The 260,703-nt window shown below is 41.6% G+C and overlaps 2 protein-coding genes and 1 pseudogene across 8 annotated transcripts; 2 read left to right on the top strand and 1 right to left on the bottom strand.

Annotated features, from left to right (window-relative positions):
- The first annotated feature begins 2,788 nt into the window (after nucleotides 1–2,788).
- Nucleotides 2,789–3,543, top strand: LOC147443122 (uncharacterized; annotated as a pseudogene).
- Nucleotides 3,544–83,408: 79,865 nt separating this feature from the next.
- LOC147443120 (uncharacterized) lies at nucleotides 83,409–214,885 on the bottom strand. 7 transcript variants are annotated; one of them, XM_086529049.1, is made up of 6 exons: nucleotides 214,529–214,884; nucleotides 214,306–214,377; nucleotides 214,128–214,219; nucleotides 213,142–213,272; nucleotides 206,750–206,861; nucleotides 83,409–83,470 (listed from the first exon to the last, which is right to left on the bottom strand). In XM_086529049.1, exons 1-6 carry the CDS (start codon nucleotides 214,774–214,776, stop codon nucleotides 83,424–83,426), a joined length of 702 nt encoding a protein of 233 aa, XP_086385175.1. In that variant the 5' UTR covers nucleotides 214,777–214,884; the 3' UTR covers nucleotides 83,409–83,423. The 7 variants fall into 7 exon arrangements, with proteins under 7 accessions (XP_086385175.1, XP_086385174.1, XP_086385177.1 ...); XM_086529048.1 differs by lacking the exon at nucleotides 83,409–83,470 and adding an exon at nucleotides 107,630–107,681; XM_086529051.1 differs by lacking the exon at nucleotides 83,409–83,470 and adding an exon at nucleotides 199,041–199,356 and having other exon boundaries at nucleotides 214,529–214,883.
- LOC147443121 (peptide deformylase 1A, chloroplastic-like) lies at nucleotides 141,343–192,840 on the top strand. The gene is made up of 4 exons (XM_086529052.1): nucleotides 141,343–141,891; nucleotides 191,820–191,909; nucleotides 192,026–192,093; nucleotides 192,262–192,840. The coding sequence occupies exons 1-4, from the start codon at nucleotides 141,520–141,522 to the stop codon at nucleotides 192,506–192,508; spliced, it is 777 nt and encodes a 258-aa protein (XP_086385178.1). The 5' UTR covers nucleotides 141,343–141,519; the 3' UTR covers nucleotides 192,509–192,840.
- Nucleotides 214,886–260,703: the final 45,818 nt, after the last annotated feature.

Below are 260,703 nucleotides of genomic sequence, written 5' to 3'. Positions count from 1 at the left end.
GGTAATTGTCCCCTTCCAACCTGTCCTCAGCAGCAAATATCTTGAACACATCTGTGTTGTTGTTGTCAGCCATGGTAAATGCTGCACCTGATGTGAAAGCTTCCCGAAAATAGGAGAAACGGAGCGAGAACAACACGTGCTATATAGCACAAACCGCAGAAGACTATAAGGCACTTGTTATGCAGAAAAAGGCACTGACAGAAATTCTGCACAAAATGACAAAATTGCCTGTGCAGACCTGCCTGTAGTGGAAACGGAGGCCGAAATGAGCCCAAATCGAAAATCTGAGCAGACCAAGCTCTACGAGCTTGCCCAAAGTATTTGTCGACCTGCGAACGCTCGCCAAAGCTCACTGAAATCGGAGAAAGTGAGCAGGCATGTACTGGAGCAGCTAGCGACTAAGCCCGGGAGGACGCAACCTGCTCTGATACCAATTGTTGGAATTAGGTTTGCAGAGAAACACACACATCTTGGAGAAGATGAAGGAAGCTCAAGGCACACAATAGAGAGTGTATAACTTAGTGTGCAATGGAAAGATAGATAGCCCTAGAGTGATGGGCGTATATACAATGCACGGGGAAAAAAACCTCCTAAAGAGGGAAAAAATGCCCCGGCAGTCCTAGTGTGTTCACACACATCACTACCACATGTATATGGTAACACTCTAGCCAAAGATCTCGAATTGTCTTTGCTGGTGGTACAGGGCGAGCCTCAAAGATGCTGAAGCAGCGGGGCCGCCATATGAACCAAAGTGTCACGCCGCAGACGAGCTCCCAACACTCCTCTCTCTCACTGCACCACTCCTGTGGAGTAAGCTTTGTAGCACGTTGGAGTGTAGGTCGAACCCCTGCATCACTATCATCGTGTTGGTGGAGGATAGCTCAAACTGTAGTGCAATGCCCGTAAGAGTGGACCAAGCAGCTGCCCACCAAGTGTACTGCCGTACTGTAGAAAGAGTTGGAATCAGCCGAAGGACACGAAGCCAAACCTGTTGTGCCATAGGACAGTCCCAAAGATAATGAGGCTAACTCTCCACAAGATGGTCACAAGCTGCGCATGCTACCGAGAGACCACTATGTACAAGACAACTCCCCACTGTTGTAGCTCTATGTGCAACAGCCACTGTAACAAAGTGACTCGCTGCGGCTGTGTCTAGCGTCCCACAACCTCACCCAAAAAGCTGACAAGAACTCAACTGTGAGACCTTCCTCCTGCCAATGAGGTGTTGCAGCAGGACAAGCCTCTCTCTGTGCTGCCAGTATGTGACGTCCCAGACGAACAGTGTACCGAAAGAAAGGGACACTTAGATGGTCGGCTAAGGCGAAAGGATCCCTCCAAAACCACTCTCCAAGATCCCATTGCACTCATGCCGGTGGACACTTCTGGGCCAAGCCCACAGGGAAGAGGAAGAAGAAACATTTTATAGAAGAAAGAAATAGTTCCTCACTTAACATCACTCTTCTTGCTAGCATACATAATATCATAGTAATGAAGATGGAGAAGATGGCAAGCTTAAGCATTGAAGCATGGCTCTTGGTTGGATTTTCTCAAGGAAACTGGAAAATTGTTTGGCTCAAGATTGTGAAGCCAAAAGCAAATGGACGTGTTCGCTAGACGACAAAGGCAAAGACAAGCTTGACAAGGATGACAATACCAATACTCAATTAGCTGCCTCGGTACCCACGAGGTCCGACAATAGTTGTTATAAACGTGACATGACACTTTGTTTGGCTTGAGAGTTTGAAGCCAAAGACAAAAGCAGGAATTCACAGGAACACAAAGGCAAAGTCAAAGGCAAGCTGAATAGAGATAATGGTAATAAATATTTGACAATGAAGATCGGCATGACACACGTGGTGGTGGAGACTTGTGAGTGGCAGAGAGGGGCAAGAAGTGCTTTGTATAATTAATTTGGACCCTTGTGTTGGAGCTCAAGTTATCGGTGTTTGAACCCATTGGTCGGAGTTCAAGGCACATGCATCTGGCATGGACCAATCAGATCGTATATAAAACACTATGGATGAGTGCACCAATCCATTGTTGTTGGTTGGATTATGGACAAGATGTGTTTCAAAGTTCATTATTTGGAAAGTATTTTTGAATGTGATGTGTTCACAATTCACGAATGGGGATTCTTGGACGTAGTGTGATCTACAGTTCAATTTTCTAAAAGGCAACTGATGCTCAAGATGGCATTCTTCTAAGGAACAAGTTGAGGGTAGCAAATCTGAGATGTATCTAGTAGACAGATCCTCCGCTCGAGTGTCCATGGTAGCTTCTTCATCGACTTGGTCTCACTATTTATGTCCACTATGAGCTGCAAAGAGGGTGTTAGAGTTTTGGCATCTCAAGTGAACTGCCCAATGTGATCCCATTATTTAGTTTGGCTTTTAGGTATTTATTTTACTTATTTGTCAAAGTTTGGGTAGGGCAATTTACTGAGGTTTCCATATAAGCAACCCTCAGCCCCCATTATATTGTACATCAATTATTCATTGCCAAGGTTGATTGGTTCATGGGACTCTCTCTCTCTCTCTCTCTCTCTCTCTCTCTCTCTCTCTCTCTCTCTCTCTCTCTCTCTCTCTCTCTCTCTCTCTCTCCCCCTTGGTCTCTACGCTTCCGCATCGTCGACTTTGACATGGGTGATCTTACTCACTTGAGCATCCGCCCTCTTCTCGCGTGAGCAGCCCTTGGTGGTTTAGGTCACACTAGTAGGGTGGCTATCCTAAGGGGGACCCTCTTAGGAGGCCACTTCATGACAGCATCCCCTCCGTCCAGATAGCAGAAAATGGAGAAGAATAAGACATTTTCCACATGCTTATCACATTCTATACCATCAGCCAAGCCGTCGGCATGGGAGTCATATCTCTTGCAAGAGTTGAAGAAACTCCAAGGGGCAGACATCAAGAAGAAAATTATCAAGAAGGATGAACAAATCAATGAGTTGCAACCACAAATGTTGACCATGAAGACACAACAACAGGAAGGAGGAGAGAGCCCCATGACAAAGACATTATGAAAAGAAATGATAAATCGTGTGTTTAAAAGTAAATTCATCAAACTCAGCACATTTTGTTAGAGAGGTGATATTAGTAATCAAAGAAAACGAAAGGGTCAAGGGCATACAAAATCAAGTCAGATAGGTGGCTTCCCTTAGGTTAGGATAGAGAAAACATTGCCCCAGAGGTTGAAGATGATTAAGTATTAGAAGCAAATGTTCTTACAGCACAACTAAGAAAAGTCGTACCTTTTGTAGATTTAGGGGAACCCACTTTCATCATAGTCAAAGGCACACTGGCAAAAGTCTCATATAGGGGTAAATATGAAAAAATAGCAATTATGAGGCAGATAAGGTTCTAAGGGACAAAGGCATGGATAGTTGATGAACTAACACCACTGTAGCTTAAGAATAGGCCAGTAGAGTTGGCCAAAGTTAGAGAAGCAAGAAAGAATGGTAAATGGGCAGTATACAGAGGTGGGAAAGCAATCATCGGAGGGTTCCACAACCCACTCTTGAAAGGGGTGAATCCACATCCTACTTAGATTTATAACTAGGGCAACACAGATCGATAGAGACTTGAGTACATGCAAATGGAGAGTGAGGGTGTATATAGGTATCGAGCAAATGAGAGCATATGGGGCCAATAGACAACCTTTTTCACAGGACAGCCCACACTTGTTGTGTTGAAGTCGAGAGGCCTGAGACAAGTGGGTCATTTCTTACTAGAAATATAGAGACATAGGGAGACTCTCCTCTAGTCACCCACACACATGAGTGGAGAGAGATTTTTAGAGCCGGTTGATGCCTCAAAGCACTGGATTACCATGCCTAGAGAGTACATCACATAGCCATTTGGGAGATTGGACTGCCACATGAGACCAAACAGAGTGAGAGAGTTTCTCAGACCCAAATGTTGTGCCATAGGGACTCTTCACTCCCTACCCACCTATGCATGCCATACTACACCCCTTGTTTCATATTGGATGGAGCTAGCTAGTGTTTTGCATATCAGTACTCCCTTGCGTATATATTGCATCCATTAGACTTAAAACTTTATCCACCTCATCTCTCCTACACGTATACACACCCCCACGTCAGTGTATTTATCATGTAGCATGCCTATTTTCAACACTTTTGTCCTTTTTTCTAGATACCCAAGGACACACACGTGTACACCAAGGCATACACGTGTACAAAGTTTTGTCTCACGTTCTTTCTTCTAGAGTATCTCAATGAGTGTGAACTGTGTGTAGAGCTCATACCCATCAATATAAAGGGTGTTAGCAATGCAAGGAAAACAACCCTTTGCCAATATATATTGTTGCGAAGTTTTGTAGGTTTGCATCAACGTACATTGTTCAGCTTGCAACCTTATACTACAAAAACCAAGACTAGCAAGGACTATCCCACATGGATTTCCAAGACTTGAACTGATGAAATAGTTATTCTTGAGAAAATATGTCCGGATCTGAGAGAGAAAATAGGGACCAACACTGTCCATATAGTTGGGTGATATTGTAGGTTCGTCAACCGCTTGCAGGATATTTAAATATGTGCACTTGAACCGTAAGGTTAGGAACTGTAGATCTACTGGAATTATTAAAAGCCATCAAGAATGGAAAGCTTTGATGCGTCATATGATGGGTGACATTAAGCATCGTGAAGGGGTTTTACCGTTAGTTCGGTAGGAGAGACCGGGAAACGAATATTCTTTATGCGTCACGTGATGGGGTGACGGGAGCACGGAAAGGGAATATCTCGTTGGTCTGGCACAAAACCCGAATTGGAAAGAGGAATACTCGTAAAGACACAAGCACAAGAATAAAGAAGAGCTTGATTAAACTCATCAAGCTTTTCTGGGTTGGGCCGCCACGTCACCAACTTGTGACAACATGGCTTCTGTGTAGTCCACCAACAACTTTGGGGAATTTGTGAGTAAATTTTCGCCAACCCACTCTGCTGCGTGGGAGCCAGGATTGTAATGCTTGCTTCTTTGAGCCGTGCCGAAAGTGATGCAGGAACTCAGACTCAATTTCTTCAAGAACTAACGTTAACCAATAAACACGGAAAATAGTGTGCACTGACCATGAATTGAACCATGAGTTAGGCAACCACAAATTCATGGATACATCTTTTACCTTTTTCACGGCTGGAAATAGACTATGCCTTCTAAAAAATTGTGGATAGAATGCAGAGGAAAAATGTGATGGAGTGTCAAACTTTCCAGAGTGCTTGCCAAAAATGTGATCTAAACTTGACTTTTCTATTGAAAACTATCGACTTTGGTAAACCACAAAGGGAATACCAATGCTTGATGGACAATCATGTTAATGCTTGTGTTGTGACTTTTTTCTGCCAAGGAATGAGCATGCAAAACTTATTGAATGGTGAAAAATTTGTTAGAGTTCATGTATCTCTTTGAATTCGTCCAGATAGTCCCAGTTTCTCCCAGGGACATGTTTTAAGGAATGATTGAGGGTTGTTTTGGGCTGGGCTGTGCCGGGCTAGAGGTTTCTCATGCCAGGTTGTGTTTAGCCATGTTAGCCTTGGGTTTCGGCTCAGTTCCATAGCCATGTAGACTCCTTGTGCCACAAGGTACCTCTCAACTCCAGTGCCATCCCAAAGCCCTAGTAGCTAGCACGCCCCTTTTTGCTATTTTTCCTCATTTATAGGATTTATGCAGGGTCGTGGGGGCTAAGGGTTGAGTCGGGCAGCTAGGGGCAGGGCCTATATATGGTGCAAGGGGGAGTCACCTCCAGATGCATGCAGATCAAGGAATACATGCACATCATGGGATACATGCCCTTCCTTGGGTGGCCCAATGGGCACCCCTCCCCCTTTGAGGCCGACGGCCAGTGCTCTCTCTCTCTCTCTCTCTCTCTCTCTCTCTCTCTCTCTCTCTCCAGTTCTTCCTTGATGCCAAGAGGTGGATCTGTGTTGGGGTTTTTAGCCCATGTTGAGACCGTGTCAATGGTCTTATGTGCAGGAGCAGTTGGCAGTGTCAGTAGCAGTCACAGTTGTGTGTACCTTAGGTCTATCCAAAGATAGCCGGTTTTTGGCTATCCAAATTACCATAGTGAGCTACCTAAACCTACCAAAATCACCCAAACACTGTGGCTATCCCTACCATTTCACTGTACATAGGCGTGTGTGAGTTAGGGGACATTCCCCTTATTTTCTTAAAACTCCTCAATTAGCTAGTCATCATTGGGCTAGTTGAGTTTAAAAAAAAAAAAGAATATTATGGCCTCTTTGTGTGTAAATATTTCATTGTATATATGGCCTAAATATAGGGATTTTTTATAATTATTTTGGTATTTTATTTAAATATTTATACCTAAGTGTGTGTTTTATTAAACCTATGTACGCTTTCTTTCATCCTCTTGCACCATAAGTATATTTTTTTGCCAATGTGTATATACTCTACCATCATATTTTTCTTTTATATAAATCATCCCCACATTTTTATCCTCACCTTTGTGAAAATAAAAAATCGATTTCTACTCCCTTAGTCACATTTATTATATTATTTTTATTTACTTGCATACCTTTTCCTCTTTCACCCAAAATAATACAAAGAGAGACCATATCACATGATTCAAATATTATTTTCTATATCCATAATTATTTCATATTTTTATTATTATTTTTACTCATTATTCTAACACCATGTGCTCATTGAGCTAAAATGTTTGGTGATTTTGGTAAGTGAGGTAGCTCACTATGGCAATTTGGATAGCAAAAAATGCCTATCATTAGCCCTCTCCCAATATGATGGTATATTCATGTACCATCATAGAGCATCTTTTCCAAAGAGAGTGGCTTGAAAGTCCTTGACGAGATCTTCATTGTTTGGCCCCTTGGAATTTTGGCTGAGTTACACTCATGCTTCATGAACAATACAATATTACATGAATAGCTGATTTTTGACAGATCTTTGGTAGATCCTTTGTAGAAGGCGACTCAAATAAGGCTTCAAGCGATACCCGTTTACCTTCCTGGAGTGCTCTTTCCCATTCAAGTCCATAAGTTGATAGTAACTAATTGAAAGCCTTCTTAACTATGTATGGCCCCTGCCATCTAGTTTCAAATTTGGCAATCAAAACGATTATCGAGTCGATTGTCATACCTTAGCACAAGATCTCCTTCATTGATGCCTTTGTCTTTAGTTTCTTGTCAAGCTTCTCCTTCGCTGTGGAGCTTTCCTCTTGTAGCACGCGTATGCTGCTTCTCTTTTCCACTCAAGCTCACTAAGGTAAGAAGTCGATCCATCCATGCTTCTTGATCATCTTGTGCTGTTTTGCCATGAAGTCGCATTGTTGGAATGTTGAGCTCAATTGGTTGTAAAGCCTCTTGACCATAGACCAAGTGAAAATGGTGTGAACTTTGTGGCTTCCCTATATGTGGTTCGATACGCCCACAAGGCACCATCCAAGAAGTCATCCCACAACTTTGTCTTGTTTTTCACCATCTTTCTAATGATGCCTGCAATGACACCATAGCTTTTTCTACCAAACCATTTGACTGTGGATAGTAGGGTGTATTTGACGATGTAAAATGTGAAGTTCTTCACAGACTTCTGTGAGCAAGCCCTTTCTAAACCCTGGACATTATCATAAACAATCTCCAAAGGTGTGCCAAATCTACAACAAATGTGAGTGAACGATTTTGCTCAATGTCTCTCATTTACCTTTGCCACACTTTGAGCTTCCACCCACCTAGTCATATAGTCTACAGCCACTAGAATGTAGAGTTTACCATTTTTTGTCCTAAGCAGAGGACCCATAGCATCAATGCCCACTTTTCAAAGGTCCATTTGCAAGCACATTTGCTTGGACCATAAACCAATCTTCTATTCTCCATTTACCTGACAATTGTGACAACTTTTACACCAATGTTGGACATCCACATGCAGACTTGGCCAAACATACCCCGCAAGCAAAATCTTCTTCACATTTAACTCTTGGGCAAAATGACCACCACATGGCCTTCATGCAAACCTTTTAATGGCTGAATTTCCTCGATAGTTGGTACTCTTCTGCACACTTGATCCATCCCTCTTTGATAGAGGGATCCTTCTAGGAAGAGATACGCTCTTGCCTTCTTTATGAGTCTCCTCTTCTGAGGCTTGAAGTCTTGTGGAAACTCACCCTCCAAAATGTAGCCAATAATGGGAGTTTATGACTCAATCCTTGGTACCTCGGTTGCTTGACAGTTGCTGCCACTATGATGACCTGTAATTCTTTCTTAACACATGTGACGCTTGTTGTGCAAGTAAATCTGCATCTTCATTTTGTTTCCTAGGGAATATGATAGTTGCACCTCTTCAAACTGATTAAATAACCTACGAATGCATGAATTTTGTCCTTAGCTTTCATTCTTGCATGCCCAAATGCCTAAAATCTGCTTCACAATGAGAAGTGCATCTCCTTTTACCATGAGATGTTGTATACCCTTGGCCAATGCATATCTTTAAACCATGAAGTAGTGTGTCGTATTCTGCTTCATTTTTGCTAGTCAACCTGGTAGATTGACTTCTCTTTCATGACCACCTCTCCACTTGGGTTGAGCAACACTAGCCCTCCCCCTGCTTTTCCGTGGCTCGTCAAAAAGCTCCATCAAAGATAAGGTAAAGCATTAGAAATACTTTAGGTGTGGGCAATGGTAGGGTCTTTACTTCAGGCACCTTAATTTCCTTCTCATGTACCCTATAAGTGAGAATCCCTGCCATTGTGCACGCACACTATCTTCTACCTCGAAAGAGTATTGAAACTCTTGCAACTCCATAATCCACTTTCGAGATCCTAGTACTAAGATTCATTTGAGATGACACCCAAGGAATAAATTTTCTGTAGTGAGAATTACAAAAGGTTTTGGTAGCAGGTAGGATCTAAACTTTCTCACCACAAACATGATAAAGCATCATGAGTTCTCTTCTGTGTAGCCTCTCTCCAATCATTCATGACCCTACTAGCAAAGTAGATGGGTCGCATCCTGGTACTATGGGGATCTTGTTGTAGCAACACACACCAATTGTTTCCCTTCCACACTAGAGCTAACAAAGAATGTGTACTCCCAACAAGGAGGCATGAGTGTTGGTAGCTCTGACAAAATGACTTTAATGTTACAAAAGTACTCTTCAAGCTCATCAGACCATGCAAATTCTACTTGTTGTGTCAACTTTTGCAAAGGATGAAGCAACTCCGAAGCTAAGTGAATAAAGCGTGACATATACTTCACCTTTTGAATGAATGAGATGACCTCTTTGAGATTCTTGGTGATGGGAGCTCAATAAGACCTTTGCCTTTGAAGGATCCACCTCAATGACCTTATAGAAACCTTGTGACAAGCAAGATCACTTCATCCTCACCTATGTGACACTTGTCGGGGTTGAGTTGACCTCCCATGTCATAGAGCTTCTTTAAACCTTCTTCTACCCTTTGTAGATGCAATGATTTTGAGCTATAAATGCAAAAATCACCAATAAAACCCTAATGGACTTCCAAAGAATGCTTGAAACACCATGTTCATGAAGCATTGGAATGTTGCAGGAGCATTTGTCAGGCCAAATGGCATGACTCTAAAAGCATAACAACCCCAAGGAGTGATGAAGGTTGTTTTCAATTGATCTTCCAATGTGATACCTATTTGAAAGTAACCGAGTAGCCATCACACATAGTGTACTTCTCATGACCAGCTACCTCATTTAGTATCTCATCCTGAAATGGGAGGGAAAAGTGATCTCTTTTTGTTGCCTCATTGAGTGGACGGTAATCCACACACACCCTCCACTTGCCGTTTTTCTTAGGAGTGACAACAACGGAGAGACCCACTCTGAATTCTCCACTGGATAAATGAAACCTGCTGCTAGAAGCTTTCTTACCTCCTTGAGTAAAGCCTGCTCCTTGATGACTCCTAGCCTTCGTAGCTTCTGAGCCTTAGTGTGGCCTGGCTTCAACTCAATTTTGTGTTGAACAACATCTACTCCACGCACATCGGTGTAGTCTTTAGCAAAAAGCCTAGGAAATTTCCTTAACACACCTTTGAACTCCTCTCTTTCATCCTTTGTAAGTGTTGTAGACAACATACCTTCTAACATTCCTTCATCTTGCACATTTTGGTTCTCTTGAGGAACCTACCTCTTCCAAACCTCGACAAGAGGTCTCTTGTTGTTTTTCTTAAACCTTACCCCCATGACTTCGATGGAAGACTCCTCTTCAGTAATGCTGCCGCTACTTTCTTCTTCTGAAGTGCTATCGGTCCAATCTTCTTCCGTCTCACTTTGAGATGATTCTTCATGGAGCTCCTCTTGGCGTTGCTCCTTCATGTCAAAGACAACCTTCTTATGATTGTCATTCCTGCAAATTAGCTTTCCACTCTCCCAATCCTGCAAAGCTCGCATTTTCATTAGCCATGTCTTCCTAGGATAAATGGGTAACCATTTCCTTTGGTAGACATGACATAAAATCCACTGCCTTCTTAATGCCAAAGGCCTCTACAAAAACATTTTTACAAATGCCTACACACCTAGCTTTGCTATTGTTTGCCATCTTCACTTTGATTTCAGGTGTCTCATGGATGTGCATGCCTAGTCTTGCATGACCCTCTCATCATGATGCAAATTTGTGCACCCCCATCCACTAGACCTTTCCTAACCAATCTTCCTTTGATGTAACAATCTAGCATAGGTGTAATATCCTCATTCATTTCAGCATGTGCAATTTTTACAACAGGCACACTCTCTTTTACCTTTCTCCTAGTGCTAACTCCTTTGTTAAATCCCTTAACTTGTGACATAATGCAAGAAATGAGGCCATGAGATATCAGGACCCTTACCTCGCATGTCTTCCAACAGGTTGTATGGAGCCATACCATGTCCAAGAGGGAAGTCTTGGAGATTGATACGACGTCGAGTCCTCTTAGCTTCCTTGGTCTCCTTTGCCTTCTTGCCTCGTCCATGGTCACTCTGTGATGTGACATCTTCTTTCTCTTTACCTTTTCCTCGGCCACGCTTAATGCCATTTGCTTCCATGTCACCCTCTTTAATTTGTCACCTCTACCACATGACATTTGGGTCTGGCAAAGTGAAACTCCTTCCACCCCTTGTGGAGGTGGTCTTGGTCCATTGGCCTTTGTAGAAGCCTCAGTTGTTGACCAGCTCCTTCACCTGCATTCATCACTGGGTAATTCAAGTTAGGTCTCCCTGGCTCCCCACGGGCCAAGGACAATTATACATCCCATGTCCAGACTCTCCGCAATTCCAACATTGCAAGATTACTTGTCATTTTAGGGGCCCCAGGGACCCTCAACATGAGGGGGCACAAGGGCGGCAAAAATCAGCCATCCAAAAATTTTGATGCATAGCCATGAGATAGAGTTGGGCAAATTGATGTATTCATAGCAAAACTCCCCCCCCCCCCACAATGACAAATAGCTAAACATTGTATCATGCCATGCATTAAAAAAAGCTTGTACTTGTCATTTTAGGGGCCCAAGGACCCTCAACAAGAGGAGCCACAAGGGTGCGCAAACTGGCCATCCAAAATTTTTGGATGGCCAGTTTGCACGCCCTTGTGGCCCCTCTTGTTGAGGGTCCCTAGGCCCCTAAAATGACAAGTACAAGCTTTTTTTAATGCATGTCCATGAGATAGAACTGGGCAGTTTAATGTGTTCATAGCAACCCCTCCCCCCCCCCAAATGACAGATACCTAAACCTTGTATCATGCTTATCAACCATTTTTTACTTCCTTGTGTCCATCCCCTATTCTTGGAAATATCTTGGTCCCTATTTGTGCCTGGATGGGCATTCTACGCGCCGTTGTGGTCCCTCTTGTTGAGGGTCTCTGGGGCTTCAAAATGACAAATAGGAGCTTTGTTTTAATGTATGGCCATGAGATAGAGTTGTAGTGTTTGATGTCTGGAGTATTCACTATGTCAAATTTTCCTATATCATGTCCGTTCACCACAATGGATTGAAAGTAGCCCTTATAGGCCTTACCTACACATGTTTCTGTAACTTTACAAGAATATAAATTCCCTTCTGTTGAACACATGTGCTATGTTACATATACTTTAGTGAACTCGCAAGGTCAAAGGCCTCACAAATGTTGTGCACTCAGAACATTTAGCGCTAGAAATCAACCAAACAAGGAGCCAATTTTTACTTCCTTGTGTTCACCTCGTGTTCTTGGAAATGTTTTGGTTAAGCCATTTCTTTGGTATTTAAAACCACATGTGACCCCTATTTTTATAGTATCCGACCAAAGGTTTCTTGATTAGCAGTTATATAGGTTCGAGTGATACATATCTTCTATGTTAACAATGCATGTATCTATAATTTATGTTTACACTTTCTCTATCCAAATGAGCTACATAGTAAAAATCAAATCCGCAATTCAACAATTAAGTTCACAAGGTGATAGATATTAGTATGATCTTTAACAATACCAAATAAATAGCTACCAATAGCGAATGAATAGGGATATTTAAGAAGGTTTGATACCAAAAACTTGTCAACACTACTCAAAAAGGTGGAAACTCAAAGGCTTTATAATATATATGATGAAACAAGAATCAATAATAATTCACCCCTATATATCTACACCTCCATCTCAAGTTGTCATTTCTCTAAGTCAAGCTTGGCATAGGAATAGTATGGAAACAATAACATTTTGGATAACAAGAATTTAGCTTTCTCAACTTTTGAAATGTTGCTATTGATATATATTCAACATCCCCAAATGAGGACATCTTGACAAAGGTTATGATCCACTTAATAAGAATAACCATTAGTGATTAAACTGAAATCAAAATATTGCATGAATTTCTTCATGGTGGAATGATTAAGACTTGAAACTTCAAACATCTTACAGACAAATCAGAATATCCAAAAAAATCAACAATATTTCTCAAATCTGTATGAAACTCCAGTAATCTAAATAAAATACTCTCACTCAGTGCGACACCATTTAACAAAAAGAAATATTTATATTGCATTTATAGAGGAATCCAGCCTCATAAAAATAATTACAAATGGAGACAATGTTGTTGCTGTTAGGCTTCTCTTACAAGTATTTGTCTTTCTCATCTAGAGATTCATATACACGAGTATTTGTGTGTCTATGACACTAGGGAAGATAGTAGTACTATAGGGATGGCTTTTCTAAGAGCTCCTAGAGAGTACCTATTGGTTCAAGATTCTACAAAAATCCTACTATTCTTATCAAAATCTTTTAACACGGTAGTGAAAGGTTCCTCACGGAACAAAAATAGGGTGATTTCCATCTCTGCACATGGTTGCTTGCTCATGTCCTCTCAAAACAAGTTGACTCTGTAAGTAAACAACAGATTATGTGAGCACAAAGTTATAAAGTACAAAATGATATCATTCTAATAATCTAATGACAACTATACAAATAATAAATTATAAGAAAAATCTTTGATGACTCTCCATAGATAACACAACTTACTTACATTGTGAGACTCAATCACATGCTACAAAACTATAGATGGCGCACCAAAGCCATCAACAAAATAGCACCACCCAATGTTATGAGGTGTGAAGCCTAAACATTGAAAGCCATAAAGAGGTTAATTCCCTCCAGCATGATAAACTTAAAGATGGAGATGATCTTAAGCTTTGAATGTAAGCTACAAGGATAGTTTTCTCACCATTCTATCTTTATGTTGGAGATGAATCCTTGCAATGCCCATGCACTATTCACACCTCCTGTTCTTGTGGTATGCAAGTCATGTGAGTTGATGCTTTTTCCACCTTCGGGAGTAGAGGTTTCCATGTAGTGCGAGTGAATGAAAGTAGAAGGAGGAGAATCTTGTTTCATGCTGTAATGGAGGTGAGAGAAGGGAGAGGAGCTTGCTTGGTGCTACAATGGAGATGGGAGAAAGCTAGTAGAGAGATAATGTTGGACTATAGGGGGTGCATGTGGTTGTTGCATCCATGGAGAGCTTGGAAAAGGGTTTGTAGAGAGAGAAAATCACTTTTAGCTATAGAATAGGTTTGGAAAGACTTTGGAGGGTGGAAAATGATGTTTTGAAATTTTTTGAAAAATTTTAATTTTTTAGAATTTTTTAGTGCACGTTTTTTACTTTTGGAGGTCAAAAATACTTTTTTGACCATGGAGTAGGTTAGGGGACCTTTTAAGGAGGGAAAACTTGAAATTTGAAATTTTTTGAAATTTTGAAATTTTTAGTGTATTTTTAAATCCGGGCCAAAAAGTGGGGGAAAAAAGGTCAAAGTGGTCCCCCCCCCCCCTCCCTTTCCCCTAGCCACCTCCCTTACCTTCTCACTAAGCAAGATGCCATTAAAAGGTGTAAGGCTACCTTGTCCCCCTACTTTTTTGAGGGTATAGAGTGTGTCCACCACCCTCTTCCTATTGGCTGGCCTCTAATTAACCTTAATCCCAAAGGACCCCTAGAGGGTTCATATTTTTCCTAATGTGTGGCGCCTCTTCTTGGTTGTCACAAAATATCTCTTGCGTCCTAGTTCGCATACCATAACTAGGTGGTGCCCCCTATCTTGTTTGGGTTTGGTTGTGGGTTTGTTGTTGTGTTTGTGCTTGTGGCTTCCCCAGCCCCAATTGAGTAGCACGGGAGCCTTGAGGGGTGTTTAGAGGTCGCTTCTCTTGCTGCCCACCCCAGGCCGCCTCAATTTTGGTGTCCCCACTGAGGACGGCTTGTGTATCTTTTTGTGTAGGTTCAACCTTTAGCATAGTCAAGTAGGTTGCATGAATCACAATAATTTGTATGATCCTTTCATTTCCAGTGCAAGGCAAAAGGTACACATAATTGTTAGTACTAAGTTACAATTTCAACGTGTAATTCATAGAATTTTAGGTCCCCTTAGGTTGGCAGAGATAAACGCATCAGTAAATCCCTTTATTTTGCCTCTCATTAGGTACGACCTTAGTTTGGACGTCTATATTTTTGTTTTGTTTTAAGAATTAGGTCATGCATAGACCATGGATAATGGCCCAGGAATAGAGGTTTTCCCCTTCCATTTCACTCCACACATAGAATAAACGTTGCAATCAGTAGGAAGATCCACTGTCAACAACGTATGGTGTTCATGTTTGGTGCTCAAAGAGTAGGAGAAATTCTAGCGTCACCAAACCCTGTCATCCTGCCTCTTATTGATTATCATAGGTCATTTGATGAATATTTTTATTTTGTTGTAGAATAGATTGCAATTTAGAAAATATTATTGTGTAAATCTTTTTAAAAAAGAAAAACAAAAACGTATTGTCACTTTGAAACTGATTCAATGGAGGCCCAACGCCAAATGTCTGGATATCCTCTTTTCTTTGGAGAGCCTAGAGAGGATGTAGAATTATTTTTAGCAAATGTCAAGATGTCTTGTCGTATCAAGAGGATAGTAACTGATCAAGAACATGTAGAGATGTTTGAGGTGGTCCTTAGGAAAGATGCTAGCACTTGGTTTGACTCTTTGCTTGAGGAAGTTAAAGGGAATTACACGGAAGTTGTGAATCATTTCAAGGGATACTTCTTTGATCCCCAAAACACTCAAAAGCTATGGCAAGACATTATTTCTCACAAACAAAAAGACTTAGATGACTACTACATGTATAAACAAGAGTTTCTACATCTTTGGGCTGTATGGGTGAGAAATGTTGCTAACCCTGGTGATGGTGCAGAGTTCCTAAAGAAGGAGAGGTTCATAGCCGGACTCTTTCCTGACCTTAAGGTAAAAGTTGAGGCGGGTGAACCTACTACCTTTGATGCAGCTGAAACTAGGGCTGTTGAGAAATATAGGAAACTCAAGTGCTTAAGGGGAGAGGTTCCAATAGAAGGTCTTAAACCCAAAGGTAAGTTACAAGAATCAACATCTAGGGAGCTTCCTGAGGTAACGACGGAAGTGATTGAGAAGTTAAATGAATCTTTAAGCAACTTGTCAATTCACCTTGCACAAGTTGTATGTCCAAAGGGACAAGCAAAGAAGTCTGAAGAGCGAGATCCACGACCTAGGAGAGTCTTGCAATGTTGGAATTGCGGAGAGTCTGGACATGGGATGTATAATTTCCTTGGCCCCGTGGGGAGCCAGGGAGACCTAACTTGAATTACCCAGTGATGAATGTAGGTGAAGGAGCTGGTCAACAACTGAGGCTTCTACAAAGGCCAAGTGGACCAAGACCATCTCCACAAGGGGTGGAAGGAGTTTCACCTTTTCCTGACCCAAATGTCAATGTTGTAGAAGTCACACAATGTAAAGAGGGTGATATTGAAGCAAATGGAATTAAGCGTGGCCGAGGAAAAGGTAAAGAGAAAGAAGATGTCACATCACAGAGTGACCATGGACGAGGCAAGAAGGCAAAGGAGACCAAGGAAGCTAAGAGGACTCGATGTCGTATGAATCTCCAAGACTTCCCTCTTGGACATGGTATGGCTCCATACAACCTGTTGGAAGACATGCGAGGTACGGGTCCTGATATCTCATGGCCTCCATTCCTTGCATTATGTCCACAAGTTAGAAGGGATTTAACAAAGGCAGTTAGCACTAGGAGAAAGGTAAAAGAGAGTGTGCCTATTGTAAAAATTGCACATGCTGAAATGAACGAGGATATTACACCTATGCTAGATTGCTACATCAAAGGAAGATTGGTTAGGAAAGGTCTAGTGGATGGGGGTGCACAAATTTGCATCATGATAGAGAGGCTCATGCAAAGACTAGGCATGCACATCCATGAGACACTTGAAATCAAAGTGAAGATGGCAAACAATAGCAAAGCTAGGTGTGTAGGCATTTGTAAAAATGTTTTTGTAGAGGCCTTTGGAATTAAGAAGGCAGTGGATTTCTATGTCATGTCTACCAAAGGAAATGGTTACCCATTTATCCTAGGAAGACCATGGCTAATGAAAATGCGAGCTTTGCAGGATTGGGAGAGTGGAAAGCTAATTTGCAGGAATGACAATCATAAGAAGGTTGTCTTTGACATGAAGGAGCAACGCTAAGAGGAGCTCCATGAAGAATCATCTCAAAGTGAGACGGAAGAAGATTGGACCGATAACACTTCAGAAGAAGAAAGTAGCGGCAGCATTATTGAAGAGGAGTCTTCCATCAAAGTCATGGGGGTAAGGTTTAAGAAAAACAACCAGGAGACCTCTTGTCGAGGTTTGGAAGAGGTAGGTACTTAAGAGAACCAAAATGTGCAAGATGAAGGAATGTTAGAAGGTATGTTGTCTACAACACTTACAAAGGATGAAAGAGAGGAGTTCAAAGGTGTGTTAAGGAAATTTTCTAGGATTTTTGCTAAAGACTACACCGATGTGCGTGGAGTAGATGTTGTTCAACACAAAATTGAGTTGAAGCCAGAGGCCACACCTAAGGCTCAGAAGCTACGAAGGCTAGGAGTCATCAAGGAGCAGGCTTTACTCAACGAGGTAAGAAAGCTTCTAGCAATAGGTTTCATTTATCCAGTGGAGAATTCAGAGTGGGTCTCTCCCGTTGTTGTCACTCCTAAGAAAAACGGCAAGTGGAGGGTGTGTGTGGATTATTGTCCACTCAATGAGGCAACAAAAAGAGGTCACTTTCCCCTCCCATTTCAGGATGAGATACTAAATGAGGTAGCTGGTCATGAGAAGTACACTATGTGTGATGGCTACTCGGGTTACTTTCAAATAGGTATCACATTGGAAGATCAATTGAAAACAACCTTCATCACTCCTTGGGGTTGTTATGCTTTTAGAGTCATGCCATTTGGCCTGAAAAATGCTCCTGCAACTTTCCAATGCTTCATGAACATGGTGTTTCAAGCATTCTTTGGAAAGTCCATTAGGGTTTTTATTGGTGATTTTTGCATTTATAGCTCAAAATCATTGCATCTACAAAGGGTAGAAGAAGGTTTAAAGAAGCTCTATGACCTGGGAGGTCAACTCAACCCCGACAAGTGTCACATAGGTGAGGATGAAGTGATCTTGCTTGGTCACAAGGTTTCCTATAAAGTCATTGAGGTGGATCCTTCAAAGGCAAAGGCTCTTATTGAGCTCCCATCACCCAAGAATCTCAAAGAGGTCATCTCATTCATTCAAAAGGTGAAGTATATGTCACGCTTTATTCACTTAGCTTCGGAGTTGCTTCATCCTTTGCAAAAGTTGACACAACAAGTAGAATTTGCATGGTCTAATGAGCTTGAAGAGTACTTTTGTAACATTAAAGTCATTTTGTCAGAGCTACCAACACTCATGCCTCCTTGTTGGGAGTACACATTCTTTGTTAGCTCTAGTGTTGGAAGGGAAACAATTTGTGTTGTGTTGCTACAACAAGATGCCCATAGTACCAGGATGCGACCCATCTACTTTGCTAGTAGGGTCATGAATGACTTGGAGAGAGGCTACACAGAAGCAGAACTCGTGATGCTTTCTCTCATGTTTGTGGTGAGAAAGTTTAGATCCTACCTGCTACCAAAACCTTTTGTAATTCTCACTACAGAAAATTTATTCCCTTGGGTGTCATCTCAAATGAATCTTAGTACTAGGATCTCGAAGTGGATTATGGAGTTGCAAGAGTTTCAATACTCTTTCGAGGTAGAAGATAGTGTGCGTGCACAATTGGCAGGGATTCTCACTTATAGGGTACATGAGAAGGAAATTAAGGTGCCTGAAGTAAAGACCCTACCATTGCCACCACCTAAAAGTATTCCTAATGCTTTTACCTTATTCTTTGATGAAGCTTTTTGACGAGCCACGGAAAAAGCAGGGGGAGGGCTAGTGTTGCTCAACCCAAGTGGAGAGGTGGTCATGAAAGAGAAGGTCAATCTACCAGGTTCGACTAGCAAAAATGAAGCAGAATACGACACACTACTTCATGGTTTAAAGATATGCATTGGCCAGGGTATACAACATCTCATGGTAAAAGGAGATGCACTTCTCATTGTGAAGCAGATTTTAGGCATTTGGGCATGCAAGAATGAAAGCCTAAGGACAAAATTTCATGCCATTCGTAGGTTATTTAATCAGTTTGAAGAGGTGCAACTATATCATATCCCTAGGAAACAAAATGAAGATGCAGATTTACTTGCACAACAAGCAGTCACATGTGTTAAGAAAGAATTACAGGTCATCATAGTGGCAGCAACTGTCAAGAAACCGAGGTACCAAGGATTGGAGTCATAAACTCCCATTATTGGCTACATTTTGGAGGGTGAGTTTCCACAAGACTTCAAGCCTCAGAAGAGGAGACTCATAAAGAAGGCAAGAGCGTATCTCTTCCTAGAAGGATCCCTCTATCAAAGAGGGATGGATCAAGTGTACAGAAGAGTACCAACTATCGAGGAAATTCCAGCCATTTTAAAAGGTTTGCATGAAGAGACATGTGGTGGTCATTTTGCCCAAGAGTTAAATGTGAAGAAGATTTTGCTTGCGGGGTATGTTTGGCCAAGTCTGCATGTGGATGTCCAACATTGGTGTAAAAGTTGTCACAATTGTCAGGTAAATGGGAATAGAAGATTGGTTTATGGTCCAAGGCAAATCGTGCTTGCAAATGGACCCTTTGAAAAGTGGGGCATTGATGCTATGGGTCCTCTGCTTAGGACAAAAAATGGTAAACTCTACATTCTAGTGGCTGTAGACTATATGACTAGGTGGGTGGAAGCACAAAGTGTGGCAAAGGTAAATGAGAGAACATTGAGCAAATTCGTCTACACTCACATTTGTTGTAGATTTGGCACACCTTTGGAGATTGTTTATGATAATGGTCCAGGGTTTAGAAAGGGCTTGCTCACAGAAGTCTGTGAAGAACTTCACATTTTACATCGTCACAATACACCCTACTATCCACAGTCAAATGGTTTGGTAGAAAAAGCTAATGGTGTCATTGCAGGCATCATTAGAAAGATGGTGAAAAACAAGACAAAGTTGTGGGATGACTTCTTGGATGGTGCCTTGTGGGCGTATCGAACCACATATAGGGAAGCCACAAAGTTCACACCATTTCACTTGGTCTATGGTCAAGAGGCTTTACAACCAATTGAGCTCAACATTCCAACAATGCGACTTCATGGCAAAACAGCACAAGATGATCAAGAAGCATGGATGGATCGACTTCTTACCTTAGCTGAGCTTGAGTGGAAAAGAGAAGCAGCATACGCGTGCTACAAGAGGAAAGCTACACAGGCGAAGGAGAAGCTTGACAAGAAACTAAACAACAAAGGCATCAATGAAGGAGATCTTGTGCTAAGGTATGATAATCGACTCGATAATCGTTTTGATTGCAAATTTGAAAGTATATGGCAGGGGCCATACATAGTTAAGAAGGCTTTCAATTCAAGTTACTATCAACTTATGGACTTGAATGGGAAAGAGCACTCCAGGAAGGTAAACGGGTATCGCTTGAAGCCTTATTTGAGTCGCCTTCTACCAAAGGATCTACCAAAGATCTGTCAAAAATCAGCTATCTCATGTAAATATTGTTCCATGAAGCATGAGTGTAACTCAAGCCAAAATTCCAAGGGGCCGAACAATGAAGATCTCGTCAAGGACTTTCAAGCACTCTCTTTGGAAAAGATGCTCTATGATGGTACATGAATATACCATCATATTGGGAGAGGGCTAATGATAGCCATTTTTTGGCTATCCAAATTGCCATAGTGAGCTACCTCACTCTACCAAAATCACCCAAACATTGTGGCTATCCCTACCATTTCACTGTACATAGGCGTGTGTGAGTTAGAGGACTTTCCCCTTATTTTTTTAAAACTCCTCAATTAGCTAGTTACTGGGCTAGTTGACTCAAAAAAAAGTATATTATGGCCTCTTTGTGTGTAAATATTTCATTGTATATATGGCCTAAATATAAGGATTTTTTATAATTATTTTGGTATTTTATTTATATATTTATACCTAGGTGTGTGTTTTATTAAACCTATGTACACCTTCTTTCATCCTCTTGCACCATAAGTATATTCTTTTGCCAATGTGTATATACTCTAACCTCATATTTTTCTTTTATATAAATCATCCCCACATTTTTATCCTCACCTTTGTGAAAATAAAAAATCGATTTCTACTCCCGTAGTCACGTTTATTATATTATTTTTATTTACTTGCATACCTTTTCCTCTTTCACCCAAAATAATACAAAGAGAGACCATATCATATGATTCCAATATTATTTTCTATATCCATAATTCTTTCATATTTTTATAATTTTTTTAACTCATTATTCTAACACCATATGCTCATTAAGCTAAAATCCATGAATAGTTCATATACTAGTCCCACCATGTATATATGCTTTATTCACCAATAATCCTCCTCCATGCATGTGTAAAGTGCAACTTGGATGCTTTGTATCATGATATGACAAAGGAGGGGCTCACTCTTGGATGCATTGAGAAAATTCAACAAAGGAGTGGGCCACTAAAAGACTTTTGCAGGCATAGAAAACAGGCTTTTTGGTGAGAATTTTGGCACCTATCTACTCTCAGAATTTGAAGAAGTAGTCAACAGAGAAAATGTAGCCCACAAACTGAATAATTACCTCAAATTTTTTCGGGATTTTTAGAGCTACCAGCAGTGAGATAGGATTTTTTGAGTGGACCCCAGTCTGCCCACTTCTCTCACAAAGTAACCCATAGTCTTCTCTCACCTCCTTTCCCACTTCCACACAGACACTCATTCCTCTCCATCCCTCAATAAAACCTGCACCTTTCATGGTTTCTCTCACCTTCTTCACCATTAAACTCCCCTCTTATCCCCATAGCTCTTATATGAGCTCTCCATGCACATAAACCATCTCTATGCCTCTCTCTATTACTTCCAAAGTACAATTCCATCTTGGCCCTTCTCTATATATAGGAAATTCAGCATGTAAACCATGCTTAACCTCTGCAAATCAAGAGATCTCATCAACCAAATTACCATTTTCATCACGATAATCAATCTTGGCGGTGGTGGCGTAAAGAAGAGAAGACAAAGAAGAAGATCGATAGTCATTTTGAGAACCTACACAAGTAAGTCAAAAACTTCTTCAAGCTTCACCATCACAAGGATTTCCTCACTTCATTCAACCATCCACCCCATTCTACCCATTGTAAATATATCATTAACTTTCTAGTGATTACTACACTAACCACTAACATACTAACACAAAATAGCCATTGACCTAACCATAAAAGACACCTCACCTCAAGACATGTGTATAGTAACTCTCTCTCTCTCTCTCTCTCTCTCTCTCTCTCTCCTTAAAACTCTACTTTCACCTTATCTACCATCAATAATGATCTCTTTTGAGCTCACATCCATGACTGAAGCAGACAAAGAAGGCCCGCAATGTTTTGATATTAAAAAAAATCATAATCCTGATTTGTTAGCTTGAAAATCAGGATTTTCAATAATATTAATGAGGGGTCTCCAACCTATAATAGGCCCCTCTCCTTCTTGTAAAATAACTTGCAATATCTCATAGAACACCCCAACACTCTATGCGTGAGGAGAGACTTAGGCATAGCAACCAGTTTATGAGCTTCACTCTTGGTGTGAGAGAAGCTTTCAAGCTACACATTGCAAGTGAGAGAGAGTGAGTTCAAGAATTTCAAAGCCACTGTTGTATATGCTCCTCCATCATCAATAAATTGAGGTTTGGTGAATCAAAGGCGTGATTCAATGTTCAAATCTTCGTCCTTCCATTTATGCAATACGGTTTGGTGAATTCAAGGTGACTTGTGTATTTTGAGTTTCTATCAGTTGATCTTGTTTTAGAAAGTGTTTTAGTGTGTTTTCATTGCCAATTTTGTGTCCATTGTAAGAGGGTATTGTGGTGAGAGTTCTCCCACACCCTAAGACTGTGTGTGTGTGTGTGTTGGCAATGTTTAACATTCACTAAGCATTGAGTGAGTTTTGTACAAGCTCTTCGATAGCATCATAACAAACCATCTCCATTTTCAAGTCACAAATAAGGTATTAGCAAGATCCATTCCTCTCTCTCTTCCCTTTGCTATAGCTCTCTCTACTGCATTTTGTGTGTGTTTTGGTGTGAGGTTGCTTGTGTGTGTTTTGTGGCGCCTCTTCTTGGTTGTCACAAAATCTCTCTTGTGTCCTAGTTCGCATACCATAACTAGGTGGTGCCCCTATCTTGTTTGGGTTTGGCTGTGGGTTTGTTGTTGTGCTTGTGCTTGTGGTTGCCTCAGCCCCAATCGAGTAGCACAGGAGCCTCGAGGGGTGTTTAGAGGTGCCTCTCTTGTTGCCCGCCCCAGACCACCTCACCAATTGGCATGTTAGTTCTATGCCAGACCACCCTTGGTCACTTGTATGAGAATCTTGTTATCAGCATGGAGAGCCTTTCCTAGATCTCTCTCCCTATTTAATAAAAAGAGGAAAATGGTGTAACCTTCCTATCACCCAAGTGTGGTAGATGGTTATGCCATTTCCCTCCTGAATAATAGGTCTTGAGTTCAACTCTCCTCGTCGGATAGATCTTTAAGGTCTCTTGGGATAGTTTTCGACGATGTTAAAATACTCTTGTTCTTCTTCTCTCTCTCTCTCTCATTCTCAGTTGACCTGTCTCTTTCTACCTCAGTGATCTCTCTTCTCCACAGGTGTGCCTTGTTCACGTGTTTGGCATTGCAAGTGTTTTAGATCAGAGTAGAGGTGTCCACAGGATCATGAGCGAGTTCTTGTCTTCATTGCATCTTCCGCTGCCACCTTTGACAACATTGTGCCTTGAATGCAATCTTTCTACCATTTCTAAAGTGATCTTCAAGATTCTATGCTCACTCATGAGTGAATCATGTACATTGTGTGATATGGCTCTCCTATGAGAAGGTAACACACAAAGACAGTGATGAAAATACAAGAGACCATCACGAATGAGAGACTCCAAAAATGCATACTGACTTTTCATGCTATCAAGAGATACTTCTTGAATGGGTACTGTGGACCTCGACTAGAGATCCAAGACGTGTCTTTCGTGAGGACTGAACATATTTGCAATTGGGTTAGCTTTACTAGGAACATAATCAATCATGCCACCAAATTTCTCAACATACTAGGATTGCCTAGCTTGATGGTCACTCCAAAATGCACTAGGCATGGGTTGCAGCTACTTGAAGGCTTGATGATCCTTTTGAACAATTAAATCTCTATGCCAAAAACGCTTCTCATGCTGTAGAGAGAGAGGTTCCTTATCATGCAATGAATGATTCTTTTTTGTACAACCGGACTCTATACTAAGAGATGCTACTTTAAAACAAGAAATACTCTGCTCACAATGAATGACCACGAAAGAGAGAGAAATGAAATGATATGTTAACTTCTTCAAGAGGCCAAAGTGACCTATGAGACCAAGCTGTTACAACATAGTGAATCTGATACCATGCCCGAAATTAAAAAAAAACTGAGACAAAAATACAACTCTTACAAGCCGGGATTGTATGGATGTGCCAGCTAATACAAAAGGTTCCTAGTACAATGTGTAGTACAATGAGAGAAGGGGGAGAAGGGAAGATATGGTAGAGATTCATCCTCATTTGCACTCTAGACGTCGAGAAAGTAAGGCTCGAACCCTTTGTTGTAGTCTTCGTCGATATTGTGTAGCTCCTCTCCTTAATCGCGGTCACAAATTGCTGACATGTCAAAGCCCTGAAGAATGGAGCCAACTTGCAGATGCCAGCCGAGGGGCCTAAACCCTAAGAAGAACAAGTAACAGAAGAAGAAGTCCTACCAACTTATGGGGACCCCGTTCGATCGGGCCCCAAGTGACATAAAGGATTAAAATAAAGCAGGACCCGCACACATGCGTAGTAGTTGATGACGTGGTAGTTTTTGGATTTTCCAATGACACTACTGACGTGGCAGACTTTTGCAAAACGAGCCGACAGTGCTGACGTGCCAGTTGTACGAAATTCCGTGATTTACGTGGCGATCGATCTCACCATCCGGCTTGCGTTTCAACTTGTAAAGCCACTTCGTACCAATGGCCTTTTTGCCAGGAGGCAAATCACATAAATTCCATGTGTCATTTTCTATAAGTGCATCATATTCTAATTGCATGGCAGCCATCCAATTTTCTAGATTTTGTGCTTCATCAAAAGATAGAGGCTCCTCAACATCATGTAAGCTAGACATAGCCAAAGCATAACAATCTGATGCATAAGATGCATGGTGAGAGCCTAAACGAGTACGACTAGACAAAGGTGCATCCAATTTACTATCACGCAATGTATGCGCCAGCCATTTTGGCATACCTCTAGCTTGCTCATTTTGAGCCCTTTCCTCATCAAGTACATCATGTACATCTGCATCAGTAGTAGGCTGATCTGTAACATTTTCAGAAACCACCATAGGCTATACATTTGCCTCATTGGAATTTAAATTCGAACTTCCAACACTGAAAAGAGGCAACAAAGTGTCATAAATGTCCTGTGAGCTTACATTACTGTCTCTAGTAAATGACATTAAGGGCTGAACAGAATCTTTCACAAACACTACATCTTGTGAAACCAAAATACGCTTTGTTTGCAGATGATACAACCTGTAACCTTTGCTTTCAGCACTATAACCAACAAAAATACATTTGACAGCCTTATCATCCAATTTTCTGCACTGTGTTTGTGGCACCAAAGCATATGCCAAACAGCCAAAAACACGCATGTGCTCAAGAGAAGGCTTTCTATCATGCCATGCTTCATATGAGTAATAGACTGCAAAGCTTTCGTAGGATACCTGTTTACTACATAAGTGGCACACATGATGGCCTCAAGCCAAAAAGAATGGGGCAAAGCTTGACTTTTGACCATACATCGTGCCATTTCCGTAAGTGACCTGTTTTTTCTCTCAGCAACACCATTTTGCTGAGGTGTATAAGGCACTGTACATTGGTGTTTTATCCCATGACTAGCCTGAAATGCATTGAATACATGAGACATATACTCCCCCCCTCGATCGGAACGGAGGGTGCCCATAGTACATTTCGAGACATTTTTCAACCATAGCCAAAAATTGTTTGAAGCACATAAAAACTTCCGACTTCACTTTAAGTGGAAATACCCATGCATGCCTGGAGTAATCATCAATGAAAGTCACGAAGTAAAGGTAATTACCCAAGGACGGAGTTTGCATGAGCCCACAAACATCACTATGCAGAAGCTGCAACATGCATGTGGCTCGAACTCAACCATCCTTTGGAAACTTAGAACGTTGCATCTTACCCAAAATACAGTCTTCACAAACATGTTTGACAGGTGCTTCAAGAGGTGGCAAAGAAGCAACCATATCATATTTCTGCAAATGCGGCAAACTGGAAAAATTCAGATGACCAAAACGTGCATGCCAAAGTTTTGCATTTGAAATAGCCCTTGAATCTGCAACTGCATTTGCAAAATTTTGTCCACACTTGTCATACAAAGTGAGCTTATACATCCCACGGCACAAAAGCCCAGATGCAACAATTTTATCACCAAAACTGAGATCATGAACTGTACATTTGTCATCCACAAATTTGACTACAAGTCCAAGTCTAGCAAGTGCAGACACAGAAAAAAGATTCTTCTTGATCCCAAGTACATAAAGTGCATCAACAAGTGTGAAAGAACTGCCATTAGCAGCAATAAGCACAATCTTTCCAACTCCGTGAACTGGATAAGAGGCATTGTTGGCACAAGTAACAGAATTCCCATGAGGGACAAACGAGAGAGAGGTGAAAAATTCACGATGTGAGGTAATGTGCTTTGTAGCACCACTGTCGAAATACCACACACGTGAATCTGTAGCAACTGACATGCATGCATCATGGACAACAGGATTGTAAGTGCACTCTGCACTAAAAGCCCATTCTGCATCAACATCAGTATTACAGTCTCGTTTTACAGAAGACTCAACAATGGCTGCATTTGTAGTGGAACGAGCATTTGCAGTGGAACCACCCTCTTCTTTTTAGCCTCTTTTGCCTTCAACTTAGGACACTGCTTGATCAAGTGATCATTAGCTTTACAATAATGGCAACGCATCTTCTTTTTACCCTTATCACCAGAATTTCCAGACGAAGTGCAACAAGCAGAATCATTGGGAATAGAAGTTTTGCCACTTGTAGCAGACCATAAGAAGTGGCTGCATTGCTGTTACCACCCTTTCTTTGAGAAGCAATAAAAGCCTGTTCAACTGCACGCTGTGTAGTCCTGTTTTTTCTGGAAAGTGACTCTTGCAATAGCAATGTGCATAATGCATCAAACTTGACAACTTCAGGATTTCCTTGGGTCATAAATCTCCAAGTACTAGCAAAAGTGTGGTAAGAATCTGGTAAGGCATCGAGAATAGGCTGCACAAGGGAACTGTCTGAATAAGTTTCTCATTGATATCCTTGACACCAGCAAGAAAAGTATCATCTTCCTCATGCATAATCTTCGACTCTAGCTCTTTACGCAGCAAAGTAAGTTCATTGCGGCTTTCATAAAGACCTGCTAGAATATCCCAAGCCTGTTTTGCAGATTTTGCTGAATGTGAGGAACAATGGTGCGCTTCACAGATAACGTGATCAATGTCTGAGTCTGCGCATCCTTTACATCCCAACGAGATTGTTCTGCCGTAGGCAAAACAACTGTAATAGCAGCAATCCTTGCAGAAAGACCTGGAACATGCTCAACATTGCCTACATCCTCAGAACCATGATGTACATCGATGCCCTGCACAATATTCCATACGCCCTTTGACACAAGAACGTGTTGCATCATATAAGACCACATAGGGTAATTGTCCCCATCCAACCTATCCTCAGCAGCAAACATCTTGAAGACATATGTGTTGTTGTCAGCCATGGTAAATGCTGCACCTGATGTGAAAACTACCCGAAAATAGGAGAAATGGAGCGGGAAAAACACATGCTATATAGCACAAACCATAGAAGACTGTAAGGCACCTGTTATACAGAAAATACTACTGACAAAAATTCTGCACAAAATGACGTAATTGCCTGTGCAGACCTTCCTGAGTGGAAACAGAGGCCGAAATGTGTCTGAATCAGAAATCTGACCAGACTAAGCTCTATGAGCTTACCTGAAATATTTGTCGACCTGCGAACGCTCGGCAAACCTCACTAAAATCGGAGAAAGTGAGCAGGCGTGTGCTGGAGTAGCTGGCGACTAAGCCCTGGGAGAACGCAACGCGCTCTGATACCAAGTGTTGGAATTAGGGTTGCAGAGAAACACACATAGCTTGGAGAAGATGAAGGAAGCTCAAGGCACACGATAGAGAGTGGGTTACTTGGTGTGCAATGGAAAGATAGATAGCCCTAGAGTGATGGGCTTATATACAATGCACGGGGGGAAAAACCTCCTAAAGAGAAAAAAAATGCCCCAGCGGTCCTAGTGTGTTCACACACATCACTACCACATGTATATGGTAACATCATTTATTTACGTGAAAACGGATTGTTTTCCTCATTTTATTTGATCTCTCTTCCGCCTTGTCTCATCTTTAGGTGAGTTTTAAAACATTAAAAAAATATCAAAAAATTTATTTATAAATTTAGTAATCAATTATCTTTTCAAGTAAAAAGTTAGAGCTTAGGGTACAAAGTTATATTAGTTAAATGTAGTTTTTTAAAGGTTATGGAGTTTTGAGTTTAAAATTTACCTGCTTTGTGTGAAGTATATCTCACACTTCGAGGTAAATTAAGTAAAGTGGTTAGTGATTGCTTGCCTTGTGTAGAGGAAACTCACACTTGGAAGTGATTTAGGATAGTTAAAGTTAGTAGTTACTTGCTTTTTGTTGAACTATGTTCACACCTAGAAGTAACTTAAGTTAAATAGTTAAAGTTAGTAGTTACTTGCTTTGTGCTGAACTATAGTCACACCTGGAACTAACTTAGGTTAGATTTATCTAATGATTGTCTATTATGTGTAGAGTAGTACTCACACTAGAGGCAATTTAGATAGATTAAATAATAATCTCTTGCTTTGTGTAGAGGTATTCTCACACCTAGAAGAGATTTAGATAAGTAGTGAATTATGATTGCTTGCCATGTGTAGAGTTACACTTAGACTTTTAGGTAATTTAGGTACGATTTTTAAAGATATCTTGTTGTGTGTAGAGTTTACTCACACTTGAAAGTTATTGAGATAGATTAAGTGATTTTTCTATCATGATTTAGGTATAGAGTGAAAGCTCACACTTAAAAAATAATTTATTTTCGGTATTTAGAATTTAAAGATGTTGAAAATGATGGGGTCTTGACTAGGGTGGCTATGGAGAATGATGGCGTGCAGCCATGGCGAGGTGCAGGTGCAGAAATGAGAGAGAGAGAGAGAGAGAGAGAGAGAGAGAGAGAGAGAGAGAGAGAGAGAGAGAGAGAGAGAGAGAGAGAGAGAGTCGATACTGCAAGAGAAAAAAGACACACTATGCTTTTTTTCATTTCTTTGTTACTTATAATATAAAAGGTGGCCATGCCATGCAAACTCCATTGAACTAGTGGCTTTAACTGCATGCATTATAAGGGTATTCCCATAGACTAGACACCAGACAAAGGGCTTGAATCCCAACAATCTCCCCCTCAAGCCCAAACTAGAAAAACCACTCTCATGATACCTCGAGTTTTTGTTGTACTCGTCAACCGTGAGTTTTAGGTTCTCTCACAACCAAGGATTTCTGGTGTATCCATAACCTAGTGCTATGATAGTAAAACCCCCCCCTTGAGCAGATGGGTGGAGGTCAAAAAATTAGCTATAAAAAATGGAGTTTTTGGTTCACTGCCATCCTTGGGTTTAAGGTGTACCCAGTAACCTCATGAGAAGTAGAACAAAATAGGACTTGAGAACAAAAACTGATAGTTTGGGAGGTCTTACCACTCATGTGTGGCAGTGTCTATAGTCCGTACAATTTATTTTGACTAAGAAACATGAAAAGAGTTGATCTAAGAAGCTTCATTGTCAACATAATATATTGAAGATTCGGTGTCTCCCTCAATCACATGAGTTTGATTTTTACCCTTTTGAAAGCATCTATTTGAAGGATGATTTGTTTTACCACATTGAACACAAGGATTCTTCTTCAAACAGTCTTTTGTCTGATGATTGTTGTGTCCACAAATGGCACAAGATCTGGTACCAATGGATGGTTGAGGTGAAGTTAAGGTAGAAGCACAATTAGTGACTGCATAGGCACTGAAGTATCAGAAGAACTGACGGGGGATACTGCATTGGAGATTGTATATGCACTAGGAATAATAAGAGAATTTGTATGAGGTACCCAGGGCACAATTGGTTTCATGACAAGAAGGGTCTTCGAGAGATGTCAGAATAATACGTAATGCTTGCCCGTCCTTGCGTTGTTGCTCGACAGATAACGATCGTGTAACTGCAATGAATGTGCCTGCTTCGTCTGCTGATAGCGACTTAACGATGCTCCACAAATTCTTGCGCATCAGATATCCCTTCACTTTGATTTTCCAGGTGTGGAAGTTGGATCCATTAAACTTATCCACTTTTGATGCCAAATTAAAGCGCCTTTTGTTGGGTACAATTATCGTTGCCAAGGTGATGGAAGAATCTCAAGATGTTCTTGAATTGGTAGCAGTTTGCCACACCTTCGCTTTTCAAAAATTGTGAGTCGTTTTAAGATATCCTTTTATTGTGATGCCGTTTGGATTGTAGCTTGTAAATTCTGAGAAATAGCTTGCCAATATCCTGCAGTATGGATATTAAAAATTTGTTGATCTTGGATTTGCTAATCGACTATCAACATCGACGAGCACTGAATTGCGGGGTGTGAAATCCCTCTTGCTTAAAGGCCTAAGACCAAATGGGGTGACCCTTTTAAATATAGTATGAACACAAGCTTTAATGAATTCTACTGCAGACAGTCAACGACGATGGCGTGGATGACAAATTGCACTTGCAATAGGCTAAAAAGGTGAAAAATTTGCAGGAGCTATAGTGTCCAAGCCAACACGAGCAGTTTGATGTCGGCTATGAACGGGTTGATGTAGGTCAACACACAGGTTTCCCCCTCTGCAAGCGACTGCTCCTGCACCGTCTCAACTCAAGCCTAGGCCACCAAGAGGCTCTGATACTAGTTGATGAGGTGTCGACTAGGGTGGTTGTGGAGGATGATGGCGTGCAACCATGGAGAGGTGCAGGTGCTAGAGAGAGAGAGAGAGAGAGAGAGAGAGAGAGAGAGAGAGAGAGAGAGAGAGAGAGAGAGAGAGAGAGAGAGAGAGAGAGTCGATACTACAAGAGCAAAAAGACACGCTATGCTTTTTTTCATTTCTTTGTTATTTACAATATAAAAGGTGGCCATGCCATGCAAACTCCATTGAACTAGTGGTTTTAACTGCATGCATTATGAGGGTATTCCCACAAGCTAGACAGCAGACAAAGGGCTTGGCTTGAATCCCAACAGAAAATATATATTTTTTTAAACGATAGCGAATATAGTAATGTAAATGGTATGAGAGTTTTATTTTAGATATGTATTTAGTAAATAATGTTGTTTGAGTTTGTAGATCTTAAGAAGATGGTGAAAGGATATGCGTGGATGAATTGGTTAGTGGAAAGACTACATCAAAGTTGAGGTGTAAGACCTGCAGTCATAATTTTAGCGGAAATGCACATAGGATAAAAGAACGTGTGTTCAAAATTCCTGGAAACGTGACAGCTTGCAAAAACCCCCTAGAGGTATTAAAGAAAAATCTCATGAGTGGGAACTCAGGGTAAAGAGAGTACATCTTGAGGGGGAAAAAAGGGTGGTCCCAAAATGATGGCTCCATCTATGGCTAGGGACACGGAGATGACACTCGAAAATGATCAAACCCTCCCTCAACCCCTTCTTATAATCAAGGAGGGATCATTCATTCTTTGTTGGGGCTTGTAGCTCTAATACCACTACAAGCTCTGTTAACATGAGCCGAAGTGAAGCATGGATTGGAGGAGAACTTGCACTAAGTGGTTCTACTTTGCATCAGGCATTTGATACACTAAGTGGTTCTACTTTGCATCAGGCATTTGATAAACAATGGCTGCTTGAACTCCATATTAAGTGGACGCAAGCATTTGTTGCATATGGAATTCCTTTTAACGTCATTCAAAATCCTATCTTCAAAGATTCTTTAATGAGCACAGCCTGATTATAATAAGATGCATACAGAATATTTAGATAAAGTGAAAGCTACATCAGAGAATATTTTAAAGCACACAACTCTTGATTATGTGTCACATTATGGATGCACGGTCGCTCTAGATGGTTGGAAAATTTGTCAAAAGAAACCATTGATTAATGTGATGTTGATTTGTCCAAGAGAATCCGTCTTTCTTGAAGCGATCGACACATCCTTGAACGAGCAAACTCTTCTAGATGCAAACCACTTAATGAAGTTTATAAGAGAGCATTCATTTTCTTACGCTCTCTTTAGAACAAAGTCTCCAACCAAAAATTTATAGATTTTGTGTGACGCTTTCTGCGACACCGTATTACGTTCTCTCGGCAATACAACAAGTTAAAGCAACCCTTGTTGAAACAGTGGCAGATAGAAGATGGGACATTTGGCTTAATAAATATCCCAGGTAAGAACCTACTGCTTCCAAATTCTACCACCTAGTAAACTCTCCTATTTATTGGAGAAATGTAGACAAAAATTTTGCTGTCACGGAGCCCTTCACTCATCTGATATGATTAGCGGACAAAGAAGCCTCTATATTTGGACGGGTGTAAGCTTCTTGCAAGTTAAAAGACTATACATATTATGTAGGAAAAGTGAAAGCCATGATGATGTCGTTTGTCAAAAGATGATGGGAGCAGCTACGTATTCCTTTACATGGAGCAGGGTTCGTCTTAGATACCAAGTTCCAGATGCACGATCAATCTTCAAAGAATGTAGTGATCAATGATTTCAAGAAAATGTGTGCCTAAATATTAGGCAATGTGGATGGACATGTGACATATTTACAGACGACAACCCTGTACTAGCAGAGAAGGAATGTTTGGGGATCCTTGGCATATAGATGTTATCAAGACGATGAGTGCACCAGGTTTGTGGAAGGAATATGGTGGAGAAAAGTGGAACTTCAAAGTGTGGCTGTGAGAGTATTGTCTGTTGCCGCCTCAAGTGGTGCCTGTGAAAGAAATTGGTCTTCATTTTCTTTCGTGCATATTAAAAAACAAATGACTAAGTTGTAAACGAGTTGCGGACTTGGTTTATGTATTTTGTAACATGCGACTTATGCATAAGCCAGTAAAGTTAGCCACACGTTGAGTAGCGTTAAATGGTAACCTTGCATTTGCACTACATTTCTACTCAAATGTATATATTTTTTATCAAAGTTTTAACCTAGTGTTCATTCTCTCTTTCCGTAATAGCCTTTTTCCATACAAACACCTTACCCTTCTCAGATCTTTATGCATTTACATCATATTTCTCTCTTCATGCTAAATGTAAATAGTAAACTTAATTCTACTCTCCTAGTTTTTTACTGCACATTCTTTTAACTAATTACCTTTACTAATTTAAATAGCTATCTACATCCCATAATTTGTAAATAAATAATTTATGGGCACTTATCTTACCCATCTTCTCTCAAGGGTAGGGTTAACCTTGTAGGCCTTCCCTTCCCCACCACTATGTGACCCAAGTCTTGGATCATTTACTTGTGTTGGTCAACAAATCTTAAATATAATGTATATCCCCAATAAATCAAACTTTATTGGAGCCTACCTCATTTGTTTAAGGTGGATTCTCTTTTGAAAAAGCATGCTACACCTTGGATGCATGCTAAAGGGCCCCCTACAAGGAGACTTGGTTCAAAAGGTGTTTTGGATGCATCTTGAACGCCTTAGCTCGTGGGTATACTTGAGGAACACTCCAAAATCAGTTTAAACACTTTGAGAAGGTCAATTTTTCCTTTTACAGCACCCAATTCTGAGTTACAGGCTGAAAGTTATGGTGAAAACAAGGTGCTGCGGACACTATTACTGCAGGTCAAAGTTACAATCAAGTAAACCACAAAGGTGAAAAGTTTTCTTGACTTCTCCAACATTATAAAATACAATTGGGGAGTTAAAAACCACTTGCATGTGGAGGGGTCGGCTCAAGATGCTTCCAGAGACACAACAAACAGGATGGGGACACTCTGCAGGAGCCACTGGAGGGACATCATGGTGGGGCCCACATACATTATCAACCCTTATGGAGCCTCCACAAACCTAAAAGACTATTTTTAATGAAAAAATAAGTCCCTTATTTGCATAATTGAAGGAATGGTCAAAAGGGAACCTAACTATGGTTAATTACCTACCCTAGTCAAGTTTAACCTAACCCAAGGTCTTGTACAGCTATAAAAAGGCCCTTTGGCAAGCACAAAAATACACACACCTACTCCATTGCTGCAAATAAGCTCCTCTAAGGTTAGGGAGACCTAATCTCTCTCTCCTCTTGTCTCCCTATCCATTTCCTAAGCTCGCTATCATAAGCGACACCATAGAGAGAGCATCAATATGCTATTGCTACCATTCTCTTGCAAACATTTCTCTTATCATAATCATCCCTAAATAAGGATTGTAGATTCTATATGAGAGCAAGGATATCAAGTTCAATGATCTATCTCATGGTTTGATCAACAAATTGTTGCAATTGGAGTGTCGTCGTCACACTTTTGCTCTAAACGCATGTAAAATTGGTAAGCCTATCTTGGCAGCTTCTCATATTTTGTGCTCATTGGGTTGCTTGTTTGTTGAGAAAGTTTTTTGTGCACCATGGTGTCTATTTGCTTGGATTCTCTCATTATGTTGTGTGTAAGTAAGTCTTAGGGCTGCATAGATGGAGAAGAGCTCTCTATGCATGCCGCCTTATGTGTGTAAGTAGTCTCTTCTTTTGGGAAAGGAAAGGAGCTGTCAAGTATTTGTGCATTATGGTGTTTTGAGTTTTGAGGTTTTGTGCTTGCTTTTCTTAGAAGCATATGAGCACTAATATGGTGGAGGTCAATCTTTGCATGTGAGTTTGTGCAGTGTTCAAAGGGATTGCTTAAGGAGTGTGTGTTGAATGGTTGAAGGGCATTTTGTGTTGAAGCACATAAGGAAGGTGTGTGTGTGTGTGTGTGTGTGTGTGTGTTGTATATGGTTTGTTTTTGTTTCCTTCTTTCTCCATAAAAGAGGGTGGTGCCCCTAAGAAATATGCGTGTGTAGAGTCTCATGGAGTGGTTGTTTGGTGGGAGCCTTGAGTTGAGCCCCATCTCAAAAAATCCGCTCTCATAAAAGTGGTGCCCCCACTGAGGAACTTTCCTAATTGCCTTCTATTCTCCTCATGAACATTAGAGTTGCACCATATGCTTTTTATTTTTCACAGCGCATCAGAATTAACATTTGTGTAGATCGCAAATTTTTTTACCAACAACGCATTGTTTTTATGTTTGGAGCAGAAAGACTTGGTGAAATCTTGGCATTTCCAAATCCCATCATTCTTCCATTCATTAATTATGATGATTCATTTGATGTCCATGTTTTTATTTTGTTTTGAGGGAGGGACAAGAGGCGCTTAGATAGCGATCCACTCAAAGGAAACTTTCTTCAAGAGAAAGAAAAAGGAGAACACATTGTCACATGAACCAACCTGGAGCTCCTTCTCCTTTTACACCCATAGCTCGTCAATCTGTGCACATCATAATTGCTACAAAATTTAGATTTCAAGCAACCATTAGGAGAATTTTTGGACCCACTCGCCTTAATGAAATTAATGCCTCAATCAACCCTTTTATTTTGCCTATGATAAATTATGAACTAACACTTGATGTATATATTTTCATTTTGATGTGATCACTCATCGTAGTTAAAACTTTGTGGTACACAAGCCTCCTTGTATTGTAAAATGTCAAGCACTTTTCCTACCTTTCATTCTAAAAATGGTGAGGATGCACAAGAATTTCTGGATAATTTGGAGATGGCACACCTCATCTCTGGGAGAGATCAAGAAGAGGTAAAGCTGCGTGCTTTTCCACTCGTTCTCAAAGGGGAGGCTAAGGCATGGTACGAGGCCTTGCAACCTCAAAACAAAACCAATTGGGAGAGGCTACGTGCAATTTTTCTTGCCAAATTTGGGCAAGGAGATACTCCAGAGGGTCTTTGGAAGTGTCTACTTCAACATAAACAAGTATTCCTTGAAGACTACCCATCTTATGAGGCCGTTTTCCTTAACCTATGGGATAGATGGGAGGCTACCTTACAAAACCAAGGTGGTGCACCAAACTTTCTAAAGAAAGATAGGTTCATGGATGGCTTGTATCCAATTTTGAAGACCAAGGTAGAGTTAAAATTCCCATCAACATTTGAGGAAGCACGTGAGGTGGCCATGGTCAAATTCAAGAAGTTGAATTTTCAAGCACATAGAACAAGGGACCTAAATGAAGTCATTGAGAGGGATTCTTCACCAAGCATGGGAGCACAAGTTAGGGGCTCTCTTGCCCAAACTTCACAAATAGGGGAAGGATCACAACAAGAGATCTTGCAAAGATTAACTCAACAACTAGAGAGTCTCACCTTGAATCTAGTGCAGGGCCTACCCCAACAACGACAACCAAGAGAAGGGAATCGCAATCAACGACGTCAAGCACAAGAGTTGAGATGCTGGAATTGCAATGAAGTTGGTCATGGCATGTATAATTTCCCTCACCCTCGAAGGATTCCAGGGGACATATACCCTCCTAGACCCCCTCCGCTCATGGTGCAGCAAGAGCATGCTCAAGCCCCGCAAATTCTTCGTCGACCACCACCACCTCCAGTGGCAAACATCCCTCCTGTCCCACCAGTGGAGGAAGAGAGAGGAGTAAACGTCATAAAGTTGGAAGAGGAGATAGAGGTGAGCCCTATACATTTTGATGTTATGCCAGTAGAAAAGCGCACAAGAGCACACAACAAGGATGAAGACACAAGGAATGAAGAGTCAGAACCTGCAAGGAAGGAGAGGAAGAAAAAGTCAAAGAAGGAGGAAGGAGGCAAGAAGCAGAGGTCAAGGCGAACGGAGATCGGCATCAACGATTTTCCACTAGGAAAGAATATGGAACCCTACAACATCTTAGAAGATCTGCAAACTCAAAAGCCCAATATTTCTTGGCCTCAACTCCTACATCTATCACCCAAGGTGAGAAAGCACTGGTCCAAACTTGTAAGCACAAGACTCCCAAGAAAGAAAGAAAAGGTGACAGTAAAGGCATTGACTTCAAAGCCACAACAAGATGTGGAACCTATTGTAAATGCTTATGTAAGGGGTAGGAAGGTATCCAATGTGTATGTTGATGGTGGAGCACAAATGTGTGTGATCACGGAAAGAGCCATGAATAGACTAGGGCTTGAAATCACTAAATCCTCTAATTGTCAAGCTAGGCTGGCCAACAATGCAAGTGTGAAGTGCCTAGGGATCATCGAGAATGTAAAAGTTTATGTATGTAATATAGATGCACGTGTGGACATGTATGTTATGCCAGCCAAGGGGGAGGGCTATCCCATCATCCTAGGGAGGCCTTGGCTCATTGCTGTGAATGCAGATCAAAAATGGGGACGAGGACAATTGATTCTCAAAAAGGGGCAACATGTAGTATATGATTGGCATGAAGGAAAGCAGCTCGACATCAACTATGAGACCACGGCTGATGAAGAAAGTGAAGAGAGTTTTGGCTCAAGTGACGAGGAAGGTTCAACCACTACATCCAATAGCGAAGAAGAATCATCTTTGGAGGTAATGGGAATCATCTTCAACACATCAAAAACTCCATCAATAGAGGTTGACCCAACAAAGGAGCAAACAAAGGATGACAAAGGTGACCACAAGCACTTTGAAGACTTTGAGAGGATGCTTGCAAAAGATCTTACCCCTGAGGAGAAGCGGTCCTACATCGATATGCTCAAGAGGTATCCCAATTTGTTTATCACTGATTACTCACAAATTAGAGGTGTGGATGTTATAGAGCATGGCATAGAATTAAAACCAGGTACTAAACCTGTGGCTCAAAAGCTAAGGCGCCTAGGAAAAATACAACAAGAGGCACTTTTGACAGAGGTTAACCGACTCCTCAAAGCTGGTTTCATTTACCCTGTGTCTAACTCTGAGTGGGTGTCCCCAATTGTAGTAACCCCTAAAAAGAACGGAAAATGGAGGGTCTGTGTTGACTACAAACCGCTCAATGCTGCAACAAAGAGGGATCATTTTCCTCTTCCTTTCCAAGATGAAATCTTAAACGAAGTAGCCGGCTATGAATGTTACATAGTGTGTGATGGGTATTCAGGGTATTTTCAAATCAGAATAGCAGAAGAAGATCAGTTAAAAACCACTTTCATCACACCTTGGGGTTGCTTTGCCTATAGAGTGATGCCATTTGGGCTCACAAATGCTCCTAGTACCTTTATAAGGTTTACAACTCTTGTCTTTCAGCCCTTCTTTGGAAAGTCAATTAGGGTTTTTATGGATGACTTCTGTATCTATAGTAGCCAAAGACTTCATTGCCAAAAAGTTGAGGAGGGGCTTAGGAGGCTTCATCAATTTGGGGGACAGCTTAATCCTGAGAAGTGTCACATTGCAGAGTCACAAGTGGTATTGCTAGGTCATGTGGTTTCTTTGCAAGGAATTCAAGTGGATCCATCAAAAGTAAATGCTCTCTTGTCACTACAACCACCAACGACAACCAAGGAGCTCATGACTTTCAACCACAAAGTAAGGTACATGTCTCGTTTCATTCACCTTCTGGCGGAAGCTATTGCACCTTTGCACAAGCTAGCAAACAAACCCACATTTAAATGGAGAGAGGAACACGAATTATGTTTTACTGAAGTAAAGGGTATTCTCAACTCTCTTCCAACAATAATGCCACCAAATCCAAAGGATACATATTACATCACGCCAAGTGTAGGAATGGAGGCCATCGGTGTAGTTCTCATGCAAAAAGACCCAAAAACATGCTACATGAGGCCAGTATACTTTGCAAGCAAAGTCATGACCGTTGCAGAGAAGGGCTACACTGATACGGAGAAGGTGGTATTCACAATTATGTTTGCGGTAAGAAAGTTCCGATCATATCTCTTACCTGCACCATTTGTCATTCTCACCATGGAAAACAATTTACCATATGTTGTGCAACACATGAGCCTCTCATCTAGGATAGCCAAATGGGTTCTAGAACTTCAAGAGTTCGAATACACTTTTCTTGTGGAAGATAGCACAAGGGCAGGTCTTGCAGACATTCTCACATACAAAGTGAGAGAAAGGAAAGAGTCACCAAAGGCAGGAGACAAAGCTACACCACAAAATAATGAGGAGGGGATGGACAATGCACACATTTTGTGCTTTGATGGAGCTTACCGACGACAACACGATCAGGCAGCAGGGGGGGTTCTTATTCTAAGTCCACAAAGGGAAGTTCTTGTTAAGAAAGGTATCACCTTGCAAAATGTTCATTCTAATAATGAGGCTGAGTATGTCACCTTAAAGTTGGGGCTTGAAGAATGCAGAAAACTTGGCATCGAAAGACTTATAATAAGAGGTGATTCCTTACTAGTTATTAGGCAAATCCAAGGGATATGGAAGTGCAAGAACCCTACTCTAGTGGAGTGTCTTAGACAGGTGAAGGCTTTGATAAAGAACTTTGAAGCTACACAGGTACAGCATGTTGTGAGAACCCTCAACAAGGAAGCAGATTATCTCGCCAATGAGAAACTTCAGATCATGGTGGGAGGTGTGAAGCTCTACGAACCAAAGTACCAAGGCCAAGAGGAATTGAAGGACATCATATTTTTCCTCCAAACTGGTGAGTGCCCTAAACACTTGGATAAAGTGCAAAGGCATAGGTTAGTAAAAAAGGCAACCCTCCCATCTCCGATTTATGGGATTGAGGTAATGAAAAACAGGTCTAATGGAGTAAAAGAGTGTATATCACTCCTCTTTTTTTTAGAAAAAAAAGAAAAAAAGAAAGAAAAGAAAAAAAAAAGAAGAAGAAGAAAGAAAAAACTCTTTTGTTTCATCTAGGAGCATGAATGATCCTAGATGAAGGGGGAGGGCTAATATGAGTAGCGTTAAATGGTAACCTTGCATTTGCACTACATTTCTACTCAAATGTATATATTTTTTATCAAAGTTTTAACCTAGTGTTCATTCTCTCTTTCCGTAATAGCCTTTTTCCATACAAACACCTTACCCTTCTCAGATCTTTATGCATTTACATCATATTTCTCTCTTCATGCTAAATGTAAATAGTAAACTTAATTCTACTCTCCTAGTTTTTTACTGCACATTCTTTTAACTAATTACCTTTACTAATTTAAATAGCTATCTACATCCCATAATTTGTAAATAAATAATTTATGGGCACTTATCTTACCCATCTTCTCTCAAGGGTAGGGTTAACCTTGTAGGCCTTCCCTTCCCCACCACTATGTGACCCAAGTCTTGGATCATTTACTTGTGTTGGTCAACAAATCTTAAATATAATGTATATCCCCAATAAATCAAACTTTATTGGAGCCTACCTCATTTGTTTAAGGTGGATTCTCTTTTGAAAAAGCATGCTACACCTTGGATGCATGCTAAAGGGCCCCCTACAAGGAGACTTGGTTCAAAAGGTGTTTTGGATGCATCTTGAACGCCTTAGCTCGTGGGTATACTTGAGGAACACTCCAAAATCATCTTAAACACTTTGAGAAGGTCAACTTTGCCTTTTACAGCACCCAATTCTGAGTTACAGGCTGAAAGTTATGGTGAAAACAAGGTGCTGCAGACACTGTTACTGCAGGTCAAAGTTACAATCAAGTAAACCACAAAGGTGAAAAGTTTTCTTGACTTCTCCAACATTCTAAAATACCAATGGGGAGTTAAAAACCACTTGCATGTGGAGAGGTCGGCTCAAGATGCTTCCAGAGACACAACAAACAGGATGGGGACACTCTGCAGGAGCCACTGGAGGGACATCATGGTGGGGCCCACATACATTATCAACCCTTATGGAGCCTCCATGACCTAAAAGGCTATTTTTAATGAAAAAATAAGTCTCTTATTTGCATAATTGAAGGAATGGTCAAAAGGGAACCTAACTATGGTTAATTACCTACCCTAGTCAAGTTTAACCTAACCCAAGGTCTTGTACAGCTATAAAAAGGCCCTTTGGCAAACACAAAAATACACACACCTACTCCATTACTGCAAATAAGCTCCTCTAAGGTTAGGGAGACCTAATCTCTCTCTCCTCTTGTCTCCCTATCCATTTCCTAAGCTCGCTATCATAAGCGGCACCATAGAGAGAGCATCAATATGCTATTGCTACCATTCTCTTGCAAACATTTCTCTTATCATAATCATCCCTAAATAAGGATTGTAGATTCTATATGAGATCAAGGATATCAAGTTCAATGATCTATCTCATGGTTTGATCAACAAATTGTTGCAATTGGGGTGTCGTCGTCACACTTTTGCTCTAAACGCATGTAAAATTGGTAAGCCTATCTTGGCAGCTTCTCATATTTTGTGCTCATTGGGTTGCTTGTTTGTTGAGAAAGTTTTTTGTGCACCATGGTGTCTATTTGCTTGGATTCTCTCATTATGTTGTGTGTAAGTAAGTCTTGGGGCTGCATAGATGGAGAAGAGCTCTCTATGCATGCCGCCTTATGTGTGTAAGTAGTCTCTTCTTTTGGGAAAGGAAAGGAGTTGTCAAGTATTTGTGCATTATGGTGTTTTGAGTTTTGAGGTTTTGTGCTTGCTTTTCTTAGAAGCATATGAGCACTAATATGGTGGAGGTCAATCTTTGCATGTGAGTTTGTGCAGTGTTCAAAGGGATTGCTTAAGGAGTGTGTGTTGAATGGTTGAAGGGCATTTTGTGTTGAAGCACATAAGGAAGGTGTGAGTGTGTGTGTGTGTGTGTGTGTGTGTGTGTGTGTGTGTGTGTGTGTGTGTGTGTGTTGTATATGGTTTGTTTTTGTTTCCTTCTTTCTCCATAAAAGAGGGTGGTGCCCCTAAGAAATATGCGTGTGTAGGGTCTCATGGAGTGGTTGTCTGGTGGGAGCCTTGAGTTGAGCCCCATCTCAAAAAAATCCGCTCTCAACGTGACATTGAAGAAAGCTTCTGATGCTTTCAAACACATGAAGAAATTACAAATGAGCTCAACTCCGATGATGAAATGGAATGGAATCCGGAAGATATTGATCTAAAATGTTCAGATGTTGAAGAAATTGATGACATGGTGCCTGTGATTGAGGGGATGGATGAGCTATAAAGTTTGTATTATATTCACAATTAATTTTATAATGCAAAAACTTTGTGGAGTTTAGCTTCTCTCTCTCTCTCTCTCTCTCTCTCTCTCTCTCTCTCTCATTGTCTCTCTTTCTCTCCATCTTCTTTCTATCATTGTTGGAGAGAGGGAGGGAGAGAGAATAAGACTTACACAATTGCAACAACATCCAACATGTTCATTTGTTCCAACAAATAGAGATCTACATATCAAAAAGAGGTTTTAGTTACAAATGTTGACATCTAAGATACAAAAAGAGCTCATTATTGTTTGGGAGATTTAATTTAGACCATGGGCTGGCTCCATTAGAATATAAGATACACAAAATTTTGAATTGCTGAATGAATCGCTCGGACCAACATTGCCTATCTCTTCTTCGATTACAGGTCCATATCTTGTCTGGTACCATGCCAACTTCCTTTCCAGCTCTGCTATATGAGCGTGCAGCATGGCTAGGGTCTCTTCTTGACTTGCTAGATCCACGCCGTGGGTTACCAAGCCTGAATCCACTGCTCAAAGTGACCTCCATTCCAAAGCTTGAAGATCAATATGTGCCTTTTGCTATAACGAACAAGAGTACGAGGCAATATCATGCCTCGATGCTAGATAGTAGTAGTTTTTTCTTTCCTCTAGGTAAAGTTGCCTTGCTTGCTATCTAGTCCTTGTAGATCTTTGCTACATAGATAGGATCTTTGAAGGGGGATTGGCCACTGAAACTTGTTTCAAATTTGCAAAATGTCCTTCACCTAATTGAGGTGCTTGCACGTGAAAGATAGAATGGTCCTCAAGTAAGTGTAGGACAAGAGGACATGTAGTATCATCCAGGTGTAAAACTGAGGGCTCGACACTTGAAGGAGGAGGCACATCCTCTTCTATCTTAGGACGTTCAGAAGAGCCTTCGGCCCTATCCTTGCTCTTCAATTCTGACTGTAGCTGTGACACAAGCTGCATTCTCTCTCTAATTCCAGGCTTGGATTTGATTTATGGATGAACCATAGTCTCAAAGCTTCTAGTGACTTGGCCCAATAATTACTTTACTGTGTTGTGCATAACTCCATTAGTGCACAGAGCTGGGTCAAATGAAACAGGGAACACACTGCACATTTCAGCCAGAAATGCTCCACAAGTTCATTCAAAAAATCGTCAAACTTTGCCTGAAGTGGATCAAATGCCCGACGCAAATGATCGTCTGAAGCTCCATAGAGAGATAAAATAAGAGCATCACAAATTATTTTGTGATGCTGACACAATAACTTTGTCTCTACCATGATTGAAGCCTAAAAATACACAAAGCAAATAAAATTAAGGTAGATATAAAATAGATATAAATTTGACTTATATCATTGCAAATATAAAAATATAAAAGCATTTCATGAGCAACAACAACAACCAGCAATGAAAGATCTAAAAATACATAACCCCTCCCTACAGTGCGATGCGGTGGTCGGAAACAATAAGAGATGAAGAATATATTAAAACCAACTGCTTGCAGTGCGATGCGATAGTCAACAGCAGTCAGGAACGAAGGAGTTAAAATACCTAACCCCTCCCTGCAATGTGACGTGGTGGTCAGCAACAACAGCCAGAGATGAGGAATCTATTAAACCCAATCAACCTATAGTGTGATGCACTGGTCAGCAACCCAACCAGGAACGAAGGATTTAAAATACCTAATCCCTCCCTAAAGTGCGACATGGTGGTCAACAATAGTGAGGAATTTATTTAAATCCATTCAACCTGCAGTGCGATGCAGTGGTCAGCAACAGCCAGGAACGAAGAATTTAAAATACATACCCCCTCCTTGTAGTGTGACATGGTGGTTAACAACAATCGGAGACGGGGAATTTATTAAATCGAATCAACCTGCAGTGTGACGCAGTGGTCAGCAATAGCCAGGAACAAAGGATTTAAGCTCAGACTTGGTGGTCGGCCCTACTTTTGTGAAAGGAAGCACCCACCTCATAGATAAAGTTTAAACGAGATTTCACCTCCTCATGGCTCACCGAAGAATACGAAGAGGATGTTATCACAACATGGAACAATCCTAGGAGGTTTTGGGATACTTTTCTATCACCTTCGTCCTTCAAGAAAATTAACTTCAAGCAGCAAGTGGAGCGGTTTTGTTGCAGAAGGAGATTCGGCGATACTGTTTGCAAAAGAAGGTGGACTCCAAATGAAAGCGTTTTAAATCTCTATACAATTTAAGTAATAAGAAAGGCAGCAATTTTGATGTCATCGATTATGAATTTGGTTGCTAGGTTGACCTCATTTTCTTGTAATAGAATTAACAAATGGAGGTGTTGTAGCAACAAATGCAAAGTATTTACATCTAGTAGACGATAGACATTGATTTTTTGTGGAAGCTGAGGTTCACAACAACGATTGTAGTACAACAAATTTGGCATGCGCCAGCAATCATGTAGATGATGATAAATAAGGTGATGACAAAGATGAAGGGAGTACAATTGTTTTGGGAATTGAATATGCTATCATTTTTTGGTAACTTTTGAGTCCATTGTGTTAGGTAAAGGCAGTATACCTCACTGTGCTTTGCATGTGTCCGTTGGTCAGTGTCCGACCGCCCGCACTTATCTCCTTATTCTTTATACATACAAACAATAAGGAGCTCTCCTCTCTCCCCTTTGCACTCTCTACGTGCGCACCGCATCCACACACTCACAACTGGTATCAGAGTGGTTTCATTCCTGAAATCGTTTCCGCGCTCACGTGCACTTTCAAGAGTGCAAACAGGGTTTTGACTTCGGCATCAGCAAATTCAGCTTTTCGAGAGTGTTTTCACCAGGTGTCCTCGCTTTTTACCCCCCTTTCAAAGCCATTCAAGCCATCATAAACTTGATTCGAGCTACGGTTCAAGAGCTGCATTTTTCAGCCCTCTTTTGGTAGCTTTATGCTGCGTTTTTGGGCCGAAAACGGAGGTTTTTGGCATATCTCCCACACCTGGACTCGGATACATGTGATCCAGGAGTCTACCTTGGGGTTTTGGCACGTTCCGGATGCATTGGTTGTATCAAAATTTTGAAATTCCAAGTGCTGAATTTTTTGCAGCAACAATTGTCTATTGTGTGTCGAGGATTCCACACATGGTTTGCTCTCAGATGTGAGAGTGGTATTGGCTGTAAGTTTCCTCACAGGTGGGAGGATACAATGTATGCCTCATGTGGTTCGATGCTCAGGGAGACTCATGTGATTTCATTTGAGCTCAGCAATGTATGTCTCAAGCATGTTTTTTGGCAGTCACAGGTATTTATGTACTAGATTTGCAAGTGTTTGCAATGATTATGCAAAGTGTGGAGATTGGTGCATGCATTTGGAGTGCGGTTTGATGCGCTTTGATTGCTCATGGTTTTGAGTATGTAGTCACTTTGGTTACTGGTTTTGTAGCCATTATGCTGATGAAACCCTAACAAAATTTTTCCCATCAGTTTTATGCGCATCATTGGGTGTGATCGAGATCGTGATTGCTTGTAGCACTCAGGACTTGCGTGCAGTGTTTTCCTTTTTGGGTGATGCAACGCGAGCGTGTTTTGCTTTGCGTTTTTGGTCTTGAGCTGTGAGTGCTCGGCTGTTTGGAGCTTCTAGTTTTGACTCTCACCTTCAGGTTGAGTCTGGTACTCCCACAGGTGTTGCCATTTGCAGTTGAGGACATCTTTTGCAATGTTTTGTCTTGCATACCGGTTTTGACACAGCAGGTATCTTGAGCTTTTGCTTTGTGTATGCTTTTGTGGGATAGTGACTAGAGTTTACTCGCCATAGTTTGTGATCGAGCTTGGCTCTCACATTGACATGTTTTGTCAGTTTGGACACAGTTTGGTGTTCTTGTACCCACTCTTGTAGGAGTGAGTATTTACACATTCTTGTGTGTCTACAATACAGGCTACTCACAGGTTTCACAGGTTGTGGGACGCGTTTTGAGCTAGTTTGCTCTCTACTTGCGTATATGGTTATGTGCTTTACGCTCGGCTGAGTAGTTTGTCCCAGTTTATGCTTGCAAAGTTTGCAGATTGTGGAGTTGTTTTATGTGAGCATCGATTTTGATGCGATAGATCATGCTTTTGAGCATTGTGTAGTGGTCAAGTTACCTTCACTTTGTTGCCAGTTTGGCATGGTTTATGGTTGAGATTGTACTTGAGGTTTTGCTCAGTTTATAGGGGAGATTCTGTGAAATTTTCCCAGATTTCTCGTCATACTTTGGTTCTTAGCCATTCACTTATGGTTGCAAATATATGTGACAGTGAGAGAAGACGATCTCGTTCTTGCCGATACTTGCATTGTTGGCATTGTGGTCACACAGGGCACATTAGGCATCGTTGTTTCAGACGTATGCGACAACAATGGAGACGTATGCATGATGCAGATACGACTTTGATACAGGTTAGAGAGGCAGTCCCAGTGACAGTCTATGCCAGTGACGGTGATGTCACGCTTGCCTCCAGTGTACATCTTGCATATTTGTCTATGATTAGCACACTTTCTCTGCAGTGGTTACTAGATAGCAATGCTTCTTTCCACTTCGTCACACCATTTCGTGAGTGGTTTAGCATATTTTCTAGTGGGAGACTTGGTTGTGTGCACTTGGCCGATGGTTCGGAGTTTGATAGAGAGGTTGCAGGAGATGTTTGTTTGTCTTTTCCTACTGGTGCATCTTACACGCTACGACATGTGCGCTATGTTCCTCAGCTGAAACAGAGCTTGATCTCAATGAGACAGTTGACAGCTTTTGGTTGTTATGTAGTGCTTAGAGAGCAGTCTTTCCAGATGCATTACGGTTCATTAGTGATTGCCAGGGGACCCCGCATCGGCCTGGTATATCCTATGCATGTGTCTAAGGTTCGAGACGGCATAGTCTCGATTTTGTTGCAGCCATGTTTGGAGCGAGAGACGAGGCGTGTCTATTTTGTGGATGTGTTTCATGGAGAGGAGGTTGTGCATCTGTCTTGTGGTGATGTTCACACAGATAATGGTATCTCTGGGGATGCACAGCTTGATCAGTCATCAGTTGAGATGACATCAGTTGAGCCAGAGACCAACACATTGTTCTATGATGCGTCTGATACATTTGAGGACAACAGTATCCTTTACACAACTGTGTGTGATTGCAATGGTGTTGATTTTTTGGTTTTATAGTCATTCTCAGTAGATATGCCTTTGCTAGATGATGCTGACATGGTGATGCATAGTCAGGTGGTTCCTGATGCGGATGCATATGGCACTGAGGTTGCTGACAGGGATAGATTGGCACACATAGTGCATGTTTTGTCGGCTTTCGGGTCTCTCATGTCTGACCTTTTGGTCTCAATACCTGATCTTGCTTATGCGGTTGGTGCATTTGTAGTGGGAGTTGTCAGTCGTGTGATGACTGACACTGGCATTGTGCATTGTGGAGCCATGCAGGTCATCACTCCATATCTGTATGAGGAGTGTCATTGTGGCTCTAGCCCTAGTGGTATGCATGTTGCATCTACACTAGAGCCGTTACAGAGTGAGCCAGTGGGCATAGGTTGAGAGTTGTCTTCTATCACCTCTTGTATATACTAGTTGGAGGATAGTCTTCTCGCCACTTATCGGCACACGACCTTTAGTGGGAGAATGTTAGATAAAGGCTGTGTGCCTCACCGTGCTTTGCTCGTGTCCGTCGGTCAGTGTCCGTGTCGTCCACACTTATCTCCTTATTCTTTATACATACAAAAAATAAGGAGCTCTCACTCAGACTCTCACATGGTGCTCATATAGTGAGATTTGGGAGCTCCACCCACATCCTGTGTCGTGCTCTCTCTCTCTCTCTCTCTCTCTCCCTCTCTCCCCTTCGCACTCTCCAAGCGCGCACCGCATTCGTGCACTCACACATTGTTCAAATACTCTTTTCTCATGCACACGCTCTTGTGTACAAGGAAATATTTCATTTCTCTCCCTTGAGGGAGAGAATTGAAAGACAAGGTCCAGATTTAACCGACAGTAATCTCACAGCAACACATGAACAAAACTGAAAACTATAACACTTGGACTTGAAAAACATCGAGTAGTAGCTTACAAAGTGGCAGAGTTCCACTCCCATATGCATTGGCCACAGAGTCTAGTGATGCTTTCAATACTTATCATATTGATAGTTCACAGAGTACAACTCTTGGGGAGTCACTCTGCGTCTACTTCCAAGATGATATGCAAAAGTGGATCCCTAGGCCCGCTTTTAAAGGCACTTGGCTGAAAAGTAGCAAATACGACTAAAAATTGTCTTGCACCTAAAATTGGTTTCACATTGCATAAAAACAAGCCTCGTCATCTTTTGTACGAATGGCCGCAATTGGGAACGTGTTTTATTAGCATGACACATCATCATATATGGTAATCAACAAGTGATCATTGTCTCTCTACTCTTCAACCATAGGTGTGCCATGCCATCACCCGCAAAAGAAGTGTAATCTGCTTTGTTTATGCCTACAAAAGAGCTAGTAGACAAGAAAAATAGCTGAGCAGACATTGACTCTATGCTTACATGCATTTGAAAACTCAAACCATGCATTTCCACAAAGACAATCATAATCACATTCATATAACTATCCCCATCAAGATCTTAGACACGAACCATGATCATTATGAATTATTAAGCCATCACATCTAGACCACATTGATCTCTACCTTCACACATACTCAGACAAGACAAAATTGTAAAAGTAAATGAATCCATCAATTATTAAGGAATTCCAAACCACAATCCCACAAATTATGGTCAACCTTTGATGTACATATCAAAAAGTCACTCGAAAACGTATCGTCAACCTGTCAGCATCCCCAAAACATTAGAGAGAAATATCTTGACTCTATTTTCTTTTGGGAAATCTTTGACAAAGGAGTGAAATGGCTCCCCTCTTGTGCAACACACACCGCACCAAATTCATTTGATGCGGAGTAAACCAAAAACCTCAAGGTAAAGCTCTAGTATTTGAGGAGCATCTGCCAAGTTGTCCTCCTCCATCCACTTTGCATCAAGACCCGAATAATTCTTGCACGTGACTAATTATCTGCGGACCAGCTTTTTCTTCACTTTCCTTTCTTTATGTGCTAGGACATGCTCAGTTATTAGAATCTCCTCAATTTCTTCTACCTCCGCGTGCTCCTCCAGCTTCATTATTGTAGCACTTCTCCTTTGAATGGTCTCGATAGACTCACATGAAATGCGTTGTAAATCATCCAAGTATCTGGTAGCTTCAATCACAAGGACACATCATTGATCGTTTCAAAAATCTGGAAGGGCCCATAGTATCTCATACTTAGCTTTGGAAAAAGTCACTTCTTACCCTTCTTCTTTCTAAGGCGTTCCTTCCAAACCTAAAAAGCACCTAATCACCTTCCTTCAATTGCACGTCGGTGCTAGTCTAGTGCTTTCTTATGCGTTCTTGGGACTTTTGCAAAGCCTCTTAAATCTTAGCATAAGGAGTCTCAAAATCATGTACAAAATGATCTTCAATCTTGTCCTTGGTGCACACAATAGGCGGAGTCTTTTTGCCACCCTCGATAATCTAAAACAGTGCATTCCCCGTCAAAATATGAATAGTGTACTTCTCCCATTGAGACTTACTCTCAGAGATATAGCACTTTATCAAGTCTAAAACCACAAAGTTAGCTATCGCCAATTGTCCATCTCTTTGTGGATGAAATGAAGAAGAGAACTTGAGGATAGTGTGTCACATTCTCACACATTGCTCCCCAAAACAAGCTGGTAAATTGGGGATCACTTTGTGCCCTGTCATACTTCACTTTCTAACATACCAAACAAGTATGCACAAACTCATCCACATCCACCAGTACGGACAACAACAACATTTTGGGGAGCCTATGAGCGCCAGCTTTTGGCAAGGACAACTTTTGGGGACCCTAGCTTTTTGAGGTGCTTGCTTTTAGGGCCGCTTTGTACATTTAAATTGGAAAGTCAAGGCGTCTTCCCTATAGCAGATTAGCTTGAGAGCATCATGAGAGAGAGGACCCTGGCAATTGTATCTTGGTGAAGCAATAAAGAAAGAAATACCAAAAGGGGTGCCAGTCTTTGAGACAGTGCATCTAGAAGCGGAACTTTGCCGCTGCATATCAAATCTACTCTCTCTCTCTCTCTCTCTCTCTCTCTCTCTCTCTCTCTCTCTCTCTCTTCAAATTCAACTTGTTACAGATTCCCTTTGTGTGTTGCTATTGATTTCTCGCTTGGGTGTCCAGCAAAGTCATCAAAGTTTAATGATGCAAGTAAGTGATATTAGATATCTGTGGGCTTGCTAGATAGCACATCTACCATTACATTTTTCTTTCCCTTCAAATATACGATCTGGAAATAAAATTGCAGCAAAATGTCTCCACTGAGTCAAAACATGTATAGCTGCTTAGAGCTCCTTTTTCATAAATCTACGCAACCCTCTTTGGCTTGGACAGCATTAGGCTCTCATAAGCTATAACATGGCCATCTTGCATTAATACCACTCCCAAATTGCTTCCACAAGCATCACAATAAGCCAAGGCCTATATCTCGCATGGTGAAGAGTGTGTGCTACTCCCCAATCTCTTACACTGGTATCAGAACTCGGGGGCAAGGGGCAACGGGAAGGTGGCATGCAGGTTTTTGAAGAAAGCGTACATGCATGGATTTGTTCTCTCTCTCACTCATATGAGAATTCCAAGGGGGGCCGATAGAGGACAGGGCCACAGGAGCAGCCCCTGGAATGGAAGGATTCAACAAGCTGAAGGGAACCACAGAAACCGCCTCTTGGTTGAAGGGGGAGGGAGAAGTTGTGCTGCATAAAACCGGTTGGAGACCGGGCTCTATGGGTGCGCAAGGGCATGGGGAGATTACTTGACCCTGCAACATCCTTTGTCGAGCTCTCATCGACCACCTTCTCCCTATTTGACCTTGGCATAAGCTACAAAATTCAGCCATGGAATTTACATGCCTATTTTCACATTACTGATTATTTTGGGTGACTAAGGGTGTTTAAGGGGCAATCCAAGTGCCCATCCCATAGGGAAATGGCCTCGCAAAGAGAAGACAAGACATGCACGGTTTAGAGGTGCGAAGGTTACAGGACAAGACATGCAAGGTGCAACGTAACGAAGGTCGAGAACAAGGCATTCTAGGTGCTTAACCTTGGAGAGCAAAACTAAGGAAGCCGATAGCAAAGCCATGCATCAAGGGCAAACTTTGTCGACTGCAAAGTTGTGGTAAGCAATAAACATATTTCATACATAGTAGGACCACAATTTAGGCCACAACTAAGTTTTTCCAAGGATCTCAGGACGGGAAGCTTGGTAGGCATGGTCATGTATAGCATGCACAATGTTGCTAGCAAGGGAATCAAGAATACGATGACATACAAGGCATTTTGCTGAGTAAACCAATAATGACATGGTGATTAGGTTTTCCATTTTGTGATTTACATGAGCTTTCTTAATTTGTATAAGAATTTATTTTGCAGAATTCTACAGGTAGATTTTCAAAAGTTAATTTTTGATGCAAAGGCAAGGCATGTTGCTATCTTTGATCATGGGTGCAAAGATATTCGGCATGGTCGGCTCTTTACTGGTGAGACAGAGCTCTCTCTATCATGTTTATGCTTGACAAAGGAGGCAACGATGCTCATATAGCCGACCATTTCTTACAATTCAAGACTCGCAAATGAACATGATTAGTATCCACGATAATCAAGACTTTGAGCTCATTAAGTCGATTACGATGCAACTATAGATTGTGAAGCAAGGCTTATATACATGTGATGCATTTTGCTTGGGAAACCCACATCATGGAGTGCTACAACTTTCAATGCCAAGGGTGGTAATTTAAGCAAGTTAAATTTAAAGTTTACAATTTTGAACTTATTAAATCTTTCAAAATTTTCTATAAATCCAGCTTGGTAAGCAAAAATTGCTTGGGTCATGAAAGCATTTGCACTCAAATAAAGTTTGATAGCTAAATTTCTTGAGCTATCTCATTTCAACATTGGGCAATCTAAGGTACTTTTATGATTCTCAATAAATTGTATGATTCGACAAGGTTGATTCTCTATGAAAGCTCGACAAGGTCGACTTTATTTTTCTATGACATCCGTATGTCAGCAGGAGCATCCATCAACTATGAGCACATAAACTTCATCATGTTTTATTCTTACAATGTCCTTATGTGAAGCACGGCTTCAATTTTAGGCATATTGCATGGAAGCTTCCAAAGTTTGCAATATGTTATCAACATATGAACTTGTGGAGACTTTGTAACATGTCTAAATGGTATTTCACTGGGTGTCAATATAAACCAATCCAAGAGAGCATGCATGGTACATGCGAACACTCTTAATTTCTCAATATACATGGCTATGAGTCGCATTCAAACCAAGACAATTGATCATAGAGGGGCAACCAGGCCAGACAATTTCAAATTATTCTTTGTTTTTATATGTTCTAATGCTTACTTTTGAAAAGATCTTCTGCTTTGTAAAGCAAGGTACTTTGAAGGTAATCATGAGAAGCAAGGCCTCTACCCCATGCCAAGGTACTACTCATTGACTTGGGATCAAGAGCAATAGCATACCCATTTGGGGCATTGACAATAATATAATCTCACATTTTATGTTTGGCAATACAACTTGTGATGTATCTATGGCAGTCTAGATCGTGCAAGGCACGTACAGTATCGGCTTACACTATGAAAGTCGTCATCATAGCCAAGGGCTTGTTCCTTTATTTTCTTGATTTGCATGCATGGCATGCCAGGTAGGTGGAATTAATTCCTTCCCTCATCCTTTATGCTTACGCTATAACACCAGCTACTCTGTCAACTTGCCGCGGTCTCCACATGTTAGGCCCTTGACCTATTAAATATAGGCCCCTTGCATCGCATGTGTGTCCTGTCCCTTGGCCTACCCAATCCTACCTTAGGCTTGACATTACTCCCCCCTTGGAGAAGCATTTTTGTCCTCTAAAAAAAAGTGATGATATCTTCGTAAGAACACTAATGTTTTCCATAGTGGGATCCCTCACGGATCCAGTTTTCCTTTTGACGAATACATGGTTCAGTACGAGATTCAATGAAACGAAGAAAAATATCTTGTTTTTTCACATTATTATTCATTTGCAACCGTTTGTGTTTTTGTCTTATATGCAAAATAGTATGTAGACTCTATTTATAACTCATTTGAGTATTTTAAATGAGTTGTGAAATACCATTAAAAAATGTTACAAAGTCTCCACAAGTTCGTATGTTGATAGCATATTCAAAAATTTGGAAGCTTCTATGCAACATGCCTAAAATTGAAGCCGTGCTTCACATAAGGACATTATAGAATAAAACATGATGGAGTTTATGTGCTCATAGCTGATGGATGCTCCTGCCAATATACGGATGTCATGGAAAAATAAAATCAACCTTGTCAAGCTTTCACAAAGAATTGACCTCGTCAAAATGCTTTCTTGACCCAAGAAATTTTTGCTTTCAGAGTTGGCTTTGTATAAAATTGTAAAAGATTTAATAAGTTCAAAATCATAAGCTTTAAATTTAACTTGCTTGAATTACCACCCTTGGCATCCAAAGTCATAGCACCCCATGATGTGGGTTTCCCAAGTAGAATGCATCACATGTATATAAGCCTTGCTTCACCATATGTAGTTGCATCGTAATCAACTTAATGAGCTCAAAGTCTTGCTCATGGTGGATACTAATCATGTTTGTTTGCGAGTCTTGAACTGTAACAAATGGTTGGCTATATTGAGCATCGTTGCCTCCTTCATCAAGCATAAACATGATAGAGAGAGCTCTATTTCACCAGCAAAGAGCCAACCATGCCGAACATCTTTGCACCCATGATCTAGGTATAAACAATGAAACATTTTTATTAACAATACATAGCTTTGCTATATGCATAAACAACCATTCCTTAAAGTTGTTTATCAATATTTGTAATTGTAACAAGACTTACTAAGTATCCCATAATTTTTGGCAACTGAAACTATTCCTGATACTACGTGCTCAAAATAGTTTAATAAACGGATTTGACCAGTACCTAGGGAGTCTCTCATGACACACAATGGTGCCAGTGTCAGTCCCGGAGATTCATATTCTCCACTTGTGGAATATGTCTTATATAGTGATGTCCAGAAATAGGACATCCATCAAGTACGAGATGTACTTGTGTGTGGAGAAAACTTAATACACTCTGTGACATGAGTAAGAGGACCCTTGTAAACCATGCTCCACACTGGCTAAACCAAACTTCATGAGGTCTTACATTTGACCAACAACATGTACCAAACAAAACCTTATCATCATGTAGACTTGTACCTCTACAGTACAGAAATGTACCTAGTACTCTAATTTCCCAAAATTCTTTGCTCTTAGATAACCTTGTCATGTGTCTGAAGAGAAAAATGGATGAAATCATTCCAGCATATGCATACAACTTAGGAAACTCAAGCAAAGCATATTAAAATATGAAACAAAACCAAATCATATACTTCTTACGCGGTCGAAAATATCCTACACTTACCCAAAGGTCAAGTATACTTTTTAAACTTGAAAGGTACATTACCCAAAGTTCAGCTTCAAGATAAATATTTCCTTGACCTGTTAAACACTAAATGAGAGAGTAAGTGAAAATAAACCAATATTTAACTGGTAACCCTAGGTGTTGCCTTGAAAATCCAAACCCCCTGCTTAGATTCTGCAAATTTAAATCCCTTGGTTAGATTCTACTTAGAAACTGCTTAAACTATTAGTTAAGTATGACCAATATAGTCTACCGTGTCACCAATAGTGATTGTAAGCAACTTTTTAAAGTGAACTTATCTACTACTCATTGACAGATTGAGGACTTCTTTCCTTGAAAGTACAACTATGAAGAGGCCAATCTGTGACCCTCATCACCTATGGAGTGATTTTTCATTAGCTTGATCATACTCCTAAAAATACCACTCCTATAGACACAATCAGTGCTATAAACTAAGCAGCAGATCCTCTTAAGTTGGAATCTTATACACAACATATCCTCTCAAGGTGGAATCTTATTCACAACTAGATCTTGAAACAATTATATCTCCCCATGAAAAGAAATGAAAGATTCCCTACACCAAAAAGAAGGTAGTCATACTAGATTTTCTTTGGTTTTTAAAACAAGAGATTACTTGCCTTGAGGCTCTCTTAATAGATTCAGGATATACGATGAGTTAGTCGCTTGATAAAGAGGCCATGCCTGCTTGCTACAGACAAAAACCATATACCTTGTGCATAAAACCAATGATATATAGTGCCCGTTGTTGGCATCATATGCAATGAACACAAGCAAATATATCAGTCATAACTCGCCTTAAAGAAGTGTGAGATTCTAGTATATATGGCATGGTTGGGCAGTGAAGAATATGTGCTAGCCCCCAATATCTTACAGTTATTCTTATTCTTTTGTTAGTGTTTAGGCACCTCGGTAGATATCTATAGGTTAGCTAGGGTTAGGATCAGGGAGTCCTAACCCATTGTCTTTAGTGGTTGACACGCCAGCACTTTGTGACATACCCCCCTCTTGAAAGAAGAGTAATTTTCCACGATTAGACCTACAAAACTCAATCAAGTAGCTCAAAAATCGGCGGGTCATTTAGTATTCTCTTTCCATATCAGAGCTCTTGATATTTTGGCATAGCAAGGGTAGCCATCAATTTGGACATTTTTAGTGGTTGACACATCACAATGCAGCACAGATGATTACATATGCAAGTACAAGACATAAAAACATAAAGTTGTCGATGAAAAATTCCTCCATGAGAAATTCAACGACTCTCCCCTGAATGCTCCCCTCATAACCAAAGTCTAGGCCATGATACTCAAGGGCCTGCTACTACAATCAAACGATCCCCAGATCGTAGCCCACATTGCTTGGAGGTTCCAAGTACAACCAAACACTCTCTAGGTTTGCAGTTTGCATTGGTCAGAGATGAAGGTCCAAGCCATGAGTCAATTGCATATTTTCAATCACAATTTTATCTTGAATAGTCCTCCCAGATGAAGGTCGGAACCGTAACTGATCTAAAGGTTTTCCCAAAATAATTGAAACCAGCACTAAAACTAGAATCAAGAAATCTCAACCGGCACCAAGAAAAGTTTAAAACAAATAAAGTCTATTTTAAATAAATTTGAAACAGTATTTTCAAACAAAGTTTTAAATCTTCGTCAATATTCAAACAAGTGGTTCTTTTGAAGAATTTTCCATCTCCCATGCTTAAAACTCCATGCTCCTCCGTCTTGCTACTTGTTGTCTCCAAAAATCACAACAAAGTTCCATCTAGAACTCTAGATGAGCAAGAATATAGTGAACAAGAATAGACCGAAGTAACATCCATAATTTACATACATATGAAGAGGTATGGAGAGAGCTTTTTGAGGGAGCTTTTTTCTTGATTTTTACTTGCAATAACAAAAATTTAAAATCTCCCTTCTCTCTCTCTCTCTCTCTCTCTGTGTGTGTGTGTGTGTGTGTGTGTGTGTGTGTGTGTGTGTGCGCGCGCACGCACGCGTCTGTCACATGTGTCAATGCAATGAACTTTCCAATACACTGTGTGCAAGCCATAGATGGCTCCAAGCACGCAACTAGCCTAAACTAGTAAGCTCAAAGAAGACGATGGTGTGTCACTCACCGCTCTACGACGCTTGCTGTCGTGGAGGATTCCTCGCCGCGAAGAAGAGGGAGACGCTGCTACGCCACGCTCAACCTACTCACCGCCGTCGTGCTACCACAATGCTCGATCGCTCTCTCTCTCTCTCTCTCTCTCTCTCTCACGCATACACACACACACACAAGGAGATGAAGAAGAAGAAGATGGAGATGGAGCAAGAGCACTCTTTAATTGCACAAATGATAGAATGAGTGAATTTTAGGTTTAGTTGACTTTTATATGAGCTCGCCCCATTCACACTTGGGCGCCCATGCTTAGCCAACTAATCCCTTGAATGTTCCAGTTAGAGTGCGCCTCTCATCAGCGATCACTCTTACCCTTTTCCTACTGGACCGACAAGCCCGGTACCTGACTCTACCAAATAAATAATACGGCGTCCATCTTAGGTGATAGGAATATGCGTGAGGGTTAACATGCCCCCCTTCCTGATGTAGATTCCGTCCTCAGAAGCTATTGAGTTGAAGCTCGTTCATCGAGGTGGAAGAGCATTTGAGATGAATGTGCTTAGCCTCCTTCAGTCACTGCAAAATCAAACAACATTGGCACAGTAATTGCATTCTCATAAGCAATTAAAAAGCATATGCAGTGGTAGGCAGACAATTTGATTGGTAACAGAATTTTAAACCATTTGTCAGCAATAAACATTAAATTGCAATATAATCAAACGCATAAATAGTTGTAAAGGTAAAAAACTAAACAAGTATGGGGTCGCTAATTTAACGATCGAAAGGCACTAAAGATCGACTATTAATACCATGGACAAGCTTCTCAATTTTCTTTGGTCAATTAAGTTGTTTAATCGTGAGAGCCAAGTATTTCATGTCCGAGGGCTGACTAGAGGCTATACCTAGAAGACCTTGTAGTTAAGCTATGATAAAAGGAATTCCTCATGAAATCATCGCCTGACTGATTACCTTTTCTTTGACCCCCCAAAGTCTTTTCACAGTGATTCAATTTTAATATGTGTGCTTATTTTGTATGCCTTGGGTTTTTTGCTTTTCAAGGAAAAGCGCCCACACTGGGAACCTCTAGGGGTCTAGTACCATAGGCGATACATGTGAGTGAAGTACCCAATCAAGGTGATATTTCTCTTCCGGCTTAAGATTTTACATTGTGGCACTTTGAAAAAAAAAATTGTTCTTTTTTTTCTTTTTTTATTTTTAATTAATTATTTTTTTAATATATAAAATAAAAAATCATCACATCCTTTTGTAAAAAGTGATGCATCCTTAAAATAAGGTTGGCCACCAATAGCCTAATTGCAACACCTTTCTAGCTGTTAGTTCCCCTGAGAAATGTCCTCCGGCTATACCCATGTGGGCTTCTTGCAGTATGTATAAATACTCATCCTCATGGGCACAACGTCTAAGAATACCATCCTTCCCTAGCCTGTAGAGAGTTCCTGCAATGAGAGAGTAAGGTTCACATTCTTTTAACAGTTTTCGAGCTATGTCTTTACGAAGCTCTTTGGGTGGAAAACCATTAACTAGAAAGTTCACAATCTTCTCACTCCATTCAGGTATGGTTTCGACTAGGAATAGAGAAGTATCGGGCAACTCATCATCGACTCCAGTAGGGGCTTCACCATTGGGTATGCGAGACAAATGATCCACCATGACATGTATTTTACCAGGTCTCACCACAATGGTAAAATCAAACTCAAGGAGAATTAACAACCATCGTGTAATTCTTCCCGTGGAACAAGGTTTATTTACTAGATACAACAAGGCTTGATGATCAACATAGAACACAAACTTGTTGGCCAGAAGGTAGTAGAAAAATTTCTTCACTGCATAAATCATACCTAAACCTTCTTGCTCTATAGTGGTGTAGTTTCTCTCGGCATCATTCAATTGACGACTTGCAAAGCTAATGGGGTAGTCCAGTTTATGTTCTCCTGGTTGAGTAGAACACATCCAATAGCAAAGTTCGATGCATCAATATGCACATGGAAAATTACATTCCAATCGGGCACTCATAGAATAGCATTAGAAAAATTTTGAACTCATTTTTGGGCCTTTTAAGAGTGCCACATCATCAAAGTTGTACAAAAGAAAGCAACCTGGTAGACCCCTCTAAATATTGCTTAGAACCCCATGATATGACCTATCATTGGAAAGTTCTTGAAAAATGGATTCTAAAGAGCCAAGGTCCGAAAAGTTTGGATGACTTCTATGAAAGTTATGCCATTTTTCTCAATCAGCCAGGTTTTGTTACCGTTACGGTAATCTAAAATCACCTTTTTCTAGATCTACATGAAGGCAATGTCCGATGCATACATGCTATATATCAATAGATAGCATTTGAAGAGTAGATTCTAAATATCCAACCTCCGACAAGTTTGGATCTTATTTGCAAAAAATTTACCGATCCCCACTTTTTGAAAGCTATGCCACATCAACAATTCTTACAAGGCCCATTTTTGAGTCCAAACTTTTCCTAATGGAGCGCTAGTCAAGGTCTTTTTCAATGACTCATAAGCACGGTCACACTCCGCAGTCCATTCAAACTCAATAAGAAGCTTGTACAAAGGACGAGCTATCTCGGCGAAGTTTAAAATAAACCGTCGGTAATAACCAACATGGCCCATGAACCTTTGAACTCCTTTATAGTTTGTAGGTGGTGGCAATTCAGCAATGGCTTTAATTTTGCTCTCATCTATGGAAATCCCATTTTTAGACACTATATGCCCTAAAATGACTCCACGTTTAACCCAAAATTGGCATTTGAAAGGGTTTAAGGAGATACGATACAATCTACACTTCTCAAACACTTTTCGTAAGCATGATAGATGTTCTTTCCAAGAGGAATAAACACAAAGGTCATCTAAGAAAGCTTCACAAAACTCCCTCAAATATTCTCTAAAAGCAGTGTTTATTAATCTTTGAAAGGTATCCGGGGCATTGGTTAAGCCAAAAGCCATAACATGAAATGCGAACACTCCAAATTCGGTTATAAAGGTTGTTTTAGCTTGGTCCTCCAGCACAATTGTGATTTGATTGTAGCCAGAGTACCCATCTAAAAAGCTATAAGCTTCCTTCCCTCCAACTCTTTCAAGCACATGTTCTGAATATGGCAAGGGGGTAATTGTCCCTCTTAGTGGCGGCATTGACCTTCTTGAGATCCACGCACACTCTAAGTTTCCCATTATTTTTTGGCACAATCACTATTGGAGACACCCATTCTGAGTGCTCGATAGGGTATATGAATCCGCATTCCACAAGCTTTTCAATCTCTTCTTGAACAATTTTTGCATATTTAGGATTCATTGGGTAGGGTCGTTGTTGAACTGGTTTAGCCATGCTATTCATGGGGATTGTGTGTTGCACCACGGAAGGTGGAACACCTTTCATATCATGATATGTCCATGCAAATATATCCCTGAATTCCTTGAGAAGTTCTTTAAGTACACACTCCTCAGTCTCTGTCAGATCTTGGGCAATGAAAACAGGTTTAGACTCTTCTCCTGGGTCTGCTAACTCTATTTCCTTAACTATCACTAGACCGTCATAGCCTCCATTTCTCCCATCGATAGGTTTTCTTTGAGCCTTTGTATACACAACCTTACGTTCCTCTGTGGTATAGAATTTGAAATGTTCAGGTGAAGGGTATAAGTTTGTGGGGTCTTGTTGTTCTGTGGACTGTGATTTCACTTCCGATTCCTTTCGTTGTTGAGCTAACTCTCGATTTTGTCCTCTCCTTACGGTATGGCCCAGCTTTGGCTTCTCTATAGCTTCTAGTTGTGCGATGTCAATGGGTTGTGGCTACACCACATAACGCTTTAAAGGTATTCACCCCAGTTATCTACCAACTTTCGATGAGCATCACATGCCCCTATATAATTAAGCCATTCTGCGGTAGATTTCTTTTCATTTATTCTAGCATGCACATTTGCTCGACATCTTTGCCTCTTATATCTCTTACTCTTCTTGTCTAATTTTCGATTATATAAGATCTCTAGTGAAGAGTCACTAGATGAATCGCTTCTTGTGTCTTTTTCTCCCTTGGATAGATTGTCATCTGGGGTACCACTGGGCCCTGAATGGTTTGTCCCCACATTTGCACTAAAATTTAACTCAGATTCTTCGTCCTTAGAGTCAATTTCAATTGATGATTCTGACCCCAAATCGTGTGGGCTATAGTCTTGTGAGGTGCTTGAAGGGGATCGGGGAGCACCACAGACGGAGAGTGAGAGAGAGAGAAGGAGACACACGACACAGATATGGGTGGGGAGACTCAAAGAGTGAGCAGCCCCCTATACACTTATGCTATGTATAAGGTATACAAGTCAGTGGGCGCCCAAACTCTGCGCGGTCGGGCAAGGCAGAGGTGCCTATATCCCAACAACCTCCCACTTAAAGGCGACTGTGCCTTTAAGCAAGGGAACCTAGTCTAAAGACTACAAAAGGTGAGAGAAAACCGCTCTCAACCGATGACCACCAGACGTACCACACACGTACTGCAAGTATGTACGCAATACCTGCATATCTCCCTCGTGCACTATGCCATCATCAGTCAACAAATGTCTGACAACCCCAATTGCAAATGCTCCCACTACAGCTGCGATATCCGGTCTCAAGATCAGCATCTCATACATGAGACCACCAAATGCCGATGCAATGCTAGCGGGCCCTGCTAGCTCTACAGAGCATGCATCAACATATATATCCCTGGCAATAGGCATCTCTGACTGACAAGGCGTGTCAGCCACATGCATCTCCTGACTGTCCACAAAAGACGCATCAACATGTCGTGCAACCTCAGAGAAAACCAGCTGCTCTAGGTGTTGGCTGGAAGACATATCCTGCACAACTATATCCCCATGCTCACTGTCGAGCATAGAAAGGAATGACTGCATAATCGCTGACATCTCAGTCTCCTCTGCAATCATCCACTGGAAACATGACCACTCAATCTGCTGTGACTCACTAGAGCTCTCATGCTCTAACTCCATATGCATAGACTCTTGCACAACGTCCTCCTGTCGTGACTCACTAGAGCAAGACCGCTCTACCTGTCTATCCTGCATAGAAGTATCTCGCACAATTGACTCTCTGCTTTGCTCAGTCACTAGCAAAGCATGCATGTCTGACTCTCTCACCTCTCTGTGTGACTGCTCAAGTCGTGCCCCAACTGTGTGCACAACGAGCTCACTACTCTACACTCCATGCAAAGCATCTTGCAACCCACAAGCAAAAGAGACTCGCCTGCTCTCTCGCTGTCTACCTGGCTGCATGATCACAGAGACAACACCGTCTCTCGTGTGATCCACATGCAATGGGTAACCTGTACCACTCCTGGCACCTCTCGCAATCACTAGCGAACCCAAATGCATCACAAAATCTCGCTCTCGTAGCGAAATCTGACATCCACAATCTCTAAGCTGACCAATCGAGATCAAACTCATTGTCAAATTTGGTACATAGCGCACATGTCGTAACAAGTAAGATGCACCACTCGCTAATGACAGTCTCACATCTCCTGCACCTGCTATCGCATGCACCGATCCATCGGTCAAACGTACACTGCCAAGCATCCCGCTAGAATAGCTACAAAAACATGCACGATGCGGCGTGACATGAAACATAGCATCTGCGTCTAGCAACCACTGCGAAGGGAGTGCACCATCCACATGTATAGCATCTCGTGCATAGCTCGAGGTAAAAGTGACATCCCCGTCACTAGTATACTCCGACACTACATGTGCCTCAACTGTCAAAGCAACTGAGTCCATGGCATCACTACATACATCTCTGAGACTACCATGTCTCCTACGATGTCGCATACGACGAAAACAGCGTCGTCTAACGTGTCCAAAATGACCACAATACCAACATGTCACCTGTCGGCGTGCTCGTGAATGTACATGTCTCACACGAGTCCTTGATGACTCAGATCTATCATACATATCATGTAATCTGCGCCAAAGTGCTCTCGAAGTAGTCTCATACATAACAAGAGCATATACAGATTCCACAAGGTGCAAAGAGAGTGTAGATAGTGCCATCTCCTCTAGCTCCTGCCACTGATCGTCAGACATGTTTGAAGGTCTACCTGCATCACCACTCAATGGTCGATGCAACCCTCGCTGTGTCAATGCATCAAGCATACACTCTCTCCATGCCGCAAAGTCTGACCCATCAAACACGCGCATCTGTGAGAGGTCACAATCTGATCGATCACCTATCTCTGCCATGAGCACAATGTAGCAAACTAGAAAGCAAAACCACCTCACCAACAACACCTGGAAACTGTCTACAAATATGGCCAGAAACACAATGTAAAACCTGTGAGACACACTCCAAAATAGAGCTCCCGCAATGTCAATACAAGCCTCGCATGCTCTAGTATCACACTGCAATGTGTGAGCTAATCACCAAGCCCACACTGTGCGGTATCGATGCATACACACGCACAAATCTCCCACCTGCAGAGAACACCGCACGCAAATGTTGAGTGCAACCCACAATCTCTACCTAGATCGCATAAATGATACGCATAAAACTCCTGGGAAAATTTCGCCAGAGTTTCGTAAGTAAAACGGCCACAAAACAAGTAACCAAACTGACTGCACACTCAAAATCATGATCAACCAAAGCACATCAAACCGTACTCCAAATGCATGCACCAAATCTCCACACTTTGCATACATCATTGCAAACACCTGCAAATCTAGTACACAAATATCTGCTCTACCTGTGACTGCCAAAAAACATGCTCGAGGCATACATTGCCGAGCTCAAAATGCAATCACATTAGTCTCCATGAGCATCAAACCACATAAGGCATACATCGTATCCTCCCACCTGTGAGGAAACTTGCAGCAAATGTCAGTCTCACATCTGAAAGCAAACCATGTGTGGAATCCTCGACACACAATAAACAACTGCTGTTGCTGCAGAAAATTCAGCGTTCAAAATTTTAAAATTTTGATATGACGAGCGCGTCCGGAGCGTGCCAAAACCCCAAGGTAAACTCTTGGATCACATGTATCCGAGTCCGGGTGTGAAAGCTATGCCAAAAAACCTCCGTTTCGACCCAAAAAACGCAGCATAAACTGCCAAAAGAGGGCTGAAAAATGCAGCTCCTCAACCGTAGCTTGAATGAGGTTTCTGATGGCTCGAATGGCTTCAAAAGGGGGGTAAAATGCCAGGACACCTCATGGAAACGCTCTCGGAAAGCTGAATTTGCCAATGCCGATGTCGAAACCCTGTTTGCACTCTTGAAAGTGCGCGCGCACACGGACGCGATTTCGGGAATGAAACTGGCTCTCCGTTGTCGTCGTGATTGTGCACACACACGCTCCCTCCGCACCTACGCTCTGATACCAATTGAAGGGGATCAGGGAGCACCACAGACGGAGAGTGAGAGAGAGAAGGAGACACACGACATAGATATGGGTGGGGAGACTCAAAGAGTGAGCAGCCCCCTATACACTTATGCTATGTATAAGGTATACAAGTCAGTGGGCGCCCAGACTCTGGGCGGTCGGGTAAGGCACAGGCGCCTATACCCCAACAGTGCTACTGGTTCCAATGCCAGTCAAACTTTCATCTTGTAGATCATCAGAAGCTATATGCATTGCTTCTAGCATATTTAAGGGTATGAGTGGTGGCATTTCATCCCCCTCAGGTGTTACCTAGGTCGTCCCCCTATTTCCCCAAGTGTCTATGGTTGCTGCTAGGTGGACCCAATCCACATTGTCCAACTCAGTCATCCCACGTAGTACATCCATATAAGGAGAATCTTCCCCAACATCAATGTCCGCTTTACACGTGTAACAATACTACAATGGGGCCAAGTGAACTGTGGTGTCAGATCTATGATCAATTATAAACCTGTTTCCTAGAGGATGTGCTTGACCAGTCACAAGATCCACTCGAATGACAGAATCTTGGAACTCCAAGTAGGCATGGTTTTTAGACCAGTCATGCACCATTATTGCTTCCCTCATGAAAGGACGCCCTAAGATCATCTCCGATGCCACAGTGTGTTTGGAGAAATCCATAACAATGAAGGTAATCCTTATTTTATGTCCAAAGACCTTGATCTTGAGATCTTCTAGCATCCCAATAGGTTTAACTATAGACCCACTGGCCACTTCACTACTATGGTTGTGGTCGCAAGATGAGGTCTTCCCATAGTTTCCCATCAATTTTTAGTCAAAATGCTAACCCCAGTGCCACCATCAAGTATTCCCTTCACAGTTAATCCCTTAGTAGTACATGGTCACGTTGGATTCATCACCCTCAAAGTATTTTCCCAACTTGTTAACAGGTATTTCTATAACAAGGTTCTCATCTAGGTTGGGTTGTGGATCTAAGTGTTCCTCCTCTATTGGCATCTCCCCAGCTCCATCCATCTGTGCAAATTGTGGTAGCCCAAACTTTAGTTTTCCATTGAGGAAGGCTCGAAGAGGTGAGACTAGCTCAGGGTCTTTATATAGTTTGGACATGATGGTGGTTCTAAATTCTAAAGACATGAAATCCATCAATTTGGCAATCTTTAATGGCACCTTTTGGACTTCAGTCCCTTGACGTGCGGAAGATGGGATCTCTATTTCTTCGATAGGATCAGGTAGTCCCTCTGTAAACATTCTTTCCATCAAGAAGTGAGTACTCCCACTTTCCCATGACTTTAAGTCACTTTCTTCTTGGATGACTACGGTATGGCTAAGGGTCTATGGACTTGGTGAGGTTGTTGTTGCGTAGGGAACACGGTGTCTATAATTTGGATCTGCCTAGGTGCTAGTTCTAGATCCCTTTGGGTATCTTCTACCAAACTCTTTAATTCCTTGACTCGCTCAATCTCCTCCATAGGGTTTGGATAAGTTCCTATCTTCTTCTTGGATACTTGGCCATTGTGGCTCATGAAGATCTTCCTTGTTGGTTTCTATCTTAGTGGTCATTTTGGTCTCCATGGTTTCACCTGAATCAGAATCCTCTTCAGCATCGTTCATATATACGGGGTCGTCACTAGTCCCTATGTTGGTCTTTGAATTGGGGTCTGACTTCGCTGCTTTTTGCGATCTCTTCCTTCGTGTTTTCTTCTTTTTCAGAGATTAGGCAATTGATGCCGTGTCTCTTTCCTCAAGAATATAATTTTGTTTTTGGAGCATCGATCGTGTGAGTATGTTTACTGGTACCACAGGTGTACTTTGTGATGGCTCCTCAGTAACTTCAATCAAGTTTAATGGCGTGATCTTCGGTGCATTTGGATTATTTGGACATTGGGCAATCAAATGATCTATGCCACATCGATTACACATGAGTATCGGCATTGTAGACGTGCTCGCTTGATTGGTTTGCATTAGTGTGGCCTTTTGTAGCCTAATAGGACACTCGGCTACACGATGTGGACCTCCACACTCATAGCATTGAAGAGGTGGTCTCTTAGCAGTGTAATTGATATTTTGGCCTCTTGCCGCAAGAGCAGCTACTTGATAGACAGGTTTGACTTGTCCCCAGTAGTACTCCATGTAGTATTGTGGACTTTCTTCAAGCACATCCATCCCATAGGCAATATTAGGGTCCATATCTTCCTCACAGCCTTCCAAACAAGCAATAGATGACTCACAACCCACTTGATTCACTGAAGCGATTCTCGGATATGGTGGTTGCGGTCCTAGCACTGGAGGTGGTAAGGGTGTTGTTTGAACAACATTTTGGGCCCTAGGGACCATGTGTTGTGTTGTTTGTTCAAGAGGTGGGACCGGCAATGCAGTCACTCGAGGTGTGTCTGTCCATGCTAAGGTTGGTCTATTGGCCATCGTGCACTAAATACTATGCAATCCTTAGCTTGATGATCATACCTCCCACAGGCATTGCATTTCCCATTGAATTTTACTCTAAACGTAGGGCATTCACTGGTATTATATGGTCCATAGCATACTGAGCACCATTGTTGCTCCCTTCTTGGCGGAGCACAATTATCTTTAAGACTCTCTTGAATAGCCTTGGTGAGATCTGCTAAAGTCATCTCATATATCTTTGGCTCCTTAGCAATAGGCTTTAGGGTCATTGGATGATGCCCTGATGCTTGTGAGCTAATAGATTTAGGCTCAACAGACACTCTTTCTCCTTGAATCATTAGATTATCCTCCAATTGGATTGCATTGGTGGTGACTGCTTCCCAAGTGGTGATACCTCTAATGACTAGGCCATTGTAGATATCCTCATGTCGTAATCCCCTAATGAATCTATCAAGCAATTGATTATTATTGAAGCGCTCATTTGGATTACAAGGAGAATTCAAATGCTTCAAGCGACTATTAAACTCTCTCACCAACTCTCCTTCCTCTTGTTGAGCTCAAAGGCTACACCCCAAAGCACTCCCTCTCGTATGTAATCTTTCAAGAACAGACTCCTAAGAGTAGGGTAAATCTTTTTTTCTTCCACCCTTAGGGTTCTATACCAATCCCCTGCCTTCTCACTTAAGGTTAGGCTTAAAGAATTACTCTTATGCAGGTCATTGTGTTCTCCTAGAGAATCGCATATTTGTTCAAACACTTTGATATGATTTCTCACATCCCCATCTCCACTAATTTTTGTGTGAGCTTGACTATTTGTACTCCCTTACTTCTAGGCTCTCTATCAGGCGTGTTACGCATATTCTCAGCAATAGATCGACGCAAATGTTGCCAAGTCACCTAAGTGAGCAGGCACCATGGGTAAAGGCACTCCAGAGACTACATGTGGAGTGGGTATTGGCATTGGGCTTGGTGCATAGGAAGCCCTTGGGTTCCATGTTGGGTACAATGTTGTGCCATGTGGTGGCCCAAAGTTCATATGTGTGGCCCTAGACATAGCAGACGTCGGATGTGACATGCTAATTCTAGCCGGTATCCTCCCATGGAAATAAGAACTAGGGTGTTGTGGTTGTGGAGCATAGGTTGTTGAAACAATGGGAGGGGTAGGGACTACATGAGTGCGATGACCCATAGGTCATAAGATTGGTACTTACTTGTAGGTACTGTAGGCATTGAGCTACCATGTAGTGGTGCTTTACTAACAAATAAGGTCCATGGCGTGTTTCTCGGCATGCCCATCATTGGGGTAGGCATGGTAGCCGTGGTGTCATCAAGGGAAAGATGAGCTAGACTTGGAAAGGTAAAGCTATCACTTGTGGGCTCAGATTGCACCGAGACCCCTGGCGAAACAACATATGGGGGATCCATCGGACTTATCTCCATTTGCGATAAGGTTGGTTGTTTAGCCTTTCCTGTATCCAAGAATCTCATGAGACCCGTTGAAGGCATGTTGATCCCCTTGTTCTGTCTCTCTAACTCAATGACCCTATGGATGACCTCACAAACTCTTTGTTGTTGATCCTCCACACTAGTAGCACCCATTTTGGATTGTAGGACATCTAACCAACCCACGTGATAGGTGTGACCTGTGTATGGGTCGGTTAGAGTTTCCATTTGTAGTTCGTACTCCCAGTTCTCATTTAAGAACGCTCCATCTAGGATTGAGGTGCTAGGGGTGTCCTTTGAGCTAGATGCAATGTTGCTTTTTAGGGGTTGACCCTTAGTGGTCGCTAATTCAAGAGCACTCGATTGCTCTCTTAGCAAGGATATTGACATAGGGGCTTTTGCTTTTAACTCTCTTCGTTGCTCCGCCTTGCATAAGCTCTCGACTTCCTTTTCCCTAGCCGCAATAATATATTGCTCAACCTCTTGCACTTCGACAAGGCTCAACCTCTTGCACTTCGACAAGGCTTCTACCATTGGGTAATATGACCTCGGAGGGGAATAGCTCTAAAGAGTCAAGAAAGGTAGGGAAGGAAGGTGTGTGTGTGTGTGCGTGTGTGCGCGTGTTTTGGAGTATTAATCTATTTACTTTATTCACAATTTGAACCAACAAATTCAAAAAGAGAAAAGACAAAGATGAATAGAAGTGAGTACATACATTTAAAAAAAAAGGTTTTAAACGTATGTTTGAAATAGAATTTTGGTGTTTTATTACATCTAAGAAGTAACCAATGAATTAATAGAAGAGTAAGTTTTTTCTGCAAAGAATCATTGAACAGCTCTTGAATTCGGAAATAAAAGAAGTTGGAATCCTTAGCTGCAGCCATCATGCAAACAAAAAAATAATAGTATTTTTGTTGAGCCATGGAATGCAGGTACAGGACAGACCCGATAGTTCTCATCCATGTCCCTTTTATTCCTACATTCAATTTTGCTCAACAATAAGAAGAATTGCTAAGTATGTTTTATGGCAGCAAAGTATAATAGCCTTGACAGGATTTTAACACATAATATTGAGCTAGGAAAGCTAATGCATATTTTTTCTTTGATCATAACAGAGTTTAGAGAAGAGCGAGTAGCCTTCCATTAGATACGCAATAAAAATAGCAATCTATGAAGGTTTATTAGCATAGAAATTTCCATAAGCCCTCTAACTTTTAGAGGAATTAAATTGGGGTAACTATCATTTAAAAGGCGAATTTAAATGCTAACAGTTATGTACCCGAGTTAAGTGCTTAAAAAACCAAAATGTAAAGCCCGTGAACATGATGAAAATTCAATGGTTCTTTCAATATATATTTATAGATTAAAGTAAACAAGCATTTACTTTTCATATCCTGAACATAGTTTACCCAAGTTGTAGGACATCCCAACAGTATACTTTGGTAAAGAATTCAATAGTTCCCTAGGAAGAGTACTCATAATTATGTAAAAAAGAGTGATTGGTCCACCTAAGATGAGGAGTATGAGCCCTCCTTTCCAAATCCATAAGCTTATCTTCCATGAGATTGGTTGTATTGAAAACCTTGTTTGAATGATGAAGCTAAGATCGTGTATTCCTCTGACTTGCACTGCTTATATGCCTTAGTAGTGAACTCGGCTTAATAATTGGTATATGGTCCTAAATAATAGAATGACCTTAAGCAATTAAGGTTAATGTGAGCCCAAGAAGGGGAAAAAAGATGTAGAAGACAACTCGTCGGATTACTTCCTGTAGAAAAATAACGAACTGGGACCGTGTGCAAGGCAATGTGTGTAAAAGATGCAAACTAATGAACCTTTAAATAGGCTACATTGAGTGAGAAAAGGGAGAACGATATATATATATTTTATATATTTATATCTATATATATATATATATATATATATAGAGAGAGAGAGAGAGAGAGAGAGAAAAGCCAATTCTGATCCATATTGCAGGCAAAACGCCGTTGTAGTTAGTATGTGTGTGTGAGTGTGTGTGAGTGTTTAAATAACAATATAACATAAACACCAAAGAATTCTTTCAAATTATAAAAGACACTAGAGACTATGTCAGTGACAAGGTGGTATAATTCCCATTCATGGTACATAATGGACTTTATACATAAGTACAATAGAGTAAGAGCTTGAAGATGTATTAATCCACCATCTTCAATCCAAGGAACTTTTCATAGTTGAGAAGGTAACCCTCACCTACACCCATGGAAACAACACAACTTTCAGTTCGTATTGGCACCGTATGCAGGTGATGCATGGGTATCCCGCATGTTATAGATGTCACCCAACTTTAAAAAAATTCAAAGATAATTAATAAGAAATGTGAAGCTACTCATATAATCAGTGATGGTTTCCTTTACAAGGAACGCTATGGTCCATAACTGTGATCCAGAACACCGATGTCCAGGTCCTCGCAAGAGACTCCATGTTCCATAACTTTGATCCAATAAACAACCATTTATAGCTTTATGAGGAGCCAACCGTATTTACCATAAGCCATAACCTTTCATAACCATTATCTTACCATACTCGTCCACAATCAATCATAACCCTATTCACAACATTAATAACCATATTCGGCCAAGTTGAGCACTTTTACAAAAAATTAATATACTACCACTACGACGGCATAGATCATGTATGAGCAAGAATGGTAAGCTCGCTACCAACCCCACAAGCACACATCAGTCTAATAAACATTGTGCCCACAATCAACCATAACCCTATACACATCACCCAGTCATGGCTAAGAGATCGTATGTTAAAGTTCTAAATCCATAACATTAGATCATTATAGAATGAAACCGAGTGGTAATGGTAGGCTTGATAACCAACTCAAAGGCACAGCATCAGTATCATACCAGCCACACCAACCATAACAGAGTATACCAGGTCGTATGTTAACTCCTCAGTCAATCCTGTCATATAGGGCCATTCGCAAGAGCTTTTGTCATTATATTTTAGCAAAAAACATTAACTTCGGGAAACATTTATCTTGTGTTTGTAAGAGGATACCACCATTTAAAGTATTCTAAATCTATGCAAATGAAAGAGCCCGTAGCTATTTATTGCCCATACTCATTAACCTCAACGAAATTTCACTGCTCAAATAGAAGGATGCACATATATATGCCAATGCAAGTTAATCAAAAAATGAAAGCCTTTCCTCAACCCGTAAGGTGCAAAAAAACCTCCCCATAGTAAGTGATACAGTGGAAGTTGCCATTCATGTATAATCTGGCATATGCATGCCGACTATAACAACAATGGAACCATATCACAACCAAATAGTTCTGACAAAAGTTCATATCAATGCCATAGGTCACCTGAGATTGAGTCGGAGTAGCCAGCTCCACAATAGCCTGCTTATCTTTGCCTTTTGCCATAGAGACGACAACTTTAACACAGCACCACTTGTAGGTAACACCCTCCCAATCCCAATGTACAGATAACAACTCTCAAGCACACACATACACACCACAGAAGCATACAGTACCAATACGAAGTGAGCATGGGAGCTCACCTTTATAGTATTTGGAGCAAGTTTCCACATTCCTCCAGTGCAGTATGGTGGGCCCATCATCAAGGACTACCACGAATACAACATCGCCTTCTAGTACAGAGACTGGGGAAGAGAGAGAGAGAGAGAGAGAGAGAGAGAGAGAGAGAGAGAGAGGAGAAAAAAAAAGGAGAAAGAAGAGAGAATGAGATAAACCTTAGGGGGTGCTATAGTGCGCACTTGTTAGGATGGAGCCACCATGAAGATAAGCAGAAAAATGACAGGGATTATAGAGCCAGGGAATCCAACAAATGAACGTGTGTGTGTGTGTGTGTGTGTGTGTGTGTGTGTGTGTGTGTGTGTGTGTGTGTGTGTGTGTGTGTGTGTGTGTGTGTGTGTGTGTGGTGGTATTTAATGCGTCAATTAAGTGTCCTTTAAGACACCTCCAAATTCTCAGCTACCGTATTACCTACTATATTTCACCCAGGATTACCTAGGTCAATTAGCCCTAGTAAATAATGTTCAAGGAATTTAACAAAATAACCTTAAATTTTTGTAGTAGGGCAAAAAGACCACCAAAATTTAAACCAGTTCCAGTATACCAGTACATAAATAGCACCAGTCCAAATATTAAAGAGCACAAACCATACTAGTACCAATACTAGTGTAATACCAATATGCAAGTAGTATCAGTACAAGTATTACAAGTAGCACTTGTATCAGTCTAGTATAATACTATACACAATCAGTACCGATTCCAGTACCAGTATATCACATAAGTAGAAACACTCCTAGTCGTGTATAATACCATACCAATACCAATACAATATAGTACCAGTTCATAATGTCCATACACTCCTTACCCTATCTTAGCCGGGTAAGGGGTCAACCTATTTTTTCACCAGTTCGAGTATCACCAATACCGGACTAGTGTAGTAACAGTCCACAAGTAGGACCAGTACCAATACACAAGTAGCACTAGTCCAATATATTATAGTATACATACATTACTAGAACCAGTATAAGAAGCACCAGTACCAGTCCAGTATAGAACCTCACCAGTTACAGTACTAATACATCACACTAGTAGAAGTTGTACTAGTTCAGTACAATCCAATTCCAGTGTCAGTACAGTATATACACACATAGCATCAGCACCGATACATATGTAACACTAGTATCAGTCTAGTATTATATATTACCAGTATCAGGACCAATCCACAAGTAGCATCAGTACCATACCTGGCTCCAGTATTAGTAGCACCAATGTCAATATAGATAAATTAACACACTATCCTTAGCAAAGTGTGTGTGTGTGTGTGTGTGTGCATGCGTGCGTGCGTGTTAAAGTTTAGTGCAATACAATACCAGTACAAGTTTTACTAGTAGCACCAGTACCTGTCCAGTATAATACTATACCCAAACAGCACTAGTTACTATAAGACACCAAGGACTACCTAGGGCAAGGACATCTACACACTATCCTCATACTATCCTAGTCAGGCAACAGGTCCACCCATTTTTTTACACCAGCACCAATATCCCCAGTACCCAAGTAGCATCAGTATCAGTTCAGTATAAACCAGTACCAATACCAGTATCAGTTCAGTACTAATACAGAAGTGGCACTAGTACGAGTACACAAAATAGCACCGGTCTAGTCTTTTATAGTAGACAAACAGTCTAAGTACCATAACCTGTTCATTACTAGCACATAATTAGCACCAGTACCAGTCTCATAAGTAGCCGTAGTATCAGTTCAGTATACTATTGTACACAAACAGTCCAGTCCTAGGACCAATATATCACACAAGCCTGGCAGCAGTATCAGTTCATTACAATAAAGTATTAGTACATGTACCAGTACTAATTGTGTATATTACAGTACCACTACCATTACCAGTTCAACACTAGTACAGCAGTGTCTATAGTACCTGTACCCAAGTAGCTTTAGTCTAGTATATTATAGTACACAAACGTATTGTACCAGTACTAATTCAGTGCCAATACACAATTAGCAAAACATCATTAATGACTGATCCCAAAAACCAATTAGTCGAAGTAGAAAGTGTACAAACAAGGGATGCGCCACAATTACCATGTCCACAATGTCATTCGCAACCACATACTCCTATATGAGCAGCTTTTACCAAAATTATTATAATTCACAATCCATTCTGACTTTATAATTCACAACCCATTCTGACCATAACAATATTTTGCCACCGTCATCATAACCATCCAGACATTCAATGCATTTAATGAGTTTCCTAGAACCAAAGACGCAATAGTTGAGTAATAATACTGTACCAGTACACTGTTAGCACCAGTACCATGCTCACAAGAAGCCCCATACTAGTAAAATTCGTAAAAAGTATCAGTCCCCTGACCAGTATACCACACAACACTATCAGTTCAACGCAGTAAAGTATAATAAAGTACCAATATTAATACAGAATAGCACCAGGACACAAGTAAACCCAGTATCAGTACATAAGTAGCATCGGTTCATAAGTAGTATCATTTTAGTGCAATAAAGTACAACTACCAGTGTAGATCCATTTTGCTTCAGTAAAGTACCAGTACCTGTTTGGTGCAGTACTAGTACGTAAGTAACACCATTATCAGTACATAAGTAGTATCAGTGTCAATCTAATATAATCACTACTCGTACCAGTACTAGTACATAGGTATCATCAATACCAGTACCAGCTCTAGTACCAGTACACAAGTAGTACCAGTATCAGTATAGTGATTTTGACACTTTATCCTAGCAGTGTGTGTGTGTGTGTGTGTCTGTGTGAGTGTGCGCGTGCGCGTGCGTGCGTGCACCCACCCTTACCTAGGCACCATAACTAATGAGTCTAGTATGACCATTAGATATGGGGTAAAAGACTAAGTAACGCAACATCAAACTTGACCCCAGGCCATTCTTTTTTAGTCAAAGCCTCCATTATGGTGGAAATCAAAAGTCGTTTTTGGAAGCCTTTAGCTTGAAATTTTCTAATAAGTACCCCGATTTCTTCAAGGGTTGCAAATAGATTAGAGGAAGGGTAGATAATTAAGTGAAGAATACCTAGACAAGTATGTAAAGCCATTTTGAATGGTCTAGTGCTCTTTTTTAATACAAACTTAGCAGCAAAAAGCCTAAGGTGATCCCATTTCCAAAAAAATATAGTCGAAAAGTTACCAACAAAGAAATTTTCAATAATCAATTCAATGGACAGACAATTAGTACGCTTAGTGAAAGTAATACCATTGATTGTATCTTGTTCTAAAAAGGTGGGTTGAATTGCTAAGCAAGCAGGATAGATATCCAACACCTGATGGGAAAAGTTGGGATTATTAGTACTCAATATGTCATCCATAAATCTACAGGTGTGATTACATTTTATAAGCATAGAGTGTCCTTCTGCTTGGGAAGTTTGCCTAATAATCCATTTATATTCAAAATATAGTAAATAAAGGTTAAACATAGCGAGGGAACAAGAGGATTCCATAGGAATGCCACTTGTTTGACGAAAGCAGTTATTTCCCAGTACAACATAGGAGTGGTTCAGAACCCAATGAATGATTTTTTTAAGTTGACTACTATTCATGTGAAGAGGTGGGGCATTGCTCACTTTCTTCACCCATCTCGTTGTCTTAACAAAGGAGATGCCAGAGAATCCATCTCTTGCTTTATTAGAGAAGGCCGTGTCTATGAGACAAATTAACACATTTATAAGACCATATTCACCAACTACAGGAATATTTTCATAGCATTGGGTAATATATGTTGTATATACACTATAAATGGCAGATGGTAGGATTAAGATGACATCATATGAGTTGCCAACAATCCAGAAGGTTGAATGTCTACTTGTGAGAAGCGCCTTCTTTTAATAGTGTTGGAATTAGGGTTGCAGAGAAACACACACAGCTTGGAGAAGACGATGGAAGCTCATGGCACACAATAGAGAGTGTTTAACTTAGTGTGCAATGGAAAGATGGATAGCCCTAGAGTGATGGGCGTATATACAATGCACGGGGGAAAAAACCTCCTAAAGAGGGAAAAAATGCCCCGGCGGTCCTAGTGTGTTCACACACATCACTACCACATGTATATGGTAACAAATCCCCCCTGGAGTGATGCGGTGAACAAGAGCTGGCACATGAGTAAAGGGAAGTGCCATGCCCTGAGGACAGGATCAGTCCACAAAGGGGAGTAAGCCCAAAGCTTTGCGGAAACCTTCAAGCTTCTCACGAGACAATGCCTTTGTGAAAAGATCTGCAAGGTTGACTTGTGTTGGCACATAAGCCAAGCTGATCTCTCCTGCTGAGAGCCTCTCCCTAACATAGTGGTAATTCACCTCAATGTGCTTTGTGCGAGCATCAAAAACTGGGTTCCTCGCAACTGCCAATGCACTCTGACTGTAAGTGTAGATAGTGTTGGCAGTGTCCTGTCCAACACCCAAATCAGCCATAAGGCGTCTGAGCCATACACACTCAACCATAGCTGTGAAGACTGCCCTGTACTCAGCCTCACAACTCGAAGTGGTTACGGTAGGTTGCTTCTTGCTCAACCATGATATACATGAACTGCCAAGCATGAAACAAAAATCACTTGTGGACACTCTCGTGTCAAACAACCGGCCCAATCTGAGTCTGAAAAAGCATGTAAGTCTGGCGGCAATGATCCCCCCTTGGGATAAAACAAGCCAAGATGTAAAGTGCCACTAAGGTAGCGGAAAATCCTCTTGACAGCCTGCCAATGCTTCGACCCTGGGCTATGCATAAATTTGCTGACCTGTGAGACTGCAAATTGATTATCCGGCCTCGTGTTGCATACATAAATGAGGCAGCCAACAGCAGTTTGGTAATGAGTGACATCAGTAGGATCACCAGCATCATGTAGACTCAAGTTCAAACCTGTTTCCATGGGAGTGGCAATAGGTTTGCAATCCTCAAGTCCAAACCTACATAGCAATGTCTCTATGTAACTTTTCTGACACAAGGCAATACCACCATCACACTGCTTAAATTGTATACCCAAATAATGATGCAACAGCCCCAAATCTTTCATCTTGAAAGTAGCATTCAAATCAGCCTTAAATTCAACAATATGTCCCTCATTTGGTCCAGTGATCAGCAAATCATCAACATAAAGAACCACGATGAGAAATACATCACCCTCACACTTTACATACAATGTGCTTTCTGTTGGACTGTTACGAAAGCCTTGTTTGACCAAATGAGTGTCAGCTTTCTCATACCAAGCACGAGGAGATTGCTTCAACCCATACAAAGCCTTGTTACATTTGCACACTTTGTCCTCTTGTCCTTTTATGACAAAACCGCGAGGCTGCGTTACATAAACTTCCTCAAATATGTCACCATTCAAGAAAGCAGTAATAATGTCTGATTGATGTACATCCCAACCAAAATGAGCTGCCAATGCACATAGAAAACGCACAGTAGTCATACGACAAGTGGGAGCAAAAGTCTCTTCATAATCTATGCCTTTTTGCTCTGCATAACCCTTTGCAACAAGTCGAGACTTATGGCGATTGATCTCACCATCCGGCTTGCGTTTCAACTTGTAAACCCACTTCGTACCAATGGCCTTTTTTCCAGGAGGCAAATCACATAAAGTCCATGTGTCATTTTCTATAAGTGCATCATATTCTGATTGCATGGCAGCCATCCAATTTTCTGAATTCTGTGCTTCATCAAAAGACAGAGGCTCCTCAACATCATGTAAACTGGACACAGCCAAAGAATAACAATCTGATGCATAAGATGCATGAGAGCCTGAACGAGTACGACTAGACAAAGGTGCATCCAATTTACTATCATGCAAAGTGTGCACCAGCCATTTTGGCATACCTCTAGCCTACTCATTTTCAGCGCTTTCCTCATCAAGTACATCATGTACATCTGCATCAGTAATAGGCTGATCTAAAACATTTTCAGAAACCCCCATAGGCTGTACATTTGCCTCATTGGAACTTACATTCTTATTTCCACCACTGAAACGAGGCAACAAAGTGTCATAAATGTCCTGTGATCTTACATTACTGTCTCTAGTACATGACAGCAAGGGCTGAACAGAATCTTCCACAAACACTACATCCCGAGAAACCAGAATACGTTTTGTTTGCAGATGATACAACCTGTAACCTTTTCTTTCGGCACTATAACCAACAAAAATACATTTGACAGCCTTATCATCCAATTTTTTGCGTTGCACTTGTGGCACAAAAGCATATGCCAAACAACCAAAAACACGCATGTGCTCAATAGAAGGCTTTCTATCATGCCATGCTTCATATGGAGTAATAGACTGCAAAGCTTTCGTAGGACACCTGTTAAGTACATAAGTGGCACACATGATGGCCACAAGCCAAAAAGAATGCGGCAAAGCTTGACTTTTGACCATACATTGTGCCATTTCCGTCAGTGACCTGTTTTTCCTCTCTGCAACACCATTTTTCTGAGGTGTATAAGGCACTGTACATTGGTGTTTTATCCCACGACTAGCCAGAAATGCATTAAATCCATGAGACATATACTCCCCCCCTCGATCGGAACGGAGGGTGCCCATAGAACATTTCGAGACATTTTCAGCCATAGCCAGAAATAGTTTGAAGCACATAAAAACTTCGGACTTTGCTTTAAGCGGCAATACCCATGCATGCCTGGAGTAATCTTCAATGAAAGTCACAAAGTACAGGTAATTGCCCAAGGACGGAGTTTGCATGGGCCCACAAACATCACTATGCACAAGCTGCAACCTACATGTGGCCCGAACTGAACCATCCTTTGGAAATTTAGAACGCTGCATCTTACCCAAAATACAGTCTTCACAAACATGTTTGACAGGTGCTTCAAGAGGCGGAAAAGAAGAAACCATATCAGATTTCTGCAAACGCAGCAAACTGGCAAAATTCAGATGACCAAAACGTGCATGCCAGATTTTTGCATCTAAAATAGCCCTTGAATCTGCAACAACATTTGCAAAATTTTGTCCACACTTGTCATACAAAGTGAGCTTATACAACCCACGGCACAAAAGACCAGATGCAACAATTTCATCACCAAAATTGAGATCATGAACAGTACATCTCTCATCCACAAATTTGACTACAAGTCCAAGTCTAGCAAGTGCGGATACAGACAAGAGATTGTTCTTGATCCCAGGTACATAAAGTGCATCAACAAGTGTGAAGGAACTGCCATTAGCAGCAGTGAGCACAATCTTTCCAACTCCCTGTACTGGATAAGAGGCATTGTTGGCACAAGTGACTGAATTCCCATGAGGGACTGACTCAAGAGAGGTAAACAATTCACGATGTGAGGTAATGTGCTTTGTAGCACCACTGTCGAAATACCACACATGTGAATCTGTAGCAACTGACAAGCATGCATCATGGACAGCAGGATTGTAAGTGCACTCTGCGCTAAAAGCCCATTCTGCATCAACATCAGCAACACAGTCTCCTTTCATAGAAGGCTCAACAATGGCTGCATTTGTAGTGGAACCAGCATTTGCAGTGGAACCACCCTCTTTCTTCTTAGACTCTTTGGCCTTCAACTTAGGACACGACTTGATCAAGTGATCATTGGCTTTACAATAATGGCAACACATCTTATTTTTGCCCTTATCACCAGAATTTCCAGACGAATTTCTGCCACCAGAAGCATTAGGAACATAATTTTGCCACTCGCAGCAGAACCATTAGAAGTGGCTGCATTGCTGTTACCACCCTTTCTTTGAGAAGCAATAAAAGCCTGTTCAACTACACGCTGTCTAGTCCTGTTTTTTCTGGAGAGTGACTCTTGCAACAACAATGTGCATAATGCATCAAACTTGACAACTTCTGGATTTCCTTGGGTCATAAGTCTCCAAGTACTAGCAAAAGTCTGGTAAGAATCTGGTAAGCATCAAGAATTGTCTGCACAAGGGAACTGTCTGAAATAACTCCACCTGCATAAATAAGTTTCTCATTGATATCCTTGACACTAGCAAGGAAAGTGTCCATATCATCTTCCTCATGCATAATCTTCGACTCCAGCTCTTTACGCAGCAAAGCAATTTTAGCCTCATTGTGGCTTGCATAAAGACCTACTAGAATATCCCAAGCCTGTTTTGCAGATTTTGCTGAACTAATGTGAGGAACAATGGTGCGCTTCACAGACAACGCAATCAATGCATGAGCCTGCGCATCCTTAACATCCCAACGAGCTTGTTCTGTCGTAGGCAAAACAACTCTAACAGCTGCAATCCTTGCAGCAAGACCTGCAACATCCACAACATCGCCTACATCCTACTAACCAGGACGTACATCAATGCCCTGCACAATGTTCCATACACCCTTTGACACAAGAACATGTTGCATCATATAAGCCCACATAGGTTAGTTGTCCCCATCCAACCTGTCCTCAGCAGCAAACATCTTGAACATATCTGTGTTGTTGTTGTCAGCCATGGTAAATGTTGCACTTGATGTGAAAACTGCCCGAAAATAGGAGAAACGGAGCGGGAACAACCTGTGCTATATAGCACAAACCGTAGAAGACTATAAGGCACCTGTTATGCAGAAAACAGCTCTGATAGAAATTCTTCACAAAATGACGAAATAGCCTGTGCAGTACTGCCTGTAGTGGAAACGGAGGCCGAAATGAGCCCAAATCAAAATTCTGAGCAAACCAAGCTGTGCAAGCTTGCCCCAAATTTTTGTCGACCTGCGAACGCTCGCCAAAGCTCACTGAAATAGAAGAAAGTGAGCAAGCGTGTGCTGGAGCAGCAGGCGACTAAGAGGACGTGACCTGCTCTGATACCAATTGTTGGAATTAGGGTTGCAGAGAAACACACACAGCTTGGAGAAGATGAAGGAAGCTCAAGGCACACAATAGAGAGTGTTTAACTTAGTGTGCAATGGAAAGATGGATAGCCCTAGAGTGATGGGTGTATATACAATGCACGGGGGAAAAAACCTCCTACAGAGGGAAAAAATGCCCCGACAGTCCTAGTGTGTTCACACACATCACTACCACATGTATATGGTAACAAATAGCGCATATATTTTTGAGTTTTTCACTAATCAAATTAAGTCCTACCATGACACTTTTCGTAATCTTGGAAAAAAGGCAATTGGAGGCATCTAACATCCATTGAAATTTGCCTTTATGACTTTTAAATGTTGGAAACAAAATGGGAAGCTTGGTAGTTTCTTCCTGAAATCCTATCTCAGGCATACTTTTACATGTTTTTTTGGATAATAATATCTAGGTCTTTTGTAATGTACCATAACTCATTTCCTCTGAGTCGGTTTCCAGCTGTTTAAAAGGCAAGATTTTTGCAGATGACATTTGTTGTGTTCGATGCTTTATCTAGACCCACAATGAACCATTTTGACTTAATCTTGCGAAAGGCTGAGGAAAGTTCAGCAGTGAGCCACGTCGACTCAGTGAGTATCCACTCATGTGGGAGTTGTGAGACTAGACTGGAAAAGACTTCCACCAGCGTTTTTTTCCATTCTTGTCGAATTTCTAACTCCAATTGGAGTTTACTGACCAAGTCAGCCAAACATTCAGAAAGTGCTTTTAGAGAAATATGAGGATTAAGTGGGTGAGGAGGTATGTGATTGAGGACTTTAAACAGGAGGCTTCTCACATAGCTATTCTCAATAATAGAAAGATTCGTAGTACAAACATGCCTTCCAACATTGCCAATTTCCACTATAAACTCATTCCACAAGTAACAGTCACATGACAAGGGTTTTCCTTTCCTAAGAAACTCATTAGAGTATACCACTTGTCGTATGGAACCTATAAATCTCCACCCAATTCTCACTTGGCTGAGTAGATCCAAATTACTAAATGTAGTGAGAAAGAATTGGTTAACTATAAAATGAGGTGAAAAGAATTTTAAAATTTTGTTTGCAAAGACACAATGAACAAACCTCCATGCCCACTTTCCTCTTGAGAGATGAGAAGCATTCTGCCAACCTCATTACATAGTACCTGCATTCACAAATCTAATAAGTGTTTGACAGGATATCCTCTTCCTCTCCCTCTAATCAAGCTTCTCGCTTTCCCTATCCCTCCATATGACTCAGCAGAAGAAGATGCTAGAGTGAAAAAGGATGTGTACGAGGAAGTGGGTGATAAAAGAGAGTTGTGTCTTTTAAGAGTAGATGAATCCTCAGCATTTGTGTTAGGTTTTAGCAATCCTAGGAGAGTTTTAATACCAATATAGTTTCCATAAGTAGTCAAAAGAAGCCCAGGTTTTTCTGCAACTAGTTCATTGAGAAGAGAGAGCATAAGGGAATGGAATTGAATAAACGCCATTTGATCTAGCCCAAGTTCTTTGGCCTATCCTCCAAGCCAACTCCAGAACAGGGAGAGGAAGTGAGCTGAAGGAGTGTCAGGGAACATGAGATCCAAGTTGTTGAGGGCATACCATATAGCATGATCAAACCAAATAATGCTTGATTCACATGAAGCCTTAGAGTCAAGAAACGGACAAGCACATTTGACATAAGGCTTGACTCAGTGTAGTACTAAGTGTTACTTTTGGAGAACTCCATCAATCCCATTGTATGTACATATAAACCAGTATTTGAGCCACATTTCTTTGAATCAAGAAACCGCATAGTATAGGGATCTTTAATAAGGTCACCTTTATCAAGAGATTGGACACCTTTTTAACACTTTGAGTCATGCTTCTTCTATTGAAGTAGCCGGAAGGTTGGCTAGAAAAACCCAGGTCTCGATAGATATGGGAGCTAAAAACCCTTTGTTGGGCAGGGCCCAAAGGCGATGGTCCACACCAAGAGACTCGATTTCAACTTGTTTAGAAGGCAAGAATGGAAAAACTCGGGAGACTTTAGATACCATTTCCATTAGAGAGGTTTCATTAGGAGAGCACATCTCTTTTTGACAAGCTTTGACAGCATCTAGGGCCAAGGGGTCCCTGCAAAATAAACTGTTCGATACAATTTGAACCGGAATAGATGGAGCCGAAACAAACCCAGGTGAAAGACCACATAATTTGCGTAAGTAATTGGTCAATCAACACCTTCAGAAGAGAATTTAGCTAACTCTTCTTTATGAGCAAGTGTCATGCAAGGGATGTTCCCTATGAATTTGGAGAGATCTGCAGCCCCTTCCTTAGAGTTATTGACAGGCTGTGTGAGGGTATGGACACACTTATCAAACGACATGGTTTGAACCAAGGAATTGGCTAGATCAATAGAAGCTCCTGCTATTAGTTCTGATGCCAAAGGATCATGAATGCATTTGAGTACTTAAAGTGATTCTTTAGAAAGAGGTTCAATAGGAATGTCTAACCCTTGAGATAGTGCTCAACTCTGCATTGTCAAAAAAACTTGTGTTAATAATTGACATAAAATACTAATATTAAGAGCTGGTAGCTTCTTCAAACTTCAACCGACCAGGAGACCCTATAAGGGTCACGTGAAGAAAACCCCATCCCATAGGCATCAGTCATAGGAACAACTTACCAAGGACGAACACTCAGGGATATAATATAGTAACTAGGTCTTTGAATAGTGTCTCTACTACCCTTGGTGCTAGGGGGGGGGGGGGGGGGGGGTGTGTGTGTGTGTGTGTGTGTTCAAATAACAATATAACATAAACACCAAAGGATTCTTTCAAATTCAAAAGACACTAGAAACTACATCAGTGAAAAGGTGGTATAATTCCCATTCATGGTACAGAACGGACTTTATACATAAGTATAATAGAGTAAGAGCTTGAACATGTATTAATCCACCATCTTCACTCCAAGGAGCTTTGAAAACCATAGTTGAGAAGGTAACCCTCACCTGCACCCATGGAAACAACAGAGCTTTTAGTTAGTATTGGCACCGTATGCAGGTGATGCATGCGTATCCCACATGTTATAGATGTCACCCAACTAAAAATGTTTTCAAAGATAATTAATAAGAAATGTGAAGTTACTCATATAATCAGTGATGCTTTCCTTTACAAGGAACACCACGGTCCATAACTATGATCCAAAACACCGATGTCCAGGTCGTCGGGAGAGACTCCATGGTCCATAACTTTGATCCAATAAACAACCATTTACAGCTTTATGAGGAGCCCATTTACAAGCATATTTACCATAATCCACAACCTTTCATAACCATTATCTTACCATACTCGGCCACAATCAGTCATAGCCCTATTCACAACATCAATAACCATATTCGTCCAAGTTGAGCACTTTTACAAAGGATCAATATACTACCGCTACGTCTGCATAGATCATATCTGAGCAAGAATGGTAAACTTTAACATTGGTTATTAGACTGATGTGTGCTTGCGGGGTTGGTAACGAGTTTATAAACTTTAACATTGGTTATTAGACTGATCATATATGGCTAAGAGATCAGATGTTAAAGTTCTAAATCCATAACATTAGATCACTATAGAATGATATAGAGTGGTAATGGTAAGCTCGATAACCAACTCAAAGGCACAGCATCAGTATCATACTAGCCATGCTAGTCATAACAAAGTATACCAGGTCCTATGTTAAACCCTCAGTCAATCCTATCATATAGGGCCATTTGCAAGAGCTTTTGTCATTATATTTTAGCAAAAAACATTAACTTCGGGAAACATTTATCTTGTGTTTGTAAGAGGATACCACCATTTAAAGTAATCTTAAACTATGCAAATGAAAAAGCCCATAGCTATTTATTGTCCATACTCATTAACCTCAAACGGAATCTCACAGCGCAAACAGAAGGATGCTCATATATATGCCAATGATAAGTTATTAAAAAACTAAAAGCCTTTCCTCAACCCGTAAGGTGCAAAAAAACCTCCCCGTAGTAAGTGATATAGTGGAAGTTGCCATTCATGTATAATATGGCATATGCATGCCGACTATAACAACAAGTGAACCATATCACAACCAAATAGTTCGGACAAAAGTACATATCAATGCCATAGGTCACCTGAGATTGAGACAGAGTAGCCAGCTCCACAATACCCTGCTTATCTTTGCCTTTTTCCATAGATCCAACAGATTTAACACAACACCACTTGCAGGTAACACCCTCCCAATCCCAATGCACAGATAACAACTCTCAAAGGCACACATACACACCACATAAGCATACAGTACCAATACTAAGTGAGCATGGCGGCTCACCTTTATAGTGTTTGGAGCAAGTGGCCACATTCCTCCAGCACAGTATGGTGGGCCCATCATCAAGGAATACGACGAATATAGCAGTGCCGTCTAGTACTGAGACAGGGGAAGAGAGAGAGAGAGAGAGAGAGAGAGAGAGGAGAAAAAAAAGAAGAAAGAAAGAGAAAGGGTGTCATAATAATCAATATCTAATTCTCCTAAATGATTTTCTCATGTTAAACTGATCATTTAGTATGGGGAAGTACCAGGGGAGAAAAAGCTAGAATATTGGTTAAGCTAGCAGACCGGCCATGTTGAGATGTCGAGCTCTACACCTTGAGCTGGCATCCACTACGGGTCTTGGCCGCTTACGGCATTTACTCACTGGCGCGTTAGGTGACCGACACGGAGGATCTCTGCCGGTGATTCTACAGCTGGACTACACTTATAGTGCCAGCCTAGTACGCTTCTAGCGAGTTCACACTTAGTGACCGCATGTACATATGTGCTACTTTTCAGCTTTAGCACTTAGTCATTTTGTACTCTCTTTTCTGTGAAGAAGAAGAAGAAGCTTTCCATCTCTGTGTGCTTTGTGCTTGTCTTGTGTAGCTCTCTTGCATCCTCATTCTTTACATGGTATCAGAGCCTGGTGCAGGCAAGAGAGGCTAAGAGAGCAAGAGCATCACAATCCCTTCGTTCGCAATCCACGACCAGATGCCGAAGTTTTAGGGGTTTTTCGCACAAGTTTCTGAACAGGTCTCCAAAGTGCAGTATATAGAGATTTACTGTACAAGTACAGTGGTTGTATATACGTTTGATTGTGGACACTCGTTGAGTGTAGAAAGCGTTACAAGTACCACGATAGCAGGTTCAGCAGATTTGCAGTTTTTTGCAGATTGCAGCTATTTTGTCTTAGTGCTTCAAGATGTCTGACAGTTTCAGTCAGATTGTTACTGAGAAGCTTGAGAAAAATAACTACCCTGCATGGAAGTTCAGAATAACAAATTTCCTAAAAGGAAAAGGTTATTGGGAGTATGTAGAAGGAGACAATGAAAAGGAACCAGAGATTCCCAAGGCAAATGCTACAGCAGAACAAAGGAAAGCTTTGAGGGAGTGGCAACAAGGCCAGAGCAAAGTGATGTATTGGCTGTCTATGAGCATCACAGATGGCATGATGGGCTATCTACAGGATGCTGAAACCCCCGCCATTGCATGGAGAAACTTAGGCAGAGTGTTCGAGGTGAACACCAAGGCTAGGAAGCTTCAACTAAAGTCGGAGCTAAATCAGGTTAAGAGGAACAACCTCTCAATCAATGATTATGCCTTGAAGATCAAGAGTATCATTGAGGCTCTTGGATCTATTAAAGTCTCAGTGGAAGACGATGACATTGTCCGTGCATGCTTGGATGGTCTAGGAGATGAGTATGTACATTTTAGGTCTTCCATGAATACAAGAGACGACATCCCCGTGTTCCAGGATTTGATTTCTATGCTTATTCTTGAGGAGAAGAACCTTGACACATCTTCTTCTCATGGCAGAAATAATTCTGAACAGGCCTTCTATTCTAACTCCAACAGAGGTAGAGGTAGAGGTCGTGGTCGAGGCCCAAGGGGTTGCAGGGGCCAATTTCTGGAAGGTCAATCAAATCAAAACAATACAGGTGGCAGGGGAAACCAGTCTCAAGGCAGGGGGAGTCAAAGAGGTCGTGGTGTAGGATCAAGCAGGCAGCAACATACTCCAGATAGCAGAGAATGTTGGACTTGTGGTGAAAGAGGTCACATGTCACGTGACTGTCCAAAGGGAAAAGCAAGTGGAAAGAGAGAACATGGCAACTATGCATCTACTAGCAGAGATGCGGATGACAGCAAAAATGAGCGCATGTTTGTTATGCAGCATGTAATGAATACAATGACTGCAGAGAATTCCACCCAAGATGATGTTTGGTATGTGGATTCAGGTGCCTCTAATCACATTACGTCTCGTGGAGAGTGGTTTAGAGATATGCGCAAACCAGATGTGTCAAGCTATGTGCAGACAGGAGATGACACAGCTCACCCCATTGCTCATGTAGGGGACATACCTCTAAATACAAAGAGTGGCAAATCAAAGTACTTAGCAGATGTACTTCATGTCCCAAACATTACAAAGAATCTTGTTTCTGTTGGACGAATGGTTGAGCAGGGTTTGCAGGTTCGCTTCAATCCAAATGGCTGTTATGTAGAAGATTTCCAGAATGGTTGTAAGCTGATCACAGAGGGCAAATGTGAGGGCAGAATGTTTACGCTGAATGTAGACATGCCTGAGGTAAAAGCTGCATTATTTGCACAGGGCACAGGTGTTGTGGCTGATATTGACATTTGGCACAAACGCATTGGCCACGTCAATGAGCAGAGCTTGCGCAGCATGCAATCAAAACAGATTGTAAAAGGTTTGCCCAAATTCAAGGTGGATGGTATGCATAAAGTGTGTGCAGCATGCCAGTTTGGAAAACAGTCAAAGGGCTCATTTCCACATGAGCGCAATGTATGTAAAAAGCCACTTGAGGTGGTTCACACAGATGTTTGGGGTCCAACCAATACTGCAAGTATACATGGTTGCAGGTATTATGTCTCTTTCATTGATGACCATACAAGGAAAGTATGGGTCTACTTCATGCGTAACAAAAGTGAAGTGTTTGGTCACTTTCGAGACTTCAAAGTCATGATTGAGAAGGAGACAGATATGCAAATCAAGACATTGAGGTCAGATGGAGGGCGAGAGTACTTCTCCAATGATTTTTCAGATTTTCTGCGAATGCATGGTATACGCAAGCAGTTTACATGCAGATATACTCCACAACAGAATGGGGTCGCAGAAAGGAAAAACAGGCACATTGCAGAGGTTGCACGTGCATTGATGAATGAGAAGAATATGCCTCATCATTTCTGGGCTGAAGCCATAAATACAGCTGTGTACATTATGAACAGAACACCTACAGCTGCGGTGCATGATGTAACACCTGAGGAAAAGTTTACAGGTACAAAGCCTGATTTGGCACACTTGAAAGTGTTTGGCTGCATAGCTTACGTGCATGTACCAGATGAGTTGCGTAGGAAATTGGATCCTAAAGCAGAGAAATGTATTCTTGTGGGATATTCCCTTGAACAAAAGGGGTACAGGTGCTACAATCCTACTACACGAGAATTACGAGTGAGCAGAGATGTAGTCTTTGATGAGATGAGCAGCTGGTACAGTAATGCACATGGCACTATTGGGGCTGATGTAAAAGATGATGTGGTTGTACAAAATGTGAGGCCACAGTCACAGGTTTTGAGTGGACCACAAGAGTCCTCTTCTCGTGGCTCTGTTGAGAAACCATGGAATGGTAGACTACGTACGCAGGTTACTCCACCAACAGGTACAGGGAATGTATCACGAAAAGGAAAGGAAAAGGTTGATGAACCTCCCTTTATGGTTGATGCATCATCAGGTTTTTCACATGTAGACATGGATTCAGATGGTTCTGAACAAAGTCTTGATGAGGAATTTGGAATTCCGGCTGTCAGGACACCTGGTGTAAGGAAAGTACAAGAAGATGCTAGAGGGCAAAGGAGTGACCCAGGACCGCGCAGATCTAGTAGAGTCAGAAATCCAGTTCAGAAATTGACTTATGATGGGTATCTAGCGCATCACCAAGCCTACATGGCTAAGGTGATACAGGATGTGGAGCCCACATGTTTTGAGGATGCAGTTGGAAATGTGCATTGGGATCATGCAATGAATGAAGAGATGGCTGCATTGGAAGCAAACAACACATGGGAGTTGGTGCCATTGCCAAGTGGCAAGAAAGCTATTGGCTGTAAATGGGTGTATAAAACTAAGCATAAGGCTGATGGTAACATTGAGCGTCACAAGGCAAGGCTGGTCGCAAAGGGTTATGCACAGACGTATGGCATAGACTATGAGGAGACCTTTGCTCCAGTGGCAAAGATGACGACTGTGAGAGCTGTCATAGCAGTGGCTGCATCTAGAGGATGGATTATGCATCAAATGGATGTAAAGAATGCCTTCTTGAATGGTGAGTTGCAAGAGGAAGTGTATATGGATCATCCACCTGGTTATGTCGATCCAGGTTACCCAGATTATGTATGCAGACTTCTCAAATCTTTGTATGGTTTGAAGCAGGGCTCTAGAGCATGGTATGACAGGATTGCCAAGTATCTTGTCAGTATTGGTTTTAGGAGAGCTCATGCTGATCATTCACTCTATGTACGTGAGAGTGATGTGGGGATTGTGGTCATTACCATATATGTAGATGACCTTATTATTGTGGGTGACAATGCTATGGAGATTGACCATGTGAAGGGTCTTCTCAAACAGGAGTTTGAAATGAAAGATTTGGGCGAGTTGCGCTACTTTCTTGGCATTGAGGTGATCAGGACTCCAGAGGGTGTATGGCTGTCACATAGACAATATGCTTTGGACATGTTGTCAAAGTATGGTATGGCTGATTGTAAGCCGATTTCTATTCCCTTGGATGTGAATGCAAAGCTGAGTGCAGAGAAGGGTGATGTTGTTGAGGATGTCAATATGTACAGGAAGATGGTGGGTAGTCTAATCTACTTGACTATCACAAGGCCAGACTTGAGCTACACAGTAGGCTTGGAGAGTCAGTTCATGCAGCTTCCGAGGAAGCCACATTTGGATGGAGTACGACGCACACTTAGGTATGTGCAAGGGACTCTTGACTACGCATTGTTCTATGCAGCAGATGCACCATTAGCATTGTATGGGTATACAGATGCAGATTGGGCAGGTAGCATTGTTGATAGGAGATCTACGAGTGGCTTCATGTTCTCTTTTGGGAGTGCTGCTGTTACTTGGAGCAGCAAAAAGCAGCCTACGGTTGCTTTATCGAGCACAGAGGCCGAGTACAGAGGTGCAGCAGTTGCGGCGTGCGAGGTAGCTTGGCTACGCACATTACTTGAGGACTTGGGAGTGCAGGTGGACCAGCAGATTGTCATTCATTGTGACAACCTCAGCAGCATGCAGTTGGCTAGGAACCCAGTGTTCCATGCTAGGACCAAACACATAGAGGTCCATTACCACTACGTTCGAGAATGAGTGTTGGCGGGCGACATCGACTTGGTCTACGTCAGCACAGAGGAGCAGATAGCGGATATCTTTACCAAGGCCCTCGGAGCTGAGAAGCTTCGACGTTTCCGGACTATGCTTGGACTCTGCGACATGCAGAGCTCGAGGGGGAGTGTTGAGATGTCGAGCTCTACACCTTGAGCTGGCATCCACTACGGGTCTTGGCCGCTTACGGCATTTACTCACTGGCGCGTTAGGTGACCGACACGGAGGATCTCTGCCAGTGATTCTACAGCTGGACTACACTTATAGTGCCAGCCTAGTACGCTTCTAGCGAGTTCACACTTAGTGACCGCATGTACATATGTGCTACTTTTCAGCTTTAGCACTTAGTCATTTTGTACTCTCTTTTCTGTGAAGAAGAAGAAGAAGCTTTCCATCTCTGTGTGCTTTGTGCTTGTCTTGTGTAGCTCTCTTGCATCCTCATTCTTTACAGGCCACAGTAGGGATCCAAAGGAGGGAAAATAGGGATCCAAAGGGGGGGCCATCTGGAAAAGAGCCATGTGCAACAATGGGCTAAAAAGACCCTAAGGTTCAGCCCATTAAGACTTCCAAAATGCTAAGGTTCCAAAATTCAAAGGTTGTGTCCAAAGGTCAACCTTAAGGGAATTGGATGCTTTGTGTGTGTACAAAAAAGTCTTTGCAATCCCTACTTGGGAGGGGGCGAGCCTTGCATGTAGGGGATGAGAGAAAAAGCCACACACACACACACACACACACACACACACACAAGCTCCCTTTACACAAAGGGAATGAGGGACACATGTCAGCTCCCTAGGCCAGATGCCCACAAGGTGTACCCAATTCCTATTGGATGGCCTTGGAGGTGGACCAATGAGAATTAGGCTAGAGTAAATCTAGTTTAATTAATTTAAAAACACTTAATTAAAAAACCAATGAGAATTAAGTCCTCTAGAAGACTATTGGACAGTCTCTCAAGGGGTCCAATGAGCATTCAGCAACCCAATGGCTTGCCTGATTCCTATTGGCCAGGAGGCAAAGGGGTCCAATGAGAGTTTAGTTGAATTATTAAATTACCTAAAGCTCTCACAAAAGGGGAAAGGGGGACACACATGTCAGAAGGCTATCACTTATGCTGCTTAATAGTCATTGGCTTGACCTGGGGAGGTCCAATGAGGGTAGAGCAAGAGCAAATAGCAAGAGGGCTCGCCCAAGAGAGAGAGGGGGCTGATTTTTGCAAGGCATTATCACACACACACCCACACAATCTCATGTGTGAAGAAAAGAAGACTGTCTCTTCCCAAGCTTTAATGGAGAGCTCATCACCTACTCCAAGCTTGTGAGATAGAAGCCTACATCGACACACTCTTGGCATGTGGATGCAAATCCAACCAAGAGTCAAGCTTCAATGCATGCTCATCTCCTCTACCATGCTAATTACTAAGCTAAGCTATGCTAATATGAGTGATTATGTGAGGAGATGTACATCTTTCTCGTAAGATACTCCTTCTTCCTCTCAATCTACTCTCATACCCTGCTAGCTCTCACCATCTTCGAGGGTGTGTGAGGTCTTGGGTCTGAGACCGGGGATAATTAATGTTGTGTTTGCTAAGTGTTTTGCTTAGTGCATGAAGCTTTCATATTCATTGTCTCTCTTCGATTCAGGAAGAAGAAGAGAATCCATACGAAGGGCTCAAAAATTTACTTCTTGATGATGCATCTCCTTCCCAAAGGAGAACTCAAGTGCCTCCACCGAAGGAACGAGAAAGAAGTGAGTCTCCCGCCACCTTAGCGGAGATGGCTCCACGAAGACGGTGGGCTAAACGCTCTCCATCACCACCAAAGCGGAGAAGACCATCGCACTCTTCTCCACACCATAATTCAAAGAGGGATGATAAAAAGCAAGAGAAGAAAAAGGCAAGAAAGAGGACACCCTCTTCTCCATCTTCTTCATCCTCTTCCTCTTATGAAAGTGATGGTGAAGACGATGAAGATCAAGAAAAGAAAAAGGCAAGAAAGAGGTCACCCTCTTCTCCACCTTCTTCAAATTCTTCACCTTCTGAAGAAAGTGATGGTGCAACCTTTGAACCATCAAAAAGAAGAGGCCATAGGAAATCCTATGCCGCATGGAAGAGGTCGTCCAAGCTGAAGAAATTCAAAGAGAGAGGGAAGAGCATCTCTTTCCTTACCTAGGATGGTACCTTTGGTGCTACGGACAAAGTTTAGCCTCTATCCAACAGTTCGATGCAGCGTTTGGAGATGAGGGCTTCACGGAGTCCTCTAAGCTACGCCATGTAGCTATGCTTTTTCAAAAGTCCACCAGGCAATGGTGGTCTAGTCTACGAGCCAACGGTGAAGCTCCACGAACATGGAAAGCTTTAAGAGCTTCCATTATGAAGCAGTTTTTGGCCACCGATGCCAAAGACAAAGTACTCACCGAATGGCAAAGCTTAAAGCTCTCTCCCTATGAATCCATCCACAAATATGTAGACAAATTTTGGGACCTACAACTGAAAGCCACTGTCTTCAAAAAGTTGGATTTTGGAGAGCAAAAGCAACAATTTTTTGCGGGCTTAACCGAAGAAATGGCGGAGTATGTCAACTCCCAAAGGCCACGTACCATATCAGCGGTAATACACCATACTATGGTGGCCTCTCGAATCAATTTCCAAACGAGGGCTAAAAGAAATAATAAGCCCCCGGAAAACAAGGGTTCCAATGAGCCTAAGGGGAAGGACAATGTCCAAAAGTCTCCTAAGGGCAACTCCAACAAAACTAAAGAGAAGGGAGTTTACAAAGTTAAGAAGAAACTCTCTCCTGAAGAGCTTGAGCGTTATCGCAAGGATAACCGGTGTTTCAAGTGCGGCGAACAAGGACATGCGTACCGCACTTGTCCCCAAAAGAACAACCGCCAAGATCCTCCTAGAGCTTCCTTGGTTGAAATCCAAGAGGAGGAGACTCACCAAACTCACCACAAAGGATCTCCTCTATGCCATGCTTGGGGAAAGGTAAGAGAACATGATGCTTTTATTCTCTTTGACCCTGGTTCTACTCACAATTTTATATCTATAGAGTTGGCCACCAAGCTAGGCATACAAGTCTAAGAGAAGGGAGATGTCCTACCCGCAGACAGTGCTTTCAAGGAGCAAGAAGCTTCAGTCACTCCCTTAATCGGGAAATTGAGGCTTCATGTTCAAAGCTATGTGGACAAAGAGGACTTCTTTATCTCTCCTCTCAAGCATGAGGATGTAATCCTAGGGGCACCATGGTTTGATCACCTGACTGCCAATGTTAAATTCCCTGAAAGGAGAATCTCCTTTAAGTTTAGGGAAAAAGACATGTATATAGATGCTAAGGAAATGGGTAACACTATCCCCATTGTACATACACCAGATTTCAACAAGTCAATAAAGAGCTCTATTTCCGTGTACATGATTTTTGTTAAAGATTGTCAAAATGAACCTAATGCTTTAGCAAAAGATAATAAAAGCAACCAAAAGGAATTAGAGTTATCCAATTTTCTCAAGGGGTTTCAAGATGTTTTTATTGACGACATCCCTTGTGAGCTACCTCCTAAACGAGGTAATGATGACCATGCAATTGAACTTCTTTCGGGAAGTTCACCGCCTAACAAAACTCCTTATAGAGTTTCTCAAGCTCAACAAGAGGAGATTATGCGGCAAGTGCATGAGTTAGTTGAGAAGGGCATGGTTTGGCCTAGCTCATCTCCATTTTGCTCACCTGTGCTATTAGTGCAAAAGAAAGACGGCACATATCGAATGTGTGTCGACTATAGAGCACTAAACAGTATCACTATCAAGAATAGGTTTCCTATTCCACGGGTAGAAGACCTATTTGATAAGCTACAAGGATCGACCTACTTCAGTAGGATTGACCTAAAAAGTGGCTATCATCAAATAAGGATAGTTGATCAAGACATTGTAAAGACCACATTTCGCACCACATTTGGTCTTTACGAATACATTGTCATGCCTTTTGGCTTGACCAATGCACCAGCTACATTCAACCGCTTGATGGAGAAGCTGTTCAGGCCTCATCGAACCTTCAATGGAGTGTTCTTTGATGATATTATCATCTACTCTAATTCATTAGACGAATACAAGCAACACCTCCAGGTAATATTCCAAGTTTTAAGAGAGAATAAACTTTATGTTAATCAAAAGAAAAGTGAATTTTTCTTGCAAGAGATTCAGTATTTAGGTCACATTATCTCTCAAGATGGCATCCAAATGGATCCATCAAAGTTAGAGGTAATAAAAGGATGGCCTAAACCAAGGAATCTTTATGAACTAAGAAGCTTTATAGGTATGTGTGCATACTATAGACGCTTCATAGAAAAGTTCTCACAAATTGCGGGACCATTACATGACCTAACAAAGAAAAGCGTTAGGTATACATGGTCTGCTAAGGAGAACAATGCTTTCGAAAAGCTTAAAGAAAAGCTTATCTCTCAACCTGTGCTTACACTACCGGATCTCTCAAAACCATTTGAGGTCCAATGTGATGCTTGTGGTGATTGCCTTGGACCTGTTTTGCTCCAAGAAGGGCACGCCATAGGCTATGAGAGTCGAAGGCTCGACCCTGTTGAGCAAGACTTAGGCATATATGAAAAGGAACTCCTTGCAGTTCTACATGCCTTAGACTCATGGAAGCACTATTTATTGGGAACTCCTTTCATTCTGCGAACGGATCACCAAAGTCTTAAGTACTTCATGACGCAGACCAAGCTCTCCGACAAACAAATGAGGTGGGCAAATTTTCTTTCGCAATTTAATTTTCATATTGCTCACATTGCTGGCAAGCATAATCAAGTAGTTGATGCACTCTCAAGATGGATGAGAGTGAATGCGGTTTCCATAGCAACTCACAATGATCTATCTTCAATGATAGATGAGTATGCTATTGATCCCGATTTTAGAGATGTGATTTCAGCCCTTGCATTAGGGAAGAAAGAAGAACCATTTACTTTACAAGATGGTTATCTTCTCTACGGCAATAGACTATGTGTTACTAACTCACTACGTGAGAAAGTAATGTATGAATCTCATGCTCCACCTTATGCGGGGCATAGAGGGATTCAGTCTACCTTAAAGGGAATTGAAACATATTTCTATTGGCCTACCATGAAAGTGAACATACAAGAGTATGTTTCTAAATGTGTGGTATGCCCAAAGAGAAAATTTGATAGAGGGAAGCAACTTGGATTGCTTCAACCCTTGCCAATCCCTAATTCACCATGGGAGAGCATATCCATGGATTTTATCTTTGGATTGCCTAAGTCTATCCATGGGAATACGGGAATATGGACGATAGTAGATAGGTTCAGTAAACAAGCTCATTTTATACCTATCAAAAAGATTATCAAAGCCCATCAAATGGCAACCCTCTTCATTTCACAAATTTTCAAGTACCATGGCTTGCCAATGTCCATAGTGTCGGATAGAGATCCTAGAATGACCAGTAATTTCTGGAAGGTTCTCTTTGAGATTTTAGGGACAAGACTAAACTTCTCTTCGGCCTATCATCCACAAACAGATGGCCAAAGTGAAATAGCTAACCTAACCATTCTCAATCTACTAAAAGCCTATGTAATGAAAGTAGATCAAAGATCCCAATGGGAGAAGTACTTACCCTTAGTGGAGTATGCTTACAATAACACTGTACATACTTCCACGAAAAAAGCACCTTTCAAGGTAATTGAGGGGAGATCAAAAAGTCCCTTGCTACTTAAGGTACATGGGAAGATCTTCGTTGCAGATGAGTATAGCCGAGACCTACAAGAATCTTTTCAAAAGATTAAGGATGCTATCTCTATCTCACAACAAAGGCAAAAGGCTGCTGTTGACAATCACAGAAGAGCCCAAGCCTTTAAAGAAAATGATTGGGTCTTATTAAAGTTTCCCAAGGCTCAATTAAGGCACACGACGGGCAAGAATCCTACGGGACACCAAAAGTATTGTGCTAAACTAGCAAAAAGGTACTATGGTTCCTTCCAGATTCTTGGGCCAATCAATGAGATGGCCTACCAAGTTTCCCAATCATTGGCTCATACAGAATGCTTTCCATGTGAGCCTATTAAAGCCTTACAAAGGAGAGCCACCTCAAGAACCAACTATTGAAGGCCCACCGGAGATCAAGGACCAAGAGGAGGTGCTGCAGCCCGAGTCCACTTTTGAAGATGCTAGATGATTGCAAGGCATACAATTAAAGGATAACCTAAACCTTGTCAATGCTTACAATGCTTCCCAAGAGTAAGCAAATGTACAAAATGTTAAAAATGACAAAGTTTTTGTCTTAAAAGACTCTCTTTTTCTTTATTGTGCACAAAAATGAAGTAGTATGCATGCTTACATCAAGTTTGTGGAGACGACGTCTCCCAAACACCAAGTAGAGCTTGTCACTCTACTATGGAAGACTGATAGGACTAATGTGTAGACATGCTTGCGGAAGCCTCAGGCTCTCAAGCGCCAAATGGACTAGTCATCCATTGTGGAATGATGTCGTAGGTGAAGGAGTACGAGCGGAAGTGCGACGCGAGAGAGAGTACGAGAAGAAGAGCACGACGATATGGTGAACTCGCTCTGTTGTAATGTACAGAGCATAGTGAGTTCTTATTAGGTTTTTACAAAAGAATATGTGTACATACCTGGCGGCCCGCCCACTTACCTGGGCGACCACATTGGGCTTTATACCCCAACAACCTCCCACTTAAAGTCCAATGTGGTACTTTAAGTGTGAGAGAAGCTACTATACAAGCTAATATACAAGAGATGTAGAGAAGTGATGTACTACCCTACACCTAATTGCTTGCAAAAATGTGCAAAGCTCTCTGAGGGAAGTCCTTTTGTAAGTAGATCAGCAGGATTTTCTGTGGTGTGAACTTTGACCAGATGAATTTTCTTATCCTCGAGCATTTCCCTGATGAAATGATACTTCACATCCACATGCTTTGTCTTTGAGTGATAAACTGGATTGCGAGCCAATTGTATAGCACTTTGACTATCACAATATAACACAGGCATCTCTTCTTTGATTCCCAAATCTGTTACTAGTCGATTAAACCAAATTGATTCTTTGCATGCCTCTGATGCTGCAACATATTCAGCCTCTATAGTAGGCTGAGTAACACAATCTTGTAATCTAGAACGCCATGATACTACTCCACCAGCCAATGTAAAGACATACCCTGACGTAGACCTTCGGTTGTCTAAGTCACCTGCATAATCTGAGTCACTAAAACCCTTTACACGTAGCTCCAGACTCCCATAGCATATACGCATACTCTTTGTAGCTTTCAGGTATCTCAATATTCCTTTCACTGCCTCCCAATGTTTCTTTCCTGGGTTTGACATGTATCGACTTACTACTCCCACTGCAAATGCAATGTCTGGGCGAGTAGCAATCATTGCATACATTAAACTACCCACTGCAGACGCATTTGGAATCTTATCCATTTCAGCCTATTCTTCCTCGGACACAGGACAATCTTGTTTGCTAAGTTTCACATATGGTGGCAATGGAACACTCAGTGCCTTTCCCTTCTCCATATTGAAACGTTCCAAAACCTTGTCAATATACTCTGTTTGAGATAACCAAATCAACTTCTTTGATCTGTCTCGCTCAATGCACATACCAAGTATATGACTTGCCTCACCCATGTCTTTCATGTCAAACGATTTTGCCATCTTTGACTTCAAAGCTGAAATTTCTTCCAAGTGCTTGCCAGCAATCAACATGTCATCCACATACAAAATAAGGATCAGCCAACTGCCATCCTTAGCCTTCTTTGTATATAGACAGTGATCGAACTCACTACGTTTGTAGCCTTGAGAAAGCATAAACTAGTGGAACTTATGGTACCATGCCCTCGGTGATTGTTTTAAGCCATAAAGACTCTTTAACAACTGGCATACCAAATCTTCCTTGCCTTTCTCAACAAACCCTTCTGGCTGCTGCATGTAAATTTCCACATCTAAATCACCATGCAAGAACGCTGTCTTGACATTCATTTGGTGCAACACCAAATCTAATATGGCAACCAATGCAAGAAAGCATCTCAATGTAGTCATCTTGACCACCGGAGAGAAGACTTCATCAAAGTCAATGCCTTGTTCTTGCTTAAAGCCCTTGGCAACAAGCCTTGCTTTGTACTTTGGCTGACTATCATGAGCGGTGATCTTATACCTGTAAACCCATTTACAAGGTAGAGCCTTTTTGCCCTGTGGTAATTTAACTAGCTTCCATGTCTGGTTTTTATGCAGAGCTGTCATCTCTGGCTGCATGGCCAATTGCCAATTCCCGGAGTCCTTCATTTGCACTGCTTCCTTGTAACATGAATATTCATTTCAATCAGTCAACATGACATAGTTCATAGATGGAACAAACCTATTACGAGGTCGCGTGATACGTCCAGATCTACGCACAATAGGTGGCTCAGGCTCAGCCACAACCTGTGGTTCCAATCTATCCTGTCCTTGCTCCTCTTGAGCCCTGACATTTTCTCTTGCATGTGCAGGTCCATCTTCTTGGAAGACAACTCTTCTAATCTCCTCAACCCTTTCTGGTTTAGAATGATATTTGGCTTCATTAAAGTGAACATCATTGCTGCGGATAATCTTTCTGGATTCGGGATCCCAAAGTCTGTACCCCATCTCACCAGAATTACCATAGCCTAGAAAGATGCACTTTCTACTCTTTGGCTCAAGTTTGTTCCTAAATTCCTTTGGAACATGAGTATATGCCTCACAGCCAAAGACTCTGAGATGCTTGTATGAGGGCATTTTGCCTGACCATACCATCTCTGGCACTGAATCCTTTTGCAAAACCTTGCTAGGAGATCTATTTATAAGATGAACAGCTGTTGATACAGCTTCAACCCAAAACCCATTTGGCAATTGTGCATTAGACAACATACTTCTGACCTTCTCTTGTATAGTCCTATTCATCCTCTCAGCAACACCATTTTGAGGAGGATTGTAAGGAGCAATAAGTTCACGTTTTATACCTTTTGACTCACAAAAGTCCTGAAAGGCCTTTGAAACATTCTCTCCACCATTGTCAGTGCGTAAGCATTTAAGCTTCTTGTCACTCTGATTCTCCACAAGTGTCACAAACGTTTTGAAAACACTAAACGCTTCATCCTTGTGCTTGAGAAAGTAAACCCAATACTTTCCTCGAGTAATCATCTATAAATGTCATAAAGTAAGAAGCCCCCCCTAGAGATAGGTTAGGCATAGGTCCACACAAATCACTATGAACAAGTGCCAACTGTGTATCTCTTCTACTACTTCTATGCTTATGTGGCTTCATAGTAGTTTACTTTCCTGGGAAAAATTCGGAAGAGTTTCCCCTGTAAACTGACCTCTGAACCAATATCAACCTGTCAAATGAACCAAGAAAGCTTCAGATTCTGCATAAATTTCGGCAGAGTCTCCTTTGTAAAATGGCTCTGGTGTACTCAAAAACAGCTCAAAAAACCACAGTCTCTCTAACACTGTAAGTTGTGGGTAAACCTGTCCTGCACCTGTACTGTCCTGTCACTGTCCTGTAAGCATAGACTGCGACAATGCCTCAACTGCAGTAAAGCAAAGATGCAATTCCAACTGTCTAACTCACAGTCAATACATCCTAGCTGCCTATCTAAGGGTGCTCGAGGGATCGCTCCAAGACCTGTATCACCGAAAGGATCTCAATATTCGAGAATTCCCCAGCTCAATAAAACCTCACTCGACCCTCAACAAAGGCTGCAATAAATCTGACAGTACATAGACTTCCCACAAAGTCATACATCCACAAATTTCCCACTATATGTTGTAACCACTGCGGCGGTTGTTTGCTCCGTGACTCACAGCCAGCAAACCCTCAACAGACATACATCATCTCTGACAATACATCCCATGTGGAAGTACCTGCAATGTCAGGATGAAATCTGGAATATCAAGCAGCAAACACAAGCTACCTGATGAACTAGTGGATGTCGCCTACAGTCTGTGTGTAGATGCGCCCGTGTAGTATGTGACACGCCTCCAAGAACTGTGAGCCGTCCTTCGATGTGTAGACAGCCACAAATCAGCACTCTGGGAGTGCCGATATCCTCAGCACCTGCAGTCGTAGGCCGAAACCCCAAATTTGCAGAGTTGGATATGCACCCGCCGAGACCACGTAGTCGAAAATGGCATGCGCAGAACTTTGTCGAAGCCGAACGGTGGCCGAGATGACCTCAGAATGAAATTCTGAGAACACCTAGCCCTTTGGGCTGACCCACAAGAGTTGGGGCTGTGTCTTCGCCTGTCAAATTTCACTCCAATCTGAGCTGGTGACTCTAGCCTCCTGTAGTGCTGCCCCGAGCCTCGATCTGAGCTCTGATACCAGTTGAAGGAGTACGAGCGGAAGTGCGACGCGAGAGAGAGTGCGAGAAGATGAGCACAACGATATGGTGAACTCGCTCTGTTGTAATGTACAGAGCATAGTGAGTTCTTATTAGGTTTTTACACAAGAATATGTGTACATACCTGGCGGCCCGCCCACTTACCTAGGCGACCACATTGGGCTTTATACCCCAACAGTAGGGTAACATAGGGATCCTCTACCCGCTAAGAAAAGGACTCATGAATATGCTTTATCTTCTCTACAGCGTAGTCGAGGGCGACTATGATTTCAAGAGAGAGGTAATGTCATAATAATCAATATCTAATTCTCCTAAATGATTTTCTCATGTTAAACTGATCATTTAATATGGGGAAGTACCAGGGGAGAAAAAGCTAGAATATTGGTTAAGCTAGCAGACCGGCCACAGTAGGGATCCAAAGGAGGGAAAATAGGGATCCAAAGGGGGGGCCATCTTCAAAAGAGCCATGTGCAACAATGGGCTAAAAAGACCCTAAGGTTCAGCCCATTAAGACTTCCAAAATTCAAAGGTTGTGTCCAAAGGTCAACCTTAAGGGAATTGGATGCGTTGTGTGTGTACAAAAAAGTCTTTGCAATCCCTACTTGGGAGGGGGCGAGCCTTGCATGTAGGGGATGAGAGAAAAAGCCACACACACACACACACACACACACACACACACACACACAAGCTCCCTTTACACAAAGGGAATGAGGGACACATGTCAGCTCCCTAGGCCAGATGCCCACAAGGTGTACCCAATTCCTATTGGATGGCCTTGGAGGTGGACCAATGAGAATTAGGCTAGAGTAAATCTAGTTTAATTAATTTAAAAACACTTAATAAAAAAACCAATGAGAATTAAGTCCTCTAGAAGACTATTGGACAGTCTCTCAAGGGGTCCAATGAGCATTCAGCAGCCCAATGGCTTTCCTGATTCCTATTGGCCAGGAGGAAAGGGGTCCAATGACAGTTTTGTTGAATTATTAAATTACCTAAAGCTCTCACAAAAGGGGAAAGGGGGACACATGTCAGAAGGCTATCACTTATGCTGCTTAATAGTCATTGGCTTGACCTGGGGAGGTCCAATGAGGGTAGAGCAAGAGCAAATAGCAAGAGGGCTCGCCCAAGAGAAAGAGGGGGCTGATTTTTGCAAGGCATTATCACACACACACTCACACAATCTCATGTGTGAAGAAAAGAAGACTATCTCTTCCCAAGATTCAATGGAGAGCTCATCACCTACTCCAAGCTTGTGAGATAGAAGCCTACATCGACACACTCTTGGCATGTGGATGCAAATCCAACCAAGATCCAAGCTTCAATGCATGTTCATCTCCTCTACCATGCTAATTACTAAGCTAAGCTATGCTAATATGAGTGATTATGTGAGGAGATGTACATCTTTCTCGTAAGATACTCCTTCTTCCTCTCAATCTACTCTCATACCCTGCTAGCTCTCACCATCTTCGAGGGTGTGTGAGGTCTTGGGTCTGAGACCGGGAATAATTAATGTTGTGTTTGCTAAGTGTTTTGCTTCGTGCATGAAGCTTTCATCTTCATTGCACTAGCTAGTCTTGAAGGAACACAAAGAATTGTATTGTACAATGTCTCTCTTGATGGGAGGAACCATAATACAAAGCCTTTTGGAGGGGGGACCGGCTCCATGCAAATCCGGTCCTCAACTGTTGTCAATAGCTTAATTTCTCTCTCTTTTGAAAGTATTGTTCATGCTATCTAACTAGGTGTTATGCTTTTTGTTTCTCTCTCCACCCAAGCACTCTTGTAATTCTCATTAGGAATCTATTATAATGAAATGCCCACTAAGTTCATACTAATTTCCGCTACACACAAGTTTTTAGGCCATTAAATGTACAAAGGGGGAGAGAGCTAAGAAGAGAGAATGAGATAGCCCTTAGGGGGTTTGGTAGTGCGCACTTGTTTGGATGGAGCCACCAAGACGATAAGCAGAGAAATGACAGGGATTACAGAGCCAGGGAATCCGGCGAATGAACGTGTGTGTGTGTGTGGTAGCATTTAATGCGTCAATTATGTGTCCTTTAAGACACCTCCAAATTCTCAGTTACCGAATTACCTACTATATTTCACCCAGGATTACCTAGGTCAATTAGCCCCAGTAAATAATGTTCAAGAAATTTAACAAAATAACCTTAAATTTTGTAGCAGGGCAAAAAGACCACCCAAATTTACACCAATTCCAAAATTACCAGTTCCAATATACCAGTATATAAGTAGCACCAGTCCAAATATTAAAGAGCACAAACCATACAAGTACCAAATACTAGTGTAATACCAATATGCAAGTAGTATCAGTACAAGTATTACAAGCAGCACTTGTATCAGTCTAGTATAATATTGTACACAATCAGTACTGGTTCCAGTACCAGTATATCACATAAGTAGCAACACTCCTAGTAGTGTATAATACCATACCAGTACCAGTACAATATAGTACCAGTTTATAATGTCTATACACTCCTTACCCTATCTTAGCCAGGTAAGGGGTCAACCTATTTTTTCACCAGTTCTAGTATCACTAGTACCGGACTAGTGTAGTAACAGTCCACAAGTAGCACCAGTACGAGTACACAAGTAGCACCAGTACAGTATACATACATTACTAGAACCAGTACAAGAAGCACCAGTACCAGTATCAGTACAAGTATTACAAGTAGCACTTGTATGAATCTAGTATAATACTCTCACCAGTTCCAGTATCACTAGTACCGGACTAGTGTAGTAACAGTCCACAAGTAGCACCAATACGAGTACACAAGTAGCACTAGTCCAATATATTATAGTATACATACATTACTAGAACCAGCACAAGAAGCACCAGTACAAGAAGCACCAGTACCAATCCAGTATAAAACCTAACCAATTACAATACCAGTATATCACACTAGTAGCAGTTGTACCAATTCAGTACAATCCAATTCCAATGTCAATACAATATATAAACACATAGCATCAGCACCAATACATATGTAACACTAGTATCAGTCTAGTATGTTATATTACCAGTATCAGGACTAATCCACAAGTAGCATCAGTACCAGACCTAGCACTAGTGTCAATATAGATAAATAAACACATTATCCCTGCAAAGTGTGTGTGTGTGTGTGTGTGTGTGTGTGTGTGTGTGTGTGTGTGTGTGTGTGTGTGTGTGTTAAAGTTCAATGCAATACAATACCAGTACCAATTTCACTAGTAGCACAAGTACCAGTCCATTATAATACTATACCCAAACAGCACCAGTTACAGTACTAGTTACTATAAGACACCAAGGACTCCCTACGGCAACTCGCCCTAGTAAATAATGCCCAAGGACATTTACACACTATCCTTATACTATCCTAGTCGGGCAACAGGTCCACCCATTTTTTTACACCAGTACCAATATCCCCAGTACCCAAGTAGCATTAGTACCAGTTCAGTATAAACCAGTACCAATACCAGTATCATTTTAGCACTAGTACAAAAGTGGCACCAGTACCAGTACACAAAATAGCACCAGTCTAGTCTTTAATAGTAGACAAACAGTCTAAGTACCCTAACCTGTTCACTACTAGCACACAATTAGCACCAGTACCAATCTCATAAGTAGCCCCAGTATCAGTTCAGTATACTACTGTACACAAACAGTCCAGTCCTAGGACTAGTGTATCACACAAGTGGCAGCAGTATCAGTTCAATACAATAAAGTATTAGTACATGTACCAGTACTAATTGTGTATATTGCAGTACCACTGCCAGTACCAGTTTAGTGCTAGTACACCAGTGTCTACAGTACCCATACCCAAGTAGCTTTGGTCTAGTATATTATAGTACACAAACAGTATTGTACCAGTTTTAATTCAATACCAGTACACAATTAGTAAAACATCATTAGTGACTGAGCCCAAAAACCAATTAGTCGGAGTAGAAAGTGTATAAACAAGGGATGCGCCACAATTGCCATATTCACAATGTACTTCGCAACCACATACTGCTATATGAGCAGCTTTAACCAAAATTATTATAATTCACAACCCATTCTGGCCATAACAATATTCTGCCATCGTCATCATAACCAACCAATCCTTCAATGCATTTAATCAGTTTCCTAGAACCAAAGACGCAATAGTTGAGTAATAATATTGTACCAGTACACTGTTAGCACCAGTACCAGTCTCACAAGCAGCCCCCGTACTAGTAAAATTCATAAAAAGTATCAGTCCCCTGACCAGTATATCACACGGCACTATCAGTTCAGCGCAGTAAAGTATAATAAACTACCAATATCAATATAGAATAGCATCAGGACACAAGTGAACCCAATATCCGTACATAAGTAGCATCAGTTCATAAGTAGTATCATTTTAGTGCAATAAAGTACCAATACCCGTGTAGATCCATTTTGCTTCAGTAAAGTACCAGTACATGTTTAGTGCAGTACTAGTACGTAAGTAACACCATTATTAGTACACAAGCAGTATCAGTGTCAATCTAATATAATCAGTACCCGTACCAGTACTAGTACATAGGTATCATCAGTACCAGTACCAACTCTATAATCAGTACACAAGTAGTACCAGTATCAGTATAGTGATTTTGACACTTTATTCTAGCATTGTGTGCGCGCGCATGTGTGTGCGTGCGTGCGTGCACCCACCCTTACCTAGCCACCATAACTAATGCGTCTAGTAGGCCCATTAGATATGGGGTAAAAGACTAAGTAATGCAACATCAAACCTGACCCCAGGCCATTCTTTTTTACTCAAAGCCGTTGTTATGGTGGAAATCAGAAGTCGTTTTTGGAAGCCTTTAGCTTGAAAGTTTTGGAAGCCTTTCGCTTTTTGCAGATGACAATTGTCGTGTTCGATCCTTTATCTAGATCCACAATGAACCATTCTGACTTAAGCTTGCAAAAGGCTAAGGAAAGTTCATCGGTGAGACACATCCACTCAGTGAGTGTGCACTCATGTGGGAGTTGTGAGACTAGACTGGAAAAGACTTCCACCATCTTTTTTTTCAATTCTTGTCGAATTGCTACCTCCAATTGGATTTTACTGATCAAGTTGGCCAGACATTTAGAAAGTGATTTTAAAACAATACAAGGATTAAGTGGTTGAGGAGGTATGTGATTGAGGCCTTTAGACAAGAGACATCTCACAGAGCTATTCTCAATAATAGAAAGATTCGTGGTACAAACATGGCTTCCAACATTGTCAATTTCCACTGTAAACTCATTCCACTAGTAACAATCACATGACAAGGGTTTTCCTTTCCTAAGTACCTCATTAGAGTGTACCACATGTCGTATGGAATCTGTAAATGTCCACCCAATCCTCACTTGGCTGAGTAGATCCAAATTACCAAATGTAGTGAGAAAGGATTTGTTAAATAGAAAACAAGGTGAAAAGAATTCTAAAATTTTGTTTGCAAAGACACAATGAACAAACACTCCATGCCCACTGTCCTCTTGAGAGATCAGATGCATTATGCCAACCTCATTACATAGTACCTGCATTCACAAATCCAATAAGCGTTTGACAGGATATCCTCTTCCTCTCCCTCTAATCATGCTTCTCGCTTTCCCTCTCCCTCCATATGACTCAACAGAAGAAGAGACTGGAGTGAAAAAGGATGTGTACGAGGAAGTGGGTGATATAAGAGAGTTGGGTCTTTTAAGAGTAGGTGAATCCTCAGCATCCGTGTTAGGTTTTAGCAATCCTAGGAGAGTTTTAATACCAAGATAGTTTCCATAAGTACTCAAAAGAAGCCCATATTTTTTTGCAGCTAGTTCTTTGAGAAGAGAGAGCATAATGGAACGGAATTGAATAAGTGCCATTTGAGCTAGCACAAGTTCTTTGGTCTGTCCTCCAAGCCAAGAGTAGAACAGGGAGAGGTAGTGAGCTGAAGGAGTGTCAGGGAACATGAGATCTGCGTTGTTGAGGGCATACCATATAGCATGATTAAACCAAATAGTGCTTGATTCATACGAAGCCTTAGGGTCAAGAAACCGACAAGCACATTTGACATAAGGCTTGTAAATGTTCTAAATAGACTCAGTGTAGTACTCAGAGTTACTTTTGGAGAACTCCATCAATCCCATTGTATGTACATATAAACGAGTATTTGAGCCATATTTCTTTGAATCAAGGAACGGCATAGTAAAGGGAGCTTTAATAAGGTCACCTTTATCAAGAGATTGGACACTTTTAACACTTTGAGTCGCTCTTCTTCTATTGAAGCAACCGAAAGGTTGGCTAGAAAAACCCAGGTCTCGATAGATATGGGAGCTAAAAACCCTTTGTTGGGCAGGGCTCAAAGGTGATGGTCCACACCAAGAGACTCGATTTCAACTTGTTTGGAAGGCAAGAAGGGAAAAACTCGGGAAACTTTAGGTACCATTTCCATTAGCGAGGTTTCACTAAGAGAGCACATCTCTTCTTGAAAGGGCTTTGACAGCATCTAGGGCCAAGGGGTCCCTGCAAAATAAACCGTTCGATATAGTTTGCACCGAAATAGACGGAGCTGAAACAAACCCAGGTGAAAGACCACATAAGTTGCATAAATAATTGGTCAATTCAGCACCTTCAGAAGAGAATTTAGCTAACTCTTCTTTATGAGCAAGTGTCAGGCAAGGGATGTTCCCTATGAATTTGGAGAGATCTGCAACCCCTGCCTTAGAGTTATTGACAAGCTGGGTGAGGGTATGGACACACTTATCAAAAGACATGGTTTGAACCAAGGAATTGGCTACATTAGTAGAAGCTCCTGCTATTAGTTCTGATGCCAAAAGATCATGAATGCATATGAGTACTTGAAGCGATGCTTTAGAAAGAGGTTCAGTAGGAAGCTCTAGCCCTTGAGATAGTGCTAAGCTCTTCATTGTCAAAAAAATTTGTGTTAATAATTGACATAAAAGACTAATAGTAAGAGCTAGTAGCTTCTTCAACCTTCAACCGACCAGGAGAACCTATAAGGATCGTGTGAAGAAAACCCCATCCCACAGGCATCAGTCCTAGGAACAACTTACCAAGGACGAACACCCCGAGATATAATATAGTAACTACGTCTTTGAATAGTATCTCTACTACCCTTGGTGTTAAGTGTGTGTGTGTGTGTGTGTGTGTGTGTGTGTGTGTGTGTGTGTGTGTGTGTGTGTGTGTGTGTTCAAATAACAATATACATAAACACCAAAGGATTCTTTCAAAATTACAAAGGACACTAGAAACTACATCAGTGAAAAGGTGGTATAATTCCATTCATGGTATAGAATGTACTTTATACATATGCACATAGAGTAAGAGCTTGAAGATGTATTAATATACCATCTTCACTCCAAGGAACTTTGAAAAGCATAGTTGAGAAGGTAACCCACATCTGCACCCATGGAAACAACGCAAATTTCAGTTAGTACTCGCATCGTATGCAGGTGATGCATGGGTATCCCACATGTTATAGATGTCACCCAACTAAAAAAAATTTCAAAGATAATTAATAATAAATGTGAAGCTACTCATATAATCAACGATGCTTTCCTTTACAAGGGATGCCATGGTCTATAAATGTGATCCAAAACACCAATGTCCAGGTGCTCGGGAGAGACTCTATGGTTCATAACTTTGATCCAATAAACAAACATTTATAGCTTTATGAGGAGCCCATTTACAACCGTATTTACCACAATCCACAACCTTTCATAACCATTATCTTACCATACTCGGCCACAATCAATCATAGCCATGTTCACAACATTAATAACCATATTCGGCCAAGTTGAGCACTTTTACAAAGGATCAATATATCACCACTACATCGGCATAGATCATATATGAGCAAGAATGGTAAGCTCGCTACCAACCCCACAAGCACACATTAGTCTAATAACCATTGTGCCCACAATCAATCATAACCCTGTACACATCACCCATTCATTGCTAAAAGATTAGATGTTAAAGTTCTAAATCCATAACATTAGGTCATTATAGAATGAAACCGAGTGGTAATGGTAAGCTTGATAACCAACCCAAAGGCACACCATCAGTATCATACCAGCCACTCCAGTCATAACAAAGTATACCAAGTCGTATGTTAACCCCTCAATCAATCCTATCATATAGGGCCATTTGCAAGAGCTTTTTTCATTATATTTTAGCAAAAAACAGTAACTTCAGGCAACATTTATCTTGTGTTTGCAAGAGGATACTACCTTTAAAAGTATTCTAAAACTATGCAAATTAAAAAGCTCGTAGCTATTTATTGCCCATACTCACTAACCTCAAACGGAATTTCATAGCGCAAACAGATGGATGTACATATATTTGCCAAGGATAAGTTAATCACAAACTATAAGGTGCCAAAAAACCTCCCCGTAGTAAGTGATACAGTGGAAGTTGCCATTCATGTATAATCTAGCATATGCATGCCGACTATAACAACAAGTGAATCATATCACAACCAAACAGTTTGGACAAAAGTTCATATCAATGCCATAGGTCACCTGAGATTGAGTCGGAGTAGCCAGCTCCACAATAGCCTGCTTATCTTTGCCTTTTCCATAGAGCCAAGAAGTTTACCACAACACCACTTGCAGGTAACACCCTCCCAATCCCAATGTATAGATAACAACTCTCAAGTACACACATACACACCACAGAAGCATACAATACCAATACTAAGTGAGCATGGGAGCTCACCTTTATAGTGTTTAGAGCAAGTGGCCACATTCCTCCAGTGCAGTATGGTGGGCCCATCATCAAAAAGTACGATGAATACAGCAGCGCCATCTAGTACAGAGACAGGGGAAGAGAGAGACAAAGAGAGAGAGAGAGGGGAAAAAAGGAGAAAGAAAGATAAAGGGGGAGAGAGCTAAGGAGAGATAATGAGATAGCGCTTAGAGAGTGTTGTAGTGCAGACTTGCCACGGTGGAGCTACAGTGAAGTTAAGAAAAAAAAAATGATAGGGATTACAAAGCCAGGGAATCCGCCAAATGAACATGTGTGTATGTCTGTGTGTGGCGGCATTCAATGCATCAATTAAGTGTCATTTAAGACACCTCCAAATTCTCAGCTACCAAATTGCCTACTATATTTCACCCAAGAGTCCCTAGGTCAATTAGCCCCAGTAAATAATGTTCAAGGAATTTAACAAATATCCTTAAATTTTCGTAGCAGGGCAAAAAGACCACCCAAATTTACACCAGTTCCAGAATTACTAGTTAGAGTATACCAGTACATAAGTAGCACCAGTCCGAATATTAAAGAGCACAAACCATACTAGTACCAATACTAGTGTAATACCAATACGCAAGTAGTATCAGTACCAGTATTACAAGTAGCACTTGTATCAGCCTAGTATAATACTGTACCAGTACATCACATAAGTAGCAATAGTCCTACTATAGTATAATACCATACCAGTACCAATACAATATAGTACCAGTTCATAATGTCTATACACTCCATACCCTATCTTAGTCGGGTAAGGGGTCAACCTATTTTTTCACCAGTTCCAGTATAGCTAGTACCGGACCAATGTTGTAACAGTCCACAAGTAGCACCAATACCAGTACACAAGTAGCACTAGTCCAATATATTATAGTATACATACATTACTAGAACCAGTAAAAATTCAGTGCCTGTACACAAGAAGTACCAGTACAAGTACCACCAGTACTAGTCCAGTATAAAACCTCACCAGTTATAGTACCAGTATATCACACTAGTAGCAGTTGTACCAGTTTAGTACAATCCAATTCGAGTGTTAGTACAGTATATACACACATAGCATCAGCATCAGTACATATGTAACACGAGTATAGTCTAGTATTATATATTACCAGTATCAAGACCAATCCACAAGTAGCATTAGTACCAGACCTGGCTCCAGTACCAGTAGCATCAGTGGCAATATAGATAAATTAACACACTATCCCTATCAAAGTGTGTGTGTGTGTGTGTGTGTGTGTGTGCGTGCATGTGTGTTAAAGTTCAATGCAATACAATACGAGTACAAGTTTTACTAGTGGCACCAGTATCAATCTAGTATAATATTGTACCCAAACAGCACCAATTACAGTACTAGTTACTATAAGACACCAAGGACTCCCTAGGGCAACTCACCCCAGTAAATAATGCCCAAGGACATTTACACACTATCCTTATACTATCCTAGCCGGGCAGCAGGTCCACCCATTTTTTTTACACCAGTATCAGTATCCCAGTACCCAAGTAGCATCAGTACCAGTTCAGTATAAAGCAGTACCAATACCAGTATCAGTTCAGCACTAGTACACAAGTGGCACCAGTATCAATACACAAAATAGCGCCAGTCTAGTCTTTTATAGTAAACAAACAGTCTAAGTACCATAACCTGCTCATTACCAACACACAATTAGCACCAGTACCAGTCTCATAAGTAGTCCCAGTATCAGTTCAGTATACTCCTATACACAAATAGTCCAGTCCTAGGACCAGTATATCACACAAGTGGTAGTAGTATCAATTTAGTACAATAAAGTATTAATACCTGTATCAGTACTAGTTGTGTATATTATTGTACCACTACCACTAGCAGTTCAGCACTAGTACATCAATGTCTACAGTAGCCGTACCCGAGTAGCTTTGATCGAGTATATTTTAGTGCACAAGCAGTATTAGTACCAATACTAATTCAGTACCAATATACAATTGGCAAAACATCAAGCCCAAAAACCATTTAGTTGGAGTAGAAAGTGTATAAACAAGGGATGCGCATATCCACAATGTAATTCGCAACCACATACTGCTATATAAGCAGCTTTTACCAAAATTATTATAATTCACAACCCATTCTAACCATAACAATATTCTACCACCGTCATCACAACCAACCAGTTATACAGAATAGCACCAGGACACAAGTGAACCCAGTATCATTACATAGGAGCATCGTTCTTAAGTAGTATCATTTTAGTGCAATAAAGTACCAATACCCATATAGATCCATTTTGCTTCAATAAACTACTTGTACATGTTTAGTGCAGTACCAATATGCAAGTAACACAAGTATCAGTACATAGGTAGTATCAGTGCCAGTCTAGTATAATAACTACCCATACTAGTACCAGTACATAGGTATCATCAGTACCACTACCAACTCTAGTACCAGTACACAAGTAGTACCTATATCAGTATAGTGATTTTGACACTTTATCCTAGCAGTGTGTGTGTGTGTGTGTGTGTGTGTGTGTGTGTGTGTGTGTATGTGTGTGTGTGTGAGAGAGAGAGAGAGAGTTTTATAAGTTAATGGATACCAACAAATGGCGTTTTCTTTTGCACTGGTTTTTTGCGGAAAAAAAACACGTCTGGCAGAGCGTTAGGTTGGCATTTTGTGAGCTGGCCTGGAGTGGCCTCGTAAAGAAAACCTTTTTTTTTCTTTTTCACTATGAGTGTGGTTCATATAGTAAGCCTGTACAATTTTCATGTCGTGACCAAAACTTTCTTCAAGGATTTTGATTAACGCTGATAAGGTTGCTTAACTCCAAAACAGAATGGGATATCGCAACTTGTAAAGGTGTAAAAATGGCTTTATTGCACTTACTCATTAGCAGGTAAAGAATTGTAGGGTGTTCGACTACCAAGGAAAATAAACATTTCAAAGTATATAGCCAAATAAAAGTATTACTAGGAAAAGTTCAATCCATCATAGACAGAGGTTCAAACTGATACGGAAATATAGGAACCATGTATGTTTACTAGATACTTTTTAACAGAGAGAGGGATCGTAAACCAACCCAAAAAAGGATTTTACTCGTGGTTTTTGTAATTCCAAGCATGGATATATGAAAATGTAGTTTTAAAATAAAAAATTAAAAATTTACAAGTCCTTGGAGAGATATTCCAAACAATCCTGTTATTTTTTCACTTCGGTTTAAAAAACCAACTTATGGTAGTGGGTTAAAAAAATAAAATCATAAGACTATTGTGTGTGTGTTCCGGCCCAAAACCAGGCAGACTCACTCTATGAGACAGTAGACCCATAGATTGGGGCCTACTGCCTCATCAAAGATATGATGGTATTTATGTTGATTCTAGGCCACTCATTTGTATTAAGTGATTGAATAATGGTATTCATTATTTTGGGTTTTAGAAAAACCATTGTGTACAAACTTGTTAATTAATTTAAAGATTTCTTCATAAGCTGTGAAACAATCACTAGAGGAGTATAAAATTAGGTAGAGAATTCCTTAGCAAGTATTAATTGCATTTTTGTAAGGGTGATTACTTTTTTCTTTGACAAATTCAATGGTAGTGAATTGAAATCTTTCTCTTTTCCAACTGTATCTTGTAGAAAAATTTCATGTATAAGGTTCTAGTATAGTGAAATTTTATTGTCATGAAAGTTGTACTAGTTGTGAAAGATTCTCCATTTAGTGAAATACTTGTATCAGCTGGTTCTTCAATTTTAAGTACATAAGGGATATATGTTCAAAATTTGTTCTTGAAAGAACTATCATCCATGTATCTAACTATATGAAGAAATTGTGTTAGTATTTTTTGTGTTTCAACGTTTTGTAATTGTCTGATGTACCATTTATATTCAAAATATGCATCAGGTGAATAGGAAAAACCCATAGGAATCCCTTTGTGTTGATTAAAACAATTAGCTTCGAGCTGGATAAAGCTATTGTTGAGAAGCTAATGAGGTGAGTTATTAATCCCATTTGGTTAAAATGAAGAGGAGCTATGTGCGTAACTTTTTTGACCCATGTTGGTTCCTTTTTGAGGGAAATAGCAAGTCAATGTTTCTTTTCCCTATTTTTAAAGGCAAGATCAATCAATTCTTTTAAGACAAAGAGCAAACCATTATGTCCAAAAATAAGAATGTTTTCGTAGCATTGTGTAATGTCTGTTGAAGAGACTTGTGTAATATATTATGGAAGATTTAAGAATAGCTTGGAACTATTCTTTAATATTCAAAATGGATTGTAATTAAGCCCGAGAAACCTGTGAGTGGTTTTTTGTGTAGTTGCACAATGAAGTTCTAGTTCTGTTAGGATTAAATTAAGACAGTTGGTCATGGAATCTATAATTTCAGTATAGATTCCATTAGAGGCATCCGTGATCCATCTAAATTTATGTTTATGTGCTTTGTAAGTGGGGAAAAAAAACATGTAGCATTTTCTTATCAGGTTGGTAACCAAATTCTTGCAATTGTGAAGGGGATTTTGGTATCAATTGGGTAAGAGTAGAAATGGAGAATTCATCTCCATTCAATCTATCAAGTGCATCAAAATACACCAATTGTTTGCAAATAATTGTAGCTATGTTTCCAGCCTTATCTAGTCCTACAATGAAGAATTTAGATGTAAGATCTCTAATTTTTGTGAGAATCTCTAGTGTATACCAAGTCGTGTCTGTACTGAGCCACTATGGGTTTAGTTTTACTACTTTTTTTGAAAAGTTGTGAAAAAGTAGTTGAGAACGTGTGTGGATCATGCCTGATTCCAATTGGAGTTTATTAACCAAGTCGGTTAAGCAGTTAAGGAGGGCTGCAAAAACCAACTGAGGGTTAAGTGGAGGGAGGGGAATATGATTTAATCCTTTGTTTAGCAAAGCCAAAATCTCATGATCCTTGCAAATGTCTAAGTTTGAAGTACATTGGTGTGAACCAAATTTATCAAATTGTGAAGCAAACTCTCTATCATCACGACAATCACAAGAAGGAGTGATGTGTAATCTTAAAAAGTTAGTATTGTAAAACCAATTTTTTAGTGGATATGTATATTTCCAGCCAAACATAACTGAATTAAGTAATGAGGTATTACCAAAGTATTGATGAAATATTTCCATGAAAATAGACTTAGAAGGGTACAATTTCAAAATATTTGTTAACAAAAAGACAATGCACAAGTATTTGGTTCTAAGCCTCCTTCTTTCTACTCAAGATCTTCTTGCCTGCCAAATTGGTAATAACCTAAAAATATTACAATCACATATCAAGAAGATATTTTACAGGAATATTTTGGCTCTACCTCTACCAGTATAGCTTTTAGTTTTACCTCTACCAAAGTTAGAGCTACAAGTAATAGAGGGAGTCAAAAACGAAGTAAGCAAATTAGGAGTGTTAGTTTAAAAAATAGGTCTTTTTAAAGATGGGGTAGATTCTTCTTTTGTGTTGGGTTTAAGCAAACTAAGAAGGGTCTTCACTCCTTTGTAATTTCCATAGGATGTCAAAAAGGTTGTAGGTTCATCTTCTTTTAGCTCTTTAAGAACTTCAAGCATCATGTTGCGGAAGTAAATAACTGCAATTTGTGTTAAACCCAAGTTTCAAGATTTGCAGCTTTGTTGTCTAGGAACTTACAAGCACATTTGATACAAGGCCTATAAATATTCCAAATAGAATTTGAGTAATAGTTTGCATTTGGTTTAGAAAAATCCATAATGCCCTTTGTACGTCCATAAATCCCAGTATTGGAGGAGCATTTGACATGATCCAAAAAATTCATAGCAAAGGGAGCATTGATTAACTCACCTTTATCTAAGAATTGAGTACCTTTAAGAATATGAACCCTAGGCAACAGTCAAGTTGGCTTTAAAAATCCAAGATTCCAGTGAGATAGGTGCAAGAAAACCTTTGTTGGGGAGGGTCCAGAGTTGATTGTCTACACTTGCTCCTTTTACCTCAACTTGTTTTGGAGGAAGAAACGGGAAACATTTAGACACTTTAGGAACCATATCCAAAAGTGTAGACTCACTAAGTGAGCATAAGTCCTGTTGAAAATTCTTGACTGCTTCAAGCATTGCTGGATTGCAACTAAATATGTTGCTTAATACATTGATCGAGGGAGCAGCTTGTGTAGTAATGAAGACCGGGTTAAGTCCACATAACTTTTTCAAAAAATAGGTCAATTCTGCACGAGAGGAGGAAAAGGTAGCCAATGATTGTGTGTGAATTTTCTGAAGAAGAGGAAGTTGTTTTAACTCCTCGTCGAAAAATTTAAGTCCTTCTTTCTTGTTTTTACCAAAGCAGCTAAGAGCTTGATCCAATCGTTAAAAGAGAGAAGTTGCAGTAAAGAGCCATGAGGATACATGAGGATAGTTCTCTAAATTTGTAGACTCCACAATAAGCTTAGATGCAGTAGTATCTTCAATGCAATGTAAAACATAGTTACTAGCTTAAGAAAAGGTGAGCTTGACCGGGAATTCCATCCTGAGGGCCAAAGAGTCATTTTGAAAATCGAGAAATCATCATAAATTAGAGAAAAGGTTATAGATACAACGATTTAAGTTTTTTTGGTAGTTCTAGCAAGGAAAGGTCTGTATTTATTTGCAGGGTATATTAAATATTGTTTAAGGGTATGTTTGTACATTTTGGCACGAGCAATTCTAAGGTTTTTTATAGAAAGCTTCTATCTTTTCCGAGGTATTTAGGATCCATATTCGGGCGGTGTATTTGTAGAGTTGAAAAACCTGACAAAAAATGAACGCATAGTAAAATGGTAATACATACAACCTTAAAACCAGTCAATCATAAGATATTAGGACTATGTGTATGTATCCCTATCAGAAAATTAGGTCCAAAAACCCAACAATCTAACTAATATGCATCTTTGTCAATCTCTTGGTCATAAATTATCAGATTGATTTATGACCTTGTGCCATGTGTGTGTGCTGGATTATTAATCTATTTACTTTATTCACAATTTGAGCCAACAGATTCAAAAAGAGAAAAGACAAAGATGAATGAAAGTGAGTACATACATTTTTAAAAAAAAGGTTTTAAACGTATGCTTGAAATAGAATTTTGATGTTTTATTAAATCTAACAAGTAACCAATGAATTAATAGCATAGTAAGTTTTCCTGCAAAGAATCATCGAATAGCTCTTGAATTCGGAAATAAAAGAAGTCGGAATCCTTACCTATAGAGCCACATCATGCTAACAAAAAAATCATCAGTATTTTTGTTTAGTCATGGAATGCAGATATAGGACGGACCTGACATTTGTCATCCATGTCCCTTTTATTCCTACATTCAATTTTGTTCAACAATAAGAAGAATTGCTTTCTATCGCTAAGTATGTTTTATGGCAGCAAAGTATAATAGTCTTGATAGAATTTGAACACATAGTATTGAGCTAGGAAAGCTCATGCATACTTTTTCTTTGATCATAACAGCGGTTAGAGAAGAGCGAGTAGCCTTCCATTACATAGGCAATAAAAATAGCAATCTATGCAAGGTTTGTTAGCATAGAAATTTGCATAAGCCCTTATACTTTTAGAGGAATTAAATTGGGGTAACTGTCATTTAAAAGGTGAATTTAAATGCTAACAGTTATGTACCTGGGTTAAGTGCTTTAAAAACCAAAATGTAAAGTTCGTGAACATGATGAAAATTCAATGGTTCTTTCAATATATGTTTATAGATAAGCAAAGTAAAAAACCATGTACTTTTCATACCCTGAACATAATTTACCCAAGTTATAGGACATCCCAATTAGCAATATACTTTGAGAAAGAATTCAATAGTTCCCTAGGAAGGAGTACCTCATAATTATGTAAAAAAGAGTGATTGGTCCACCTAAGATGAGGAGGATGAGCCCTTATTTCCAAAATCGGTTAGCTTATCTGCCATGAGACTGGTTGTATTGAAAACCTTGTTTGAACGATGAAGCTAAGATCGTGTATTCCTGCGACTTGCACTGCTAATATGCCTTAGTAGTGAACTCGACTTAATAAGTGCTATATGGTCCTAAATAATAGAATGACCTTAAGCAAGTAAGGTTAATGTGAAGACAACTCGTCTGATTACTTCTTGCAGCAAAATGAAATGGGATTGTGTGCAAGGCAATGTGTGTAAAAGATGCAAACTAATGAGCCTTTAAATAGGCTACACTAAGTGAGAAAAAGGAGAAGGGGAGAGAGAGAGCCAATTTTGTTTTGTGTTGTAGGCAAAACGCCATTGTAGTTTGTGTGTGTGTGTGTGTGTGTGTGTGTGTGCCTATGAGTGAGTTTTATAAGTTAATGGATACCAACAAATGTCGTTTTCTTTTGTGCTGGTTTTTTGCAAAAAAAACCACTTGGCAGAGCATCAGGTTGGCATTTTGTGCTAGTTTTTTGCAAAAAAAAACCGTTTGGCAGAGCATCAGGTTGGCATTTTGTAAGCTGGCATGGAGTGGCCTCGTTTTTTTCTTTAAAAAAATCTTTTTTCACTATAAGTGTGGTTCATATAGTAAGCCTTTACAATTTTCATGTCCTAACCAAAACTTTCTTCAAGGATTTTGATTAATGTGTTTTGATTGCATTTGTTCCTTCAAAAACAAGATTTGGGTTTTGCTTGTGGTATATGCCAAAGTTCCTTTAAACAGGTACTACTGGTCCACAATTACTCTCGGATCCAACTCGGGAAGAACCTATGGCATCAACACCGGCTCCTTCTTGGCCCATCTCACTGCTTCATTCAGAACGGTTATCTGATCTGCGAATGGTTGGTTTCAAAACTGCCTTTCAACTTGGGTGAACTTCCTTCCTTGAACGGGTGATTGTACTTTTAAATCACAGTTTGTTTCCTTCTTCGTTTGTTTTCTTCTTTCTTTGTAGTCATTATCTCAATGGACACCATGTTTGTGCCGAGTCTTTTTGCTTTTTCAACTTTCTTTTGATCGTAGTCCATAGCTTCTTTACACTTACTACGCCAATGATCATCATTCAAACAAATAGAGCAATGCTTTTGTCTGGGGATGGGTAGAAATTAGGTCAACCTGCACCTCAACCATATCCACCTTGGCCTTTAGGTTGGCCACCTTGATTCAAAGAGCTCTCAAAATTTTGTTATCTCCTTCTGTTGTGATTGGTATGGAGCTTGGATTGCATTGGTTGCTTGACTCGGCTGATGATTTGGTTGAGTTTGCCAATTTGCCATATTTTAAAAATTATATTGACATTGACTTGTGTTATGATTTTTCATCTAACTTATATCATACCAAAGTTTATTTAGTGCACAGTCATTAGTCGCATGACTAATGACTACACAGTCATTAGTCGTACGACCCTCATCCCTACATTCAGTACAATGTAATTTTGAGGTGTTTGCTTCCGTGATCTTCCCCTTTTTTGTTGTTGTCGCTAGGACCTTCTTTTGGATTCCTTGGTCTTTGTTGATCGTACAGGAGGATCGTCATCCTCATCCAAGATATCATCTGCTTTTAATTCATAGTCTGTGTCTTCTTTGGAGTCACGATTTGTGCTAACTTTTCTTAGATTTTTTTAACTGAGGTACACCCAATATGACCTTCTCCAATGTTATTGTTTCTAGGTCAATAGTTGCCAATGAGATACGAAGACTCTTCTACAATCCTCAAGCATAATAGGTATTCAACATTTCATCTACCAGTCGTACTATTCCCACTCTCTAAAGTAGCATGCAAAACTTAGTCGTGTAAGTCTCCACATCAAGTATTCTCAGCTTTCATAGCCACAAATGCTCGAACATTTGTGGGTTGTATTCTCTATACAAAATTGTTTCAGGATACAACAATCTCCAAAAATGTTTAGAAATAGTCGATTGGGTATTTTGTGAGTCACTTTAAAGCTTTCCTACTTAGGATGGTTTCAAAAACCACTTCCTTATAATGCACTACATCACTACTGTCATCCAATAGTGCATACCACTTTTCAAAGGATTGTACATGAGAATTCATTGGATTTGACCACAAATTTGTTGTGCTTCAGTCCATGGTGCTTGCTAATGGATCCTACCATGCCAAAAAAAATTAGAATTGATGGTCCAATCAGAACTGGTGCGGTTGTGACAATAGGGATTTTGAATGAGAATCGCGTAGGCCCATTGGGTCCTCTCGTTGGTCTGAGTGGTTCCACAATCAAGGGTCGAAGAGAGATAGGATTCCGACTTGCAGTTACAGCTCACGGGTTCTTGTAATTGTGGCAGTTTTCCCTCCAAGGCTTAATTTAACCAGCACAAAGAAAAGCATATTCACCAACAAATGAAGAAATTTTGTTGGGTCCACTTGTGCCGATGTGTCTGTGGTTCCTCTTTAGATGCCCACTCCCCCCATGGGTCTTCCTGTTATGCCAGAGTGGCATCTCGGGTTATGCACGATTGCTGCAATCTTCATCTCTGTCTGGGTGGAGTGAAAATGGGAGAAGACAGACCATGAGACCTTGTCTGTAGAAACATGGTAACTACCGTGCCTCATTAGTCAATACCATAGACCCCGAATTTGTAGTTTTCATCGATTTGTGGTTGATCGCGGTCACCAGTGTTACCCTTGTGTCATGCCAGAGTATTAAACACAAGACTTATAGCATCACACATAGGTACAATACAGGAGACCAAAAGAGCATTACACAGACACATAATCAATTGAAATAATACTGACATATTTCAACATTCATTAGAGCATATAGAAAATGATGATACATTAGTGATCACATGCAAGCCATGCCTGTCTTTATAGATCACATCCCATGTATTGGTGCAAACAGTTACGTCGTTTCCAATCAGGCATAGATATCCCTTTGGAATGTGATTAAGGTTCCTTCGGGCTAACATTGATATAAGATATAAAAAATTTAAAGGTAGCCAAACTTTTCCAAACAAACCCAAAGCAGATGGTACTTGGAATGAATATTGTTGAACTAAGACAATTTACAAAGACATTTTTTAGTGAAGCAATTGGCTCAATCAAGTACAAAACTTGTGATTGTGCTAGATGATTACAAAGTTATTATGAGTCAACAACCAAGGCTAAGGTACAATATAATCTTGTCATTTGTTCAAAAGACTTGAAATGGAAAACTCGTCTATGAGGATGCGTATGGACTAAAGATAGCCAAGGTAAATGAAATCTCTCTTAGCGTAGATAAAGTTTCAATTGCTTGCCAAGGAGATCAATAATGCATAGGCTAGGATAGATCCATCAGCTACAAGGTGCTTTCAAGTGATGGACAAGATACATCTTGAGCAAACGTAGGTGCTCCTTTACTTCGTGTATCTTCAATTGGAGTCGAGCATTCTCACGTTTTGGTTCAATGAGCCCTCAAGTAACATAAGGCTAGTGCAAACATCAAGGTACACCTGAGGATGATTCTATAATTTGTTCACATGGAGAACTCCCTAGGAAGGGGGGATACAAGGGACCAACAATCATATATTGCATGGAGAACCCTCTAAGAAGGGGGGAGCTCTACCCAAGCCCATCGATCAACAACTCATTCACAGATTGTCTTTTCCACCCCAAGAAGAGCAGACTGAAATGGGAGTTTGAACGAAGATGAGGACATCAAGAGTGTGGAGGGACACATCTTCTTAATGATTGTATATTATTGCAACAAAGAAATATGAAGTCAAGCACTAAATTAGAGCCTTAACCTTTACAACAAACTCAACGTCAAAACCCACAATCTCAAGTGGGAACAAAGTACAAGGAGATTCCAAATTGTGCACAATGTGCTATTAGACCTTTTTTTTTGGAATGCCCACTAAAAAGGTCAAATGATGAAGGGAGATGTGAACAATATGGAGTCATACATGTGTTCTTAGAATGTCCTAAGTTCAAGGTTGTTGTAGCTCATGTTTGAAAAACAAACTTCAAGGTCCAAGTTAACAATTTCCTCAAGTTGCTAAGGGTCCTTCAATGTTAGGGTGCATAGATGAAATTCAATGTGAACACATGGGTTTCAATTTTTTTGGTAAGACTTGGAAGATGGATATAATATGCCAGCTCAATCTTAGAAGATCATGGCTAGGTAGATCCACCACCCTTCATTTCTTGGAGATGTCCATCCATGAAGTGATAATTTTATGTTAATACTTAACAAAATCCGAAAGCATAACATATATAAAAACTCAAATGTAGAAGGAAATAACAATTGTGTTGTCCATTAAAGAATGTCGAATTCAAGAGAGGTGATGAGAAGAAGGACATCAAAGAAAATGCATGAATGCAAAGATTGAAAGATGTTGTATGTCTTCCAATATGAGGGGATGCCCAAATGAAACATTTTTATCCTCCAAGAATATGTCTACACTTGTGTATCTAAATTGTCCTCTTTCAATGGAATCATCAAACTCTTCTAGGATTTGGACATGGTCTTGTACTAAAGAGTTAGTATGCTTAAACAAAAACAATAAATTACATACTAATTTGGACATTTGATTTGGGCATTAGACGAAGATTTCATCATAAAATCCTAGATAGTATTTGGTATCTTGTCCACTTTCCAAGTGATTATGCAAAAGCTAAAGAAAATCAAAAGTAGATTTGAACTTAGAGCTTCGTATTACGGGCAATTTGCAAATCTCAAATGGCTATTGATTTTCCCATATTGCCTTGCCAGTTGATTGTTGGTAATCGATTTTTTCTTGTAGGTACCTTCTACTCCTTGCCATCTATAGTGCTTTGTAATTTTAGTCAACAAAAATTGTGTGATCCATTGGCGACACACCTAGTGCAAATGACAGGCTACATGCTAATTGTGGAAGATTAGCGTACACTCGCACCCAGCTAGTATGCACTGCCATATGACCCTCTCCATCAATGCCATGGTCTATAAATAGCAAGGGTGTCACTCCCATTGTTGCTACTCTGTTAAACGAGAGTGAAATTTACAACCAAGCTTGCTTTTGCCTGCTTCACACTATTGGTACTCGCACATGATCTCCCTGCTGGTGGCTGGCCCAATCCTTACATTATACCTATATTATTTAAATCACTAGGCTCGTGGAAGAACATGCATCTTTTCTTTGCACTCACCTCTTGTTGGTTCAACAACTCCAAAAATAACAACAGCAGTCATTTAAAAAATCAAATGCTTAGGACAATGTAGGTATTATAATGTTGTGTGGGAAAGCAATAGTTAGCCTTGGAAGAGAAATATTGTATCTTGGAGTTTGTTTTTTTATCTAAAGGGGGCACTAGTTATGTAGATTATGTATGTAGATAATGAAATATTTAGTTCCCCTTTTTCTATAGTCCCCATACGCCCCATTTTTCATCTTTGATTTTACATCTTTAATAGCATCAATAACAACAGGACTATTGATATTGTAAACGAAAGAGGTTGGTCATAACTCTAATACCATTGCAACAAACTTTAACGTGGCAGCCCTAGAAATACACACGAAATAGCATAGCATATGTATAGTCGGGCACACATATCTTGAGTATCGTTCTTATACATTGTTCATCAAAATACATGAGCAAAGAGGGTGAGAGAACAAGAGAGAGTATGGCATCCACACCTTTGAAATTGGAGTGCGGCACATGCACGCGAGGGAGAGAATGAGAGAAGAGGAGAACAAGGCCAACACAAGGGCAGAGGCTTATGCCCCCACACCCCCCCCCCCCCCCCCCCGTGCATGGGTCTCTCAATGAGGCTATTTGTGCTTATTTATAGAACCCCAAGAATGTGCAAGAAAAGAGCAAGATTTTATAAATAGCAAGTATATCCATGAGCATTTGATGTCCGCCCTTAGATTTTGAGAGGTAATTCAATGGTTTAAGCTACTTTCCATTTGTCATCCATACACAATATCTTTTAATGCACCATAAATAAATACCATTATAGTGTGTGTGTGTGTGTGTGTGTGTGTGTGTGTGTGTGTGTGTGTGTGTGTGTGTGTGTGTTTATGTGTGGATTTCCATACTTTTTTATGGTATCTTAATGCCCTAGCCCATAACAAATTGATATATCATTGCTTTGGTCTTCTGTGTGTAGCTCACTTCTATACGTATAGCCACTCACAAGTAGCGGTGAGCTCATTGCTATAAGTATAGCCAATCGCAGGTAGTGATGAGCTTCAGTAACCTGCACATCTCTTTTTCACTTCCCATGTGTGCGCTCTAGCCATGGTCATATATGTAGTCATGTAGTGGACAAGGTGTGTACCTCTTCATAGAGCCATATTCAATTATCTATTTCCACTTGTATAGTTCGTGGCAAGGGAAATCAAAGCTACCTTCTCTAACCTATAAAAAACTCCTATTTCTACATTGTTATGAGAGCCATTGTAGTGTCATTTTGAGATTTTCAATGATATCAATTTTGTTAATATCTTGTCTACATTGTGGTCAACTTTACTATTGGCTTAATCAAGTAATCATTATCTATTGATGACTAATGGTTAAATCAATATGAATGCCACTCTAGTTATTCCCTATAAAGCCAACAACTAGCATTAAAGACAAATAGGTGATTAATTTGCCCCAGTCCCATTAGATCCTAGGTAAATCTAGTCTATATTATCAGAGGCTTTTTATATGACCCTAATGGTTGTGAATATAGTCATTAGTTACCTGATAAAATTGATTTGCAAAAAGTCAAGACTCCCCTACCTTCCCTGCTACATAATAAGAACCATGAACACTGTTCCAGTGGGTAAAATCCCGGCTCAAACAATGACAAGTTGGCCCTCAATATACAAAGAAGAAGTGTGAACTACCTCTAGAAAAGAACCTTTGCAATGCCAATTTAAATATTACAATAATAATAACTCAAATTTTTCTATCAAAGCTAGATTCAATTTGTTGCATTCTTATGAACAAGGGTAATTAGCCTAGAAATTCCTACCACCACCTCTACCCCTAAGAGCCTTACTCTTTGTTAAAATCTTTTAGTATTTGGCTCAACCCACCACTTTACTTTGACCTTGCATTTTTGGGTCTTCAATTGTCTCAACACACATGATATGATTAAAGTCATTAATGTTGGAGTATTTCATTATTATGATTAATTTATGCCTATCGAGCCTTATTTGACAGAGCTTTCTTGCAATTTATGCAATGACGTGATGAAATCAAAGGGCTAGAACTATCTCATATAAGGTAAGACCTCCCTTCACTTCACATTGGGCATTACATAATGCCAGTGGTCCAACGGAGGCGTTCAAAATTTCAAGGGCCATGGATCCCACACTTAGCAAGTGAATACTAGAGGCAAAGTCACAAACAAGAATCTTTGGAGTGTGGTCAAGTACATGGCAACATGGGAGATGAACTAGACAAGGGCTGCCCAAGCGAAAGTCCAACAATGGACTAACAAGCACTGCGTATCATCTGAGTCACAACAATGGATGGCAATTTTGTCCAAAATTTGAATTTTGCTACATCAAGGTATGATGCTTGGGAAAGGACCCTAAGGAAAGGACCGAAGGACTAACAATATCTTTTTTCCTTGATGTTGTAGGATGGAGAGGAGATAGTTGACCTTGTCAATGGGCGAGGATCAATTTACACACATTGCTCTACTTGGAAGATTATGTTGATTACGATGACAATGTTTTAGATTTCTCAAAGTCTTAGAGGTATCAAGAACTATGATTAGCTAGCCACAATCTTGAAAGAGAAGGAGCTTATACCAAATCTTGAGCTTGTTAACAATAGCTTGCAACAAGAAGAAAAGAACCTCAAAAACAAGAAGAAGGTAATCAAGGTAGCCACTAAACTAAGTCCTTCCAAGATGATGAGGAAGTTTCAACAAATGGGGCTTATGTTGCATCTTCTAATAACGGGATGAGATGCCATGAATGTGGAAAGCTAGGCCATTTTTCAAAGGATTGTTTTACCAAGAACCCTTGCCCTCATTGTGGAAAGAGAAACAATCCATCATCTACATGCCAATACAAAGACAAGGGGAGATACACAAAAGGCAAAGGCAAACTTCTTATGGTTGAAGAAGATCAATGTTTCCATACCCATTTTACTCATGTGTATGATAGTGACGTTTTCTATATATTCTTGTGGTGTTTGGTTGCTTGATGCTATCATAGCTAGTACCTCATTTTTGTCCAAGTAGAATTATTGTAGTGTTGGTTGTTATATATGTTTGATAGCCTTTTTGTTTGTGGGGAGGCATGTTGTCCTCAGGGCCATTGTCAAAATTTCATATTGCCTTTCCTATCATATTTTCACTCATCAGACTTCTAGAGGGATCAGAAATAGTTGCTCCGGTGTCCACCCCTTTACCATTCAGAGAAGACATATTCACTTAGTATTTCCATTTGTATATCTCATGGAAGAAGCTATAAAACCCAAGCTAATCTTCCCTAATCCACTCTACTTTAGGTGAAAGAACCTCTCAGTCCCCTAACTACCATCTCTTTACTATAAATATCTCTTGTCTCTACACCCATTGTGAGAGCTATTGTAGTGTTTGGTTAGGTAGATCAATCCATGAATATTTTAATTCACAATTAATGACCTCATACAACTTGGCAATATGATGGATCACTTAATATGTGGCAAACAAGGCTTCCCAGGCAAGAGCTCATGTAGTGTGCACAAGAATATCAACAAAATGACCATTTGACATGCTAAAGGAAAGGTTTTGCATCTTGTTCAATAGATGTGAGATGGATCTAGATTAAGTGCAAGGGTATGCCTTGTGTTAATACAAGCGTGACACTATTGGCATGGACTTATGTGAGCCGACCTCATCAACTCGGCAATATGATGGATCACTTAATATGTGGCAAACAAGGCTTGTCATGCAGGAGCTCATGTAGTGTGCACAAGAATATCAACAAAATGACCATTTGACATGCTAAAGGAAAGGTTTTGGATCTTGTTTAATAGATGTGAGATGGATCTAGATAAAGTGCAAGGGTATGCCTTGTGTTAATACAAGGGTGACACTATCGGCATGGAATTATGTGAGCCTAGGACAATTGGATACTTAGGAATTTAATTAAACAAGATAAAACAAAACCAATAAGTAGTGGTAGACTTACAAACTTTTTGTGTCATGAAAGACATGGCAAGGGAAATGTGACTAAACCAAAAGAAAGTACAAGTCTTTGGGCTTTTTTTGTCATAATAACTAATATCTAATTCTCCTAAATGATTTTCTCATGTTAAACTGATCATTTAATATGGGGAAGTACCAGGGGAGAAAAAGCTAGAATGTTGGTTAAGCTGGCAGACCGGTCACAGTAGGGATCCAAAGGAGGGAAAATAGGGATTCAAAGGGGGGGCCATCTGCAAAAGAGCAATGTGCAACAATGGGCTTCAAAGACCCTAAGGTTCATTCAGCCCATTAAGACTTCCAAAATGCTAAGGTTCCAAAATTCAGAGGTTATGTTCAATGGTCAAACTCTAGGTGAATTGGATGCTTGTGAGAAGACTCAAAAGTCTTCCCACATCCCTATCCTTGAGGGGGAGAGCCCTTTTAGTAGGGGATGAGAGAGAAACACACACACACACTCTTGCAAGCTCCCTTTACACAAAGGACATAGTGGACACATGTCAACTCCCTAGACTAGTTGCCCCCAAGGTGCATTCAAATCCTATTGGATGGCCATAGAGGTGGAACAATGAGAACTAGGCTAAAGTACATTTAGTTTAATTCATTTAAAAACACTTGATAAAAGAACCAATATAAATTAAGATCTCTAGAAGACTGTTGGACAGTCTCCCAAGGGGTCCAATGAGCATTCAGCAGCCCAATGGCTTGCCTGATTCCTATTGGCCAGAAGACTAAGGGGTCCAATGAGAGATTAATTAATTGAATTATTTAAATACCTAAAGCTCTCACAAAAGGGGAAAGGGGGACACATGTCACAAGGCTATCACTTATGCTTCTTAATTGTCATTGGCTAAGCTTTGTAAGGTCCAATAGGATGCCAGCAGGTGCAATTAGCAAGAGGGGCCGAGGGGGCTTATTTTTGCAAGGAATTATCACTTACACACTCACACAAGCTCATGTGTGAAGTAAAGAAGACTATCTCTCCTTCTCAAGCTTTAATGGAAAGCTCATTGTCTACTCCAAGCTTGTGAGAAGGGAGGCCTACACCAACAACTCTTAGCTTTGTGATGCAAATCCAACCAAGATCCAAGCTCCAATGCATGCTCATCTCCTCTACCATGCTAATTACTAAGCTATGCTAAGCTATTATGAGTGACATACTTCTTTCTTGTAAGAATACTCCTTCTTCCTCTCGATCTACTCTCATACCCTGCTAGCTCTCACCATCTTCGAATGCGTGTGAGGTCTTGGGTCAGAGAGCGTGAGGGAATTGATGTGTTGTTTCACAAGTGTGAGCTTGGTGCTTGAAGCTTCCATCTTCATTGCACCAGCAAGTTATTGAAGGAACACAAAGTATTGTATTGTAAAATGTCTCCCTTGATGGGGGAAACCTATAATACAGAGCCTTTTGGAGGGGGGACCGGCTCCATGTAAATCCGGTCCTCAATTGTTGTCAATAGCTTAATTTCTCTCTCTTTTTGAAGTATTGTTCATGCCTATCTAACTAGGTGTTATGATTTTATTGCTCTCTCCATCCAAGCACTCTTGCTATGCTCATTAGGAATCTATTCTAATGAAATGCTCACATGTCTATGTTATTTTCCGCTACACACAAGTTACTAGACAATTAAATGTTACATTCATATCAGAGCACAAGGTTTCTCTTTTCTTGCTCAAGAAGAGAGGTCCTCAATATGGTTGGTATTATTAATTGCAATTGAGTAAGTAGAATAGGGATTTTTTAGCCTTGCAATGTGCCTGCTTCGTGCAGATAACGGGGCATCACCATCGAGAGCTATGGTCTTAATAGTGGAGTCCTACGGGGCTTGACTACGGCTTACTACGGCTTAACCACTATTGAGCTATTAGAAGCTTGACAAGAGCCGGTACTGTTTTGGTGGTGAAAGACCCTCTCTTCTGTTCCTTACAATTAATGATATTCGAGCCACGTGTATAGGAGCTTGAGTGCTTTTCTAAAACGGTTAAGAGGAGTAGCAACTAGGGCTTGAAGTGCAAAAGTACACCTAATTTTTTTCCCCTTAAACGTTGTTATAATGGCTGACAATAGTAAAGAGAGTGAAATTAATGTTGATAGCTTTGATTTTGCTAATGAGAAGGCTACTAATGATGCCCCTATGCTTGTTAACTACCTTGTTTCTAGGCTTCAACAAGCCATGGGCAATCCATCCCTCCAAAGTGAAGTGTAATGGCAACTATATGCTCATGGGATTCTCCAAACTCCCCACCAAGAAGAGAGAGTACCTAGAAAGCCTCCTAGTGAGACTTCCAAAATAGGCCTCTCTCCGATAAGGGAAGAAGAAGAGGATCCGTACGAAGAGCTCAAAAATCTACTACTTGATGACACATCTCCTTCCCAAGGAGAACTCAAGTTTCAATGGTAGAGCCCCCACCAAAAGAATGAGAAAGACGTGAGTCTCTTGCCACCTCGACGGAGATGGATCCACGAAGATGGCGGGCAAAACGGTCTCCAACACCCCCTAAATGAAGAAGACCATCGCACACTTCTCCACACCATAATTCAAAGAGAGATGACAGAAAACAAGAGAAGAAAAAGGCCAGAGAGGTCACCCTCTTCTCCATCTTCTTCATCCTCTTTATCTTATGAAGAAAGTGATGGTGCGGACAAGGAGGAACAACGGAAGAAAAAGGTGAGAAGAAGGTCACCCTCTTCTCCATCCTCCTCGAATTTTTCCTCTTCTGAAAAAAGTGATGGTGCAGCTTTTGAACCACCAAAAAGAAGAGGCCATAGGAAATCCTATGCCGCGTGGAAGAGGTCGTCCAAGCTCAAAAAGTTCAAAGAGGGAGGAAAGAACATCTCTTTCCTTACCTACGATGGCACCTTTGGTGCTACTGACAAAGTTTTGGCCGTCATTCAACAATTCGATGCGGCGTTTGGAGATGAGGGCTTCAGAGAGTCCCCTAAGCTACTCCATGTAGCTATGCATTTTCAAAAGTCCGCCAGGCAATGGTGCTCTAGCCTACGGGGAAACGGTGAAGCTCCACAAACATGGAAAGCTTTAAGAGCTTCCATCATGAAGAAGTTTTTGGTTATCGATGCCAAAGACAAAGTACTCACCGAATGGCGAAGCTTGAAGCTCTCTCCCTACGAATCTATGTTAACTCCCAAAGGCCACGCACCATATCTACGGTCATACACCATACCATGGTGGCTTCACGAATCAATTTCCAACAAGGGGCTAAAAGAAATCTTAAGCCCATGGAGAACAAGGACCGTAATAACGAGCCCAAGGGGAAGGACAATGTCCAAAAGTCTCCTAAAGGCAACGCCAACAACAACAAAGATAAGGAGAAGGGAGTTTATAAAGGCAAAAATAAACTCTCTCCTGAAGAGCTTGAGCATTATCGTAAAGATAATCGTTGTTTCAAGTGCGGGGAGCAAGGCATGCTTATTGTGCTTGCCCCCACAAGAATACACAAAATGAGCCTCCTAGAGCTACCTTGGTCGAAATCCAAGAAGAGGATGCTCCCCACAAAGGATCTCCTCTATGCCATGCTTGGGCAAAAGGTAAGAGAACAAGATGCTTTTATTCTCTTTGACCCTATTTCTACTCATAATTTCATATCCACAGAGTTGGCCACCTAGCTAGGCATCCAAGCCTATGGGATGGGAGATGTATTACCCGCCGATGGTGCTTTCAAGGGGCAAGAAGCTTCAGTCACTCCCTTAATTGGGAAATTGAGGCTCCATGTCCAAAGCTATGTGGACAAGGAGGACTTATTTATCTCTCCTCTCAAGCACGAGGATGTAATCCTAGGGGCAGCATGGTTTGATCGCATGGCTGCCAATGCCAAATTCCCTGAAAGGCAAATCTACTTTAGGTTCAAGGAAAAAGATATGTACATAGATGACAAATAGTTGGGTAACACCATACCCATTGTACATACGCAAGCTTTCACTAAGTCAATAAAGAGCTCTATTTTCGTGTACATGATTTTTGTTAAAGATTCTCAAAATGAACCTAATGCTTTAGCAAAAGAAAATATAAAAAATCACAAGAAATTAGAGTTATCCAATTTTCTCAAGGGATTTCAAGATGTTTTTATTGATGTCATCCCTTGTCAACTCCCTCCTAAACGAGGCAATGATGACCATGCAATTGAACTTCTTCTAGGAAGTTCACCGCCTAATAAACCTCCTTATAGAGTTTCTCAAGCTCAACAAGAGGAGATTATGCGACAAGTGCATGAGTTAGTTGAGAAGGGCATGGTTAGGCCTAGCTCATCTCCATTTTGGTTACTCGTGTTATTAGTGCAAAAGAAAGATGGCACATATCATTTGTGTGTCGACTAAAGAGCACTAAATAGGATCACTATCAAGAATAGGCTTCCCGTTCCACGGGTAGAAGACCTATTTGATAAGCTACAAGGGTCGACCTACTTCAGTAGGATTGACCTAAAAAGTGGCTACCATCAACTAAGGATGGTTGATCAAGACATTGTAAAGAGCGCATTTTTGTTCTTTATGAATACATTGTCATGCCTTTTGGCTTGACCAATGCACCAGCCACATTTAACCGCTTGATGGAGAAGCTATTCAAGTCTCACCGAACCTTTAGTAAAGTGTTGTTTGATGATATAATTGTTATGGAATTGATATCTTACTTATTTATTGCAGTTGCGACAGGTGGAAAAGGCTTGAGCGAGCTAAGCTATTGCAAAAGGATATCATATTTTATGTACATTTTATTATTCAAGTGCTCTTTATGAGCTTTGGCCATTTATGACCGGCGGGCCAGTTTGTACTCATTTTTGGGCATTCAAGAAATCTATAAATAAATACGTGCAAGAGGGAAATGCTCACTCTTGCACGGGGGGAGATTGCACCCAGTGTCTGCATTGCTCTTCTCATCTCTCCCCTCTTCTCTCTCGCCGTGCCGGCGTAGCACTCCGCTCTAGGAGGTGCGCCTGCACGTGCTCTCTCAATCTCTCTCGCTCTCTGTCTCTCTCTGTTCGTGTATCTTGCGATCATGCAACCATGTGATTGTGCCAGGCATGTCGATTAGTCGGTTTTATGCTGTTTATTGTGTTATTTCTGATATTTCGCAGGGCAGCCGCGACTTCCGTCTGTAGCAGTGGTATCAGAGCGCAAGACTACGCTCTTGGTAATAAGCAATTAGAGAGGCTACGAATTCGCATTCGAGCGAAGATCTAGGCAATTATACACCAAAGATAAGTGCATTTATCCAATTTTTCTATTTTTTAATTTTTTGGCTTCTTAAATATTATGTGTTCCTCGTAAATTTTTGAACGACTTACTGCTAATCCTTCCTCACTTGGTAATTAATGAAAGAGATCTAATTAGGATCATAAAAGTCATAGTCTTATACCAGTAGGACCAAAGTTTGTATACTGTTAATATATAAATACATATACATACAATAACAAGCACAATCAACACATGCAAAGCTTGTAATGATAGGATGCATGTGTGTGACGTATGATAAAGACGAATAATTAATTAAATCAGAGAGTCTATATAGTAAAAGAAGATGATGATGTAGAAGACGTAAAATGAGAATAAATTTTTGGGTCACAAGGGACCTTTGCGACGCTTGCCTTGTAAGAAGCAACCCCTCCTTGATAATGACCCACAATGGCTAGGGTAACTCAAAGTACCATAAGTACTGGTGGGACGCAGACCCAAGAGATTCCAAAGGTTTATAAAAAGAAAATAAATTAAAAAAAACTTCTCTCTCTGTTGCACGGTTGGAGCCCCGCAACCCTGCTCGTGAGGCCTTTGCTACTTTCAACATCAATGGCTCGACGCTCAAGCAATAGCTGAGCTACCGGATTTCCAGCGATGTCATCATCAAATGACGTCTTCACATGCGGCAAGACACTCCAACAATGACTGACCTGCCGAAAACATGACTTCTCTCTTGCGCAACCTGTGCTGCATGCCTTGCAGACTCTTCTCTCTCTAGAAACCGAGTGTTTCACTCTCACTACAGGAACCATCCACTAACCCTCTCTCTCTCTCTCTCTCTCTCAACTGATGGCGCAGCTATGTGCCTTACCATGCACACCACCAGCCCCGGCTAGACTGCATGGCGACACTTTCCCACAACCCCTACATGGTGATCTTTTTCCACCCAATCACTCGCACTCTAACCCTCGCGACCGGCGGCCACATGCTCTCACAAGACCCACACACACACACACACACTCAGTGCCGGTGGGCACTTAGTCTACTCGACCTTTCCCTGCCACCCACCTTCGCTCAGACGCTTCCACGCAACCTCACCACCTTACGTCGACTGCCATGATATCGACGCCACACACATACCCAGACTTTTTACCAAACCCCCCTACACCACACACCATGCAAACTGACAACCACTCCTACCCTGAAGCTGAGTGGGTTGCAATTGATCTCATCCACGAACAGCCCGTCGTGCACCAACCTCTTTGCCCACCACTAGCCGCAGCCTTTTTCGACTCCCAGTATATTCATGCAATCAACGTCGAGCGGCCAACCTTCAGACCTTCTCTCTCTCCCTGAAGCCGCCGACCTCAACCAGAGTTAAACGCTCTCATTATCTCTCCTCAACCTGTATCTTTATCTCCCATAGCACATGAGCATGGCAACCAGCTGCATGATGTAGTTTGACACATGGCGCAGGAGAGGAAGGCGAAAAGGAAAAGAGTCATGGAGGCGGGGTTTGTTTTGGCGAAGCCAGGATCAATGTGCATCCCTGCAGTGAGAGCCTGAAGAGGTTGGAGCACTAATGGCATGACGAGTCCTGCCGCGTGTGGCGGGCTGCTAACCGATGAGAGAGTGGTTGGTCCCGCTGCCAAACCTTCCCCTCAAGCACATGAACCATCCCTCCCTCCTTGTCACGACTAGCTCTCTCGCTCTGAGTTGCCAACCCCTGATGAGCAAGCTTCACAGCAGCCTTCGGATACTCTCTCGCTCTCTCTCTCTCTCTCTCTCTCTCTCTCTCTCTCTCTCTCTCTCTCTCTCTCTCTCTCTCTCTCTCTCTCTCTCTCTCTCTCTCTCTCTCTCTCTCTCTCTCTCTCTCTCTCTCTCTCTCTCTCTCTTTGTGCCATCATCTCGGGGGGGCACTTGAGAAAGCCAGGCTGAAAAGCAATCTTTGCACGTAGGATTCATTTAGGTGAACATGCACATCAACGAGCCTCAGCATGATCACAGCAGTTCCAAAATTCACGACAGGAACTAGAAGTGTGCTTATTACCATATCACCCATTGAGATAGATGTTATTTTCCCTTTGCTCATTTCCATTGAGCCAGCAATAATGCATTTGTCAGTGACAATGCTTTTGCTGCGAATCACAAAATTGTTCTCGGGAAACATGCTGCAATTGATCCCCTTACCCTGATGAAAGAAGTGGCAGGGAAGCTAGGGAGGAGCTCGGTGAGTCAGGCACTTTTCTAGAAACATTAATGGGGCAGGACCCTTGGCCCTTGGGAACACTCTCTCTCCCCCTCGGATCACCACAAGGCGGACACTATCGAAGCTCCTCAACGACTGATAAATACAGCGTTAGCAACTGCTTGTACTGCTTCATCTTGCCCTACCACTCGTTGATGCAAACGATCAGCAAAACCTATCAATCGCTCCTTCTCGTTTTGGCCCAGACGACTCACAGGAATGCCTGTCCATCTGCCCACCACCTCAGCTATTTGATCAGGACCCACTGTTTCTATAAGTATAGTATTATCAATAGTATTTTATTTTATTGATTGTTACGTTGTACTCACATTTACACATGCTTGATCAACACGGTCAATCGCTTTTTGAGGAAGGTGTCAATAACATATGGACTTGAAAACTGAGTAGCTACAGCCAAGGCTACATTGGGTTCAGTAACATGCACCTGCTGAAAGAGCCTTTCTAAAGCTACTTCTCATTAAACGTATTTCATGTAATGTTTTGCGATTGTTGCCCCAATACATCTAAGATTACCTTCAGCAAGAAATGACTTGCACAAGTCTGTTGTAATCATAAATCCATGTGTGCAACTTGCTCCTAGCACAAGATGTATTTTATTGATAAACAGAAGAAGTTTTCCGCCAGTTTGCTTTGAATCCTTTGAAAGAGCCCCGAAGCGTGTTTCCATATCTCCATGCCGGGTTGCATCGGTAATTAAAGCACCCACGTCCAAAGCTTTTACTTTCATGTCGAAGAGAATACTTGGCGCCTCTCTCCTGGCTATTTTCAGAGCAAGGCCTCTGACTACTGTAGCCTTTCCAACTCCTGGATTCCCAACAAGCATCACATTCATGCAGGATCTCTCAATAAGGATGCAAATGATGCTACCAATCTCATAATCTCTGCCATAGGAATTAATTTTGCGTTGGTATTTATTTGTTGGCCCAATCTACTGTCTGTCCTGTGGCCTTTACATGATATACAAGATGTACCCTCGTGATATTATGACTAAAACTAGTCAATGCCCTTTACACAATTTAGTTTTTTACAAAAAGGTAAACTAAATAAATCAAGAGGATTGAATTTTAGAGACAATAGTTTGCAACATCAAGAGGACTGCTACATCTATTCAAAACAAAACAATCGGTAATATATGGATTTCATCTCACTTTTTGCTCAATCCAAGGCTAATCATAGTAGATGCCTATAAGTAATCAGTGAAATTCTGGCTCTTACATTGATCTAGACACTCAAATAAAATCTGGTTCCTACATTTTTTTGTTTGTTTATCATTCTACTTTATCTATGCTATTAAGTTAGAACTGCAAAATTTTTCTTTCAGCTCAATTGTCTCACATTTTTCTCAGTTGTATATGAATCCCCTCTAGAGTTGTCATTGCAAGTTTATGACTGATTATTAACCCCACACTAACACATTTTGAATTTGTTAGCTATACGTTGGCGTAAGTTTGCTAGTTGCAGCACTTGTACCTCTCCCCATATGCCAACAATGGTATATATAAATTCAAATACAGTATACTCTCCTAGTATATACATCAAATATGTCATTCCTCTTTTCATATTTCATTTCTCTGCATTGTGTTCTAACATGAATACTCAAACATATTTCATTTCTCTGCATTGTGTTCTAACATGAATACTCAAACACTGCTAAGGTTATCACTTCTCATTGAAAGGAATTTTTATTGAGATGATTTGTCTATAAGCTATGCAGCTACTCATGTAAGCTAAGGTGCTCTGGGATACTGAACAACAATTTGTAAGTACTTGGTTATATTGCACAATGGTGTCCAGCATATAGTACATATTCTTTTCTCCTTTATGACTTGTCTAGTCCATTGGTCACATGCACACAGATTCACCGATTTAGGCAGTGTGTAGATACTCATCTTGGTGCAGATCCGCCGATTTAGGCAACACATTGATAAATTGCAAATTCATGATTTTTTTAAAACTTATACCAAATGCAGATTCGTCGATTTAGGCAGCATTAGTGCAGATTCGCCGATTTAGGCAGCACGTCTTATTGGTGTAGATTCGCCGATTTAGGCAACACCGATCACAAACTCATGCTGCAGTGGCTGGCCACCACTGTAACTGGTATGATTTTGTTACCTGGGTACATAATGAAAGTGATTTGGATTTGGACTTATATTGTGGAATTGGAATTGGATTGGGATTTGGTATCTGGTGATTATTATGGCAGTGTTTATGTGATGAGACTTGACATTATGAGATTAATGATGAGTGTGACCAATGATATCCTGATTCATCAGGGTATGAATTATAATGCTTATTCTAGTGGTATGGGACACTAGAATAGATAGTATGTGGATGACGGCAGGCATAAGCTAATGTTGTTTCGTTTCATAAATTTTTCTTTTATGTGATGTTTTTGACACAACATAATAATCATTGTTTTTGACAAGTATTGTTTGCAGATTTTTATCTTCGCAACTGAGGACAGTTGCTTTCCAACGGAGAGGTATGTTATGGAATTGATATCTTATTATTTATTGCAGTTGTGATAGGTGGAAAAGGCTTGACCGAGCTAAGCTATTGCAAAAGGATATCATATTTTATGTACATTTTATTATTCAAGTGCTCTTTATGAGCTTTGGCCATTTATGACCGGCGGGCCAGTTTGTACTCATTTTTGGGCATTCAAGAAATCTATAAATAAATACGTGCAAGAGGGAAATGCTCACTCTTGCACGGGGGGAGATTGCACCCAGTGTCTGCGTTGCTCTTCTCATCTCTCCCCTCTTCTCTCTCACCGTGCCGGTGTAGCACTCTGCTCTAGGAGGTGCGCTTGCACATGCTCTCTCAATCTCTCTCGCTCTCTGTCTCTCTCTGTTCGTGTATCTTGAGATCATGCAACCACGTGATTGTGCCATGTATGCCGATTAGTCGATTTTATACTGTTTATGGTGTTATTTCCGGTATTTCGCAGGGCAGCCGCGACTTCCGTCTGTAGCAATAATCATCTACTCTAATTCATTAGACGAACCTTTAGTAAAGTGTTTGATGATATAATCATCTACTCTAATTCATTAGACGAACACAAGCAACATCTCCAGGTAATATTTCAAGCCTTACGAGAGAATAAACTTTATATTAATGGAAAGAAAAGCGAGTTTTTCTTACAAGAGATTCAATATTTAGGTCACATTATCTCTCAAGATGGCATCCAAATGGATCCATCAAAGCTAGAGGTATAAAAGGATGGCCTAATCGAAGGAATTTACATGAACTAAGAAGCTTTGTAGGTATGTGTGGATACTAGAGACGCTTCATAGAAAAGTTCTCACAAATCATAGGACCATTACATGACCTAACAAAGAAAAACATTAGGTATACATGGTCTGCCAAGGAGAACAATGCTTTCGAAAAGCTTAAAGAAAATCTTATCTCTCAACCTGTGCTTACACTGTCGGATCTATCAAAGCCATTTGAGGTCCAATGTGACGCTTGTGGTGATTGCCTTGGAGATGTTTTTCTCCAAGAAGGGCATGCCATAGCCTATGAAAGTTGAAGGCTCGACCCTGTTGAGCAAGCTCTAGGCATATATGAAAAGGAACTCCTCACAGTTCTACATGCCTTAGACTCATGGAAGCACTATTTATTGAGGACTCCTTTCATTCTACGGCGGACGGAGCACCAAAGCCTTAAGTACTTCATGATGCATACCAAGCTCTCTGACAAACAAATGAGGCGGGAAAATTTCCTTTCGCAATTTCATTTTCATATTGCTCACATTGCTGGCAAGCATAATCAAGTAGCCGATGCACTCTCAAGACGGCTGAGAGTGAATGCGGTTTCTATAGCAACTCACAATGATCTATCTTCTATGATAGATGAGCACAATATTGATCCCAATTTTAGAGATGTGATTTCAGTCCTTGCACTAGGGAAGAAAGAGGAACCATTTACTTTACAAGATGGTTATCTTCTCTATGGCAATAGACTATGCGCTACTAACTTACTACGTGAGAAATTAATGTATGCATCTCATGCTCCTCCTTATGCGGGGCATAGAGGAATTCAGTCTACCCTAAAAGGGATTGAAACATATTTCTATTGGCCTGCCATGGAAGCAAACATACAAGAGTATGTTTCTAAATGTGTGGTATGCCAAAAGCCTATGTTTGATAGAGGGAAGCAACCTGGAATGCTTCAACCTTTGCCAATCCCTAATTCACCATGGGAGGTACATACATCCATGGGAAAAGCACCTTTCGAGGTAATTGAGGGAAGACCCAAAAGTCCCCTGCTACTTAAGGTACACGGGAAGATCTTCGCTACAGATGAGTATAGCCGAGATCTACAAGGATCTTTCCAAAAGATTAAGGATGTTATCTCTATCTCATAGAGCAAAGGCAAAAGGCTTCTGCTGCTGATAAGCACAGAAGAGCCCAAGCCTTTAAAGAAAATGATTGGGTCTTGCTTAAATTTCCCAAGGCTCGATTAAGGCACACGATGGGCAAGAATCCTACGGGACACCAAAAGTACTATGCAAAGTTAGCAAAAGGTTCTATGGTCCCTTCCAGATTCTTAGACCAATCAATGAGGCCATTCTTAGACCAATCAATGAGATGGCCTATCAACTCAAGTTGCCCAATCATTGGCTCATACACAATGCTTTTCATGTGAGCCTAATAAAGTCTTACAAAGGAGAGCCACCTCAAGAACCAACTATTGAAGACCCATCGGAGATCGAGGACCAAGAAGAGGTACTGCAGCCCGAGTCCATTCTTCGACATGAAGACAAGGCATTGAGAGACGGTAAGATTATCCGACGGTATCTTATTAAGTTTAAGAACTATCCTTTTGAAGATACTAGATGGATGCAAGGTGTACAATTAAAGGATAACCTAAACCTTGTCAATGCTTACAATGCTTCCCTAGAGTAAGCAAATGTAAAAAATGAACAAAGTTTTTGTCTTATAAGACTCTCTTTTCTTTATTGTGCACAAATGTTAAGAAGTATGCATGCTTAGGGTCAAGTTTGCGGAGACGACGTCTTCTAAACACCAAGAAGAGCTTGTCACTCTACTATGGAAGATTGATAGGACTAATGCGCAGACATGCCTGCGGCAGCTTAGGCTCTCAAGCACCAAATGGATTAGTCATCCATTTTGGAACGATGTCGTAGGGTAAAATAGGGATCCTCTACACGCTAGGAAAAGGACTAATGACTAGGCTTTATCTTCTCTACCCCATAGTCGAGGATGACTATGATTTCAAGAGAGAGGTAATGTCATAATAACTAATATCTAATTCTCCTAAATGATTTTCTCATGTTAAACTGATCATTTAATATGGGGAAGTACCAGGGGAGAAAAAGCTAGAATATTGGTTAAGCTGGCAGACTGGTCAAGTAGGGATCCAAAGGGGGGGCCATCTGCAAAAGAGAAATGTGCAACAATGGGCTTCAAAGACCCTAAGGTTCAGCCCATTAAGACCTCCAAAATTCAAAAGTTATGTTCAATGGTCAAACTCTAGGTAAATTGGATGCTTGTGGGAAGACTCAAAAGTCTTCCCACATTCCTATTCCTTGAGGGGGTGAGCCCTTTTAATAGGGGATATGAGAGAAACACACACACACACACACACACACACACACACTCTTGCAAACTCCCTTTACACAAAGGGCATAGTGGACACATGGCAACTCCCTAGCTAGTTGCCCCCAAGGTGCATTCAAATCCTATTGGATGGCAAAAGAGGTGGAACAATGAGAATTAGGCTAGAGTACATTTAGTTTAATTCATTTAAAAACACTTGATAAAAGAACCAATAGAATTAAGCTCTCTAGAAGACTATTGGACAGTCTCCCAAGGGGTCCAATGAGCATTCAACAGCCCAATGGCTTGCCTGCTTACTATTGGGTAGAAGACTAAGGGGTCCAATGAGAGATTAATTGAACTAAAGCTCTCACAAAAGGGGAAAGGGGGACACATGTCACAAGGCTATCACTTATGCTTCTTAATTGTCGTTGGCTAAGCTTTGCAGGGTCCAATAGGATGCCAGCAGGTGCAATTAGCAAGAGGGGTTGACCAAGAGAGAGAGGGGGCTGATTTTTGCAAGGCATTATCACTTACACACTCACACAAGCTCATGTGTGAAGTAAAGAAGACTATCTCTCCTTCTCAAGCTTTAATGAAAAGCTCATCATCTACTCCAAGCTTGTGAGAAGGGAGGCCTACACCAACAACTCTTGGCTTTGTGATGCAAATCCAACCAAGAGCCAAGCTCCAATGCATGCTCATCTCCTCTAGCATGCTAATTACTAAGCTATGCTAAGATATTATGAGTGATTATGTGAGGAGACATACTTCTTTCTCGTAAGAATACTCCTTCTTCCTCTCGATCTACTCTCATACCCCGCTAGCTCTCACCATCTTCGAAGGTGTGGGAGGTCTTGGGTATGAGACCGTGAGGGAATTGATGTTGTGTGAGCTTGGTGCTTGAAGCTTCCATGTTCATTGCATCAGGAAGTTATTGAAGGAACACAAACTATTGTATTGTAAAATGCCCCCCTTGATGGGGGACACCTATAATACAAAGCCTTTTGGAGGGCTTCATGTAAATCCAGTCCTCTACTGTTGTCAACAGCTTAATTTCTCTCTCTTTTTGAAGTATTGTTCATGCCTATCTAACTAGGTGTTATGCTTTTGTTGCTCTCTCCATCCAAGCACTCTTTCTATGCTCATTAGGAATCTATTCTAATGAAATGCTCACTATGTCTATGTTATTTTCCGCTACACACAAGTTACTAGACCATTAAATGTTACATTTTTGTGTGGATGTGTTGTCATCATCAACTTCCACCTAAGATTTTGTACTATGGTATTCTCTTTTTGGCTATGGTTTTGATGCTTCCAATCCTCGTCAAAGCTTATTTGTTGATGTCAGGACTCAATATATATTATATAGTTTATAGTAAGTAGACATGACAAGCGTGCATGCCATTGTTTTAGCTAGTCTAATTATCATGACGATCATGCATGCTTCATCCTTATACTTCCTAGTGATTACATTTCAAATCGTTCGTCTTCGATTCTGTTTGGTTTTCAATATATAGCTCGACATTGTCTATGGAATTGTTGACGACTACCGATTGCAAATAATGAATTTGAACTAAATAATATGTGCCAACATGTGAGTAGGCCAGATGAATGATAGAGTTAGATATATTAGATCCAAGGTTGCGTCACGCTCTCAAGACCAAGAGCCCACAATGCAAGACGTACAAGGCGAAGGCAAGTGAGAAAGAGAAGGGGAATATGTGCAAGCTCACCCGTGCACGCATGAGAAGAGAGCGAGATCCTAAGCAGTTTCACGAAGCTGTTAGAGAGAGAGAGAGAGAGAGAGAGAGAGAGAGAGAGAGAGAGAGAGAGAGAGAGCAACTTGGGGCGAGACAATAGGCGCACAAAGGTCTGACACAAAGGCAAGAACCACATCATAAGAAGAAGGTAGCTACACACAAGAGGGAATGAGAGAGATCTAAAGAGACCTCCGATCAAACCTACTACTTGCAAAAGTTACTATTTTAAAAATAGTAACTTTACTTTGCTTTCAATTTCAGCTTCGACTTGAATATTCTATTTTTCTAATGCAGACAAGTAATTGAGGATGTGGGTGCTCTATCAAAATATGGTCACACGAGGCTTAGTTGTTCGTTACAAGAGCCGACCAAGATTGACAGAGTGCAACTTTCCACTGGCATAGTGTTGTTACGATGCCTAAAAGGCATAGTTTTCAAACTATGTGGGTTTCTTGCCGATCAGACCTCTTTCTCTCTCTCCTCTCTGCACCTCGCCCTCCCTCGAACTGCCCGCTGCTCTCGGTGAGGTTCTGAAATGCCGTACCTGCTATAGTCAGAATTGTCGAGGCTTACAAATAACTAAGCCTCACGTGACCATACCCTTATCTCTAACCTTGTCCCTAAGCCTACACAATACGTGAGCAACAAGGGTGGCGATGGTTCCAGTTAGAGAACAAATTTGTTATTGATGAGCTTTGCCTCTGCGAAACCAATGGCGGCTCCAGCCTTCACAGGTCGTTTGTTCGGCGTTGGCGACGTGCAAGCTTCTCTCTGCCCATCTCCGCAGCAGCAGTTCAAAAGGGCAGCCTGGAGGCTTGCTCCTCATTCCCTTCGAGGGAAGGGCGTCGCTTATTCCTTTTTCAAGTTTGGCTCCCCTGCACCCAAGCCTCCTGAGATTGTCAAAGCTGGTGACCCCATTCTTATCGAGCCGGCCCCTCCTGTTCCCGTTGCAGAGATCACCAGCCCACGCATCCAGCAGATAATAAAGAACATGATTACCCTCATGCGTGCAGTCCCCGCTGTTGGGGTTGCTGCCCCTCAAATTGGCATTCCTCTCCAGGTACTTCAATTTTCTAGGTTCTCCATGCCGCAGATCTTGCATGCACTTGCTACTGGTAGAAGCTAGTCTCCTTGTCCGTTAAGTTGCACTCACATGTGACTTAATTCCCCTTTTTGTGGATGACTTGAAAGGCTTATGAGCTATATGTGCGTTTATATATGAACTCCTACTAAGAAATACATTTGAACATTTCAAGCAATGAGACTTTTGAAAATGGTTGATCAAAGTAACAGATTCTACATACATAATTATTTGGTGTCTCAATCTACAATCTTGACATCTGAAACATGAATACAGCGAGAAAGTCAGGAGTGGCATGCCATTGGAGAAATAGAGTTCCTAGGTGGAGCAATGCAAGTGCCATTGATGCAATGCTAATGCACCAAGTCATCGGGATGCAGCAATATAGGAAGCTGAAGACAGAGAGAAGAGAGAGATGAGGTTGCATGACATGGGGTAGCACATAAAAACCGGTGCGTTTTAGGCGGAAAAACCGGTGTGTTTTACGATTGATGACATGGCAAGATTTACTCAGTGTGAACCCATATGGGCGTTGGCTTTATAGTGGTGCCTTGGGGGTCCACTTTAGCAAATCAGCTTGGTAGCAGATTGCAAAGTGTTGATTAATTAATGTAAAAATAACCTTGAAAGTGCCAAGCCGGTTACAGCGGTATATGAGCTTCAATCGATTTTTTTCTTCTTTGGAGGATCCGTCTTACTATTTGTAGCACATGCCATGGATTATGACAGAGAATTCAATCCAGAAGGGGAGCGTGTCTCGCCTACACTTTTGTGGGAAGGTGAATCTAATGGCAATGGAGATTCAGATAACAACAAAGTGACTGATGAGGAGTTGGACGACCCACTTGAGGAAACTCTCTTTGAGGATCCACAACTTGCAAATCTTTGACGGCCTTTGCAAACCAGCACTTGTGCAAAGCATTTGATGAAGTATATTAAGGATCCAAATTATGCTGAGTTTGTGGACCATAAATCGATTCTAGAGTTCTATGAGAGGTCGCAGAAGGTTGCCGATCCTTTTCTCAAGTTGTCATTGGAAGTTAAAGCAAATCTGAAATTCAACAAAAAGATCTATCTTTTGACAAAAGAGGACATTGAACGAGCCATGGAGCGGAAGATCAACGAAATACTAAAACACATAGAATGCTCACGCAAGGGATGGAAGTCCAAGTCTTTCCCTCGCTATCATGGTCGGCAATCTACTTTTGAAAGCAAGGAAGACCGATGGGAGTCGAAGAAAGGGAAGCATCGGAAGAGTAGATCACGAAAGAGTTACAAGAAATTGCGTCATTAAGACAACTTTGATTTTTATACCTTTGAGACTACCTTTAGCAAAAAGAGGAACTACCTTTAACAAAAAGAAGAATTATTTTGTCACGTGCACATCTAACCCTATGTGCATGTGGGCACCACCTTTTACACTTATCTATTCATAAGTGACTTTTCACATGCCAAATCGTTGGGAATTGCAGCATGCTACTCTACCCATCCACTTGCACCTATGGCGCTAGCAAGAGGTAGAAGATAGAGAGTAAGAAGAGCAAGGAGCGCAGAGCAAGCAGTGCACCGTAGGACCCAACATCTATGGTGTTTTTCTCAGCCGCGTTGTCGTGCGTCTTTGCGTGCACAAGCTGAAAAATAGAGTTTTGTCTGTATCTATGAACTTTGAGAAATCTATAATCTATATTAGAAGTGCTTATGGCATTAGATTAGCAGGAATGTATGCATTATGTGGGTTTTTGTAGACCAAAAGTGCCTCAAAGTGAACCAATTGAGCTTACAGGTGAAGATTGAATGAAGGGTTGGTTTTTTGCTTAAAAAGGTAGAGCTTGAAGTGCAGAGTAAACTGGTCCAAACGGCTCATCAAACGGAGCCCTAGTGAGAAAGTTATTGCAGTTTAAAGTTGGAAGTGGTTGCAGATCTGAGACGGGTAGGGCATATGGGAACAGGTGGTCAAAGGTGATTTGAAGTGCTAGATGCATAAAGCTTAAATTATGGAGCTTGTCGGTCTTTTCAAATCGTCAATCTGAGTCCTGGATGCCAAGTTATGGAGCCTTCAAAGTTTGTCGGGGGCTAGGGTTAGCTAGTTTGATTGCTTGGGAAGTCATGTCATCTGGTGTTTTTTGGGCTTTGCCTGGGAGTCAGCACAAACTGACGGCTCATTCATCGGATCTTCGGTGAGCAAGATGTGGATCGTCGAAGTTTGCTGCAGTTGCCTAAGGGATGATTGCAGATGGGTTTCTCGTGTTTTGGCGGCCGTGATTAGCGAGCACGACGGATTCGAAATGCGGCTAGTGTCACGATTGTGACTATGTTGCAATATTACATCTACTTCTAGTTGCAGATACACAAAGTGCCATGCCAAGGAGAACCCCTACGCTTGGATGGTCACGACCCTTCGCTTAAGAGACATGCCTCTTCGCCAAAAGCCACACTCCTTTGACGATTGGTCACACCCCTTCGCTCTACGGTTGCGACTCTTCGCCCAATGGTCGCAACTCTTTGCCGAAAGGATGTGTCTTTACGTCTAAAGTCATGTCTCTTCACCATGAGACGTGTCTTTTCATTTGTCTCTTTGTCTCCTATATAAGAAGCGTATTGTACTCAGTTTTCAAGCATTCATTCAATCAATCAAACACACATTCAGGCTCTTGAGTCTTAGTTTGATCTTAAGTATAAAGTTTTAAGTCTTAATTATAGGATTAGCACCACTAATTCTTATAGTGGTATCAGAGCAAATTTTTATCCCGGGACCCGAAGGTTGTGAGCTTCTCACCCTTGCCGCTACACTTTACCCTCTCCCGGAGTTGCATAGAAGCAGCAGAAAGATGGAATACACATAGACAAGTATGAGGTAATCCGAAACCCTCTCTTCTAAATACATAAATAACTAAAGAGAAGGAGATGTGTGTATGCGGCATACCTGCTGAAATTCTCGACGTATGCCTCTTCATCGAGTGGTGTCTCTTCGTGTACAAGGATAGCCCCTCTTCATCGGCTGGCACCCTTTCGAATCTCTGGACACTTCACTGGAGAACAACACCTCTTCATGAATAGGTGCCAATCCTGGCATGCACCTCTCCGAAGGGTTGCACCTCTTGCAGATGAAGGGTTGCACCCCCTTGAGATTCTCGGCCCTGGCGTATGCCTCTTCCCCTAGCGTGCCCTTCAGCCTTGCGCCTCTTCATCAATAGATGCAGCCCAATGCTGGCAGCTCTTCGTAAAAGTCTACGCATGACATTGAAGCTATAGCGTATAGTTTATTTTTAACCCACTCATCAGCCAGTGATCTTGTTATTAAGTGGCCAACATGTAAGTTGGTTTGGCTGGCCACTCAACTTATTAACTCAGTGGGCACCCTTTGGTGAAAGTTAAAAAATAAAATAAATAACCCAACAACTTCAACGCAATGGTCCCTTTTAACGATCTGGAGCGTGGGTGCCCTCCGCCAGCCACTTCGAATGATCTTCTGCATTTTTCCAGCGCTGAAGTTTCCGGCAGCCTCCTTGTGTGCGCACGATGGGTGACGACGGACTGCCTGCACCTACTCTCTACCTCTCGTACATGAACGAGATTCCCGAGGAGGTTCTGTAGGAACGTGAAGAGATCATTATCCCGGATACTTTAGAGCCGGAACTCGTTCCGAATATAGTTTTCCGCTCATTTAAGATTTTATGTACTTGAATTCGAGTTCTGTAGGGGGAGGAATTTATCCCAAGGAGTTTTGTGAAATCAACTGTACCACAAATAGTGATTGTTGTGCCTTTTTAAACCTTAAGATTTTTCAGACTCCCTTGGGATTAGAAGTGATATCTATGATAAGCGCCTTCAACCAGAATATGCCAATCTAAATATTATCCGTATGCCTCACATTTCTTCGAACATTTCTCTTTTAGCTAAGTACGGTGTCATTTGCTCTCAACTATTTAGATTTTCTCGTCTTTGTTCTAGTAAATCTGCTTTTGTTGTTCAATCTTGCCATCTTATTTCTTTACTAGTTGAAAAAGGATACTCTTTCAAAAGAATCATGAAAAACGTTCGTTCATTTTTGCATTGTAGTAAGTTTATCTTTAATGTTTCTTCCTTTGGAATGTTCAAGATAATCAGTAGTAAATTCAATAGAAGTGGGGAGCTAAAAAGCCCACTTATTGTTTGACTTAATAACACCTTATGTTGTTGTTTTGATCTTTAGCGCTTCTAGTATTTTTACTATAGCTTGGCAAATGCTAGCCTTAATCATGGCTGAGTATGCCCATCACCTCCAGAGGGTGATAGAAACTCAGCTCATTGGTTTTGTAGAGTACGTTCAAAGCATGAATGACCTCTATATAAACCTGCACCTACTCTTGGGCACTGACGACATGAGCAGGGATGTCATAGCTATTGTCCAAGCTATGCATGATAAAGGTGATAATCTTATTCTTCCTGTTTGGACAAGCAGCGAAGTTGAGATTACATATTGTCAAGTTTGGTTCTTTGCTCTTTGTAGGTTTGTAGTAGTATTCATTTTTCGATTTCGTATTTAGCTTACCTGAGGACTTAAAAATGTGTTCCGTTAGAAGTTGTTTTGTGAAGTTTGATTTCTAGGATTAAGTTTTTAAGATGTCTTATTATTTTTTGCTTAAAGTTGAGTACTGGTTTTAAGCCAAGTAAGTTGCGTCAACTTATTTTACACATGCCTTTTCTAAAAACATGTTTAAGTTAATAATGTTTTGTTTTATTTAGTTTTGTTTCGTAGCAAACAAAGTGATTTAGTTAGTTAGTTTGTTTGTTTTTGTTTTTCTTTTCTTTTCTTATGTCCCTTGCTTTTATAGTTCTATGAGTGCTTTATTCCCTCTTATAATTCGTGAGTTCAGACTTTTCTGGACTTATGAAGGTATATATAGTTTTCCGCTTTCGAAGTACCCGTCCCAGCACCTGCTCGTGCACCTGTTCGTTATTCCTTTTGAGGAATCACCATGCCGACATCACAAGACGGCGTCGAATAGTCGGAAGACGCCCTCGCTCTCATCAAAGAGCAGATGGCCACACTTTCCACAAGTCTTGCATCACTACAGATGTTTGGATCAGATACAGTCGCAAAACAATTCTCGGAATCGTCCTACAACTTCTCGGACTACACATGCCGAGTCAATGCCTTCTTCCGAAGCTTCAGTGGACGAACCAAATGAACCAAATTTAACTGAAGAGGTAGACAATCGTGAACTTCAATTACTTTATAAAATTTTTAATGCTGCAGAGAAGAAGAAGCTTGATGTTAAACTGCCCGAGCCTTATAATGGTCGCCGCGACAAGCGCATGCTGGACCAATGGCTATGCAAAATGGAGGTCTACTTGTCCAACATGGACTTGGTCGAAAGTAAAAAAGTTGCACTTGCTAGTTCTCTGCTCAAAGACAGAGCATTTCTTTGGTGGCAACGACGGGTTGCTGATGGTAAACACACACCTTCTTGGGATAAAATCCGACGTGCTATTCGCAAGGCGTTCGAGCCTGCCAATGCGGATTTCCATGCTCGGTTCTCTGTTCGCCGCTTGAGCTAGACAGGTTCCTTGGCGCGTACATCATAGAGTTCCAAAGGCTAACTCTGGAGATAGAGACCCTTAGTCCCTCTGATAAACTTCACAGTTTTATTGACGGACACGAACCCAATCTGAAGGACGATGTGCACAAATACAACCCTACCACCTTGGATGCTGCAATTGCCTATGTGGAGCGTATTGGCGATAATCGGCGCCCTACACGGAATTTTCTCCCCGGTGACGGATCTTCAAATAGCTCTTGCTTTTCATAGCGCGATCACAGAGACAGTTATAGCCAAAGTCAGCGACATCAATCTCAGTTCAGACAGCAAGCCACCAACACCTTATTCAACTTCAAGGTTCTATTTTCAAGATCGACAATCTCAAAGAAGATCTTCTTCAAATGTTCCTCCACTTGATCGTGGTAAAAGACGTGATTTTTCTCAAGATCGGCATTCCAATACTTAGTAAGGCTCTTCGTCAAATGCATCTTCGACTTCAAAGAAGGAAGGATTATGTACAATTTGCAGTGGTGACTATAGATGGTATCAATGTCCAAAGAGACCAAATCCGTCTAATTTGAAAAGAAATTTCAATGCGGAAACATCATCGAATTTTGAACAACCAGATTCTGCTAAGGATAAAGGAAAATCAGTGGTCAATACAATTCGCGTCTCAGAGGATACGACTATTCTTATGAAGCATGCTCGGTGCAATTCTTCAGTTTTGGAGCCTCTCTCAAAGCAGGTTTTGAGTCTTCTTGGAACTCTCAACGGTCTTTCCATCAATGTTTTGGTGGACAGCGGATGTTCGAATAATTTCGTCAGCACTCAAATACTTCAACAGCTTGGCTTGCCAACTCAGAAGACATCTCACTTATATGATGTGGAATTAGCAGATGGATCAATTTTAACTTGTGATGAGACAATTCGACAGTTGCAGTTCGGTATTCAAGATTATGCAGATCAATTGGATTTCGAAGTCATGCCTTTGTCTTGTAACGACATGATTCTTCGTCAGCATTGGTTATTTCAATATGATCTAGCCATTAGCTTTTGAGGACATACTATCAATTTGAGAACTGATTTTACACGGGCTTTATCATGCGGAACGGGAGCGATTCAAGCCTCACGACAAGTCAAACAACATGATACAATGGATTATGAAGCAAATATGATCTCCGATGCAGATGCATAAATTATTATTGATAAATAAGTTTTTCCAAATGATACTTCGTTACCAGACAGAGATAAGGACATGGTTGCAGATTTTGAGTCTGAAGCCGACTATGCTTTCTTTGATTCTTTGCTGGACGATGACTTGCCAATTGCAAGTCATGAAGTGGAAGTTTCTGAAGATGACCATGAAGAATTTTGGGATTCATTATTGGAAGATGATTACAATCTCAAGCCAAAATCCTCTTCAATGCTTAGTAAAGTTGAAGTTACCCCCTTCAAAGAATGCCTTGAAAAAATTTCCTCTTCACCAAATATTTCACAGATATTGGAAGATTTTAAATCTGATTCCTTACATCACATGAAGAATTTTGAAGATCAATCTCTTGTTGCAATTAACCTGATTATGCCAAAGTCGTCTAAAAAGTCTTTGAATATTGTAATGACATGGGATTTAGCAATCAAAGCAAAAAGGTTTCGGAAGAAGGCTAGAAGCAAAGCTTCAAGACAAAGGTTTCAATTAACTCAAAGATTGAAGATTTTTGGAGATTCAATGCTTTTTAAGAGTTCTATCAACATCAGAAGTCATTTCTTTGACACGAGCTCTCATTTTAAATGGGAGGGAATGTCACGATTGTGACTATGTTGCAATATTACATTTACTCCTAGTTGCAGATACGCAAAGTGCCATGCCAAGGAGAACCCCTACGCTTGGATTGTGATGATTCTAGGTACTAATCCTTTGTTAAGTACTTAAACTCATGATTAAGACTTAAAGAAACTGAACTAAACTCAAAGAAAGACTCAGAAGACTTTGTGTTTGATTGATTGAAAGTGTGATACAAGGGCTCCTTATATAGGAGACGAAGAGACACAAATGAAAAGACACATCTCTTGGTGAAGAGACATGACTTTAGATGTAAAGACACATCCTTTCAGCGAAGAGCTACAACCATTGGGCGAAGAGTCGCACCCGTAGAGCGAAGGGGTGTGACCAGTCGTCGAAGGAGTGTGGCTTTTGGCGAAGAGGCGCGTCTCTTGGGCGAAGAGGTGTGACCATCCAAGCGTAGGGGTTCTGCTTGGCATGGCACTTCGCATATCTGCATCAATGAGTAAGTATTGTAATGTAGTTAAGTCACAAACGTGACATTCCCTCCCTCTTAAAATAAAACCCATGTGTCAAATGAAAGTCTGCCGTTTGTCGAAGAATTTTTGGAGGAGGTGAGGATATTGTTGCATTTCTTCATGAGTTTGCCAAGTAGAATTTGACTCATCTAAGTCCATCCACTTAACAAGAAATTCAGTTATGATCTTTTGTCTAGTTTCCTTTTGACGAACATTGAGAATCTTTTCTGGGACAAGAATTATGTGTTTATCCTCAATTTCTGACACATAAGAAGATAAGTCTGCAACAGGCGAATCTCCTTGAATATACTTGTGAGCCAGGAAATGTGAAAAGTTGGATGAATTTTTTCCCATGAAGGCGGAAGTTCCAACTTGTAGCTGAGAACTGAATTCTTCTTGATGATCTTGAAAGGTCCATAGAAGCGAGGTCGCAATTTTGGAAAGACTGACTTCACTGTTTTGTAGCGATGGGGTGCTACATACAATAAAACCAAGTCACCTTCTTTAAATTCTGCATATCGACGATGCTTATTTGCCTGCTTCTGATAACTTTGTCGAACATGTAGCAATTTATCTCGAATCTGTGGAAGGACATCTTGCATTTCTTGAACCAATTGATCTGCTAACGTTACTTTGTGTTGAAGAACAAAGTTCGTAGGCACAAGAGGAGTATGTCCATATGCTGCTTGAAATGGTGTCATTCGAGTTACCGAATGAGGAGAGTTATTATAAGCAAACTCCACAAGTGGCAAATAATCCTCCCAAGATGCATCGAGTCTGAATGTAATATCGAAGCATCTCTTCTAAAATTTGGTTCACTCTTTCTGTTTGACCATGTGTTGAGGTTGGTAGGCTGAACTGAACAATAGATTGGTGCCAAGAGGCTTGAATAGTGATGTCCAGAAATGTCCTGTAAACTTTGGATCTCTATCGGATGTGATGGATTTTGGTAATCCATGCAATCTGAAAATATTTTGGACGAACAGTGTTGCAACATCCGGGGCAGAAATTGTTTTCTTGCAAGGGATAAAATGCGCCATTTTGGAAAATCGATCAACTACCACAAGAATTTGAGCATTGCCTTTAGGTGATCGAGGCAAAGTGGTAATAAAATCCATGTTGATATTGTCCTATCTTTTGTTAGGCACGGGTAAAGGTTGAAGTAAACCTTGAGGTAACTGTCAAGAAGCTTCATGATCTGACATGAGTGACAAGCTTTCACAAAATTAATAACATCTGCTTGCATCTGCAGCCAAAAATATGTTGCTGACAAAAGTCGATATGTTTTGTTAACTCCAGGATGTGCAGCAAAAGGTACTTCATGATGTTCCTGTATCAAAATCTTCCTCAAAGATCCTTTGTGTGGAACACAAATACGATCCTTATAGTAGAGTAACTCATCCACAATTGTATATGCTGCAAACATATTCATCTCTGAAGGAGTGGGACTTAGAGATTTGAGGGCTCGAAAACCATCTCCAAAGTCTTTATCTGTCAAATATTCATTCTTGAAACACGCATGAATTTCCATATGTACATTTGTTATGGCAAAATTGGTTGCTTGAGGCATGTGGGCTCAAAGCATCTGCTACCACATTTTTGTAGACCAGGCATATACTGAATCACTATGTGAAAATTTGCCAAAAATTCAACCCATCTTCCTTGACGAGGATTCATCACTGGTTGAGTAAAAATATACGTCAAAGACTGATGATCTGTTTTAACCACTGAATCTGCGCCAAGAAGGTAATGTTTCCAAGTGCGGTAAGCATGTACGATAGCGAAAAATTCCTTATCATATACTGGGTATCGCATTTATATTGCTGAAAATTTTTGACTGTCAAAAGCAATGACACGATCATTTTGCATGAGAACACCACCTGATGCTTGATCAAAGGCATCGGTCATCACGTCAAATGGTCGAGTAGGATCTGCAATTGCTAAGACATGTGTTGTCGTCAAAGCATGCTGGAGTTCATTGAAAGACTTTTCTGCTTCAGGAGTCCAATGTAGCTTATCCTTCTTTGTCAATTCTGTTAGAGGAGAAGCAATATCTGAGAATTTATAGACTTTCGTGTGATAAAAATTAGCAAGACCCAAGAAAGATCGCACATCTGTAATAGTGAGAGGTAAAGGCCAGTCAACAATGGCCTTAATCTTCTTTGGATCCACAACAATCCCTGTAGCAGAAATCACATGTCCAAGGTATTCCATGTGATCCTTGAAAAACTCGCTTTTCTTCTTGTTGATGTATAATACATTTGTATGTAATGTCTCAAAGACAATCTGCAAGTGTTCTTTGTGATCTGCCATGGTTTTATTGAAGACAAGGATGTCGTCGAGGTACACGATCACAAATTTATCCAAATAAGGGCCAAAAATTTCATTCATCAAGGTCATGAAGGTTGCTGGGGCATTAGTTGACCCAAAAGGAATGACCAGAAATTCATAATGACCATACTTTGTCCGAAAAGCTGTTTTGTATTCATCGCCAATTCTAATGCGAATTTGGTGATAACCTGACTTCAGATTGATCTTGGAATAGACCCGTGAACCCAATAGTTGATCAAAGAGTTCATTGATGCGAGGTAAAGGAAATTTGTTTTTTATCGTCAGCTTATTGAGAGCACGATAATCAATGCAAAGACGCATGGAGCCATCCTTCTTTTTTACCAATAAGACTGGAGCGCCAAAAGGACTTTTGCTGGGATAGATATGACCTTTATCCAATAAATCTTCCAATTGTCGCTGAATTTCTTGAGATTCTGAATATGAAACGCGATAAGGAGCTCGAACTGGAGGAGGTTGTTCGGGAATCAAATCGATTGTATGATCCACAGGACGACGAGGAGGTAATGTAGTTAGGAGCTCATCAGGAAATAAGTCCATGGATGGTTTAAAGAAGGGCTGTTGCAAGTAAGCAGTGGGTGATGTTGAGGATTTTGATGTTTCTTCCGTTTTTGCTTCTTTTTCTTGCAACATAACCAAGGCTGTTGCACAATCACGCTTGCGAACCAAACACTTAACTTGTAAAGTTGAGACCAAGGTGATAGGCTTTGCATTAAAAAGACCACGAAGTTCCGCTTCTCGATGATCATGATAAAGCCGAATGGAATGATCTCTGAAACTGATGACAGGATCGTACTGATACAACCAAGATTGACCAAGAATCATGTCGTAGTGCGATAAGGGCATTACTGCAAAGCTTAACTGATCCTGGTAATCCTGAATTTGAAATTGTAACTGTTGAAGTTTCCTGTTGCAGTTCAAAAATGAACCATTTGCAAGTTCCACTTGAAAAGCTTCCAAACTCTGTTGGGTTGGTAGGTGAAGCTTGCTGACTAAAGAAGTGCTGACAAAATTTGTGGAACATCGCACATTGATTGGATGTTGATCATTGAAACCAAGAAGACTGAGCACTTGGTTAGAAAGATCAATAGGAACTGAGGTGCAATTGTGGGCATTTAGCATTAAGGCGCTAACCACTTTGGATACTCGAATCGCACGAACTGCTTGTTTGCCTTTGTCCTTTATGGGAGGTGGACAATGTTATGAATCTGTACATGACTCCATATTTGAATTTTGCCGTATATTTGAAGGGTTTGGACGCTTCAGGCATTCATACCACATGTGTGATCCACCACAAATTGTGCACAATCCTGTGCTGTTGGACTGAGAGGTGAAGGAAGCCGACGAAGAGGCTTGTTGCTCTATTGAACCATTACGAAGGCCGTTAATTCGGCGGTCGGACCGAAACTGTCCTTGATTCTGATTGTTGTTGCTAGAAGAGGAGCCATTATATGAAGCTGCTGCTTGTCCAGAGAACTGAGGCCGAAAAGACTGCTGTCTGGAAAATTGTTGTCCAGAAGACTGAGGCTGCTGTAGTGAGCGCCGATTAGGATTAAAGTTGCTTGGGCGACCACGTTGAGAAAAGCGGCCACTGGTTGAAGACTGATTGCCCATAAATGAGGTTTGTGTTGGACGGCGATTGTCTCCAAGTCATTCGACATAAGCAATGGCAGTATCCAGTGTAGTTGGGTTAAACTTTTGCACATCATCCTTCAGGTTGGGTTCTAGTCCGTCGATGAAATTGTGTAGTTTATCCGAGGAACTGAGGGTCTCTATCTCCAGAGTTGGCCTTCGGAACTCTGTGATATACGCGGCCAAGGAACCTGTTTGGAATTTGTCCCATGAAGGGGTGCGTTTACCGTCAACAACTCTACGTTGCCACCACAGGAATGCTGTATCTTTTAATAATGAACTGGCTAATGCAACTTTCTTACTTTCCACCAAGTCCGTATTGGACAGGTAGACCTTCATCTTAAATATCCATTGGTCTAGCACGCGCTTGTCGTGGCGACCATTGTATGGTTCTGGCAGCTTAACATCGAGCTTCTTTTTCTGTGCGGAATTAAAATTTTTATGAAGAAGGTGTAATTCATTATTGTCTACCTCTGTTGTAGGATGTGGTTCGTCTTCGTGTGCGTCTACTGAAGCTTCTGAAGAAGAGGGTGTAGCAGTAGAAGGGTTTGCTCGAGAAGAAGTGTGTGTCTGCTGCATCTGCTCCAAACGAGTGTTGAGGGAAGCTGTAATAGACTTGGACACTCCAAGTCAAGAATCAATCGCGACAGCACCAAATAACCACTTCAAAACAGTTCACAGTTCAGAATAGATTTGCACCGGCCCGCCCGGCGGAGTTCCGTGCCAGAGATATTGGCCCCAAAGATTGGCGCCCCTTTCGGTATTTCTTTTTGTATTAATCAGTGTTCAAAGTACAAGAGTGGTTCGAGTCTCACTCTCAGACTCTGCGTCCAGATGCTTTGCAGAGTGGGAGCCCAATCCACATATTTAATGTTTACAAGGGATGCCAAAAGCAGAGCCCCAAAAGCTTAAAATAAAGCAAGGGTTCTTTTCTCTCACAAGCTCTCTCTAGAGCTTTCAAATTTTTAAAGCAAAATAATTCTCTCTCTCTCTCTCTCTCTCTCTCTCTCTCTCTCTCTCTCTCTCAAATTGCGTGGAGAAAAGCAGTTGCCGTAGATTGCGTCGCAAAAAGCGGATTCTGTCGTACGGTGCCACGTCATCAGATCTCCGCAAATTTCGGGCTCAGCCTTGCTGCCCTAGGGTTAGGGTTAGGGTTTTTGTTGTTTTAGGGTTCTGGCTGATTTTAGGATTTGCAGGTGAAACCGACCCGTGGGGCGGTAGGCGTTGACTCTTACCCGAAATTCTTTACTTTAAACACACACAGAGTACTTGCAAAGGTAACCTGTAACGGGGATTAACACCTAAGTACACACACGGCTCGGGAGCTAGAATGCTCCGAGCAGACGCCGACAACCTGTAGGCCCCAAAATTGGCGCCCCTTTGGGTATTTCTTTATTCTTTAACAGAGGGAATAAAACCTGTGATCTCCTACAAGCTGCCCTGCACAATCTAGGCGAAGAAACACTTGTTCTGGCCCAATTTCGTTTCGGCAGCATAACTGTACTAGGACGCTTCACAGTCAGTATCCCCACGCAATAGGTGACTTTCGTGACGCATATGGACACTTTGCAAAACCTGGCGAGAATCTGCAGCATGCTGAATTCTCTGTTTTCTGCCCCAAAAATGCGCCAGTTCACCTGTACAGCGGTCCCCTCGTGTCCCCGAACCTCCTGGGGGTGTTAGGGTCCGTTTAGGGCCGAAACCCTAAACCTGCAAAAATACACAGCAGGCTGTAATTCCCTGTTTTGGGCTCCGTTTCGCGTGCCGGTCGCATCTGTAGCAAGACCTCGAGCTCCCGCACCTGTAGGGCTACTTGCCCTTTGAATCGGACGAGAATTCTGACGTGAATCCTCTCCGAATTCACGTGTACCTGCGGGGGATTAACCGCTAGCTAATCCAGTACATGTGCAAGAGGCTCTTGCCTCGGCAATCGCGCATGAACCCACATAACTGTACATTGGTCAAATGAAAAGCCCACTAGTGGGGCATAACATATTGCTCGTAGGGGAGAGAGAGGGCAGTGCGTAGCGTGCAGGGCATCACTCCTGGCACCGCACTGTACATAAGGGGGAAAGGAAGCACTCCATAGCTCTTAACCGGTGAGACAGAGAGCAAATGAGGCCTCTCCCATTATCAAATTCAGCGCCAACTCTTCTTGCATGAGGAAAGTGCACCAAAGTGTGCCACTTGGTGCATTTACAAGCATTTTCCCGTTTCGGGTTCGCTGCTTAAAAATCTCTTGATTGGTCGCTCAGTTGACTTCGCGGCAGAGTTGTAAAATGTTCCCCTAGTCATACCGGAGGTAATGACGCGAACACATTTCATGGCCCAAAATAGCAGTTCCCTAAATTTTAGGAATGATTCCGTTGGGCTCCCTGTGGTCATCTGACTATCTATCCTCATTGGGACCGCATTCAAAAGTGCAATGTCGCCCAACTATCGGATAATTTCTGTTGGCAGTCACACCTTGACTTTAGGCCTTTATTGAGTTCACTTCCTAGTATCCACCAACTTGCTAAGTGCGACGGGGGGATATATATGATCTTGCTCTGAGCCTAGACATCCTCTTACCATACGAATTCCAGTGCCGACCACTACCCATCTGCGGGTGAAACTACCGTTCACATTGGCCATACAATGTCCGACCATTTGCTACTTCAAGAAGAGGGTCTCAAAAATAAAACAAAACCCCTTGGAAAGAAACCAACAACTAAAGTTAGCAATTGCCACGTCCTCGTGACATAGTTAACAGTTGCCACGTCCCCGTGACAACAGGTTTTAGGGTTAGGGTTTCCAGAATTAGGGTTTTCAGTAGCAGCTAGGGTTAGGGTTTCCTGAATGCTCTTGGGCAGTCACGTCATCACTTTGTGACATACCCCCCTCTTGAAAGCATTGTAATCGCCCTCGATTACGCCTGCAAAACAGAAAGAGGCCATAAACCGTCTTAGCAGACATTGACTGTTAGTACCTACGTACTAGGAACACACATCTAGCACATGTACCAATCGACAGTCACATCACCTGACATTAGAGGACATCACTAGACATCACAGGACATCACATGACATTCAACATTCATTCGGATCTTAGACCATGATTTATCAGCAATGTAGCTAGCAATCGCATCTAGATCCAATCGGGACCTCATCGATGTCCGATTGACTAACCCCTATTGCAACCATGTCTATTCGAGATCAATCAGACCAAAATGCTGCAGTCATTTCGTCTATCAGTTCCTGCACTTAAAAGAAGTCAAGAACAAATCGATATCATATTCAGGAATTCCATTTCATAAAGTAATACAGCAGAATACTGTCAGCTTTCAGTATCCCTGAAACTAAAGAGATATCAGTGACTGTAGTATCAAAATCAAGGCATCTGTTGACAAAGGAGCGGAGTAACTCCCCTCTTGTGCATCCCACTGCACTAGATCTCCGGCCAAGCTGAGTTCTGGGTTCCATTTGGAGTAGACTATGCTAAACCAAAAGCTTTGAGGTAAAGTTTCACAATCTGAGGACTATCTGCTAGGTCCTCCTCCTCCATCCACTTCACATCCAATGCAGGATAGTTCTTGAACTTAACCAAGAATCGCCTTCGGACTTTACCTTTATTCTTCGTATCCTTATGTGCCAAAATCTGTTCACGAACAAGGATCTCCTCGTTTTCTTCCACTTCGGGTTGCTTATCAGGCTCCCCATCATCAGGCACATGACCTTTGAAAGGTTTCAAGAGACTCACATTAAATGCATTGTGAATCCTCCAAGTATCAGGCAGTTTCAGTCGGAAGGAGACATCATTTATCTTTTCAGAGATCTAGAAAGGTCCGTAGTATCGCATACTAAGCTTTGAAAAAAGCATCTCCTTTCCCTTTTTCTTTCTCAGGCGTGCCTTCTCAAAACGTAAGAGCACCCAATCATCCTCCTTCAATTTCAAGTCGCGACGATGGCGATCCGCTGCCTTTTTCTGTCGTTCTTGAGATTTTTGCAAAGTCTCGCGAACCTTGGCAAAAGCCGTATCTAAGTCTCGCGTATATTCATCCGCTTCAAAAATCTTATCTTTCGTGCTCAGGAAGGGTGGAACCTTCGCAGCACCTTCAACAATCTCAAATGGCGCCTTTCTCGTCGAAGAGTGTATCGTGTGATTGTAGGCAAATTCCACCAAAGGTAGGTACTTTTCCCATTGAGTCTTCTGATCCGAGGTATAAGACTTCAATAAATCTAGAACCACTGAATTGGCAATCTCAGATTGCCCGTCAGTCTGCGGGTGGAACGATGACGAGAACTACAACCGCGTGCCAATGTTCTCCCAAATTGACTTCCAAAACAAACTCGTAAATCTGGGGTCCCTGTCGGAGACAATCGTCTCAGGCATGCCATGTAATCTGAAAATTTGGGCCACAAACAGTCTCGCTAAGTGATCTGGCTTAACTGTTTTCTTCACTGGAATGAAATGAGCATGCTTGCTAAATCTGTCAATAACAGTCCAAATACCATCGTGACCACTCTGTGTTCTCGGGAGATCAAAAATGAAATCCATTGCAATACTTTCCCAGGGGCGGGTGGGTATGGGTAAAGGCTGTAACAATCCTTGTGCTTTATGCCTGTCGAACTTGACCTTCTGGCATACCAAGCAACTGTGCACAAACTCTTCCACATCCTTTTTGAGTCTCGGCCAAAAGAAGTATCTCTCTACCCCTTTCATGGTGGTAGCAATGTCGTGGTGACTCGTAAAAGGTGGATAGTGGCATTCAGTCATAACCTTTTCCCTCAACGGTTGTGTAATGCACAACATGGTTTTTCTCATCAAGTAGCCATCCCGAATGGAATATTCCGCTACTGTCTCCCGTCCCGTGTCCGTGTGAAAACGTTTGCAAAATCTGTATCTGTGCCATACTGGTTGACCATATCCTCGAAGCTCCTATGATGTATCGCGGAAATAGCCAGAATCAACGGCTTGTGAGACAAAGCATCTACCACCACATTCTTCTGTCCCTGCACATGGACAATCTGGAAGTGAAACTGTGACAAGATGTTCGCCCACCGCATCTGCTGTTCCAAAAGCTGCTTCTCGAGGATAAGACAAAGGCTCTCACTTTCCTCCAGCAGTTTGATACAGCTTATGAAGGAGGGAATTTTACAGAGGCCTCGAAAGTAAGGAAAGATGCCACTTTCTTAAGGACAATGCGCTTACGTGGTGGACGACATTGTTAATGCAAGGGCAGGCACCCGCCACTTGGGTTTACTTCAAGCAAATGTTTGCATCTGCTTGGCTTCAAATGAATTTGAAGCCGACGTCATGACAGATTGGCACCGGCTTACTTCAGCTTCATGCAAGAGCTTGCTGGAGTACAATCGGAGGTTTTGTAAAGTGTTACTCTCAGTGACCTACAGATTTGTGTCATTGACAGAGCAGATAGAGAAGTACTGTTGTGGGTTGCCTAAAGGGCTTCGCGATTACTTTACCAAGAACAGAGTGGCTACCCTCACTCAGCTAATGCAAGTTGCGAACATTGGTCTTGCCTTGTTGAAAGGAGAGGACAATGGATTTCCGAGCAACGACAAAGGAGGGCAGCAAAAGAAAAATTCAGCGAAGAAGCCCTTTGTGAAAACGGCTCCTGATGCGTCACACGGGTCAGAAAAGGCCACCAAAGACAAGGATTCAGCCGGGACTTCTGGAGCGCAGGCAAAGAAACAGAAAAAGGCTGCTGATCGTCACCGTCGTGAATTGCTGTTATCACCTGGTGATTGGGTTCTGTTAAGGTTCGAAAAGGCAAGGTTAAAGAAAATGAAGGGCAAGGAAGGGCTGTTTCCTAAGCTCAGTATGCGTTACTATGGGCCTTTTCAAGTGCTTGACAAGATCAGCGATGTGGCTTATAGGCTGAAATTGCCTGATGCGTGGAAGATTCATAATGCGTTTCACGTGAGTCTTCTAAGACCCTTCGTGGGTGATGTGCGAGAAGATATGGCAGATGAGGATCAGCCAGAAGTTGAAGAACTTGATGAGATCCTAGTGCCTAAGCAAGTTTTGGCACACAAGGACAAAAAAGTTAAAGGACAGGTTGCAAGATGCTATTTGGTGAAGTTCAACAACTATCCGCCTATGGATACCAAGTGGATGGAAGAGCATGAACTGTCAGAGTCACCAAATGTATTGCAACTATAACTAAGTCAGACTTTGTAAATAATTAATTTATTTACGAGAACAGAATCATCTAATTAGTTGTGTGTACACCAGAATAGACCTAGCAGTTCTAAGGCCTCAGGTGAGCCTAAATGCGGGCCACAACACCTCATAGGGACCTTAGCAGAAATTACCCTGAAGCCCTAGTGATTGGGAAATCAGGTCTTCAGAAAGGGGTAAGCAGTAGCCTCAGACTTTAGGCTCAGGAAAAATACGCGCGTCAGTACAAGCACATGAATGAGATGGGGTCCTTAGAACAGTGACCCTAAGGCTAATAAAGCTAATAAAGCCTTAGGGTAAGTTTCGTTAAATTAAATTTAACGGTCCGTGCCCGGGCAGGCGGCCGAACAAGTGTGAACAGGTAAAGGCGGTGCAGTGCCAGTGCGGCATTGGGCCGGCAGACCTTTGGTGTTCTCATAAAAGAATCATTGGTAGCATTTGTTAGTTAGTTGCACATTTTTAATTAATGAGCTAGAAGTTTTTAAAGTCAAAAGTTGAATGGTTTTTAAGTTTTTAAAGTAACTTACCAATGCAAACTAACTCTCTCTCACTCTCACTCTCACCCTCTCTCTCTTCCTAGCGCCCCCTCTCCTTGATGGCTATTTAGGAGCCCCCCCTCCCCCATTTTCAGGGCTGGCAGTGCACCTACCCCCCCTAATGTGAGCGTGCTCTACGCGGTGGAGCCCTCCATTGAAGCTTGAGAGCAGCCCCTTGCGACATATACGGTAGCCTTGTGCTCCCATTGTCAAGAACAAGGGATCTCACAATCATAGACACCTTCTGGTGAAGTTTCATCGCGAGAAGCTGCCGTAAACGCTCTCTTAGCAGAGTGCGGCTGCTGTAATTCTCTGTTTTCAGCCCCTAATCACCTCGATTAGGACTGTTTTCAGCAGATCAGCCATAGAAATTCTCTTCTCTCTCCTTATCCTAAGTCTACATCAAGTTTGGCGCGATTCCATCGCGAAGAAGACCTCTCTTTCGGCGTAGGGGTGTGCACAGGTAAGAATTTCAGGTTATGTGCAGAAAATTACAGCAAGCATGTGCATGTGCATTTTGCTTGTTTCTCTTTTGTGTTCGATGCATGAATGAATGAGCATGAAGGCAACACATAACGGAAGATGGACTCTCCTCTTTGAGAGCTTCCGATGAGCTGTTTTGGAAGATACTCTCTTTTCGAGAGCTTCCAACCAATCTCGCAGAAGAGGGGAAATCCCCTAAGCAGAAAGAAAGTGGAAACACTTTCTCAATCAGTAGTCAGAACAGAACAGAAGAAAGAATAGAGGACGGGCGTATGCCCCGTTCCTGTGCTTGTAAAGATTTTCCCTTAGTAATAAAGATATTCTCTTTATGGGGGGGGGGACCAGCCCATCTTCTGGTCCCCAATGGAGTGTCAAGTTTTCTCTCTCCCTCTAATTCTCTTGAGTATTTGAAGTGCAATTAAACGTCAGTTTACGCTTCCGTATTTTTGTGACAGCAGCTTTATCTTGAAGCCTTTGGGTTACAACCTACGTATGTCCCAACCCAACTTGTGCAAAGGAGGGGTAATGATAGTACACCAAATGTACATATGAATTCAGTGTAATAGATGGAAATGACAAAAGTATGAAGGTCTAATTAAGTCATTTGTATCTATGTGTTACGACCTTTCTTGCGGATACATGCAATGATAAAAGAGTGTTAATAGCACAAGATCATCAGTGGCGTGTATTTATGGTATGCAATCGAGGACGTTTGCGATTTCAAGAGGGGGGGGTATGTCACGGGGACGTGGCAGCTGTTAACTATGTCAGGAGGACGTGGCAACTGCTAACTTTAGTTGTTGGTTTCTTTCCAATGGGTTTTGTTTTATTTTTGAGACCCTCTTTTTGAAGTAGCAAACGGTCGGACATTGTATGGCCAATGTGAACGGTAGTTTCACCTGCAGACGGGAAGTGGTCGGCACTGGAATTTGTATAGTAAGAGGATGTCTAGGCTCAGAGCAAGATCATATAGGTCCCCCCGTCGCACTTAGCAAGTTGGTGGATACTAGGAAGTGAACTCAATAAAGGCCTAAAGTCAAGGTGTGACTACCAACAGAAAGTATTCGAGAGTTGGGCCACATTGCACTTTTGGATGCTGTCCCAACGAGGATAGATGGTCAGATAACCATTGGGAGCCCAACGGAATCATTTCCTAAAATTTAGGGAACTGCTATTTTGGGCGGTGAAATGTGTTCGCGTCATTTCGTCCGGTATGACTAGGTGAACATTTTACAACTCTGCCGCGAAGTCAACTGGGCGACCAGTCGGGAGATTTTTAGGCGGCAACCCCGAAACGGGCAAAAGCTTGTAAATGCGCCAAGTGTCACTTTTTCATGAACTTGCCTCGTGTAGAAAAAAGGGCGCTGAATTTTATGCTGGGAGAGGCCTCTTTTTGGTTTTTGTCTCAGGTTAAGAGCTATGGAGTGCTTTCTTTCCCTCTCATGTACAGTGTGGTGCTAGGAGTGATGCCCTGCACGCTACACACTGCTCTCTCTCCCCCTTACATGCAGTTATGTGATGCCCCACAAGAGGGCTTTTCATTTGACTGATGTACAGTTGTGTGCGTTCATGTGCGATTGCCGAGGCAAGAGCCTCTTGCACAGGTACTAGGTTAGCTAGTGGCTAATCCCCCGCAAGTACAGGTGAATTCAGAGAGGTTTCACGTGAGAAATCTCGTCCAATTCAAAGGGCAAGTAGCCCTATAGGTGCGGGAGCTCGAGGTCTTGCTACAGATGTGACCAGCACGCGAAACGGAGCCCAAAACAGGGAATTACAGCCTGCTGTGTATTTTTGCAGGTTTAGGGTTTCGGCCCTAAACGGACCCTAATACCCCCAGGAGGTTTGGGGACGCGAGGGGATCGCTGTAGAGATAATCTGGTGCATTTTCGGGGCAGAAAACAGAGAATTCAGCGTGCTGCAGATTCTCGCCAGGTTTTGCAAAGTGTTCGTATGCGTCGGGAAAGTTATCTATTGCGTGGGGATATTGATTGTGAAGCGTCCTAGTACAATTATGCTGCCAAAATCGGGCCAGAACAGGTGTCTCTCAGCCTGGATTGTGCGGGGCAGCTCGTAGGAGATCACATGTTTTATTCCCTCTGTTAAAGAATAAAGAAATACCGAAAGAAGCGCCAATTTTGGGGCCTACAGGTTGTCGGCGTCTGCTTGAGGCATTCTAGCTTCCGAGCCGTGTGTGTATTCAAGTGTTAATTCCCGTCGTAGGTTCTCTTTGCAAAGTGCTATGTGTGTGTCTAAAGTAAAGAATTTCGGGTGAAAGCCAACGCCTACCGCCCCACGGGCCGGTTTCAGAGTCTCCTTTTCGTGATTCTGTGCAAACTGCGCCTGCACAATAGAAAAAAGTCACCACAACTCTTTTATGTGCTGGTCGCCCTTCTCTTGTCTTGCTTTGTTCTCGCAATCAAATTCTGCTTGTCTTACTTTGGCTTCCAAGCGTGCTTGCTCGCGCTCACGCGCTATGGCTGCCATTTTGTCTTGGTACTGACGATCAATTTCTGCCATTCTTTCTGCTGTTCGTGCTTCGCGTTCCAACTTCCTTTCCATAAACATTTGGTCTAAAGCCTCCATAGGGGTTGTCACAAAGTGATGACGTGGCTACCGACAGCAGAAACCCTAAAATTCTTGCAAACCCTAATTTTTGCAAGAAACCCTAATTTTTGGAAATCGCGGAGGTGGAATTTTTTTAAATTTTTATTTATTATTATTATTATTATTTTTGAGCGACGTAAATCCCAGCTTTTGGCTTTTTGCTACGAAAAGAATTGGATGAGAGAGAGAGAGTTGAATTGCTTTATTTTTACTCTCATTGAGAGAGAGAGAGAATTTGCTTTTGCTTTCAAGCTTTTGGGGCTCTGCTTTTGGGCATCCCTTGTAACATTTAAATATGCGGTGAGGGCCTCACTTCTCAGAGCATCTGGACGCAGAGTCTGAGAGTGAAACCCTAACCGCTCTTTGTACTTTGACATTGATTTAATACATAAAGAAATACCGAAAGGGGCGCCAGTCTTTGGGCCCAATATCTCTAGGCACAGAACTCCGCCGGGCCAGTGCAAATCTATTGTGATTTGTGAATTGTTTTGAAGTGGTTATTTGGTGCTGTCGCGATTGATTCTTGACTTGGAGCATCCAAGTCTGTTACAGTGGTATCAGAGCACGACCGATTTCTCTTCTACGGGAAATCCGATCCCCAATTTTTTTCCGCGGCACCTATGGCTTCATGCAAGGATCAATTGACTCCCTCTGCATCTGGAGATGCGGGCAGGGATCACAACGAAGATTCCGGCAGAGAGTATGGCCCGCCTTGGCCTACTCAGGCGGAGCAAAGAGAGATGAAGCGTCGTCAATTGATCGGCGATGCAACAAAGATGATGCTCAGTTTTGCGAAGGATCCGAAATTGGCAAAATATATGAGCGAGACTTCTTTTTAGGAAGTGCATGCGCAGTGGCAGAAAACCACTACACCACCCCTGAAACCCGCTCTCAAGAAACCTTCTGATCACAAACAGTACTCAGAGAAGGAATTACAAGAGGTGGTTGATGCATGGATTGCTCAACTTTTTGACGCGCAAAAGAAAGCCAAAAAGCACAGCAAAAAGCAAAAGAAAAGCATTGACTTCCGGGATATTTGGGTCGTCAGTCGACTTTTGACAAGGCAAAGAAACAGAAGAAGCATGTTCCGATTTGAAGGAGTACCCAATTCTTCTTCTTCTTCTTCTTCTTCATCTAACAGTTCTTCTAGCTCTTCAGATTCGAGCGAAGAAGACAGAAAAGGTAAAAAGCGAAGCAAGAAACAAAGCTTCGGAAAGGGCAAGAAAAAGGCAAAGAAGGCTACATCTCGCCCAGAGACCTGCAGTTCTACTGAGGACTCGTCTACAGACAGCTCAGATTCCAATGACGGAAACTTTTATGCAAACAAGAATTTTTACAAAGCCAACCGGTATGACTTTCTCGAAGATAAAAGCAAGAAAGTCCGAGAGTTTAAGGAAGGTGGCCACTCGATCAAGTTTGATACTTTTTCAGGATACTCAGATGCTTCGAAGGCTTTGTCTTTTATACAGCAGTTTGACATTGCTTTCGCGGGAGGACGCTATTCAGAGCACTCCAAGATTCGGAGAGTTGCCTCTTACTTTAAGGGGAATGCTCGTACTTGGTGGTCCACGCTTCTTTTAAACAAGACTGCGTCAGTTAAATGGCTGAAATTTAAGAAGCTTTTTATTTCTTCTTGGTTGACGCAAGAATATGAACGAGATATACGAGCTGCTTGGAACCATCTTCGGATGACCAAGAAAGATACAATCAATGCTTACTGTGAAAAGATTCTGGAGCTCTTTTCTACCCTCCTCTTCATTCAAGAAGATCTCGTTCAGAGAACAGATTGAGCGGTTTACCTTGGGTCTACCTACAGAGATCCGAGATCATTGCTTGGAACAGAAGTCAGCTTCTATTCAGGAGTTGATGAGTCATGCGAAGGGGGGCTTTGCCATTCACTCTGGCAGTTTGACCTACCCCACAGATGAGGCCATGACACAACGAGCCGAACAGACTTCTGGGAATGAAAGTAGAAAGAAAAAGAGCAACCCAGAGAAAAAGGATGCACGACCCAAGCTTACTCTTGAGGAGAGAGCTCGCTTCATCAGAGAGGGGAAGTGCTTTGGATGCGGGCAACATGGACATATCTCCGCGAAGTGCCCTAAAAAGGCACAGAAAGAACAGAATGATAAAGACGACGACAGGCTTGAGAGTTCGAGAGCAGCTGAGGAACGTGGCAGAAAAGGCAGATAGAAAAGCAGAACTGGTACCACATGGCGTGGGACCTGCACCGAATCTAATGAATGAAAGTACAAACTTTGCCGCTTTTGGGGCAAAGTAAAGGATCAGGAAGCTCTTTTGAAGGAGCCAAGGCCATTCTTTTCACTTGGAATTGGCGGCTCGATTTGGAATTACGCCCGACAGACTGACGCCACAGGAAAAGGTAGTTCGATTGGCACCCGGATGGGATGTTGCCATTACACCGAGCATTGGCAAACTTCGTTTGCAATGACAGGGGTGTTCAGGGCACGTGAGTGACGTTCTACTCAGGATCCCTTGGTACCACAAGAACTACGCCATGGTTGACTACCGGGCCGAGAAAGCGACTTTGATAAATGAAGGGCATAGAGATTGTACTTGATGAACTTCAGTTTCTTTACTCATTCTTTTGGGAGAGAACTGAACGATGGATAAAGGTTGAATATGTTTTGACCTGATCAAAAGAACGCCAAGATTTTTCTCCACACTCATGCCGATTGTTTTTCAGAGGGCCTAAAGATCAGACCATTGACCTGATACCTGGAAGCACGCCACCGAGCCGGCCACCGAACCGTGTGAGCCGAGTACAGAATGAAAAGATTATGAACCCAGTGAAAGACCTCTTGGAAAAGGGCCTTGTCCAGCATAGTACTTCACCGTATTGCTCTCCACTGTTGTTGGATTTGAAGAAAGACGGATCTTGGAGAATGAGCATCGATTATAGCGCTCTCAACAAAATCACCATCAAGAACAGATTTCCGATTCCTAGGATCGATGATATACCTGACAGGTTTCAATGATCCTCGTGCTTTAGTAGGATTGACTTGAAGAGTGGATTTCATCAGATCCGAATCGCGCCGGGAGACGTCTACAAGACAGCCTTTCGGACAACTTTTGGGTTATTTGAGTTTTTTTGGTGATGCCTTTTGGCTTAACCAATGCTCCTGCGACATTTAAACCGAATGATGGACGGGATTTTCGAGAGTACAGGCTGTTTGTTGGCACTTTCTTTGATGATATCATTGTTTCTCCAAGAATGAGGCAGAACACAGAGATCATTTGCTTCAAAGATGCACTTTTTGGGACACTTTGTCTCAGCAGCAGGAGTGCAAGTGGATTCGGCCAAGATAGAGACTATACGTGATTGGCCCGATTTGAAGAATGTCCATGAAGTTAGAAGCTTCTTGGGACTGTGTTCGTACTACAGGCGGTTCATACGAAAGTTTGCAGAGGTTGCTTTCCCTTTGCATATCTTGACACAGAAAGGAGTCCCTTTCTCGTGGGGATCCACAGAGGTGACTGCCTTTCGGACAATGAAAGAGAAATTGACTACGGGACCAGTTTTGACTTTGCCGGACTTGCAGAAGTCATTTGAAGTATATTGTGATGCTTGTGGTCATAGTCTGGGTGCGGTCTTGATGCAAGAAGGCCATGTCATTGCTTACGAGAGCCGATTGTTCTCTAGGCCGGAGATGACAACACAAATATATGAGAAAGAGCTTTTGGCGGTTATCCATGCTCTTACTCAGTGGCGGCATTACCTACTCAAAGCGGATTTTACTGTCTTTACAGACCATCAGAGTTTGCGCTACTTCTTGTCACAGAAGCAGCTTTCGAAAAAGCAGATGCGGTGGGCGAACATCTTGTCACAGTTTCACTTCCAGATTGTCCATGTGCAGGGACAGAAGAATGTGGTGGTAGATGCTTTGTCTTGGAAGCCGTTGGTTCTGGCTTTTTCCGCGATACGTCATAGGAGCTTTGAGGATATGGTCGACTAGTATGCCACAAATACAGATTTTGCAGATATTTTCACACGAATACAGGATGGGGAGATAGTAGCAAGATACTCCCTTTGGGAAGGCTACTTGATGAGAAAAACCATGTGTGCGTTACACAGCTGTTGAGGGAAAAGGTTATGACTGAATGGCACTGTCCACCTTTTTACGGGTCACCGCGGCTTTGCTACCACCATGAAAGGGGTAGAGAGATACTTCTTTTGGCTGAGACTCAAAAAGGATGTGGAAGAGTTTGTGCGCAGTATGCCAGAAGGTCAAGTTTGACAGACATAAGGCACATGGATTGTTACAGCCTGGGAAAGTATTGCAATGGATTTCATTTTTGATCTCCCGAGAACACAGAATGATCACGATGATTTTCCAATTACATGGCACATCTGAGACGATTGTCTCCCGACAGAGACCCCAGATTTATGAGTTTGTTTTGGAAGGCAATTTGGGAGAACATTGGCACGCAGTTGCAGTTCTCATCATCGTTCCACTTGCAGACTGACGGGCAATCTGAGATTGCCAATTCAGTGGTTTTAGATTTATTGAAGTCTAGTATCTCGGATCAGCAGACTCAATGGGAAAAGAACTTACCTTTGGTGGAATTTGCCTACAATAACACGATACACTCTTCGACGGGGAAGACGCCATTTGAGATTGTTGAAAGTGCTGCGAAGGTTCCATCCTTCCTGAGCACGAAAATATTAGATATTTGAAGCGGATGAATATTCGCGAGATTTGGACACGGCTTTTGCCAAGGTTCGCGAGACTTTGCAGGAGTCTCAAGAACGACAGTAAAAGGCAGCAGATTGCCATCGTCGCGACTTGAAATTGAAGGAGGATGATTGGGTGCTCTTACGTTTTAAGAAGGCACACCTACGAAAGAAAAAGGGAAAGGAGAGGCTTTTTCCAAAGCTTAGTATGTGATACTACGGACCTTTTTAGATAACTGAAAAGATAAATGATGTCTCCTTCCGATTGAAACTGCCAGATACTTGGAGGATTCACAATGCATTCTATGTGAGTCTCTTGAAACCTTTTAAGGGTGATGTGCCTGATGATGGGGAGCCTGATGAGCAACCCGAAGTGGAAGAAAACGAGGAGATCCTTGTTCTTGAACAGATTTTGGCACATAAGGATACGAAGAAAGGTAATGTCCGAAGGCGGTTCTTGGTTAAGTTCAAGAACTTTCCTGCATTTGATGCGAAGTGGATGGAGGAGGAGGACCTAGCAGATACTCCTCGGATTGTGAAACTTTACCTCGATGTTTTGGTTTAGCATAGTCTACTCCAAACGGAACCCATAAATCCAGCTTGGCCAAAGATCTGGTGCAGTGGGATGCACAAGAGGGGAGTCACTCCACTCCTTTGTCAACAGATGCCTTGATTTTGATACTAAAGTCACTGATGTCTCTTTGAGCTTCAGGGATACTGAGAGCTGACAGTATTCTACTGGATGACTTTATGAAATGGAATTCCTGATAATGATACTGATTTGTTCTCGACTTCTTTTGAGTGCAAGAATGATAGACGAAATGACTGCAGCATTTTGGTCTGATTGATCTCGAATAGACATGGTTGCAAGAGGGGTTAGTCAATCGGACATCGATGATGTCTTGGTTGGACCTAGATGTGATTGCTAGCTACATTGCCGATAAATCATGCTCTAAGATTCGAAAGAATGTTGAATGTCATGTGATGTCCAGTGATGTTCTGTGATGTCGTGTGATGTGACTGTCGATTTGGTACATGTGCTATTGTGTGTTCCTAGTACGTAGGTACTAACAGTCAGTGTCTGCTAAGACGGTTTATGGCTTTTGTCGGTTTTGCAGGCGCAATCGCGGTCGATTACAATGCTTTCAAGAGGGGGGTATGTCACAAAGTGATGACGTGGCTACCAAGAGCAGAAACCCTAATTTCCAAAAATGGCGGAGGTGGATTGTTTTATTTTATTCTATAAACAAAATTATTTTGAGCGACGCAAATCCCAGCTTTTGGCTTTTTGCTACGAAAAGAATTGGATGAGAGAGAGAGTTGAATTGCTTTATTTTTACTCTCATCGAGAGAGAGAGAGAATCTGCTTTTGCTTTCAAGCTTTTGGGGCTCTGCTTTTGGGCATCCCTTGTAACATTTAAAAATACGGTGAGGGCCTCACTTCTCAGGGCATCTGGACGCAGAGTCTGAGACTGAAACCCTAACCGTTCTTTGTACTTTGACATTGATTTAATACATAAAGAAATACCGAAAGGGGCGCCAGTCTTTGGGGCCAATATCTCTAGGCACTGAACGCCGCCGGGCCAGTGCAAATCTATTGTGATCTGTGAATTGTTTTGAAGTGGTTATTTGGTGCTGTCGCGATTGATTCTTGACTTGGAGTATCCAAGTCTGTTATTACAGGAGTTAGTGCAATCCTTGACGTAGATGGGGAAGGGTCGGAAAAACCTCCTGGCGGGGAAAATTCTTCTTCGCCTCTCTCATGCTCATCACCTCTAAGCGAAGTATCCATTCCGCTTCGAGTGATGACCATCCACTGAAGTCGTGGGTTCTTGTGGTCTTGGGTTCTTAAGTTCACGAGGAACTTGGGTTCTTGGGGGTCTTGGTTCTTGGGGTTCAGGGTCTTGAGGTTCTTGCGGTTCTTGAGGGTCTTCTTTCGCTTGCAATCAGTGTTCGAGAAGGATCTTCTCTTCACCCGAGTTCTTCGCTTTTCCGCGGGCGCACCCCTTGGCGGCCTTGCGCTCACACCAAGGTTGCTTTTTCCCACCTCACGTCGATTGGCCGGCCGCTAAGTGCACGGTCCGCTCTCAATGAGTGAAAAGAGGCACAAGGGGAGGCTGGACAAGCCCTTCTTTCTTGGGTTTCCTGTCACTCTTCAAAACACGATTAGGAATCGACACGCCCAAGTGGACTTGGGTTACGTGCGACCTCAACAAGCAAAAAATATTCTGTGGTGCTTGTGGTTCTTTCCTTGAGTGATACAGAACACTGCCAAAGCTCTGATACCAATGTAAGGTGCAGCGGAAGTGAATGTTGAACTTTGCTCAAGATGAGTGCTCCGAACTGTGCTCAAGGTTCCTTTTACTTACGTAAGGGAGAGCCTTCCGTTCCTTTAGTGAGAGAGTGCAATGGACACTAACAAAGTGAATGGACACTGTGAATGGAAGTGCATGAGACTGAGAGATAGAGAGAGAAGAGAATACGACACCAGAGACGTTGTAAAATGCTCCTCCGAAGGCCCCACTCTCTATGGCGAGAGCTGTTTACTTATGATTGCACAAATCTCTACAATGCTTGGACTTGCCGACGATGTCGACGACTATGAGGACGACGACGAGACGGGCTGAAATCTGAAAGTGCTAAGGGCTGAAATCTGCAAATCTTTATCTGCTGAATTCTGACTCTATGTCGGTGATGATGTTGATGACAACGATGCGACGACAACGCGCTGAAAACGCAGATGCTGAAATCTGCGTTTTCCGGGCTGAGATTGCAAACCTCGATGGATCCCACCGTGCGGCGAGGAACTGATGCGGGAAGGTGAGATCTGCGAGGTTTGGGACTTCTTCAGCGGGTTCTAACTGCTGAAACCTGAAAACGCTGGTCTATGGGCTGATTCTGTCTCGAAGATCTGCAAAAACGCTGAGGTTGATCTGCAAACCAAAAACGCTAGGGCTGAAAACTGACCTTGCGGGGAAATCTGCTCTCGCCGGGAGATCTGCTATCGCTAGGGCTGACCTGTTGTGTCTTGTGGTCGCCGAGGTTGCTCTGCAATGCAAAAACGCCAAGGTTGATCTTTGGAGTGTGTAAGGATTCTTAGTCGCTAATCCTTAATTAAGTACTTAAACTCATGATTAAGACTTAAGAAACTGAAACTGAACTTAGAACAAGACTTAGAAGACTGTGTTTGATTGATTGAAAGTGTGATACAAGGTTTCCTTTTATAGGAATTGAATAGTCATCAGTGAAGAGGCATGTCTCTTTGTGAAGAGACATGACTTTAGGCGAAAAGACACATCCTTTCGGCGAAGAGCTGCAACCATTGGGTGAAGAGTCGCATCCGTAAGGTGAAGGGGTGTGACCAGTCGTCGAAGGAGTGTGGCTTTTGGCGAAGAGGTATGTCTTTTGGGCGAAGGGGTGTGACCATTCGAGAACAGGAGTCCTCCTGGGTTAGTCACACTTCGCATCTGCATCTGTAATGAATCAAGAAGAGTGTAACAAGTCACAATCGTGACATTCCCTCCCATTTACATTAAATCCCCGTGTTCAGATGAAAGTCTTCCGCTTTTCAAAGAATTCTTGAAGGAGGTTTGGGTACTGCTGCATATCTTCATCCGTCTGCCAAGTTGAGTCTGACTCATCAAGATCCATCGACTTGACAAGAAATTCTGTTGTGATCTTTCGTCTTGTTTCTTTTTGTCTTACATCAAGAATCTTTTCTAGAACAAGAATTATGTGTTCATCTTCAATTTCTGACACATAAGAAGATAAGTCTGGAATTGGCAAATCTCCTTGTATGTATTGTTTGAGCCAAGAAATGTGGAAAGTTGGATGAAGTTTTCCCTATGAGAGTGGAAGTTCCAACTTGTAACTGACAACTGAGTACTTCTTGATTATTTTGAAAGGTCCATAGAAGCGAGGGCGCAACTTTGGAAAGACTGATTTCACAGTTTTGTAGCGATGAGGTGCTACATATAATAAAACCAAATGTCCCTCTTGGAAATCTGCATGTCGTCGATGCTTATTGGCTTGTTTCTGGTACTTTTGTTGGACATGAACCAACTTGTCACGTACTTGAATAAGTACATCTTGCATTTCTTGAACCAACTGATCTGCTAGAGCTACTTTGTGTTGAAGTACAAAGTTTGTCTGTATTAAGAGGAGTATGCCCATAAGCTGCTTGGAATGGAGTCATGCCAGTTACTGAATGGATAGAGTTATTGTATGCGAACTCTACAAGTGGCAAATACTCTTCCCATGATCCCAATCGAATTTGTATGTAATGTCGAAGCATTTCTTCCAAAATTTGATTCACTCTTTCTGTCTGCCCATCAGTTTGAGGATGGTATGCTGAGCTGAATAACAAATTTGTACCAAGGGATTTGAAAAGGGATGTCCAAAAATGCCCTGTGAATTTTGGATCTCTGTTTGAAACAATAGACTTTGGTAATCCATGTAATCTGAAAATTTGCTGCACAAATAATTGCGCAATGTCTGGTGCCGAGGCAGCTTTCTTGCAAGGAATAAAGTGTGCCATCTTTGAAAATCGATCCACCACTACGAGAATCTGTGCATTGCCTTTTTGAGAACGAGGCAATGTAGTGATAAAATCCATGCTGACACTTTCCCATCTTTCTTGAGGTACGGGCAAAGGATGAAGTAACCCTTGTGGAAGTTGTCGAGAGGCCTTCATTGTTTGACAGGAATGACAAGCTTTGACAAACTTGATAACATCTTGCTGCATTTGTGGCCAAAAATATGTTGCAGATAACAATCTGTATGTCTTGTTGATGCCTGGATGAGCAGCAAAAGGGACTTCATGATGTTCTTGGATCAAAATTTTCTGCAATGGTGTATTGTGTGGAACACAAATGCGATCAATGTAATACAGCAAGTCATTGACAATGGTGTAAGCTGCGAACATATTCATCTCTGCAGGAGTCGGAGTAGAGGATTGAAGGGCTTGAAATGCATCCCCAAAATCTCGATCTGTCAAATACTCATGCTTGAAACAAGCAGGTATTTCCATTTGCACACCGGAAATGGCAAAGTTGATGGCTCGAGGAAGACGGCTTAAGGCATCTGCAACTGCATTTGCAAGGCCTGGCACGTATTGAATAATCATATGAAAATTTGCCAAGAACTCAACCCATCATCCTTGACGAGGATTCATCATAGGTTGAGTAAAAATGTATGTCAATGACTGATGATCTGTCTGCACCACGGAATCTGCGCCAAGAAGATAGTGTTTCCAAGTGCGGTAAGCATGAACAATGGCTAAAAATTCCTTGTCATAAACTGGGTATCTCATTTATATGGCTGAAAATTTGCGGCTGTCAAAAGCAATGACACGCTCATTCTGCATAAGAACACCTTCAGAAGCACGATCTGACGCATCGGTCATGACCTGAAAAGGTTGAGTAGGATCTGCAATAGCCAAAATTGGAGTTTTCGTCAAGGCATGTTTAAGGGCTTTGAACGACTGTTCTGCTTCTTCAGTCCATTGAAGTTTATCCTGCTTGGTAAGCTTAGTCAAAGGAGCTGCAATGTCGGAGAATTTGTGGACCTTGATATGATAAAAGTTTGCAAGTCCCAAAAAGGAGCGCACATCTGAGATGGTGAGCGGTAAAGGCCAATCCACTATGACCTGTATTTTCTTGGGATCGATTGCAACGCCACTGGCAGAAATAATGTGACCAAGATATTCCACCCGATTCTTGAAGAAATCACTTTTCTTCTTATTGATGTATAGCACATTGGTTCGCAAAACTTGGAAGACAAGCTTCAAATGTTCCTTGTGATCAGTCATCGTTCGACTGAAAACTAAAATGTCATCCAAATACACGATCACGAACTTGTCCAAGTATGGTCCGAATATTTCGTTCATCAGCGTCATGAAAGAGGCCGGGGCATTGGTTAACCCGAATGGTAATACCAGAAATTCATAGTGACCATACTTTGTGCGAAAAGCTGTCTTGTACTCATCACCAATGCGAATGCGAATTTGGTGATACCCTGATTTTAGATCAATTTTGGAGTAGATCTTTGCTCCCAGTAACTGATCAAATAACTCGTCATTGCAAGGCAGGGGAAATTTGTTTTTGATCGTCAACTTATTCAAAGCACGATAGTCGATGCAAAGATGCATAGATCCATCTTTCTTTTTGACCAACAGAACAGGAGCTCCAAAGGGACTTTTGCTTGGGCGAATATGACCCTTATCCAACAAATCTTCTAGCTGCCGCTGTATCTCTTGAGACTCTGAGTATGAAACTCGATAAGGGGCTCGAATTGGTGGAGGTTGGCCGGGGATCAAATCAATGGGATGATCCACGGGACGCCGAGGAGGCAAAGTTGTTGGTAGCTCGTCGGGAAACAAGTCCAAATGTGGTTGAAAGAAGGGTTGCTGCAAATAGGCAATATTTGAGGAGGATTTAACTTGTGCTTCTTCTGCACCGGGCTTAACATCTCTTAACATGATTAAAGCAGTAGCACAATCACGTTTTCGAACCAGCCGTTTGACTTGTAAAGCAGAAACCAATATAATGGGTTTGGCACTGAAAAGACCACGAAGCTCTATTTCCTGTTGCTTGTGAAAGAGCCGAATTGAGTGATCTTTGAAACTGATTATTGGATCATACTGAAATAACCAAGATTGGCCAAGGATCAAGTCGTAATGTGACAAGGGCATAACTGAAAAACCAAGCTGATCTTGGTAATCCTGTATCTGAAAATCCAGCTTTTCAATCCTTTTGTTGCACTCGAGGAAGGAACCATCAGCAAGTTCTACTTGGTAAGCTGCCTCACTAGGTTGAGTTTGAAGGCGTAGCTTAGTAATCAAAGATGTGCTGACGAAATTAGTAGAACACCCACTGTCCACAAGAACATTGATTGGCTGCTTGCCAACAAAGCCAAGGAGGCTGAGAACCCGATTCAAAAGATCCACTGGAGCAGTAACGTGATTCCGAGCATTAAGACACTTACAACCTTGGAAACTCGAACACAACGTGTTGCTTGTTTGTCTTTGTCTGGGACAGGAGGTTGGTTGTGGATAGGTTCTGCAATTGTGGTCTCCATGTGAGAATTCTGGTGAGGATTTGAAGGATTTGGCTTCTTGGGGCATTCATACCATGTGTGATCTCCATGACAAATTGTACATAATCCTGTACGGTTGGAGTTGGAGGTTGAAGGAGCTGATGAAGAGGATTGCTGTCCAGAGAACGTATTCGGCCGAAAATCACGACGACCATTCTGTCTATGATTGGGACGATTGTTTCGTCGATTTTGATTATTTGCCGAAGAGGAGGCTCTGGAAGTGGCTGCATGTCCAGAAGATTGGGGTCGGAAAGAAGTTTGTCCAGCAGAGTATTGTCTCGAAGAGTGAGCCCCTGAGAAAGAACGTTGATTCTGACCACCTTGTCCTTGGTAATTACGTTGTGAAGAGCTTGCAAAATTGGAAACTCGATCACCAGGAAGGAAACTTCTGAGTGGGCGCCGATTGTCACCAAGACGCTCAACATAAGCGATTGCAGCATCCAGTGTGGCAGGGTTAAATTTATGGACATCATCTCGCAGGGAAGGCTCAAGTCCGTTAACAAAACTGTGGAGTTTGTCGGAAGGACTGAGAGTCTCTATCTCAAGAGTTAATTTCTGAAACTCTGAGTTGTATGCTTTTTAAGGAGCCAGTTTGGCTCAGGCGGCAGAGAGAAGACCGGGTGTGGAAATCGGCATTTGCAGGCTCAAAAGCCTTGCAAAGAACGCGCCGGAATTTTTCCCAAGTAGTGGTGATTTTTCCATCTTTGATGCGGCGACGCCACCAAAGGAATGCAGTATCCTTTAGTAGAGAGCTAGCCAAAGCAACTTTCTTGCTTTCAATGAGATCAGTATTTGAAAAGTAAACCTCCATTTTGAAAAGCCAATGGTCCAGCACGCGCTTATCGCGGCGACCGTTGTATGGCTCGGGCAACTTTGCATCTATCTTCTTTTTTTGTGCTGTGTTTATTATCTTAAAAAGATATTTCAATTCAGGATTGTCTACCTCTGGTTTCGGAGCGTCGACTTGCTCAGGAACTAACTCTGCTACCGAAGAAACTGAATGGGTAGCTGGCTGCGTCCTCGAAGAAGAAAAGGCCTGCAGAACATCCAAACGTGCGGTCATCGATGCAAGACCGGTGGAGAGGGCCTCCTGGAGGACGGACATCTGTTCTCTGAGGATGGCTATCGGATCGTCTGGTGCAGCACTGCCTGTCTCTGACATTCTTACGGCTCAGAGGGAATATCTCGGAGAAGCTGGAGAGGTGTTGTTGCCGTAATAAGGTGAAGCTGTTGCTAATGCTGCGTCCCACTCCTCTAAGAAATCTGGTCCAAGATCCGAATCCTCAATATCTTCCACCTCGTCGATAGGAGGTGTGTTGTCTGGCGTCAAAGGCGTGTAGCCCGGAAGCTGTAACTCGATGTGAACCCGAACTAAAGGCTGCTGGGAAATGATGTCGTTTACTGAATCCACGCGACACTCCGTCAGAGAATAGGCCAAGTGGGGGTACCGGCTCAGTATGTGCTCGTAGTGTGGCAAATGAAGAGGCTCGCACGTAACGATGATATGCCACACCACCCAGCCCTGTGAGCGCGAGGCATGCCAATGAGTGACATAAACCAGGTAATTTTGGGGCAACACTGCTGGTTGTAATGCAGGTACAGGAGCAGGCTCGGGTGCCGGAATGAAGTCGGGAACCTGTCTTTCCTCTGGAACTGGAACTGGAGACGGGGAATCCGAAATGAGAATGAATTCCGGTTCGAATGCGGGTTCCGGTTCGGGTACGGGTTCTGCTTCGGGGGTATCTGGTATAATTATCACTTCGGGAGCCAGAGGAGGATTTTCTGGCAATATTTCTTCGGGTACCTCGTCTATGTACGAGAGAAAATTGACGGGAACGTCGAAGGCATCGTCGTCCATGACTCTGAACAAGCCCGCGTGCGCGTCTGTTGATGGCCAGAATTGGTGGCGCTGGGAATTAGCAGAAGAGGGTGCGCTGAATTTCTCTCACGCTGGCGTTGATTTGTCATTGCGCTCGCTGCAGTTGGCTTCTTGTCTTTTTTTTGGTTTAATTATGGGGTGCCCAAGGGTGCCCACTTAAAAGTGAGGTTGGGCGGCCGGCCAATAAACCTTTTAAAATGAAAAGGTGGCCCCAATTTAAATCAGCGCTGGGAATTAAAATGAAACGCTGCGTAGCTGCCTTTTTATGCGAACGCTGCTGCCTCTTCGAAAAACAGCCAGTGCTGCCACGTTTTGTTGCCTCCAGCGAAAACAGCCTTTGCCAGCGTTTTGTTGCCTCTGCGAGGTACTTGGTGAAGGGAAGGCTTGGAAGCACTGCCTTGTGAAGGGATGGCCTGGAAGCACAGGCTTGCGTCAATTGCGCAAGAAGGAAAAAGTGTAGCTCATCCTGTCCTCGCGAAGAGTCTGGTATTGCAACCGGTACGCCGCAACACTTTCTCTGTCTGTCATCTTCTGCTTATCTTTATGTATGTGTTTGAGAAAAGATTACCTCATGCTGACATGGGTCTTGGCCATCTTTCTTCTGCTTCCATACAACTCCGGGAAGGGGGAGAGTAGCGGCGAGGGTGAGAGGCTCACAACCTTCGGGTCCCGGGAAAAATTTGCTCTGATACCACTGTAAGGATTCTAGTCTCTAATCCTTAATTAAGTACTTAAACTCATGATTAAGACTTAAGAAACTGAAACTGAACTTAGAACAAGACTTAGAAGACTCTGTGTTTGATTGATTGAAAGTGTGATACAAGGGTTCCTTTTATAGGAATTGAATAGTCATCAGTGAAGAGGCATGTCTCTTTGTGAAGAGACATGACTTTAGGCGAAAAGACACATCCTTTCGGCGAAGAGCTGCAACCATTGGGTGAAGAGTCGCATCCGTAAGGTGAAGGGGTGTGACCAGTCGTCGAAGGAGTGTGGCTTTTGGCGAAGAGGTATGTCTTTTGGGCGAAGGGGTGTGACCATTCGAGAACAGGAGTCCTCCTGGGTTAGTCACACTTCGCATCTGCATCTGTAATGAATCAAGAAGAGTGTAACAAGTCACAATCGTGACAGAGTGAAAACGCTAGGTCCTTGCAGATGCAAAAACGCTAGCCTTGTTGATGTGGGGTGTCTTGCTGAGAAGTTGCCTGTTGAGCAAGGTGTTCCTGCTACCTCTTCTGCCAGAAAGTGCTAGCGCTAGGTTTGCTTATATACAAACTTAGCAAAATTGCCCTACCTACTTTCCAACAAAAGTCACTTAAAAATAATAAGTGAAAAATGTCAAAAATAGGGAAAATAGGTCTATACACTGTAAAAATGCTACTGATGGGATCTAACTGGAATCTGATGGTCATGTTGTGTGCAACCAGAGGATATGCATCTAATCTAAGTGTCTGGACATGCACGGTCTGCGAACAGACTCACAAAATTGCCAGATCACTTCCTATTCTAGATTGGCTTGACTGAACTGAACCCTGGTCATGCTGTAGCTTGTCCACGGACACATAGGGTTGTATGTGTCACGTGACATGTCTGCTGAAATCTGAAAATGCCAGGCTGATCTGGGTCTTCTTCTTCTTGAGAAAACGCTAGGGCTCCTGCTGAGGTGCTGTCTGCCTGCTAGGTGCCTGCCTCCTTGTGTCCTTGCTTCTTCTGCTTCTCCCGAGTGCCCAATGTGTTTCTTTTATAGATCTTTAGCAATTGGCCCTACTACTTTTCCAAGAAACTTAAAAGAATTCTAAAAGTCTCTCAATAAAAGACTTATAAGAGGTGGTTCACGCGGTAAAATGCTTGCGTAATGAAATGAATGTTCTTGTGCAAGAGAGGGTATGCAAGTGTGACTGGCATGGGCATGCACGTCCTGCTAGAGGTTCACAAAGGTGCAAGGCTCAATCCTAAGCTAAGACTCATGCTAGACTATGGCATAAGCGTATCCACGTGGCGCAAGTAAAGTGCGCACGTGACATCCCCCCTGTTAAAAGCATAGTTACCTGGAACGGGATTTCGGAAACGGGGAACGGCAACGGGCATGAAACGCCATCCCTGTTACTGACACTCACGTTTCAAACATTGAACGGGGATTCGGAACGGAAAGTTGGAATGGGAATGGGGACCTAAAAATGGCTTTCTCTGTAACTATGGTTAAAAGTGAGGCACAGTTGTCGAACTTCTATCTGTACTTTTGATGTTGACTGATGAATGCTTTTGATGCCGTGGATGCATCACCGATGAAAATTTCTCCGAAACCAAGGACTGATGGTACTGCGAGTGCTGTGGGTACAGTTGGCGATGCAAACAGCGTGCAAGGGTCACTGTCCAGCCTTTCTACGATTACCGAATATCAGCCTGGGTTCTATACCAGATAATGCTGACTCTGCCTGCTGTAGCAAGAGCTGTTCTACGAACACTGACTGCGGTGAAAACATTACTAATGCTAATGGACCGAGGTTTGATGCCGGAGTCCTTTCCAAAGGTTCAATGACGAGGGAAACGGATGCACGCTATATGCGAATGCGAATGCAAAAGAGGTTAGGGATCCTGTCTCCAACGCCTTCCATATCTGCATACAAGGCTAGGAGATCTTGGTACTCAAGATCTGGGTTTTCGTGTATCCAATGTCGATCTTCTTTCAAAGGCATGGCAATGAAGAGGGGATCTGGTAAGTCCATGGTCGGGACTCAAAGATTCTTCAAGAAAAAGAAATTGGGCGAGGTTCCTTGGATTCTTGATGGTTCTTTGGTATTTGGGTTCTTGGGTTGTTGACTCTTGTGGTTCTTGTTTCTTGTGAGGTTCTTCTTAAAGTTCTTGATTCTTCTGGGGTTCTTCTTTAGGTTCCTCCCTTGAGTTCGCGAAGCTGAATACGCACAGAGCTCTGATACCAATGTCAGGTGCAGCGGAAGAGAATAAGGATTTGCTCGGATCTAGTACTCCGCACACAAACACAAGGGACACTTTACTTCACTTGAAAGAACTGAACTGAACTGAACTGAAAGAAAGAGAGACGAGAGAGAGAAAAGAGACGACACAGGGATGTCGGGTCCCAACCCTCAAGGGTCCCCTTGCTCTATTGTCAAAGCAAGTACTTTCTTTATTTTTGCACAAAATGCTGCTACAATGACTAAATGTTGAGATGCTGACGCTACTGATGCTACTGATGTTGGGTAATGAGGTACTGAAGGGGTACTGAGATACGGAAGGGGACTATGTCGAAGACGATGATGTTGACGACGGGTACTGCGGGTTCTATGTCGAAGACGGGGAGGTCGACGACGAGATCTATGTCGAACATGATGAAGTCGACGATGAGGTACTAAGGGTCTTTGTCGACGACGACGAAGTCAACGACGGTACTGTGTCGAAGACGGTGAAGTTGACGACGGTTCTGTGTCGAAGACGGTGATTTCAACGACGGGGTTTATGTCGACCACGATGATGTCAACGACGGGTACTGCTGGTCTATGTCGACGACGATGACGACGATGGTGACTATGACAATGATGATGATGGTGTCGTCCTCAAGTTCGGGACTGTGATGACGATGACGAAGGTGTCGTCGTCAGGATAGGGATCAGCGATGACGATGGCGATGGTGTCGTCGTCAAGATAGGGACTTCGACGACGATGACGATGGCGACGACGACGACGTCGTCAAGGATGAAAACTGAAAACGCTGGGCTATCTGCTGAAATTTGAAAACACGAGGCTGATTTGGGTCTTCTTCTTGAGAAAACGCTAGGGCTCCTGTTGAGTTGTTGTCTGCCTGCTGGGTGCCTGCCTCCTTGTGTCTCTGCTTCTTTTGCTTCTCCTGAGTGCCCAATGGGTTTCTTTTATAGATCTTTAGCAATTTTCCCTACCTAATTTTCCAACAAACTTACAAAAAGAATTTCAAAAGTCACTTTTAATAAAATGACTTATAAGAGGTGGTTCACGTGGTGAAATGCCTACATGATGAAATGAATGTTCTTGTGCAAGAGAGGTATACAAGTGTGATCGGCATGGGAATGCACGTCCTACTAGAGGCTCACAAAGGTGCCAGGCTATGGCAGAAGCGTGTCCACGTGGCGCAAGTGAAGTGCTCACGTAACAAACTTAGTGCATGGTCATGACCCGATGCGGAATGGATACTTTGCGTGAAGGTGATGAGAGTGGAGTTGGAGAAGACGAAGTTTCTACACCAGGAGGATAGCTCTCCGATCCTTTGCCATCCCCATCTACTCCACGGATTGCATCAAACCCTATGGAGGCTTTGGTCAAGTTGATGACGGAGATCATGCTACAACAAGAGGTGCAACGTGCCACCATGGACCGCGACCGTAAAGAAAGAAGGGCAGCTATGGAGCTCGAGCGTGAGCAAGCACGCGAAGCTCAACACTTAGCAGCCAAAGAAAGAAGGACAACTATGAAGCTCGAGCGTGAGCAAGCATGTGAGGCTCAACGCATAGCGGCCGAAGAGAAGCGAGCGGCTATGGAGAGGCGCAGAGGGACCAACACATGCGGGTGTTGGTCCTACAGGTACTCTCCACGAAAGGCGAACCACTCAAGGAGCCTGACGAGTAATCACGTACCACAGGTAGAGGCAACGACTCCAACAATCTTGTCACTGAGAAGTTGACGTTTAGTAAGTATGATGGTAAGATGAATGCATTTGTGATTCATTCTTGGTTGCATCAATTTAATGCTTACTTTGCGACTAACAAGAAAACAAGTAACAGTAAAGTTTTGACAATTGCCATGTATCTAGCAGGTATGATGCCATTAATTGGTATGAAGCTTGGCAGGAGTCACAGTTGACTGAGCATCTTGAGCATGCCGAGGAAGGCGTACCTCTCTCTCGCTCAATTGGGGCGACTTCCAAGACTAGCGCAAGGGTGGTTTTGTGCCACCGCAGCACCTAGATCGGTTAAAAGAAGATTGGCGTGGTCTTAAGCAAAATGGCACTCTTGTTATGTCTTTTTATAACCGTATTTTGCAAATTGGGGTCCATTTATGCAAATCGGATGTCAAACGAAAGGATGCTTTCCTTTTTGGGTTAGATGAGTACATGAAGTTCGATGTGCAAGTCTTCAACCAGTGACTACAACACCGTAGTGGCAATAGCTCTCGCCCAAGAGATGAAGCACAACAAAGGCAAGCCTAACGAGGCCAAGTCGTCTCAAAGTACCTTTGAGAACCCTCAAAACCCAAGACCAATGGTAAGCATAACGATAACTCGTCTTTTTATAACCGTATTTTGCAAATTGGGGTCCATTTATGCAAATCGGATGTCAAACAAAAGGATGCTTTCCTTTTTGGGTTAGATGAGTACATGAAGTTCGATGTGCAAGTCTTCAACCAGTGACTACAACACCGCAGTGGCAATAGCTCTCGCCCAAGAGATGAAGCACAACAAAGGCAAGCCTAACGAGGCCAAGTCGTCTCAAAGTACCTTTGAGAACCCTCAAAACCCAAGACCAATGGTAAGCATAACGATAACTCTTCTTCTCAATCTTCCTTCATACCTAGAGCACAAAAGTCTCACAATGAATCTAAGGAAAAGAACAAATCTCAAGATAAAACCTAAGTTGACACCTGTGATAATCTGCTCAAGGGATTTTAGGAGGATGGTTAACTTTGGAAGAAAGAGCCGCTTATGGCAAAGAAGGAAGATGCTATCAATGTCACACTAAGGTCCTAAGAAAGCACCCCCAAAATCAACAACAGAATTCACATCGTTTGTCAGCACCTTTATAACCTAGAAAATACACCACATTTCTGATGAGCACCTTGATGAGTCTCTTTAAATTCTCTTGATGAGCATCTTTTCGTCGAAAATTTGTTGTTTGTCCTCTCTCAGGATGTGATATGATTTTCGGTATTAAATGGTTTCGTGAGCATGCTTCATTATTTGATTTGGAAAGCAAACACACTCACTCACTCACTGGAAGGTTTGTCTCCCGTGGTCATCTGCGGTGAGCAAGGCCTCCATTCTTTACCTCTCATTTCTCACGGGCAGGCTAAGCGTGAGTTACGACGAGGAGCTGAAGCGGCATTCATTTATGCCACTCAAGTGATGCAGGATCTCAAGACCCTTAAACAATACTCAGGTTTGTTTTAAGAAGTACAAGCTTGAGTTTTTGCAGGATGATCTTTCCCCCTATCTCCCTCGCGAGCGTCCGGAGGATAATTGCATTGAACTCATGGAGGGAACACAACCCGTCAGGAAGGTTCCCTATCGTCTGAACAAGTCTCAAGAAGTTAAGAGTGGGAACTCACCGAATTAGTGGCCAGGGGTTTCATACGTCTTGGTGTAAGTCCTTTTGCTTCTCCTATTTTGTTTGTTCGCAAGAAAGATGGGTCTTTTCATTTGTGTGTAGATCACAGGGCACTCAACAAGATGACCGTCAAGAACAAGTTTCTGATGCCTCACATTGAGTATATCCTTGATAGACTGAATGGTGCGAAGGTTTTCAACAAAGTCGATCTCAAAAGTGGGTACCAGTAGGTAAGGGTATTTAAGGGCGACATCTACAAGACCGCTTTCTGCACAGAGCGGGGACAATGGGAGTATGTTGTTATGCCTTTTGGATTGACAGGTACCGTGGGTACGTTCAACCGTCTCATGGTAGGTCGTTTTTGTGACATGATTGGCGTGTGTTTTTATTTTCCTAGATGACATTCTTAATTCTTCTACCTCATGGGAATGGCATGAATGGGATGTAGAAAGGGTTTTAGCCCATTTATACGAGTGTCAGCTATACATCGCAGCTAAGAAATCATAATTTTTTCTAATTGAGGCTACTTATCTGGGCTATATCACTTCTGCAGACGGTGTCAGGTTGGACCCAGCAAAGGTAGAACAGGTTCGTAATTGGGATTTGCCCAAAACTGCATATGATGTGCGTTCTTTTTTAGGTGTGTGTTAGGCATATAGTTCGCATATAAAGAATTTTGCTTGCATTGTCGCACCCATGACTGATGTTTTGAAAGGGGTGAAAACTTGTCGACAACGCGTTCTTTTGCCCGAGGCAGCCATTGAGGCTTTTGAAGCTCTCAAGGTTGCGGTGACTGCTTCTCAAGGTTGTGGTGATTAAGGCTTCGTGTCCCATCCTTGGCTCTTGGGATGACCCCTTTGAGGTATGGAGGATGCGAGCAACGTCGCCATAGGAGCTGTACTGCAACAGCATGGCCGTCCAGTTGCATTTCTCAGTAGAAAGTTAAACAATGCTGAAAAGAATGATTCTGTGTATGATAAGGAACTTCTGTCTGTCTGGCATCTCTCAAGCATTGGAAGCATTTTTTGTATGATAGAGAGTTTATTGTTCGTACTCATCATCAAGCCATCAAATGGCTTCAGATTATGCCTAATGCATATTGGAGTGACCGCTAGGCAAGGTGGTCTCAGTTTTTTGAGCAATTTGGAGGTTTGATTGAGTATGTTCCATATAGAGCTAACCTTGTTGCAGATGCGTTAAGTCGCAAAGGACAGATCTCTGGCCTCAGACTGCGTCCAGATGCTTTGTAGAGTGAGGCTCCAATAGCTCTTATAAACAGTACAAGGATGCCCAAAAGCAAAGCCCCAAAAGCCTACAATGAAAAACTTAAGGGCCAAGAGCATCTCAGGCCCGAAAGCTAGCGCTCTGGGTAGCCAGCGAAATTCACGAAGATCCGTATGCTGCCAGGCCAACAATCAATGCAATTCACGGGCTGTCCGTACTGCACTTGCCACGTCAGCATCTTTGTGATCTTTCTTTTTTTTATTATCACTGTGTGTCTCCAAGTGCCTCATCGGATGGGTGGCCTATAAGTTGGAACAACTTATAATCTTGTAAGTCTGTTAGTTTTCGGGTGAACATGCCATGTCATCATTTTGTGACACTGTGCTAAACTAGGAATGACGCTAGACTGTAGCAGAAGCTTGTCCACGTGGCTGAATTGCAGTGCGCATGTGACACCCCTTGTGAAAAGTGAGACACAACTACTGAGCTTCTACCTGTGGATACCTTGTGTACTTCTGATGCTGAATGCTTCTGATGCTTGTGGATGCATAAGATGATGAAAACTTCTCCAAACTTGTGGATACTGCGTTTGTAGGTACTTTTGCGATGTAACCACTGACCATAGGAGTCACCTAGGTAGCCTTACTACTGTTGCAGAATACTAGCCTTGATGTTGACTCTGTCTTGCGAGCAAGTAATACCACTCGAATAGTCCTGTTGTGAAAACATTGTGTGTGAAGATGAAAGGTAAGGGTGCTCGGAGGTTTTTCCACGATTGCTTGTTGACGGAAGAGGATGCACGCTACATGCGAATGTGAATGCAAATGCAGAAGAGGTTAGGGTCCCTTTGTCCAACTTCTTCCATATCCGCATAGGAGGCAAGTAGATCTTGGTACTCAAGATTTGGATTTTCGTGTATCCGATGTCGATCTTCGTTCAATGTCATAGCGATGAAGACGGGACTGTGCCGATGCACGATGGACTAAGGGTGGGAGTGCCTAATAAGTCCGGGGTCAGGGCGTGAAGATTCTTTCAAAAGAAAAAAAATGATGCTTGGGTTCTTTAGGTTCTTCCCTTGAGTTCGCGAGGCCGAAGCACACACGGAGCTCTGATACCAATGTCAGGTGCAACGGAAGTGTTTAAGGATTTTGCTCGGATCTAGTACTCTGCACAAACACAAGGTTACTTCACTTGAAAAGAGAAACTGAACTAAACACCATGAAGGAGAGAAAGACAGAGAGAGAGAAAAGAGAGACGACACGGCATGTTAGGTCCTAACCACCCTCAAGGGCTCCCTTGCTCTGTTGGCAGAGCAAGTACTTGCTTTATTGACTTGCACAATTTTGTTACAATGATCCTAGACGGTGATAGGTACTTGTAGTGGAGGCTTGGTACTGACGGTACTTGAGAGGCTACAGACTGAAGTCTGAAAACACTAAGGGGGCTTTGCTTGGATCTGCTACTTGGTGATAAAGGCTGAAATCTGAAGCTGAAAAACGCTGAAGATTGTGGGCTGAAATTGTCGATGACAGAGGGCTGAAATTGTTGGCGTTACTGGTTGGAAAACGCTGGTGATGTTGAAAAACGCTGAGGTGCTGAGGTAGAAAACACTGGGTACTGATGTTGTGGGTAACACACAGAGCTCTGATACCAATGTCAGATACAAATGTCGGGTCCGAAACCCTCAAGGGCCCTCTTGCGTTGTTGCCAAAGCAAGTACTTTCTTTATTCTTGCACAATGCTGATACAATGATGCTAAAGGCTGAGATGCTGATGGTAACGGGTACTGATGCTACTGATGCTGGGTACTACTGAGATACTGAAGGGTATTGTGGGTACTGAGGGGTATATGGGGTGTTGAAGCCTGAGGTACTGATGGGTACGGAGGGGTACTGCGGTACTGATGGGTTCTGTGTTGACGAGGATGAAGACGACAATGGAGTACTGATGGGTTCTGTGTCAACAACGATGAAGATTATGACAGGGTATTGTGGTAGATGTTGAGGGATACTACGGGGTACCTGATGGGTGTTGAGATCCCTATCCTGAGCTAGGCAGGAGCCAAGCCAAAACACAAGGGGTGCTAGGTGCTGGGATACTGTGTCGATGACGACGATATGGAGGCTATGGCTACTGAAAACGCTAGCGATGTCGATGCCTAGAATGACGATGCTAGGGTTGAAGTCTGATGGCGACTGGCTGTTCTGGGCTGAAAACCCTGATGCTACAGGGCTGAAAACGCTGAGGTGCTGGCCTGTGATTTCGGAGTTTGCAGGTTCTTCTGCTGCTGCTTCCTCTTCTGGTTCTCCTAGCGCCCAAAGGCATGCATAAATAGGTGGAAAAGGCTGGGTTGAGCAGCATCTGGCTGAAACCCACGACCTCATAAAAATGCTACAAGTCACTTATTAATTAAGTGCGCCTTTAAGAGACGGTTCACGCGCGGTAAATTGCTTGTGTGTTGAAATGCGGTACTGTGCAAGAGAGGGTATGGAACTATGACCGGCTTGGACATGCACGGCCTGCTAGAGGCTCACAAAGTGCCAGGCTAGGTCCTAAGCTAAGACTCATGCTAGATTGTAGTAGAAGCATGTCCTCGTAGCGCCAATGACATCTCCCTCTGCTAAAGGTGAGGCACAACTTGCCGAACTTCTACCTGTGGATTCTTTCTGGACTTCTGATGCTTGTGGATGCATAACCGATGAAGATTCCTCCAAACGGGTGGATATTGCGGATGTAGATCGGCTGCGATGTAAACACCGACCACACGAGTTATTAGGTAGCCTTACTACCTTCGCAGAATACCAGCCTTGGTGCTGACTCTGCCTTGCGAGCAAGTACTGACCACTCAAATAGGTGTGTCGTGAAAACATTGCGAGTGAAGCTGAAAGGTAAGGGTGCTCGGAGATATTTCCAAAGGTTGCTTGTTGACGGAAGTGGATGCACGCTACATGCGAATGCGAATGCAGAAGAGGGTTAGGGATCCCGTCTCCAACTCCTCCCATATCCGCATAAGAGGCAAGTAGATTTTGGTACTCAAGATCTCGGTTTTCGTGTATCCGATATTGATCTTCCTTCAAAGTCATGGCAATGAAGATGGGAGCTGGTACTGGATGCTTGATACTGAGGGTGCTGAGAGGCTAATAAGTCCAAGGTAGGGACGTGAAGCTTCTTCAAGGAAAAAAAACAATCGGAGAGGCTCTTTGGGTTCTTGGTTTTGCTTGGGTTCTTGGTGGTTCTTCCCTTGAGTTCGCAAAGCCAAAGCACGCACAAAGCATTGATACCAATGTCAGGTGCAAATTTCGGGTCCCAAACCTTGAAGGGTCCCCCTTGCTCTGTTGCCAGAGAAAAGTACTTTTTTTAATTCTTGCACAATGCTGATACCATGATACTGAAGGCTGAGATGCTTATGCTAATGGGTACTGATGCTACTAATGCTGGGTACTAGTGAGATACTGAAGGGTACTGCGGTACTGCGGTACTGATGGGTTCTGTGTCGACGAGGATGAAGACGACGACGGGGTGCTGATGGGTTCTGTGTCGACGACGATGAAGACGACGACGGGGTATTGCGGTAGATGCTGAGGGATACTACGGGGTACTAATGGGTATTGAGATCCCTATGCTGAGCGAGACAAGAGCCAAGCCAAAACACAAGGGGTGCTAGATGCTGGGGTACTATGTCGACGACGACGACGACGAGGCTATGGTTGAATGCTGAAAATAGAATCTGCAACCATGACAAGGCTAGGGGCTGAAGTTTGATGGCGATCATAGGCTGAAATCGCTGGCTGTTCTGGGCTGAAAACGCTGATTCTACAGGGCTGAAAACGCTGATGAGAGGAGGCTGAAAATGCTGAGGTGCCGGCTTGCAATCCCGGAGTGTGCAGGTTCTTCTGCTGTTGCTGCCTCTTCGGGTTCTCCTAGCGCCCAAAGGCATGCATAAATAGGTGGAAAAGACTGGGTCGAGGAGCATCTAGCTGAAACCCACGACCTTATAAAAATGCTAAAAGTAACTTATTAATTAAGTGTGCCTTTAAGAGGCTGTTCACGTGCGGTAAATTGCCTATGTACTGAAATGGGGTACTGTGCAAGAGAGGGTATGCAACTATGATCGGCCTGGACATGCATGTCTTGCTAGAGGCTCACAAAGTGCCAAGCTAGGTCCTAAGCTAAGACTCATGCTAGACTGTAGTAGAAGCATGTCCACGTAGCGCAAGTGAAGTGCGCACGTGACATGCTTACTTGCCATTGGAGGTAACCAAGAGGTTCACGTAAATAGGTGACTCAATGCTGGGTCGAGCAATGCCAATTTAACCCCCACGACCTTGGGAAAAATATGGTGAAAGGTCACTTATTATTAAGTGCCTTAAGGGACCGTTGACATGCCTACAGGCCTATATGCTGAATTGGGTGTACTGTGCAAGAGAGGGTATGCAACTATGACCTGCCTGAACATGCACATGCTACTATAGGCTCACAAAGTGCCAAGCTAGGTCCTATGCTAAACTAGGACTGACGCTAGATTGCAACACAAGCTTGTCGGACATTTCCACATCACCAAGGGAGCCTCTCTCTCAAAAGTCGCCGTGGAGGACATCATCTAGAAGGAATTTCATCCGTGACCATCTTGTGGCGTGCATGGAGTTGGTACTAGTACCTCACCTTAAGGAGGAGGGGATGTCACGTGCACATGGCTCTGTGCCAGGTGGACATGCTTCATGGACTTGTAAAGCCAATTTTCCAGCTCTGGAACCCTCTTGCAAAAAGGGTTTGTACACGCGTTTTGACAGATGTTATGACACTACGGTGGGCATGTGGCATGACAAGCATGTAGGTCTAAGTTAGAGGACCGTGTCGGTCCAGACTGTTCGCCAAATGGGTCACAGAATAGTGAGAGTTATTGTCAGAAAGCTCTCATGTGCGCACATTTGCACATTTTCCTGACCTGGCACAAATTTCTCGACTTGACCAAAAAGGTCAGTATAAAGGAGACCCTCAGCCTAGCGTTTTTCAAGCTCCATCATCAACTGTGTTTTTGGCTGTGTTTCTCGCGTGACAGATCTGCTGCGTTTTGCGTGCCAGATTTGCGTTTTTGCAGCCAGTTTTCAGCCCTTGATTCCTTGGGAGCGCAATTCAGCCCCAAATCTACCTCTTGGTGGCCATCTGAAATCCCACATCGAGAAGGATCCAAAGGTGCATTAAATCAGCCCTGGAGGTGTTGATTCTATAGAAGTTACCGCGACGAAATTCACGATTCGAGTCAGTAGAGTCTGCACTTGAGGTATTGCATGTGTACATTCCATTCACGCAATCTAAAGCAAATACCACATCGGCAACAGTGTGGGGGGCCCTTGAGAGGGTTGGTTGGGACCCCATCGGATGTAATTTCCTCTCTTCAAGGAAAGTAAAAGGAACCATCATTCAGGTTGAAGCAATCACTAACGCAAGGAAAAGAAGTAAAAGATTTGTGGAAGTGTAAAACCTAGATCTTCACCATTTCATTTGCGCTGCACCTGACATGATCTCTGATAGTACTCCACTGAATCGATTGCCTTACAAAATGAGCTGTGCTTGATAGGGGGAGATCATGAGCCAAGTTTAGGACCTTTTGGAAAAGGATAGATCCAACACAGTATCTCACCTTTTTGTTCTTCGATATTGCTTTTTTAGAAGAAAGACGGATCTTGGAGGATGTGTATCAATTATAGGGCTCTCAATAAGATTTCCATCACAAACAAGTTTTTAATACCCATGATCGATGATTCTACTTGCTTCAGTAGAATCGATCTTAAAAGTGGCTATCATTAGAACATGATTGCTCCTAGAGATGTATACAAGACCGCATTCAGGACATCCTTCATATCGTACGAGTATCTGGTGATGCCTTTGGATCTAATGCTTTTGCAACGTTCAACAAGATAATGGATCAGAGAGAGTTTCGACAGTTTGTGGAAACATTCTTCGACGACATCATTGTTTTCTCTAAATCCGAGGAAGAACATTGAGAGCATTTGTTCAGAGTGTTTCAAGCATTGCGGAAACACAGATTGGTTATCAATGGGAAGAATTATCAGAGATACACTCTTGGGACATTGTTTCCTTCAACGCAGATCACCTAACTGGCTGGTTGCCCAAAGATGCAGATGAGGGCTGCCCAAAAACGTTAGGGCTGCCCTCCACTCTGCCTCACCTGCCCTCCAAAAGATATGAGGGCACCCCTGCTGGGCTAGTGTCTGCATGCCTAAAATACCCCCTTTGGCCCTGCTTATATCGGAACGTCCAAGGTTGCCCGATCCTCACTCCATCCCCCACGACATGGGAAAATAGGTTAAATAGGAGAGAAGGGGGAAGGAAAAATAGGAATGGCTGGGGAAAAATATTTCCAGCCAGCAGGAGACTAAAAGACCATGGACTCAGCCAAAACCCTGGTCTAGCATGGCTAGACATATCCGGACAGGAGAAAACTACCCCACCCCCTTCTAGGCACAGCCACAAAACAGCCCTCACTCCGGCCGTGCAAAACCCAGGAGAGGAGCCCCCAAATCTACACGCTCTTGAGGTCTCTTGGGATTGTTCCTATGACATTAAAATCTCCCTTCTCATTTGTGTGTGTGTGTGTGTGAATAAGAAGAGGAAACTTGAATAGCTCACCCGAGTGTGGTAGATTGGTTATCCCAATTCCCTCTGGAATATCAGGTCTTGAGTTCAAAACTCGTCGGATAGATCTTTGGGTATCTCTTGGGATTGTTCCTACGACATTGAAATCTCTCTTCTTCTTCTCTCTCTCTCTCTCTCTCTCTCTCTCTCTCTCTCTCTCTCACACACACACACACACACACACACACACACACACACACATTGTCTCTACCTTGGTCCTCTTTGCTAGTCTCCCAAGGGCAAGGGTAAAGCCCTCTCTTACCTGTTCCACTAACCTAAAACTATTTTTTTTCATGCTTACATTATCCATCGCCAATGGGCATGGCTCATGAAATTTTCATTTGTTATTTTTGAGGATTAAGCTGTTGTTAGTGTGGCTCGTCTCAAATATCAATAAGTTCTTACACCGAACTGATTGTTTTTGTGCTTTCAAGTAAATTGCTGCAGATAATAGTGCTCGAAGATACCAAAGAATACATTAGCTATGTTTCAAAGGAGGAAGCAGATGCTCAACAACGGGTTCCATTTGACCTCTTGGTAATTGTCTGTTGCATTTTTCGTATGGTGGAGCTGGTTGTTATTTTGTTGAACATAATTCATGTATTGTGGACTGAAAGTATTTTTGACAGCAATTTTAATATTCTGCATCAAAGGTCTTATGCAATCCCGTCTTGAAGAAACTGGGAACACAAAAAGCAAGGTTCTTTGAAGGGTGTCTAAGGTAAAGCTATTTAGAACTTGGGCAATTTTGTTCTTTGATCAAGAAACAACATTCCTGACTTTGCTTTTGGCAAAGCAGCACACCCTATGTGACTTTGTAGCTTTTGCATTGAGCTTGGCAGGGTGTTGTGTGAGTTTTATGATCATGTACTAGTTTATGTGTTTGCAGTGTGGAGGGATATCGTGGGCTTGTGGAAAGGCATCTTGAAGTGGAAGTGTCTGGGTTCGGACAAGATGGATTGCCCATCAAGATCAGGGCCTCTGGCTGGCAAGCCCGAATCTTGCAACACGAGTGCGATCATTTGCAAGGTGTGCTCTATGTGGAAAAGATGGTGCCAAAGACATTCAGAACAAATGAAAATTTAAGGCTTCCATTGCCTTCAGGGTGTCCCAAGCCAGGTGTCTGTTCACACTAGGAATTCACTAGTGACTGCTTAGGAGTTTGTGAACATATCATTGTAGACCGCCAAATGTCTCATTGTAGGTTGCAAGACACAAAGCACAGAGTGGATTATATTGTACAGCGGGCTAAGATTCTAAGGCTCAAGGATCAGTTTTGAAACTTTGGTAATAGCAATCAAGAAATTCCAATGTTTGTCCTTGTTCCTGTTGTAGATATGTTTGAAGTTTAAACATGATATCTCATGTACTTTGTCTGTTGTCCTGGTGTGGACGAGTTTACATTTGACGCTTGTAAAATTCGATGGATTCTATCCAAATAATTATAATGCCAACCTCATTTTGTTGAGTTTGTTCTTTAATTAATAGTATTTTGTCCTCTTCTCTAAGCAAGCTTTAGTTTGGGTTGGTTTTGTTGCTGCAATCTTGAATCTTATGATCTAGATGGTTTTATTAACGAAATTTGAATCGCCTTGTCTTTCAGATGATGTGGTCTTTTAGATGTGGTGATTAAATGAGAAGCACTAGTAATTGAAAGTACTTTACAAGCTAACCTTTGTTTTTTGCCTTGTGGTTTATTGTTGTATCTTGATGCCGCTATCTCTGGAGAGAGATAGAGAGATTTTATTACCGTCTTTGAAGGTCAAATATGACCTATGGGAACCAAAAGAAACATTTCATGTTGGTTGTGTGGAGTTGATAGGCGACTCCATACTCGAGAATTGTGGAAAGCATCCTAATAGTGTCCACATTGTGGTTGGGAGAGGAATAGTGTAGGGAGAGCTCATGGCTGAAAATGTGGGGAGAAGCAAGTGCTAATGTGGTCAAAAGCTAAGCACTTAAGTAGGGTGTGATGCTTAGACTCGCACATTGTATGGGGGCATAAAGTACACAGTCGATGAGACTCCTTGATGATGCTCAATCCCTTGTCTCGCATCATAGAGAATGAGAGCTAAGCTGGAGGGAGGCAATAGTGTGCACAATCAAGGGGGTAGGCTCGAGATGTACGGGTGATTTGGCTCTATCATTCAAAGAAGAAGATGGTTTGTGATCGGGGGCAGCATACATGGTGTAATGTATGAAGCGCGAGCCCTTGGTTCACTCCCAATCCGCGATACATTGGTGTTGTGGAAAAGCCTCATTCACTTCAGAGTCTTTGGAGCCATCATGAAGCAAAAATGTAATGCATCCCATCTTCCATACCCCTTGATGTCTTGTGTCCACCTTGAACTTAAGATTTTTGTTGTGGTGCATCTTGTGGACTTTCTTACTTGCTTCCCATGCAATTCTTCGAAATGGACGTGATGACTTTTGCACATGCCCTCTTGCGTATGCACTCGAAAATACCAAGAAATTGCAAGTATATATTCATTTGGCACTTGAGACCCTCTGCACGAGAAACCATATCAAAAGATTTCTTCTTGAAGTCCAAAAAGCAACAAACAATCCTTTACCTCTCAAACAATTTTTCTCAATGGTGCTATGATGTTTTTGGAAACTTGCTTGTCTATATGCGCTTTTGTCATTCTTTTTACCCACTCATTGATCTTCATCTCCATGGCACATCCAAACAACTTTCCATAAGAGAACCAACCAATATAGTCCTGTGCGGGGGGTTTGGGGTTGGTGTGGGGGGGGGGTTGCTTAGCAAGAGGAGAGCATAGCGTGTGCCAAGCTTTAGGCAATTGTTTAATAAACTGTGCGTGACAGAGAGATGGCTGGGGAGGCGCATGGGAGGAAGCTGGCCATGGCGACAACTAGTAGGTGGGAGGCGGGGCAGGTGACTTCAAAACCTTCGAAGGAGGTTGAGGGTGCAGATAGGAGCGAGGCCAGCCTTTGCACAAATGGAGGACAAGAAGATGGGGAAAGTCAAGGTTTTTGAGAAGAGGAGGGGGGACTTAAAAGGGAGGTGCAAAAAAGATTGGTAAAGATAAAGCAATGCAAAAAGAGCTGAAGAAGGAGATGAAAAATCCTAGAACGTGAACGGTGTGGGAACCAATAGTGCAAAAACAAAGGATAAGAAACTACCAAAGATAAAAGAAGAAAACTAATAGTGAAAAAAAAAGCAGTTAGTGCATCCCTTACCTTTTTTACTTTGTCTTTAAATTTCAATGAAGGAGTTCATGTGGAATTTTCTTTGAATTTATGCATCATTGATCCCATTTTGTACTTGGTCTGTGTTTTAGTGTTGCATTTTTTGGTTTTCAATCACATCAGAATGCGAGAGAGGGAGGTGGTAAAAATGCACACCCCTCTACCGTTGTGGCGCAACAATTAAAATTTTGCTGTGCCACATGAGAGGGAGGTTGCGCTTCTGGACCCAACCCCATCTCATGTTGTTGCATGACAAAACATTTTGTTGCAAGGAAAACACTTGTTGTGCCACAATGCAAGAGGGGGCGATTTGTTTCCCCTCCGTCCCTTTTCCCCATGTCATGCTGTGGCACGAAAAAAAAAACTTTTATCACATCACAATGCGACATGGAGGGGTCTCCCTCGACCCTCGCCCTCGTTTCATGTTGTGGGTCGACATTTTTTTTTGTCATGTATGGAGAGGTGCTCCCACCCTCGTCCCCATTTCGGGTTGTGGCACGACAAATTTTCTTTGTCGTACCATGAGGTGAAAAGGAGGGGTGCGCATCTTGCCCCCCACCCTCACCCCCCATTTCGTGTTTTCGTGTGACAAAATAATGTCGTGCCACTATGCTATGGTAGGGGGAAGATAAATACACACCACCAACTAGTGTTGTGGAGCGACATATGATAATATATCGCATCACAACGCAAATGGGAGAAAAAAAAACCACCCTCCTCTCATGTTATGACGCAACAACAATTTTCTTCTCGTCGCACCATAACATGAGTGGGCTTGTTTTTTTTTTCTTTTGACTTTCCCCTCAAATTGTTTTGTGGTGCGAGATAGGGTTGAGTGGGACTGACTACCACATGTCTTCCATGCATGTGGGTGTACACTTTCCAAAGCTTGCACTATTGTGTTGGGATATTGTTATGATGATGATGTCGTCCCTTATATACTACATCTCTCTTTCCATAGGGTTCACTGTTGTCAAAGTTAGGTCCTCCACTCTTAGATCTAGCTTTCACGATCATGATGCTTCATTTTTTCCTCTTTTATTATACAACTAGTATGTGACCCGCGCGTTGCTGCGGCCAAAGAAACATCGCTTCTATTCTTGTAGGGATATCTTCTCTTCCAAGTGAAACACTATCAATACTCTATTCCTATATGTATATTCTATTGCATTTCTAAAAGTAATGCATTATACAACCTCTTGAAGATTCTAAAAAACATAAATATATGTAAGATTCTACAAAGCATTCTTTGATACCAAGCTTGGGAGATTCTCATAGACATTGTTTTTCATGAGGTGCTAGACCTTGTTCAAAACTTAGGAGTGCTCTACTTCTATTGTGGTAGAGAGAGAGAGAGAGAGAGAGAGAGAGAGAGAGAGAGAGAGTCTCCTCCTTCTGGTGTATCTTCGTTTAGCAATGCTACTAATGTTGATTATACAGATTAAGTAAGTTAGCATGGTGTGAAAAGATGAAAGCTGTCTGAAATCAATGTAACAATAAAGCTTTTTTTGAAAATGGAGTGGGTTCTAGAATTGGTCTCAGCAATAGGAACACAATTAAATTCAACGTCTCTACTCCATTCTCGTACTTAATTCTATATTTGCATCTTTCTTATGAGCAAGACATGGTAGAAGTGTACATCATAACTTTTAATATGGCAAGAAGGCCATCTTTCCCTTGGTCTACCTAGAGTTGACAAAAGAACTACCACGTCGAGAAGTACAAACTGGGTAAGCCAGCAAGTGTTTAAAGATGAAGGGCCATAATTGCTACAGTGTGTAATTAGAAAACTTTTCATGTTTAAGAGTAGAGTTGTGAAAATATAAGGGCCCATAGTTTCCAATGTACCAGAAAAGCTTCAAGTTTCAAAGAGATGAGCTGACGTTTTTTTAATATTAAGAATGTGATTACATCTATGCTGCTCTCTAGATGCTTCTCTTGGATCTCTATCTATGTTCACAAGCATGATAATGGTTTATGTCATCACCTAATCACAAAAATACATAAGCATCTTAGTATGATAAGGTGCACACTATTTGTTCATGTATACTTTCACATCATTTGCATCTCAAAAAGTGATAGAAATGAAAGCAAAGTAAGGGTGCTCAATTGTTTATTTTTGTAGGAGTTTTGGCCATTATGCTAAACTGAAGGACGTGGTGTAAAATTAAAGCTGTGACTAAAATCGTGCATGCCATTAATCTCTATCTATCTCTACCCTCTAATTACAAAAGCATATTCCTCTTTGAGAGAGCACATTATATTTAACCAGCTTGAGCCTATTTTCTTGCGCACAATCTATACTATACCAACCATTTGGCTTAATTGTTGCTGTGTTAATGTGCAATTGGACATTGAGGCAATGCAGGACAGCCTCTTTTTGTGTACACATTAGGTTCCTTGAAAATTTGAGAATATAAGTATCATACCCTACTTGAGTACACTTAGAAACACACACACACACACACACACACACACACACACACATATATATATATCTTTATACATACATACATACATATATATATATATATATATATATATATATATATATATATATATATATATATATATATATATATATATATATATATGTATGTATATGTATGTATAAAGATATGTACATACATATTTATACACATGTGTGTGTGTTCACACACACACACACACACACACATATATATATATATGTATGTATATGTACATATCTTTATATATATATATATATATATATATATATATATATATATATATATATATATATATATATATATATATATATATATATATATATATATATGTATATATATATATATATATATATTCTTATATCAAAGAATTGTCACATAGGTCTTGAATCCTCTTGTTGTTGTTATAGTACAATAGCTATGACATCTAAACTTTTATGCTCCCTTCGTGCCTCCCCCCCCCCCCCTCCAAACCCCCCCTCTCTCTCTCTCTCTCTCTCTCTCTCTCTCTCTCACACTCAAAGATCTTGAACTTGAGACCATTGAATATATCTTTGAGATCTCATTGGATCGTTCCTACAACATTTTAAATTCTTCATTTTTCAAGACACGTGTGTGTGTGTGTTTGTGTGTGTGTGTGTGTGTGTGTGTGAGAGAGAGAGAAAATAACTTTATTCTCACCCAAGTTGCCAGATATATCTTCTGGGATTGTTCCTATGGGATTAAAAATTATATTCTTCTTCTTCTTCTTCTTCTTCTTCTTCTTCTCTTCTCTCTCTCTCTCTCCCTCCCTCCTTCCTTCCCATAGATATTCAAGTGTTAAATACTTGTTGTATAACTTTAACGTCTTTTTAAATTGTTCTTACACCCTTAAACATTTTATTCTCTCTTTCTCCTCTACTCCCTTCTGCTTGTTGCATCATTCATTGGACGCTAAAACATTTTCCTATATGTGTATGTGGGGGGATTTGATTTTTTATAGGCACCTTTGCTTATCAAATTTTAGATAATTTATTGATTTTAAGCATGGCCCATGGTTTAACTCTTAAAAATAAAAATGACTAAATATTAAAGAACTGGTAAAAGATACGTTAATTGCGCAACCTCTCTCCCTATCTGGGGTGCCAATGTGAGAGTTGATTTTTGTTGGGAATTTTATTTATATTCTATGGGTGAAAAACGTATAGCTACCCTTTTGAAAATACACTACTACTCAAAGAAAACCATATTATCTTGAAAATTTGATTGGGGGGTCACTATATATTAAAAAAATTATATCATGTGCGTTCAAGGACTATTTTTAAACTCCTTCTTTGTGAATTTTTGACAAAAATAATTCAATCTATAAAGATTTTTCCAATTACATTTTATGGTACCCTTTTGTATGTGAGAAAAAAAAATAATAACCCCTTCTGATGTATTCACGTGATAGTCGCATAGATATTAAGTGCCCCCCCCCCCCCCTCTCGAAATTTGAAGGGCTTGAAGGGTGCTCTTGGTGAGACGGACTCCTATGAGCTCAAAAGGAAAATCAATCTCTCTCTCTCTCTCTCTCTCTCTCTCTCTCTCATGTGTAGGTGCACGTACACGCACACACGTGCAATCTCTCTCTCTCTCTCTCTCTCTCTCTCTCTCTCTCTCTTCTTTCTCTCTCTCTCTCTCTCTCTCTCTCTCTCTCTCATTCTCATGGTCAATAACATGGATAACTACTCCTTCATTTGCATGCATTTTCTCAAAGTGAAACTACCCCAAGTCGATACCGCATGAGCTTTTTTTTTTAATATCTTTAAAGAAATAAAAACTTTTTAATTTTTTTTAAAATATATATTGGTCTTGAAAAAAACCTCTTGAAAAGATAAAACCAAATATATCCTCAAAAATTAAATTCTCATTAAATAATAAAATATCCACTAAATTTATCTCCTTTTTGGTATGCGCATGTAAACCAATACATTTATTCTATCTAAAGTAGAAAGTCTTCGAATTTCTATTACTAAAACACTTTCTACTACTAAAGAAAAGTAAATTCTTTTGATTTTACATTCTGACAAAAGCTGAAAAGTAGCTTGTTATTTTTTACAATCTTGCTCTCCCTTTTACATTTTAGAGAGGTTTTCTTTTCGGTGAAGGAGTGAGTGACACATGGAGGGTCTCTCCTTCCTTGAAAAATTTAAGCTGCTTCATATATAGTATAGATTTACTTCTTTTCCTTCCACCTTTCTTTTTTTGCAAAAGTTTACGGTTCCCATGCTGCACACAAAGAGACTCCGAGAAAGGTGTACCCTCAAATTAACCAATCGCCCCTGTCACATGTTGCAAGAAAAATCCTTCTCAATTTACATCTTGCAATGAGGAATAAAAAATATGAGTAGAATAGAAGTGCTCTACTGGAGCTTTGCAAACTCTAAAAGGGCTATCCTTAAGCTCCCTTTTCAAAGAGTTGTACGTGGAATCTCCGAAAGGATCGACCTTAATTTTTGGTGCGCGAGAAGCACAATGGGTTGCCTACATGATGAGGCAACCAAAGATTTTCACATTGAAATTTTTCAAGACATCTCGTTCTAACAGCTCATGCCCACGTTACCGTGATGCCCCATGACATCAATTTCATATGACATTTGTGGTTTGTATATAGTAACACTTATGTCAGTGTCCATTTTTTACCGAAAAATGGACAATATATTGAGCATTCCATCCCTAAGTAAAGTTAAGGTGACAATAGTCTGTACCACCCACCATGCTTATGGCACCTGTATAACACTAGTTCTGCAATTAAACACTCAAGTGTCATGAGACAATAAGTGTTCTATTTTTCTAGCAACTTGTCATGATTATTTTGTGAAGCTAGAAACAAGATTTATAGATAATGTTCATGCCTTAAGTCAGTTATGAGGTGAATAACATAGAATTTTTAAAAAATTTACCAAACTTGATATGATATTAAGATTACGTGATGAGTCTTTAGAGAAAAAAATCATAAAAATTTAGTGCAATTTTAACAAAAATTCCATAAATTGAATATAACTTCTCATCATAACAAGGTTTTGCATAGATTTCAAGGTTTATGAGTAAGAAATAACTTATTATAACAAGAATATGTCTAGGAACTAAGTTATGAAGTATATATGCAATATAAGACAATGCAAATTTATATGAACTAAATGTTTTATGTGGTCGTTGATTGAATTCACAAATGACCCATATAGTTTTCTATATTGGATTCTAGTCACAAAGGAAATGTTTTTCACATGAGATTTGCAAAAATATCAAGCACATATATAATTAGTTACCCTGCATTATTGCATGCAACTTGCTCATTTTTTTCTCATATTAAAATACGAGTTTTAGTGAAACGTCAACTGTTGTTTTGCGTAGGTGCTCTTTATGAGTATAGCTACTATTGAAGTTATGTACAAAAGTGAGGGCTTGTAGCTTTTATGAGTACTTTGGATAATGTTTTATAGGTTCATAAAAGCATTTTTTGAGATGTTTTCTAGATTTCATGTACCATTTTATTTAAACTCGTGAATAAAGGACACTAAAGTACCCTTTTTGGTACCAAACTAGTGTTAAGTGTGGAATGGTGCCATGAGCAAGTGGATGAGGAGTCTCATGCTCAATCAAGAGATAGAGAGAAAGCAAAATTCATTCATGAAGCCAACAAGGAAGTCCTTGTTTTCCTTGGTTCCCATTTTGATGTTTCCCTTACCACTACTATTTCTAATTCAATTAAGTTTAATCTTTTGGACAAAATGTTTTCTACTCTTAGCCCCCTAGTATTCAATCTTTTGTAGAATATTCAATCCAAAGTAGTTGTGGTAAAATCATAGCTATCAATGGTACACACTTCAAATGTCACCTCCTTGATTGATCTCATTGATTGGTTTCAATCCATCAACATGGACACAATAAAAGTTTTGCCTTTAGCTTACAATGGAGTAAGTGTTGTGATTTTTTGTCATTGTTCAAATAGAGTGTCTATAGTGAGTAGTAGCTAAATTCATGTTTGATTCAAATAGTTTCCATTGGAAACTTGTTGGTTTGAACAAGGAGCACAAGTGTTGCTATCTTGCAAACTTTGCACATACCCATGCACATGGGTTCCACGGGAATGTCCGGAGGTAAGTGAAGTTTATATAGTTTTTCAACTATTGATGCAACTAGTCATCACCCTCTGCCTAATCATATAGATTTGTTCAACAACTTGTGGGTGCCCTATAGGTGTTGACGTAGGAGAAAATCTGAGACAACATGCTAAGTACAAGGTTCGAGAACAACATGACGGGCATTCTTATGGATAGAGAGTTTTTATAAATGCAAAATATTTTTCAAGAGCATTTATGTACAGAAGTATAGAAGTGTAAGAACAAACAGCTATTTTGTTGTTATGGATGAGAAAGCATAACTTCTTGAAGCTATTATGGGTGGAATGATTTTGTAGGCTATGAACCTGACAAAATAGTTTAGGCTCATGTGGAGGTCTTCAGAACCACAATGATCCAAAATTTAATTAATCTTGTGGAGATGCAACCCCATGGAATCCTCAATGTGTTTGTCCCACCACAACCAAAGCCACAACCACACCCTCTATCTTGAAGATATGAAGAGTAGCCTTTAGCAATACAAAAAGCCTATGCAGAAGCCTCCTCTCATCCTTCTAAGGATTCTGATTCTAGCCTTTTTTTTATGCCCAATTTTTTTGACAACGGAGCAACTACTATGGAATCCTATCTTCACCCCTCGGCTCATCACCCAACACCCCCACACTCTTTTGTGCACTCTCCTCCTTGTGATGATCCAACAACTCTGCACTCTCTCCACGCACATCTATGCATTTGCAAACACCATGGCCATCTTCATAGCATCACTCAACATCCTCTATTGCTCATGTCTTAGAGGCTTATGCTCCTTCATCCACTTGTTCATCTTCTGTCCATGTTGTCTCTCCCTCTATACCCCTTGAGCAAATCTTTACATTCTACTACTGATGCTCAAGAAGGATCTGATGCTCAAGTGCCTAGAAAGGATCTCTCTCTATTATAAATCAGAGATGAACTCAGTGTATTTGTTTTTACAATACAATTGTTGGAATCAGGGTTGCAGGGAAACACACACAGCTTGGAGAAGACGAAGGAAGCTCAAGGCACACAACAGAGAGTATATTACTTAGTGTGCAATGGAAAGATAGCTAGTCCTAGAAATGAATGGGCGTATATACAATGCACGGGGGAAGAAAACTCCTAGAGAGGGAAAAATGCCCCGGCGGTCCTAAGTGTGTTCACACACATCACTACCACATGTATATGGTAACAAACCCCCGTGGAGTGATGCGGTGAATGAGAGTTGTTACATGAGTAAGTGCCATGCCCTGAGGACATGATCAGTCCACAAAGGAGAGTAAGCCCAAAGCTTTGCAGAAAGCTTTAAAATTCTCATGAGACAATGCCTTTGTGAAAAGATATGCAAGGTTGTCCTACGTTAGTACATAAGCCAAGCTGATCTCTCCTGCTGAGAGCCTCTACTCTTGTGTAACTTACCCTCTATGTGTGCAGGGAAGGATTGTGAATCTCTCTACCTACTTTTGTTCAACATTGGGGAAGGTTCGGACTCAAATTTGGTCCTTTTAGCGCTAGAGAGATAATGTTGCACAACCAATGGATGGCGGGCTACCGTAATGCTAGCTTGAATTTTCCTTATTTTTATCTCAATTTTTTGCATTTTCTAAAAATAACTTCTAGGAAAAATGTTGCGATTTACATGAATCTCTCTGTTGTCAGGACCAAATATAAGACAAATGTGGCATAACTCACACTCATGTCGTCCACAAATTTGACTACAAGACTGAAGTCTAGCAAGTGCAGATACAGACAAAAGATTCTTCTTGATCCCAGGTACATACAATGCATCAACAAGTGTGAAAGAACTGCCATTTGCAACAGTAAACACAATCTTTCCAACTCCCTTAACTGGATAAGAGGCATTGTTTTCACAAGTTACTGTATTCCCATGAGGGAGATCCTCAAGAGAGGTTAACAAGTCACGATGAGACGTAATGTGCTTTCTAGCACCACTGTCAAAGTACCACACTTGAGCATCTGCAGCAACTGACATACATGCATCATGGACAAAATGATCATAAGTGCACTCTGCACTAAAAGCCCATTTTGCATCAACATCATCATCACAATCTCCTTTCACTGAAGACTCAAAAATAGTTGCATTTGTAGTGGAACCAATCTCTTTCTTCTTAGCCTCTTTAGCCTTCAATTTCGAACACTGCTTGATCAAGTGATCATTAGCTTTACAATAATGGCAATGCATCTTATTTTTGCTTTTTTTCACCAAAATTCCTAGAATAGGTGTTGCCAACAGAAGCATTGAAAATAGGTGATTTGCCACTTGCCAAAGAACCATGAGAAGTGGCTACATTGCTGTTATCACCTTTTCTTTAAGCAGCAATAAAGACATGTTCAATTGCATGCTATTTAGTCCTGTTTTTTTGTTTTTTCAAAGCATCATGAACAGTCTGCACAAGGGAATTGTCAGAAATGACTTCACTTGCAAAAATAAGTTGCTCATTTATATCCTTTACACCAGCAAGGAAAGTGTCCATTTCATCTTCCTCATGCATAATATTCGACTCCAACTCTCTACACAACAAAGTAATTTTAGCCTCTTTGCAACTTGCATCCAAGCCTGTTTTGCAAATTTTGTTGAGCGAATGTGAGGAGTAATAGTGTGCTTCACAAATAACACAATCACTACATGTGCCTGCACATCTCTTACATCCCAACAAGCTTGCTCAGCCGTAGGCAAAATAGTTCTAACAGTAGCAATCCTTGCAGCAAAACTTAGAGCATCCTCAACATCTCCTATATCCACAGAACCAAGACATACATCAATGTCCTGCACAATGTTCCAGACACCCTTTGACACAAGGACATGGTGCATCATGTAAGCCCACATAGAGTAATTGTCCCATCCAATCTATCCTCAACAACAGACATCTTGAACACATATGTGTTGTTGTCAGCCACCCATGGCGAATGCCTGCACTTAATGTGAAAACTTCCTGAAAATAGGAGAAACAAGGCGGGATTGACACATGCTATATAGCACAACCCGTAGAAGACTGCAAGGGACTAACTACGTAGAAAATGGCACTGACAAAAATTCTCCACAAGATGACAAAATTGCTTGCAAAGTATTGCATGTAGTGGAAACGGAAGCCGAAATGAGTCTGAATCTCAAATCTGAGCATACTAATCTCTATGAGCACTCCCAAAGTATTTGTGGACCTATTGATGCTCACAAAACTTGGAGAAAGTGAGTAGGTGTGTGTTGGAGCTGCTGCTGACTATGCCTGCGAGGATGCAACCTGCTTTGATACCAATTGTTGGAATTAGGGTTGCAGAGAAACACACACAGCTTGGAGAAGACGAAGGAAGCTCAAGACACACAACAGAAAGTGTACAGGTGTATGGTAACATAACCATTTTCTTTCACCGATGGGTGGGAGATGAAGGGCTTCAGATGAATCTCACGTCAGAAGGGGACGGGGGTGGGGAGTAGGCAAAGCTGAAAAAGTTTGGGGGCTTCCATGTCCTTTGCTGCATGTTCGTTTTTGCTAGTATGCAATGTTGAATGCTATTTGAGACACACACACACACACACACACACACACACACACACACACAAGAAAGAACCTTACAAATGTGTTGGCAATCCTATACTTTTCTCTCTCTCTCTCTCTCTCTCTCTCTCTCTCTCTCTCTCTCTCTCTCTCTCTCTCTCCATTAACATATCAAATGTGTTCTAATAATCGCTCAATTTATTACAACAAAAATTGTGCCTTCTTGAGGCCATCGTGAAGTCTTCAACTTGTTTTAATTGTTTCACCTATAAGTCCTAATTGATAATGAGCTTTTCATGCAAGCTTAAAAAATAATGATGAGTTTGATGTAAGTTAAATGTTCTCTTGTTTCCATATGCACAAGCATGGTGGGATTCTCTGAAGATTTTATTTACAATATTTTAAATATTTTTTCAAAAGGCAAGGCCGTAGTGTTGCTCGCTCTTTTTGGACTTCATAAGGCCTTAGTAAAGAATTGCATTTTGGGTGTAGTTGTGAACCATTGGATAAACCTTGTTGGTTAGTGTCACATAGCAAAAAAAATTCCTTTTTAGTATTTTTTGCAAGCCTATGTGAGAGGGTGTTAACATTTGAGTATTTCTCTCTTTAAAGAGACTCTCTGTTAAACTTACTTCCATAAATCTCATCCTCCCCTTGACTTAGCCACCCTTAGTGCCTCCTCACCTTGTTATTTCACAAATGTTATGTTGACAGACGCTACTCTCTCTAAATCAATCAATCACTTGCCTTATCCTTTGAATTTGAAAGGTAGTAGTTCCAAAAGTGAAGACTGAAGACATTCTTTTCAACTCTTGAACATGCATGGGTCCTTAATATATTCTAGATTGACAGTATGTGATTAGTTTAGACTATAGTGTGCACACGTGTACACACACACTCTCTCTCTCTCTCTCTCTCTCTCTCTCTCTCTCTCTCTCTCTCTCTCTTTTGGTGCTAGCTTTGCATCTCTATCTCTCTCTCTCTCTCTCTCTCTCTCTCTCTCTCTCTCCACCCACCCACATACACACAATATAGATAAAGATGTGGATGACAAGTGGAAAAGTATGGACGGTGGTTTTAAGGAGAGGAGGCATTGGGGGTTAATCTTCCCAATCCTTCTCTATGTACCTACAAACTTCCTTACTTATATAAACTGTCGTCAAAGGTGATGGAATGTTACCGGCCAATAGCCAATCTACAGCACTAATGCTTATATTATAAGAAGATCCTACTTTGGATGACCTTCTTCTCCAGAAAATGTAAGTAAGTTAGCATGCTAACACTATTATGTCGAGGGTCTCTCTCTCTCTCTCTCTCTCTCTCTCTCTCCCCCTTTCACCTTCCTTCCCTTTATAGCAATCACCTACTCTCCCTCATTTCTTATCCAATCTTCTCTTTTTGTGTGATTTATGTAGTGCTTTTATTTATTTCATGTACAACACTTTGTGCAAAAAAATAAGGATTGGATAATATGCAAGTTTGTTTGGTAAGCCCAGTTGAGTTTTTGTCCTTGCCATTAAAATCGTATGCATGCTAAAGCAATTGAAACACCTAACAGATAAAAATATCAAAACATTTGTACAATAGAAAACCAAAAGATTATAAATTCACAGACATTTCCATAAGGTGTTAGGGCTCTAAGATTTTTTTTTCAAGGGATAGACCTTGCAAAAATGTTAATGTACCCTAAAAATTTATAAAGGGCTCAACCATTTTTCAAAGGGTTGGTTTATCTCAACATTCCACTGTTTAACCTTACTGTTAGAATTGATAGACCTTTAAATTTTTTAAACATATTCTCTCTAATGATTGATAAGTTTATTTTTTGACTCGCATTGGATACCCCTTCAAGGAAGCATCCTGATAACAGCTGAAAATTAAGCACAATGTACAAGAGAGTGAAGATTTCTAGCCTGCACAATGAAATGCCAAGTAAGAGACCCCAAGAAAGGACATGAAGAGAGGAGACCTCGCTGAAGTATTTGAGAGTAGATTTTGTGGTGAAGAACTTAAAATTTGTATAAAGCTTAAAGAAATCCTAGCTACGGTAGGGGAATCATCACCTTTGCTATCTTTCTTCTTCTTGACAACCTTACCCAATGTCTCCTGTGATTTTTCCATTTCACTCAAGGCTTCATCGACCTCCTCTTCAATGGTTTCTTTGCCCTTTTGTAGCTGTACACATTTGGTTCAAACCAGAAAGTTATACTAGTAAAAATAGAGTAAATGCATTGCCAAACATGCTAAAATTTGAACTCTTAAAAGTGATTTAGAATTTGCAATACACAGTTCACGAATATCGCATACAGCGAGCATAGTGAGTTGTTGTGATGTATAGTAGATGTTTAGAACTTTTAGTCTCATCAAGGAGGACTAAGAGATCTCCAAACCAATTCATATCTATAACAAAATTTGAGTGCATGATTTTTAAAGTATTATGACTGATTGTAAAATGATTGCAAGTTTGTTGATTAGTTTCTTTCAATGGTATATTGTTTAATAAGTGCAAGGAAAAAAAATGTGGTCACTTTAAGAAAAAGGGATATGCACTTTGGTACATTAGACAACATCCTAGAGTCTTCTTCAAAAGGCATCCTTGGAAAGATTCAGTAGGGGAAGGGTGGGTTCTGAGAGGGCCACACTAGGAAGACAATGGAGTCTAAGAGGGCCTCTTTATTTTCCATGAAACTATAGAGGCAATTAACATTTTGTCAAATAGATGCATGCCATGTGTGTAGGAATGGTGGGTGTGTAAGAGTGATCAAAGGATGTACTTTTCTTCTCAAACAAGAGGTGGACATTTTTATGATTTTCGGTCTTCCATAATTCCTACATACAATCTTTGATTTGAGCAAAGATTACAAATTTATGATCTGCATGCCGAGCTCTTCTTGTAAATATGCTATACATAACATAGTTTTATCCACAAGATTTTAATTTTAATTTTGAAAAAAAATGAATTTAAATAAACGAGCCGTTTTGTTTGTTTGAATTCAAACGCTCTATCCTTTTATTGCTTTCTTAATTCTAAAAGCTTGACTCCCTTAAACTACCAAATAACCTCTTAGACCACCAAACAAGTCTTATTTGGAGGTTTGCCCAGTCAAACTTTAGTATTAAGAAAGTAGCTAGATAGCAACTTTTATATTGAAATGGTTTTAAAAAAAAGGACGGATAACATGAGTTCTATAAGACTAGACTACTCTTGTAGCTTGAGAGGAATTTTGTAGTAAAGCGCTAATTAAGCTAAACAAGTAAAACACTTCCATGAAAATATGCTCAAAACACAACAAAAGTTGATAAAAACTACTAATAAAATAACATTTTGGTCTAAAGTTGCCTTTGCATGGTCATCTCTATGGACTAATTTATCGAAATCCCAAATCTTTTTTTTTTTTCAAATTGACAATTGTGAGTGGATGTATTATATTTTCCATAAAGCCAAAGTAACCTCAAGCTCGTACGGAGCCTTGAGGGATCATGTGATACATCAAGAATCTACAAAGCCCTAGGGATGAGCCATTATCCAGAATCCCTTAAACACAGTTAAGGAGTTGCGATCATGATGGTGAAATCTTTTAGATTCCACTCATTTGACTTATAATGGCAATTATCACTTCTCTGCTTTCTCAGATGATCTTTGTGAAGCTAGCCGTTTAAAGGTTGTTTTTGAATACCTGGCTCTTCTTGGCCTTGTAAACTTGCAAAAAGTAGTAGTATCTAACAATTTGTGTACATATTAGAAGTGTCTGTCTTTTCACCATCTTCCCTCCTAAGAACAAATCGTTCTTGAAAAACCCTATCTTCCAAGTCTTTTGAATCCATTTGAATATCTTGCCTACGAGGCCTCTAATCGTTGAACACTCCTTGATTAAGTAAGAGGGGTTCTCACTCGTCATTTTGCATTTCAAGCACATTCTAATCCAATACCTCTGGTTAGAATCTTGACGCTTGTCAACAAAGCCCCCATATCACCTTCCACAAAAAAACTTTCATCAAAAGCGAGCACTGTGGATTCCAGATGTTTTTTGCTATCGCGACCCATTGTGATTCCTACCATTGCTTACCCCACTGCTTATCGAGGGGGAAGAACCAATCAATCTTGATAGTCGGAGTGTGGTAGATATCCTTAGTTTGTGGTTATAGACTGTCTACTCTTGGGCCACCAACAGGTTTTCTAATCAAAATTAGACTCGTAGATAAGCATCAAGCACTTGTTCAACCCTTCTATAACCCTGCTAGTTAACAATCTTTCAGTACCATTGAGGAGAAATTGGGTGGCTAGTTGGTCTGTTTCTTTTCAACTCTTGCTACTGCTATCCCAAAAATGGACCAATTGTCAGAGTCCTTTGTCATCGACCTTTTTGACAATTTCTCTCCAAAATGGATTCAATAATTCGTTTCCGGCTTCAGAGAGCCAAGGAGACTAGTGTGCTATGAACTTGTGAAAATATCTCGTTATCTCTTCCTGCTCTAGTGTCTCCGTTGCTCTAGTACACTTATGTACCATCTCATCTGTTGTGCCATCTAATCTAAGGCTAGACTACTGAGGGGCTAATAGTTTGTTGTGTACCTCTAACTCTTTCCATTGGCCACCTTGAGAGAAGAGCTCCATCTTGTCAATCATATCCTTGATCATAATGGCCCATGCCTGGTCTTGCTTGCTTGCCGATTGAGACCACAAATTTGGTACACCATGCCTCTACATGAATATTAGGGTTGAGGATCCCGATACCACCTTGCTCCACTAGTCTAGCGACAAACTCCCACTTGGCCCACTACCAAGGCAACGAGTCTTTGGTGTTATTTTTTCACAAGAATTTTTTCATCGGTTTCAAGCATTCTTTCCAATTGCATTTGGCTATCTTGAGGAACGGACTAGTGAAGGCTATTTACGGGAGCATAAATGAATTAATCACTTTCACACCACTTTGGAAGGGAAGCAACACATACTCCTGCCTTCGCATCTTGCACCTTACCTTATTTAATCGATCGTATAATCCTAAAGTTTAAATTTGAGTAAATAAAAACCATAAACATTAAGTCATATCCCGTGCAGGTGCATATTCGAGTAAAGTTTCTAGTCTCTCAAGCAAAAACTTTAAGCCTGTAAATTTTTGCATTAAAAGTATTAGCTTTGCCTTCTGCAATAACATTCGAAATAAACGTAAAACAAATGATTATCGCCAGTGCGAATAAACGCGTTTACTCTAGCACAAAGGCAAATAATGTCTATTTATGATATATATCCATCGTTAAGTGTGAGTATATACTCCAACACGTTGATAGACGGCTTAAAATCATAATCTTCTCCTCTTTAAGTGTGAGAAGACTCGAATACAAAAAGAGCAAAGTTCTAATTTTTAAAATTATTCAATTTAAAATTAAAAACAAAAAAAAACAAAATTTAAATATAAAATTTACAATTAAATTTTATTAATTAACCTAAATCTGTATTTTTTCAATTATTTTATTTTTGTAAAATTTATAATGGAAAGAGAGAGAGAGAGAGAGAGAGAGAGAGAGAGAGAGAGAGAGAGGATCACTCTTTCAAAATAAAACAGTATTTGTTTGTGTCAAATGGTGCTGGGAGAGAACGTGGTGGCCCTTTATATACTAGGAATCCATTGATCAAAGAAACTTCCACTGAAGTGCAGAGAAAGAATACGAGAGGTCGATTTCAGTGACGTGTCATCGTATTATACGACCGTCTTTTTGGGCCAAACGTATTATACAACCATTAAATGCATACAATACATTTAACCATTTTCGTATAATACAACTTAGATTGGGTCACATTAAATGGTGTCCTCACCTCGAGGACAGTGCGAAGAAAGGGGAGAAACAAGATCTTTTGCTATTAGAGGACAAACAACTGCCGACAATATTATTTGCAAAGGGATCTGCGCTCTTCATACAAGCCAACTCCCAGATGCTACGAAGAACACTTAAGATAGTCTAAAAGTTTGCAACTGCATCGGGTTATAAGTGCAACATAAAAAAATCAAGATAAATTTCACTCACTAAAAATGAGCTATTTGGCCCTGCCAAATGTTGGGAGAGACTATTTCAAAAGGAAAAGTGGTCAAACACCTCAACGTGCTGCTATGGGTGGACATCTCAAAGAAGCAAAGATTTGACTGAGTCCTGAACAAAATTTACAGCAAAATGAGAAGGTGGGAGTACACAATCCTCCCTTTCCGTTGTAGAGTAACTATGATCAACTCCTTCATGATGCCTTACATATCCTTTGTTTAGCCAATTTTGAAAATGACCACCTATACGCATGCACCTATCTTTGAGGAGTGAGCAGATTATAACCCTAAACAGTAAACAGGGTGCTGGCTACCCAAAAACCATCGTGATTGGCACAGCCAATTACCTGAACCTACACGAGGGCAAGAACCTCGATACTTAACGATTGCCCCATGCACTATATGTAGAAGCCAGGTGTGCAGAGCTTGTAGTCTCCTTAATAGATCAAAGGTAGGAATGGGCGACCATGGTTGTATATGATGGACAAAGCTCAACTTTTCTCACAAGGAGGCCAATGGAAGGAAGCTAAGGCGCATGATAAAATTCTAGCTCCAAGCTAGACTTTTGAAGCTAGGAGACTGCACGAGGGAGCTGATAAGAAAGTGCACCAAAGTGGCATCATTTCTCGAACGGAGGAAGACCTTTAGGTACTTTAGATGTTCCATCCTTCACTAGTTCCCCTAGATTTCTAGAATGGGAGGAGGTTCCTTGAATGCCTTCTAGAGAGAAGTCGTAAGAAGTAAATAACAAGGCAATCTCCAAGCTGGCCAATCTCTCGGATATCGACAACTTCTGCTAGAAGGATATGGATGAGTTGGTGGCACAATATAATTTGAATTTGAATGAGAAGCTCTTGATTAGTAGAGTTTCAAAAAACTAGCCAAAGCCTACCACAGGCAAAGAGCTCAATTATTGGAAAGCTTGGAAGGATAGAATATTCGCATTGTCCAAACCATTGGGTACATATAACAATATGTGCTCTAAAGCATTGGTTCACTCCACTCATCAAGGTGTGGAGGGGGAATTGGTTTGAAGAGAAGTGACCAAGGAGTCTAAAACAAAATTTGGAAGGTCAAATCGCCAAGCTTGATGAAGATTGCACTCGAGAGGTGTTGTGGAGGGCTATATCTTGGCTATCCCAATAGAGAATGAGATTCTTGCTAGACTGATTGGCAGAGACACTTGCTCTAAGTGCAAAGTAGCTTCAAATCCCTTCCATATGTTTAAGAGTTTCCCTCCTCGTGGGTCTTGCCACAACAATCTACAAACGGGTGTTGTTTAGGAATGATTTTTTTCTAGGGAGGGATAAATTTTTTGAACCATGCACTTCTCGTTTGCACATATTATTAGATTCTTCTATCTGAAGCAGGGTTGGAAAGCTCGTAACCTTCGGGTCTTTGAGAGAAACTATGTGGTAGATCAGTTGCAAGAAATCGTGTGTAAAAGCACTGAACTCATATATTTAATAGGTAGGGTTAGTTGTGCAACGAAGAATGGAAACATGAGCAAGGTTGCATTGGCTGCTTAGGTGGTGCCTTCTGAGGGAAAAGACGACCATTCCTCACTGGTTCGATAGGTTGGATAGGAAGAAACTTAGTTTTAAATTTTGAATTTCACATTCATTTTTGGATAAGTTATCTCAAGGCACACGTAGTGCTTGGGTCCATTGTGCATTCTCAGAATTATGAGTATGGCTAAAAAAAAAGGTCGTGTGGTGCTACATGAATTATTTGCTTTCTCTAGTTTTGTGGTACGGAGGTTTCAACTAATTTAAACCACCAAGGGTATAAAAGAGGTGGCACATACATATATACATACATAGATATATCTATGCATGTATGTATATAGCCTTGCGATGAGAGGGCTTGCAGGAAAAGTTTACAAATAGGTGAAAAATCTCCTTTTTCAAACATGATATGCAGGAGAGCAGGGATTGGATTTTTTTGTCGGAAAAAACAAGAATTCTGATGAGTGGAAAAAAGCACTAGCTAGTAAGGTCATCTCATCTTGAATTATAATTGTGTAAGCCGATATGAGAAGGCTAAGACCTGGAACTTGTTGTATCTTTTAGCTCCTCAAGGCACAAATTGTGCTTGAGGCTCATTGTAAATGCATTTCTAAGTTAATCTATCTCCACTCACAATTGTGAGTACGGCAAAAAAAAAAAGAAAAAAAGAGGTGGCATATTTAGACTAAGTCAAATATAGTATATATGCTTAAGAGCCTACTCTTGTAAACATCATATGCCCTTTAGAGTGAATATAATCTCTTGTCCTTCACCCCTTTGCCTTTCTTTGTGAATATCATATCCTATACAAGTTCTAGCTTCAATGGCAAGAACGATGGATGAGAAACTTCAAAGGGCATTTAAAAAAGAGAAGCGGAAAGTAAAATTATGCACATAATGATGCTTGAATACCTTCTCAATTATTGACTCCAATTTGTCTGCACCCTCCTCCACGTAGTCGGCGACTTCCTCCACTGTTTTGGCTACCTTCTCCACTTTAATCGCCGTCTTCTTTGCATACTTAGCAACTTCCTCAATGTCATCTACATATTTCACATTCTTATGACCATAAAATTCAATGAAAGAAAAAGTTTATCTAGGGCATGCAAATGTGTATGAGCCACAGTGTTGCATCTTTGTTGGGTCAAAGATGGAGCAGCTTTCAAGATATAATTGAAAAATAGAGTACTCTACAAAACCTGTGTTTACTTGAGCACCTCCAAAGTAGATCATTAGTCAAATTTCCAAAAATGGAAAGAAATTTTGTCACAATAAGTCCAATTGACAAGTGTGCACAAGCCCACAAAACAGAAGCGATAACAAGCTCACTCGGGGACTCAGCTATTGGTTACTTTTTAAAGAACTAAACCTCATGCATTTGGTACCAACAAAAAAAAGGTAATTTTAAGAGGGATTTTGTTATTCGATGCAAATCTGACAACTGAAGTTATGTTTAGATGCTTTTTTCAAGACCAATGTTGATCTTTTTTAGAAATTTATGAAAGCCGATATTTCAAGTATTTGACAAATGACTGCCAAAGAGGCAAAGTTGGGCTCTCAACCAATCACCTTTCATTTTATTGGAATAAGGAGTGCATAATGATGGGCCTCACACTCTTGGCCATCGATGCATGCCTCCGTACTGCCTTATCCATCCTGCACAAAGATGCCTTTCTTTGCAAAACGACATTTCAAAGGCCTGGTCATAACTGTGAGCATTGCCTAAAACACAAGGAAGGTGGGGCAAGATTCTTCTTCCAAACGATGGGCAACATGTTTTGGGGGGGGGGGGGGGGGGGGGATATAGCCCCCTTTAACATTCTCCATGAAGGACAATCACATAGAATAATAACAACAAATGAGCTGAAAATGATGAATGTTTACATATTAATTAGTACCTTCAACTTCCTCGATGACACTCTTTTTGGCAGTCACAAAATCCCATACTTTGCCCGTTGCTCTCAAGATGCAGCGCCCCAAATCCCATAATCTGCGAAAAAATGGATAGCGGAGAAAATCAATAGAAAAGTTTCCTGTGTATAAGCAATAGCAGGGAATGAATAGCTTAGCTCCCACATTTGAGCTCTGAAGAAGATCATGCGCATTAGCTGCACGTCTGCTGATTTGTCCAGCTCACAATCATATAATCTGCATGGAGAAATACATGACTTCCCAAACTCATAAATTCTGAAAATTAACAAGCCCAAATCGTACAAATTATTGCAACAGAGTGATTAGTAGTTTAAATTCTGAACATTTTTCACAACCCAAATCATGAAAATGCGAAAATTAACATTACCCAAATGGCAAATCAATCCAAGGATCAATGGCGGATCGGACAGTAATTATGCCATTTCCAGGTGAAATGGCAATGTTGATGAAGGTCCTGACAGCAGGCGCAATGCGGAAGGGCTTCCTTAAACTCAGGAGAGAAGCATTATTAGTGGCACTTGGCTTATTAACATGCCTGCCATTAATCCTCCAAAGTACTGCTCGAGTTCTTCCACGAAATTGACAAGGCAGTTGCATGGGCCTTGCACACCCCATTTTTGCCAAGCGCGTGTAGGCGATCTCCCTTTCGTGTACCACAGTTGTAGTAGAAAGTAGTGCCTTTCTTCCAAAGGAAAGGATGCGTGTTGTTGAAGGCTAGGTCACCAGCTGTTGGTGGCTGTTCCTTTGGGAACTTTCATATTACAAGGCTCCTACTCATCTCACCTTTGACGTGTGGTTCTCGGAAGTTGACACTAACGAGTAATTGTCCTACATAAGGTCTTAGGTTGGGTTCACAAGGGGCCGATGGAAGACAAGGCCCACTCAAGGTATTTCAGGCAGAAGACAAGGCTGATGTACACTCCCACCAGTGATCCGTTGACATAGGGAGGAGGTAGAAATTAGGCTATGCCTTGCGTGTACATTTAGATTTCTTGCGTGGACCCTGTACTTGCTTGCATGGAGCTCTCATGTCGAGCGATAGTACTCTTGGGCGAGGGGGAGGGGGTCAAAATAGAAAACGGGGGTGACAAAAGACTCCATCCCCTTTTCTTCCATGATTTGGTACTATGTGTAGGCTCTTTCTTGGTCTCCATCACTCGCCCAAGAAGCTCTATCTACTTCAACATGACATGGCTAAATTTTCAAGAGTAGGGGCCGAATTGGGTTTTCCAACATGAGATATTTGAGACATAAATCAAAGGATTGGAGTGGGAGGATCTCAAAGGCCTACATAATGTTTTTTTTTGGCTTTCTAAAAGAAGCCTTTGAGGAGAGTTAAGTTAGGCATGCTTTCAATGTTTTCTGTGATGATTGAGACTAACCTTAAATGTTAATTTGGTTTTAAAATTTTAAATGCACCTTTTTATTTCACCTTTCATTTCACATCATGACATGTCTAGACTTTTCTTGCATTCTATTGTTTTAGAATGCTAAAGTGAAGCTTCACCTTGCATAATTCTAGTAAATTATACACACACATCCGCGTGCGCGCATATATATATAAATTTATATATATTAATGTGCTCTTTTTATTTCACCTTTCATTTCGAAGCCTCTCATGGATTGAGTTTTCTTGCATTCTATAGCTTAATTCTATTCAGTGTTTGGGAAAGTCTCTTTTATTAAGCGACAGTCCGCCAAGTTTCCTCCTTGCAAAGAAGCAAATCGGAAATACTAATAGAAATTTTGAAATTTGCATGATTTTTGAACTATTTTCTCATCATGGCTATTCTTCCCTTTACCATGGTTTACAACCGACTAGTCATGATTTTCAACTAGCTCCCAAACATTGATTCCAGCTAGACCAACCTAATGATTTTATCACTTTCTTATTGTTTTAGAAAGCCACCGTGACCCTTTCACTTGTTCTTTTTTTGGCAGAACTCACAATGTTGAGTAAATATATTGACAACCACAAGAAATTACAATGTAATGAATGGCCTACATAATGCTATTGAGAGGAAAATAATAAGAGGGTTCTTTGTGGGAGGAAAAAAGAGAAAGTGACACTAGTTTTTTGGCTTTCTAAAAGAAGCCTTAGTGTTGTGTTGGGTTATCCAGACTTTCATTGTTTTCAATGCCATGATGGAGACTTACTTTAAATGTTATTTCCATTTTAAAATATTAAATGAATCTTCCTTTTTGAGCTTTTATTTCACATCCTTACGCCGCTTGACTTCACTTGCATTCTATTATTTTAGAATGCTAAAGTGAAGCTTCACCTCACATAATTCTAGTAAATTCTATACAATATACATACGTACACACATACATATATTTATTTATCTTACACACACACACACACACACACACACTAAATGAGCAAACCATGGTAAAGGGAAGAAAAAATGGTGAAATATGTGAGAACTTAGTTCAAAAATCTTGCAAATTCAAAAATCCAAATATTATTTCCGGTTTGCTTCTTTGCAAGGAGGAAACTCAGTCCCTTAATAAAAGAGATATTCCTGAACAATGCTTTATCTTATATAATTCTAGTTAAACTCAACCTAATGATTTTATCATTTTCTTGTTATTTTAGAAAGCCACCGTGACCCTTTCACTTGTTTGGTCACAATAGAGTTTTATACTTTTTGGAAACAAGTGTAACAATGACACATTTTTATTACAATATATTTCAAAAGCATAAAAATAACGACTAAACTAATATTTAATGGTCCTCTTTAAAGTATGAGGTACACAAATGTCATGTAACATTTAATGGCCTAATAACTTATGTGTAGCGGAAATTAGCATGAACATAGTGGGCATTTCATTAGAATAGATTCCTAATGAGAATTACAAGAGTGCTTGGGTGGAGAGAGCAACAAAAAGCATAACACCTAGTTAGATAGCATCGACAATACTTTCAAAAGAGAGAGAAATTAAGCTATTGACAACAGTTGAGGACCGGATTTGCATGGAGCCGGTCCCCCCTCCAAAAGGCTTTGTATTATGGTTTCTCCCATCAAGAGAGACATTGTACAATACAATTCTTTGTGTTCCTTCAAGACTAGCTAGTGCAATGAAGATGGAAGCTTCATGCACTAAGCAAAACACTTAATCAAACACAATTTGAATTATCCCCGTTCTCAGACCCAAGACCTCACACACCTTCGAAGATGGTGAGAGCTAGCAGGGTATGAGAGTAGATTGAGAGGAAGAAGGAGTATCTTACGAGAAAGATGTACATCTCCTCACATAATCACTCATATTAGCATAGCTTAGCTTGGTAGAGAAGATGAGCATGCATTGAAGCTTGGCTCTTGGTTGGATTTGCATCCACATGCCAAGAGAGTGTTGATGTAGGCTTCTATCTCACAAGCTTGGAGTAGGTGATGAGCTCTCCATTAAAGCTTGGGAGGAGATAGAGTATTCTTCCTTCACACATGGTCAAGTGTGAGTGTGTGTGTGTCAATGCCAAGCAAAAATCAGCCCCCTCTCTCTCTTGGGCGAGCCCTTCCTGCTAAATTGGTTTGGCTTTTGCCTCATTGGACCTCCCCAAGTCAAGCCAATGGGTGTTAAGCAGCATAAGTGATAGCCTTCTGACATGTGTCCCCCTTTCCCCTTTTGTGAGATCTTTAGGTAATTAAATAATTAAACTAAACTCTCATTGGACCCCTTTGTCTCCTGGCCAATAGGAATCAGGCAAGCCATTGGGCTCCTGAATGCTCATTGGACCCCTTGGGAGACTGCGCAATAGTCTTCTAGGAGACTTAATTCTCATTGGTTTCTTTTATTAAATGTTTTTAAATTAATTAAACTAGATTTACTCTAGCTTAATTCTCATTGGTCCACTTCAAGGGTCTTCCAATAGGAATTGGGCACACCTTGTGGGCATCTGGCCTAGGGAGCTGACATGTGTCCCTCATTCCCTTTGTTCAAAGGGAGCCTGTGTGTGTGTGTGGCTTTCTCTCTCATCCCCTACTAAATGGGCTCGCCCCCTCCTTTGTAGGCTTTGAAGAAGACTTTTGTACACACACTAAGCATCCAATTTTCCCTACGGTTGACCTTTGGACACAACCTTTGAATTTTGGAACCTTAGCATTTTGGAAGTCTTAATGGGCTGAACCTTAGGGTCTTTTTAGCCCATTGTTGCACATGGCTCTTTTGCAGATGGCCCCCCCTTTTGATCCCTATTTTCCCTCCTTTGGATCCCTATTGTGGCCGGTCTGCTAGCTTAACCAATATTCTAGCTTTTTCTCCTCTGGTACCTCCCCACATTAAATGATCAGTTTAATATGAGAAAATCATTTAGGAGAATTAGATATTGATTATTATGACATGTCAACACCTCTCACAAAGACCTAGAAGAAATATTAAAAAAGAAAGTTTTTTGCCATGTGGCACTAATCGGTAAGTTTTATCCAATGGTCCACAATTGTACCAAAAATCCAACGCTTTACTAAGGATTCCATATTTATATTACAATATATTTCAAAAGCATAAAAAATAATGACTAAACTAATATTTAATGGTCCTCTTTAAAGAGGGAGTTACACAAATGTCAACACCTCTCACAAAGACCTATAAGAAATATTAAAAAAGAAAGTTGTTTGCCATGTGGCACTAATCGGCAAGTTTATCCAATGGTCCATGTGTGCGTATGTCGCACGTGTCAATGCAAGGAACTTGCCGATACACCGTGTGCGAGCCACAAATGGCTCCAAGCACACAACAAGCCTAAACTAGTAAGCTCAAAGAAGGCGATGGTGTGTCACTCACCGCTCTACACTTGCTTCGTGGAGGATTCCTCGCCGCGAAGAAGAAGGAGCCGCCGCTTCGCCGCGCTCAACCGCTTCTCGGCCGCTGTGCCTTCGTAATGCTCAATCGCCCATACTCTCTCTCTCTCTCTCTCTCTCTCTCTCTCTCACACACACACACACACACACACACACACACACACACACACACACACACACACACACACACACACACATACACACACACACACACACAAGGAGGTGAAGAAGAAGAAGATGGAGATGGAGATGGAGCAAGAGCACTCTTCTATTGCACAAATGAGAGAATGAGTGAATTTTAGGTTTAGTTGACTTTTATATGAGCTCGCCCCATTCACACTTGGGCGCCCATGCTTAGTCAACTAATCCCTTGAATGTTCCAGTTAGAGTGCGCCTCTCATCGGCGATCACTCTTACCCTTTTCCTATTGGACCGACAAGCCCGGTACGTGACTCTACCAAATAAATAATACAATGTCTGCCGTAGGTTACAACGTCCGTCGTAGGTAATAGGGTGTCCGTGAGCCATGAGGGTTAACATGCCCCCCTTCCTGATGTAGATTCTGTCATCGGAAGCTATTGAGTTGAAGCTTGTTATGTCCATGTTGTAGAGCATCTGGATTTGAATCTGCAAGGCAAAGTCACTGTTTCAGCAAGCGGAATTATATTTCCATAAATCATGAGGGGAATGTAAAGTACATGTGGAAATGAGTAAATGCAAGATTTATGAAATGTTAGACTACCATTAAGGACAAATAAATCACACTTTGAGTAAATTAATTAATCAAGAGTTTTGGGCTTATGGGTGAGTCTATCAATTAGTTAGCTATGACTAAGGTTAAAACAACTACTCTAGTACTAGCTAAGCTAAGAAGATTATTTAAATGCAAGATTCCCTAATTGTGCTTTTCAGCTTTGATTAGCCAACTAGCTCTCACAACTGCAAACAAAAGCTTGAAATGTTAACTGTAAGCTCGATGGAAGTCTTTTAAATGTCATTCATTTTTTTCTTTTTCTCTTTTTTACTTTGGTTCACAATCATTTGACGTGTGTGCTTATTTTGTATGTCCGGGGCTTTTTGCTTCTCAAGGAAAAGCGCCCACACTGGGAATCTCTAGGGCTCTAGTACCATAGACAATACATGTGAGTGAAGTACCAAATCAAGCCAGGATTTCTCTTCCAGTATTAGATTTTTCATTTGTGGCACTTATGTTTTTTGCTTCCATTTCCTTTGTATTCTCACTAGTGTTTTTGTTGTTTAAGTGAGCAAGCTTCTCTATGCCTTAAACATTTCTAAGGTCTCAAATACTCAGATAATTTTATCAGCTAGGCCTAGTGGTCAAGTAAATGAGTTAACCTAAAGTCACGGTCTCCTAATCTCAAGGCTCATCCATAAGATTAAACTCTAGTTCCATCAACTTAAGCAAAGACAAATTTATACATCTATAATGGCAGATAACAAACATAACTATTGCACTCAAAGAAACCATGAAAAATCATTATTAGCAATTATACATATCCACCAACATGAATCATGGAAAGTAGTACACCTGGAGGTATGGAGTTGCTCATTTCATCGAAGCAGATGTCCTCAGCCATGTGGATGAAGATCCATATAAGTCCTACTTAACACATCCAAAAAACAAGCACTATACCTCTAGGAGGCATGTCAGTGTGAAAAAATTAAAACTCCTAGAAAACAAACTCAAAACACAATCCAGACCCCTAACCTACCTATCTGTCATCCCTTTTAGAATCAAGGAAAGAGGATATTATATAAACCGGGTGGCCACCCTAAGGCTAGGCCTCTATCCTTATCATCTAGAGAAACAAAATCATTTTCCGTGAGGCCATAGTCTTCCTCGGTCTCTATTATTTCTTCTTCATCATCCTCTTGCGTAAGCGTGTTAATCAACAACCTCGCGATGCGTGGATACTCATCCTGTGCAAAAGAATAAGCATGTGCCACCGGAGAAACATTTTCTACTGGGTAGGGATCACTAGTTATCCATAGACGTATCAGCCATTCTAACTCCTCAAAATTTCGCTCACGTGCAAGTCTCTCTACCAAATCCCATTCGCAAGAAAGTACAGGGTAGCAGATGTGAAACACTTGAGAAAAAGGAAAAGGGTACCTTTCATAAAAAATAGAAGCGCATGCCTCTGGTGAACTAGCCATCTCTGAGAATACAAATAGATTTGGTTAGGTCTTTAAAGCATGAGTTGTTTTTGTGTGTTGCTTGATGTGACATGGTGAATTTAGACTTATGTGTAGGATCTGATAGGGTGCTCTCTCGTTGCTAGTCGCTCTTGCTCTTTTACTTTTTTATCTTGTTTTTGTGAGTATAAGGCTTTATATATACATTCCCTAAGATTGGAGATTAAGAGGTCAGGGAGAAAGGTTGAGAGGGAAGCAAGTGAATGATGGATGTCAACAAACACTTCCCCCTTCCTTGGGTAGATCATACCGTTTGAAATGATGTAGTCACCCTTTAAAACCACTTGTTCCAAGTTGTTATAGGTGAAGGCTTTAACCAATAGTTTTCGACCGCTCTATGTGTTTCATCTAGTTGCAAGGGTGGTAAGGTACTCTCCCATGATTTTATTTGCAACATCATTGTAGGTGGTGAACTTACAACGGGAGGTGTAAACTCTTTCTTGCTTGTATGGATATGTACAATGGTAGGTGGAGGTTGTGTCGAAGCTTCTATTTGCGTATATGAACTACATGAAGAGCAAGAAGCTTCATTTGATTTCCTTGTTCTTGAGCTAGGTGGAACAAACCGTTCTTTCTTTGGTACCCAAACTAGCTCTGGAGCAGGTGTGTCACACTCCGTGATTTTTTCCTTTCCACGATCTTCAATTTGTTTTGGAGCCACAGGATTGAGCTCACATGGGCCCGATGACAAGTAAGAGCGCAATTTACGTTTTGGCACCCAGATTTGATCATTTCCTTCATAGTAGCCTTGGGCCTCCAATAGTTTTTTAGGAATCCAACGCAACATTTCTTTACATTTCTTGGGGCGAATGGGACGTCTCTTACCAGGATGCTATCTTTTAGCATTGTCTATGGTTGCTAAAGAAGCTTTAGGGACCCACTTGTATGTTTTCTTTGTTATATTGGGATGGTTCTTGTGTGTCTCAAGCTTTATTTCAGCTACATCAATTGAAGCTCTAGAGACTTGGGCTATGTGGACATATGGCTTAACCTCTTGGACATGCAATGTTTTGGGTTTTATTTCCTTAAGAGGCAATATCTCAGGGACTATGTGTAGCATTTAATGGCCTAATAACTTATGTGTAGCGGAAATTAGAAGGAACATAGTGGGCATTTCATTAGAATAGATTCCTAATGAGAATTACAAGAGTGCTTGAGTGGAGAGAGCAACAAAAAGCATAACACCTAGTTAGATAGCATCGACAATACTTGCAAAAGAGAGAGAAATTAAGCTATTGACAACAGTTGAGGACCGGATTTGCATGGAGCCGGTCCCCCCTCCAAAAGGCTTTGTATTATGGTTTCTCCCATCAAGAGAGACATTGTACAATACAATTCTTTGTGTTCCTTCAAGACTAGCTAGTGCAATGAAGATGTAAGCTTCATACACCAAGCAAAACACTTAATCAAACACAACTTGAATTATCCCCGTTCTCAGACCCAAGACCTCACACACCTTCGAAGATGGTGAGAGCTAGCAGGGTATGAGAGTAGATTGAGAGGAAAAAGGAGTATCTTACGAGAAAGATGTACATCTCCTCACATAATCACTCATATTAGCATAGCTTAGCTTAGTAATTAGCTTGGTAGAGGAGTTGAGCATGCATTGAAGCTTGGCTCTTGGTTGGATTTGCATCCACATGCCAAGAGAGTGTTGATGTAGGCTTCTATCTCACAAGCTTGGAGTAGGTGATGAGCTCTCCATTAAAGCTTGGGAGGAGATAGAGTATTCTTCCTTCACACATGGTCAAGTGTGAGTGTGTGTGTGTCAATGCCAAGCAAAAATCAGCCCCCTCTCTCTCTTGGGCGAGCCCTAGCTGCTAATTAGGTCTGGCTTTTGCCTCATTGGACCTCCCCAGGTCAAGCCAATAGGTATTAAGCAACATAAGTGATAGCCTTCTGACATGTGTCCCCCTTTCCCCTTTTGTGAGAGCTTTAGGTAATTAAATAATTAAACTAAACTCTCATTGGACCCCTTTGTCTCCTGGCCAATAGAAATCAGGCAAGCCATGGGGCTTCTGAATGCTCATTGGACCCTTTGGGAGACTGCCCAATAGTCTTCTAGGAGACGTAATTCTCATTGGTTTCTTTTATTAAATGTTTTTAAATTAATTAAACTACATTTACTCTAGCTTAATTCTCATTGGTCCACTTCAAGGGTCTTCCAATAGGAATTGGGCACACCTTGTGGGCATCTGGCCTAGGGAGCTGACATGTGTCCCTCATTCCCTTTGTGTAAAGGGAGCCTATGTGTGTGTGTGTGGCTTTCTCTCTCATCCCCTACCTTTGGGGCTCGCCCCCTCCCATGTAGGGATGTGCAAAGACTTTTAGGGCACACACAAAGCATCCAATTTTCCCTAGGGTTGACCTTTGGACACAACCTTTGAATTTTGGAACCTTAGCATTTTGGAAGTCTTAATGGGCTGAACCTTAGGGTCTTTTTAGCCCATTGTTGCACATGGCTCTTTTGCAGATGGCCCCCCCTTTGGATCCCTATTTTCCCTCCTTTGGATCCCTACTGTGGCCGGTCTGCTAGCTTAACCAATATTCTAGATTTTTCTCCCTTGGCACTTCCCCACATTAAATGATCAGTTTAATATGAGAAAATCATTTAGGAGAATTAGATATTGATTATTATGACATTACCTCTCTTTTGAAATCATAGTCGTCCTCGACTATGGTGTAGAGAAGATAAAGCATATTCATGAGTCCTTTTCTTAGCGGGTAGAGGATCCCTATGTTACCCTACGACATCATTCCATAATGGATGACTAGTCCATTTGGCGCTTGAGAGCCTGAGGCTGCCGCAAGCATGTTTGCACATTAGTCCTATCAATCTTCCATAGTAGAGTGACAAGCTCTACTTGGTGTTTGGAAGACGTCGTCTCCGCAAACTTGATCTAAGCATGGATACTACTTCATTTTTGTGCACAAATAAAGAAAAAGAGAGTCTTATAAGACAAAAAATTTGTTCATTTTTAACATTTTGTACATTTGCTTACTCTTGGGAAGCATTGTAAGCATTGACAAGGTTTAGGTTATCCTTTAATTGTATGCCTTGCATCCATCTAGCATCTTCAAAAGGATAATTCTTAAACTTAATAAGATATCGTCGGATAGTCTTACCGCCTCTTAATACCTTGTCTTCATGTCGGAGAATGGACTCAGGCTGCAGCACCTCCTCGTGGTCCTCGATCTCCGGTGGGTCTTCAATAGTTGGTTCTTGAGGTGGCTCTCCTTTGTAAAGCTTTAATAGGCTCACATGAAAAGCATTGTGTATGAGCCAATGATTGGGCAACTTAAGTTGATAGGCCATCTCATTGATTGGCCTAAGAATCGGGAAGGGACCATAGTACCTTTTTGCTAGTTTAGCATAGTACTTTTGGTGGCCCGTAGGATTCTTGCTCGTCGTGTGCCTTAATCGAGCCTTGGGAAACTTTAACAAGACCCAATCGTTTTCTTTAAAGGCTTGGGCTCTTCTGTGCTTGTCAGCAGCAGCCTTTTGCCTTTGCTGTGAGATAGAGATAGCATCCTTAATCTTTTGGAAAGATTCTTGTAGGTCTCGGCTATACTCATCTGCAGCGAAGATCTTCCCATGTACCTTAAGTAGCAAGGGACTTTTTGATCTTCCCTCAATTACCTCGAAAGGTGCTTTTCCTGTGGAAGTATGTACAGTGTTATTGTAAGCATACTCTACTAAGGGTAAGTACTTCTCCCATTGGGATCTTTGATCTACTTCCGTTACATAGGCTTTTAGTAGATCGAGAATGGTTAGGTTAGCTATTTCACTTTGGCCATCAGTTTGTGGATGATAGGCCGAAGAGAAGTTTAGCCTTGTTCCTAAATTCTCAAAGAGACCCTTCCAGAAATTACTGGTCATTCTAGGATCTCTATCCGACACTATGGACATTGGCAAGCCATGGTACTTGAAAATTTGTGAAATGAAGAGGGTTGCCATTTGATGGGCTTTGATAGTCTTTTTGACAGGTATAAAATGAGCTTGTTTACTGAACCTGTCTACTATCGTCCATATCCCCGTATTCCCATGGATAGACTTAGGCAATCCAAAGATAAAATCCATGGATATGCTCTCCCAAGGTGAATTAGGGATTGGCAAGGGTTGAAGCAATCCAGGTTGCTTCCCTCTATCAAATTTTGTCTTTTGACATACCACACATTTGGAAACATACTCTTGTATGTTCACTTTCATGGTAGGCCAATAGAAATATGTTTCAATTCCCTTTAAGGTAGACTGAATCCCTCTATGCCCCGCATATGGGGGAGCATGAGATTCATACATTACTTTCTCACATAGTAAGTTAGTAACGCATAGTCTATTGCCATAGAGAAGATAACCATCTTGTAAAGTAAATGGTTCTTCTTTCTTCCCTAATGCAAGGGCTGAAATCACATCTCTAAAATCGGGATCAATAGCATACTCATCTATCATTGAAGATAGATCATTGTGAGTTGCTATGGAAACCGCATTCACTCTCGGTCGTCTTGAGAGTGCATCGGCTACTTGATTATGCTTGCCAGCAATGTGAGCAATATGAAAATGAAATTGCGAAAGGAAATTTGCCCACCTCATTTGTTTGTCGGAGAGCTTGGTCTGCGTCATGAAGTACTTAAGACTTTGGTGGTCCGTTCGCAGAATGAAAGGAGTCCCCAATAAATAGTGTTTCCATGAGTCTAAGGCATGTAGAACTGCAAGGAGTTCTTTTTCATATATGCCTAGAGCTTGCTCAACAGGGTCGAGCCTTCGACTCTCATTGCCTATGGCGTGCCCTTCTTGGAGCAAAACAGCCCCAAGGCAATCACCACAAGCATCACATTGGACCTCAAATGGTTTTGAGAGATCCGGTAGTGTAAGCACAGGTTGAGAGATAAGCTTTTCTTTAAGCTTTTCGAAAGCATTGTTCTCCTTAGCAGACCATGTATACCTAACACTTTTCTTTGTTAGGTCATGTAATGGTCCCGCAATTTATGAGAACTTTTCTATGAAGCGTCTATAGTATGCACACATACCTATAAAGCTTCTTAGTTCATGAAGATTCCTTGGTTTAGGCCATCCTTTTATTACCTCTAACTTGGATGGATCCATTTGGATGCCATCTTGAGAGATAATGTGACCTAAATACTGAATCTCTTGCAAGAAAAATTCACTTTTCTTTCGATTAACATAAAGTTTATTCTCTCTTAAAACTTGAAATATTACCTTGTTGGAATTAGGGTTGCAGAGAAACACACACAGCTTGGAGAAGACGAAGGAAGCTCAAGGCACACAATAGAGAGTATGTTACTTAGTGTGCAATGGAAAGATAGATAGCCCTAGAGTGATGGGCGTATATACAATGCACGGGGGAAAAAACCTCCTAAAGAGGGAAAAAATGCCCCGGCGGTCCTAGTGTGTTCACACACATCACTACCACATGTATATGGTAACAAATCCCCCCTGGAGTGATGCGGTGAACGAGAGCTGGCACATGAGTAAAGGGAAGTGCCATGCCCTGAGGACAGGATCAGTCCACAAAGGGGAGTAAGCCCAAAGCTTTGCGGAAAGCTTCAAGCTTCTCACGAGACAATGCCTTTGTGAAAAGATCTGCAAGGTTGTCCTGTGTTGGCACATAAGCCAAGCTGATCTCTCCTGCTGAGAGCCTCTCCCTGACATAGTGGTAATGCACCTCAATGTGCTTTGTGCGAGCATGAAAAACTGGGTTCCTCGCAACTGCCAATGCGCTCTGACTGTCAGTGTAGATAGTGTTGGCAGTGTCCTGCCCAACACCCAAGTCAGCCATAAGGCGTCTGAGCCATACACACTCAACCGTAGCTGTGAAGACTGCCCTGTACTCAGCCTCACAACTCGAAGTGGCCACAGTAGGTTGCTTCTTGCTCAACCATGATATACATGAACTGCCAAGCATGAAACAAAAACCACTTGTGGACACTCGCGTGTCAAAACAACCAGCCCAATCTGAGTCCGAAAAAGCATGTAAGTCTGGCGGCAATGATCCCCCCTTGGGATAAAACAAGCCAAGATGTAAAGTGCCACTAAGGTAGCGGAAAATCCTCTTGACAGCCTGCCAATGCTTAGACCCTGGGCTATGCATAAATCTGCTGACCTGCGAGACTGCAAACTGAATATCTGGCCTCATGTTGCATACATAAATGAGGCAGCCAACAGCAGTTTGGTAAAGAGTGACATCAGCAGGATCGCCAGCATCATGTAGACTCAACTTCAAACCTGTTTCCATGGGAGTGGCAATAGGTTTGCAATCCTCAAGTCCAAACTTACATAGCAATGTCTCTATGTAACTTTTCTGACACAAGGCAATACCACCATCACACTGCTTAAACTGTATACCCAAGTAATAATGCAACAGCCCCAAATCTTTCATCTTGAAAGTAGCATTCAAATCAGCCTTAAATTCAGCAATATGTCTCTCATTTGGTCCAGTGATCAGCAAATCATCAACATAAAGAACCACAATGAGAAATACATCATCCTCACGCTTTACATACAATGTGCTTTCTGTTGGACTGTTACGAAAGCCTCGTTTAACCAAATGAGTGTCAGCTTTCTCATACCAAGCACGAGGAGATTGCTTCAACCCATACAAAGCCTTCTTACATTTGCACACTTTGTCCTCTTGTCCTTTTATGACAAAACCGCGAGGCTGCGTTACATAAACTTCCTCAAATATGTCACCATTCAAGAAAGCAGTAACAATGTCTGATTGATGTACATCCCAACCAAAATGAGCTGCCAATGCACATAGAAAACGCACAGTAGTCATACGACAAGTGGGAGCAAAAGTCTCTTCATAATCTATGCCTTTTTGTTGTGCATAACCCTTTGCAACAAGTCGAGCCTTATGGCGATCGATCTCACCATCCGGCTTGCGTTTCAACTTGTAAACCCACTTCGTACCAATGGCCTTTTTGCCAGGAGGCAAAGCACATAAAGTCCATGTGTCATTCTCTATAAGTGCATCATATTCTGATTTCATGGCAGCAATCCAATTTTCTGAATTCTGTGCTTCATCAAAAGACAGAGGCTCCTCAACATCATGTAAACTAGACACAGCCAAAGCATAACAATCTGATGCATAAGATGCATGGCGAGAGCCTGAACGAGTACGACTAGATAAAGGTGCATCCAATTTACTGTCACGCAAAGTGTGCACCAGCCATTTTGGCATACCTCTAGCCTGCTCATTTTCAGCCCTTTCCTCATCAAGTACATCATGTACATCTGCATCAGTAATAGGCTGTTCTAAAACATTTTCAGAAACCCCCATAGGCTGTACATTTGCCTCATTGGAACTTACATTCGTATTTCCACCACTGAAAAGAGGCAACAAAGTGTCATAAATGTCCTGTGAGCTTACATTACTGTCTCTAGTACATGACAGCAAGGGTTGAACAGAATCTTCCACAAACACTACATCCCGTGAAACCAAAATACGTTTTGTTTGCGGATGATACAACCTGTAACCTTTGCTTTCAGCACTATAACCAACAAAAATACATTTGACAGCCTTATCATCCAATTTTCTGCGCTGCACTTGTGGCACCAAAGCATATGCCAAACAGCCAAAAACACGCATGTGCTCAATAGAAGGTTTTCTATCATGCCATGCTTCATATGGAGTAATAGACTGCAAAGCTTTCGTAGGGCACCTGTTAAGTACATAAGTGGCACACATGATGGCCTCAAGCCAAAAAGAATGCGGCAAAGCTTGACTTTTGACCATACATCGTGCCATTTCCGTTAGTGACCTGTTTTTCCTCTCAGCAACACCATTTTGCTGAGGTGTATAAGGCACTGTACATTGGTGTTTTATCCCACGACTAGCCAGAAATGCATTAAATTCATGAGACATATACTCCCCCCCTCGATCGGAACGGAGGGTGCCCATAGTACATTTTGAGACATTTTCAGCCATAGCCAAAAATTGTTTGAAGCACATAAAAACTTCGGACTTCGCTTTAAGCGGAAATACCCACGCATGCCTGGAGTAATCATCAATGAAAGTCACGAAGTACAGGTAATTGCCCAAGGACGGAGTTTGCATGGGCCCACAAACGTCACTATGCACAAGCTGCAACCTGCATGTGGCCCTAACTGAACCATCCTTTGGAAACTTAGAACGCTGCATTTTACCCAGAATACAGCCTTCACAAACATGTTTGATAGGTGCTTCAAGAGGCGGCAAAGAAGCAACCATATCAGATTTCTGCAAACGCAGCAAACTGGCAAAATTCAGATGACCAAAACGTGCATGCCAAAGTTTTGCATCTGAAATAGCCCTTGAATCTGCAACAGCATTTGCAAAATTTTGTCCACACTTGTCATACAAAGTGAGCTTATACAGCCCACGGCACAAAAGCCCAGATGCAACAATTTCATCACCAAAACTGAGATCATGAACTGTACATCTGTCATCCACAAATTTGACTACAAGTCCAAGTCTAGCAAGTGCGGATACAGACAATAGATTCTTCTTGATCCCAGGTACATAAAGTGCATCAACAAGTGTGAAGGAACTGCCATTAGCAGCAGTGAGCACAATCTTTCCAACTCCCTGAACTGGATAAGAGGCGTTGTTGGCACAAGTGACTGAATTCCCATGAGGGACAGACTCGAGAGAGGTAAACAATTCACGATGTGAGGTAATGTGCTTTGTAGCACCACTGTCGAAATACCACACATGTGAATCTGCAGCAACTGACAAGCATGCATCATGGACAGCAGGATTGTAAGTGCACTCTGCGCTAAAAGCCCATTCTGCATCAACATCAGCATCACAATCTCCTTTCACAGAAGACTCAACAATGGCTGCATTTGTAGTGGAACCAGCATTTGCAGTGGAACCACCCTCTTTCTTCTTAGCCTCTTTGGCCTTCAACTTAGGACACGACTTGATCAAGTGATCATTGGCTTTACAATAATGGCAACGCATCTTCTTTTTGCCCTTATCACCAGAATTGCCAGACGAAGTGCTGCCAGCAGAAGCATTAGGAACAGAATTTTTGCCACTCGCAGCAGAACCATAAGAAGTGGCTGCATTACTGTTACCACCCTTTCTTTGAGAAGCAATAAAAGCCTGTTCAACTGCACGCTGCCTAGTCCTGTTTTTTCTAGAAAGTGACTCTTGCAACAGCAATGTGCATAATGCATCAAACTTGACAACTTCAGGATTTCCTTGGGTCATCAGTCTCCAAGTACTAGCAAAAGTCTGGTAGGAATCTGGTAAGGCATCAAGAACAGTCTGCACAAGGGAACTGTCAGAAATGACTTCACCTGCAGAAATGAGTTGCTCATTGATATCCTTGACACTAGCAAGGAAAGTGTCCATATCATCTTCCTCATGCATAATCTTCGACTCTAGCTCTTTACGCAGCAAAGCAATTTTAGCCTCATTGCGGCTTGCATAAAGACCTGCTAGAATATCCCAAGCCTGTTTTGCAGATTTTGCTGAACGGATGTGAGGAATAATGGTGCGCTTCACAGACAACGCAATCAATGCATGAGCCTGCGCATCCTTAACATCCCAACGAGCTTGTTCTGCTGTAGGCAAAACAACTCTAACAGCTGCAATCCTTGCAGCAAGACCTGCAACATCCTCAATATCGCCTACATCTTCAAAACCAGGACGTACATCAATGCCCTGCACAATGTTCCAGACACCTTTTGACACAAGAACGTGTTGCATCATATAAGCCCACATAGGGTAGTTGTCCCCATCCAACCTGTCCTCAGCAGCAAACATCTTGAACACATCTGTGTTGTTGTTGTCAGCCACGGTAAATGCTGCACCTGATGTGAAAACTGCCCGAAAATAGGAGAAATGGAGCGGGAACAACTTGTGCTATATAGCACAAACCGTAGAAGACTATAAGGCACCTGTTATGCAGAAAACGGCACTGACAGAAAATCTGCACAAAATGACGAAATAGCCTGTGCAGTACTGCCCGTAGTGGAAACGGAGGCCGAAATGAGCCCAAATCAAAATTCTGAGCAGACCAAGCTCTTTGAGCTCTCCCAAAATATTTGTCGACCTGCGAACGCTTGCCAAAGCTCACTGAAATCGGAGAAAGTGAGCAGGCGTGTGCTGGAGCAGCTGGCGACTAAGCCCGGGAGGACGTGACCTGCTCTGATACCAATTGTTGGAATTAGGGTTGCAGAGAAACACACACAGCTTGGAGAAGACGAAGGAAGCTCAAGGCACACAATAGAGAGTATGTTACTTAGTGTGCAATGGAAAGATAGATAGCCCTAGAGTGATGGGCGTATATACAATGCACGGGGGAAAAAACCTCCTAAAGAGGGAAAAAATGCCCCGGCGGTCCTAGTGTGTTCACACACATCACTACCACATGTATATGGTAACATACCTGGAGATGTTGCTTGTGTTCCTCCAATGAATTAGAGTAGATGATAATATCATCAAAGAACACTCCAGTGAAGGTTCGATGAGGCCTGAACAGCTTCTCCATCAAGCGGTTGAATGTGGCTGGTGCATTGGTCAAGCCAAAAGGCATGACAATGTATTCATAAAGACCAAATGTAGTACGAAATGCGGGCTCAACAGACACTCTTTCTCCTTGAATCATTAAATTATCCTCCAATTGGATCGCATTGGTGGTGACTGCTTCCCAAGTGGTGATACCTCTAATGACTAGGCCATTGTAGATATCCTCATGTTGTAACCCCCTAATGAATCTATCAAGAAATTGGTTATTGTTGAAGCGCTCATTTGGATTACAACGAGAATTCAAATGCTTCAAGCGACTTATAAAGTCTCTCACCGACCCTCCTTCCTCTCGTTGGGCTTTTTGGAGCTGAGAGGCTATACCCCAAAGCACTCCTTCTCGTATGTATTCCTTTAAAAACAGTCTCCTAAGAGTAGGGTAAATCGTTTTTTCTTCCACCCTTAGGGTTCTATATCAATCCCCTGCCTTTCCACTTAAGGTTAGGCTTAAAGCATTGCTCTTATGTAGGTCATTGTGTTCTCCTAGAGAATCGCATATTTGTTCAAACACTTCGATATGCTTTCTCACATCCCCGTCTCCACTAAATTTTTGTGTGAGCTTGGCTATTTGTACTGCCTTACTTCTAGGCTCTCTATCAGTCGTGTTACGCATATTCTCAGCAATAGATCGACCAATAGCTTGAGCAAATGTTGCCAAGTCATCTAAGTGAGCAGGCACTGTGGGTGAAGGTGCTCTAGAGACTACATGTGGAGTGGGTATTGGCATTGGGCTTGGCGCATAGGAAGCCCTTGGGTTCCATGTTGGGTACAATGTTGTGCCATGTGGTGGCCCAAAGTTCATATGTGTGGCCCTAGACATAGCAGACGTCAGATGTGACATGCTAATTCTAGCCGGTATCCTCCCATGGAAATAAGAACTAGGGTGTTGTGGTTGTGGAGCATAGGTTGTTGAAACAATGGGAGGGGTAGGGACTACATGAGTGCGATGACCCATAGGTCATACGATTGGTACACGCTTGTAGGTACTGTAGGCATTGAGCTACCATGTAGCGGTGCTTTACTAACAAACGAGGTCCATGGCGTGTTTCTTGGCATGCCCATCATTGGGGTAGGCATGGTAGCCGTGGTGTCATCAAGGGAAAGATGAGCTAGACTTGGAAAAGTAAAGCAATCACTTGTGGGCTCAGATTGCATTGAGACCCCTGGCGAAACAACATATGGGGGATCGATGGGACTCACTAGGGGAGTCTCCATTTGTGATAGAGTGGGTTGTTTCCCTTTGCCTGTGTCTAAAAATCGCATGGGACCTGTCGAAGGTATGTTTATTCCTCGATTTTGCCTCTCGGACTGGATAATCCTATGGATGACATTGCAGATCATGTGTTGTTGTTCCTCTAGACTAGTGGCACTAGATGTGGATTGTACAACTTCTAACCAACCCACATGGTATGTGTAGCCCATGTATAGGTCGGTCAAAGTCTCCGTGTGTAGGTCATATTCCCAATTTTCATTGAGAAATACCCCGTCCAAACTTGGTGTACTAGAGGGTTGCCATGAGGTGGATGCACTGTTGCTTCCCGTGTTTTGACTTTTAGTCACCGCTACCTTAGAGGCGACTTTGGAAGGTGGTAGCTCGGTAGGGCCCTCATTAAATGAGGTAGGTAGAATGTCCACGTGGACACTCTGAGGGAGTGTGGGGTCTACAGGAGATGTGAATGGTGATTCTACTTCCCCACCCCCTTCGTTTACTTCACTAGCCGTAGGTTCAGAGCGCGTAGCTCTACTAAAAGTTTCCATCAAACGGCTAAAAACACTAGTTTCAGGTTGTTGGGCCCAGCTAGGTACGGTTTCATTTGTTCCCCTGGGGCTTTGTGTAAGATGCTCTTCCATAATATCGTAGTCAGAGGAAGAGTCGCTAGCCGCTATATTTGGGTCTTGGGTTGCACTACCTTGGGTCCCCGCCGAGGGCGTAGACCCTAGCGTGGAAGGATTGTGAGTACCCCTGTAAATCGAAGCACTAGCTAGTTGTTCGGACTCTAGCACACGACCAGAGCGTAGATACATGTGCTTTGGGTGCCTTACAAGTGTCGGCAAGTACCCTCAAAGGTTACTTGCCCGTTTTCTACTTGATTTTTTCTTGTTTTTGATGTTTTTTGAATGTTTTTTTAATGTTTGATTTTTTTGATTGAAGTGTGTGATAGCTCAAAACAAGCGTATCACTTAAAGGGTCGCTGTGTGCTTTACAACACAATTTTCGGGCATCTGACGTTCCGTTGGTCCTCAAAAATCAATTTTAGCTACGTGTGAAGCTAAAATTCGTTTTTTTAAAAGGCGACTGAGGCCTAGGCCTGAGCATGAGCTTGGGTTTGGGTCTGGGCTTGGGTCTGGGAGATATTCCCGATCCCGGTCCTACCTTTAATTTTTTTAAAAAATTTTAAATAAAAGGATAAGGTCACCGCGGCCTGCGGGAGAGCACACACACACTCTATCTACCTACTTCTAACTAATATACCTACTCTTACACACTAACACACTCTATTAACTCTCACTAATCTACTTCCTACTTACTGTACACAGAAAGCTAACTACCTTAATACACACAGAATAAACACAGAACCTTTGAAAACTCCATTAACAAAAACAACACACAGTATAACACCAAATCCCTCTTCTCAACACACACACACTCCTTTCTTACCTTTCCTACAATAGAAATTGCACCACGGAGAAGCACAGAGTGCTACTCGAGCTTCTCATGTATGGCATTCCCCAGCAACCGCGCCAAAAATGTGCGCGTATGTCGCACGTGTCAATGCAAGGAACTTGCCGATACACCGTGTGCGAGCCACAAATGGCTCCAAGCATACAACAAGCCTAAATTAGTAAGCTCAAAGAAGGCGATGGTGTGTCACTCACCGCTCTACGCTTGCTTCGTGGAGGATTCCTCGCCGCGAAGAAGAAGGAGCCGCCGCTTCGCCGCGCTCAACCGCTTCGCCGCCGCCGTGCCTTCGTAATGGTCGATCGCCCACACTCTCTCTCTCTCTCTCACACACACACACACACACACATACACACACATACACACACACACAAGGAGGTGAAGAAGAAGAAGATGGAGATGGAGATGGAGCAAGAGCACTCTTCTATTGCACAAATGAGAGAATGAGTGAATTTTAGGTTTAGTTGACTTTTATATGAGCTCGCTCCATTCACACTTGGGCGCCCATGCTTAGCCAACTAATCCCTTGAATGTTCCAGTTAGAGTGCGCCTCTCATCGGCGATCACTCTTACCCTTTTCCTATTGGACCGACAAGCCCGGTACGTGACTCTACCAAATAAATAATACAATGTCTGCCGTAGGTTACAACGTCCGTCGTAGGTAATAGGGTGTCCGTGAGCCGTGAGGGTTAACAGTCCACAATTGTACCAAAAATCCAACGCTTTACTAAGGACTCCTTATGTAGCCCAAAAATTTCTAGTTTGGGATGGTCATCATTGTATGAATGCGTGGATGTCATGCATGCACAAAGGTAAAATGCTTTTACTTGAATTTTTGGTGGTATTATGGAGAGAAAAATGTGCAAATATTTTTTATGTTCCTTTATTGTTAACTTGGTCACACAGCCCCTTACGCCATGTGTACGTCAGGTGTCAATTTTGGGTGATTGACAAGAAGCAAGAAAGAGAGTTTCTATTGGCTTTGCAATCTTAGAATGAGTAAGTACACTTGATTTCATTATGAGTGCGTACACTTAATTTCATTTTTTAATCAATAAGTGCTAATCTTTATTGAAAAAATATGTGGTATCTTATAGATTGGTGCGCACAAGTGTAACTCTTATGCTGTCACATGAAATATTTATGTTTCAAATATTTGGATCGGTTGAAAAAATTTCAATATTAGAGTTGAAGGGGATCGGGGAGCACCACAGACGAAGAGTGTGAGAGAGAGAAGGAGACACACACACGATGTGGGTGGGGAGACTGTGAAGTGGCAGCTCCCCCTATACAGTATACTCACTATAAGTATAGGGTAACAGTGGGCGGGCGCCCATGATCTGGGCGACCGGTCAAGGCACATAGCCCTTAACCCCAACAACCTCCCACTTAAAGGCCAATGTGCCTTTAAGCAAGATCTACTAGTGTACAACTAATAGAAGGTGAGATATTCTCTCAACCTATGCCGACTGACTCTCGATGAGCTAGTGCATCCGGCTCTACTGATAGACAAACATCCCGCTGTGGAAGCCACACAGAGCTAGCTCCAAGCTCTGCAAATAGTCTACAAGAGCTCATGCACTCCTGCAAGTATCGGTCCAATACCTACAAACCTCCCCTATGCTCTATGCCGAGATCAGTCATCGAACGACTGATCAACCCTGCTACAAATGCTCCCAGTGCAGCTGCTATGTCGGGCCTCGAGATCAGCATCTCATACATGAGGACAACGAACGTTGATGCAACCCTGGCAACCTCTGCCACCTCCAACTCAGAACTCAACTCATGGCAATCCTGTCCCCTATCATAGAGACCATGGCACTTTGACTCCGAGCTCTGGAGTGACTCCTCGTGCCCACCACATATCACATGTGTACCAAGAGTATCCATCTGTCCTGAATCTGCATCAAGCTCTGGCATAAGCATATCAAGAAATGACTCCACAATAGCCGACATCTTAGCATCCATGTGAGTCATCTCTGTCATCACCTCTGATGACTCATCCTGCTGTGACTCACTAGAGCTGTCCCGCTCTACCTGTGCATCCGTAGACGCAACCTGCACAACAAGGTCACTGCTCTGCGTTCGATGCAAAGCATCCTGCAACCCACAAGCAAAAGAGACTCGCCTGCTCTCTCGCTCTCTACTTGGCTGCATGATCACAGAGACAACACCGTCTCTCCCGTGATCCACATGCAATGGGTAACCTGTACCACTCCTGGCACCTCTCGCAATCACTAGCGAACCCAAATGCATCACAAAATCTCGCTCTCGTAGCGAAATCTGACATCCACAATCTCTAAGCTGACCAATCGAGATCAAACTCACTGTCAAATTTGGTACATAGCGCACATGTCGTAACAAGTAAGATGCACCACTTGGTAATGACAGTCTCACATCTCCTGCACCTGCTATCGCATGCACCGATCCATCCGTCAAACGTACACTGCCAAGCATCCCGCTAGAATAGCTACAAAACCATTCACGATGCGGCGTGACATGAAACATAGCATCTGCGTCTAGCAACCACTGCGAAGGAAGTGCACTATCCACATGTATAGCATCTCGTGCATAGCTTGAGGTAAAAGTGAGATCCCCGTCACTAGTATACTCCGACACTACATTTGCCTCAACTGTCAAAGCAACTGAGTCCATGGCATCACTACACACATCTCTGAGACTGCCATGTCTCCTACGATGTCGCATATGACGAAAAAAGCGCCGTCTAACGTGTCCAGAATGACCACAATACCAACATATCACCTGTCGGCATACTCGTGAATGTACATGTCTCACACGAGTCCTTGATGACTCAGATCTATCATACATATCATGTAATCTGCGCCAAAGTGGTCTCGAAGTAGTCTCATACATAACAAGAGCATATACAGATTTCGCAAGGTGCAAAGAGAGCATAGATAGTGCCATCTCCTCTAGCTCCTGCCACTGATCGTCAGACATGTTTGAAGGTCTACCTGCATCACCACTCAATGGTCGATGCAACCCTCGTTGTGTCAATGCATCAAGCATACACTCTCTCCATGCCGCAAAGTCTGACCCATCAAACACGTGCATATGTGAGAGGTCACAATCTGATCGATCACCTGTCTCTGCCATGAGCACAAGTAGCAAGCTAGATAGCAAAACCACCTCACCAACAACACCTAGAAACTATCTACAAATATGGCTAGAAACACAATGTAAAACCTGTGAGACACACTCCAAAATAGAGCTCCCGCAATGTCAATACAAGCCTCGCCTGCTCTAGTATCACACTACAATCTGTGAGCTAATCACCAAGCCCACACTATGCAGTATCGATGCATACACATGCGCAAGAGCTCCCGCAATGTCAATACAAGCCTCGCATGCTCTAGTATCACACTGCAATCTGTGAGCTAATTACCAAGCCCACATTGTGCGGTATCGATGAATACACATGCACAAATCTCCCACCTGCAGAGAACACCGCACGCAAATGCGGTGCAAATGCTGAGTGCAACCCACAATCTCTACCTAGATCACATAAATGATGCGCATAAAACCTCAGGAAAATTTCGCCAGAGTTTCGTTAGTAAAACGGCCACAAAACCAGTAACCAAACTGACTGCACGCTCAAAACCATGAGCAACCAAAGCGCATCAAACCGCACTCCAAATACATGCACCAATCTCCACACTTTGCATACATCATTGCAAACACCTGAAAATCTAGTACACAAATATCTGCTCTACCTGTGTGCTCCAAAAAACTGCGTCTCTCAAGAGACCGCTTCGGTGGTGTGTAAACGCCTCCGTACTTCGTTGCCCAAGTCTACCAAAAAACCCTCAAACCACAAGCTTAACACAAGCTGCAATTGCATCTTCAGCTCAGAATTTATGCACTCAATTTCAAGCATCTCCCGTGCTTCCAAAAGTGCATCAAGCTCGCACACAATGCGACAACAGAAAATCTGGAATTTCTGTATACAGTCAGTCTGAGCTGAATATCAGCAAAACGGTGAGGAATTTGCAAAAAGTTTCTTCTGCAAAGTTGTAGACCACGTCGAAATGGATGGGCTGGGAGAACAGAATTCTCAGATCTGCATTCTACAAGGAGAAAAACGAATCTGAAAAAAGTGCTGCTACGCATACAGTTTTAGGGCAACACCTTCACTTACACACAATCTTCCACACTCCTTCCTGAGCTTCCACAAGAGCATACATCACTCTCAACTGAGCTCACAAGCTCCCATTGTATTCTCACAAAGCTTCCAAGATTTCTTAATCTCTCTACCGTCGAGAGCGAGCGAGCTATCGCCTGAAAGCTCTCAAAGCCGTCGTGCTCTCCGCGGTCACCATAGCTCTGATACCAATTGAAGGGGATCGGGGAGCACCACAGACGGAGAGTGAGAGAGAGAGAGAAGGAGACACACACATGATGTGGGTGGGGAGACTGTGAAGTGGCAGCTCCCCCTATACAGTATACTCACTATAAGTATAGGGTAACAGTGGACGGGCGCCCATGATCTGGGTGACCGGTCAAGGCACATAGGCCTTAACCCCAACAAGAGTATCTAGGTGAGGATCTAAGGAAGTGGACTGTAATGGACTTTAGTTTAGACTGACACACAAGAGAGCAATGAAACAATGCTCCTATTACTACTATAGGCCAACTTGTATGGAAGGTAATGATGGTGCTCCCATTTTTACTAGATATAGAGCTTAATAAATGGAAGAAATTGATTTGCAATGCACAATTTCCTTGTTATAAATATCAGTTTTTTATTTTATCTTTAGCACTCAAATTGAAGTAACTAATGTTAAATTGTGGCCGATTCATTCTTATGTAGAATGAGAGATGTTATTGGAAAGGATCAATCTTTGTGGACTAAGATGTGATTGTGGGTTAATTGTAATGAAATATATCATCATGTCTTTTGAGTGGAGAAAAGCTCACACGAATAAACCATTTACCAATAAAATCTCTTTGAAGTAAGCTCACAGAAAAATGGCCCCCTTAGTGCGCATCACTTAGTAGATGATGTTAAGAGACTCTACATTTTTACATTTTAGATGACATGCTCCCACTACAACACGTTGCCTGGAAACCGATGATTATACCGATGCAATTGAATGGGGTAAATTTTTTTTAGGCATTGGGATATGTGTGAAAATAAGCGTCAGAACTGTATCGTTCCTATAAGCGTCAGTATATTTACTCCGATATCGACACTGATATTGATGCCCATACAAATGTCCATACCAGTGCCCATTGAGACGCCCATATAGACGTCCATATCGATGCCCATACAGACGCCTATATCGACGCCTGTATCTGTAAAAACATTTTGAGCAAAGAATAGTGGCATTTGTTCCTGCATGTGTTGTAGTAACAAAGGCCAATCCTCTCCGCTCAAAATAATAATGCAAAAGATATTTCACTTTACCTAATGAATAGAAATCGCTTTACATGACGATAGATTAATATGGGATTAATATTGCATTAAAAAACAATAAAGGAGTGTTAATTCGATGATGATAAATAGGAAACACTCAATATAGAAATTGCAATTACCATAATGTATATGTACTATTATGTAAGTGTGTGTAGTTATGCATGTGTGTTTATATGTTTATATATGTGATTATGTGTGTGTGTGTGTGGTTGTGCATGTGTGTAATTATGTGCGTGTATATTCATGTGTATATGTTTATATATGTGTAATTATGTGCGTGTATATTCATGTGTATGTGTGTGTTTATATGTGTGTGCATGCATGCATGAAAGCAATAGAAAGAGCACAGTTAAAGAATACGATTGTATGAGGAGTGCAAAGATCAAGCAAATACCTGCAAAAACAATTCATAAGCATTTTGTTACCCACACACACAAACACAAATTTTTTCACTCAAATACAACAAAAAAATTGTGAACCTTCTTTGTGTAGAAATGTGTGGAAGCAAAGATTAGAGGTCGAAAGAGGTAACTTTGCGTAGGTTCGCAAGCTCTCTGCAAGGTGGGAGAAGCTCTTCTAACCTCTGTCTCCGCAGGTGGGATTTTCCTGTGTGGATAAGTAGCTCTATAGCTTGACCCCTTTACATGTGGGACTATGCCACCTTTTCCCTCATTCACTCAGAGTCTAGGAAAAATCCCACACTTTACAATCCTCCCCTTGGGATTTGGACTAGGACAAAATATTGAAGATGCAAAAGGATCCTCTGTGATAGGTCTCTTCCCTTTTTAGCTTTTGCTACTACTGCTGCTTTCTCCAATGCTATTGCCTCCATTTGAGTAGCATCAAGAAGCAAGATGTTCCTTCTTACCGCATTTGTTGCAAGGTTTGTTTGTGTAGCAATATTTTGCTACGTGTCCCATTCTTCCACATTCATAACACTTTCTTCCAGTTGATGATGTTGATGGTGAATATCTTCCCCTTGAGGATGACGTGACAAAAGCCCCTCCTGATGATGTTAATAAGTCTTTTTGCTTTCTTTCTTCTTCTTGAATTGAGTTGATGACATCTTGGAAAGGTGGAGCGAGTTCTTTTCTTCAAGCATACTGACTAAGGGGTCATAAGAGGGTGGAAGTGCACTCAAAAGCACGACCACTTTTTCATCTCCTGGTACTTCTTGCTGGATGTAAGTGAGCTGCATGAAAATGCTCTTAAGTCTATTTACTAGGCTAGCAATGTACTCCCCTTCAATCATAGTGAGCTTGTAAAGTTGTCTTTTGAGATTAACCTTACTTCTTTTAGCCCTGGCTCCAAAATTTCTTTCTAGGACATGCCAAGCTTCATGTGCATGCTTACATTTGTCTATGAAGTGCACATAGTTGTCATGCAATGAGGTGATGATAATTCCTAATGCTTGTTCGTCTTTGGCCAAATTCTGTGCACTCATTATGAGCATAGATGCCCTAGTGTACACTCCATCAGTTTCAGCTTGTTGCCGTAGGGTTGTGCTGATAAAAGACCATAAACAATTTTTCATGAGGTATCCCCTTAACTTTGTTTGCTAGATGTGAAACCCTTCCTCGTTGTACTTTTTGATTCCCTTCTCTCCCATTGTGCTAATAGAGGGGTCTTAGCTTAGGAGACTCTCCTAGCTAGTGTCTACCTCTTTACACGAGCATAAGTATCCGTCAAGAAATTGAAATTTATTTGAAGCTATTGTGCTTGGATGGATTCATTTTAATTCAAGTTAGGAGAGAGAGAAAAAAATTTCTTGATTTTGTGCACGACTGCGAAGTCACCCTTCACAAAAAAACTGCCTTCTTTGATTGTTGAAGAAGATTTGAAGCTCAAAGTTGTCTTGAAATGCTCGATGCTTGGTAGTCTTTGACGCCTTGTAAGTCTTTGATGCTTGAAGCTCTTTAGGGTCTCAATGGATCTCAATGCTTTTGGCCATGCTGCAACTCTATGGGAGCATGCCCTTAGAGGGATCAAAGTTTAGAAGATCAAGAGGGCCATTGGCCATGGGAAGGGCCCCCCAATAAGAGTCGGGCAAAGCGGGCAATTGGGCAGGCCCTCGGGCAGGCGGGGGCAAGTATTCGGGTAGGCTACGGCTAATCAAAAGAATATCACCAGGCAAGGCGGCAATTGGGGGTCATTGGACAGCGATTCACTATGCACGTGGATCATTCCATGGTTGGGGTCCGTTCACGAATGCAAGGAGATGGTTTAAAAGCGCTTGAGTGCCTCCTTGATGTCCAAACAATCACCACCCACCTCCCTTATGGCCAAAGTAAAAAATTGCCTTGTTTAGGCAATGCTCCCATCGTCCCACGCCTTAAAATCCACAAAAAAAAAAGGCTTGCCACCCAAAAAGGCTATTTTTCATAAAATCTCTCTCTCTCTCCCCCCCCCCCCCCCCGCGCCTCCACACACACACACACACACACACACACACACACACACACACACACACACACACACACACACACACACACACACACGAAGTGCTTCCAAGGCACTGTTCTGCAGAAATTCCAAAAAGTGAGTGTGCAAAATTAATTGAGATCTAAACTGTGAAAATGGAAAGCGATTTGAGCATGGATTGCCTTGACGGGAAGCTCTTGAGACGGGCTACTCATACACATAAGTGATGAAGTGGGATGGTGCCCCACTTGGGAGTAATTTATGCACAAAGAAGGAAGTAAAATTGAGAAGATAATTGCAAAACACACTTAATGGTGAAACCTAATGCTAATTAGCTTCATTATTAGCTAGGAGAGTAGTGGCCCAAGCGAATCAAACCCAAGGACATGCTCACACTATCCAATTGATGCTAATTAGTCATGAGGTATGCAGTGGGGAGAGAAAAAGAAAGCACCAGGGATCCTAATGATAATTAGGAGATACTAATAAAAAACTAATATAAATGCATAACAAATGAGACTAGCTAGCACACCATAGCTCTGATAAAACTTGATGGGAATGGGATTTTGCTAGCTAAGGTGGGTGATAGAGAAACATAGTGCAAGTGTCTGAGTGTGTGTAAGCAAGATTACCACTCAAGTGAATTATATTCCAAGAGAGATTAGCTTGGACTCATAAACACAATCTTGAGTATTGACTTAGCTTAGCACAGGCTCACCATAGACAAGTATGTAGTGCAAATTTGAAATGTGTTATTTATTCATGAAAGTGAGCTACTTTACATCCTTTACATGTGGGACTATGCCATTTTTTCCCCTCATTCATTCAGAGTCTAGGACAAAACCCACACTTTACACACACGTCAATATATACATTGATACATGTGTCTATATAGGATATCGTTGGTATATGCATCAGTACAGATGCTAGTACAATTATCGGTATGTAGGTCCTGGTATAGACACTGGTATAGGCATTGATATACGTGATGAACAATTTAAATTTGAATTTTGATTTGAGTAATGTCTCCCTCCATCTTTATCGATGCTTGCTCCGACTCCCGTCAACGACGTTGAAAAAATGGCGTGGTTGACCACATAATCCCTTGTAGTGTCCATGACACGTTGTATGTTTAGCATTGATTTTTGCTTGATGAAGAAGTGACTGAAACAACAGGGAATAACTTGTGATATCATTGGGTGTGGTCAGATGGTGTTGCCTCACAATTTAAGGCATAGAGACCTTTCTATTTTGTGGCAAGATACTGTCAGTTGATAGGATGGCACGTGATGCATAACTTCTTTGCTTCAGGAATGAAAAAGGAGAGAATCATGGTGCAAGTGTTGTCATCAAGAGAACTCTCAAATCTACAAGGAAAGAACATATGTGTAATACTCATAGAGTATTCTGGCTAGTTTCAAAGGATGATGTGCAACACAATTTTCTGTGGGATTGTCAGTCCATTACAAGTTGTTGCTCATTCCATTGTATTGATAGATATTCAATAGATGCATCTGTGTTGGGGCAATGGAGGAGATGCAAGAATAGACAATGCATTGAAGAATGGAAATATGTCTTCGTTGTGCCATTGCCAGAGATGGTAGAAATAGATAGCGACGACAAAGATGAAGAAGAAGAGGAGGGAAGAAATTCTATATTGGCCATGCCAATGACAAAGATTCTAGCCTAGAAATCTATGAAGGAAATCTTGAATTGTTGTGTGAGATGTTGTCCATTGGGGGCAACTTCGCAGTCAAAGCTACCGAGGCCTGCGAGGACAATGAGAACATAGAAACACAAGTTTCATAACAAAATTATTCACGGTGGAATAGTACTTGAAGGCTTGTATTATGGCCAGATTCAGGGGAATATTGATACATATACCCTACTAGATCAAACACCTGTTGGAATTATGGTTGCAGGAAAGCACACACAGCTTGGAGAAGATGAAGGAAGCTCAAGGCACACAACAGAGAATGCATTATTTACTGTGCAATGAAAAGATTAGATAGCCCTAGAGTGATGGGGGTATATACAATGCACAAGGGAAATAAACTCCTAGTGAGGGAAAAAATGCCCCGTCCTAAGTGTGTTCACACACATTAGTACCACATGTATATGGTAACAAATCCCCCTTGCGAGTGATGCGGTGAACGAGAGCTGGCACATAGAGTATAGGAAAGTGCCATGCCCTGAGGACACGATCAGTCCACAAAGGGGAGTAAGCCCAAAGCTTTGTGGAAAGCTTCGGACTTCTCATGAGACAATACCTTTGTGAAAAGGTCTACAAGGTTGTCCTATGTTGGCACATAAGCCAAGTTGATTTCTCCTACTGAGAGCCTCTTAATGCACCTCAATGTGCTTTGTGCGAGCATGAAAAATTGGGTTCCTCACAATTGCCAATGCGCTCTCACTGTCAGTGTAGATAGTGTTGACAGTGTCATGTCCAACACCCAAATCAGCCATAAGGCATCTGAGTTATGCACACTCACCCGTAGCTGTGGCGACTGCCTTGTACTTAGCCTCACAACTAGAAGTGGCCAGGATTCTTCTTTCTCAACCATGAGATACATGAACTCCCGAGCATGAAAAAAAAACCACTTGTGGAAACTGGCATGTCAAAACAACCAACCCAATTTGAGTCTGAAAAAGCATGCAAACATGGCGGAAACGATCCCCCTTTGGGGTAAAACAAGCCAAGATGTAAAGTGTTACTCAAGTAGAAAAAAATCATTTTGACAGCCTGCCAATGCTTAGACCCTTGGCTATGCATAAATCTGTTGACTTGTGAGACTACAAATTGAATATCTAGCCTCGTGTTGCCTACATAAATAAGGCATCCAAACAGCAGTTTGGTAAAGTGTGACATCGGCAAGATCACCAACATCACCAGTTTGGTAAAGTGTGACATCGATAGGATCACTAGCATTAGGAAGACTCATTTTTTAACTTGTTTCCATGGGAGTGGTAATAGGTTTGTAATCCTCAAGTCCAAACTTACATAGCAATGTCTCGATGCAACCTGTCTAGCACAAGGCAATAGGTTTGTAATCCTCAAGTCCAAACTTACATAGCAATGTCTCGATGCAACCTGTCTAGCACAAGGCAATACCACCATCACACTGCTTAAACTGTATACCCAAGTAATGATGCAACGGCCCCAAATATTTCATCTTGAAAGTAGCATTCAAATCAGCCTTAAATTCAGCAATATGTCTCTCATTTGGTCCAGTGATTAGCAAATCATCCACATAGAGAACGACAATATGAAGTAGATGACCCTCATGCTTTACATACAATGTGCTCATGGGACTGTTACAAAAGCCTTGTTTGACCAAATGAGTATCAACTAGTTCATTACAAGCACGAGAAAATTAATTCAACCCATAAAAGCTTTCTTACATATGCACACTTTATTCTCTTTTCCTTTCCTGACAAAATCTCAAGGATGTGTTACTTGAACTTCCTCAAATATTTCACCATTCAAGAAAGCAGTAACAATGTCTAGCTGATGTACCAATAAACAAAGGAAATGCACAGTAGTCATACGATAAGTGGGAGAAAAAGTCTCTTCATAATTTATGCCTTCTTGTTGTGCATAACCTTTTACAACAAGTCTCACCATCTGGCTCGCATTTCAACTTGTAAACCCACTTCGTACCAATGGACTTTTTTCTAGGAGGCAAATCACATAAATTCCATGTGTCATTTTCTATAAGTGCATCACATTCGGATTGCATGGCAGCCATCCAATTTTTTGAATTATGTGCTTCATCAAAAGATAGAGATTCCTCAACATCATGTAAGCTAGACACAGCCAAAGCATAGCAATCTGTTGATGCATAAGATGCATGGAGAGAACCTGAACGAGTACGACTAGACAAAGGTGCATCCAATTTACTGTCACGCAAAGTATGCACTAGCCATTTAGGCATACCTCTAGCTTGCTCATTCTCAACCCTTTCCTCGTCAAGTACATCAATAGGTTGATCAATAACATTTTCAGAACTCCCCATAGGATGTACATTTGCCTCATTGGAATTTACATTCGAACTTCCACCATTGAAAAGAGGCAACAAAGTGTCATAAATGTCCCGTGAGCTTACATTACTGTCTCTAGTACATGACAGCAAGGGCTGAACAGAATCTTCCATAAAGACAACATCCTGTGAGACCAAGGTACGCTTTGTTTGCGGATGATACAACTTGTAACCTTTGCTTTCAGCACTATAACCAAAAAAAAAAAATTTGACAGCCTTATATCCAATTTCCTGCATTGTGTTTGTGGCACCAAAGTATATATTAGAAGATTTTGGAGGTCATTTGGAGGGCCTTCCAAGAAATTCTAGTTCTCTCTCTAGAAAATTCTCGTAAAGTGCCTTTGCACTTTACGAGAATTTGAAAAGTAAACGTAGCTTTTCAATGGTCCTTGAAAACGGTCACTTTTTTATTAAATGCAGGCTGATGCCACTCATTCAATGTGGCTTGTGTTATCCCTCACTGAAATGAAAAAAATCACAAAAATGTCAACTATTGTTAGAATTTAAAGATTTTGACATTGCCAATGTGTCCAGAATGCCCAAAAACTTAAATATCGAATGTCTACTCTACCCTTTTCAGACACCTGGAGAGCGAGAAATTGCCAAAAAACCTCTAAAAGAGGGTCTTTGCCGAATGGCGTGCGAGCGCCACTTCAAACTTTTGTAGATGGGCCTGTGCGCACCGTTCGGCAAAATGCTGCAAACGGCGCATAGAGGGCCCTTTACAAATGTTTGAAGTGCCCCTTGTGCACCATTTGGCAAAAACCATGTTTTAGAGGTTTTTTTGGCAATTTCTCTCTCTGGGTGTCTGAAAAGGGTAAATAGACATTCAATTTTTAGGTTTTTGGGTGTTCTGGACACATTGGCGGTGTCAAAAGCTTCAAATTTTGACACTAGTTAATAGTTTTGTGATTTTTTCATTTCAGTGATGACGCAAGCCACATTAAATGAGCGACGCCGACCTCGTGAAAAAAACACTCGCATTTAATAAAAAACTGACCGTTTTCAAGGACGGTTGGATCATTGAATGCGTGGATAATACCTTTTTCATATTTTTGTTAATATAAGGCTTTTTTTCTACGTAACATTGGATTTTCTCTCATTGGAGGAGCTCTTTTTTTCTCTCTCTACTAAAAGGCCCTCCAAAAGACCTCCAAAATTTTCTAATGTGCCAAACAACCAAAAGCACGCATGTGCTCAATAGAAGGCTTTCTATCATGCCATGCTTCATATGGAGTTATAGACTACAAAGAATTCGTAGGACACCTGTTAAGTACATAAGTGGCACACATGATGGCCTCAAGCCAAAACGAATGTGGCAAATCTTGACTTTGACCATACATCGTGCCATTTTGGTAAGAGACCCATTTTTCCTCTCAACAACACCATTTTGTTGTGCTATATACGGAACTATACATTAGAGTTTCATCCCACAACTAGCCAGAAATGCATTAAGTTCATGAGAAATATACTCCCCCCTTGATCTGAATGGAGGGTGCCCATAATACATTTCGAGACATTTTCGTCCATAGCCAAAAAATTATTTGAAGCACATAAACACTTTGGACTTTACTTTAAGCGGATATACCCATGCATGCCTCGAGTAATCACCAATGAAAGCCACGAAGTAAAGGTAATTGCCCAAGGACGGGGTTGCATGGGCCCATGCACAAGCTACAACCTCCATGTTGCCCTAACTGAACCATCCTTTGGAAACTTTGAATGCTGCATCTTACCCAAAATAGAGCCTTCACAAACATGTTTGACAGGTGCTTCAAGAGGTGGCAAAGAAGAAACCATATCAGATTTTTGAAAACGCAGCAAACTCGCAAAATTCAGTTGTCCAAAACGTGCATGCCAAATTTTTGCATCTAAAATAGCCTTAGAATCCACAACTGCATTTGCAAATTTTTCCCCACACTTGTCATACAAAGTGAGCTTATACAACCCACGACATAAAATGCCAGATACAAAAATTTCATCACCAAAACTAAGATCATGTATTGTACATCTGTCATCCACAAATTTGACTACAAGTCCAAGTCTAACAAGTACATATACAGAAAAAAGATTCTTCTTGATCCCAAGCACATACAATGCATCAACAAGTATGAAAGAACTGCCATTTACAGTAGTAAGCACAATCTTTCCAACTCCCTTGACCGGATAAGAGGCATTGTTAGCACAAGTGATTGAATTCCCATGAGGGACATCCTTGAGAGAGGTAAACAAGTCACGATGAGAGGTAATGTGCTTTGTAGCACCGCTGTCAAAGTACCACACTTGAGCATCTACCACAAATGACAAACATGCATCATGGATAGAAGAATCATAAGTGCACTTTGCACTAAAAGACCATTCTACATCAACATCAACATCACACTCTCCTTTCACAGGAGACTCAACAATAGCTACATTTGTAGTGGAACTAGCATTAGTAGTGGAGCTAGCCTCTTTCTTCTTGTCCTCTTTGGCCTTCAACTTAGGACACTGCTTGATCAAATGATGATTAGATTTACAATAATGGCAATGCATCTTCTTTTTGCTCTTATCACCAGAATTCCGAGATGAACTGCTGCCAAGAGAAGCATGAGGAACATGCGATTTACCACTCGCAGAAGAACCATGAGAAGTAGCTACATACCACCTTTTCTTTAAGCAGCAATAAAGGCATGTTCAACTGCACGGTGTCTAGTCATGTTTGTTTTGGAAAGTGACTCTTGCAACAGCAATGTGCATAATGCATCAAACTTGACAACTTCAGGATTTCCTTGGGTCATAAGTCTCCAAGTACCAACAAAAGTCTGGTAAGAATCTGGCAAGGCATCAAGAACAATCTGCACAAGGGAACTGTCTGAAATGAGCACCTACAAAAATAAGTTGCTCATTGATGTCCTTGACACCAGCAAGGAAAGTGTCCATGTCATCTTCCTCATGCATAATCTTTGACTCCAGCTCTTTACGCAACAATGCAATTTTTGCCTCATTGCGACTTGCATAAAGACCATCTAGAATATCCCAAGTCTGTTTTGTATATTTTGCTGAATGAAAGTGAGGAGTAATAGTGCGCTTCACAGACAACGCAATCAATGCACGAACCTGTGCATCTTTTACGTCCCAACGAGCTTGCTTAGCCATCAGCAAAACAGCTCTGGCAGCAGCAACTCTGCCACCAAAACCTGCAACATCCTCAACATCCCCTACATCGTCAGAACTAGGACGTACATGAATGCCTTGCACAATGTTCCAAACACCCTTTGACACAAGGCCATGTTGCATCATGTAAGCCCACATAGAGTAATTATCCCCATCCAACCTATTCTCAACAGCAAACATGTCAAACACATATGTGTTGTTGTCAGCCATGGCGAATGCTGCATCTGATGTGAAAACTACCTGAAAAGAGGAGAAACAGAATGGGAACAACACATGCTATATAGAAAAAATTGTAGAACACTGTACCGGACCTGTTATGCATAAAACGGCAGTGACATAAATTTTGCACAAAATAATGAAATAGCATGCGTAGTACTGCCTAAGGTGGCAACGGAGGCTGAAATGAGTCCAAATCAGAAAATCTAAGCAGACCAAGCTCTACGAAACTTGTCCAAAATATTTGTCGACCTACAAACGCTCACCAAAGCTCACAAAAATCGAAGAAAGTGAGGAGGCGTGTAATGGAGCTGCTCACGACTAAGCGCAGGAGGACGAAACCTACTTTGATACCAATTGTTGGAATTAGGGTTACAAGAAAACACACATATCTTGGAGAAGACGAAGGAGTCTCAAGGCACACAAAAGAGAGTGTATTACTTAATGTGCAATGAAAAGATTAGATAGCCCTAGAGTGATGGGCGTATATACAATGCACGTGGGAAAAAACCTCCTAGTGAGGGAAAAAATGCCACGGCGGTCCTAAGTGTGTTCACAGACATCACTACCACATGTATATGGTAACAACAACTCCAATGATGATCTACTTCCATCTTGTAAGAGCCATACAATTTCCATGGAGTCTATCCTTGGATTGCATAACCAGTTTAGATTGTCCACCGAGATATATAAAAACATATACAATAGTATGCCATTTGATGATGGAAGTGACCAAGATGCTAGCATCGTAACCTTCAACCCACCTCCCAAAATTTCAAGTAGGACAATTTGTACTTCTCCCAAACAGAAAACTACTTTTACTGATTTTCTGTATTTTAGTATGTACTTCAGTGTTTATATTTCACTAACTTGTGTGAATAAAACAAGAACAGAGATCAAAGGAGCATCAACTCAACACCTTATGATCATGTGCAATTTCTAATTTTCAAATAGTACCAAAATTTGTAAAACAAAATACCAAACTTTCTAGAGACGTAAAATAGAGAATGCATTGACCATATACATTGAAAACGGGATTTCCATTAGCCGCTATATATAGCAAAGTTACAATTTTCAATGAACGTCAGGGGGGTCCAACCTATAGGAGTACCCCTCTAGCTCCATGAAATGGCTTGCAACTATAGGGGAGATGTCATCTTCTACATCAGACAAGGGGTTCTTCCTTCCGGGGGGGGTGTGTGACTCACTACAATAAAAAAATACCTATCACGTGGATCCAACAATAGGGAATATTTTATTATATTTTCACATATAGAAGGGTATTGAAAAAATGATCTTGATTTTTTTTTTAACATATTGAATAGGAAAAGAGTCCCTTCTATTGATGAAAAATTCACAGATAAGGGGTTTTATAAATAGTCCTTGAACGTACGTGATATATAGATCTTACATATAGTGACAACCCCCCTCCCCCCTGCTAATCTTGGAAGAGTGGGGTTGTGAGGTATACATGTAGCCTTGACCCCATTTAAAACACCTACTTTTAAAGGTCAACACTATACCACCTGTGGCAAGGTTGAAGCTGAGGTTGAAGCTGAAGGAGTACGAGCGGAAGTGCGACGCGAGAGAGAGTGCGAGAAGAAGAGCACGACGATATGGTGAACTCGCTCTACTGTAATGTGTAGAGCATAGTGAGTTCTTATTAGGTTTTTACAAAAGAATATGTGTACATACCTGGCGGCCCGCCCACTTACCTGGGCGACCACATTGGGCTTTATACCCCAACAACCTCCCACTTAAAGTCCAATGTGGTACTTTAAGTGTGAGAGAAGCTACTATACAAGCTAATATACAAGAGATGTAGAGAAGTGATGTACTACCCTACACCTAACTGCTTGCGAAAATGCACAAAGCTCTCTGAGGGAAGTCCTTTTGTAAGTAGATCAACAGGATTTTCTGTGGTGTGAACTTTGACAAGCTGAAGTTGCTTATCCTCGAGCATTTCCCTGATGAAATGATACTTCACATCCACATGCTTTGTCTTTGAGTGATAAACTGGATTGCGAGCCAATTGTATAGCACTTTGACTATCACAATATAACACATGCATCTCTTCTTTGATTCCCAAATCTGTTACTAGTCGATTAAGCCAAATTGATTCTTTGCATGCCTCTGATGCTGCAACATATTCAGCCTCTGTAGTAGACTGAGTAACACAATCTTGTAATCTAGAACGCCATGATACTGCTCCACCAGCCAATGTAAAGACATACCCTGACGTAGACCTTCGGTTGTCTAAGTCACCTGCATAATCTGAGTCTGTAAAACCCTTCACACTTAGCTCCTAACTCCCATAGCATATACGCATACTCTTTGTAGCTTTCAGGTATCTCAATATTCCTTTCACTGCCTCCCAATGTTTCTTGCCTGGGTTTGACATGTATCGACTTACTACTCCCACTGCAAATGCAATGTCTGGGCGAGTAGCAATCATTGCATACATCAAACTACCCACTGCAGACGCATATGGAATCTTATCCATTTCAGCCTGTTCTTCCTCAGACACAGGATAATCTTGTTTGCTAAGTTTCACATATGGTGGCAATGGAACACTCAGTGCCTTTCCCTTCTCCATATTGAAACGTTGCAAAACCTTGTCAATATACTCTGTTTGAGATAACCAAATCAACTTCTTTGATCTGTCTCTCTCAATGCGCATACCAAGTATATGACTTGCCTCACCCATGTCTTTCATGTCAAACGATTTTGCCATCTTTGACTTCAAAGCTGAAATTTCTTCCAAGTGCTTGCCAGCAATCAACATGTCATCCACATACAAAATAAGGATCATCCAACTACCATCCTTAGCCTTCTTTGTATATAGACAGTGATCGAACTCACTACGTTTGTAGCCTTGAGAAAGCATAAACTTGTGGAATTTATGGTACCATGCCCTCGGTGATTGTTTTAAGCCATAAAGACTCTTTAACAACTGGCATACCGAATCTTCCTTACCTTTCTCAACAAACTCTTCTGGCTGTTGCATGTAAATTTCCACATCTAAATCACCATGCAAGAACGCTGTCTTGACATCCATTTGGTGCAACACCAAATCTAATATGGCAACCAATGCAAGAAAGCATCTCAATGTAGTCATCATGACCACCGGAGAGAAGACTTCATCAAAGTCAATGCCTTGTTCTTGCTTAAAGCCCTTGGCAACAAGCCTTGCTTTGTACTTTGGCTGACTATCATGAGCGGTGATCTTATACCTATAAACCCATTTACAGGGTAGAGCCTTTTTGCCCCGTGGTAATTTAACTAGCTTCCATGTCTGGTTTTTATGCAGAGCTGTCATCTCTGACTGCATGGCCAATTGCCAATTCCCAGAGTCCTTCATTTGCACTGCTTCCTTGTAACATGAAGGCTCATTGCAATCAGTCAACATGACATAATTCATAGATGGAACAAACCTATCAGGAGGTCTCGTGACACGTCCAGATCTACGCACAATAGGTGGCTCAGGCTCAGCCACAACCTGTGGTTCCACTCTATCCTATCCTTGCTCCTCTTGAGCCCTGACATTTTGTCTTGCACGTGCAGGTCCATCTTCTTGGAAGACAACTCTTCTAATCTCCTCAACCCTCTCTGGTTTAGAATGATATTTGGATTCATTAAAGTGAACATCATTGCTACGGACAACCTTTCTGGATTCGGGATCCCAAAGTCTGTACCCCATCTCACCAGAATTACCATAGCCTAGAAAGATGCACTTTCTACTCTTTGGCTCAAGTTTGTTCCTAAATTCCTTTGGAACGTGAGTATATGCCTCACAACCAAAGACTCTGAGATGCTTGTATGAGGGCATTTTGCTTGACCATACCATCTCTGGCACTGAATCCTTCTGCAAAACCTTGCTAGGAGATCTATTTACAAGATGAACAGCTGTTGATACAGCTTCAGCCCAAAACCCATTTGGCAGCTGTGCATTAGACAACATACTTCTGACCTTCTCTTGTATGGTCCTATTTATCTTCTCAGCAACACCATTTTGAGGAGGATTGTAACGAGCAGTAAGTTCACGTTTTATACCTTTTGACTCACAAAAGTCCTGAAAGGCCTTTGAAACATACTCTCCACCATTGTCAGTGCGTAAGCATTTAAGCTTCTTGCCACTCTGATTCTCCACAAGTGTCACAAATGTTTTGAAAACACTAAACGCTTCATCCTTGTGCTTGAGAAAGTAAACCCATACTTTCCTCGAGTAATCATCTATAAATGTTATAAAGTAAGAAGCTCCCCCTAGAGATAGGTTAGGCATAGGTCCACACAAATCACTATGAACAAGTGCCAACTATGTATCTCTTCTACTGCTTCTATGCTTATGTGGTTGTTGTGTTTGCTTACCATACAGACAATGTTCACAGAATTCAAAATCATTAAATGAAAAGCCAGGCAAATAACCAGAACGAGACAAGATTTCCATTCCCTTCTTGGACATATGTCCTAACCGGCTATGCCACAAAGAAACGTTCGGCTGCTCGGTTACATTGATTACATTTTTAGAGACATTTGATACATAAATCATGTAAAGTCCTCCAGACTTTACTCCATGTGCTACTGTCATAGAACCCTTGGATATCTTCCACATGTTCTGTCCAAAAGTGGTGACGTAGCCAGCATCATCAAGTAAACCTGTGCTGATCAAGCTCTTTGTAATTGCGGGAACATGTCTCACATTCTTCAGCGTGAAAGAAGAGCCATTCTGAAACTTCAATTGTACATCTCCAACACCTAAGATCTCACATGTCTGCCCATTGCCTAGCCGAACATGATCTTTAGTGGTCACATAAGAGGTAAACCACTCCTTGTTTGGAGACACATGAAGTGATGCCCCTGAGTCTATAATCCAGTCACTCAGTGCATTTCCATCAGATGCTGTAAGAAGAGCTGAGTCCATTGTATTCTTCAAGAAGTAGATGTCTCCTGACACTAGACTGTCATCCTCTGCAACAGTGTTTGTCACATTTATTTCTTGAATCTTCAATGAGGAGTTGTTCTTCTCACCATGGTCTTCAGCTTTCTCTTTGCCTTTTTCTGCTTTCCATTATGTGCAGTCTCTTTTCATGTGACCCTTCTTGCCACAATGGTAGCATTCTATGTCACTCTTGCCTTTAGCACTGCGGGACTTGCTACGAGACTGATTCCTCTTTCCACCTTTGTACTTTTCTTTGGTCCTTCCCTTGACAACTAAGGCTGTTCCTTTGCCTTTGTCCATTGTCTTTCTATTGGTTTCTTCAGTAAGCAAACTTCCTTCTACACCTGCTATGTTCAAACCATCTGGAGGTGCAGAATTACTCAAAGCTGTGCGAAAAGTGTCCCAACTTTCTGGCAATGTGATCAACAGGAACACAGCTCTAACAGGTTCATCAAACTTGACACCTTGAGCTGACAACTGACTGTAGATTGTGTTGAATTCATCTTTCATCTTCAAGTCAACAAGCTTCTTAAGCCAGTATACCTGTGAAGCTGCACTTTGCTTCTCATAAAGATCACTCAGCTTTAACCATGCTTGATAAGCCGACATCTCGTCTGCTACATTGAAGTAAACGCTTTCTACCAAAGTCATCATAATGGTAGAAAGTGCCAATTCATCCATTTCGCTCCATTCATCTTCGTCCATATCTTCTGGTTTTATCCCCTTGAGCTTTATAGGTTTTATCTGCTTCTTTTGTACCAACACGTGCCAAATCTGCTTCTTCCACAATGGGAAATTGGTTCCATCCAGCTTCTTGATATTGTAAAGAGCAGTGTCCTGTGATCCAGCCATAGCTACGCTTCACAGTAGTTTACTTTTCTGGGAAAAATTCGGCAGAGTTTCCCCTGTAAACTGACCTCTGAACCAATATCAACCTGTCAAATGAACCAAGAAAGCTTCAGATTCTGCATAAATTTCGACAGAGTCTCCTTTGTAAAATGGCTCTGGTGTACTCAAAAAACAGCTCAAAAAACAGTCTCTCTGACACTGTAAGCTGCGGGTAAACCTTTCCTGCACCTGTACTGTCTCTCACTGTCCTGTCACTGTCCTATAAGCATAGACTGCGACAATGCCTCAACGGCAGTAAAGCAAAGATGCAATCCCAATTGTCTAACTCACAGTCAATACATCCTAGCTGCCTATCTAAGGGTGCTCGAGGGATCGCTCCAAGACCTGTATCACCGAAAGGATCTCAACATTCGAGAATCCCCCAGCTCAATAAAACCTCACTCGACCCTCAACAAAGGTTGCAGTAAATCTGACAATACATAGACTTCCCACAAAGTCATACATCCACAAATTTCCCACTATATGCTGTAACCGCTGCGGCGGTTGTTGGCTGCGTGACTCACAGCCAGTAAACCCTCAACAAACATACATCATCTCTTACAATACATCCCATGTGGAAGTACCTGCAATGTCAGGATGAAATCTGGAATATCAAGCAGCAAACAAAAGCTACCTGATGAACTAGTGGATGTCGCCTACAGTCTGTGTGTAGATGCGCCCGTGTCGTATGTGACACGCCTCCAAGAACTGTGAGCCGTCCTTCAATGTGTAGACAGCCACAAATCAACACTCTGGGAGTGTCGATATCCTCAGCACCTGCAGACGTAGGCCGAAAACCCCAAATTTGCAGAGTCGGATCTGCACCCGTCGAGACCACGTAGTCGAAAATGGCCTGCGCAGACCTTTGTCGAAGCCGAACGGTGGCCGAGATGACCTCATAATGAAATTCTGACAACACCAAGCCTTTCGGGCTCTCCCACGAGATTTGGGGCCGTGTCTTCGCCTGTCGAATTTCACTCCAATCTGAGCTGGTGACTCTAGCCTCCTGCAGTGCTGCCCCGAGCCTCAATTTGAGCTCTGATACCAGTTGAAGGAGTACGAGCGGAAGTGCGATGCGAGAGAGAGTGCGAGAAGAAGAGCACGACGCTATGGTGAACTCGCTCTACTGTAATGTGTAGAGCATAGTGGGTTCTTATTAGGTTTTTACAAAAGAATATGTGTACATACCTGGCGGCCCGCCCACTTACCTGGGTGACCACATTGGGCTTTATACCCCAACAGAAGCTTCATCGCTCTCTACTCGACTTCAACCACCATCACCACTCTTGCAATCAAGCTTGCAACCCGTTCCTTGCTCATACTCAGTTTTCTCCATCCTCATTGTAAGCCCATTATCAAATTTTTTGGCTCTTGTTGCATCCATATCTACACCTGGCTCATGTTGTGCAATCTCTCGCACCTTCAACCCCCCTTGCAAGCTTATTTTTCCTCGGCCCGCTCTATACATATTATTGGCTCAGTTGCCCTTGCTTCATTGGCTCAAGCTTAAGATCCCTACATTCCCCACCTATTTTGAAAAAAAATAATTCAAAAGGACATCATAATTTTACGTTCCCATTCATATTCAAAGGTTACAGAACCCAATTATTTTCTACTATAATTACTCCATCACTCACAGATCTCTTCTTGACTTCAACCACCATCACCACTCTTGCAAGCAAGCTTGTTGCATGTTCCTTGCTCATCCTTAGTTTCCTACATCCACCATTCTTAGTTTTCTCCATCCCCATGCGTTGCAGCCATATCTACACCCGGCTCCTACTGTGCAATCTCTCAACCACTTTCAACCCCCTTGCAAGCTTATTTTTCCTCGGCCGCTCTCTACATATTGCTGGTTGAGTCTTCCTTCCTTCATTGGCTCAAGCTCAAGGCACCTACATTCCCTAACTACCGCCTCACATCAAATTCGATCAATCAACAAGATCGGCTCATTGCCACTGCATGCGGCTACCTGTGCAACCACTGCACGCTGTTTCTGGGAAAGGTACGGTACAGGAGATTCTCTCAATTTTGGATTTTAGCCTTCATGTCGCAAATTTTGACGTGTGTAAAGGGCTACCCCTTCCGCCATATTATGTTAGTTTAGATATTTCTGTCAGTGAATTTCCCTTCTTTATTTTTAATTGGGGTTTGGTTTTGTATTGGTCAAACTAAGATACCATTCACACTTTACTCATTGCTGACTCACTATCTCTATTGCACATTATGTTTGGAGCACCTTGTTGAGTTGACAAAGCAGCACCTACAGTAAAGGAAATCTAGCCATCATCTCATAGGGGAGAATACGTAAGCAAGTTCAGAAGGGAAGACAAACCTTGACACTAAGCAACACCAAGCATTGCGGGGGGGGGGGGGGGGGGGGGGGGGGGGGGGGGGGTTAAGGGGATCGATGGCCCGGAAGTGGACGCGGGAAGGCCGAGGCGGATTAAACCCAGACGTGCGAGAATCGAGGTAAAATGGGGCCCGAGCTTAGCAAAAGAATAGGCCCACCAACGACCCGATTTGAACCCAGGTCCTTGCTACCAGATTGCGATACACGGGCTAACTATCTCACCTGCACGCACATGTTGTAACCTTGAGCCGTTTTTACAACGTTTTATTATTTAAACATAGGCGTTGCTCGTGTTTAATTTGTGGCCGGGTTTAGTTTTTAAATAGCCTGGATGACTGCGATCACCCCGGCTTTCATGCACGAACTTTACCGACCCCGACCCCCCCCCCCCCCCCCCCCCCCCATAATGCTCGATGTTACTTAGTCCTGAGGGAAGATACACCTCATCTTTGACGTGCCACTGGCCTCATAATCCTTCTTTGCAACTCGCCTCCCTTTTAGTCTTTTCTGCAGATGGCATGGTTTTGTTTTTATTGGCTCTTATTTTGATTGTGCTTTGAGAAAAAAATAATTTTCCATTCTCATTCACATTCAATGGTTACAGAGCCCAATTTTTTGCTATCGTACATTTCCCAAGCAGCACTCAAGGGGGAGCATCTCACATTAGTTTCAAAATGTGCAATTAGTCTCTAGCAAAATTTGATGGCCAAGGTTTCCATACTTGGCAAGCTAGAGTTAAAGGGTATTTAATGAAAAAAAGCATGAGGGGGATAGTGAAGCCGTTAGTGGAAAATGAGACAGTAGAAACTAGAGCTACCACTACTAGGTATCAAGAGTGAGATGAACAAGCATATGGTATTCTTGTTACATCTCTTGAGGACAACAACATTCACTGCCTATATGAATGTAAAACTTCTCAAGAGGCTTGGCTAACCTTACAAAGACACTTTGGAGCAAAAGCCAAAAGATCTAAAATGCGACTTTATGCACTCACAATGGATCCGGGAGAAGATGTAGCCTCCTTCAGTCAATAGGATGAAAATAATTTGCACTCAAATGACCTATTTTCAATGCCCTATTGACGATGAGGATAAAGAATCCATACTTCTCAAAGTTGTGCCCAATAGTACCTTTAAGAAAATAGTGATAGTCCTCATGGAGAAGGATCGAATACATAGCTTGGAGGACATTATCAATTCACTTCAAGACCACGAGAAGAAGAAGGACCGAAAGGACACTGGGGAGGGACATTTCTGGTTTCATCCAACAAGTGCAAGAAGTGTGGGAGGAGAAATCTCATGCCACAAAAGACCGCTACATGATCACCCATGCAGTAATTGTAAAAAAACAAGAAATCCACCTTTCATGCTCCAAGAAAGACCAAAAAGAAGATCAAATACCACGGGAAATAACTTTCAATCCAAGATGTAAAGGCAAAGGATGAGTCCATCTTATGCAAGAAGAAGATGACAACCACGACTACCTTGATAAATCCTCTACTTCTGTAACTTTTGGATCATATCATTACATCGAGCACTATATTCTTTATGATGATGTACTCTAGTTTAGATCCTATGGAAAAGAAATTGATCACCATTTGTGAACCATGAGCTAATGAATCCATAGAGAACTAGCCATAATGTATCAATGGATCACAATGATCCTAGATGACTCACATTTTCGAGTATTTCCTATGAATAGGTTTAAGGGGGAGTTTGTAGGGATAATCATAGCTATGGGATTTCCCTTTGACCTCCTTCCATGAGGCATACATGCCGTGCATAACATACATCTATTACATTGAGCACTATATTCATTACGATGATGTACTCTAGTTAGATCCTAGGGGAAAGAAAAGTGATCACCTTGTGAACGATGAGCTAATGAATCCATAAACTAGCCATAATGTATCAATGAATCACAATGATTCTAGATGGCTCACATTTTAGAGTATTTTCCACGACTAGGTTTAAGGGGGAGTTTGTAGGAATAATCCTAGCCAAGGGTTGCCCTTTTACCTCCTTCCATGAGGCATACATGCCATGCATGACATACATCCATGACACATGAAGATTGCATTAAATAAAGTCCATGATCTCTATCCTTTAGTCATCTCTCTTTCTCTCTCTCTCTCTCTCTCTCTCTCTCTCTCTCTCTCTCACACACACACACACACACACACGCGCACGCGCACGCGCACGCGCACGCGCACGCGCACACACACGCACATCTATGTCATAACGAGAAGCCCTTCTGTGGGCTATTAAAGCGCTATGTACCTTGCTGACACCTAGATGATTTGTCACTGGCACGCATCTCAAGCTTGCACTATTCTGGGTGCAAAAGCATCCTCTTTCCTACTCGCGAAGTATCTTGACAAGCCTTCAGTAGAATCAACATCGACACATTTTCTACAGATTCATTTTTTTATCAAAAGGAAACTCTAGTCACTCTACTCATATCTTTGTATTTTTTCAAAGAAATTGTTTCTTTTTTTTAAAGAGGTGTTTCTCATTGTATCACTATGATGATATCTTCAAACACTAGTCCTGGAGATTGTTCACACCAAGTTGGTAGCGATTTTGCAGTAAAATTCCAACACTACTCTTTTATAATGAATGCTAGTAAGCACACTCATATGCAATCACTTTGCATAAAGGTGACTATTATGCACTTCCAAATGACATGCATGCCAAATTTCTTCAAAGGAGAAGAAAATCCAAAGGTGGAGCTATCAAAGAAATACATGGATGAGCTATAATGTGGTACTACCAACATTTTGTAGTAGATGAAGAAGAAAACAAGGAGCAAGGGGAGGTGCTACAACAAATTTGAAATGAGAATTGTAATGGATATGG

Source organism: Adiantum capillus-veneris, chromosome 14 (genome assembly GCF_014529385.1).
Source record: "Adiantum capillus-veneris isolate H3 chromosome 14, ASM1452938v2, whole genome shotgun sequence".
Classification (NCBI taxonomy): Eukaryota; Viridiplantae; Streptophyta; class Polypodiopsida; order Polypodiales; family Pteridaceae; genus Adiantum; species Adiantum capillus-veneris.
Note: the sequence above shows the minus strand (reverse complement) of the source record. Positions and strands in the feature narration are given on the sequence as shown.

Excerpts from the sequence above, each read along its gene's own strand:
- LOC147443121 (XM_086529052.1), top strand. The coding sequence starts at position 141,520 with ATGAGCTTTGCCTCTGCGAAACCAATGGCGGCTCCAGCCTTCACAGGT. Across the intron at positions 141,892-191,819 it reads AAATTGGCATTCCTCTCCAG|ATAATAGTGCTCGAAGATAC; the intron begins GTACTTCAATTT and ends AAATTGCTGCAG. Across the intron at positions 191,910-192,025 it reads GGGTTCCATTTGACCTCTTG|GTCTTATGCAATCCCGTCTT; the intron begins GTAATTGTCTGT and ends TCTGCATCAAAG.
- LOC147443120 (XM_086529045.1), bottom strand. The coding sequence starts at position 214,776 with ATGGGGTGTGCAAGGCCCATGCAACTGCCTTGTCAATTTCGTGGAAGA. Across the intron at positions 214,378-214,528 it reads TGGATTGATTTGCCATTTGG|ATTATATGATTGTGAGCTGG; the intron begins GTAATGTTAATT and ends TTCTCCATGCAG. Across the intron at positions 206,862-213,141 it reads TGGAGTCAATAATTGAGAAG|CTACAAAAGGGCAAAGAAAC; the intron begins GTATTCAAGCAT and ends AAATGTGTACAG.